General features: G+C 54.0%; 5 protein-coding genes across 15 annotated transcripts; 3 read left to right on the top strand and 2 right to left on the bottom strand.

The window, feature by feature from the left end:
- The first annotated feature begins 15,127 nt into the window (after positions 1-15,127).
- KDM2B (lysine demethylase 2B) lies at positions 15,128-110,097 on the top strand. 9 transcript variants are annotated; one of them, XM_055146895.1, is made up of 23 exons: positions 15,128-15,362; positions 17,401-17,545; positions 20,306-20,384; positions 22,093-22,139; positions 33,489-33,667; positions 33,754-33,860; positions 42,338-42,431; positions 43,665-43,818; positions 49,612-49,727; positions 54,323-54,449; positions 57,889-58,376; positions 65,869-65,955; positions 91,471-91,695; positions 97,981-98,124; positions 98,758-98,844; positions 99,031-99,291; positions 99,487-99,597; positions 100,025-100,063; positions 100,187-100,863; positions 101,244-101,407; positions 101,492-101,653; positions 102,184-102,402; positions 109,043-110,097. In XM_055146895.1, exons 1-23 carry the CDS (start codon positions 15,231-15,233, stop codon positions 109,222-109,224), a joined length of 4,026 nt encoding a protein of 1,341 aa, XP_055002870.1. In that variant the 5' UTR covers positions 15,128-15,230; the 3' UTR covers positions 109,225-110,097. The 9 variants fall into 9 exon arrangements, with proteins under 9 accessions (XP_055002870.1, XP_055002871.1, XP_055002873.1 ...); XM_055146896.1 differs by lacking the exon at positions 15,128-15,362 and adding an exon at positions 16,100-16,372 and having other exon boundaries at positions 99,022-99,291; XM_055146897.1 differs by lacking the exon at positions 15,128-15,362 and adding an exon at positions 16,101-16,372.
- Positions 110,098-111,982: 1,885 nt separating this feature from the next.
- On the bottom strand, positions 111,983-134,105 carry RNF34 (ring finger protein 34). Its single transcript, XM_012933353.2, has 6 exons — positions 133,978-134,105; positions 119,525-119,743; positions 117,937-118,344; positions 115,629-115,724; positions 115,140-115,341; positions 111,983-112,864 (listed from the first exon to the last, which is right to left on the bottom strand). Exons 1-6 carry the CDS (start codon positions 133,981-133,983, stop codon positions 112,674-112,676), a joined length of 1,122 nt encoding a protein of 373 aa, XP_012788807.2. The 5' UTR covers positions 133,984-134,105; the 3' UTR covers positions 111,983-112,673.
- A 19,057-nt stretch (positions 134,106-153,162) lies between these two features.
- Positions 153,163-182,296, top strand: ANAPC5 (anaphase promoting complex subunit 5). Of its 2 annotated transcripts, XM_055147357.1 has the most exons (17): positions 153,163-153,482; positions 156,563-156,642; positions 158,335-158,444; positions 160,764-160,956; positions 163,383-163,449; positions 166,260-166,361; positions 167,424-167,614; positions 169,732-169,813; positions 170,987-171,076; positions 171,257-171,438; positions 172,837-172,972; positions 173,470-173,544; positions 174,846-174,967; positions 175,505-175,612; positions 175,688-175,835; positions 181,483-181,645; positions 181,954-182,296. In XM_055147357.1, exons 1-17 carry the CDS (start codon positions 153,276-153,278, stop codon positions 182,163-182,165), a joined length of 2,268 nt encoding a protein of 755 aa, XP_055003332.1. In that variant the 5' UTR covers positions 153,163-153,275; the 3' UTR covers positions 182,166-182,296. The 2 variants fall into 2 exon arrangements, with proteins under 2 accessions (XP_055003332.1, XP_055003333.1); XM_055147358.1 differs by lacking the exons at positions 153,163-153,482; positions 156,563-156,642 and having other exon boundaries at positions 158,432-158,563.
- A 6,478-nt stretch (positions 182,297-188,774) lies between these two features.
- Positions 188,775-227,961, top strand: CAMKK2 (calcium/calmodulin dependent protein kinase kinase 2). Of its 2 annotated transcripts, XM_055146635.1 has the most exons (17): positions 188,775-188,890; positions 201,923-202,433; positions 203,215-203,262; positions 204,506-204,559; positions 205,270-205,321; positions 207,621-207,754; positions 209,110-209,146; positions 212,277-212,298; positions 212,445-212,533; positions 214,221-214,420; positions 214,796-214,849; positions 218,384-218,457; positions 218,550-218,637; positions 219,472-219,600; positions 221,771-221,871; positions 222,286-222,328; positions 225,170-227,961. In XM_055146635.1, exons 2-17 carry the CDS (start codon positions 201,972-201,974, stop codon positions 225,332-225,334), a joined length of 1,752 nt encoding a protein of 583 aa, XP_055002610.1. In that variant the 5' UTR covers positions 188,775-188,890; positions 201,923-201,971; the 3' UTR covers positions 225,335-227,961. The 2 variants fall into 2 exon arrangements, with proteins under 2 accessions (XP_055002610.1, XP_055002611.1); XM_055146636.1 differs by lacking the exon at positions 222,286-222,328.
- Positions 227,962-244,366: 16,405 nt separating this feature from the next.
- P2RX4 (purinergic receptor P2X 4) lies at positions 244,367-260,834 on the bottom strand. The gene is made up of 12 exons (XM_055147355.1): positions 260,621-260,834; positions 257,252-257,399; positions 253,884-253,955; positions 253,717-253,789; positions 253,166-253,262; positions 250,156-250,236; positions 249,896-250,037; positions 249,668-249,804; positions 247,129-247,222; positions 246,973-247,038; positions 246,644-246,739; positions 244,367-246,449 (listed from the first exon to the last, which is right to left on the bottom strand). Exons 1-12 carry the CDS (start codon positions 260,752-260,754, stop codon positions 246,423-246,425), a joined length of 1,167 nt encoding a protein of 388 aa, XP_055003330.1. The 5' UTR covers positions 260,755-260,834; the 3' UTR covers positions 244,367-246,422.
- Between the last annotated feature and the right edge of the window lie 8,002 nt (positions 260,835-268,836).

Genomic DNA, 268,836 nt, shown 5'->3' on the forward strand with positions numbered 1-268,836 from the left:
GCTGCCCCATCCTGTGGAAACACAAATAAAATCCAGAAAGTGTTCCACTCAAATGCTCACAGACTACGACCTTCCCCACTGGGCACTTTCCTTCCCTTCCTTCCAAGCTTTATTTTTATTTATTTATTTATTTGCTTTTTGGGTCACACCTGGCGATGCACAGGGGTTACTCCTGGCTCTGCACTCAGGAATTACCCCTGGCCGTGCTCAGGGGACCATATGGGATGCTGGGATTTGAACCCGGGTCGGCCGAGTGCAAGGCAAAGGCCCTACCTGCTGTGCTATCTCTCCAGCCCCTCCTTCCAAGCTTTAAAAGGAAAAATTATGGGGGCTGGAGAGATAGCATCGAGAGAGGTAGGGCGTTTGCCTTGCACTCGGCTCACCCGGGTCCAATTCCCAGCATCCCATATGGTCCCCCGAGCACCACCAGGAGTAATTCCTGAGTGCATGAGCCAGGAGTAACCCCTGTGCATCGCCGGGTGTGACCCAAAAAGAAAAAAAAATAGGGAAAAATTATGGTAAACTATACGGAACAGGGGGCTGGAGCAATAGCACAGCGGGTAGGGAGTCTGCCTTGCACGCAGCCGACCCGGGTTTGATTCCCAGTATCCCATATGGTCCCCTGAGCACCTCCAGGAGTAATTCCTGAGTGCAGAACCAGGAGTAACCCCTGTGCATTGCCAGGTGTGACCCAAAAAGCAAAAAAAATAAGATTAAATAAAAAATATATGGAACAGGGGGATGTGGGTCACTGGTGGCATCCTTGACTTGCAAGTGGGGGGAACAAGTTTGATCCTGGTACCCCAGGTCTCTAAGCACCCCTAAACACAGCTGAGGGTGGCCCCCCTGCAAATGTAAGTGAAATGAACAAACAAGAAGTTCAAAAAAACAACGGAAACGGAAAAGGACCATTTTACTTCTTAGTGCGAATGTGTCAGGGATTAGAGCCAGGGCCAAGACCTCATTTGCACTTTCAGTTTCAGCTGATGAGAAAGTTCTGGACGATAGTGGCGGTGACCCCACAGGTGCTGCTGACCCGCAGGCCCGCAGTTTGTGGCGTGTCCCACAGATGGTGCCTCCAGGCAGAGGGGAGACTGACCAAGCACATGCATGGAGGCAGACGTGTAGAGAACAGGATCCTGTCTGCTCAGGAGACACACCTGGGAAACCTGCCACGCTGGGAAACATTCTCTAATGCATACCAACCCGAACACGCTTCAGTGACAAGTCTATTTCTGCAACTGGCCTTTCAGATCAACTTTTTCTTGGTGGTTTAGCTGGTGCCAGGGTCAAACCCCTGCACCTCTTGCCAGCTACCAGTAGATCCTGCATTTTGCCCCTACTCAGTACTTTTCAGCCCCGAATCCGTTTGTGGATGCAGGGACTCTCCGTCATGCCCCCACGCAGCTGTGGGGCTGTCGCCTTATAAAGGTAGTCACATACCCCCCCACGGTGTGACTACCTTCTGAGAAATGTCATTCAGAGATTTGTCCTTCCTCCAAGGGTGAAGAATTCAACAACAGAGGTGGCCAGACAGGTAGTTCAGGGGGCAGAGCACTTACCCTTCCGTGGCTGACCCCGGTCGATCCTCTAAGCACTACTTGTGGTCCCTGAGTGCTGCAGGCATTAGGCCCGAGCACGACCAGGAGTGATCCCTGAGCAGTGCCAGGAGTGATCCCCAAGCACCATATATGGTCCCTGAGCACCACAAGGGTGATCTCTGAGCCCAGAGACAGGAGTAAAGCCTGAGAACCATTGGATGTGCTCCCTAGCATGCGCGCGCGCACACACACACACGGATTCAATGACATAAGGTTGGGGCAGGTGTGTCTCTGTGGTCGTGTACATGCTTTGCATGACAGAGACCTGGATTCCACTCCCTGCATCAGAAGTCCAGGAAGCCCACATTAGTAGCGCCCACCATGCACTGGGCTCCGTGCGGAGCCTCTTGGACCTTGGTCAGTGGTCAGTGGCTGACGGCACCGTCTGCGCTGGGCGACTGTCCGTGTCCCCAGCCTCTAAGGCTCCCTGCAGCCCCAATTCTCAGATTCACCTGCTGGGGCCGGAACAAGGACTGGGCTGGCTGAGTCTGGTGAGAGCGAACAGTGGAGGGATGGCCCGGGAGCAGCGGGGCCTACACGCAGGGCTCAGTCTCCATTGCCTTTGCTGCCTTTTGCCACACCTGGCGGTGTTTGATAGCTATTAAGGGGTCGCTACTTGCGATGCTGAGTGACCATGCGGTGTTGGGGTTCAGAGCAGGGCCTCTGCCTGCAAAGCAATCTTTCCAGCGCAAGTTGCAGATCTGACCAGCAGCCAGGAGCCACTCCAGAACTTCGCTGAGCTGCTCTAGGAAGTGTGCCCCCCCCCCACACACACACACCGTATTGGCTCACCTGCTCGCTTTCCCTGCCTGAGCCCTCCTCCTCCCCTCGGGAACTGTAGGCCCAATAAATTTTGCGTAAATTTTTAATTCTTCCTTTTCCGGAACCAAAGCTAAGATGCAGTCTCAATTGTCCACTCTCTTGTTGGAGGACACTGGTCTTGTTTTGAGTGTTTTTGAGAATGCAAAGGCCTGATGTCCTTGTTCACACAACCCGGTGCAGTGTTTTTCTAGAATGTTCCACCGCTGCCTCATAGGTTACATATTTCTTCAGCATTACTCAATATTGAGTATCTCGATAGTAAGTATCTCAAGTGCTTATTTATTTATTTTTTTTAGTTGATCCCTTGCTCTCCACCCCCACTGCACTTCTTTCAGGCCCTACAGGTGTCCGTCCTGTTCCTTTGGCTCCCGTGTACCCCATCATGGGACGTCTGTGTCTGTGCCAGGAGCACTTCTCCCACACTGTGGCGTTTACTTCAGAGTTCAACTCTGTGCTACAGTTTTTAGGGGAACCGTTTCCTGATGTCCTCCTTAACCCCGGACCCGGTTGTCTTCCACCCACCCCTGCCCACGCTCTCATTTGCCATGCCATAGTGATTCACTTATCAGCCACAGTGTACCAGCTCCTGCGACTATTGGTACACAGTCTATCTCCATCGCTAACTTCCCCCAGCCTTTACGTAGGGTTTACTGGATTTCTCTAAACTCACTGCCCTGGGGTCAGAACAATAATATAATGGGTAGGGTATTTGCCTTGTACTCGGCCAGCATGGGTTTGATCCCTGGCATCCCATATGGCGCCCCAAGAACCACCAGGAATAATTCCAGAGCCAAGTGAGAAACCTTTGAGCATTGCTGGGTATGACCCAAAAAGATAAAATAAAACAAAAACACCTCACTGCTCTGTCTCTTCACTCAATGAAGCATCTAGCAAAGAGGAGGTGACTGATGTTATTATTTCAAAAACTGTAGTGCTGCCTCACTCATATTTAACTTCACGTGTGACTTTTTTTCCAGGATGTTTTAACATTAATTTGAGTCTATTGGGGGCCAACTAAGATCGAGGCAATATAAACACAATATTTCCCCCTGAGCATCTCGTAGATAAACATTGAGCTAGCTGGACCCTGGTACATTTTAAAGTGCTTAGCAACTTAAATGGATCCAGAAGTCCCTTCTAGTTTGAGTAATGATGATTGTTTATTGAGCACTTATTCTGTGCCGTGCACTCAGCTGAGAACCTTCCATTTGTCACTTGGCCTCAGACACAGCTTTCAATTATATTCCAGAGCCTGAGTTCTTAGTTACAAGGAAAACTAATGACAGCCGCGGTTACTGTGCACTCCAGGAGAACTATCACTACACGAATCTGTTCATTTATTCAACACACATTTCCTGGGCACCTACCATATGCCAGCTCTGCTCGGGAGACTAGGGGAGAAAAGGTGGACAGAGCACAATTCCTGCTTTGAGGAACTGACGTCCTAGAAGGAGAGGGGAGAAAAAGCTGATGCAAAATAATAAGTCACTTGTATCACTTGTCATCTCATTGATCCTCGATTTGCTCGAGCAGGTGCCAGTAACGTCTTTATTTGTCCCTGTCGTGTGCTAGTGTAGCCCAATGATATCTGCTCACTCCAGGAACAGGAAGAGCCTCAAAATGTTCATTCAGGGTTTTGATGAAGAAGTAAAATTGATGGGCTTCAAATATGGTCTGAACCATGGGAACACCAGTAAGGGCGATTGGAGGCCGCCCTAAAAGCCTCCATCCTTTTCGGAGAGCCCGGCAAGCTACTGAGAGTATCCCGCCCGCATGGCAGAGCCTGGCAAACTGCCCATTGGCGTATTCGATATGCCCAAAACAGTAACAACAATGGGCCTCATTTGCCTGACACCAAAAGAGCCCCCAATACAGCAGCATTAAGAAGGATGAGCAAGGGGCTGGAGCAATAGCACAGCGGGGAGGGCGTTTGCCTTGCACCGGCTAACCCGGGTTCGAACCCCAGCATCCCATATGGTTCCCTGCGCACCGCCAGGGGTAATTCCTGAGTGCAGAGCCAGGAGTTACCCCTGTGCATCGCCGGGTGTGACCCCCAAAAAAAAAGAATGAGCAAGGAGAGGCTGATAAAATAAGTCATATATATAAAATGATAGAAGGTGGTCACAGTACAGAGGAAATGGAATGGAAGCAGAAATAGTAAGGTGCTTGCTAGGTTTTCTGGGATCTCATTTCATCCCCCAAAATCTTTTTCTGTTTGTTTGTTTTGGGACCACACCTGATAATGCTCAGGGGCTACTCCTGGCTCTGCACTCAGGAATTACTCCTGCCGGTGCTCAGGGGACACATGGGGTGCTGGATTTCAAACCAGGGGTGGCCATGTGCAAGGCAAGCACCCTGCCTACTGAACTATCTCTCTGGCCCCAAAGCAAACTTTCTTCTCAGAGAAAGGTCCGTGGACTCAGGTGGAGAGAAAATTCACAGAACTGCACGAATTGCGACCATCGGCACTGTCACCTCGAGACGCCACAGACGCGGCCACAGTAGGCGAGGCTGGGATTGACCGATCAATCCCGATGATGAAGGCCACCTAGGTCCTGGCTTGGGGAACTTAGAGGCTCAGGAATCCGGATCTGGTCCCCATAGCTTGCTCTGCACACCCCCACACCACCAGAGGACATCAAGCAGGGCAACAAAAAGCTGCCACTGCTGAGGGCAGGTCCCTGGGGAAGCCTGGCTCTCCCGCAGAGAGCGGCTCCTCCCCCCAGCAGGGCCCCTGGGTCTACAGGGTGCACAGCCTGCAGCTTTTGGGGTCCAAAAGCTCTCAGAGACTTTCCCCACTGTGACCTCTTGTCCTGAGACTTTTTTACATGACCCTGAGAACAGAGAAATACAAAAATAGGTATGCAAGCCCAGTGTCTGCTGGCACTAAGCCATACATCAATTTAAAAATGATCCCCCCTTCCCCCCACTCCTCAGTTATGTGGCCTCCTATGGGGACCACATCCTATAGGTGAGGAGGAGGGGCCAGCTCCCCCAGGCAGCCCACTCATCTGCCTAGAACCTTCCCATTTTCAAAGGAGTCACTGAGGGTTTCCTTCCTTCCTTCCTTCCTTCCTTCCTTCCTTTCTTTCTTTCTTTTTTTTTTTTTTTTGCTTTTTGGGTCACACCTGGCGATGCACAGGGGTTACTCCTGGCTCTGCACTCAGGAATTAGTCCTGGCGGTGCTCAGGGGACCATATGGGATGCTGGGATTTGAACCCGGGTCGGCCGCGTGCAAGGCAAACGCCCTACCCACTGTGCTATCACTCCAGCCCCCATCTTTCTTTCTTTCTTTCTTTCTTTCTTTCTTTCTTTCTTTCTTTCTTTCTTTCTTTCTTTCTTTCTTTCTTTCTTTCTTTCTTTCTTTCTTTCTTTCTTGCTTTCTTGCTTTCTTGCTTTCTTTCTTTCTTTCTTGCTTTCTTGCTGTTATCACTCTGGCCCCGCAAAGGCTTAGTTCAAGCTGAAGAGAGGCATTGTGTTGTTGTGTTGTTTGTGTTTATTCACTGCACATGTCTTGAGAGTACTCAGGGAAGGGCTGGGAGATCCACCTGGTTGGATTCCTGCCACGGTGTGGTTCCCAGCAGGCTTTTGATGAATGTATTCATTATGATAAATAAATGGATGGCGAAGTAAGGAATGTGGTTTCAAGGCGGGTTGAAAAAGGCACCGACTCCATCTGCAAAAGGTGTTAGAGCTAGGTGGGAGATCCATCAACAACGCCCGGCCAGCGGTGGCCCTCCTGGTCACAGTATGCCTAGCCAGGAAGCAGGAAGCAGGGAGATCTAAGCTGCTGCCAGCTGGGCAGGCTGCGGCGGACGCATCAGCATATGCAAAGCCCCGAGGAGAGAAAGCGGGTTTATTCAAAGAACGCCCCTAAGTTCCTAGAGCGAGAGAGCTCTCGGTCTCTGAGGGAGAGTGGCTGGGGCGGAAGGCCTTGGGGAGAAAAGCGCCACAATGCCATCCCATCGCCGGGGCCTCCCCTCAGTCTTCTCCTGGGGGGGAATCACCCTTTCCCCAGTTCGTGACCATTAATTATGGCATTGAGGTCCAGCTGCCCCCTAATGAAGGCCTCCATTTAGGCCCCAGCCTTCATTCAGGGAACACTGCCTCATTCAATCCTCACCTAAGGCTTGCAGCGAAGTGGATGGTGTGACACCCCCCATCTCTCATTTTACAGATGAGATAACTGTACGCATTTACTTTGTCCAAGGTTATGCAGTTCCCGATATTTAGGGAATCTAGAATGTCCTTCTACACACACACATGTTTCTGTCCTGGCAGTGCTCCTGACATGAAGTATTGCATGCAGAGGTCTTTCTGAAAGGGTGCCATGTAAACACAAGGCATTCCTATTAGTTCTGCTGGCTGCCTGGCTCGGATGGGTTATCCGGTTCAGCCTGCAGTGAGTGTGCAGAGACTTCTGTCCCCTCCTCCCCCCCTCCCCTTTCTGGTTCTCTCCACACGGGCCACCTCCTGATATTCTCTCCTGCCAGTTTGTTTCTCAGAAGTTGCAAGAGTGGGAGGTTAAAAAAAAAAAAATCAGCAGCATCAACAGCTACAAGAAACTTTGCAGCGGCAGGAACACAGAGTCAAGAGTTCGGAACAAAGGGCGGGGTGAGACCCAAAGTAAATGCTGACACCTTCTCTCTCCAGCTGCGCTCCGGGGTCTGCGGGCTGCAAAGGTCATCTGTCTCTACATCTTTGGGCAGGAAATGCAATTCAATCCCCTCGGTGACTGATCGCCTGGCAAGATTAATGGAATCATCTCCGACACTGCTCTCTGTTCTGACAGTACAAAAAGGGAACCCTTCCCCTACCCGCAAGGTCAGTTGATGCCCCATTTCAAAAGTTCCACGCCTTTCTCCAGGAAATTTGTCCCCGGGTGTTCCTCCTCGGGGTGAAACTGCCTTCTGCGGTGAGAATCAAAGGCTTGAACTTGTGTTTCCTCCCCACCCCCCCATATGTCCCTACTAACAAAACTAATGTAAAGGCATTACATTTCTTCCCTGAAAGGGTTAACAGCTAGGGCCACCATCTGCACACCCCACCGCCCCTGTGAGCCAACCAATGACAATTTAGCATGATGAAGTAATACGCAGATCTCGATGCCCATTGGTGAACACACTTGCCTATCAATCCAAAGATGCAAGTTTTCAAAGTCTCTTTGAACTTTTATGACAGTCTTCCTGGCATTAACCCCTTTGTGAACTCACCTGATAGTTCCAAGGTGCCTGCCAATCTTCATGTAGGAAGAACAATACGAAGAAATGCAGGTGTCTAAACATAAACTTACATCCTAAGATGACCAGAGTTCAACTCTTAGGCTACAGGACATTCTGCTCTTCCTTTCTCTGATGCTCTGATCTACAAGAGGCAGAGAAGAGGAAAAACAAATGAACAAAAACCCAAAGTCCCTGGGAATGCCAGTCATTTTCACAGAAATAGTGTGGTTCATTGGCCATTGTCCCAAAGGGTTAAAAAATTTTTCCCGGGGCTGGAGTGATAGCACAGTGGGTAGGACATTTGCCTTGCTTGCTGCCTACCAGGATTCCCAGCATCCCATATGGTTCCCTGAGCACCGCCAGGGATAATTCCTGAGTGCAGAGCCAGGAGTGACCCCTGTGCTTCCCTGGGTGTCACCCAAAAGGCAAAAAAAAAAAAAAAAAGATGGGGCCCGAGCGATAGCACATCGGGTAGGGCGTTTGCCTTGCACACGGCTGACCTGGGTTCGATCCCCGGCATCCCATATGGTCCCCCAAGCACTGCCAGGAGTAATTTCTGAGTGCAAAGCCAGGAGTAAACCCTGAGCAAAGCCAGGAGTAACCCCTGAGCATCGCTGGGTGTGACCCAAAAAGCAAAAAAAAAAAAAAAAGATTTCCCCCAGCAAAGACATAGTGCTGTTAATGTGTTTATCCCTGGCACCACTTGTGGTCCCCTGAGCACGGAGCCAGAAATAAACCCAGAGCACCAGTGGATGTGGCCCCAAACAACAAATAAACAAACACAATAAAATTTCTAACTCAGCCCCTGTCCCAACGCTGCAGCCTGTGGCCCAAAACAAAACAAATTAATTTTCTTGATTTGGAGGCCATGAGGGGCAGGGGATGAAATCTCCATGGCTTCCTGAAAGGCAATGCCTTCACCCTTCTACTATTTCTCTTGTCCCCCCAAAGTATTTTTTAAATTGTAAAAGCAATTCCAAATATAACAAGATTTTTTTTTCTTTTTGGGTCACACTCAGCAATGCACAGGGGTCACTCCTGGCTCATGCACTCAGGAATCACCCCTGGCGGTGCTCAGGGGACCATATGGGATGCTGGGATTTGAACCCGGGTCGGCTGCGTGCAAGGCAAATGCCCTACCCGCTGTGCTATCACTCCAGCCCCCTAAATATAACAAGATTTTAGGGTCTGACAAAGCTAGATATTGAGTATAACAGGACCTTACTATATTTATTACACATATATTCTTTGTCTTTCTCTGTGAAATACTGGAGAAATACTTAAAAGCACCTAAAGTTTGTTCACAATGGAAATAATGGATTCTGGAATGTGGCCCACTGATAGGACATTTGTCCCTTGAGCTTGACTCCCAGAACCAAAAAAAAAAAAGTAAAGAGAAATATTGAAGCATCTCTATAACCTCCTCCTCTCCCTGGGAATGATCAACATAACAATTTCCTGACCCATCTTTTTTTCACGGTGTGTCTCTACATGGCATAACTTACTACACAGAGTTTGAACTTAAATAGACTCAGAGTATGCACGTTGATCTGTGAATAGTTGGGGAGTCACACTTGGCAGTACTTGGGGGTTGCTCTTGGGGCCCATGTTACCAGGGTTCCCACTTTGGGCTCCCACATGCAAAGCAGGAACTCCAGCCCCTGACTCATCTTCCCAGCTTTATTCTGAGACTTTTTTAAGGGAGAAAGGGATATCTTTTTGTTGTTGTTGTTGTTGTTGTTGTTTTTGCTTTTTGGGTCACACCCGGCAATGCACAGGGGTCACTCCTGGCTCTGCACTCAGGAATTACCCCTGGCGGTGCTCAGGGAACCATATGGGATGCTGGGAATCGAACCCAGGTCAGCCGCATGCAAGGCAAATGCCCTACCCGTTGTGCTATCACTCCAGCCCCCAGAAAGGGATATCTTAATTAGCCTTGAGATTTTTCTATATCAGGGTGCTCAGATTTATTTCCCATTTTTTTCCATTTTGACTTTTTGGGTTACACCATTGATACTCAGGGGACCCTATGGGATGCCAGGGATCAAACCCGGGTTGGCCATATGCAAGGCAAACACCCTTTCCACTGAACTATCATCCGCCCCAGGCAAATGATTCAGCCCTGCATTATGTCTCTGGCCAGAGTATCTTTTAAAATTTTTTTTTCTTTTTTTGGTCACACCTGGTGATGCACAGGGGTTACTCCTGACTCATGCACTTGCACTCAGGAATTACTCCTGGCGGTGCTCGGGGTACCATAATGAGATGTTGGGAATCGAACCCTGGTCGGCTGCATGCAAGGCAAACTCCCTACCTGCTGTGCTATCACTCCAGCCCCTAGAGTACTTTTTTTGTGTGTGTGGGGGGCACACCCAGCTGTGTTCAGGACTGACTCCTAACTCTGTGCTCAGGGATCACTCCTGGTGGTCTGGGGGGACCTTATGTGGTACCAAAGACTGAACCCAGCTCGGCCTTGTGAAAGGCAGACGCACTGCACCCTGTACTAGCTCTCCAGGCCCTCCAATACTGTTTTTGTTCTGACTTGTGGCCACACTTGGTGGTGCTGGGTAAGTGGGTGCCACCCCTGGCTTCGTGTTTAGGTGTTGGGGGGCCTTGTGGGGCTGGGGTCTAATGTATAGCTCCCACATGAGAGGCACGAGCTCTGGTCCCCAACTCAGATTTTAGAATGAGGCAATTCCACAGTGCACGAAGAGATTCAAACATCACAATAAGTGAAAAGATGATTATAAATGAATAAACTTTTTTCTTTTTCTTTTTCTTGTTTTTGGGTCACACCCGGTGATGCTCAGGGGTTACTGCTGGCAGTGCTCAAGGGACCATATGGGATGCTGGGAATCGAACCCGGGTCGGCCACATGCAAGGCAAACTCCCTACCCGCTGTACTATCGCTCCAGCCCCCTTCTTTTTCATTTTGGTTATAACTGGCAGTGCTCAAGTCAGTCTTGACTCTGAGTGCAGGGATCACTCCCGGTGGGATTATGGGGGTCCTATCGGGTGCGGGGATCAAATCTGGGTCAGCTGTGAGCAAGTGAACCCTACCCTCTGTACTATTCCTCTGGCCTGAATAAACTGTTTCTGAAGGCTGCCCGAGAGACTTGTTGACAAGTTTTCTGGGGACAGGAGTGTGTGTGTGTGGGGGGGGCTGGTTCTGTGAGGACGGGAGAAAGACTAAAGCAACTGTAGTAACTTAAAGCTTGTGGAATGTAGCTTTTATAAATACAGTGGGATTTGTCAGCTGAAAGTTATAGACGCAGAAAGGATGAATAAAATAGTTTAGGGGCTGGAGCGATAGCAAACAGCGGGTAGGGTGTTTGCCTTGCAGGCGGCCAACCAGGGTTCAAATCCCAGCATCCCATATGGTCCCCTGAGCACTTCCAGTAGTAATTCCTGAGTGCAGAGCCAGGAGTAACCCCTGTGCATTATCCAAAAAGAAAAAAAGTTTATTTCTTAGCAGGTAACATGTTTCAATAGTACAAAATTCAAAAGGTAGCAATGCATAGAAAATGAGATTAAGTTGATATGCTTCACTAATGCATACATGTGGTAGAAATGTCACAGTGGAAAGTGATGTGGCGTATCGAGATGGAGGATTATAATGTTGCACTCCTGAAACTTAGGCGTTCTGAACCAAGGGCACCTCAGCAACAGTGCAGAGGAAAAATAGTCATACTGGACCAAAGAATACGCTCTCTTCTCTTTCCCATTCTTTTCTTCTTTTTTTTCTTTTTGGGTCACACCTGGAGATGCCCAGGGGTTACTCCTGGCTCTGCACTCAGGAATTACTCCTGGCGGTGCTCAGGGGACCACTGGGATGCTGGGGATTGAACCCGGGTTGGCCATGAGTAAGGCAAACGCCCTTTCTGCTCTGCTATTGCTCCAGCCCCCCATTTTTTTTTTTGCTGTGCTAGTGAATGAATTAAAGTCGCAAGCACACAAAACTGCAACATATTTCTTTCCAAAGAAAATGTTGTGCGTGTAAAGAATCCATGTTGCTGCAGATAAGTCCTCTTGTTTATGGAAGTAATCAGCATACTTTTTTCCTTTTTGAGTCACACCTAGTGGTGCTCAGGGGTTATTCCTAGCTCTGTACTCAGGAATTACTCCTGGTGGTGCTGGAGGGACCCTATGGGATGCCGGGGATTGAACCCAGGTCGCCTGCATGCAAGGCAAACTTGATGGCCTTTTTTATTTTTTCTTTTTGGGTCACACCTGGCGATGCTTAGGGGTTACTCCGGGCTTTGCACTCAAGAATCACTCCTGGCGGTGCTCAGGGGACCATGTGGGATGCTGGGAATCGAACCCGGGTCAACTGAGTGCAAGGCAAAGGCCCTACCTGCTGTGCTATCGCTCCAGCCCCTCCCCCTGGATGGCCTTTTTTAATGGGTGGTGGTTTTCCTTTTCTGAGACTTCCTACCCTGCCAGCAATGATCTGTCATGGACAAACTGCCCAATCAGGTAAGTGACTCTACCTCACATCTTGGCAAACACTGGGATGGAGGTCGGAGGCTCACCCACCAGTCTAGTCACCTCATGATCCTACTAGTGATCCTTTAGGAACCCCTGGAAAAGCCCCTACCTCATCATTCCAATTCTGTATTTTCTCTGGGACCCTTCATTCAATCCACCAATATCTGCCCATAGTTGATTTTGGGCACCGATGCCCAGTGAAGCGGTGAGGTGTATATACTCAGCCCTGCAGGGTTCGAGAAAACTAGACTAAAACCAGTGAAATACGGCTGGGCAGGGCACTCGGAAGGCTCTTCCGGAGCCAGAAGACCCACCACCCAAATTAAAGTGTTGTTTTTGGGCCACACCCAGAGGTGGTCAGGGCTCTGCACACAGGGGTCACTCCCGGTGGGCTGAGGGAACCCTGTGATGCCAGGCGTGGAAGCCCCAGGTCAGTGACCTGCAAAGTAGGTGTCCTAGCTTCTGTAGTATTGCCCCAGCCTGTAGTATTGGCTCTCCTGGGCCCCACAACCCACATTTCAAATGGTCCGCAGCCCTGGGCGTGGTGCAGGCGGCAGGCCTGGCCGCTCAGATGTAAGACATCAGCCCACCCGCACAAAGGACCAGGCCGAGAGCAAGTGGGCCCACCTCTCTGTGAGGTCCCAGCGGTGAAGTGTGGGAGACCAACCTGACCTTTGAATCACAGTGGGGGAACGGACCAGGGCGCTCAGTGAGCTGAGGGCCGGGCACACGGGAGTGGGCACTGCGTGGCCGGGCACAGCTGGGAATAGCTCCACACCCTGGCAAAGAAAACGGGGGAGTGACAGACCCTCCATCACAGCCCTAGTGAGGGTGTGGCGTGGGCATAATCGGCTTTACTGTCTCTGTTCCTTGCTCCCAGGCAGGGCCAGGGCTCAAAGACCAGCCGCAACAGGGTTACAGGGGCGTGAAAGCAGCGCGGTCCTCTCACGGGGCGGTTGTTCCCAGTCCGGGTTTCGGAGGTTCCATCTGGGACCAGTCTCCGAACTCCTCTGGGAGTCTTGGGTCCACCCTGGCCAGCGTGTCCACCATCAATCAGCGCTGGTTCTTCTGTGTCCTGGCGTCTCTGAGCACAGAGCCGCTCAATCAGCCTTTGATGAATGAAGAAATGAATGAAAGGGCCGGGCACAGTCAGGAATTGACTGGGCCCTTTGTCAGGATGCCACGAGGGTCCAGGAAGTCACCATTATTAGGTTTTCAAATACAACTGGCCTGCTTGTTTCTCCCCGGCAAGAAAAAGTACCTCAGAGGAGCAGCCCGAGCTTCCCTCCCCTCTCTCACCTACTGTCCAGAGGGCCGGGACAATTAAGGGACTTCAGCGCTCAAGGGGCTTGGCCCTTCCCCCTTTGGCCCAAAATAACCTCCTCCCCCACTTGGAGCAAATGCCTGGAATTCTTTCAACAGGAGGACAAAGCCTTTCATCTGCCAATTACTGATAAAGGGAAAATGCAAATATGGCTGGGGAAGGTGATCCATCACGGGCCCAACATTTACTGAGTGATCACTCGGGCCGAGCTGCAGGGTAGGCACTGGGGGGGCGGGGGCAGAGGACAAACCCCCGGCCTCCCCATTCTTCTCTGTTGTGTGCTTTCGGCGCTCAGCAAAGGGAGGGGATTAAATGAGGAGACAACTCGAGAGAACTCCCCACTGAGGTGCAGATGCACTTCCACGTTTTTATGCTGAGGTCCCTGCCACTCTTTTGGGGGGGACCTCTGATTGCCGCAGGGGGCGAGAGAGAGAGAGAGAGAGAGAGAGAGAGAGAGAGAGAGAGAGAGAGGGGGAGAGAGAGAGGAAAGATAAATAAGAACAAGCATTTGATCTGTTTTGCTGTATTCCACCTAAGTCACCTTTTAGGATCACCCCCCCCACTCCAATTCCTCCACTTTCTAGATGTCGATTTCCCTCTGGGAGGGGCAGGGGACCAGGATGGAATAGGGGTGTTATGTCGGGCCAGCCTCCAGTCTGGGCCAGGGCACCCCACAACCTGTGAGAGCTAGGGGCGGACAGCTCTCTGCCTTTTTGACCCTTGCCAAACGAAGAATCCTAAGATGATTTCCTTCAAGGCTCGAGAGAAAAGAGGAACTAATAAAACGGTCCCTGTTCCTTTACACCAGGCTGAAAGCAAAAATCAGTCTCGCAAACACGTGGGCTATTCAGTTTCGAAACAAAAATTTCCTGTGCTCCAGCCCATCCCTATTTATAAGATTATTTCCAGCTAGTGGACCTGTCTTCAAACAAATCACCAAAAGACTGGACCTTGGGGAGTGGGTGGAAGAGAGGAGAGGAAAGGAAGGTGAGTGTGGGGGACCCGCTTGCCAGGGTGACCCGTGCTCGCCTCTGGTCTCGGGTGGGAAGCCACTTCCAAAAGCGCGGAGTGCCGGGATGTCACAGCAGCCTGGGCGCGTGAAGGCTGGACCCAGGTGGGTCCCTTCCCTAAGTCTCAATATGCCCCGTCTGCAAATGACCCGCTCCAGTCACCCCACGGGGTTAGTGGCAGAAGCGAAGTTGAGGGGAGCGGGTGTTCTCTGCAGAGCCGCCTGGTACCTGCGGCTCCGTCCAGACCTCGCGCCCTGTGGTCCGGCCTCAGCACGGTCCCGGCCTCCCGGGTCAGGCCTAGCTGGGCTGCAGGGATATTTCCCCACCGGCTCGCACAGCCCAAGAGGGCCTGACTGTTGTTGAGGTGGACACACAGGGCACCGCCTCTGGGGTTCCCGCTGCGGGGCTGTCACAGTCACAGGGGCACTAGGACGTGTGGCGCGGGATGCACGGCCAGACCCAACAAGCATCTCCACGCCAAACGTGCAGAGCGCGCGCGCACCTCCGCGTGGAGCCCACGGGCAAATGCGGGGCGCCCCACGTGCCCGGCGCCCCATCCTCGCGCGCCTGCAAACTCTCCACGAGCTCTTCTCTCCGCAGCAGCCAATGGGGGCTTACCCTTCGCCAGCAGCGTTAGGAGGCGCCAGATCCGACTGTCTCGGCAATGCACTCCTGAGCATCTAGTTCCAGCTCCTGGCGAGCGCAGGGACCTTTAAAACGAGTCAACGTCTGGCCCAGGGCTCCACGGACGCGGGCGGAATGAATGAAAGAAACCAAATGCCTTCCGGTCAGCTTGGATCTGAAAAGGTTCTGGTCTGGCTGTTTGCAGAACCCGTTCGGGTTCGGGTCCACATCGCTGAGCCCCGGGAGTTTAAAAGTCACCCCGTCTGGACAGGTATGGAACTTGGGCTACTCTCTCCCACCCCCCCAAACACGCCTCTCCACCTAGCAGGCTTGCTGGTGGGCAATCTGGAAAGAATCGGCTCTCCCGCCACCCCAGGCCCCCACCACAGTCGCTGCCGAAAAGCAAAAAAAATTAAAAAAATTAAAAAAAAACCCTAATAATAAAAAAATTTATATATTAAAAAAAACCTTTGAATTTGGCTCCTGACCCTCGGTCATGAAATAAGGTGGAAAGGGAAGGAGAGGAAGAGGGGGGTGAGCCCGAGCGAGCCCCGGGCAGTGGGGGGCAGGGATTGAGGTGGGGGGTCGTTCTGGGGGTGCCAGGCCCCGGGGGCTTTCTCGGCCGCTGGCTCGGCTCGGCCTGCATTTCCGCGCCCCCCGCTGAGGCCAGCCGTGCAAATCCGCACCTCGCTCCCCACCCCCCTCCCCTCCCCGCCCTCCCGGCCCCCGCCATCTCCGGGATGCGCCCGCCGCCGCCGCCGCCTTTGCAACTCCGCGCTCCAAAAGTCAGCTCGGCACGCCACTCCCGGGCGGCGGCGCCTGCGTGCGGCGGCGCACTCGTGACCCGACAACAAAACGGCGATGCCAGGGCGCTAACGGCGCCCTCCCCGCCCCGCGCCCGCGGGCCGCCGCCCCCGCCCGCCCGCGCCCCCCAGCCCGGGCCCGCGGCGCCCCCTCCCCCGGCGCTGGCCCGGGCCGCGGGCTCCCGGCGCGATCGGCAACAATGTTTACGTTCCGGGGATTATGACGTCGACGCCTCCCCCCCCACAACTGCTGAAAATGGTTTCCTAGGACTTTGCAAACGGATCTGCTTTAAGTGTCGGTGCAAAACTTTGTAGATCTCCGCTCTGGCGTGCTTTATTTATTTATTTTCCGGTTTGTTTTCTTTTGGGCTTCCCTCCTCCCCCCTTCCGCCAAAATGCAGGGGGCAGGAGTGTTGACAATTAATTGGTGAACTCTCCTAAAAAAATGGAGGCAGTGAAAGACTCTGGAAGAAGATTGGTGTGTAGCTTCCCCCCCCCCCCAATCTGTAGCTGGTCTAGGATAGATTTTTTTTCCTTTTTTTTTTTTTGGTTCTTGTTTCTTGCTACCTTTTCTTTCCTTTCCTTTTCTTTTCTTTTTTTTTTTTTTGCAAGCGGACCGGGGAAAAAATATATAATAAATTGCATGCAAAAGGAAGCAAGCCGGCTTACTTCTCCCCAGTCCCTTGTGAGGCTCGGAGTCTCAGACACTGAAGTGGGGAGGTGGTAGCCGTGAGGGGCGTGGGGTGGGGGGCGCCCGGAATCTGCGGGGCTCCCGGGGCCGGGCGCCGGAGGGAGGAGGCAGGGGATGCGGGGAGTGGCGGGGGAGTCTCCTTAGGAAGTGAGTGTGCGCGCGCGCTGGTGGGGAGATGAGGCAGCTGCTGGTGCGTTTTGGGGGTCTCCGCCGGGAGCTTTGTGGTCGGCCGCCTGCCTCTCGCGCACCGAAGCCCCGAGCCCCCCCTCCCACCTCTCCTCGCAGTCGCGGGCGGGCGGCGGGCGGCGGGGACCCCGGCCCTTGCCTTTCAGCTTTGCAGCCTCCCCGGTGGCTCGGGGGGCGGCTCCGGGCTCCGCGATGCCGCCGGCCCCGGGTTCCGGCTTTCTCGGCGCGGCCGCCGGGGCCGCGGCGGCTCCTCCGGGGCCTACAAACGCCCCGCCAGCCCGTGCTCCGAGCACCCCGGGCGGGTTACATAACCCGGCGGGCGGCCGAGCGGGCGAAACCGCTCAGCTCCGGGCGGCGGGGGGCGCGGGGGGCGGCGGGCTGTCCCCCAGATGTCCCTCGCGTGGCCTCCGGAGAAGCGGGAGCCGAGGGACCGTCAGGGGCGCAGCCGGACCCCCGCCCCCTCGTTATCCTGATTTTCAGCATCTCTGACTCGTGCGCCAAGTTGCCGGGTTTGCGTTTGGGGGGGTGCGGGCGTGCGGCTCCTGCACCTGTTCGAGCGGGGCTCCGGGCGCGGGGCGGCCCCCCCGCGTGACGCCCCTGCCCGGGCTCTCTGGTTGGGGTCCCCGCAGCGCCCGATTGACCGCCAGAGATACGACGAGAACGAGGACCTGTCGGACGTGGAGGAGATCGTCAGCGTCCGCGGCTTCAGCCTGGAGGAGAAGCTGCGCAGCCAGCTCTACCAGGGGGACTTCGTGCACGCCATGGAGGGCAAAGGTGAGGCCCGCGCCCGGCCCGGCCCGGCCCGGCCCGGCCCGCGCGCACGTGGGGCCGCCGCCGCCGGTGGCCGGGTTCGTATTTCGCGCCCGCGTCCCCCATTCCAGGGGATCCGGTGACGACACGAGGCCGAGCACTGGGGGTGGGGTGGGTGGGGTGGCGGGGAGGAGGGCAGGCGGGAGGAGGGGGGGCCGAGGCCGGGCCGGCGCCCACGCCTGGCCCCGGGGTGGGCAGAGCTGGGGGTCGGCGGGCAGGGGGCCCGGGACGGACGCACGGACAGAGGCGGGTGCGGTGCGGCTGCCCTGCAGCTCCGGGCCCGGCGGATGTGCCGCGGCCGCCCCGCTGGGAGCGGGATCCGTGGGATGAGACACCCCCCCTCCTCGGGACCGAGGCTTCCCGGTCTCTGAGTCTTTCGGGGATGCCCTTTAGGAGCGGGCATCCGAGCACCCCACGAAGGGGTGTTGGGTGGGGGCCCTGAACCTCACCACCCCTGCCGCCAGCCGGGATGAGCGAGGGTCCTTGTTGGCCCCCAGCTGCCATCAAAGCTAAAGTGGTGCTGCGGGGTGCGTGTCGGGGTGAGAACGCCCCCCCCCAGAATTAAGGTTGAGGTTACAGACGCCTGACAGTTTGAATCGAGGACTCTAAGCATCCTTCTGGGTACCGGGTGGGTGTCTTCCCAGAGACCCAGAGAGTTTTGTCTCCATGCCAGCAAGGAGCAGAAGCTTGGAGAAACTTCCCAGATTTAGGGTTCCTCCCCAGCCTGAGACTTGGAGGCCCCCAATTTCTCCTAGACTCCTGCACTAGGAAGGACCCTGCCGGGTGGGGGTGGTCCTCAGAGGCTGGTCTGAGGATTCCCTGGGCCCGGGGCCTGGCCGGCTGCCTCCTTGCCCCAGGGCTGTCGTCCCCTTTTCCCCTCCGAGACTTGAATCTCTTCGGTTTGATTTATCCCCCCTCTGGGCGATAGGGAGGCCGCCAGGTTCCGCCTCAGTGCCCGGGACTCTGGCCTGAGCCCTGGGAGACACTGGCCGCCTTTGCGTTTTTGAAGTTTTGTTTCCTGTGTCCATTGCTTCCTGGGGTGCTGGGCTGCAGTGGGGGACAGGATGGGGGGCCATGGTGGGGCCCGCCAGGTTTTCAGGACTCTTTTTTGACTGTGTTTAAATTTCCTTAGCACCAGTGGGATTTTAATTCCTCTCCTTTCATCCCGGTTCACCAAGCTCTTGGGGAGACCCAGGAGAAAACAATGCTCGGGCTTCTGAGCCTGGCCCGGAGCTTTCTCTGGCCTGTGAACAGGAGGAAGTTAAAAGTGACCCGGGCGGCCCCCCAACACCATCTGTACTGGGGCCCCCTCCGTCTGCCCAGCTTGTTCTTTCAAAGGAGAAGGGCCAGTGGGTTCTGTCCTTCGTTCGGGTTTGGCCCCCAGACTCAAGGGAGGCGCTGAGGAACGACCGGGCGCCTGGTTCAGAGTAGAAGCTGCTTAAACTGGTGTGCCTTTAAGTCCGCAGCAGCCCCCATGACTGGGAGCCCCGGGAAGAGGGGGCCTCGGGCTTTCCCCAGCTCTGGGTTTTGTTCTGGTCTCCTCCCCCCTGTTCCCCTGGGAACGGGCAGGGCCGCAGTGGCCTGAGACCCCCTTGCCTGTGTCTCCCGGCTCTTCTGAGGGGACGTGGGGGCCCAAGGCTGTGACTGTGAGGATGTGTCCCAGCCTTCACGGCCCGGCCCGGGGCGGCTCTGGGGCCCTGCGCCTCTGTTCTCGAGCGCTTTCCTGGAAGATTTTGGGCGTCTGTGCCAACCCCCCCCAAAACTCCCCTGTGGTTTTCTCTGGGCCTCCTGGGCCCCCGCGCGGGTCAGCCCTCTCGTCCCCCGTGGAAGCGAGTTGTGACGGCGGCGGCAGAATCTCCGAGGGAGACGACAGAGCTGTGCCCAGGCCCCCACTTACTTTGGCACCAGATACACAGTTTCCAGGGAAACCGGCTCCCCCCTCCCCTCGCCGCCAGGATATTACAATCAGATCTTCCCTGACGCTCAGCTACAATGAGAACCTTCCACCCCGCCGCCTCCCCTCCTCCCTGGCCTCAGTGCCCCCCAGGTGGCCTTCCCCGGGCTCCAGCCTTTGCCTCTGCCGGCTCCTCCGGGCTTCTCTTCCTTTTGGGGCTCCCCCCCAGGCCCTCCGCTGCCGTGCGGGCCGCGGGCTGTCCTGACCCGTGGGGGCATGCCGGGAGTGACTGAGTAGGCAGCGGCACCCACACTTGGCATGGCTGTTCCCAGGCTGTGCCTTGTCCCTTCCCCTGGCATTTTCTGGAAGTTTCTGCCTTAGGCTTGGTGCCCCCGTGTTGGTTTACCCCCATCCCGTCCGTCATACTATTTCTTTCCCTGAGCGTTTGTCTGAAAGTTGTTTTATTCTTTTTCTTTCTTCTTTTTCTTTTTTTGTTTTTGGTGCACAGCCAGCGATGCAGGAATCAGTCCTGGCGGTACTCGGGGAACCCTGTAGGATGCCGGGATTCGAACCTGGTCAGCCGCGGTGGCAGAGCAAATGCCTTGTCCTTTGTCTGGGCACTCCCGCCCCTGAAAGTTGTTTTTTTTTTTTTTTGCCTTTTGGGTCACACCTCACGTTGTACAGGGGTTATTCCTGGCTGTGCACTCAGGAATTATTTCTGGTGGTGCTCAGGGGACCATATGGGATGCTGGGAATCGAACCTGGGTTGGCTGTGTGCAAGGCAAACGCCCTACCCGCTGTGCTAACGCTCCAGTCGTTTTTAATTCCAGATTTCAACTATGAGTACGTGCAGCGAGAAGCCCTCAGGGTCCCTCTGATATTTCGCGAGAAGGATGGACTGGGGATTAAGTAAGTTGCTGGACCCCACTGCGTCCCACATTCCCCGTTTCCCTCCTTGGCCGAGTTTCTAGTGGGGTCGTGGGTGGGGGTACACAAACCACACCCAGGGTCTGACCAGGGGCGCTCCAGGGGGAGCTGAGACGGAGGGGCTGATGGACAGGTTCCCCGGGCCCCAGCCCCGGTTTCCTCGGTGGGTTCCTGAAGACCAGCTCGAGTCCTCCACACCCGGAGACCCGCTGAGGCTAAGCCAGGCCGGGGGTGTGCTCACGCCGTGCAGAGCCGGACCCCAGGTCCCTATTTGCACTCCGTTCCCCCGCTGGGAGCAGCGGGTCCTTCTCTGGTTTTGTTTCTGTGCCACACCAAGCAGTGCTGGGGGACCTCTTGGTGGCCTGGAATGGAACCCGGAGCCCCTGCACTTAGAGCCTGAGCTCAGCCCTCGGAACCAGGTCGCCGCCCAGGGGCCTTTGCCTGCCGGCTTGCTTTTTTCCCCTTGGGCCTCACCGGGCGCTGATGGGGGGGACCATACTGGATGCCGGGGATTGAACCTGGCTCGGCTTTGTGCAGGACGAGCGCCCAGCCCTTGGTGCTCTCTCCCCGGCCGCTCCGGGCCCTTTTCCATGGGAGACGAGCTCCGGGCTCCAGGCCCCTCTCTTCTGTTTGTTTACGCTCACCTGGAGATCTGACAGCTGGGGAGAGGGATGAGGTGGGAGAAGGCTGGAAGAACAGGTTTCCGCCCCTCGGGCAGGCCGGGGAGGAGGCGGAGGGTGTCACCCCAGTTTGCTGCTCCCGCTGGCATCCGGCCACCCGCAGCGCCTTCTTCCTGGGACGGGGAGGAAGTTGGTCGCCCTGGGTGCCTGTCAAGCCCCGACGGGGTTTTGCCCTGACCGTTGTCTGGGATTGGCCTGAAGCGTCTTTGGGGTCCTTCGGCCCTGCACACACATGCTCACGGAGACGCCGAGGACCCGGGCACAGGCTCTGCGTGTGGGCTGCTCTCTAGCTCTCATGGCCCCCAGCGCCCAGGGCGGCCTCTGTGCCTCTGCAGGGGAGCAGCCCCCAGCAGCGCAGGGCGCGGCCGCGCCCAAGGACAAGAGCCAGGCCGGAGGGATGCCAGGCTCTCGCCCTGGACCCAGCCCACCCGGCTTCCATCCTGGCACTGCGTCCGGTGGCGAACCCCGCCAGGCGTGAGCTCTGAACACAGAGCCGGGAGTAAGCCCTGGTGCTGCTGGGTGTGTCCATCCCCGTGAAAAGGAAAAGCAACAACCAAAGAGCCGAAAAGTCCCCCCTTTTTTTCCCCCCCTTTTTGGGTCACACCCGGCGATGCTCAGGGGTTCCTCCTGGCTCTGCGCTCAGGAATCACTCCTGGCAGTGCTCGGAGGACCATATCAGATGCCGGGGATTGAACCTGGGTTGGCCGCATGCAAGGCAAACGCCCTCCCCGCTGTGCTATTGCTCTGCCCCCCCCCCCCCCGCCCCTGAGAAAAGTCCCTTATGGAGAGTGTTTCCTGGGAAGAGAGTGGGACACCGGTGACAGCGAGGGTTAGCCTTGGGGGGGTGGGGGGAGTTGAGGACAGTGCTCCGGGGTCCGGGGGTTGGGGTGACTCCTGAGGCACTAGCCGATCTATCCAAGACCAAGGGAACCCTCTCCGACCACCCCACCCCCACCCCACGCTGGGAGCGTTTCCAGCCTCTCACTGAATGTCTCTGCCCCCTCTGCCAGGATGCCCGACCCTGATTTCTCTGTCCGAGATGTCAAACTCCTGGTGGGTAAGTGGCCTGCTGTGGGCACGGTGGGCGGGGGGCGGAGGGGGGCTGAGCCCGCCTGTTGGGGTGGGCACGGCCTCCGAGGGCCCCGGAGCAGGTGCCTTTCTGGAGACCAGCTGTGGCCGAGGGTGTGTGCTGGGGCCTGTTTTATGGGGCGCCTGGGACCCTCCCCACCAGCTGCGAGCCGGCAGCTTCTGTGCCCCAGCGCGGCCGTTCCCGTTTGCTCTTGCGGGTTGCTGGGTAAACACGGGACTCGGCGGCCCCAACCACGGTCGGAGGGAGGGGACCGGCCACACTTTCGCTTTCCTGAGGGCTCTCGGCGGTCCCAGGCTGGTGGGACCAGGACCTGCAGGCTCCTGCGCGAAGCCGGCAGCGGCTCCTGTCTTCCAGGAAGGCACTGGAGTGTTTCTCCTTTCCAGAAATGTCTCTCGAGCAGCTCCTAGCCGGCAGGCGGGTTCTGAGCTGCGCGTGACAGCCCGGAGCCCAGCTCCTCCGGGGGAGCCAGAGGCTGCAGATAAGCAGCTGGAGGAAACCTCAGTTTCCCTTCCTGCAGGGTGCCGAGGGCTGGAGAGGCACAGGGCGGTGCGGAGCGGGGCGGTGCTGGCGGGGGCTGTGGGGAGACTCTTGGACGGAGGCTTGACTGATGAGCAAGAAGCCAGCCGTGGGAAAGAACGTTCCAGACTGAGGGAGGAGCAGGAGCAGAGGGCAGGCGGTGGGGGAGAAACACCTGGGGAGAAGGTGGAGCCGGCTCGGGACGGACCGTGGGAGAACTTCTGGTCCTGGCCTCGAGTGGGGGTCCGGCTCCTTGTGCTACGGGGAGTGAGGACGTGGGTTTTGTGGGGAGGCCGTTTTCTTGGGAGGGGGAGTTTGAAACAGTTCCTCGTTTGTGTTTTGTCCAAAAACAATTTAGGTCAGGGTCTCGGAGCCAGATACGGTGGGTAGGCGCTTGTCTTGCACGTGGCTGACCCGGGTTCGGTCCCTGGCGTCCCATAGGTTTGCTAGAGCACTGCCAGGCGTGAGCGCTGAGTGCAGAGCCAGGAGTAGCCCCTCAGCACAGAAAAAAGCAAAATGAAACATAACGTCTCGGGGCTGGAGCAGTAGCACAGCGGCTAGGGCGTTTGCCTTGCACGGGGCCGACCCGGGTTCGATTCCCAGCATCCCATATGGTCCCCTGAGCACAGCTAGGAGTAATTCCTGAGTGCAGAGCTAGGAGTAACCCCTGTGCATCGCCAGGTGTGACCCAAGAAAAGAAAAAATAACTCCAAACCAAAAAAAAAATAATGTGGGGCTGGAGTGATAGCACAGCGGGTAGGGTGTTTGCCTTGCACGCAGCCGACCCGGGTTCAAATCCCAGCATCCCATATGGTCCCCTGAGCACCGCCAGGAGTGATTCCTGAGTGCATGAGCCAGGAGTGACCCCTGTGCATTGCTGGGTGTGACCCAAAAAGCAAAAAAAAAAAAAAAAATAAAATAACGTCTCAGATCCAGTATTCTTACAATGCTCTGCCACCATCCCACTCTCATTCCAGAACATTCCCACTCAGCACTTTCCAGATAAACCCTGTGCCTCCAAGTTTCCAAAGACCAAAGCAAAAAATGGACTGGGGCGAGAGTCCAGCGGGGAGGGCCCTTGCCGTGCGTGCAGCCAACTTGGGTTCGACCCCTGGCACCTCATCTGTCCCCTGAGCCCGGCCAGCAGTGAGCCCTCAGCACACAGCCAGGAGGCAGTCCTGAGCACCGCCAGTTGTGGCCCTGAAAAAAGAAATAAAAACAAACCAAAAACCAGTTTCCCCTCTCCGCGCCTCCTGGCCGCGTTGGACCGGCCCTTTGCCTGCTCGGCTTTGTCTGTCCAGCCGCTCGAGGCGAGTTGCGCTCGGTCCTTCGTGACCTTTGGGCTCTGGCCGGCTCTGCTGGCCGCGGGCCGCGTCCCTCTCCGGGCCCTCGTGGGGAGCGGTGGCCACGCAGGGCTGCGTCCTCCCCGCTCGCCAGCTGAGGTCTCACTCGGGCTGTCTTGGCTGTGGCGACGCCCTCGTGGTGCTGTGCCTGTTTCCGGGTGGGCGCACATTGCCCGTGTGCCTGGCGGGGGGGGGGAGTTGCTGGGTCAGCCGGTGATCAGCCGCTGACAGCGCGTCCCCTCCCCGGGAGCCAGACGGCTCTCCCCGAGCAGCTGGCCGCGAGCTCCCGCCAGCACTCGTTATCATCTGTCTGGAGGTGAAAGCCGCCCTCGTGGGTGTGAAGGAGCCGGGCCCGGGTTTGAGAGCCGAGCGGTGGCTGCGTGCGGATGGGGACAGCCGGGGACAGCCGGCCTGTCGGTGTGTCAGGAGACCCTCCTGGATAATGGGCTCAGCATATGTCAGCAGCTTGGCGCACAGGGGAGATCCTGGCTCCTCCTCAGCCCCCAGCGCCTCGAGGGCCCCCTGGGGGTAGCCACGCCCCCCCTGCTCCCCCCCCCCCCCCAGCTGGGTTCTGGCGCTGCTGAAGGAGGTGACCCTGGGATCAGTCTCATCTTTGCAGCCGGACCTTCTTCGTTTGAGGCCTGGACAGCTGGTCTGCAGGCCCGGGATGCAGCTGAGCGGCGGAGCACCTGCCTGGCGGGTGTGAGGCTCCGGGTTCTGTCCCCACCGTTGCAGGCAGCAAAGCGCGCAGAGCAGCAGCGTTTGGGAGCTGCAGTGTCCCTGTGCCTCAGGGTCCAAATCTGCAAAGCGGCGCCTTAAAAAAAAAAAAAAAAGAAGAAAAAAGAAAGACTGATTGAAGGTTTGTTGTGTTTTGGGCTGCATCCAGCCGTGCTTTGGGCGTTCTCTGGCTCCTGACACTGATCTCAGGCCCCTAAGCTCCCTTTCATCTGTGGTGCTGACGTGCGCCCCTGGCTGTGATGTGGGCTGTGGTGTGGGGGACCAGTCGGCTCGCAGGGCTGCGGGTGGCCAGGCTCTTGCAAGTCTTACAAAGTTCCAACACCTGTCCCTTCGCCAGCGTGCAGTTCCCAGCACCAGCGTCCCCGGTTTCCCTCCCGCCCTACCCCCACTGTTCTTTTTGTTATTATTATTATTATTTTGCTTTTTGGGTCACACCTGGCGATGCACAGGGGTCATTCCTGGCTCTACACTCAGGAATTACCCCCGGCGGTGCTCAGGGGACCGTATGGGGTGCTGGGAATCGAACCCGGGTCGGCCGCGTGCAAGGCAAGGGCCCTACCCGCTGTGCTATCGCTCCAGCCCCCCCACTGTTCTTTTCTCTCTCTCTCTCTCTCTCTCTCTCTCTCTCTCTCTCACACACACACACACACACACACACACATACACACACGGACACTCTCTCTCAAACACATACATACTCTCTCACACGCTCTCTCCTTTTGGGGCCTTATGGTTTGTAATAGCTACTGGAAGGTTATCAGGTGTGTCCCTTTACCTATTTTCAACACTCAGTTCCTGTCCAAAACGATTATTCCCAACTATTATTGTCATAATGGTCTCTTCTCTGTCCTAACTGCCCTTTGCGCCCTCCCCCCCAACTCTTGTGGCAAGTTTCCAACCATTAAGCAGTCCTCCTGGACCTGTTTTCCCTGCCATGGATATTAGTTTCGTACTCTGTCTTTCTCTCTCTCTCTCTCTCTCTATATATATATATATATATATATATTTTTTTTTTTTTTCCCTTTTTGGGGTCACACCTGGCGATGCACAGGGGTTACTCCTGGCTCTGCACTCAGGAATCACTCCTGGTGGTGCTCAGGGGACCCTATGGGATGCTGGGAATCGAACTTGGGTCGGCCGCGTGCAACGCGAACGCCCTACCCGCTGTGCTATCACTCCAGTCCCCTATATATATGCATTTTTTTTATATCCCCAAAATGAATGCAGCCCTTCTGTAGCTGTCCTCCTCCTTCTGACTCATTTCACTCAGCACGATGCTCTCCGTGTCCATCCGTTTCTGACACTCGGATGCCTTTGCTAGTGTGGGCTTGGGAGCAGATTTGTGGGCCGGGGTGATAGTTCAGCGGGGAGTTGACCCGGGTTGGGTCTCGGCTTCCCATCTGGTTCCACGGGCTTTGCCAGGAGTGAGTGACTTCTGAGTTCAGAGTCAGGAGCAAGCCCTGACTGCTCACTCCAAAAAAAGCAGATTTGTTTGTGGAATATTTTGGGTCAGGAACTAGGCATGTATGTTTGAGTTTTGTGTTTGCTTTGGGGTGTCACACCTGTGGTTCTTGGGGCGTTCTCCTGGCTTGCTTTTCTGTGTGCACGTGTGCTTGAGATCATTGTGGTTTTAGTGAGACTATCTCTAATGACTGATGAAATTAACTCCATTTCCTAGGTTTCTTTGTTGCTTGGATTCCTCGTTGATGAAATATCTGATCTCACGATTTCCCCATTATGTTGAAGCGTTGTCTGATGGGTTGCAAATATTCGTTTGCTGGGGCTGTTTTGACAAACCAGTCAGGCTGCGGAATGGAAACCGTAGAAGTGAATTTTCTCATAATCCTGGGGCTGAAATTTGAAGATCAAGATGAGGGCTGGTCTGCTTCTTCAGATGTGTATTGGCTGATTTTTAATTTTTTTGGTGGGGGAGGGCACCCCCTGCAGTGTTCAGGGTCAAGGATCACTCCTGGCAGGTTCTGGGGACCAGAGTGGGTGCTGGGTTGGTCGTGTGCAAGGCAAATGCCCTACTTGCTGTACTATCACTCCAGCCCCTATATTTGTTGAATTTTGTACCTTGAATGTGTTTAGATATGACTTTTTTTTTTTTGGCTTTTGGGCTAATACCCAGCAATGCTCAGGGCTACTCCTGACTCTGCACTCAGGAATTACTCCTGACTGTGCTCGGGGGTCCATATGGGATGCCGGAGATTGAACCTGGGTTGGCTGCATGCAAGGCAAACGCCCTCCCTGCTGTACTATTGCTCTGGCCCAAGAAGACTCTTACAGTTAGCGGGAGTGCGTGCGTGCGTGCATGCGTGTGTGTGTGTGTGTGTGTGTGTGTGTGTGTGCGTGTTGCGCACTTTACCTGCAGGGCCTTGGACTCTACATCCCTGGCCTCTGATCAAATCTGGATTGTGCTTAGGTATCATTCCTCTGTTGGGTGACTTCTTAGAATATATATTTTCCTTGAGGGGGAGCTCACCTGGCAGTGCTCAGGGGTGGTGCTTGGCAGACCATGTGGTGCTGGGTTCGAACCCGGGACTCCTCCATGTAAAACCTGGACTCCAGCCCTGTGAGCCGTCTCCCCGGCCCTCGAGTCTAAGTTGTTTTTGGGCTCCACCTGGCTCTGCTCCTAGTGGTACTCGGGGGACCCTGCAGTGCTGGGGTCTCACTGGCCTCCTGCTCCCAGAGGTTGGCCTGCACTCAGCCCCTTGAGCTCACTCTGGTGCTGGAGCATCTTTTTTTTTCTCTCTCTTTTGTTTTGGGCCACACCCAGCGATGCTCAGGGCATTCATCCTGGCTCTGCACTTAGGGACCGTATCGGGTGCTGGGATCAGATCCAGGTTGACTGCTTGCAAGGCGCTCGCCCAGCCTGCTATGCTCTCTCTGTGGCCTCATGAACATCAGTTGTAGTGGCAGTGAGTTCTTGTTTCCTGCCGTCTCATTCTCAGCCCGTCATGTCTCATTTTTTCCCTCGTGTACACGAAACCCTATTTGTCAAACCCCTTTAATGAATGAACTTATTTTTGTTTGTTTCTGGCCCACACCCGGTGATGCTCAGGGGTTACTCCTGGCTCTGCCTCAGGAATTAACTCCTGCTAGTGCACAGGGGACCCTGTGCGATGCTGGGGATCGAACCCAGGTTGGACGTGTTCAAGGCAAGCGCGCTATCTACTATAATAATCTCTTTGGCCCATCACATTCTCCCCCCCACCCTTTTTTTTTTCTCTTCTGTTGTTTTTGGGTCATACCACAGCGGTGCTCAGAAGTTACTCCTGGCTTTGTACTCAGGAATCACTCCTGATGGTTCTCAGGGCACCTGCCGGGGATTGAACCCTGGTCAGCCACGTGCAAGACAAATACCTTCTCTGTTGTTCTGTCCCTCCAGCTGCTTATATCCCATTTTTATGTATGAATAAACGGAGGCTTCGTGACTTGCCCCTCATCCACATGGCTTTTGTGTGTAAGATTTGTGCCTTGACCATCACAGAGCACTTGCAGCAGCTGTCTGAGCACTGGAAGTAGGTCCATTCTCTCCAGTCTACAGATGAGAGAACTGAGGCCTGGACAGGCTTCAGGTCCAGCCTTTGCTAGAAAATAGCAGCGCGGGATGTGAACCACAGCCCACTCGGGTTAGTAAACACTGTCACCAGGCGATGGATGAGGAGATGGTCCCCAGAGTCAGGATTTAAAAAAACAGAAACCCAAGGAGGCTGAAGAAGATTCCGGAACTGATTCAGAGCGGGTGCCTGCACTCTGCAGCGGGCTCGGGCCAGCGGGCAGCTCGCGTGTGCTTTGCATTAGTCTCCGGTGCCTTGCGGCTGCCCCCTCCCCACGCCAGCCTGTGACTCGGAGTAACTGATGGGGCCTTCCCAGCACGGCCCCGGGTCCCGGATTCATTTCTCCTGCAGCAGTCTGTTGGATGCACGTCCAGCCCCGAGAGTGCGGGAGAAGGGGGTGGGGGTGCCCTGGAGCCGGAGCGGGAGCTTAAAGCTACGTGCATGCAGACCTTGGCACGCTGGAGGCCCCCGTTAGAGCCTCGGCACTTCCTGGCCCCACATGCTGGGAGCTGGTATCGGAACTCCAGGCACCGTCCCGGGTGGAAAACCTCTCCCGGGACCCGCTGACTCGGGGGTCTGAAGTTCCAGTGGGCACCGAGGTGCTGCTCCCTGAAGCTCGGAGCTGCCGTCCTGTCTAGCCCGGTCTGGCCCCTGACTGGGGGTGGGCCCGGCCTCCGTCCCGCAGTGAGCACTGAGGGCTGAGCCCAGGACCAGCCTGGCTTTGGCCACTAGAATTGGAGCCTGACACATTGACCAGCGCGTGACCCCCAGCTTAGACACACGTCCCCTGTCGCCCTCACAGGTGAGGGATCTCTTTTTGAGAACTAAGACCAGGGCTGGAGCGGTAGCACAGCGGGGAGGGTGTTTGCCTTGCATGCGGCTGACCCGGGTCCGATTCCCAGCATCCCATAGGGTGCCACTTGCACCATCAGGAGTGATTCCTGAGTGCAGAGCCAGGAGTAGCCTCTGAGCATCGCCAGGTGTGACCCAAAAAGCTAAAAAAAAAAAATAAATGAATAAGGAACTAAGACAAGAAGTCAGCTCTGGCCTGGAAGGGCCTGAAGGTCATGCCACCCAGTAATGTCCCCGGAGTCAGGAGTCTGGGCCTGAATCCCGGGCCCCTAACCCCTATTTCCCTCCTTTTTGTTTGTTGGGCCACTCTCAGCAATATTCAGAGCTTACTCCTGGCTCTGTGCTCAGGGTTCACTCCTGGCGGTGGTTGGGGGCCATCTGGGTCCTGGGGTTGAACCTGGGCTGGCTGCGTGCAAGGCAGGCCCCCTCCTCGCTGTCCTGTCGCCTTCTTCTCTCTACTGTCATCTCTGCCTGGGCCCGGGGCTGGTGCTTTTCAGGTCTTGGCGGCTGTTACACCACGAACAGAGGGGCACATGCATCTCTTGTATTCGGATCATCTCCAGATGAGAAGCTGGGATGAGATTTGCTGAGTCATACAGCGGTTCTGCTTATTTTTCTTTCTTTGTGTTGTGGGCCACGCCTAGCAGTGCTTAGGGAACTGCTTCTGGCTTGGTGCTCCAGGTCACTCCTAGCTCAGTGCTCGGAGGACCAGCTGGTACCAAGGAAGGAAGCCAGGTGCGTGTCCAGGGCCCGGGCGAGCTCTCTCCGCATCGCAGGCCGCTTCCCCTCCCGCGTCCACAGCACCTGTGACTTCTTGGTACAGGCCATTCTCAGCGGGGTGCTGTCTCTGTGGTTTGGTTAGCATTTCCCTGATGCTGCTGGAGATCAGCGTTTTTGCTCGCGCCTCTGTCTGTCTGAGAAATGTCTGGTCAGCTCTTCTTTCTGCCCACTGTTGATGGGCTGTGAATTTTTGGTTGAGTTACAGGAGTTTTTGTTTTGTTCTGTTTTGAATGGATTTGGCGTTTGGGCCACACGTGGTGGCTCTTGGGAGTCATTCCCGGCCCTTGGGGAACTGTGGGGCTCAGGAATCAGCCCAAGGCTTCCTGAACCTTCTGATTTCTCCCTGAGCCTGGTTATCAACCTTTGATTGGATGTGTCCTGTGTATGTACTTCCATTCAGTAGGATTTTTATTTTAGCGATAATTTCTTTTGCTCTTGGAAAGCTTTTAGCACACGGGAATGCCGTTTCTTTACTTTTTATTTTGCTTATTTTGCCAATGGAGTTTTATTTCCAGAGACATCACAGAGTTCAAGATCATAGAGTTTATTGCTTTCTTTTTTTCCCTCCATTTCCCCCCCCATTCCCTTTCCACACCCCAGCTGTGCTCAGGACTCACTCCTGGCTCTGTGCTCAGGGCTCACTCCTGGCTCTGTGCTCGGGGCTCACTCCTGGCTCTGTGCCCGGGGCTCACTCCCGGCTCTGTGCTTGGGGATTTCTCCTGGCTTTGTGCTCAGAGATCTCTCCTGTCAGGGATTGGAGCGACCTTCTGGGGTTCCAGGGATCAAACCTGCTTCAGCCCACCCACTCTGCTATTTCTTTGGCTCACCCCCTCTTAGTACATTTTTGGGGGCTCCTGGACAGTGCATCGGAGACCCAGGGCCCTTTCTCTGTGACAGTCACCCAGGCCAGGTGGTTCAATGCTCATGTCCGGCTGGTGCCTGGCCCCCCCCCCACCGGCTGCCCCTGGCAGTATTGCAGGGGGCACGTGCCGGGATTGAACTCGACCTTGAGCGTGCTGCTCCCAGCACCGTCGTCTGCACTGATTTTAGGGTCTGCTGGGGTGGGGGCTGAGCTCTCAGCTGGCTCTGACCTCAGCCCCGGGGGTCGCCGTCACGACAGATGGAGCTAGTGGCCGCGATGACCTTCCTGTCTGTCTTGCTTCCTGCAGGATTGGGGGTGCTTGGGCTAGCTCTGGGCATGTCACCCCTCTTGTTCCCTGCTTGTTCCTCGCGTTCCCGGTGGAGAGAGGCCCTGAGACCCGGCAGGTGGTGGGCGTGCTCCGCCCCAGCCCAGCCTGCCCTGGGCCTTCGGGCTGGGCGAGGCGCCCTTTTCCCGTCTGTCTGCCCAGCAAACCCCCTTCACAGGTCAATCACCAAGCGGGGGTGGGGGCAGGCTGGGAGGACTGGCTGACCCTGGCTTGTGCCCTGGCTGTGCCCACCTGCCCTGCAGCCTCGGGAGGAGCCAGGTCAGAATTCCAGCAAAGCTCAGCGCTGCCCCCTAGTGGTCCTGCACTCCCGGTGCAAAAACAAAAAGGCCCCGACAGCCGTGGGCGGAAGTGGAAGCCCATGAGCTGGGTGATGAGTCTTCAGCCTTGGCGTGTCACCAGCTTAGGGCCTGGCGGGACCACGGGACGGGGATAGGGACTAAGAAATCATACGAGGGGCTGGAGTGATAGAACAGCGGGGAGGGCTTTTGCCTTGCACGCTACAGACCTGGGTTCAATCCCCACCATCCCATAGGGTCCCCTGAGCACTGCCAGGAGTGATTACTGAGTGCAGAGCCAGGAGTCCTGAGCATCACTGGGTGTGACCCAAAAAAGAAAAAAAAAAAAGCTCGAGGGCCGGGGAGATAGTCGAGTGAATATGTCGAGTGGATACAGTGCTGGCCTTGCATGTGGCCAACCGGGTCAGGCCCCCAGCCCTACCCGCAAGCCCTACCAGGAGTGAGTCTTGAGCACAGAGCCAGAAGTCATCCTGGAGCCAGAAGTCATCCTGGAGCACTGCTAGAGGTAGCTCTAAAACAAAACAGAAATCCAGTCAGGTCTTGGCAAAAGCGAAGACCAAGGTGTGTGTGTGAGATGTGTGTATGTGTGTGTGTGAGAGGGAGAGAGATACAAGGCCTTAGTACATTTGAGACGGATGCTTAAAACTTGAGTCACAACATATGACCCATTTTTTGTGGGGCCACACTTGGCGATGCTCAGGGGTTATTCCTGGCTCTGCATTCAGGGATTGTCCTGGTGGGGCTTGGGAACCGTATGTGATGCCAGGGATTGAACTGTAGTTGGCCGCATGCAAGGCAGGTGCTCTACCCACTTTGCTATTTCTCTGCACCCCCTTCCCCATTTCCTTTGTTCGGTTTGGGCCATGCTTGGCGGAACTCAGACCTTACTCTTGGTTCTGTGCTCAGGGATCACTCCTGGAGGGGCCGGGGCTCGTCTATGGTATTGGGGCTAGCACCAGGGTCGGTGATGTGCAAGGCAAGCACCTCACCCCCATGCTTCTGGCCGTTTTTCACTGTCCCCCCCCCCAGAGTTCCATCTCCATGGGCCATCCGTTAGTCACTGAGCTCAGTGCCCTCCATGCTGGGGTTGTGGCCTGTGTAGGGAGGTGGTAGCTTTGCTGATCGGCAACAATTTTCGGCTTTTTTTTTTTTTTTTTTGCTTTTTGGGTCACACCTGGTGATGCTCAGGGGTTACTCCTGGCTTTGCAATCAGGAATTACTCCTGGCGGTGCTTGGGGGACCATATGGGATGCCGGGGATCGAACCCGGGTCGGCCGCGTGCAAGGCAAACGCCCTACCCGCTGTGCTATCGCTCTGGCCCCACGGCTTTTCTTTTTTTTTTTTTTTTTGGTCAGCTCCTGTTCTTTTTGGTGGGGGTCACACCCTGCGATGCTCAGGGGTTTCTCCTGCACTCAGGAATCACTCCTGGTGGTGCTTGAGGGGACATGTGGGGTGCCGGGGATGGAACCCGGTCCCCGTGTGCAAGGCCAGTGCGGGAACCACGGTGCTCTGGCCCTGCTCCCTCCTGTGTCTGAGCGCCCCCACCTTGCCTGGGGTTCCACTGCCCCCTGGCTCTGGGGCCCTGGCAGGTCACGGGTGCCGGGTTCTCTCTCTGCACAGTGGCCTGCTGGCGGAGCCGAGGCGCGTCGTCCTGCCAGCTGCCACCTCCCACAAACAGCCACCAGGGCCAGCCAGGTGCTGGAGTAGCGGAGGGGGGGCTGTCACGGGATCCGAGGGGATAATGAGGAACCCGCCTGTTTCTGCATCTTCCTGGTCATCACCAGCCAATCAAGAGCTGGGAAGCTGGGTTGGGGGACGCGGGGACCGGCTGGTGATCGGACTTGGCAGGGGACATGACACTGCTCAGTGTGGCAGGGGCGGAGGGCAGGGCCAGAGGCTGTGGGGCGCTGCGTGGAGCAGGGACCCCCCCAGGACCTGCTCCGTGGCCAGGCCTGTGGCGCCCCCTGGAGCTCGAGCCGTGTTACGCTGAGCGGCACCCGCAGCTCGACTTTGCCTGCAGGGAGCCGGCGGCTGGTGGACGTGATGGACGTGAACACGCAGAAGGGCACGGAGATGAGCCTGTCGCAGTTCGTGCGCTACTACGAGACGCCCGAGGCCCAGCGCGACAAACTCTACAACGTCATCAGCCTGGAGTTCAGCCACACCAAGCTGGAGCACTTGGTCAAGAGGCCGACTGTGGTAGGCCCCGCCCACCACGCCCCTTCCCCGCCCGGGATGGGGGGTGGGGCCAGGGCGCCCCTCCCTGCTGACCGCCGGGCTTGCAGGTGGATCTGGTGGATTGGGTGGACAACATGTGGCCCCAGCACCTTAAGGAGAAGCAGACGGAAGCCACCAACGCCCTGGCCGAGATGAAGTACCCCAAAGTGAAGAAGTAAGTGGCCCGGGCAGGGGAGCTGGATTGGGGTGCTGCCAGCTGGGGGTGGCGGGGTGCAGGGCCCACAGCACCCGAAGGCCTGAACCTTGCTTTGGGGATGGTCCTCCTTCGAGGTGAAGGAGCTAAGCGGCTGGAGGGAGCGGGCATTGCCCTCTGCCCAGGGTCGGGGGCTCCAGCCAGGGTCTCCCCAGGCACGGGCGGGAGAAGGAGGGGGAGGAGGTGGAATAGCAGTGCTGTGGTGGGCCTCTGTGTGTGTGTGCATGCCTCTGCATCTGCATGCATGTATCTAGAGTGCATGTATATGCACCCGCGTATGTGCATACGTGTGTATCTGTATCTGTATCTGTGTGCATGTCTGTGTACCTGCACATGTATATTTGTGCCTGAGTGTGCATGTATGCATGGGCGTGTGCATCTGTATGTGTGAGTGTATGTTTGTGCGTGAGTATGTGCGTGTGTGTGTGCGCGCGTTTGTATCTGTGTGTGTCTGCATGTGTCTCTGGGGTTTTATGTGCTGACCTGTGTGTTTGAGTGTGTGTATTTATGCATGAGTGTGTGCATGTGTGTGCGTGTTTGTGTATCTGTATTGCGTGCATGTGCCTCTACAGTGTTTTATGTGCTGACCTGTGTCATAAGTGTGCATCTGTGTGAGTGTGCATGTGTGTTTGTGTCTGCATGTGTGTGAATGTTTGTATATCTGTGTTGCGTGCGTGTGCCTCTGCCGTGTTTTAGTGTGCAGACCTGTGTGTCTGAGTGTGCATCTGTGTGTCTGAGTGTGCATGTGTGTTTGTGTGCATGTTTGTGCATGTGTACTTGCTTGCCTGTGTGTGCCTCTGCAGGGTTTTGTGTGCTAACCTGTATGTCTTGAGTGTTCGTGTGTGTACTTGTGTGTGCATGTTTGTGTGTGTGTATCTGTGTTGCTTGCGTTCGTCTCTGCAGGGTTTTGTTTGCTGACCTGTGTCTTAAGTGTGCATCTGTGCGAGTGCATGTGTATGTACGCGCATGCATATGTGTACATGTTTGTGCATGTATATGTGTATGTGTTTGTGCATGCATGTTTGCATGCCTGTGTGTGTCTCTGCAGTGTTTTGTGGGTCTGAGTGTGCGTGTGTGTGTGCGTGTTTGTGCATGCGTGTTTGTGTATGCGTGTTTGTGTGCCTCTGCAGGGTTTCGTGTGCCAGTCTGTGTGTCTGAGTGTGCGTGTGTGTGTTTGTGCATGCGTGTTGTGAGTGCGTGTTCAGGGTTCTGTGTTCCAGCCCTTGTGTGTGAGTGCCGCTGAAGTGTATTATGTGCACTAGACAGTTGCTGGCTGCTGCTGTGTGCTGAGAGGGCTGATTCCGTTTTCGGGGCCATCTGTCCATCGAGGGCACTTTGCTTTTGCTGAGGGCCTGGCCTGGTGTTCTTTGGGCCCAGGTCGCTGAGATCCGGGGCTTCTGATCCTGAGGAGCCCCCTGGAACGCCACCCAGGGGCTGTGCTGCGACCCGCCCACTAGGCTTGAGGTCCCCGCCTCTGGTGTCACCAGTCGCCCACAGACCTGTCACTTCTGTGGGCAGAGGCCCCTGGGAGCCCCAGTGTCTCCTGGGCTTCTTCAAAGGCTTAGCTCAGGCGCTGCAGCCCATTATCTGGTCTCAGGCCAGCCCGTGCCAGGAGCGACTGCCCGCGGCCCTGCCTTCTGCAGGGTCTGGGAAGGGAGGCCGCGTGCCGGCCCCAGGTTGCTCTGGGCTTTGCTTTCAAGCTGGCTGCCGGCTGGCTTGTTCCCGCTTTAATTACGCCACAGCCTCTTCCTCTCGGGGCTGAAGCCGCCTTCGCCTTGGATCTGGGCTGTGTGAAAGGCCGACAGAGCTGGCGGGGGGCAGGGCCTCAGTCCCTCTCCAGAGTGATTGGGTCAGCGCCTGGCTGTGGGGCGGGTGCAGCCAGGAGCCCCGGGCTCTGCGCAGTGGCCCGGTCACTTGGGCAGGAGGAGGGGAGGGGAGCCTGCTTGTCTCGTGGTCACGGACTCCTCTCTGAGGGGCCCTGGGCTTTTATTTAATATTGGGCGCAGGGACTACCTTCAGCAGTGCGTGCGGGCTCCTTCCTGGCGGTGCTCAGGGGATCGAACCTGGGGCCTCTGTGAAGTGTCTCATCCTCTGGAACCATCTCCCCAGCAGTAGGGCGCCTGCCCCGTAGCTGTGTTTGATTCGTGTCAAAGTGTGGGCTGGGGGGCGGGTCAGAAAAGGACAGAGGCTTGGGGCGTGCTCGGAAACGGGGGACAAAGGGCCAGAGGTGCCGCAGGAGTGGGGGACCAACTCCTCCTGCTCACTGACCTTGATTCATCTGATCGGTGCTGAGGGAGGGAGCCAGCTGTGGGGGGGTGGCGGGTCTGCATGCCAGGGGGCTCCCTGGACAGGCAACCTGGGGAGGCCTGGAGGGGGCTCGGGAGAGCAGTCTGGGGTGGGGGGAGGGGGGGACGGCCCGGCTGAACAGGGTCCACAGCACCCCAGGGAGGAGTCTGCATTTTTCTTTGGAACATTGGAAACTCTTTGACGTTTCCGGGTTTGGTTTTGGTTTTACTTTCGGCCACCCCTGGCGGTGCTGCAGGGCTGCAGCTGGCTCTGTGTTCCAGCCGGGCCATGCGGGCGCCAGCAGGTCAGCTCCAAAGGGAGTCTCGGCCCTGGGCGCTTTCTTCCTTGCCGAACCTCCTGAGATTTTGTTTTATTTATTTATTTATTTATTTTTAGGTCACACCTGGCCATGCACAGGGGTGACTCCTGGCTCTGCACTCAGGAATTAACTCCTGGCGGTGCTCAGGGGACCATATGGGATGCTGGGAATTGAACCCGGGTCGGCCTGGCCTCGTGCAAGGCAAACGCCCTACCCGCTGTGCTATCGCTCCAGCCCCCTCCTGAGATTTTGAAAACACGGGGCTGTGCTCAGATTTGTGTTTGATGACTCTGCTCCTGGTGGAGTAAAGGAGGTGGGGTAGAGGTGAAGGGAGGGCCTAGATGAGGGCAAGTGACGGGCAGGACAGAGGGGAGAGAGGTTGATTTGGATCTGTGTCTAGGAAGGGAGGCGGCGTTGGGTGACAGATTTCGAACTAGTAATTTCTGCCTACCTTGACTCCCAGGGGTATTCATTATTATTATTTTTTTTTAATTTAATTTAGGGGGCCAGAGCAGTAGTACAGTGGGGAGCTGAGTGACCACTGAGCATGCAGGGAGCATCCCCTGAGCACTACTGTTTTGATCTGAAACCCCCCCATTTTAATTGGGGGCCACTCCTGGGGCTGCAGGAGACCAGACCCTCACGCAGAGCCGGTGCTTCACCCTCCGAGCTTCCTCCCACCCTTCCGGGTTTTCTTTATCGGAAGATTCCTAATAGTTCGGCTCCGATAGATTATGTAGTTAACCGAAAAAGACTCATTTGTGATTTTCTCGGATCACATGTCTTTGACGTGTTGGTTTGGTTGTGACAAATTGACTTACAAACAAATTGTCAGAGGCTGAGGCGAGTTGGAGGTTTTGAACTTCGTTAGGAAGAAAATTGTCACCGTGGAAAGAGTTCATTTAGCTCAGTTTAGTGTTTATTTCTTTCCCTGCTCTCAGTGTCTGGGTGCTACTCTCGGTGCTCCGGAGACTGTGGAGATGGTCGCGTTGGGGTCTGCCGAGCCTTCTGTCGGCCCTAGAAAGAGCTCATTTGTTTGACTCAGAGGAATGGAGTTTTGGTTAAGAAGCAAGGGGAAAACTGTGATGTAGTCTGATTGCCTGGAGTTCTTTGTTTTTCTTTTTTTCTTTGTGGCTACACCTGGCAGTGTTCAGGGGTTCCTCCTGGCTCTGCACTCAGTGTTTGGGGCACCATATGGGATGACAGGGATCGAACACAGGTCGGCTGCGTGCAAGGCAAGTGCCCTCCCTGCTGTCTTATGGCCCCAGCCACAGTGACACTGGTCCTGGCAGTCGTGGATCTTCCACTGGAGGGCGCTGATGAGTAGGGGTGGGGAGACAGACCAAGTCCCCGCCCCCCTCCAGCCCCAGGGTGGAGGTGTGGACGAATGGGTTTGGTGGGTTTGGGTGGCGATGCTGAGCTCAGGTGATGGAGAGTCGAGTTCCTCCCCCTTCTTTGCCTCCCTCCCACCCCCAGCACCAGAGATGGAAGCTCTGTAGAGGGTCGAGGGCTCGTCTGCTGACATGGTGCGTGTCACATACTAAGGAGGTGACTCCGGGAGCAAAAACCGCTTCCTGTCCTTGTGCATCTTTTATTGTGGTGGGGAGAGGCAGCCTTTAAGCACCGAAGCGGAGGCTGTAATTTCAGGGGTGATGAGTGAGGAGCAGGACGAAGGGGACCAAGACTGCCCAGTGCCACGCGCTGTTTCTCTCCAGTTCCGCCTGGCACGTCTTGGTGGTGTTGGGGTTGATGTAGGGCTTCACCCGTGCCAGGCCAGCGCCCTGCCCTGAGCACACCCCCTGCCTCGCAGAAGTAGTTGGGCTGTACAGGATTACTTGGAAAGTTCCCTTTGATGCAAAGTGACAGTTACTTGGGAATATCCCTATATTACTTATTGCTGCGTCAGAGACAACAGAATTCTCTAAAACATTAGGACTTCATAATTTAAAAAAAAAGAGCTCCACATTAATGTACCTCATGTCTGTGGCCTTCGTGGAGACACGCGCATCCTCCTCAGTCTCCACCGCGTGGTGCACGCTTTGCTCTAGAATTGTTTCCTCTCCGAGCCAGCTCAGGTCTGGCTTGCTTGCAGGCATCATGCAGGCAAGCACCCCTGGGGGACACCTCACACAGACACGCCTCCAGAGAAACCTCCCAGGCCACATGGGAGGAGGTGCTGGCTCCGGCCCCAGGCCCGGATGCCTGCCTTTCCTCCTGCCTCTTTGCTTTGAAAGAGGAACGAGTGAAAGCCAGTGTTCTCTGCCCAGCTCCCTGGAGGTGGCGTCCCCTAGCAGGATTATCTCCACACTGCATGGAGCGAGTGTTTCAGAGACGGGAACCCCGTGGGCAGGGCTGCAGAGTATATGCGAGTGGGGCCTGGAAGGAGGTGCCTGAGCATGGCTGCGAGTGACCACCTGTTCCTTAGTAATGGTGCTGAGGGTTTGGCCGTAGTTTGGAGGAGCTGGAGGCCTCTTCCTCCTGTGGTTGGAGACAGGTGGAGACTGGACAGGAGGGGCCCCTGCTGAGTACGGGGAGGGTGTGTGTGTGTGTGGGGGGGCTTCTGCGGAGCCTGCCCCATGGCTGTCCCCATGGCGGGTGGTCTCTGTGACTGCAGATCCCACGAGACCCGGAGCCTGACTGAGAAATTGCTCGAAGGGTCAGTGGTCAGTCATCCTCCGGCCAGGTTGTGGCCAGGGTGAGCCCGTCTTGACTCTGCTGGGAGGACCCTGGGAGTGACCAGAGGGTGCTTGTGACCCAGGTGCCTTGTGAACATCAGTTCATCTCACCGCGATTCCGTCTGCGGTGCTGGGGGTTGTCACAGGGCTCCCAGGCGCGGAGCCTGTGCCAGACGTGGAGTTGGACTTCAGCCAGGAAACGGCTGGGAGAGGGGAGACAGACTGGCTTACCCTCCGGGCCTGACCCTTGTCCTGCAGGACCCAGGCTGGGGCGGGTCAGCACCCTGGTCCGGAGGGCACTCCCCTACCACGTGCCAGCTTGTAGAGGCCCCCAGGTGTCCCCCACCCGCGGGGGGCGCCGCGGCCTCGCGCGCGGGTGCAGTTTCCGCGCGGGGATGAGCCCGGCTGCACCCGGCGCCCCAGGAAGGAAGGAAGGAAGGAAGCGGGCGGGCGAGCCGGGCCTGGTGGCGCCCGCGGGGGACTCGGGACGGGCGTCCCCGGCGCGGCCCCCGCGTCCTCCCGCTCCATCGGGCTCCATCGGGGCCGCGGGCGGGGAGGCTGCGCGGCCCTTTGTGTCTCCCGGGGCTGCGTGGAAGTGGGGAGCGCGCGCGCGATCGGGGTCCTCGAGGGTTCCCCCCCCCACCTCCACCGCCGCCGGCCCCGCGCCCGAGGGGACGCCCACCCCGCGGGCGGCAGGGGCGAGTTGCGCTAAGTTGCAGGGGAGAGGGCGCGGCGGGCGGCCCCCGAAGTTGACGCCGCAGGTGCAGCGCCCCCTCCCTCGGCGCGTCCCTCCCGGCGGGGCGGCGGCGGCGGCGGGAACCCCCGCCCCGAGCCCGAGCGAGGCCGGGAGGCAGGCGCCGGGTGGGGGCGGATCCCGCCCGCGGCCCCCTCGCCGCCCGCTCCTGGGTGCCACCCGGCCGCGGCCGGGGGGTGTCAGGGGCGTGGCTTTCCGGGCAGGGGGGCGGCCGAGGCGGAAGCCCGGGCGGCGGGGCGCGGGAGCGGCGGCGCGAGCGGCCGTGGCACCGGGCCGGGCGCCCATGTGACTGCGGAGCGCCCGGAGAGGAAGCCGTAGAGGTCAGTGCAAAGGCGTCGCCGGAGCCCGCGCCCGGCCGGCCGGGACAAAGCCGCGCCGCCGCGGCCACCGGGCTGCGCGTCGCGGGAGGGGCGACCCCGGCCGGGCCGCCAGGAAATGAGGGGCCGGGAGGAGGGGCCTCTGCGGAGGAGGCGGGCCTGGAAGGGGCGCCCCGGCCCCCCCCACTCCCCGGGGCCGCGGCGGATGCTGGCGGCGCTGAACTTGGAGAACTTTCCCCGCCAGCCGCCGCGGCGCCGGGGGGTGCGCGTTTGGCACACGTGCAGGGGAGCCGGGGGCAGGGGGCAAGGGGGCAGGCGGTGGGGGCCCCCCCGCGAGAGGGGCCCGGGGTCCCCAGCCCAGCGCCCCAGCCCTGCGCATCCCCGCTCCACCCCACCGGCACCGGCTTGTTTTCCCTCGGCGGCTCCCGCGAGGCCTGGAGGGGAGGAGGGTGGGGACCCGGGTGAGGATTAAAAACGGGAACGAAGAAGAAGAAGAAGAAGGAGGAGGAAAAAAAAATACCCCGAGAGGTGCTGTACGGAGCACGAGGACTAATATTCTGAAATGGTGCTTTGGAGACAGCCGAGAAGGCAGCGGGGGCGGGGGGCGCGGGGCCGGGGACCCCCTCCCCGCCGCCGCCGTCCCCGGGGAGAATCGGGGCGCCCGGACCGAGCCGCCCAGCGGCAGCCCCGCAGCCCGCGCCTGTCTTCGTGACGGGCTGAGTCCTGCGCTGTCAACTACGCCCCTCGCCGGGTTGCTAGGCAGCGGCTCGGGGTGCGGGCGCGCCTCCTGATTCGCCAGCGCGCGCACACACATGCCCAGGGCTGCGCGCAGCCTATCCGGAGCCGGGACGCGGGGCACGCCGCCTGCATATTGTCGAGCCGGGGTCCACCTGAATGTGAGGTGCCAACGGCGGCGAGGGAGGGGGGCGGCCCGGAACCCCCCCCGCCCCCAGCCTCTTCCCCGTGCAGCCCCACACCCCCCCTCCCTTCCCGCGATCCCCACTCGGGCCGCTGCGGGCTCCTCCCTGCCCGACCCCGCCCGCTCCTCCCCTCCGCCCCAACCCCTGGAAAAAGCAAAGTGCAGCGGGGAAAGAGGTCAGTGGGTAAGCGGGGTGCGCAGGGCCCCGGAGGTGTCCAGGTGCTTGAGGCCCGGCCCCGTTCCCCCCCACTCCCGCCCGTGGCTTTTGCTGGAAGAGGTAGGGGGTTGGGGGGCTCCCCGCAGCACCCTGTCAGCCGGGCCTGGACTTGGAAACCTGCCCTGTCCCCCGCCTCCACCGCCTCTGCCCACCCCTCCGAGGGCAGCTGTGAGCATGGGAGGAGGGGCTCGGTTCCTGGCGGGAAAGGGAGGGCGGCTTATCTGGGGCTCCGAGGGGCTGGACCCCTCCTCTCCCTCCACTCTGTCCCGCAGCCCCCCACCTCCCACCCGCCCCGGCGCCCCCACCCACAGGGTGGGCTCTGAATCCCTTTCCGAGGTTTTCGCCGTCCTGAGCAGTTTCGTGGCGGTCGGAATCCCGTCCCGTTCATCCATGGCAAGTGCACTGTTCAGTGGCTTTGCTCGCGTTTTCCAGAGCTGTGCGGCTGCAGTTTGGAAACATTTTTCCATCACCCCCAAATGGAGCAGGCCCACCAGCAGCCCTCCTGCCCCCACGCCCCCGTGCCCGGAGATCCCAGTCCCCCCGGGTTCTGCGCATTCCTGTGGCCGCCGTGTTCTTTGTGGCGGCTGCTCGGCCGCCGTTTCCCGTTCAACGGGCAGAGTGCAAGGACCGTCCGCTCCTCGGGGCCTCAGGGAGTCTGGGCCGGCTCAGTGCAGGATTGTTGGATGCGTGCGGAGTGGGAGGGGCTCCAGCCAGGGACAGCCAAGGAGGGGGGGCCCTGCGGGTCCAGGCACCCCCTGCCCCTGGCTTGGATGGGAAGGGGGAGCAGAGGAAGTGGTTCTCCCGGCGCTGAGGGCAAGTGGCCAGTGCTTGAAGTTTGTCACCCGATCTCGGGGCTTCCCCCTTGGGGAACTCCGATTCCATTTGGGTTTAAAAAAAAAAAAAGGCGAGAAAATCCCCCGCCATCAGCACTGCCCTGGCCCGCGCCCGCAGGTACTGTCTGATGAGCGTGAAGGGCTGTTTCACCGACTTCCACATCGACTTCGGCGGGACGTCTGTGTGGTACCATGTGCTCCGGGGAGGGAAGGTAAGTGTCCCCCCTCCCCTCCCCGCTGCCCTCACCTCCCACCAGCCTGGCGCTCAGGGCCGCCCTGGGGCCACCGGCTCCCTCTGCCAGGGAAAGGTCAAGTGCATGGTGATTTGTCTTAGTGACAGCCCGGCCGGATGCTCTCGGCGCCCAGACCAGATTTCAGCTCCAGATCAGGCCCCTTGGGTTTCCTTTCCTTGTTGCTCCAGAGATTTTTCTTTCTCTTTCTTTTTTTTTTTTTTTGGATGGGGATGTGTAGTGTGTGTGACTCATCCAGCAGTGCTCAGGGACTGTTTCTGTCTCTGTGCTTTGGCTTGATCCCTGACTCTGGTACCATATATGGTTCCGGGGATTAGCACTCAGGCCGGCAGGATGCAAGGCAAGCGCCTTCCTCTCGGTACTTTTGTATCTCTGTTTCCAAGAGCTTTTTGTTTGTTTGTTTGTTTAAACTGTGGCCTCCCCTAGGGGTGCTCGGGCACTGGAGTGCGAGTCACACCGGCCAGGTGCGGTCTCTGGCTTTGGAGCGATCACCCTGGCCCCACTGCAGACTTTTTTAAAAATAGTTTTATTCAGAGCTGGAGCAGGTAGGGCTCTTGCCTCGCATGTGGCTGACCTGGGTTCGATCCCCTGCATCCTCTGTGGTTCCTTGAGCAGGACTAACTGTTAAGTGCAGAGCCAGGAGTGAGCCCTGAGCATTTCCGGGGGTGGCCCCCAAGCCCAAAACCCAAAGGAAAGTAACTGAGCTCGAGAAACTAGAGCCCCATAAAATGAAGGACAGGGACGCACGTCCCAGCTGGGGACTCCGGGGGTTTCAGTGTGGAAGGTGCCACTTTGGGTTCCAGGACGCTGGACGTCAGGGGCAGGCTCAGGCCGGCTGGGGTGCCCGGCGTCGGGAAAGCTCTGGCCTCCCGTGTTCGGGGCCACGAGCAGCAGCACAGCGGTACCATCTGGGCATGCCTGTGCCTTTGTTTCCCCTTGGGGGTGAGAGGTCAGCCTGCGCAGGTCGCCCTGCAGAGGGCGCTCACTGGGCTCTGTCATCCTACAGAGAGCTGGGGCTCAGGCGGAGGAAAATCCTCCCCACCCTGCCATGCCCTCTGGGGGCTCCTGAAAGGGGAAGGGCCGCCCAGGCCCCCCGGAGCCCCAGACCGTCTCGGGGGGTGGGGGCTGGGGGCTAGAGCCTGGGCAGGAGCCTGCCCCAGTCCGGGTCTGGAGCTGCGTCTTCCTCCTGCCCAGATCTTCTGGCTGATCCCCCCGACCCTGCACAACTTGGCGCTGTACGAGGAGTGGGTGCTGTCGGGCAAGCAGAGTGACATCTTCCTGGGGGACCGCGTGGAGCGCTGCCAGAGGATCGAGCTGAAGCAGGGCCACACGTTCTTCATCCCTTCCGGTAGGTCCGGCTCGGCCTTGCGTGCGGGGCCCTCCCGGGAGGAGCAGCCCCCAGACGCTGCCAGGAAGACTTCCTGCCCCCTCCCTGGGAGGAAGTCGGGCTCTCTCTGGGGGGTCCCGGGGACCGGGGATGGCGGTGGTTCTGAGCCTTACTCGGCGGCACAGGGGTGTAAAGAGGTGACTTGGGGCTGGTGCAGCCCCCAACTCAAACCAGACAAAAAGTTTCCGTTGGGGCCCAGAGACAGTACAGGAGGGAGGGCGCTTGCCTTGCATGCGGGGTCCGGTCTGTTCCTCTCAGCCTGTCAGGAGTGATCCCTGAATGCAGAGCCAGGATAAGCCCTGAGCACCTCCAAGTGTGGCGCAAACCACACCCCACAGAGAGTTAATGCAACCGACACTAATGACCTGGTGCCCCTGAGGGATGGCCTGGGGCCTCCCCCCACCCAGCTCTGAGCCCCAGTCTCATCAGTGGGGTCCCGGCTGGCTGTTCTGGGAGCTGTTTGGGGGTGGGGAGCACGCCCAAGGGAGGAGACTGGGTCCCACTCCACTCCACCCTCTGCCATTCACTGTCAACGTCACTGTCATCTTGTTGCTCATCAATTTGTTCGAGTGGGCACCAGTAATGTCTCTCATTGAGAGACTTTTTGTTACTGTTTTTGGCATATCCCATACGTCACGGGTAGCTTGCCAGGCTCTGCCATGTGGGCGCGATACTCTCGGTTGCTTGCTGGGCTCTCCAAGAGGGGCAGAGGAATCGAACACGGGTCGGCCGCGTGAAAGGTGAACGCCCTACCGCTGTGCTATCGCTCCAGCCCGTTAACCTCTGCCATTCGGTCACCTAATTTTTTTTTCTTTTTTTGCTTTTTGGGTCACACCCAGCGATGCTCAGGGGTGACTCCTGGCTCTGCACTCAGGAATTACTCCTGGCGGTGCTCAGGGGGTCATATGGGATGCTGGGAATTGAACCTGGGTCAGCTGCGTGCAAGGCAAACGCCCTGCCTGCTGTGCTATCACTTGGGCCCCAGGTCATCTTGTTTTCTGATTTTCTGGTCTGCTTCTAGGCCACACTCAGCGATGTTCAGGGGTGACTCCTGGCTCTGCACTTAGGGATCCTGGCGGTGCTCAGGGACCGTACGGGATGCCGGGGATCGAACTCGGGTCGGCGTGTGCAAGGCAAAGGCCCTTGTTGCTGGACTATCACTCCGGTCCCCGACACTGGTTTTCTTTTTGACCTTTCTGGGCCTCCACTATCCCGAATCCTCTGTGGGGGGCAGGTTAGGGCTCGGCTGTGGAACTCCCCACAGTGCTCCCCTTCCTGCCCTGTGAGGCCTCCCGGCCTCCTTCAGCAGATGGACTTTAGGTGCCTCCCCCCATCCTAGGTCGGTGGGAGATGTGCAGACTAGTGACCCCCTCAGAGACCGTGGCCCCGAGGGTCCTGAGTGGGTTTGCTGGGAGTGACGCGTGTCCCCCTCGCAGGGCGGGTCCCATGGGCTCAGGCACTGACTCCGTGGGCCAGTGAGATTTCAGTAAGGCTGGCAGGTGCAGAGGGTGGTGTCTTGGAGGGGTTTTGTTTTTGTTTCTGTTTTGTCGGGCGCCACACTTACTAGCCATGCTGGGGCTGCTTGTGGTTCCATGTTTTGCGGACTTGGACCTGGTGGTTCTCAGGACCGTGCGGTGCTGGGGATCGAACCTGCGGCCCCTGTATTTAAGATTCAAGGCGTGTGTTCGGTCCTTCGAGCATCTCCCCACCCAACCTCTATTTTTCCTACCCAGAACAATGGTATACAGTGTGTAGGGCTTTGCCAACCTGGATTTGATCCCTGGCATCTCAGATGGTCCCCTGAGCACCACCAGGAGTAGTGGTTGAGTGCAGAGCCAGGAGTAACCCCTGAGCATTGTTGGGTGTGACCCCCAAACAACCACCACCACGAACCCCAAGGAACCCCAGCCTGGAGCAGAGAGAGCGTGTGTGCTGAGAGGCTTGTGTGCAGAGTAGCTGGGCGTGAGCCCGGCACCGCGTGGTTCCCTTCTCCTAGGAGCAGGTCCCGAGTTGCTACTTGAGTACCAGTGGGGGACCCGGTGCCCCCCCGCACTGAGGGGCTCTGCATATGCGGGCTCTCACTGTGAACTGTTGGCTGGTTAACTGGGAGCACTAAGAAGCCCCCCGCCACGAAGACCGAAAGGGCCAGCCAGATGTCCCCGGTGTTGTTCTATAGAAGGTGAAGGGTTTGGTATGAGCTGGGTGGTGGGTGTGGCAGTTCTTCAGGCCCTCTCCGCAGATAGCCCAGGAAAGCTGCCTGGAGGAGGAAGAACAATGAGCCCGGAGAAGGGGGAGGGTTTGGGGTTTGTCCTCCTGAGCTGGCCCAGACCTCCGTGAGGCCGAGGGGAGTCATTTCCACCTCCAGGGGAGAAGGGAGAGTCCAGGGCTGAGAGCCGGGGACTTCCTGGGGCCTTCTCTCTAAAGCCCTGGCTCCGGGAAGCCAGGAGACGTCCCGGCTGCAGGGAGGTGAAGTCCGGCCCAGGAACAGGAAGTCTCGCCGCGGGGGCCTCGCCTTCACCTCCCACTCTGGCCTTGTCTTCGTCCCGGCCGCCCGGGCCGGCAGCCAGCCCCCGGGAAGGCTCGTTAATCACGACTGTGAGCGCGCGTTCCTGAGCGGCGCGGGTTCTGGGGGCATCACTTATCTTCTGAGTGCGTCAGGAGCAGCTCGCCCGCGAGCCGCACGCTCGCCAGGATCCCCAGGGGCCCGGAGAGGTGGCTCGGGGGCTGCGGTTCACGCTGTGCGTTCAGGAGGCCTGGCCTGGCCCCCTGGACCACAGGGTCTCCGAGTCCTGAGCACGGCCAGGTACAGAACCAAAAGCAAATACAAAAGATTCCGAGGCCCAAACTGATGAGCTGCTTCAGAGGGCCGGAGCGATAGCACAGCTGGGAGGGCGTTGGCCTTGCAGTGCCCAGCCCGGGTTCGATCCCCGGCATCCCACATGGTCCCCCAAGCGTTTCCAGGAATAATTCCTGAGTGCAGAGCCAGGAGGAACCCCTGAGCATCGCCAGGTGTGACCCAAAAAAAGACAAAAACCAAAACCAATAACAGAGATGAGCTGCCGAGCCAAGGCCCAGCGGCCGCCGTGCAGGGCAGGGCCGGAAGCCGGTTGGCTGCATCGTTGCTGGGCTCCCGTGCGCTGGGGGCATCCGGTCCCCTCTGGTCCCTCTGACTGTGGAGGAGTTGACTCCCCGCTGAGCTGTCTGAGTGAAACACTTGGCAGAGCGGGCGGCGCTGAGGATGTTAGTCAGATTCCTCTGGCCCGAGCTCCTGGCAGACAGCGCGGCCCAGAATGTGGTGCTCAGAAGCCTGGAGCCAGGCCTTGGGGCTGCCTCATGCCCAGAGCCGCCCGGGGAGCGAAGTGCTTGGCCAGCTGAGCAGTCACCGGCCACTTTGGCCGTGGCCTGGGACGTGGGCCTCAGTGGTACCATCTGTGAAATGGGAGCAGTTCAGCGGTGGGGGTGGAAAGCAGCCGGACTCCCTGTGTCTCTGGCGCTGCTGTCCTGGGCTCCAGCCTCCTAGGCCGAGAGGGAAAGGGCAGCAGTGCAGGCCTCGGGCAAAACCTCCCTTTCTCAGTCATTTGCCTCAGGACCAGCTTTCCCTAGAGTCCGCTCCCAGGCCCCAGGCTCGTTGCCTCTCAGCCGCGGTGCTCGCCCAGGCAGGGTCTGGCTCCACCAGGACTCCGGGCCCTCTGGCACCCGACTGCTGGGTCCTTCGGGCTTTGCCCTGCAGCGTCAGGCGCCTGGAAGCCTGGGGCAGGGTCTTCTGGATTCTCAGTTCTGAAGGTCTGGGTGTGGGTGAGACTGGCCCGACTCAGATCTGTCCCCCCCCCCCAATGGCCGTGTCTGGGGGTGACCCCGGCCTGACAGGACGCACGTGCTGGCCTCCCTCCCGACACACTGCCTTCCTGGGGTGCCTCGGGGAGCTGGAGGGTGTGCATGGATGGGGCTCACGAAGGCTCTTACGTCTGCGGGACGCCAGGCGTCTGGCTGCAGGGGCTCTAATACATGGGGACAAGAGCGGCAGAAGGTTCTAGAACCTCTCCAGTATCTAGACGTACAGAACCTCTGCTGTTAACCCTACATTGGGGTAATGGGGCAACGGTGCAAGTGGGGTGCTTATCTCTAGGGGAGGGGAGCCCGGGGCTGGGGAGTGCGGGACTTCAGCCCCCTCTTACCCCGGCTGTGTCCTCCCTCGCTTTGGTCCCCAGGAACTCGGGGTTCCCATGGCACCGTGTTTCCCTCTGGCCCCCGACCTGGTCCTCCATTTGGGGGTGGCCCAGGTCGCACTGTGGGAAGGGGCCCCGGGAGTGGTCAGCCAGCCACCCCTCGGGGCTGTGCTGGGCTTCCCGGTGTGTCTGAGAGACGGGGTCATCAGGGGGCTGCGGGGCTCACTGGGCACGGCCGAGGGGGGGTAGTGTGGGCGTGGACGCTGAGACTTGGGGTTCACCTGCCCGGAGCCTGGAAGGAGGCCCTGCCCCCCAGTGGCTCTCCAGGTGCCTCTGAGAATGCCCCCCCCCACGTGACTTATGTCCATGGGGGGTCTTGGCTGGGGCTGGGCTGCTTATCTGAGGGAAGAGGCTGCAAGGGTGGGGGTGCATTTCCCTCCAAGCCGGCAACCTGAAGGGGGGCACTGGGCCCGGGTGGCGGCAGTCTGCTCCCCTTTCCCATCTGAGATCTGCTTGCTGGAGGGTCTCTGACTGCCATTGCCCGTAGAGGGAGGTGCCCGTGGGAAGGGGTGTGGCCCCGGGCCCCGTAGGAGGGGCGCCCTGGTTCCATCCCCTGAGAACCCAACCCCTTCCCCAGTCCTGCCACTACCCCAGAATTCCAAGCGCCAGCGCCTGTCAGCTGTGGCTTGCCTCAGCCACTCCCCCTCCCAGTGCTGAGCTCCCCGGGGTCCCTGCCCTGGGTGCTTCTCACTGTCCTTGAACCCAGTGGCGCGACCCTGCCTGCCTGCAGCCAGGTGGGGGAGTGACCGGGGGAATCAGGGTGTCCTCCCGGAAGGCCCGAGGCGCAGCCCTGACCGGGGAGTGGGGAGGCGGGTGCTAAGATGGCCTCAGACTGGGCTGAGAGCCCGCGCCCAGGTGGACTTCAGGCCTCTGCTGGCCTGTGACCTTTGTGATCCTGCTGGAATGATGAAAAGGCTCAAGCTGAGGGCGGATCCCCCCCCCACCAGGTGGCCTGGGGAGAGGAACTGCCAGATCCTGTTTCTGGAGGGTGGGGCGGGGCAGGGCGGGTGGGATTCGGGCCACACCCTGCAGGGCTCCTCCCGCCTCTACTCCGGATTAAGCCCTGGCGGTCTCGCGGGAACCTTGAGGTGCCGGGGCTCGTGCTGGGGCTGGCCACAGGCAGGGCAAGTGCCTTGACCCCTCTGCTGTCTCCCGGGCCTCAGACTCGAAGCCTGTGTCTGTCGTCAGGAATCGGGGCCAGGACGGAGAGATAGGACAGTGGGCAGGGCGCTGGCCTTGCACGTGGCTGACCCGGGTTCAATCCCCGGCACCACATACGACCCCCGACCCCGCCAGGAGTGATCCCCGAGTGCAGAGCCAGGGGTCAGCCCTGAGCACTGCCGGGTAAGACCCCCCAAACCAAACGGAAAAAAAATGGGGTTTGGCACAGATCTAGCCAGGGAAGAGGGGCCGGCTGGCCGCCGGACCCCCCCGTTGGCTGCTTGGGACCAGGCTTCTCCCAGCCGAGCTCCCTAGGGCCGGCCCCGCGGGCTCCTGCACACCTGGCTTTTGACCCCTCCCGCCGCAGGTTGGATCCATGCGGTCTACACCCCCGTAGACTCCCTGGTGTTCGGCGGAAACATCCTGCACAGCTTCAACGTGCCCATGCAGCTGCGCATCTACGAGATCGAGGACAGGACGCGGGTAAGCGGCTCCCACCCCCGGGTGCCTGCGAGGGACCCCCAGAGCGTGGGGAGCGCCTGTGCTTCCCGAGGCCGCCCGTGGAAGAGGAACTTTCTTGAGAAAGTACCAGAAACTCTCAGCCGCGGGTCGAAGCGGACGCGGGGAGAGTGGGGGAGTTTGCTGGCACGGTGCCGGCTGGGTGGGCCGGGCCCTGGGAGGAAGGGCAGGACTTGGCTGTGCGTCGCGGGGACCCAGGTTGTGACGTGATGTCCCGGGGAAGCCAGGCGGTCGCCTGGGGGACGGCCTCTGGGCTCTGGTTCTGGCCAGTGTTTTCTTGGGGCGGTGCCAGTGGGGGAGCCTCAGAGCTGGAGCTTCCAGGCCCGCCCGCCGCGGGGGTGCGGCTGCATCCTCGGCCCCTCGGCTCTGAGGGCCCCGCACGCTGCCCACTGGCGCCCGGCCAGGCCCCCGGCAGGCCAGGGTGGGAACCCGGCCAGGGGGAAGGTCTGTTCCTCCTTTTGTTTTCACAGTTACTCAGAATCTTTATTTCCTCTTTCCTACTGGGGTGGGTTTCATAGCCGTGAAGTCGCTGTGTCGGGGGCCGGGGTGGCACCCACCCGCAGGTCACGAGGCTTCGTGTGTGACCCTGGCTCCCTGACATGCAGACCCTGTTCCCTGCTGGGCAGGGGCTCACCAGGAGTGTCCCCCGCCGCCCCCCACCCCAGCGAAACAGCTGCTGATTCAGCAGAATCTAGCAGGGATGCAGCGTTGCGAGGCCTTCCTAGCCCCTGGCCCTGCCCCCTGGCCAGTCAGCCTCCTCGTGCCCGGGTGGCACCGGCAGGGAACTGGCACGTGTGGGCTCTGCATTGTGTTTCCAGGCCCGTGTGCCCGGAGGCTCAGCGGGTGCTCCCCGCCTTTCTGAGGAGGGGCTGTAGGACCCCGAGTGCCTGGCCTCGGCCTTGGGGACTCCCGTCCCTGTGCCCGGGTCCTGCCCTGCCCGCACCCCTCACCCCTTCTCGCTCCCTCTTTCTCATTTTGGTTTGCTCGGAACCGCGCCAGTCTCAGCCCCTGTGTGTGTCGCTGATGTTTCTAGCGTCCCGACCTTCCTGGGTTTCGTCCTGGGTTGCCCGGGGGGCCCCTTGGAGCACTGCCGTGTGGGAGAACGTGCGTCTCCTGGGGTGCTAGGTCTGCAGGCTCCGTGCTGGTCTCCTGGACGTGGAGGAAGCCCTCTTCGAACCCCCGCCCCCTCCGTGACCCCGGGGCCAGCGGGAGGAAGCACGGTGTGTGGGGTGTGTGGAGGCGCGGGCCGCAGTCTGGCCCACGCGCCGTCTGGGGCTCCGGCCAGCTGTTCCTTGGCTGCCCTGAAGCCGGGGGCCCGTTTGGGAGCTGCCACGAGGTGTGGGATGGGGAAGAAGTCCGGCAGGCACGCAGCTTTTCAGGCAATTCCTGAAAGCCAGAGGCTGGCTGGGATTCCAGTACCCCCTCCCCCAGGGAAACCCGATCACCGGCCCATCTCCGGCTTGATCTGGCTGATTGGGGGCCCAGCCCCCTCGCCAGGGTGGGAGGCAGGAGGAGGTAATGGAGCAGTGAGCCCCCGTGGAATCTGCCGGTGCCGCCCCCTACCCCCGCCCCCATCTGCTGCCCTCCCCAACCCCCCCAGCCTCCCAACCCCCCCCCCAGGCGTGTAGATGTGGGAGGCCCTGGCGGGCAGGCTGGGCCGGACCCAGCAGCAGCCTGTTAATCTGCTTTGATTTCTGGTCTTTGGAGAGAGCTTGGCTACAGGGCCCGATTGTTTATGTCTTAGGAGCCAAAGCAGACAAAAGATGGTCGGGGGAGAGAGCCGGGAGGCAGCTGAGATGCCCGGGCGCCTTGTCAGCCCGTTACAGCTCAATTCTTCACAGCCCTGGGAGCCCGCTTGGGGCTACGGCCATTTAGGAAGAGTTTTTTTTAACCAAGAGTCCAAACAACCTGGCGTGGCTTGGAAGCCAAGGGGCCGAGTGGAGGCTGGGGTTCGGGGGAAGGCGGCTCTGCCTGAACCCCCCGGGTTGGCGTGGGGCGGGGGGGGGGTCCGAGGGGGAGCAGGGGCACTTGGGATCGAAGCGTTCCGGGTTGGGTCTCCGCGTGCGGCAGGGCGGGGCGGGGTGCTGAGAGCCCGGGGGCTGGGGGGACGCGACACCCCGCCACGTGCCGCTTGCTGTCGAGAGAGTGTCTCAACACGTCTGGGCTGTATTTTTAACTCCAGTGAGGTTGATAAGGGAAGGGCGAGGCTGAGATGCTCAAGCGGTAAACGGCTCTGCTTCTGACATTGATCTTTTTCTTCCCCAATGGCTTTAGTGAGCAGCTTTCTCTGGAAAGGTAACGACGCCAGCCTTTCACTCTCAGCCAGAGAATCTAACTGGAAACTGCCAGTAATTTACTTTGCCTCTCACCGTTTCCCTTCCATTGGGGTTTTTACTTTTATTTATTTATTTATTTATTTATTTTTTCCCCCATTGACTTTTTTTTTTTTCCAGGAGAAAAATAAATTTGACCACACTTTCGTCCACCCTCCTGTAGTTTTTCCAAGTCACTGAGAGCTGGGCTCCTCACGGTGCCGAAAGGCCTCAGCCCGCTTTTAGGAACCCGGAGGCCCCCCCGACCTCCCCCCTCCCACTCACAGTCCCCAGGGCCGAGTCCCTGCTCCCGGCCTGAGCAGCGCCCTGGGACGGCCATGCCTGACTTTCTGGACTGCTCTCGAATGAAACTCAGTTTGGCGAGACTCCAAATGTGTCCACAAATAATGTTGAGCAATTGTGTGTTTAATGTCCTCAGGCATGTGGCTGAAACCTTTTGAAGGCGACGGGTGGAAGGCGACAGCCCGTTTGTAAGTCAAATTCTTTGCCAATTTTGTTTCCTGCAGTGCTCTCTTGGAAAAAAAAAAAAATCGAAAAAATAATTTTTTTTTTAAAATAGGAATTCCTTCATCAGCATTCGTTCCCCCGCTCGCCGGCTTCCCTTGGGTTCAGCAACAAAAAGGGAGACTTCCTTTCCTCTCCTGAAATGCAGCCAAAGCATAAATATTTTTCCTCCAGAGTCTAGAAGGATCTTTAGACAGCATGCAATTGCCCCTTGAAATCAAGGGGTGCAAGATGATGTCCCCAAATTTGCAAAGTCAAAACCAACTTGAGTTCTCGGACCCATCGAACCCGGGCCTGGGGGTGACTGACTGGGACTGGCCAGCTGTCGGCCTTTCCTGTAGGTGTTTGGCGATTGGTTTCAAAATCACTCAAAGTCCTTGTCATGGAGTGGGGTGAGGCTGAGGGTCCCCATGCCCCAACCTCTTCTCCCTGAGGTCTGAGTCTGCCTCGGATGAAGAGTCCCTCTCTGTGTTCAGGTCCAGGGAGACTGTTAGCGCCTCCAAAGGGCAGAGCACGGGCCAGCAAGGGGAACGGGAGTTCTCGGGAACGTAGCTGGGGCCAGGGAAACCGTTCCATGCATCCGCCTCCCGCCAGCTCGAAAGCATGCAGGATTTCATTCCAAACCATCCCATCCACCAGGCAGACCCACTGTGCAGATGAAACGACGGAGGCAGGGCGAGGGGCCCGGGTCAGCGGGGAGCTGGGCGCTGGGGCTCGGGACAGAAATGCAACCATGCTTCTTCCCTCCACTCTCCTCTCTAAAGCACTTCTGGAAGATTGAATTGGGGCCTTGAGAGAAGCAGGAAGAATAGGCCTCGGAAAGGACAGGCTGCCGCCCCGCCCCCCACCCCCTCCAGTGGCTGGCGTTTCCCTTCTTAGCTGTCGGGGTGACTCTGGGAGTAGGAAAGGGTGGGGCAGGGCTGAGTTACTCTATGGGCCCCAAGTTCCCCGGGGAACAGGAGCGGCAACGAGGGGTCTCTGTAGAAGGAAGCTCACCCTTGCTTGCTCGGGGACTGTGGAGTGGGCTGGGGGGCCAGGACGCGTCTGCCCCTTCCCACAGGCTGCAGTTCTGGGGATCCTCTGCAGAGCACCCCCCACCCCCGGCGGACCCCGTTTGGCCTCCTGCCCCAGTTGGGATGGGGTTAGTCTGTGTTCCAGAAAGCAGGTGGTTCAGGGGGAGGGGCTCGGATTAGCCCCGCCCAGGCCCCGCCCCCGGAGGAGGAGCCACTGCACCCTCCTCATCCTCATTGGTCGGCAGGTGTGTCTCTCCCCAGCAGCGCAGATGGCTCGGGTCTGCCCTGGGGTCAGGCTTGGGGGTTGGTCTCTGCCTGTCACCAGGAGAGCAGGGCCTAGGCAGGGATATTGGAGCACAGCAGCCCCGTGTCTGGCCTGGCTAGGCAGCGGCTGGCACCCCGGGGTCGCCGATAGGGGAGAACTCACTCTTCCAGCTCCTCGCCGCGGGCCGGCCCCCACCGCTTGCCCTGCGTGAGGTCGGGGGCCTCAGCCCCTGTCGCTTCGTGCATGCTGCTGGGATCTTGCTTTTCCAGCGTCGCGCTCTCGCCTTCCCTCCAGCCCCCCCACCCCCCATTTTCTCCCCACCCCATGTGTGCTCTTGCAAAGATGGCAGTGACCCCCGGGGCTCCCCCGCCCCTGCTCCGCCCCTTCTGTCCCTCCGTGGCCCCTTTGCCCCCCAGAAACTGACCCTCGCTCCTGTCCTTCCAGGTGCAGCCCAAATTCCGTTACCCCTTCTACTATGAGATGTGCTGGTATGTCCTGGAGCGCTACGTGTACTGTGTGACGCAGCGGTCCCACCTCACCCAGGAGTACCAGAGAGAGTCCATGCTGATCGGTGAGCCGACCCCCGGGGGGGCAGGGGCAGTGTCCGCAGTGGGGCAGGGTGTGAGGTGTGAGGTGTGGCGGTTGCGATTCTTCGGGGGCAGAACGTCCAGGCAGAAGCTTGGGGCGCTTGTGGAGGGGCAGCGTCCTCGGGCGCCTTCCGCTTGGACGGCAGGTGTGCAGGACATCGTGGCACGTCGAGGACTGCAGGCAGATACGGGAGGCGCCCGTGTGTGTGTGTGTGTGTGTGTGTGTGTGTGTGTGTGAGAGAGAGAGAGAGAGAGAGAGAGTGTGTGTGAGAGTGTGTGTGTGTGTGAGGGAGAGTGTGAGAGAGAGTGTGTGTGATAGAGGGAGAGTGTGTGTGTGTGAGAGAGATGTGAGAGAGAGAGAGTGTGTGTGTGTGAGAGAGTATGTGTGTGTGTGAGAGGGAGAGAGTGTGTGTGAGAGAGAGATGTGAGAGAGGGAGAGTGTGTGTGTGTGTGTGTGAGAGAGAGAGGGAGAGTGTGTGTGAGAGTGTGTGTGTGTGAGGGAGAGAGTGTGTGTGAGAGAGAGTGTGTGATAGAGAGAGAGGGAGAGTGTGTGTGTGTGTGTGTGATAAAGAGGGAGAGTGTGTGTATGTGTGAGGGAGAGAGTGTGTGAGAGAGAGAGTGTGTGTGATAGAGGGAGAGTGTGTGTGTGTGTGAGAGAGTGTGTGTGTGGGGGGGAGAGAGTGTGTGAGAGAGAGTGTGTGTGATAGAGGGAGAGTGTGTGTGAGAGAGAGAGAGGGAGTGTGTGTGTGTGAGAGAGAGAGTGTGTGTTTGTGTGAGGGAGAGAGTGTGTGAGAGAGAGTGTGTGTGATAGAGAGAGAGGGAGAGTGTGTGTGTGATAGAGAGGGAGAGTGTGTGTGTGAGAGAGAGATGTGAGAGAGGGAGAGTGTGTGTGTGTGAGAGAGAGAGAGAGGGAGAGTGTGTGTGTGAGAGAGTGTGTGTGTGTGTGAGGGAGAGAGTGTGTGAGAGAGAGAGGGAGAGTGTGTGTGTGTGAGAGATGTGAGAGAGAGTGTGTGTGTGAGAGAGAGTGTATGTGTGTGTGTGAGAGGGAGAGAGAGTGTGTGAGAGAGAGATGTGAGAGAGGGAGAGTGTGTGTGTGTGATAGAGAGGGAGAGTGTGTGTGTGATAGAGAGGGAGAGTGTGTGTGTGTGTGAGAGAGATGTGAGAGAGGGAGAGTGTGTGTGTGTGTGAGAGAGAGAGAGAGGGAGAGTGTGTATGTGAGTGTGTGTGTGTGTGTGTGAGGGAGAGAGTGTGTGAGAGAGAGTGTGTGTGATAGAGGGAGAGTGTGTGTGTGTGTGTGAGAGAGAGATGTGAGAGAGAGGGAGAGAGAGAGAGAGAGAGAGTGTGTGTGTGTGTGTGTGTGTGTGTGTGTGTGTGTGTGGAGGGGCATGTGGAGCTGTTGAGTCCAGGGAAGAATCCTGCTTTTTGTTTGCTATTCGGCCACCCCCAGCGGTGCTCAGGGACTGTAGCTCGCCAGGAGGGTCCGACCTGGGGCTCCTCCCGCTTTAGCTCTCTGAGCGACGTCCCCGGGCTTTCAGTTATTTTTATTCCTCTGCAGCTCCGCCACCTTAACAGACAAACCTGGGGGTTGTTTTCTGTGTCTGTGGAGCAGGCCGTGGGCTGCAGTCGGTTTCCCACGTCGTTGCAGCTTTGTGTCGGCGGAGGGGGGACCCGCCTGGGAGATGAGTTTAGAGCAGTGAGGTGTGGCAGTTGTAGCTGCTGGCCCTGCTGTGACGTCACTGTTAGTCATGGTCCCCCCACCCGCAGTGCTTCAGTCCTGACGGGCATGGCTGCCCCCGGCCTGCTGGCTGGCATTGCTCTGCAGAGCGGGCGTTCCTCCTTTTTTTTTTTGTTTTTTTTGTTTTTTGCTTTTTGGGTCACACCCGGTGATGCACAGGGGTTACTCCTGGCTCTGCACTCAGTAATTATTCCTGGCAGTGCTCAGGGGACTATATGGGATGCTGGGGATCGAACCTGGGTCGGCCACGTGCAAGGCAAACGCCCTACCCGCTGTGCTATTGCTCTAGCCCCTCCTTTTTGTTTTTGGATCACAACAGTGCTCAGGGCTTACTCCTGGCTCTGCACTAAGGAATTATTCCTGGCAGTGCTCGGGGAGCATATGGGATGTCGGGGATGGAACCCGGGTCCACCAAGTGCAAGGCAGACGCCCTGCCCATTATATTGAACCTCCAGCTCCCTACCAACATTTCTTAACAAATGAGACTATATATAATATATTTTCCTTTTGCCTGATTTTTTTTTTTGGGTCACACCCGGCAATGCACAGGGGTTACTCCTGGCTCTGCACTCAGGAATTACCCCTGACTGTGCTCGGGGGACCATATGGGATGCTGGGAGTCGGTCCGGGGCTGGCCGTGTACAAGGTAAACGCCCTACCCGCTGTGCTATTGCTCCAGCCCCTGCCTAATTTTTTTTTTTTTTAACGTAGGAGTACTGCTGTTTATTCAGCCATTGATCAAGCTGATTGAATTGGGCATGAACTCCTTGCCTAATCTTTTTATGTTTGTTTTTGGGCCACACCTGGTGATGCTCAGGGGTTACTCGTTACTCTGTGCTCAGGAATTACTCCTGGCAGGCTTGAGAAACCGTATTTCTCAAGGTAAGGATCAAACCTGGGTTGGCCGCGTGCAAGGCAAGCACTCTGCCCAGTGTCCTATGACCCCAGCCCCTTATTTTTATATGTTGAAACAGAAAATACAGAGGCTGGAGTGATAGCACAGCGGGTAGGGCGTTTGCCTTGCACGCGGCCGACCCAGGTTCGATTCCCAGCGTCCCATATGGTCCCCTGAGCACCACCAGGAGTAATTCCTGAGTGCAGAGCCAGGAGTAACCGCTGTGCATCGCCGGGTATGACCCAAAAAAGCAAAAACAAAACAAAACAAAACAAAACAAAAAAAACCTTGCATTGTCACCTGAATAAATCGAGAGTTCTTTAGCAAACCTGAGGAATAATGCAGAAACAGAAAATTCAGGGACTCGGGGGTCCGGGCCAGCAGTAAAGCACGTGTCTCGTATGCACGAGTCCTTGCTGTGAAGCATGTCTGTTGTTGATATGTGCGTTGATCCGCAATATTACAAAATAAAATTAAATGCAGATACGTTCAGAGAGGTCAGGCAGCTTCTTTGGGAGTCACACAGCTAGGAAGTGCTGAGGTTGGCTTGGTTTTGGTTTGGGGTGCTCGGGACCGAGCCGGGCCCCTCCACATGCAGGACAAGTGCTCCAGGACAAGCTCCAGTCACTGCACGCCCAGAGCTGGGGTCTGAGCCTTGTCGCTGACCCCAGCCTTTCTAGAACTGAGGCAGAGGCCGCTGGAGTTGTCAAGCGGAGCTGACCCCTCCAGTGAAGGGGGTCCAGGGCACGCTCTTCTCCTCTTTGTGACCACCCCTGCCTCTCTCTCCCTGTAGATGCCCCACGAAAGGCCAGTGTAGACGGCTTCTCATCCGATTCCTGGCTGGAGATGGAGGAGGCGTCCTGCGAGCACCAGCCCCAGGAGGAGAAAGAGGAGGAGGAGGAGGAGGAGGAGGAAGAGGAGGGGGAGGGCGCAGACCGGGCCCCCAAGCATCCTGCCGATGGCCGCGCCTCGCCCTCCAGCAGCCCCTCCGAGGACCAGGAGGCCCCAGGGAAGAAGCCCAAAGCCTCGGCCCTGCGCCTCCTCAAGAGGACTCTGTCCACCGAGTCGGAGGAGAGCTTGCGGTCCCCTGCAGCCGCCGACGGCCCCAGGACGCCCGCGGGCTCTCCGGTGCCCGAGGTGGCTGCCCGCTGGGCCCACCTCACCGAGTTCGAGCTGAAGGGGCTGAAAGCGCTGGTGGAGAAGCTGGAATCCCTCCCTGAGAACAAGAAGTGCGTCCCCGAGGGCATCGAGGACCCCCAGGCCCTCCTGGAGGGCGTCAAGGTGGGTGGGGCCGGGCTGGTTGCGTGGGATGTGGGATTCTGCAGACTCGGACGGGTGCTGCCCGGAGGTGCTGTGGGTGTTTCAGTAGCTGAGCCCCATGGACTCAGTTCTTCCACAAGGTTTCGTGCTTGTGGAAGGGGAGCTGGACACTCCTTGTGTCTGGTGCCCAGCGTGTGTGTGTGTGTGTGTGTGTGTGTGTGTGTGTGTGTGTGTGTGTAAGGGGAGCTGGACTCCGTGTGTCTGGTGCCCAGTGTGGGGTGTGTGTGTGTGTGTGTGTGTGTGTGTGTAAGGGGAGCTGGACTCCATGTGTCTGGTGCCCAGTGTGGGGTGTGTGTGTGTGTGTGTGTGTACACACAGCAGTTCTGAGGAGCTGGACACTCTGTGTGCGTGGTGTGTGTGTGTGTGTGTGTGTGTGTGTGTTAGGGTGGACAGCAGTTTCGAGGAGCTGGACCCTCCAGGGGCACCAGGGGTCGCTAAGAGCAGAACGGTGTTCTTCCCGCTCTTCCGAAATTTGCCTCTGCAGCAGGTTCGTCAGGTTGTGGTGTGGAACTAAGCACCCCTGGGCACGCTGTGTAGACCAGGGTGGCACTGGGTGAGTGGAAACACCTCTGCCACATCAGGGACCGGGCTGCTTGCTGGAGCGGTTATGCAGAGGGCAATACGAGCTGGGCCCTAGCAGCTGGATAGGAGTTCCTCAGCTGTGGGAACGCTGCTATTCCAAGATGCAAGTTTAGGAAGGCACGTTGGCAGGTGTTGGGTTAGAGAAATCATGATCCTAGTACTTGCTGAAAGTTTGCTAGGAACAGAGGAAGTTCCTCCTGTGGCTGGTTGATGGAGAAACTGGTTGAGCCACTTGGGCCACACAGAGCTCGCGGCCTGGGCTCTGGCGAGGCCTTCCGTGAGCACTGGAGTCCTTCTGAGGCCGACTCTGGGCCTGATTTAGAGAAGCCTGTTCATATGTTCCCTAGTTCCTGTGGCATCCCTGGATCAGGCCAGCGGCCGTGGAAATCCTGACTGTTCCCTCCAGGTGCGAGCTGAGACCAGGGGCGCAGGGCAGGCGCCACCAGCAGGGGGAGCCAGAGCCACAGAACCACCTGCCCTCAGCCCCTGCCTTATTTATGGGTGCCAAGAAAGGAAAATCCTACAGCCTGGGGAGGTGGCTCAGTATAACGCACTTGTATGTGCGAGGCACAGGGTTTGATCCCCAGCACGATAAAATACAGCAGACCTATTATCTTTTTTTTTTCTTTTTTTTTTTTTGCTTTTTGGGTCACACCTGGCGATGCACAGGGGTTACTCCTGGCTCTGCACTCAGGAATTACCCCTGGCGGTGCTCAGGGGACCATATGGGATGCTGGGATTCGAACTCGGGTCGGCTGCGTGCAAGGCAAACGCCCTACCCGCTGTGCTATCGCTCCAGCCCCAGACCTATTTTCTTGTTCAAGTTTTTATTTAAAGTTTTTATTTTTACCCTCAAAAAAAAAAAAGATACATACTTTTTGGTTTTGTTTTGTTTTTGGGTCACACCTGCGGTGCTCAGGACTTCTTGCTCCTGGCTCTGTGTTCTGTGCTGGTACATAGCTCCTGGTGGGACTTTTGGGGACCATATGGGATGCCAGGGATCAAACCCGGGTTGGCTGCATGCAAGCAAGGCAAGTACTCTACCTGTTGTACTATCACTCCAGCCTAAGGTTTTTTTTTTTTTTCTTTTTGGGTCACACCCAGCATAGCACAGGGGTCACTCCTGGCTCATGCAATCAGGAATTACTCCTGGTGCTGCTTGGGGGACCATATGGGATTCTGGGAATCGAACCTGGGTTGGCCGCGTGCAAGGCAAATGCCCTACCTGCTGTGCTATCACTCCAGCCCCTCCGGCTTTTCCAGGTTTTTTGTTGGTTTGTTTTTGATCCGCACCCAGGTGTGCTCAAGGTTTACTTCTGTCTCTGCACTTAGGAATCACTCCTGGTGTGTTTGTGGGTCCATGTGGGATGCTGGGGATAGAATCCGGGGTGGCCACATGTAGGACAAATGCTTTTCTGCTGTATTATATTTCTGGCTCTGATTTCTCTGTTTTTGGAAGCTTCTTGCCTCTCTTAAGAGTTTTATAAAAATCTGGGAGCTGGAGCAATAGCACAGCGGGTAGGGCATTTGCCTTGCACTCGGCCCAACCCGGGTTCGATTCCCAGCATCCCATATGGTCCCCCGAGCACCGCCAGGAGTGATTCCTGAGTGATTGAGCCAGGAGTAACCCCTGTGCATCGCCGGGTGTGATCCCCCCCAAAAAAAAAAGGGTTTTATAAAAATCAGGCTGGAGCGATAGTACAGCGGGTAGGGTGTTTGCCTTGCACTTGGCTGACCTAGGATTGATTCCCAGCATTCCATATGGTACCCCGAGCACCGCCAGGAGTAATTTCTGAGTGCAGAGCCAGGAGTAACCCCTGATCGCTGGGTATGACCCAAAAAGTGGGGAAAAAAAAAAGGATTTTATAAAAGTGGTCTTAGCCATGAGGAATATGGTGTGCTACTGGACTCTGAGCCGTTGGGCTCCCAAGCCTTTCGTGGTCCCTGCGCTAAGGATCCCTTATCTTTTTGTTTTTGTCTTTGGGCCACACTGGCTGTGCTCTGGGCTTACTCCGAGCTCTGTAGTCAGAGTTTACTCCTGGTGGGGCTCAGGGGACCCTCTGGGGTGCTGGGGATTGAACCCGAGTTGACTGTATGCTAGGCAGACGTCCCATTATATTGTCTTTCTAGCCCCAGAATCACGTATCTTTGGGCTGTTTTTTTTTTCCAACTGGAATTTTATCATGTGATTATTTCATCAGAGGTTCTGAGCATGAAAACAATATATTTACATCAGTAATTTAATCATTAATTGCTGCAGGGTCCCCAGATGTTGTAAATGAGTTACAGGCACATCACCCGGAAGTGGAACCCGTGCTCCTTTCCACTGTCCTTGTCTGGCCGCAGCTGGCTCTGTGCCGGGGGTCGCGCCTCTGGGTGCTGTGAGGACTCGGGTGCTGGGATTGAACCTGGGGCTCCAACGTGGAAAACCTTTGTCGAGAGCTCTCCCAGGCCCTGCGGGGCTTTATTCTCTCCGCTTTACAGAGGTGCAGAGGGGAGCGACTGTCTGCTTTGTCCTGGTTCGGCTCTGCGGAGAGAGCTGTTTGTCTTGTGGAAGCCGCCTCGGGATGGGGAAGGTTGTGGGATGGACGGTCGCGTGGCCTCCTTGAAGAGCGGGCAGTGGCTGGGTCCCTGAGCCCTGGGGGGCGTCCTGACTGTAAGCCCTGACTTACATCTTTGTTTAGATTTTACAGGATCAAACTTTCCCCCCCCCCAAGGAAACAGTGTTTCACCTGCATTTTAATTTTTTTGGCAGTGCCTGAAATGAAATATGTTTGTAATTACTTGCTTGCTTAAAAAAAATGGGGGCCTTGGGGCTGGAGAGATAACACAGTGGTAGGGCGTTTGCCTTGCACGCGGCCGACCCGGGTTCTAATCCCAGCATCCCATATGGTCCCCTGAGCACCACCAGGGATAATTCCTGAGTGAAGAGCCAGGAGTAACCCCTGTGCATCACCGGGTGTGACCCAAAAACAAAACAAAACAAAACAAAAATGGGGGCCTTAAGTACTAGGAGGTTGACTCCATGGCTTGGAGGCTGGTCTCTCATTCTGGGCAACTCAGAGAAGGGAACACCAAGTAAAATGTGGTCGGAGGTCATGCGGGGGAGGGGTGACGCGTGCCGAATGTAGACTAGAGACTGAACACAGTGGCCACTCAACACCTTTATTGCAAACCACAACACCTAATCAGAGAGAGAGAACGAAGGGGAATACCCTGCCATAGTGGCAGTGTGGGGTGGGGGGAGACGGGACTGGGGAGGGTGGAGGGACGCTGGGTTTACTGGTTGTGGAGAATGGGCACTGGTGAAGGGATGGGTTCTCGAACTTTTTATGGAGGAAACATGAGCAACTGTACCCTCACGGTGATTCACTAATTAAAAATAAAAAAAAAATTAAAAGAAAAAAGAAAAAAAATGGGGGCCTGGAGTGATAACACAGCGGCTAGGGCGTTTGCCTGGCATGCGGCTGACCCAGGTTCGATTCCCAGCATCCCATATGGTCCCCTGAGCACCACCAGGAGTGATTCCTGAGTGCAGAGCCAGGAGTAACCCCTGAGCATCGCCGGGTGTGACCCAAAAAGCAAAAAAAAAAAAAAAAAAAGTCAGAAGTAATCAAAAATCCGCTGGCCACCTTGACTTACATTGGTGACCAGCCACAAGCGGTGGGAAGTGGGGAGCAGCTGGCCAGACTCAGTGCCCGCTGTTCCCTCCTGGCCCCCCGCCCCCATGCCTGTCTCCCTTGGTCTAACCTGGTGAAAGTTCAACTTTCACAGAGAAGCCAGAAACACTCCCCCCTCCCCACCCCCCAGGCTGGGCTCTGGCTCTCCGCATGCTGGGACTCTCCCCTGCCCGCCCGCTCCCTGCAGGATGCCTGGCTGGGTTAATCAGCGCCGAGACGCTCCTGTCCCGTGCGCCTCCTGGCCCCCTGGACGCCGACGTCCAGGCCTCATGTTTCCAAAGTTAGATCATCTGTTCCGCAACTTGCTTTTGTCCCGTGCAGCGTCCCTGGGTGTTGGTGGCTGGAAGGCTGGGTCACTTGTGGGTGGGACACTGGACGGTCGAGGTGGCCCTGGCAGCCTACCGAGCTGCGCCCGGTGCCCACGAGGCTGCCGCCGCGGCCCTGAGGCTCCTGCCAGTCCAGCGTGAGTCCGAGGGGAGGCGGGCCTGTGTCCCTCTGGCTACTTTGCTGTGTGTCGGGAGAGCCCCGCATGGGGTGGGGGTGGGCCTGGGCAGCCTGCGCCTTCGGGATTTGGCAGTGAGGGGTCCTCACCGCCTTTCCTCCTGCCTCTTGGCGGGCCTGTTCATGGGAGAAGGGGAAATGGAGGCACTGGCCTGTCTCTGTCGCCTGTGTTTTTTGTTTTTTTTTTTCTTTTTGGGTCACATCCAGCGATGCTCAGGGATTATTCCTGGCTCTGCACTCAGGAATTACTCCTGGGGGTGCTGGGGGACCCTATGGGATGCCGGGGATTGAACCCGGGTCGGCCGCCTGCAAGGCAAACGCCCTACCCTCTGTGCTATCGCTCGGGCCCCTGTCGCCTGTGTTTGGACCACACCCGGGGCTTCCTTCTGGCTCTGTGCTCTGGGTTTGGGGAGACCATATGGGATGCCGGGGATGGAGCCTGGGTTGGCCGCGTACATGTGGGCCGGGGGAAGAGGGGGGTCTTGGGCGACCCTGCATTCAGCAGCCCCCTGAGACGGCCGGGCACCCAGCGCCGCTCGGCTGTGCTCAGTCTCAGTGACTGCCTGCGTCACAGGCCCGCGTTCAGTTCAAGGGAAGGGGAGACTCGCTACCAACACCCGCCTCCGGAGGGCTGGCCCCGCGGACCCTGGTGAACTCTTCACTAAGTGCTTTGCGAGGGGTTGGTGGAGGGGAGTCGACTCCGCCGGGCGCCCGCCCCTTGCCTGCTGTGGGGTGGGCTGAAAGACGGTGTGTCGTCTGGGGGTGGGCCGAGAGCGCGCCTCAGCTTTCATGAGCAAGCCTGGCCCGGGCGACGCTCCTGCAGAGCTTGTCCCCGCGGGGCCCGGGGTGGGGCCGACCAAGGCCTCCAAGAGCCCCTGGGTCAGGATTCCCGGCAGCGCGATCGAGAAAATCTGCAGTTGGAGATATTTCCTCCTTCTGCATCCTGACGCACACAAAAGGGAACCCCGAGACGGCAGCAGGGCGCCCTCTGGTGGCCGCCGGAGCCGCCGCAGGGGGTGCTGTGGATGAGTCGCCTCGTCTCTAGGGCGTTTGGGAGGGTCACTGCTTTTTTTTTATTATTTAAATTTTTACAAAAATTGAATCACGGTGAGATACACGGTCACAGAATTGTTCACGAGTGGATTTCAATCACACAGTGTCCCAACCCAGCACGCCTTCACGCTGCTCACCAGTGCCACCGATTTCCCTCCTGCCTTCGCTCCCCACCCCGCTGCCTGTCTCTCTGACGGGCACTTTTCTCCTCTTTCTCTTTCTCTCCCCTTTCTCTCTCCTCCCCCCTCTCTTTTACTCTCATCTCTCTCTCTCCCTCTCTCCTTCTCTCCTGCCTCTCTCCCCTCTTTTCTCTCTCTCTCCTCTCTCCTCTCTTTCTCTCTCCCTTCCTCTCTCCATTCCTTCCTCCCTCCCCCCCTTCCTCCTTACCTCCCACACTTTGGGCATTATGGTCATTGTGGTTTGCAACATAGAGGTTTCATAGAGGTCTATCCCTTTACCTCCTTTCACCCCTCAGTTCTTGCCCAGAGTGATCGTTTCCACTATCATTGTCAGAGGAGTCGCTGGTTTCAGTTATTGTTACTCCTGTATTAATTGATCTGTTCCTTTATTTTTGTTCCGTTCTGTTTGGAAGCCTTCCCGGAGTGCTCAGGGACCCTCCTGGCAGGGTCAGGGGACCATTTGGGCTTCCAGAGACTCAAATTAGAGTCTCAATCACCCGTATGTGAGGCACACGCCTTACTCCTGTGCTCTCTTTCCAGTCCCTGTCTGCAGTTTTAATTTCCCCCTGTTTTTTGGAGGGTGGTTGTGTTAGGGCAACCCCCGGGGTTATTCCTAAGGGGTTGCCCTGGGCAGTGTCAGGAATTGAACTCAGGACCCCCAGAACCCGGGCATGTTCTCCAGCCCTTTGAACCATCTGCCCTGCCTACTTTTAATTTTTTTTTTCCTGTTGGATGGAGGACTACCCGGAAGTGCTCAGGGCTTACTCCTGGCTCAGTGCTCAGGGATCACTCCTGGCAGTGCTCGGGGACCATCTGGGGTCCTGGGGATCGAACTCAGATTGGCCATATGCAAGGCAAATGCCCCCCCTGCTGTGCTGTCGTTCCAGCCCCGCTTTTAATTATTTTTAACTAACCCACTATGTTCCCTCCGCCACCTCTTTCTCAGGTAACCTTAGTCTGCTAACAGTGATCTATGGTTTATCATTTTCTTTTCTTTTTTTTTTCTTTTCTGGTTCACACCCGGCGATGCACAGGGGTGACTCCTGGCTCTGCACTCAGGAATTACTCCTGGCGGTGCTTGGGGGACCATATGGGATGCTGGGAATCGAACCTGGGTCGGCCGCGTGCAAGGCAGGGCGTTTTTCTCTTGGATACGGTTGGCTGAGACCCTACACGCTGTGCTATAACTCCAGCCCCAGCCAATTCTATTTTATTTTAATTTATTTTCCGGCTACTGACTCTTACCCGAGAGAGCCTCTGGGCCTCCACTGTGTGTCCCTGGTGTGAGCAGCGCTGGTGTGGGGGTGCCTGAGGGACTCAGGTGGGCGCTGTGAGGCCCTGGGGGCGGATGGTCTTTCCCCGAGGATGGGGCACTCTCGCTTCTGCTGGGTCCATCTCCTGCCCCGCCCGCGATGTCCCCTCTGCCCTGGGCTAATCCACTTCTCTGTTTGGCCGCAGAATGTCCTGAAGGAGCACGCGGACGATGACCCCAATCTGGCCATCACGGGGGTCCCCGTAGTCACTTGGCCAAAGAAGACTCCAAAGGTAAGTTCAGTGGCCGGCAGCAGAGGCTGTCCCCGCCCCTTGGGGCTCTTCTTGAGAGGACTGTCCTGAGAGCGGGGCCCTGGGACAGGGACCCGGGCTGGGTGATCAGCTTTGGTGAGTTCCAGTGTGGTGCCGGGGCTCGAACCCAGGCCTTACCAGGCGAGCGCTGTACGGCTGAGGCCCTGCCCAGGCCAGCAAGTGGCATGGGGAGTTTTTTGATTTTGTTTTGCTTTGGGGGGGCCACACCCGGCAGTGCTCAGGGCTTACTCCTGGCGGGATTCTGGAGATCGTCTGGGGTGCCGGGGATGGAACCCGGGTCGGCCATGTGCTAGGCGAGAGCCCTCCCCACTCCTGCCCTCGCTGACGGAATTTGGAGGGGTGTTATTCACTTGTAAGATCAACTCCTTTGAAACGGTTTCTGAGCCACACGGAGGCGTAAGGAACGATGAGGATGGATTTTTTTTTGTTCGGGTTTTTTTTTTTTTTTTTTTTTTTTTTTTTGCTTTTTGGGTCACACCCGGCGATGCACAGGGGTCACTCCTGGCTCTTCACTCAGGAATTACCCCTGGCGGTGCTCAGGGGACCATATGGGATGCTGGGATTCGAACCCTGGTCGGCCGCGTGCAAGGCAAACGCCCTACCTGCTGTGTTATCACTCCAGCCCATGTTTGGTTTTGTTTTTATTTTTGCTTTTTGGGTCGCACCCAGCGATGCTCAGGGGTTACTCCTGGCTTTGCACTCACGGATGGCTGCTGGCAGTGCTTGGGGGACCATATGGGATGCCCGGCATTGAACCCGGGTGGGTCGTGTGCAAGGCAGAATGCCCTACCTGTTCCGGCCCTCAATGAGGATGTTGATTGCGAGCTGCAGGGGCCCTTAGGGGGCTGAAGAATCAGTGTCTCATTGCACATCCCTCCCCCCCCACCTCCGCACCCCTTCTCTGCTCAGAGATCGCCTGCTTTCAAATCTTGAGTCCTCCCTCCTCTGGGAGCACAGACTTAGAGGTCTGTGGCCCGCGGGGGGCCCTCAGCGAGTGACATGCCCCCAGGAGGAGCTCCGTGAAGTGTGTCTGATGGGTGTCGGGGACGGGGCAGGGGCCCCGCGATGCGTTTCCTGGCTGCCGGGTTAAACAGTGAACAGGAAGGGGAGGCGCTGCAGCGGCTGACTGCCCGGGCCGCCGGGGTCTCGGGGTTCCCAGGCCACGGCTGCGTCCCCTGCTCTCCGTGCAGGCTGGCTTGACAGATCGAGGGCGCCGGGCCGAGGCCGGGGGCTGCGGGGTGTGGGTCAGGTTACCTCTCTGCGTGCCCGTGCCGGGACGGTGAGCTGGGCACGCTTTGACCCCCTCCTTGCCCTCCCGAGAACACAGTTCCTTCCCGGAACTGAGTAGGTGCCGGGGTCCCCGCCGAGACGGGGGCTTTCAGCATGCAGATGCTACCGAGTCCCCACCTGCTCCCCCCTGGGATGGCTGGGTACTGGCCGTCCATGCCCTGGCCACTTCCTTCCGTGACCAGGTGGGAGGGGGCTCCCATGGCTGATCTCAGAATCCAGGGGGCAGTTCCTCCTGCCCAGCTCTTGGTGGCCTCATTCACGGAGGGGAATGAGTCCTGGGATTCGGGGCAGCGGGGACCCGCGGTGGTGGTGAACTGTTCCCCCTGGCATTCCCGAAACCTGCCGCCTCGTGGATTCTAGTGATTTATTCCTGGAGGAACCACTGAGGTGGGCAGGAACCACCAGCCTTGGAGAGTCCATATGGCCACAGGGACACGCGTGCCCCAAGGGTGCCCAGCGGAAGGGACGCACACCCCGGAGTCCGCCCAACCCCCCGCTTCTGCCGTGCGTCTCCTCTTCCTGTGTGTTTGGACACGCGCTGGGGAGTGACGTGGCCACAGCCCCCCTGGGACTTCCTGTTCCTGTCCGTGCCTCCCCAGTCACAGGTGGTGATGGGAGCAGAGGGTGTGACATCATCCCGTGCTGCGGCCCACTCAGGGCCCGGGGAGTTCTTGCAAGGCGGCATCTTCTGTCCTGGGGCCCCTGGCACCAGCCCACCCGGGCAACTTAAAAAAAAAAAGAAGATTCAGGGCTGGAGCAATAGCACAGTGGGTAGGGCGTTTGCCTTGCACACAGTCGACATGGGTTTAATCCCCGGCATCCCATATGGCCCCCTGAGCACCTCCAGGAGTGACTCCTGAGTGCAGAGCCAGGAGTAACCCCTGGACATTGCTGGGTGTGACCCAAAAAAAGAAAAAAAAATCAATATAGTGTGACTGAAGCCCGATCATGCGATCACGAACAGCTTTGAAACTGTCTCACGGTGATTCAATTCGAATAAATAAATAAAAACTGAAGGGCCAGAACAGCAGGGCAGCAGGGTCGTCGACCGACCAGAGTTTGATCCCTGGCACATGTGGTCCCCTGAGCTCATCCGGGTGTGGCCCCCAAAATGAAAACAGAAACAGTGTCTAGTCTGGGGCTAGAGAGAGTCCAGTGTGTAAAGCACTTGCCTTACATGTGTTTTGTCCTTGTACCGGCACCTCATAAAGTCAGTCCCCTGAGCACCAGTCAGGAGCACGTCCTGAGTACCGCTGGGGCTGGCCAACCCCCACCCCAACTACGGTGCAAAAAAAAAAAGTGTACGTGTGTGTGTGTGTGAATTCTGATGAGATCTGGCTGTCCGTGGGTACCAAATCCAGGACTGCCAGCGGAGCTGCACCGGCCCATCCGATCCCTGGGGGTTTCTTTTTCTTTTTTTTTTTTTTTTTTTTTTGCTTTTTGGGTCACACCCAGCGATGCTCAGGGGTTACTCCTGGCTTTGCACTCAGGAATTACTCCTGGCAGTGTTTGGGGGACCATATGGGATGCCGGGGATTGAACCCGGGTTGGCCGTGTGCAAGGCGAATGCCCTACCTGCTGTGCTATCGCTCCGGCCCCTCCCTGGGGGTTTCTTTCTGCTCTTTGAGGAGCTGATCAGATTGACACTTTGGGGGGTCAGCAGTCGGCCTTCGTTCCGCTACTACAGATCGTTGCCAGGTCTTTGCTGGACTCAGATTCAGAAGCTTAAACCTGGCCTCCCTTCGGAGGGGGTATTCCAGATGAGCCTCGCAGACCGGCTGGCTTCCCCTCCTAGGACCCTTTGGCCCCCCCCACCTTCAGTCTCACACATCTCCTTGGGGTCTTTCACAGGGGACTTTGCCTGCTCCTGGGACGGAGTCCTGGGTGGGGGGAAGAGGGCACAGACTTCGTCAAGGGATGTGGGGGGATCTCAGAGGACCCCGTACGGTGCTGGGGGTCGATCAGGCTGGCCACGTGCAAAGCCAGCAAGTGCCTTGACCTCAGGACGGTCCCCACCCCACTTCCACCCAGAGCACTGCAGCCAGAAGGTGGACGCTTCTAGCGCCACCACCCGCGAGGGCCAGGCAGGGGACAGCAGGGGCTGGACAGGCGGGGTTCCTCCGCCCTGTGGCTTCACAGCACCCTCTCTCTGCGACTGTGACCCAGTTTCCTGTCTCCGGACCCGCGTCGCAGAGGCCCGGGGCCTGTGACTCATTCACGCCACTTTCTGTGGAGCGGGGCTGGACGCCGGGTGGACACGGTCCATCTCCACTCATGTCCTGCTCTGCTGGACTACAGCCATGCCTCTGAAGCTCCTGCCCCTCTCCTGGCTGCAGACGGAGCCAGAAATGGACCTTCCTCGGCGAGGGGCTTTGAAGAACGTTGCTTGGCCTCAAGGGGGATCAGGACGAAACGCTGTTTGGTGAGGCAAGGAGACTCCCGGCTGGAGCCGTGCTCTGCGTGCAGGCTCCTGGGTTTGGCCTGGACTACAGCCACAGGTGCCCCCACACAGGCCCTTTCTGAGGGAGAAATAATAGCCGGGTCAAGGCGCTTCATTTGCCTTGCATGCAGCCCACCGAGGTTCGATCCCCAGCATGGCGTAGGCTTCCCCGAGCACTGCTAGGCGTGATCCCTGAGAACAGCCGCGAGTGAGCCCTGAGCACTGGTGCGTGTGGCCCCCGGGCCACAAAAAGCAGACAAATGCATGTGCTATGTGCCACCCGCGCCGCGTGCCAGAGCTGTCTCTGGCGAGAGATGGCGTGTGCCAGCTGCCGCTGACTGGGGGAGGCCCCGCAATAGAGTCCCAAGTGTGACCGTCCGGTGTGGTCATCCCCCTGACCGCCCCCGACGCAGGAAGCGCTCATCTCTCCCCGAGACTGCCCCGCCACCATCGGTCCCCTTTGGGGGACCGCCTGGTTGTCGGACCTTTCGGATGTCGTGGAGCCCGTCGTCACGGCCTGACGCCCGGGATCGCCGTGTCTCATCCCCGGCTCCGCCTGTGGTAACGGCCACGAGCTCTTGGGCAGAGGCGAGGACAGTGAGCCTGTCCTGGCGGGGCAGGCGGCTCGCCACGCTCGCGGTTTCACTTCCGGAGCAGTGGCCTGGGTGTGTCACCACCGTCCTTGCCAGCTGTCGTCGGCCACTCGAGGAGCGTGGACATCAGATACTCAGTCCAAACGCAGATGGCGCTTGTCTGGGGAGGTGCCCAGCGTTAGGTTTTGCTCTGTCCTGCCCAGGGGAGCGGGCGACAGGGTCGTGGGGCGCCGGGGCAGGTGGTGGGACTCGTCTCGGCCAAGGCTGGAGACCGAGTGCTCAGCACTGCCCTGCGGAGTTACTGGTGACGTGGCGGGTGGTGGGGAGGCTGGGGATGGGCACCCTGGGAAGGTTTGCGGGTCAGAGTAGACCCCGTCTCTGGCTGCCTCTCACTGGGGCGAGACCTGCTGCTTCTCTTTCTGTCGTTTTGGAACTAGGAACTGTCCATGATGTTCTAACCACTTTTCGCTGTGTGGCCCAGCCACGCCCAGTACCGCCGTCGCCACCTTCCACCTCTGAGTTCTTTCTTCCTCCCCCTGGACGTCTCGGGCACCTGACCCCTCTGCCCTCCTGCCCCATTCCCGTCCGCGCGGTGGGGTCCTGAGTGTCTGTCCTTCGCACTTAGGGCTGTGTCCTCCGGTCCTGATAACGCTCAGGAATGGTTTCCCGCAGACTTGGATCATGTACTTATGTCGGGGATCGAACCCGAGTCGGCCGCGTGCGCGGCAAGTGCCCGACCCGCTGTCCTGTCGCTCCAGCCCCCATTCCTTCACATCCTTGCCCATAGTTGTTTCCTTTCTTCCTTTTTTTGGGGTGGGTGGTGGGGGTGGGGTACTCTTCCAAGCAGTGCTCAGGGGGTTGAGGCAGGGATCCCGAGGCGACCTGGTTGGGTGGTACTTAGGTCCAGCAGTGCTGGGGGTTCCAGGGTCACCCCAGTGGTGCTCCGGGACCACGTGTTTCTGGGAATTGAGCCCAGGGCCTCCGGTCCTGTGAGCTCTTTCTCCTTCTTTTCTCCGCCCCTTCCTTCCCTCTTCCTTCTTTTCATCCTCTCATGCCCTTCCTTCCTTCCTTCCTTCCTTCCTTCCTTCCTTCCTTCCTTCCTTCCTTCCTTCCTTCCTTCCTTCCTTCCTTCCTCCCTCCCTCCCTCCCTCCCTCCCTCCCTCCCTTCCTCTTCTCCCTCCCCCCACTTTTACTTTCTTTTGTTGGTTTTTGGGCCAGACCTGTGGAGACGAGGGCTAACTCCTGGCTCTGCTCTGAGGGGTCACTCCTGTCAGGACTAGGGGATCAGATCTGGGTCTGGGCTGCATTCAAGGCAAGCTCCCTACCCGCTGTTCTGTTGCTGCAGCCCCCAGTATTATTTTGCTGAACTCACTCTGTTTTGTCAGTTTTGGGTTTTGGGTCATCCCGGAGGTGTTAGAGATTTGCTCCCGGCAGTGCTCAGGGGCCCATGCAGGACTGGTGCTTTAGCTTTCTTAGCTCCCAGACTCGGTTTCTCTCAGTGTTCACGCAGGCACCGTGCTTGGCAGTGCTGGTTCAGGCCTTCTCGCCGCCCCTCGCCCCCCTTCGGCTCCCTCCACCAGAGTCCAGGTCCCCTGTGTTGGAGGGTTCTGCAGAGATCGAGAGATGTGACGTTTTGTCCCTGGGTCTTCGTCTTTTTTTTTTTTTTTCTTTTTGGGTCACACCCGGCGATGCATAGGGGTTACTCCAGGCTCTGCACTCAGGAATTACCCCTGGCGGTGCTCAGGGGACCATATGGGATGCTGGGATTCGAACCCGGGTTGGCCACGTGCAAGGCAAACGTTCTACCCACTGCTATCGCTCCAGCCCCAGGTCTGCATCTTTGAATTGGCATTCATCTGTTGGCACTCTGAAAAAAGTTTTTTTCTGTGTAGCCAAAACAGTGTTATTCCACTCTCTGCAGAAATGCCCCTGACACTCCAGCACTATCCGAATTTCCCAATGCGCCTCCAGGTCCCCTGGCTATAATTTTTTTCTGAAGTTTTACTTTCTTATTGGAGCAGGGGCCACTTCAGGCGCTGCTCAGGGGCCGTTGCTGGCTCTGTGCTCAAGAGCGACCCCTGGTGGTGCTCAGGGCGCCGGGTGTGGTGCTGGGCTGTGGGCCAGGCTCTGCCTCCGTGCAGGACAGTGCAGTCTCCCAGGCCCCATGACTCTGCGCCTCATCTTTCTGGGACTGAACCCCTTCTTGGAACATTGGTTCCTGCGTGAGAAGATGGGCCGCGAGGCCTGGCGCAGCTCCTGCTCAGGCCTTTGTCCAGGGGATCGAACCGGAGTCGGCCCCATGCAAGGCAGAAACACCCTCCCCACGGTACTGTCGCTCTGGTCCTGCTGGAGACACTTTAGAGAGAAGCAGCCTGGGCGTGGGGCCTGTCCCCTCGGCTCCCTGTGTGTTTGGGCTGCGGTGCTTGTCCCCTTCCCTGCCCCACCAGCCCTGTGCCTTTCTGCATCTGCCTGCCCTGCAGACGGGAGCTGGCGCCCCCCTCTAACGCTTGCCGCTCCCCGCAGAGGTGGGTTAACCTGCCCGGCCGAGGCGCTGCGTTTCCTTATGGGACCTTCCAGGAACAGGAAGTTTGAGTACTCAGTGATGGCCCGTGAACACACACACACACACACACACACACACACACACACACACACACACACACACACACACACACACACACACACACACACACACACACACATCTATACATATATATGGAGGTAAAATTCACCCAGTTTCAATTTTTTGGGTGGGAATTAGGGGCACCCTAGATCACACCCAGGCCCTCCTGGTGGGCTCTATCTCTGAGTCACATTTGTGGCCAGAATTAATCATTTGAAAGTGAGCAAATCAGTGGCATTTAGCACATCCGCAGTGCGGGGTGATACTACTTTTGTCTGAATCCCAAGATATTTCCATCACTCCAGGAAGAAACTCTCTGCCCACCAGCAGTGACTCTCCAGCGGCCATCAGCCCTGACAACCACTGATTTATTTATTTATTTATTTTTATAATGTAGGAGCACTGTTGTTTATTCAGCCATTGATTAAGCTGATTGAACTGGGCGTGAACTCCATGTTACTTTTTTTTTTCTTTTTGGGTCACACCCAGCGCTCAGGAATTACCCCTGGCGGTGCTGAGGGGACCCTATGGGATGCTGGGAATTGAACCCGAGTCGGCCGTGTGCAAGGCAAATGCCCTACCCACCATGCTATTGCTCTAGCCCTCCACGTTACTTGTTAAAAAATTTTTTAAAATTTTATGTTAGTTCACAATGTTTGATTACATTCAGTATTCATACACCAGTCCCCCCACCATTACACCTTCCCACCACCAAATTTGGGATGTTCCCATCCCAAACCCCAGTCCCTGTCCCAAAACACAACTGAAACAATATATTTCGTATTGTTTGTTATGCAGAATTGCTGAACATGCTTACAAAAAAGTGTTCATATAGGAAACAGTGTGAAGATTGTTCTATTTTGGCAGGCGCCATTAAGACATTCTATAGGATATCACTGACATGTTGTTAAAGTTTGGGTGATGTGAGCTTTGGTGTATATATCTGAAAATGTGTATGTACGCATATATATATTTTTCCTTTTGTGATTTGTTGCCTACTATCTGAACACCATCAGGTGTGGTGTGGTAATTATGGAGAATGGGTAGGGAGTGTTTTAGGGAGGTGACTGGAGACTGGGGGAAGTGGGCAGAGGATTTCTTTTTTTTTTTTTTTGCTTATTTTTGGGTCACACCTGGCGATGCACAGGGGTTACTCCTGGCTCTGCACTCAGGAATCACCCCTGGCGGTGCTCAGGGGACCAAAAGGGAATTATAAAATCCTTCTTGGTGTGACCTGGGTTTTGCTGGCATTCTGCGTGTTTTGAGCCCTGCCTGTTTTCGGGGGGCTGGCGGACAATCATAAAGTAAGCCCGTGAGTCTCTCTTGAATTGTTTGAGGACGCAGCCTTAGCCCGGATTTGCGCTGGAAAATTACTTCCTTGGGTTGAGATGAGTTGAAATGTGTTGAAATGAGTTGAAAACGAGGTGGATGAAGGAAAAAACGTTTCTCGGATCAGGCTGGCCACTTGCTGAGTGAATTCATTAGTAACCTGCCGTGCACACAGAGTCTCCTGGGGAGAGTAAATATTTACTGACTGATTTGGGTGCTGTACGGTAGTACTGGGAGAGGGACCCCACTGAACAGGAACAGAGAATAGAAATTTCTCACTTTTGTTTTTAGGCCACATCTGACAGTGCTCAGGGCTCACTACTGCCTCTGTGCTATGGATTACTCCCGTGTGGGGCAGGGGACCATCTGGGGTGTTGGGGATCGAACCTGAGTTGGCTATGTATGAAGCCAGTTCCTTGCCTGCTGTACCCTCTCTGGTCCAGAAAACTTTGTTCGTTTAAAGGATGTGGTGTTGGGTATTAACCTGGGGTCAGGCATGCGAGGCAAGTGCCTTAATTTCTGTACACTCTCTCGGGCATTGTTGCTGGTGTTTATTTGTGTGTGTGTGTGTGTGTGTGTGTGTGTGTGTGTGTGTGTGTGTAAGTATTGGAGATCAAACCCAGGACCTCACATGCAAAAGCATGTGCTTTACCACAGAGCCACACATCACCACCCACTGGTGGTGGTATTTAAATTTTTTTTTTATTTTAAATTTTTATTTATTGATTTTATTTATTTTTTATTTTATTGAATATCCGTGAGATAGACCATTACAAAATTGTTCGTGGTTGGGTTTCAGTCATACAGTGATTCATCACCCATCCTTCCTTTCACCTCATTAGTGGTTTTCATTTATTTTAATTTTTAAATTTTTGGGCTACACCCGGCGATGCTCAGGGGTAACTCCTGGCTTTGTGCTCTAGGTATCTGGTGGTGCTTGGGGGACCATATGGGATGCTGGGGATCGAACCTGGGTCAGCCACGTGCAAGGCCGGTACCCTTCTTGCTATACTATTCTCCAACCCTTATTGTTTTTACATGCATGTAGAATAATACTCCAGAGAATAATAATAAAAAAACATTAAATAACATGAGCAAATTCCTAAGCATTGCCCAGGTTGGCCGAACCTTTTGTGATGTGGGGTGAGGTGGGTCCACCTGTTGTCTAGGGAACCCGGAGTGCAGCGGCCCTGACCCCCTCTGCCCTCTTCCTTTCCAGTTCCCTGAGGTGGGCGGTGCGGGGGACGGGACAGTGGGCCGACTGGGCGGGAGAGACGGCTCGGCCCTGGAGCACTGTGGAGACCTGGGTTTCCCACATTGCATGGACCTTGGAGCGCCAGCGGGAGTGACCCTTGAGCACAGAACCAGAGGCAGCCCCTCTGCACAGCCAGGTGTGACCCCCAAGCCCAGTAGAAAGCGGCTGTGTGTGTGTGTGCCTGTGTCTTTCTCATCTTCCTGCCTGCCCTGTCCTAGGGCAGTCTGCTGCCCAGAGGCGGCTGGAGTCCCTGGCTCCGAATGGCAAGTAGCCAGTGAAATGACAGAAAGCAGGAAAGGCGGGTGGGCGCTGTGGCCGAGGGGCACTTGGCCTCCATCTGTGGCGCTGGGCAGGCACCGACTGCCCTGGTGGGGTCGCTCGGGGTGGGGCGGCGCTTTCTAAGAATGTGGGCCTAGGCGATGTGCAAGGGCTAAGGGGTACTGAGATGATATGGGGGGCCAGTGTGTGTGTGTCAAAGAGAGAGGGGGAGGAGGAGAGGGTCAAAGGTCAAAGAAGAGGAGAGAAGATCCTGCCTGGCAGTTTTCAGGGAGTCTCCTGGCTCAGTGCTCCAGGCTTACTGCTGCTTAGGGGACCCTACTGGGGATCAAACTCCTGGCTCCTGTGTGCAAAGCACGCGCCCCCTCCCCCGGCCTCTGGAACACTCTGCTCCTGAATGTTCATTCTTATTTAATTTGGGTCACACCTGGTGGTGATCAGGTCTTACTCCTGGTTCTGTGCTCAGGGATCACTCCTGGTGGACTCGGAACCATGTGGGGTGCTGGGGATTGAACCTGGGTCAGCTGCATGCGAGGCAAGTGCCCTACCTGCTGTACTGTCTACTTCAGTCCCCTGGATGCACGTTCTATCTTATTTTTTGTGTTTTTGGGCCACAACGGGCGGTGCTCAGGGCTTACTCCGGTTCTGCACTCTGGGATCACTCCTGGCGGTGGGGATCATCCCGGTGCATCCGGGGTGGTAGAGATTGAACCTGGGTCTGTTGTGTGCGAGGCCGCCCTTCCCGCTATACTGTCGCTCTGGCTTTGGATGCACATGTTAAGGCAGTGATTCTACTGGGCCTGGAATATAATTGCATTGATGTGTTTTGTGCACAATTGAGTATGCTGTTAATGTAAAACAAATGTTGGATAGTTACGTCTACCTGTTAACTGCAGGAAACGGAGGGAGGGAAATAGAGAAGTAAAGTTTTCTTTGCAAGTGCCTGAGGAGGGAATTTTGCGAGGCGCTGGGTGGTGACTGGCAGGAACCTTCTGAGGGTTTTGGGGCGAACAGACCACACTGTCATGTTTCCAACTGCCTTTTCTCCCTCCCAGCAGTTGGCCCTGACAAACCGGAGAACAGCTTGGTCATCAGAACCACACTGACCAGGAGACTCCCACAGGGTTTGGGGCGCCTGCAGGTGTGGCCCTTGGTGGCCAGTCCCTGAGCTCTGCAGTGCCAGATGGCGTTGCATCCTCACACCCAGGCACGAACTGTCGGGCTCAGCTGACCAAGTATTGTTGGGCGTGGTCCCAGTGCACTTGCGAGATTTCCTCCTGCCCCCCCTTAATAAGACCACCCCAGCAAACTAACAGTCACGCTTAACTGCCCTGAAAAAGGAATTGAGCTGAAAGTACAGAATTTGCAGAATTTGCTGCAGGACTGTTCGTTGTGTTCAGCGTACCTCAGTGTGTCTCGCTTGAAAGATGACACCAACCTCCGTGGTGTCTCCACCTTGTGTCTCTGGCATAGGCCTCTGAGATGCACAGCCCAGGCTCCTGTGGCTTTAGTCAGGTTCTGTCGCTTCCTGGCAGCAGTGTGCCTCACTTTCCTCATCCGTAAAATGGGTGTGTGTGTGGTGTGAGCAGCAACTGGCTGGGCCTTCAGTCACGGAGGCGTGTTGTTGATTTGTTTGGCTGTGCTGGGTTGAACTGGTGCCCTCATGTGAAAGGCCTGTGCTGAGCTACATGCCTGAACCCCCAAACCCTGTGGGGAGCCGCCCTCTCCTGGAGGCTCTCTGATGGTGATAATCCCAGAACCAGGCTGGACTGCCTTTCTTGTTTCCTCTGGGCCTTCACTTCCTCACTTCTGAGGTGGGGGCAGTGGGGGTGTCTGTGAGGCCCCTTCTCCCCGTTCTCTGTATGACAGTGAGCTCAGAGCCAGCTGTAGCCTGCCTGCCTGCCTTCCCTCCCTCCCCCTCTCTCTTTGTCTCTCTGTATTTCTCTCTTTTTGTGTTTGGGCCGTACCCAACGATAATCAGGGCTTACTCCCGGCTCTGTGCTCAGGGATCATTCCTGGTGTGCACGAGGGCCCATATCGCGTGCCCGGGATCAGACCTGGGTCAGCTGCATGCAAGACAAGTGCCTGTTCTCCTGTGTTATTTCCCCAGCCCCTGCTTTTTTTTTTTTTTTTTTTTCTTCTTGAGGAAAAAGTCTTTGCTTGGGTGGGAGAGAGTGCAGGGGTTAAGGGATTTGCCTTGTACGCAGCTGGCCCTGGTTTAATCCCTGGTATCTCACATCTGGTTCCCAGGGCACAGAGCCAGGAGTGAGTCCTCTGCACTGTCAGGTGTATCCCAAAACCCAAAATAACTAAAAAGGAGTCACTGCCTGAGAGTCCCCCAGAAGAAATGAGCCCAAAGTCAAGCCATGGATAGGTCACGGAAGGACCCTCCAGGGAAGGTCCTCTGGGACTGTCTGTGCATCGTTTGCGTAACTCTTGCAGCTCTTGTTTTGTCTCATGCTAATGCTTAGGGCTTAGTCCTGGCTCTGCTCTCAGGGATCGCTCCCGGTGGGCTCGGGGTTTGAACCATATGGGATGCCAGGGATTGAATCGAGGGTTGACTGTGTGTAGGACAAGTGCCCGACCTGCTGTAGGGTCGCTCCAGCCCCCCCCCCTTCCTTGTAATTCTGACCAGTGAGAGTAAAGTGCAAGCCCTTTTGTGTTTCATCAGCCCTGCCCTTTCTTCAAGGGGCTTCCTTTGGGGTGCTGTGACCTGTGAAGTCACTAGACACAGACGTCAGTCCAGATAAGGATGCTTTCGAAAAGCACAGACCTTGGGGGGCCGCCGTGCAGCCGGGTTGGGTAGTATTCTCTCGCTCGTGTTTACAAGTTAAAATGTAGGTGGTGGAAACTAAGGGAGGAAGGAAACTTGGAGCAGATCCGCGTGAGTGAAGAGCGTGTTTGCTGCGCTTTCTCTGCAGCGTCAGTGGGTGTGTCTTGTCCGCAGACTGACATCCCTGTGTGTTCCCTCCCGCGGCTCGCTGCCGAGAGCTTCCCGGGTTTCCTTTCCAAGGTCTCCACCACACGCTCTGCCCGTGGGTCTGTTCTCAGGGTGAATTTCTCAGGGTCAGAGCGCTGGGCACCAATAGCAGTAAGGTGCCTGTGCTGAGTGGCTGCCAGGCTTCACTGCTTATGGGCTTATTCTTGAGCAGAAACTCTGATCTCTTTAAAGCAGGTGACCTCCTTCCCCGACGGGCAGATCTTGCTGTTTCACAGGTGAAGGTAGTGAACAGATACAGGTGCACATGTTTTCCTGTCTCCTTGGATAATCTAGATGCCAACTGCACAGTTAGCTGAGCAAAGCTGTGGTTTGGGTGCTTATCACATCATTGACCGCTAGCTCATGGTCACTGAATTCCTCCAGAGTTAAGGTGGCCGGCACAAGTGCCCCAGAAACCACCCCTGCCCCTTTTAATGAATTTCCATCTGGATTTCCAGCCTGAGTTTTCTGCAGGAGCTGGCTGCTTTCAGGGTAAGCACTGGGAACTTTTACGTGCAAACGTAGATGTTCTGGGCCACTTAGGGAGACTGCTAATTTCCCTGGGAAAACATCTGTGAAGTAAGACTCCAGAAGGCACCCCAGAAGGGGACCCCGGCCAAGTGAGCTGGACACCCACCTGGGTTAGAGCGCCTGGAAAGTTCTCTTTGGCGCCTCAGACAGCTAGTTTGATGAGGTGCGATCGCATTTCTTTTTTGCACCCCATTCTTTGCTCCCAGCGAGGCCCTCAGACCTGACAGCCCTACTAAGCAGCCAGTCAAGGGGGGTGGGTGGGAGGGCACTGAGACCCCTGGTCTTATCCAGGCCGGCGGGCCTCCAAGCGACCCGAACGGGATCCCCGGATTCGCGGGCATGATCCCGAGCTCAGAACGTGTGCGGTCTCCGCGGCCACGGGGGACCCGCGCCCGGCGTCGCGTGCGGGGCCGCCCTCCGTGGTCCGTGCAGCCCCGAGGCTGCCCCCCAGCCGTCCCTCCCGACCACACAAAAGACCGCACCCCAGGTCGGGCGAGCGTTTCCGATCGGAGCGAAGGCGGCGTGCGGTCCCCCGTGCGCACCGCGCGGCGCGGCGGGCCGGCCGGGCCGGCCGGGCGCGGGCACGCCCCCACGCAGCCCCGGGCCCCGCGCGCCCGCCGCGAGGGGCCGCCCCGGGCGGGCCCGCCCCTGTGTCACCGCAGGCCCGGCTCCCTTTGTGTGCGGCCCGAGCGCCGCGGCCGCGCCATTGGCCCGCCGGCCCGGGGGGCCAGCCCCTTCCTGGCTCGCCTCATGCATATGCATGAGCGCCCCGGCCCTCCCCCCCGCCGGCCCCTCCCCGCCCCCTCCCGCGCGGGCGTGCGAGGCGCGCGGCGCGGCTCCCTCCTCGCGGCCGCGGGAGCCCGAGCCCGAGCCCGAGCCAGGGCGAGCCGAGCCTGCTCCGGGCGGGCGGGCGGCGGCGGCGGCGCGGCTCCAGCCATGTCAGCGCGCGCGAGCCGGGGCCCACCATGAGCCATGGCCATGTCCGTGAGCGCCGAGGACGACGACTATGAATCGGAGCCGGACCAGGTCGGCGGCCCGGGGTGGGGCCGAGGGAGGGACCGGCCGCCCGCCCGCCCGACCTCGCGCCCGGCCGCCCGCCCGACGCGCCCCGAGGCGGCCGCGACGCCGCGGCCGCCGCCGGCGCGGCGAGGAGGAGAAAGTTTTGCCGCGGCCGCCGGCGGGGCCGGCCGGGGCCGGGCCCGAGCGGGGCGTGGAGGCGCGCGGCGGCCGCGGGGCCCGCGGGCGGCCGGGCCGGGGGGCGTGTGCGGCGCCGGGGCGGCCGCCGCGCCGCGGGGACAATGTGGGCCTCGCCGTCGGGCGGGCCCGGCCCGGCGGGCAAGTTGCGGGCGCGGGCGCGGGCGGCCCGGGCGCGCCTCTGCCCTCCTCGGCGCCCGCGCTCGCGGCCCACGCGCGGCCCGGGCGCCCCGGGGACCGGCGGGCGCCGCCGCCGCCGCCCGCGTCTCTCGCGGCGAAGTTGCGCCGGGACCCCGCGGCGCCGGGGCCGGGGGACGCCCGCGGCCCGGAGGGGGGCGGCCCGCCCGTGGGCCCGACGGCCCGAGCTTTTGTCTGGGCGCCGCGCGGCCGCCCGCCGCCGTGGGCAGCCGGGACAGGAAGGGGCGCGCGGCGCGGGGGGACCCGGAACCCCGGCGAGCCTGGCGGTGGCGGGAGGAAGCCGTGACCCCAGATGGCAGCGTCTGGCCGCCGCCGGGTGCCGACGGGGACGCGGCTCTCCCGGGACCGTGACGGGGCGGGCGGGGGGTTCAACGGGGGGGGGAGCGGCTCGTAAAACAAAAGCCCCGGAGTGTGTGCGCGCGGGGGGGCGCAGCCCGCGCGGGGAGCCCCTCAGGAAGCCGGAGAAAAGTTGAGTGTCGGCCGCGGCGAGGATCGCGCGGGGCTCGCGGGCGCCGGCGTCGGAGCCTGTCAGCGCGGGGCCAGGTGACGCGCCGCCGCTCCGCGCCCCGCGCCTCCTCGCCCCGCGCCCCGCGCGATCCTCGCCCCGCGCCCCGCGCCGCGCCGCGGCCGAGTGTTTCGGAATGTCGGGCAGGCCGGGAGGCTGCACTTTTTGTCTGTTTGTTTCTGTCTCTCCATGAGGCGCGGGCGAGGAAGGGCTGGATGTGCCGCCTGCAAGCCGTTACTCCGTCCCAGCCCGTGGGTTTTTTTAAGCGAAGAGGAAAGTGACATTTTTCTTGTTTTCTCCGTGTTGATGTTTTTTTCTTTTTTTTTTTTTCCTTTCCAGGCGCGCGTTCCGAGTCTTCCCGGGCCTGGTGGGTTGGGTTAGCCCAGCGGCCACAGATGTGCTTTGGGGGCTGGGAGCTTGGATCAAGTCAGGCACTCCGCAGCTGCAGGGTCCTGGCATTCTTGCCGCCTAGTTCCCACCCCAGCTCGTGGCTGGGAAGTTTATTTGGGTTCACCTGCCTGGGGGGAGCCCTTTGGGATGTGCTGATTCAGGAGGCGCCCCTTGGCTGTTGGCCGTGTTTTGGTGTTTGAGGGTTAAGGTTCCTCCTACCTGTTGTGGTGGGCTTTTTTTTTTTTTCATTTGCTCCTACCAAGGGGCCGTAGGAGATACAATCTCTGACCCTGAATAATAAAAAGACTTAAGACACTCTCCGGGCTTTCCAAGGTGGTCCTGTGGCTGGCTGACAGTGGAACAAATGTTCTTGGGCTTGTCCTGTTCGTTTTCAGACTTTTTTCCTCCACTGAGGGTGCGGCCTTCGGGGTCAGGGCTGTGGACAGCAGGTTTCCGCATAGTCCAGCGGAGAAGATGCTTATCAGCTCCGGGCCCTGCATCTCCCGTCACTCCGTGCTCTCGGCTCTTGCCTCCACCCACCACCCTTTGGCAGCTTTGGGATTCTTGGACCTGAGCTGATTGATACTTGTCTCTAAGGACCTCCTGCGTGTCAGTGCTCACCTGCCGGCAGGTTCCAGACCCCGCTCTTTGGTGAGTCTCCTGCAAGGAGCCGGAGTCCTGGAGAGTCCCCTGCTCTGTGGAAGGCCCCGGGGCATTCCGGCCCCCTCCTTACAGCTGCATTTAGATTTGTTAGACTCTCTAGCCTGCTCCTACGACCCCCACCCACCCCCTTTCTGAGGTCAGCAGGCTTCCTTGGATCTGATCTGCTGGGCTGGTGGCCCACAATTTCCTTAGTCTGTGGGATGGGGGAAAGGGTGGATGAGACACGTTGACAGCAGGAACCCCATGTTTGTGCTTTGCCAGTGAGCACCTTCGACTTACCTTCTCCCGTGGACTGTGTTTGGTGTTATGGCCTGGTTTTCAGTTTAGGGGATACACCTTGATGGTGGGCAGCTCTGAAACAGAATTTTTTTTTTCTTGCTTTTTGGGTCACACCTGGTGATTCACAGGGGTTACTCCTGGCTCATATACTCAGGAATTACTCCTGGCGCTGCTCAGGGGACCATATGGGATGCTGGGAATCGAACCCGGGTTGGCTGCATGCAAGGCAGACGCCCTACCCGAGGTGCTATTACTCCAGCTCCTGGAACAGAGTTCTTGTACTTGGGTCTTTTTTGACCCTTAAAGTGAAGTAGCTTTTTTTTTGGTTTTCTTTTCCTTTTTTTTTTTAATTTTTATTTTTTTATTGAATCACCATGTGGAAAATTATAATGCTTTCAGGCTTAAGTCTCAGTTATACAATGCTGAAACAACCATCTCTTCACTGGTGCCCATATCCCACCACCAAAAAAAAGAAAAAAAATTGTACACCTCCTATCCCGTGCCCCCCGCCTCCCCCCCTATAACTGATAAATTTCACTTCACTTTCTATTTACTTTGGTTACATTCAATATTTCAACACAAACCTCACTATTATTGTTAGGAGTACCCCACTAGACTCAATGTGGGGTCTTTCTGTTGTGAAAGGCTACCGCGGCCGCTCGGATTTAGATTTCTGTACTTTAGCAACTAAGTCCAGGGAGATTTCTTCCAGGCATTGGATCATTGCAAGCTTGTAAACCCCATCTGTGGTCCTCATAATATGGCGGTCACCATGTCCTTCACCCCTGGCAAGGAAGAGGCGAGAGAGAGAAATACCTCCTGGGCGGGCATGGAGCCGTGGCTTAGTTCTCAGTCTGGAGACATTCTGCGAGGAGCTGCCCATGTCGAAAAATTTAGCTGGCGTCTGGAGTCACACACATTCATGCAGCTGCGGAGAGGCCGCACACATGTGCGGCCCCCGGGATCACATCTTCATGGCAGGCCTCTTTTCCTTTTTTAAAAGTATAGAGACTGGAGAGTTAGTACAGTGGTTAGGATTCTTGTCTTGCATAAAGGCAACCCGGGTTCAATGCCCGGCACCCCATAGGGCCACCCAAGTCTGTCCAGGAGTGATCCCTGAATGCAGATCCAATAGTAAGCCCTGTGGGGGCCATACCACAACAGGGCCCCCAAACAAAAAGTTTATATATATTACATATAATACATACAGACACATTCTGTATATCATACATATGAACACTATGATTGGCACTACCGAGAGTATCCCTGTGCGCTGCAGAGCCTGGCAAGCTACCCGTGGTGTATTCAATATGCCAAAAACAGTAACAAGTCTCACAATGGAGACGTTACTGGTGCCCACTCCAGCAAATAGATGAACAGTGAGATGACAGTGCTACATGATTGGCACTTTCTTTTTTTCTGGTTTTTGGGTCACACCCGACGATGCACAGGGGTTATTCCTGGCTCTTCACTCAGGAATTACCCCTGGTGGTGCTCAGGGGACCATATGGGATGCTGGGATTAGAACCCGGGTCGGCCGCGTGCAAGGCAAACGCCCTACCCGCTGTGCTATATCGCTCCAGACCCGGCACTTTCTTTTCTTTTCTTTTTTTTTTTCTTTTGCTTTTTGGGTCACACCCGGCGATGCTCCCTTAATTAAAATTTTTATTTAAAGTGCCAATCATGGGGGCTGTAGCGATAGCACAGCGGGAAGGGCGTTTGCCTTGAGTGCGGCCGACCCAGGTTTGATTCCCAGCATCCCAGATTGGTCCCCCAAGCACCGCCCGGAGTAATTCCTGAGTGCAGAGCCAGGAGGAACCCCTGAGCATCGCTGGGTGTGACCCAAAAAGCAATAAAACATATATATAATTAAGAAGTTAGGAGAAAGTCTTTCAGTTCATGTGGCTATAGCCATTGTGTTTACCTTTACAATTTCCTTAAAAATTACGTGTTTTTTTGTTATATTTAGTTTTTGGCTCTTGGACCACTATCGGTGATTTTAGCGCTTACTCCTGGCTCTGTACTGAGGGATTACTCCTGGCAGGACTCAGGGACCATAGTGGGTGATGGGGATGAACTTCTCTGCCACCTTGTTTATTTTTAATTGGCCTTTTTTTTCTTTTTTTGCTTTTTGGGTCACACCCAGTGATGCTCAGGGGTTACTCCTGGCTTTGCACTCAGGAATTACTCCTGGCGGTGCTTGGGGGACCATATGGGATGCCGGGGATCGAACCCTGGTCAGCCGCGTGCAAGGCAAACGCCCTACCCGCTGTGCTATCGCTCCGGGCCCCTTAATTGGCCTTTTTGTTGCAAGTAACTGGGGGTTGCACATCAGGCTGCAGAGCTTGCACACACAGTGCTTACCAAGGTTTGCATGCTAGGTTTGGCACTTGTGCTGGTGCTCACTGAGGAAGGGGTCTCACCCCTTGCTGTGGTGTGCAAACACTTCACTGTAGAGCAGCTGAAAATTGCTTGCGGTGTGGGGGGTCACAGGCAGCAGAGCTGCCAGCCTCAAATAACAGTGTTGCCTGGGCCATGCTTGGCGCATGTGATACTCTAGGGATTTAAACTCATGACCATGCCCTTATAACACAGTGCTCTAAGCCACTGTACTATAACTCTCACCCCAAACCATAATCTCTTAAATAGTGAACTTTATGGGGGGAGAGGAACACCCGGTGATGCCCAGGGGTTACTCCTGGCTCTATACTTAGGAATTACTCCTGGCAGTGCCCAGGTGGCCACATGGGATGCCGGGGATGGAACCTGGGTTGGTTGTATGCAAGGGATGCACGCTTCCTGCTGTAATGTTTCTCCAGCCCCTTAAATAGTGAATTTTTAAGATAGGGTTCCTGAGCCTTTCTGAAGCTGTACTTGGAAGTTTGGGGACTTTGTTCCTGTGAACATTGTTCTGGGGTTAAAGGTTCTTCACTTTCCTCAGATTCTCCAGAGTCCTCCCATCCCCTGGGTTTCTGGGTGTTTTTTCTCTTTTCTTACCCTCAGTCTATGAACAAAACAAAACCCTCCCTGGAGTCTACATGTGTATGTTACGGGACCTTTGATGCTACTCACATCCAGCATTTCCTGGGATGTCCATTATTCTTGAAGATTTGGGGACAGGCAGTAAATCTGTCAGGCATAGAATGTAAGACTGTGACAGCCTGGGCCCTTTGGGGAAGGGCCCCTGTGGGATTCAGTGTTACTCAGAAGACAGCCAGCCATGTTTTAGTGCTTCCTTAGCTTCTGGCTCCTCCTGATTGGTGAAATAGGAGATCACTGTATTTTGTTTTTTTTTTTTTTTTTTTTGCTTTTTGGGTCACACCTGGCGATGCACAGGGGTTACTCCTGGCTCTGCACTCAGGAATTACTCCTGGCAGTGCTCAGGGGACCCTATGGGATGCTGGGGATCGAACCTGGGTTGGCCGCGTGCAAGGCAAATGCCCTATCCGCTGTGCTATTGCTCCAGCCCCTGTATTTTGTTTTGTTTTGTGGCCACACCTGGTAATACTCCTTGGTTACTCCTGGCTCTGTGTTCAGGAATCATTCCTAGCTATGCTCCAGGAACCGTATAGGATTCTGGGGATCAGGATCCAACCTGGGTCAGCTGCATGCAAGCCCTTACCCAATGTACTTTTTCTCCAACTTGATCACTGTTCTTGTTTTTTGGGCCACACACGGCGATGCTCAGGGGTGACTCCTGGCTCAGCACTCCGGAATTACTCCTGGTGGGCTTGAGGTTGCATATGGGGCATGGCCCCATGCAATGCAAACACCCACCTGCTGTACGATAGCAACAGCCCCAGATCACTGTCCTGGATGCTCTTCCCGGCACTCCTGCTGCCCCTCCCACTACCTGGCTGGCCCTCAGGATGTGCTTTCTCACCTGACCCCCAAGTGCAGATGTTCAGCCTGGAAACTGTCTCCGGGATCTTCGCACTTCCCCCATACTCCACTTTGGCCTCTTGGACTTGTTCAGCTAGGGCTGAACACTGCACTATTGGTTTTCCATTTCTATCTCTCGGCTCAGGTCCCAGCCCTGGGATCAGGAAGGGTCCACAGCAGAATTGCTGTTTCCTCCCCTCCAAAGCCCCTTACTCTGTTCAAACTGGAAGCCAGCATGTGCCTGCTTACTTTTCTCGCTCAGATCGGGGCTGGGTTTATGCTCAACTTCTCCTGGGTCATCCTTCCATGGCCTCAGCTCATGTCTTCAGGGTCCTCTGTCCCAACTGCTGCAATGTCAACCCCTCACTTACCTGCCTTTCATCTTCCTCACTGTACAGACATTGTCGTTCCCCCCCCGCCCCCCATCAGAATTAGGTTATGCTGCTCTGTGCATGGTCGGACAAGGGCTGCACCAGTGAGCCTGCAGGGACAGGCTGCCAGTGGCCCTCTGGGCCATTTGCAGATTGTTGAGTGTGTTGTGTATTTCCCATCTCTATCCCTCCCACACTCCTTCCTGTGGCCCCAGGCTTCTGTTTCCCTTGTCAGACTTACTCACCTTAGTTTCCAGCCCCTCTCTCCCATCCTCCTTTCCAGTGCGACCCAGATCTTCCTCTGGGTCCAAGCTTTAGGTCTCCTGTCTGGCTTCCTGGTTTCTCTTATTTATTGTTCCTCTGTTTACTCATTTTAAAAGGAGATAAGACCCTGCATCGTAGGTTATTGGTACAGGTATTAAAACCGAAGGGTTACGTTAATGTTCGTAGTTTCAATATGGTTACCACCACAGTGGCATGCGTTGTGTTTGTGTGGTTCTGTGGCTTTCTCTCCCCACACAGCAGGCGCCTGTGAGGTTAGCGGACTCGGTTTACTCATTGCTGTAGTCCAAGCACCTAACCCCGAACCTGGCAAAATTCACAGCCAGAAAACACTTGGGTGAGTAGGTGGGAGGAGGTGTGAATGAGGGGAGTGAGTGAATGAGTCTCTGGGACAGATTAAATGAGCTACTTAAGTAATAACATTTCGTTGGCTTCCCATGTAGAGCATCATTTCTTGTGCTCATAGCCTAGATCATTTACATACCTTTTTTTTTGGGGGGGGGGAATATTTACTAATCCTTGGCCCATTGTAGTTAAAAAAATTTTTTTTTCCTGCTTTGTTTGTTTTGGTTTTGGGTCACACATGACAGTGCTCGGGGCTTACTCCTGGTAGTGCTTGGGGGAACATAATGGTGTGCTGGAGATTGAACCCAGGTCTGTGTGTGCAAGGCAAGTGCCTGCCCACTGTACTATTTCCTTGGCCCCTGTAGGGTTTTTGTTTTGTTTTGTTTTTGCTTTTTGGGTCACACCCAGCGATGCTCAGGGGTCACTCCTGGCTCTGTACTCAGGAATTACCCTTGGCCGTGCTCAGGGGACCCTATGGGATGCTGGGAATTGAACCTGGGTTGGCCGCGTGCAAGGCAAACGCCCTACCCGCTGTGCTATCACTCCAGCCCGCCTGTAGTTTTTTTTATAGTTGTTTTTGGGCCATACCTGGCAGTGCTCAGGGGTTACTCCTGGCTGTGTACTCAGGAATTCCTAGCGGGTGCTCTGGGGACCATATGGGATTCTGGGGACATTAGTCAAATGTCCTACCTCCTCCTATGCTATTGCTCTGGAGCTGTTGCTCCTATGCTAAACCCACCTGTAGGTTTCTCTGGAGCTGGGTAGTGCTGGCCTCAAACTCTGATCTCGTGTGCTAGCAAACACTTTTCATTGAGTTACATCTCTGCTCTCCTTTGCTTATTTTGTGGGAAAGGAGAAAGCACATTGGAGAGATCATACAGGAATTAATGTGCTGTGTTGGAAAAATTGGTCATTGGTGAATTGCCAAAACATCTGTGTCAAAGATCAGTTTGTCATAAATGTGAATGCATTTGGTTCTGGACTCTAAATTCTCCACTGGTTAGTCTGTCTGTCTGTCTGTCTGTCTACTGGCATGACACTGTTTGCTGTGGCTTTGCAGTAGCTTGATTGGAGGGAGAGGGGAACCATACCCGTCCTTGCTCAGGGCTTACTCCTGGCTCTGTGCTCAGGGATCACTCCTGGTGGGCTCAGGGGACCGTATGGGGTGCTGGGGATCGAACCCGAATCAGACACGTGCAAGGCAAATAACCTACTGCTGTGCTTTCACTCTGGCCTCTGCATTCGGTTTTGAAATGGGAAATGAGAGCGTTCCAATTCTGTTCTTCATTTTCAGGAGTGTTTTGCTTGGGGATGGGCTTAGTGGTAACATCTGAGAGCTGGGTTTTACCATCACCATCTCAAAAAAAAAAAAAGCCAAAAACCCCCCAAACCACTTTGGTTATTTTTTACATTTTCATCATTTTAGGATCATGTTAGTATCTGTAAAAACACCCCTAGAATTTTAATATATAAGGATTCATGGAATCTAGAAATCGCTTTGGGATTGCTCTTGTAACAATATTGTTTGTTTTCAGGTTGAAGGGGATCATGGGTTACATTGCTTTGGGGTCCATGCTGTGCCAAGGGTCAGACCCAGACCTCCTGCACACAAAGCAAGTGCTTGAGCCCTTTGCTGTCTTCCTCACCCATAATCATTGTCTTTTTTTTTGGCTTTTTGGGTCACACCTGGCGATGCACAGGGGTTACTCCTGGCTCTGCACTCAGGAATTACCCCTGGCTGTGCTCAGGGGACCATATGGGATGCTGGGATTCGAACCTGGGTCGGCCGCGTGCAAGGCAAACGCCCTACCCGCTGTGCTATCTCTCCAGCCCATAATCATTGTCTTTTAATCTATGAACACAGAATGTTTTTCCCATTAATTTGGGCTAATCCAGGTAATTTTTTCGGGGGGAGGGCACACCAGAGATGGTTCAGGGCTTACTACTGATTCTGTGCTCAGGGATCTCTCCTGGTGAGCATACGAGGTACTGGGAATAGAATCTGGGTTGACCACATACAAAGCAAGTGCCCTACCCGCTGTGCTATTGCCCCAACCCCCTAGTCCAAGTAATTGTCCATTGTTGTAGATACGAGGAATAAAGAAGCTGCTTTAGCCCCAGATACTCTAGAGGTTGGACTGTGGGTTGGGTGCAGTAAGCATTTTTGGACTGAATAAGCCAATCCCTTAGTATTCCCAATAACATTCCCTGCCGGAACAGTGCTTCCAAATTGCTCATAGAAGAAGCGATGTTGGAATACAGCAGTCTGTATGTTGGTGTGTGGGCTCAAGGATTACTCCTGGCATTGCTCTGGGGACCATATGTGGTTCCGGAACCAAACCAGGTGTTCAGGCATACAAGGCAGACACCCTACCCGCTGTCCCATCACTCCGGCCCGGCTGCAGTTCTTCATGTGGGGGGTGGGGGAACTCAACGGGATTAGCTGTCCACAGGGCTGTTACACTGTGGAGGACAGAGGGCCGAGCTGTGATGGTGTGTGTGTGGGGGTGAGGGAGTAAGGGGTGTCTGCAGAAGCAGGCCCGCATGGGGATGCAGGGACGCCCTTCTGGGTGTAAGAGTGACCAGAAAGGTGGGAATTTGCTCAGGAATCCAAGTGTGACCCGGCTAAAATTTGAGTGTGTGGGTCACCCAGGTTGGTTGTGTGGGCTGAGAAGGGGTCAGTAGCACTGGAAACACTTAGGTCGCATAGTTTGGGGTGAGCGGTAGTCTCCTCACAGAGGTGGGGCCACTCTGCAGCAGTGTCGCGCTACTTGGGTGTGGATGACTCGCCTGTTTTCACATTGTGCCCTGAGGTGGGGAGAGGAGACCTCACCGACAGTGTCCCCCAGCCGCCATTAGCCAGGATGTGCCGGCCTCAGGCTGGACTAAGTGTTTTTGGTTGTTGGTGCCATGCTCTGTTCAGCGTCTGGCTATGCCTTCCTCTGAAACTTGGGAGAAGTGGAAGTTCTTCCGGGTTACTGTCACATCCTAAGGTTTGCTCCCTTCCTGTGTGGGTAGCTGTCTGGCCGAGAAACGCAGGGATCACACAGCCTTCCTGTGCCCACAGGCAGGGGAGGCCCCACCCGGGAGTAGTTAGCACTCTGAAGTGCCCGGGTGTGAACTGCACCCCCAGGAGCAGTCAGCCTTATCCAGGCGGGTGGCGAGGGGGCCTTCTTCTTCTTCTTTTTTTTTTTTTTTTTTGGCTTTTTGGGTCATACCCAGCGATGCACAGGGGTTACTCCTGGCTCTGCACTCAGAAATCACCACTGGCGGTGCTCAGGGAACCATATGGGATGCTGGGAATCGAACCCGGGACGAGGGGGCCTTCTGTGTAGACCTGTGCCCCTGCTGGGGCAGAAGCTCGGGAACTGGGGTGGGGGTGGTTATATGGGGGCCAAGTCAGGGTATGCTGACGTAACAAGTTCCCCGAACTGGATGGCTTAAAGCAACGGGAACTTCAAGGTGAGGGACAGGCTAGTGTAGGTTTTGCATACAGGAGCCGCAGGTTTGATCCTGGTACTGCATGGTCCCCTGAGCACCACTGGGTGTGGCCCCAAACAACCCAGCCAGAAATGGGATTTTTTGAAATGCTAGAGGTGCCGTGTATGAATCCCTGGTGTGTGCAGGGCCAGAGATCCCCACCATGACCAGCTTTGGTGTCTGCTGCATCCTTGCATCCCTCTTCAAGATGGTCCTCCCCTGAACCGTAGGACAGAGGGAGGGTGTTTGCCTTGCACATGACCAAGCGCAGTTTGATTCCCGCATCCCGTATGGTCCCCCAGGCACCACCAGGAGTAATTCCTGAGTGCAGAGCCAGGAGTAAGCCCTGAGCCTCGCAGGGTTTGACCAAAAAGAAGAAAAGACTGTCCTTTCCTGTGTCCCTCTGCCTTTGTCCACACCTCCCCTTACAGGGACACCATCACTTGGCTAACAGGGCCCCACTGGGCGAGGGCAGGAGCCTCTGCTGGGACCCACCTCCCCCGCAGCCCCTCGGGGGGTCCGGCCTTCTCTATAGCCCAGATCTCACCAGTCCTGTCTGTTCTCCTGCAGAACCGAGCGGTGGGTCGGCCCAAGGGGAAGCTGGGCCCGGCCTCCGCCGTGAAGTTGGCCGCCAACCGGACGACGGCGGGAGCTCGCCGGCGCCGGACGCGATGCCGCAAGTGCGAGGCCTGCCTGCGGACGGAGTGCGGAGAGTGCCACTTCTGCAAGGACATGAAGAAGTTCGGGGGCCCCGGGCGCATGAAGCAGAGCTGCATCATGCGGCAGTGCATTGCGGTGAGTGTGACAGCGGCTTCGGGGGTGGCGCCCTCTGGTCCCGCTGGCCTGTGCCTCGGCTGGTGGGGGATATTCTGGCCACAGAAGGTCCGAAGTTGCCCCCTCGGGGGAAGCAGGGAGCTGGGCCTTACCGGGTGGGCCGCGGCTCAGCCCCGCCACATGTGCTCAGATCCTCTTTCTTCCTAGTCTGAGGCTCTTCCCGCAGCTTGCCGGGCGCTTTGAAGTCTCTGCCTTTAAAGAGGTCAGGGCATCCTGTCCTGTCTGTGACCCCCGTCGGCAGAATTTATGGCCCAGTTCAGGACAGTTCTGAGCCCACCCTCCCTTCCTGTCGTCCACCTTCGGCCGGGCCTGGGGGAAGGTCAGTGTCCGCAGAGGGGCTGCCCCGGATGAAGGTGGCTGATGGATGGTGCCCAGCGGTGGGCAGCACTAGGACGGCCTCGCTCCACCTTCACTTGCCCCCTGCAGCCCCTCTGACCCCTGAATCCCTGGGTCCTTCTGCTCCTGGCCCCGGGGAGCCTGTCTCTGGCTGCCAGCCGCTCTGTGCCCAGGAGCACCTTACCCGCTCCCTGCCATAGCATCTGCTTTCTTTGTAGTGGGAGCCAAAGCCCGTGGCCCGAAGATTGCCATCTTAGCTGCTGTTAGGCGTCAGTTGTATGTGTTACTTAGATCTGGTCAGTGTTGTACAAGCCAGTTTTTGGTTTTCGTCCTCACCCCCAACACACACACACCTTTCCACTCCTTTTTTTCCCCCAGTCTTTTTGGGTCACAGCTGGCAGTGCTCAGGGGTTACTCCTGCTCTGCACTCAGGAATTATTCCTGGTGGTGCTCTGGGGGAACATAAGGGATGCTGGGGATCGAACCCCCGTCAGTCATGTGCAAGGCAAATGCCCTCCCTGCTGTACTGTTCTGGCCCCTACTCCCTCTTTATAACTGCGCACTGGCTTTGCGTCCTTCCCGTGAGAGGAATCCCACAGGTTCTCCTTTTGGGGGCTGGCTGGTTCCACTTAAGCCTGCTGTGCTCTGTCCAGGCTTATCCATGCTGAGGGACAAGACCTCTTCCTTTGTGAAGGCTGAATAATATTCCACGCGTGAGACAGCCACTTAGCTGCCTCCTCTGACTGTAGTGAATGATGTGGTGAACACAGGCATAGGGATGGGGGGCCAGAGTGATAGCACAGCGGGTGGGGCGTTTGCCTTGCATGCAGCCAACCAGGGTTCGATCCCTGGCATCCCATGGCCCCCCAAGCACAGCAAGGAGTAATTCCTGAGTGCAGGCATGTGAACTTCAAGAACCTGTTGGGGGTTCTCTTGGATAAACACCCTGAATGTGTTGGGTAGGGTCTCCCAGTTCTGAGGGTTTTTTAAAATTAAAAAAAAAAACAAACTTTTATTTAAGCACCATGATTTACAAAGTATTCACAGTTGGGTTTTATTTTTTTTAATTTTTTTTTGGCTTTTTGGGTCATACCCGGCGATGCTCAGGGGTTACTCCTGGTTTTGAACTCAGGAATTACTCCTGGCAGTGCTTGGGACCATAAGGGATGCTGGGAATTGAACCCAGGTCGGCCACACGCAAGGCAAATGTCCTACCCGCTGTGCTATTGCTCCAGCCCCCGCAGTTGGGTTTTAGATGTACCATGTTCCAGCTCCATTCTCACACCATTATCCTTTCCCTCCACCAGGGTTCCCAGGTTCCCTCCCACCCCATCTCAGCCCACTGCCTTAACAGTCCATTTTTTTTTTTAATTAGTTTATTTTTAATTAGAGAGTCATCTTGAGGGTACAGTTACAGATCCATACATCTTTATGCTCATGCTTCCCCCATACAAAGTTCAATAACCCATCCCTTCACCAGTGCCCATTCTCCACCACCCGTAAACCCAACATCCCTCCCCCACCCCACCCTGCCACTATGGCAGGGAATTCCCTTTTGTTCTCTCTCTCTGATTAGGTGTTGTGGTTTGCAATAGAGGTGTTGAGTGGCCATTGTGTTCAGTCTCTAGTCTGTATTCCGCCCGCCTCACCCTTCCCCCACATGACCTCCAACCACATTTTACTTGGTGGTCCCTTCCCTGAGTTACCCAGAATGAGAGACCAGCCTCCAAGCCATGGAAACAATCTCCTGGTACTTATTTCTACTATTCTTGTGCGTTAGTCTTATAGTCTGTTATTCTATATTCCACAGATGAGTGCAATCTTTCTATGTCTGTCTCTCTCTTTCTGACTCATTTCACTTAGCATGATACTTTCCATGTTGATCCACTTATATGCAAACGTCATGACCTCATTTTTTCTAACAGCTGCATAGTATTCCATTGTATAGATGTACCAGAGTTTCTTCAACCAGTCATCTGTTCTAGGGCACTCGGGTTTTTTCCAGATTCTGGCTATTTAACAGTCCATTTGTAAGTTTTGTTGTTGAGTTCCGATCTCTTGTGCTGTGGTTGTTTAGCTGTACCACCACTAATGTACTTGGATGCCTTGACCCCTCCCAACGCCTTGGTACAAGGCCTCCAGCCTTTCCGTGCCTTCGTTGGTGTGTTCTGGGTTTTCTCCTTGAGAGTGACTGTCGGACTTGGCGTGGGCGCTGTGTGCTGCTCAGTGACGCGCGGCCTCTTGCCCTAGAGTTGCCGTCTTTGGAGGTGTCTGCTCAGTTCCTTGCCCCGTTTCTGGGGAGCGTTCTCTATTACCGGGAAGGTGTAGCAGTTCTTCCTGTGTTCTGGAAATAAACCCCTTCTCAGACAACTGGTTTGTTGATAGTTTCTCACATTCTGCACGTTGCCCTTTTTTCTCTGTGGAGCGTTTACTTAGTTTCCTTTTCTTTCACATGTTACTGCTGGTGTTTCTAGTCGATCCCTGTTCTGCAGGTCGGGGGAGTGCCCCCCGCAGAATGAAATACAGATCCTTCAGTCTGCTTTGTCGCAGGAGGCCACGTGACCCTCTGCATCCTGTCAGCATTTCAGAGAGGGCCGTGGGGACTTGCTCTCTTCTCAGCTGTCGTGTCTCTGTCTCTGTCGTGCCTCTCGGCTCTGCTTACCAAGCCCGGTGCCTGGCACGGGGAGTGTGGTCGAAGGCGGCCCTCACTCACTGCTGTGTGTCCTGGTCTCAGCCCCACCGTGGCACTTGCTACCATGTTTTCCTTCCCAGCTTCTGGCCCAGCAGGTCCCCCTCAGTTCCCGCTCCAGACCCTTGGCCATCTCATCCCAGAACGCCCCTCCCTTGCCTTCATTCTCTCTGCGAGGCCCCCTCCATCCCTGCCCACTAGGCAGTGCTGCCAGCCCAGGCCTGGACGCCTGTCTCCCTCCTTGCCTCGCCCCAACTGCCTCTGCCCCTCAGATGCCCGCAGCACTCGCCGCCTCTCGTGGCTCGCCTGCCCACGGATGCCCGCTCCCTGTTGGCAACACTTGGTCTCTCTCCTTAACCTCCATCTCTCCACAGGGGCATGCCAACATCTGCCTTTTCTCTACCCATAAGCACTTCCCAGAAACCAGCCTCTGTCCTCTCTGGCATATTTGCACCCACTTTTTTTCCTGGGGTCTCAGCAGGTTTGTGTAAATCTCCCAGACCCCTTCAGGGCAGCTGGCTTCCTGCTTCCCTTGGTCTCATGCCTGCGCTTTGTCTGAGGTTCATGGAGGATCTGTCTTAACTGGGGCCGACATCCGCCTTCAGTGTTCCATGTTCTGAACTCATACATGTGGCCCATATCATATAGATTCACAGTGTCATGGTGATTCTCTAACACAGCCAGTTAAAACTGTCTTTACAGGTGCTGGGAAGGATATGTGCATGCAGGTGTGTGTGTGTGTGTGTGTGTGTGTGTGTGTGTGTGTTAGATTCTGGGAGAGGTAGGTGTATTTGTATGTAGATGATTCTGGGAGAGACTGTGTGTAGATTCTAGGAGAGGTGGGGGGGTTGGGTGTGTGTGTGTGTGTGTGTGTGTGTGTATGTGTGTGTGTACAAAATATGTCTGCTTGCTGTGCCTTTGAGCTTTATCGTCTAATACATCAGTTCTCAAACTGGTCTTAGAACCCCTGTGTGGTCTTAAAATCCTATAGATCAAAAAAAACTTTATGTGAGCTATTTCTTTCTTTAAGCTACTATATCTAAAACTAAAACTGGAAATGAAATTTTAAAAAAAACTTATTTAAAGATAATATGAGGGCTAGATAGATAACCCCGTGGATAAGGGCACACTTGGCCTTGGAGGCAGCTGACCAGGTTCAGTCCTGGCACCTTGTATGGTCTCCTGAACCCACCAGGAGTAAGCCCTGAGCACAGCTGGGGTTTCAGCTTCTTGTCAGGTCATGTGTCTTGCATGTGGAGGCCCTGATTTGATGGATGGTACCAGACAGACAACAAAACCAAGAATCCTTCTACATGTTAACAAAATGACATTTGCAGGGGTGAGTGTTTGGGCCATACCCTGCAGTGCTTGGGGCTTATTCCTGCCTCAACCCTCAGGGTTCACTCCTGGCAGGTTAGGGGTCCCATATGGGGTATGGGGGGTTCGAATCCGGGTTAGTTGTGTGCAAGACGAATGCTCTACCTGCTGTAATGTTACTCTGGGCCCAGCAAAATGACATATCTATAAGAAAACATTTTCCAAAACAAAAGGTTGGTAGGAAGATGGCATTTATTCTTATAAATCTTTTTTTTTTGTGACTGGTCGTTAGAAAAACTGTTGTGTTGCCTGGATTTTCTCCACCTCTCCACTGCTCTAAGCTGTTGTTGCCTGGATTTGGAGGGACCATCTGAGGACATTCAGTTCTTAAAGGTTTTTTGTAACGTGGAGCTGGAGAGATAGTACAGTGGGTAGGGCGCTTGCCTTGCCAACCTGTGTTCCATCCCCAGCATCCCATATGGGCCCCTAGCACCACTAGGAGTGACCGTGAGCTTAGAGCAGGAGTAACCCCTGAATATTGCTGAGTGTGGCACAAACCCTGACCCCTCACCCCTCCAAAAAAAAATGTTTGGTGTAATGTGGAACTTGAAAACTTGAAACTGTATCAGTGAGTTTGCTTCTGTTCGATACTGTAGCATGGTGCATCCTTCATTTGGAAAACTCTGCTTCCGTTCCTGGAGTTAAATGGATTTTTCAAATGCCTAAAATAAATAGAGAGCTTGCACTCTTTGTCAACAGAGTCTCGCAGTCTTGGGAAGAGGTCTAGTTTGTGGTGGCGGTTGTTACGTTTCCCTAAATTCTAATTTCCACGTATAAACTTTAATTTCATCATTTGCAACACATGCCACTCGTTATTTTTGTGAATAGGAGATTCAGAAAATTAACTCCATTAATCATGTAAGTAGCAGTGGCGGTGGCGTTTGATCAGTTGTCCTTCCAAGGGAGAACGTCTGGCACGCAGCCCTCACAGCCACTCAGTGCTACCAGTCGCTACCCGTTCAGTTGTTCAAGGCCCGATCACTTCTGCGGGCCTTGAACAACTGAAATGCCATTCACCGTACAGAATGGCTGAAGGACGTGGGCTCGGGCCACGGTGGGTCTTTGGGACGTTCTCATAAAATTCATTTCTACTGCTTTATCAAAGACTTGCTTACATGAAGCTGTGGAATTTTTTGAGGGGGGCGGGGAGCACACCCAGTGATGCTCAGGGTCTGTTCCTGGCTCTGTGCTGAGGGGTCTCTCCTGGCAGTGCTTAGGGGACCAAGTATGTTTCCAGGGATCTGAAGTGGCTTTAGAAGGGTGCCAGGCCAGCGCCTTACCCTGTGTGCTCTCCAGCTTGCAGCCTGCAGACTTTCTAGGGAGCCAGGGGCAGCCAGGCCTGCCAGGGCCCGGGTGAGTGCCAGTAGCTCCCTTGACTGCCAGCGCAACACAGTGAAAAAGGCGAATATGGGGTTGCAGCGATGGTGGAGCGGGAAGGGCTCTTCCTCGTACCCCACAGGGTCTCCTGAGCGGGGCAGAGCCCAGAAGTTTAAAAGAGAGAGAGACGGGGACAAAGGCAAGGACTGTCTCAGTGGTATTAGAGGAGGTAGTTGGGTCTCCCCAGCTTGCCGGTTAGGTGTGTGTGGAGCCTGAAGTCTGTCAGCCAGGCCCTGGGACGGGTGCAGGCCCCGCCTCCCTCTGAGGGCCGACTTGCTGTTACTTTCCTCCCGCCGTCTTCTCGCCTACCTGACTGCGGTTCACGGTGGTGTCCGCCTCCCTGCGGGAGGAGGCTTCACTGGGCCTCTCCTTGCTGCCTTCTGGGCTGGCGGGACCGGGAGCGGGAGCCGCGTGCCACGCCGACCGGCCCGGCCCCGCTCACTGGGCTGCTTTTCCCGGCTCTGCAGCCGGTGCTGCCCCACACCGCCGTGTGCCTGGTGTGCGGCGAGGCTGGGAAGGAGGACACAGTGGAGGAGGAGGAAGGCAAGTTCAACCTCATGCTCATGGAGTGCTCCATCTGCAACGAGATCATCCACCCCGGATGCCTTAAGGTGAGCGGCCCACGGGGCCTGGCTGCGAGACCCCCCTCCGCAGGACAGGGACTAGCCACCCCGCGGTCCTGGGAAGCAGCGCCCCTGTGTACTTCGCCGCAGGGGCAGGGCCTTCCCCTGGGGCTCCTCCCGGGCAGGTTAGGACTTTCTGCCTTAGGGTGGCGTCACCCGGTGCCGACTGGTGTGTCTGTCTGAGACGTCAGGTGGGCTGGCCCCAGTGATTCTTCTTTGGGGTGTCATGTCCCTTTTCCCTTCAGGGTGGTGGTGGGCCCCCCGCCCCCCATTCGGAAGAGAGGACTTGGGTTCTCTCCCAGTTCACAGGTTGCGGGGGAGGCCGGGGTGCACCCGGATGGGGTTTCTTGGAGGCTGCCTGGTTTGCTGGTTTCCCGAGCTCGAGGAGTCTGTCCTGGGTGGGGTGAGACAGGGACCCCGGCCCTGGAGATGAAGTGATTTGCCTGGGGTCACTGAGCAGGGGAGAAGCAGGCCAGGATTTGAACCCACCTCTCTAAGCAGCCCTGTTTTCTTTTGGCAAAGATGATCTCGCAGAGGTATTTGGGAGGGGGTGTTGGCGTTCCTGTCAAGCTGGCCTCCCGCGGCGCCCCACCCCTGCCCACTGGCCCCTGTCCCTTGTAGATTAAGGAGTCGGAGGGCGTGGTCAACGATGAGCTTCCCAACTGCTGGGAGTGTCCGAAGTGCAACCACGCCGGCAAGACCGGGAAAGTGAGTGCTGGGCTCCCGTCCCGGGTCAGCGGGAGGGGCGGACCTTGGCCTTGCCAGACGCGGCCTGTCCCCGGTGTGGGCGTGAGCCTGTGGGGTGCCGCTGGGCAGGGAGGGAGGGAGACCCGCCAGCAGGCTGGTCCAAGGATATACAGTCGGTCTCTTCCTTCTCTCTTTTTGGCCTACAAGCAAAAGCGTGGCCCTGGCTTTAAGTATGCCTCCAACCTGCCGGGCTCCCTGCTCAAGGAGCAGAAGATGAACCGGGACAACAAGGAAGGGCAGGAGCCTGCCAAGCGCAGGAGCGAGTGTGAGGAGGCGCCCCGGCGCCGGTCAGACGAGCACCCCAAGAAGGTGCCCCCTGACGGCATCCTCCGCCGGAAGTCGGATGATGTGCATCTGAGGAGGAAGCGGAAATACGAGAAGCCCCCAGAGCTCAGTGGACGCAAGCGAGTAAGAACTGGGGAGGGGGTGGGAGGGACAGCCTGGCAGGGCCTGGGTATGGGAGTGTAGGGGGGTGGCAGGGGCTGGGGGAAAACTGGTATCTTGGCCTCTTGCTGCCCTCATCAGGTCCCCTGAGCCCCAAGAGCCCGGCCCCAGAGCAAGGAGGGGCACACGGCCGAGTCACTCCTCTTCCCACCCCTTTAGGCCTCGACGCTTCAAACGTCCCCCGGTTCCTCTCACCTCTCGCCGAGGCCCCCTCTAGGCAGCAGCCTCAGCCCCTGGTGGAGATCCAGTCTCACTTACTTCCAGCAGCAGGTGCTCCCTCCACCCCGCCCCGCCCTCCCCCACCTGCCCCCCTGCTTCTGGCCTCAGCCCTGCCTGCCTGGCAGGGCTGGGTGGGGCTGGGTGAGCCAAAGCTGCTGCCTGCGCTGAGGATCCTGCACCCTTGTCCCCGCACCCGCCCTTCCCGCAGCAGCCACAAGGCGGCACCCAGGCTTCAGGGCCGCCCGTGCCAGCAGTCCCACACCCTCGGGACGGGAGTCTGCAGGGGAGGGGGGAGGCCAGTTGCCTGGAGGTAGTCTAACCGTACTCCCAGCTGCTTCCGTCAGCCCAGCAGGCAGGGCCCACCGTCTGTCAGAGGATCCGGGACTGGGGGCGGAGGGGGGCCCTGTGGAGGGTCGTGGCAGAGACCCGATCCCTTGGACCAGCAACAAGCTCTGCGTCCTCTTCTCTCCCATGACAGCTAAAGCCTGGCAAAGAGGATAAGCTTTTCAGGAAAAAGGTACCATCTTCCCCTCTCCCCGCACCCCAGTCCCGGGGCCACCTGTCCGGGCAGAGGATGGGGAGGCCTGGGGGGATGGACTGAGCCGAGAGCCTGGACCCTCACCCCTCCCTCCTTCTCCAGCGGCGATCCTGGAAGAACACGGAAGACCGGATGGCCCTGTCCAAGCCCATCAGGCGCTTCAAGCAGGAGCCCGAAGATGATCTGCCGGAGGCCCCCCCAAAGACCAGGGAGAGCGACCACTCCCGCTCCAGCTCCCCCACGGCTGGGCCGAGCACCGAGGGGGCCGAGGGCCCCGAAGAGAAGAAGAAAGTGAAGATGCGTCGGAAGCGGAGGCTTCCCAACAAGGAGCTGAGCAAGGAGCTGAGCAAGGAGCTGAACCAGGAGATCCAGAAGACGGAGAACAGCCTGGCCAGCGAGAACCACCAGCCCATCAAGTCGGAGCCCGAGAGCGAGAGCGAGGAGCCCAAGCAGCTGCTGGGCCTCTGCGAGCGCCCCCACCGCTTCAGCAAGGGGCTCAACGGCACCCCGAGGGAGCTGCGGCACCAGCTGGGGCCCGGCCTGCGCAGCCCCCCTCGGCTCATCTCCCGGCCCCCGCCCTCGATGTCCCCGCCCAAGTGCATCCAGATGGAGCGACACGTGATCCGGCCGCCCCCCATCAGCCCCCCGCCTGACTCGCTGCCCCTGGACGATGGGGCCGCGCACGTCATGCACAGGGAGGTGTGGATGGCCGTCTTCAGCTACCTCAGCCACCAAGACCTGTGTGTCTGCATGCGGGTCTGCAGGACCTGGAACCGCTGGTGAGCCAGGCCAGAGCGGGTGGCACGTATGGGTCCCCGGCCCCAGGGAGTCCCTCACGAGGCTTCGTTGTCCCCAGAGCTGGGCGGTGTGGTGGGCTGTCAGCCTGGAGAAGCAGACCTGTTTGGCAGGTGACGAGGGACCAGGGAGAGGCCTTGTCCTTTCCAAGTGCTGCAGTGGGGAGTGAGCAGGGCTCAGAGCGCTGACATCATCCAGCTGTGACGTTTGCGGCTTCCGTGCCTTTAGCCCTGTTGCAGACTCACAATGTGCAGGGTGCAGAGGCCCGAGGGCACGTTGGACCCCAGACAGGAGCACTGAGAGGCGGGGCGCAGGATGTCGGGTGTGGGGGTCTCTAGCGTCCTGCGTGCGGGCTGACCCCCAGGTGCTGTGATAAGCGGTTGTGGACGCGCATCGACCTGAACCACTGCAAGTCCATCACGCCACTGCTGCTGAGCGGCGTCATCCGGCGGCAGCCCGTCGCGCTGGACCTCAGCTGGACCAATATCTCCAAGAAGCAGCTGAGCTGGCTCATCAACCGGCTGCCCGGTGAGCACGGGGCTGGGGAGCCCCGCCTGTGTGACTGGGGCTCAGGCCTGGTGCCTGACTGCTGTCCCCCACCTCTGCCTGCAGGGCTTCGAGACTTGGTGCTGTCAGGTTGCTCGTGGGTGGCCGTCTCTGCGCTCTGTAGCGCCAGTTGTCCTCTGCTCCGCACCCTGGATGTCCAGTGGGTGGAAGGACTGAAGGACGCCCAGATGCGGGATTTGTTGTCCCCTCCTACTGATAACCGGCCAGGTGAGAGGCTGGACAGGTGGCAGGTGTGACCTGGCTGTGTCCTTGGACCTGTGTTAGCCACATGGAGGGGTTGCGGGTTGGAAATGGCTCAGTGGCTGCTGCCCTTCTCCAGGGTTGTGGGCATGGGTGAGAGGGCAGCGGCTCCTAGGTGAGCCGCCGACCACACCAACCCCTGCGCCCTGCTTCCTTGCTTTTGGGCCTCAGCTTGGGGAGTGGTTTGTTTGGGGCCACTGAAGTTGGGTCATGTTCTTGCCAACCGCTTCATCGAGGGAACCCCATGGCGTCTCCCTTGGGCCAGCACTGCTGCGGGGAGCTGGGCTCAGTGACTTAAGGCCGTGTGATATTTTCAAGAATCCAGTCCTGTCACATTTGATGTACGGTGTCCTGACATCCAAGTATTGGGACACTCGGGTGTGGGCTGGGAGGCTAGTGGTGAAAGAAAACCCAAGTCCCATCTGGCCAGTGGCGTGCATGTCCCAGTGACCTGTGCTGCCTTCGGTGACATGTGACCTCTCCACTCTGCCCCTCAGGTCAGATGGACAATCGGAGCAAGCTCCGGAACATCGTGGAGCTGCGGCTGGCGGGCCTGGACATCACCGACGCCTCCCTGCGGCTCATCATCCGCCACATGCCCCTGCTCTCCAAGCTCCAGCTCAGCTACTGTAACCACGTGACCGACCAGTCCGTTAACCTGCTCACTGCCGTGGGCACCACCACCCGAGACTCCTTAACTGAAATCAACCTGTCAGGTCCGTGGGGACCCAAGGGGGTCTGGGTGCACCACAGTCATGGGGGCTGGGGTGGTGATCTGTGTGCCTGCGATCTGGGCTCACACTGTTGGATGCTAAAATACACCATGGAACAAGACAGGCCTCATCTAAAGGGGATACAAACAAGTTAGTGACTTCTTCATAATTGGCGACCAGACCAGAAGAATATGGGACCAGAGAGCCTAGCGTGAGGGGGTAGAGCTGCTTCTCAGTCCGTGCTGTCGCGTGGGAGAGAGGAACAGGGAGGCCAAGGCCCTGCAAGAGGCTGCAGCCATTGAACGTCTTCCCAGCGGCGGGAAGCCAACTCCTGTTTGGTGGGGTGTCTGCAGGTGGTCTGGACTCCTCTCTCCAGAGTTTGGTCTTACGGCCTTGTCCTGTGGAGCAGCACCGCCCACGCTCAGCCAGCTAATCTGTCTTGTTCTGCTAGTTACAGGTAGTTGGATTGGGGATAGAAGACCTGCGGGGGATGAGAAAGAAACTCAGAAATTGCCAAGACAGAATGCTCTGACCTATTTAAATTCCTCTTGTTCCTTTTTGTTTGTTTGGTTTTTTGACATAAGCTTGTCTGCTAACAGTTTCATTCCTTGGGAGTTGCATATCATTTAGTTGTTTGCTTCTCAGAGTTCAGTTGTTGCCTGATAAAGCCCCTTCTCGTCTGCCCGGCCACCGTCCAGGGGAATGGGGCAGCATGGGGGCCCAGAATCCTCAGACACCTCCCGCCCCTTGTGTGGGCTGTGGTAGTGCCGATGGCTCATGACGGTGAGGCTGTGTGGGGTTGCGGGTGCTGGAGGAACAGAGATCCCAGGGCAAGCCCCGTGCTCGCTAGTGTGGAATCGCCTGCCTTTCTGTCTCCGTAGTTCACTCCAGTCACATCAGCCCCATGCATAGAGCTGTCCGGATTCTTGTTCAGTTAGGATGAACAGATGGGGCCAGAGCAATAGTACAGCAACAGGGCATTTGCCTTGCACGCGTCTGGTCTGGGTTTAATACCTGGCACCCTACATGATTCTCCGAGCCCACCAAGAGTGCAGATCCAGGTAACTCCTAAGTACCACTGGATGTGGCCAAAAAAAGAACAATCCAAAACCAAAAGGAAAAAATTATGACAATCAGAAAGACAAATTCATATATTCACTCTCTGACAAATTCTCTTTAAATGTTGACTGATTTTAAAAGTACAATGGGTTGGGCGTTTGCCTTGCACGCGACTAACCCAGGTTTGATCCCAGCATCCCACATGGTCCCCCAAGCACCGCCAGGGCTAATTCCTGAGTGCAGAGCCAGGAGTGACCTCTTAGCATTGCCGGGCATGATCCAAAAAGCAAAAACAAAACAGAAAGTTAACAGATTTTTTTTTTAAGTTGAGCTGATATAGTGCAATCAGCCACAAGGGTGACATGTCTCAGGATCCATGACCTGGGTCACAGGAGCAGTTTGTGGACAGAGTGGAGTCACGGCTGTCCAGCTTTGTTGGGAGCCTGGCGGCCTGTGCCCCTGGCCAGCCACCTTTCCTCCAGGCACCCCTCCGCATCCTGAGTAGCAGGCTCATGTTGTAGGTCTTGATTTTCTTCTTCCAACCACACCTCCTGATTTATGAACTTGCTCTGGGGAACGTAAGAAAGCTGCTCTTGCATCCACTCCCCCCCTTTCTCTTCCCTCCCTCCCTCTCTCCCTCTTTCCCCTCTTTCTCATGGATCCATCACTGTTCTTTACTCTGACATAGCCGGCAAGAATTGCCTATTGCTGAGCCAGATCTGTTTTCGCAGCACCAGTCTCTGCACCAATGTTTTGTTTGTTTCTCGGAGTTAATAATTGCCTCATGTTTGTTTGCTGAGTGTCTGAGCAGGCCCGTGTGTATGTGTGGGGGACCGGGGGTCTCTCCTGGACTGGTCTTCTGAGCTCCCCTCCAGGCTCCTGCCTGTGAGTGGACACCAGCTCTCCTGTTGTCACGCCCCTGCCAAAAACGACCTTGATCTCCAGCCTGTGTATGAGGGACGGTCTCTGCTTGATGCCATCCTCCTCATGACTCCGAGTGAAGAGAACATTGCAACTGCCTCTGTCTGAAAAGGGCTTCCCGCACAGCACAGTGGGGTGGAGGCATTGCCCCACCATCCAGTCTCCAGAGGCCGATTTAGACCCTTTGACTCTGCAGTCATCCTTCAGTCACTCTGCCCATTTCCTTGGTCTCTGTTTCTTTGTAATTTTTAATAATGAGCCTTGACTTGAGTTTTTTGTTTGTTTTGGGGGGGTTTCCACATCCAGAGCTACTCCGGTTTGCTCCCGACTCTGCACTCAGGAATAATTCTGGCAGTCTCTGGGGATCATGTGGGATGCTGGGGATGAAACCCGGGTTGGCTGCTGTGCGGCGAGAGCCCCCCGCTGTGCTATCTCTCTGGCCCTGACCCGAGTGCTTTTTTTTTTAACCACATTCTTTTGAGCCCTTTCAATCTGGAAATGCTCTGATCTTTAGTTCTAAGAAATTTTCTTTTACTCTTAATGTTCTCTTTTTTCTCAACTTCCCCACATCTATCTTTACTTTTTTCCTAGGATTTCCCCCTCTTTAGAGTCTGTCATTTTTGTGTGGGGTCGGACCTTATGAAACTACTTTGGCACGTCACGACCAGTTCCATGTCTGTTCCTGTCTCTGAGCCCCGTCCAGCAGCCTGCAGATGGGCTTGGCTTTCTCCTCCTCGCAGGGATGCTTCTTTCCTGAGTGGCTGAGCGACGGTGCTGTGCTGGATCTCTCGGGGCTGGGGCTCGGCACGCAGCAGAGCCTGGCCTCTGCGGGGGTCCACGGGTGGATCGGTTCTCCCGAGAGAAACTGATGCTGTGGCACAGCCCCCGCCGCAGAGCACAGGCTGCGTTCCAGGGGGACCGAGAGCTGAGGGCATGCACCTGCCGTCAGACCCAAACCCCTCTGTTCTGGGGTGGGAGTCCTCCCTGCTCCTCCACAAACCTGTCTCTAGCCTTGGTGTTTCCCTACGTGGGCCTCCTCCTCTCCCTTGCCCCCATCCCGACTTACATCTTTACTACCAGCCTCTGATTGGTCCCCAGTTTTAGGTGCAATTGAAGCACTTTATTTGCTTCAGGAAGGTAGATTGCCTCAGCATTTATTGCTCTATTGCATTCATCTGCCTTCAGAGATATTTTTTTCTTTCTTTATTGGGGTTAGGTGGTGAGAATACATAAAAGTGTGCTAGGCAGAACCTCAGTCTCCTCATCTGAGAAATGGCAGAAGCTCTCTGGGTTCTTCTTTTATTTATTTTGGTTTCATGGGGTCACATCTTGTAATACTGAGGGATTGTTCCTGGCTCTACACTCAGGAATCACTCCTGGCAGTGCTCGGGGGACCATATGGGATACCGGGAATCAAACCTGGGTTGGCTTTGTGCAACTCCCCACTGTACTATCACTCTGTCCCCTCTGGGTTCCTCTTGCAAAATGCAGTGCTGATAATACAGGAATAAGGCACTTGCCTTGCAAGTGGCTGACAGACACCCCCCAAATCCTTGCCTTTGGTTCCTGGCCAGGGTTCTCTCCTAAGCAGAAATAGTTCATGAGCATCCCCAGGTATGACCCAGAAACAAACAAACAAAAACCAAAATGCACTGCTGTTAGACGAAATGTAACTGCTGTTTAAAAAAAGGAGGTCAGTTTCCAAGGGCTGCTGATCGGGGGAGTAGGCCGAATAAGTTTGGATACTTCTGTTCCATCCCCGTCTTGAGTTCCACTTTGAATCAGCCTTTCCTTCCAGTAACAGGATGTTGGCATTCTACAAAATGACTATGCTTTTTTGCTTGCCCCTTAGTCAAGCTAAGAGTTATATTTCTTTTGATGTTGAAATCTTAAGGGTCTGGCTTGGTCTTACATGGCTGGTGACAGGAGAGGAATGAAGTTTCACTGTTTTTAAAAACATTGTTTTCCATAGTGGCAGCAACACTCCATCCTAGCATGCCGCCATCCTGATCAGGAAGAGTTTGGTGTGGTCTTGACTTTGCTTTCCCTAAAGCGGAGACTGAGCATAGTTTCATGTGCTAATTCACTGCCACTGTATGTCTTCAGGGAAACATATTCAATTCCTTTGCCTATTTTTGTTTTATCAAGGAGGGAGATTCTTAGCTATGAGTGGGGCCACTCCCAGTGATACTGCCCAGCTGTGCAGACCTGTTGGCATATTTGGCCCGATGGTACTGGGGGCTGGGCAGGGCTGTGGCCTGCAGTGCTTAGGGCCACTAGGGTATACCCAACAGTGCTGGGGATCGATGTGGGTATGTGGCTGTACAGTTCAAACTCTCTCCCCAACTCTGAGGCAGGGGTGGAGGTCGGGGTGCTGAGAGGATTATGCCATGGCAAGGAGATCAGGTTCCCCATATGCCAGTGTGCACACCAGCCCTTTGAGCCATCCCAGTTCAGTCCCTGGGATGGGGGATGTTCACATAACCTGGCGGTGCTCAGGGCTCACCCTGATAGTGTTCCGAGAACACAGGCAGTGCCAGCGATCAAACTGGGGTTGGCGGCATGCAAGATGAGCACCTTAACCCTTGTACTATTTCTCCGATTCCCAGAATGTTACCTTATGAAGCAATAGTTGTTCGGTTGAAGTGCTAGTACAACAGGTAAGGTGCTTGCCTTGCAGCAGCTGACCCAAGATTTGAGCCCTGAGCATTGCCTGGTGTGGCTCCCCCCAAACAAAAAAATGGGGGCGGGGGAGTTGTTTGCCAGCCTTTTAAAATCTGTGTGAATGGGACTGGAGCGATAGCACAGCAGTTAGGGCATTTGCCTTGCACGCAGCCAACCCGGGTTCGATTCCCAGCATCCCATATGGTCCCCCAAGCACCGCCAGGAGTAATTCCTGAGTGCAGAGCCAGGAGTAACCCCTGTGCATCGCCAGGTGTGATCCAAAAAGTTGGAAAGAAAAGAAAAAAGAAAATCTGTGTGAAAAAGAAATATTTTGCAAACATCTGAGGCAGAAATAAAGTCCAGGAATTACTTGCATGGTGGAATCTATCCTAATCGCACTCAGATGTCAGGCCCACCAGTTACTGGCCGCAGCCCCTTATTGGAGACCAGTCGACATTTCTGTGGCTCCTGCAGATTGGTGATGGAAAGCAATTTTCAAGTATCTTTGTCAACATCCTTGCCACTTCATCTGCTGGTGGCCCTGCCTGTGATGCAGTGTCCCAGGTATGTCCTATGAACTCAAGACTGCGCATACTTGTGCACTTCATGTCGCCATGTCTTCACCTCCAAGGACCTTGGTGACGTGACGGCACCATCACAGTCTGCCGTGACTCTTCCTTCCCACTCATTTACTAGAGGGATGAAGTGTGGGTAGAAGTAATGGCAGCAAAGGCCTCAAGTTCACAGCCACCAAGATGAAAGAATTCATCTGGCTCAAGTGGGACCTCAGAGCCTTCAGAGGGTGCTAACTCATGCTCAACTTTGCTGACTCTGGCTGCAATCCCAAAAGAAAAGGACGTGACTTAAGTGGCCCTGGGTTGATCCCTGGCCCCTTTCCCCACTCACAGTGTTTGACAGGGCTTCGGGAAATGATTCAGACTGAGCACATGGGGCTGGAGAGAAAGTATGGTGAGTAAGGTGCTTGCCTTGCACACAGCTGACCCAGGTTCGATCCCAGCACTATGTATGGTCCCCCGAGTTCTTAAAGGAATTCAGTGGGGAAACCACATACTCCTGCCTTGAGTACCACATGAGGAGTAAGCCCTGAGCATCACAGGGTGTGATCCAAAAAGTGAAGTTAAAGACTGAGCACATGCTTTGCATTCAGGTGCCCCAGATTTGGTCCCAGATTGATGTAATCCCTGTGCACAGCTCAGAACAACCCACAAGTATCTGGGAGTAGTAGGCCCTGAGCACTGCTGCATATGGCCTAAAACCGAAATAAAAAGTATAACAAAATCAGCAAGTTGATAAAAATACTCAAGGGAAGAGTGCAAGAGATGGACCAACAGAACCTGTGAGTCCCGTGATGACGACGGATGATTACTCCCGAATTGATCTACGGAAAAGAAGACAGGTGCCTGTAATGCACACAGGTAGATTCTCATCACGGATATATTAGGTGGGAAAAGTGAGCCACTGAACAGATTAAATGATCAGGCCTATTTATAGGAAGATTTACACACATCAAAAAAAAACTATCTGGATGCTTTTCAAGGTTTTTTTTTTTTTTTTTTTTTTTTTTTTGTATTTGTTTGGGGGCTACACCTGGCTCTGCTCTCAGGAGTCACTCCTGGAGGGCCTTGGAGACCATATGGGGTGCTGGGGATTTAACTCCTTGGGTCAGGCTCCTGTAGGGCAAGTACTATCACTCTGGTCCTCAAGCATATATTCACTTTGATAATTTGAGGCTCATGTGTGTTTTTCGGGCGGGGCGATTCATACCCAGCAGTGCTTAGGTATTCATTGCGAGAGATTTGAACCTGTAAGGGCAAATGCCTTTTCTCTCTAGCCCTATAATCAGCTTTTAACAAGTGGTTCTCCTTAGGGAACCAGGGGCCAGACTTCCTTGGAGAGCACAGTTCCTTATATCCTGGGGGATGGGGGCGCCTTGAGCTTCACACTCCTGCTGCCTCACAGTGATTTCTCTTCCTTGCAGACTGCAATAAGGTTACTGATCAGTGCCTGTCCTACTTCAAACGCTGTGGAAATATCTGTCATATTGACTTGAGGTACTGCAAGCAAGTTACCAAGGAAGGCTGTGAGCAGTTCATAGCCGAAATGTCTGTGAGTGTTCAGTTTGGACAAGTGGAAGAAAAACTGCTACAAAAACTGAGTTAGTCCAAGGACAAGTATGTAAATATGGCCGGGGGTAGGGGAGGGTCCTGGCAGGGAAGACAAAACACTTTACAAAAACTAGGGCTTTTATTTTCAATTTGGAACTTGGAATGACAAGGGAGAAGCCATTGCACCACCTTTTGCGGCTGAGTAAGCTGGACATTTTCCTTTGGTCTTTGGGAATCGTTACTGCACTGCTTTTTGGACTATTTCTAAGGCAGCCTTTACCGAGAAGACATTCCCATTGGAGAGGAGGATGGACTATGGAGAAATTTTCCTATTGAAGCATGAGCTTACGGAGTGTGTGGTGGTGGGGTTTGGACACCTCATTCCTTGCAACTCCAGGGTTTTTGGTGTCACCATAACGTGGACCACGTGCCACATCTGCAGCTGTTTTGACATTTTCTGTTTGTTTGGTTTTGTTACATCTTACATTATGCAGAACTATTTTTGTATAAATTGTTTGAAAGTTATTTATGCAAGATTTGAATGCATACCAGTGTTTTTATTGTTTAGAGATTGCCAACTTTCCTGATTTTCTTGAGATAGGAGAGAACTTAACTTGTACTTCAACACATGTGCCCAGGTCTGGCGGAGCAGGCTAAGACCTTCTGGTTAAAAGCATGTTTAACTGGAAGTGAGAGTCTGTTTTGTAAGTTGAATTACATAAGCATGTTGTGGATATTTGTAAATTAGAGTCAAAGTAAGATCCTTTGCCAAGTTTTCTCTGTATAGAATTCACCTTTTTCTCAAAATTTTAAAATTCAGACTTCAGCCTTTGTACTCAGGAGGAGTTTGGTCCAGCATGAGCTCTTGTACTCCATATAGATCTAATTTATACTGTGAGTCAAGAAGTAGAATAAATGATCCAACATAGCTTTTCTTTCCTTTTTCTCTCCTTTGAAGTGGATTGGGGTCTCATTTAAGGGTTATAAACATGGCTCTTGCCTAGTTGTTAGGCATTCATAAGTGCCATTGTTGTAAGGTGTTGTTTTCCTAGACCTTCCCTGGCGCGGTTTTACCTTTGTTAAATTTGTATAAACAGTTGTACCAAAAACAAAATCACTCTTCGACTTTGAGGGTTTCTGTTCTAGGAATGAATTAGACCTTTTGTCAGAATGTCCTGAAGCAGAAGCCTCCATTTGTTGTTCTGAGGCCAAATGACCTATAGTTTCTCTGTATTATGCTAACAGTAGTCCCTCGGCACATGTGTTTCCTATCTTCAGGAAGATCTGCTTGCAGCTAATGAAAGGAGGTAAGGGATCATGTCCCTGTTTCGAACCGGACAGAAACCTCCTTCTGGGTCAGGTGGCTTAGATCTCTGATATGCCCAAATAGTGTCTGGGTCAGGGGGAATCCCTGGTGGCGTTCAGGGGCCCATATGCAGATTAACCTGGACTCGCACTTGAGGTCAGCTGAGCTCTAAGTTCCCGATATGACAGTATGACAGTGTCTGTTGGACTAACTTCCATTGTCACTTGTGGGATCCCTGCTCCTCAGCTGACTATTGAAGCCACCCACTGGGATTGGTAGTTTTGTGCCCTTGTACCTAAAGGCCTTCAGCTGTGAGGTACTTCACAGGTGGGAGATACAACGGCAGTGAATTTGGGCTTAATTTTTTTGGCGGACAGGGCAGAGTAAAAATGGTTTTAGATTCCTTATAGAATCATGCTTTCTGTTAATTTAAATCTAGAGATCTTTTTTGACTGACTGGAAACATCCAAAGCTATTGTACCCAAATTAAACTTGGGGAGATACACTTAACAGAGGGAAGACCAGGGTTAAACTAAGTGTCTATGAAAGGTGGTTTACTCCGTAAGGCTGATCATTCAGCAGGGAGCCTGTCCCCAAGAGCTCATTTCTGTTTTCTTGAGTTTTATAAACCTCTAAGTCAGTTCTTCCTTGGGAACTGCTTTTAGGGCAATGGTAGTTTCCAGGTGAACACTCCTCACAATCCTGTACACTTCCTCCAAAACCAAGTGCTGTGAATACAGTGTGTTGTAAACCCAAGAGAAATCACACAGAAGGTAAGGCACTTGCCTTTATGTATGGCCAAAACCAAGTTTGAAAAATCCAAGAGGAGAAGGTAACCATCCATTTGTACCATTATAAAAAGTATCTGAGTATAGCCTGAGTTCTTATTTATGGTCTTTAACCCCTAAAGGATAGGTTGATTTTCTTCAACAGTCAAAGTTTTTGCCCTAAGTATAGGGCAGACTATCTGCCTTCACAAAAGTCATGGCTATTTCCATGACCTCTTTGTATACACTCATTACCACAATTGGTCTCAAGTTTTGGCGTATCTCTTTAAATTGAGATTTTATTTTGCAGTTCAGGGATTGAACCTAAGACCATACACATGCAAGGCGTGTCCACTAGTTGAATTATATCCCAGTATTTTGTTTTGCTTCTGGGCCACACCCAGCAATGCTCAGTAATTATTCCTGGTGGTGCTTGGATGACCATATGGATGCTGGGTCAGGCATATGCAAGGCAAGTGCCCTACCCACTGTACTCTTTCTCCAGCTCTACATCTCAACTTTCAAACAAAGAATTTTAGTTTAGTTCTTTAATCTCTCGCAAGTCACTACAGAAAGCTGAAGTATCTTAACATAGCACTCAGCCACAGTAAGTAGATTACTGGTAACCGTACTGGTAGGCAGCAGCATAGGCAAACTGCAGCAGCATCGTTGTGAAGAAGGGAGCACAGACATCCATTCATCCCGTACCCAGGTAAAATAGGGACTAGGACAACATAAACAACAGTATTTAAAATCTAATTTTATTCCTAAGGTTCAAATTAGCTAGCGGGTAGCACTGAAAATACACTTTCACTATACAAAACAGTGTAAACTGATTATTACGCATTAATAATTCAACACACACTTCTAATGAAAGAAGCTAGATGCAGCCCTTGCTATAAAAAGCTGTAACTGAACAGAAACTAACATACTTAGTCTAAGGCTCTGGCAGTTAACTACAGAATGTCAGTTGTTCCCATTTAAATTTAAAAGCGGAAATAGCAACAATGTGGAAACTTACATTCATCAAAGTAGCATTTAAAATATACATGACTAATAAAGTGAATTTTTAGAGGAGCCACTACTGAGGCCTGAACCTCAGTGGCCACTTGTGGACAGTGATCTCATCCAAAGGGAACGGAATAAATGTCCTTCTCAGAGCACTACCTAGTGCCCTAAGCAGTTGGACTTCAGCAAGGAGGAATTCAGCAAGTAGCAATTGTGGACATGGGACGGAGCCGGAAGAACCCGGGAAAAGGCCTATCTGTCTGCTTTATGGTGTGGACCAGTGTTGCCACAACTTAAGATGAATCTTTCAGTCTCCAGTTAGTAGTGAAAATAATTTTTAAAAATAATCAGTTTTTGAACAATAATTTTCCAGTTCCTTCTGTGCACTGAAATGTCTGGGCTTGAGCTCGGGGCCAGCGCACCTCAGGACTTGAACACGTGCACAGCACGCACCACATACTGCCGGCAGATAGGACACTCACTCATGCGCTTGCCACACTTGGTGCAGGTGACCATGTGGCCACATTCCAGCAGGACACAGTCAATGACAGCGTCCATGCAGATGCGGCACAGGCTGTCATCCTCCTCATCCTGCAGCTGTAGTCGTTCGCCATCTGAAAAGCAACAGAGAAGGGGCTGTGTGCGAGGCCACCAGACAGGCTGTGCGTTCATCGGCCAAGTGACACAGCTCACCTGGTGATCCCAGTGTGGGGAAAAAACGCCCACCTTTCTTGCACTGCGGATCTAACACTAGAAATAGCACTAGTTTTGTGAAGGATGAGAGGTGCTTAGAGCTTAAGAGCAGCTTATGAACTGCCACTATGTTATTCCACTTTATGAAAATACACATAAAGCTTTGTGATAACTGTTTAAACAAAATGCATAAATCTTCGTTTGTCCCACACCTGCTGTGTGTGTGGCCTTACTGAATGCTCCAAGGAGCCCACTGAAGAAAGCACACCCAAGCCTTGGGTCTTCTGTCCCTAGCCATCCTGGCACTGCTGGGGTCAGTCTACATGAAAGAATCCCACTCTGTGACTCTGACTTAGGTTCTGAGAAAATTCAGCCTCTAAAGAAGATTGCTTATTTGGAGTCAAGTTGAACTCAACCTGAGGTTTGGCCAGAGAATTCTCCATACTGAGGTTTTCCTTTCTAGATAGGAACCAGTGGGTTTCACCTCTGTGGGCACGGTTAAGGGAGAAAAAGTTTAAGCTTAAAAAAGCTAGTAGTTTGTGCATTTCAGAAAACCTGATATATTGGGGCTGGAGCGATAGCACAGCGGGTAGGGCGTTTGCCTTGCACGCGGCCGACCCGGGTTCGAATCCCAGCATCCCATATGGTCCCCTGAGCACCGCCAGGGGTGATTCCTGAGTGAAGAGCCAGGAGTGACCCCTGTGCATCGCCGGGTGTGACCCAAAAACTAAAAAACAACAACAACAAAAAAAAACCCTGATATAAAAGATAGATTCCTATGACCTGCAGTCTTAGTTCATGGATGGCTCTGTAGAGTAAAAGTCTGAGCCTTTGTCTCCTGTCCTACTTGAATGAGTTCTTTCATTTCTTAGAGAGGGTCTGAGTTTGTCAGGGCGATATTTGGTAAGGTTTTTGGGGTGAGTCTTGGTCAAGTGGCTGAAACCAATCAAACTAGGAAAATTTCAGTTGTATTTAAAATATGCTTACACACATCTAGAGACTATAAAACAAGGTGATCTTTATGCATTGAGTTGAGAAAAATCACTCTTAATAATCGCGCGTCTTGTGGCCTCAACAAAAAACTCAGTGGAAACGATCATGAACACAGTTGGCATTTACAATGACTGAAGTAAACTCAGTTCCCACCTTATTATGAAAATGCCAGTAATGGCTTGGTACCTCTGAAGCCTCTGCATATTAAGATTCCTGTATCCACTACTGTGGCTACCTCTCAGAAACAGGTGTGCCAAAATAACCTCTGTGATGGACCAAAGAGATAATACAAAGGTTAGGGCACTTGCCTTGCATGTAGCTGACCTGGGTTTGATCCCTAGCACCATTTGATCCCCTGAGCACAGCTAGGTATGGCCCAACAAAAAAATACTTACGCTTATATGAATCTCTTTTGAGTATAAATCTATTAGATCAAATAAATTCCATCATAACTAGTTTCATACACAAAATCACCTCAAGTTAACAATGGGAATCTTAAGTCTAGATAAGAATAAAACATTTGGGGCCAAGTGATAGTATAGTGGGTAGGGCTTTTGTCTTGCACTAGGCCAACCTGGGTTCGATCACTGGCACCCCTTAGTTTACCCTAAGCATGCTAGTGTGGTTCCAAAACAAACCCCCCCCAAAAAAATACCATCTTAATGCAACTGGATTTGTTTTTCCCCCCTTGTCAATCAGTGCTTTTCTACTTCATTCTTTCATCAGTGAAAAATATGGAGCGTCCTAATCTCAGCTTTTGAAGACTTACAAAGAAACCTATTACTACTTGATGTCATAAACTACTTAACATCTTGGTTCAAGGGAATTTTACCCCCTATTCTTACCTCAGTTGAAGTTTTTTAAATCCTAGGTATATGCCTGCAGATGATTTAATGAGAAATCACATTTTTGTAGAGACAAGGAATTTCCTTGGGGAGGGGTAATCTAAGAAATTATGGCAAGAAAAGCAATAGTGAACAAATGATCATCTGACTTTGGCAGTGGTGGTCTCAGAACCAACATCACATCATGATAACTTGGTACTTCAAATCTACAATCAGATTCATATAACTAATTCAGACTTTAAAAGAGGACAGGTTTCCAAATAACAAAGTTTTAAATAATTCTGTTAAAGAGTCTAGAATTTTAAAGCTTAAGGAATGATACTATTGGGGGAAGGTGGTGGAAGAGAGATAAACATACATGACTTCTGATTTTCTTCATTCTCTTTGTATAACCGGTTTACTTTCTCTACCAGTTCCCATTTTTCGCAGCAGCCAGAATAATTGACAAAGTTCCGAGCCAGGATTTCCTTCAGCTGGCGCACACTCATCCCTTCCACATCCTCAAGGCTTGACAGGTCAGACAGCGAAGCCCTCATTCGCTTTTTAGAGAGGCCAGGTGTCTGAAAACAGAGATCTTGCATTACCTAATGATCCTGCAAATCTAGGCCTCTAGAGCAAAGCAAAGCATGCTCTCCTCACCCTCTAGTCATCACTACTCATGGGTGTTTCCCTCCAGTTCTCATCCTTAGGAAGCATTTATTCTGCCTTGCATTTGAACCAGAAAAACATCGTATAGTAATCTAAATTCTACATAGGCAGCATAGATACACTTGACTAAATTGGCTACATGGGCAAGACATGCTACACATGCTTCACATGTCAGAGAATCCAAATTTTATAATCTTACCCTCTCCTCCAAGTTTTCATCATCATCGTCATCGTCGTCGTCGTCATCATCATCAACATCATCTTCTGTGTTTGCTGAAGCTATTTCACTTTGTACCTACACATATGGATCTACTAAGGTCAGGAATTACTTTTAAGATACATCAACCCATAATTAGAGCATGAACTGTCCCTAAGGGAGGACAAGTAACCCCTGGCAGACTCCATGTTTATGGACCCTGCTACTGTCCCTCCCAATGAGTTAAGACATTTTAATTTCATTTACCTTTACACTTACAGTTTACTTTTCATAAGTTTATCTCAAAAGTCAAATTTCTGTGTTTATGTAAACTTGTAAAATATTTACAAGAGTATTAACTTAAGGAAAGTGTCATAAGCGAATGCTCAAGGACATACAAATGATACTGTGACATTTAAAAAATTCTAAATGACTCCTGTGACGTGGAGCCTCTAAGCTACAGAAACTAAAGCTCTTAGTAAGGTTTGCCAAAGCGTTAAGGACATTTCAAAGAATTCAGATCTACATGACGCTGAGAGATTCAAATTCTACAGAATTTGCTTTCTTGACTTCACTGATTGCTTTTAGAAATCCCTCGACAGAGCTAGAGAGGATGTTGGGCTGGGCACTTGCATGCATGCAGCTGACATAGGTTTTCATCACCATGTATCATATAGGCCTCACAGGAGTGACATGAATACAGCCAGATGTGACCTCCCTCACCCACCACCAAAAAACAACAGAAATTTCTCCACACATTCAGAGGTAACGACCAGAAATCCTTAAATTTGGACTATCTTGCTTGTGTCTTTCACTTGATAACTATATTTTGACCATTGCATCAAAAGTCCTACCTTTCCTAAGTGGTGTCATGTATCTCCAAAGTGGAACAAAAGTCAGATGTATCTTTAAAGCACAGCTGGTTTCTTTTGTGTGTGCATCATAATTAGAACTCTTGGGGAAAATACTGAAGCTTAAAGTTTGAACTTTGCTTCTGGTTTTGGGTCATACCTACTGGTCTGGGCAGGAAAATGGGTAGAGCTAAGGACTGAGCTTAGGCTCCTACATGCAGATCGTGTATGCTCTAGCACTTTGAGCTATACTCCCATTCCCCCAAAGTTTGACTTTTCATTTTGTCTTTGTGTGTCACCCAGCTGTTTCTGGCACAGTGGCCCAGGAGATCATATGCTGAACCAGGGATTGAATCAGGGTCAACAGTTTGCAAAGCAAATGCCTTAACTCATGTCCTATCTCTCCAGCCCAACTTAAGACTTTATAATGACTGCGTGGAAGAAAATTAGAACAAACTTTTGTTTTGTTTTTGTTCAACCGGTAGGTGGTACTGAGGGCTTACTCTCAGGGCTCTGCACTCAGGAATCACTCCTGGCAGGCGTGGGGGACCATATGGGATACCAAGGATCAAACCCAAGTCAGATCAGCCACATGCAAGGCAAGCACAGCCCTCCGTTCCCTCTATTTTTCAATAACTCCTTTATGGTAGAAAGCTAAATGTTAGAGAACTGCTCAAAATGTTTCTTTCAGTATGTTAGGATCATTCATATATATAATTAATATTAAGCCTCTACACATTTTGTGCATTTCAGTGAAATGATATTCTGCACTGGTATTTCTTCAAAACTAATGAACAACCACATTCCTCCAGTAATTTCAGATGGCTGTTTCCCATTATTTAAATCAGAATAATTTTTCTGTAACTCTGAGCATAATTCTGAGCATTAGGTTAATTTGGATTGTTTCCATGGTTACTGATACTTAAACAGCCTGTAAACATTCATTTTATTTTTGTGCCACACCCAGTCGTGCCCAAGGCTTACTACTGGCTCTGCACTCAGGGGTCAGCCCTGGCCAACTTGGGGGATCATATGGGATGCCAGAGATTGACCGTCAGCCACATGCCCTACCTACTGGACTGGTTCTGGCCAGTCTATGAACATTTATACATAACTTATATAGGGTTAAGAAGCTGAGGTGTGGGACTGGAGTGATAGTACAGCAGGTAGAGCTTTTGCCTTGCAGTCTGCAGAAATGGATTCTAGGCCTCCTGAGCGTGCCACAACTAAGCCCTGAGTACTGCTGGGTATGGCCCAAAACTAAAACAAAAAAACACAAGTGTACTGGGATCCTTCAGACAAATGACAAATTACAGCCACCCAGCACATAAGCACTGACAAATCAGGAGAACCTGCAACTCGACAGTGAGATCTAGTGCAAGGAGGCATCAAACCCTTGAAGGCTGCACTGTATTTGCCCAGATTAACCATTCACGTCTTGAAGAATTAAGTCGTCATACCTGTGCCAACGTTCCAGATCCAAAGGTCCGGTCTCCACCCATAAGCTCTCCCTGAAATGAAGACAAGGTAGCCGAGGGTGCTGTATAGTTTGAAAAGAATGAATGTGTGAAAAAGCTAGAAGTCTGCGACCTAGAGGAATTGAGACTGCTTGTGTCCATGTCGTCCTCAGCCCCCAGCCCGTGATGGCACAGTACCAGGTCGACCAAGTCTTCTTTCTCTCGACAGGTATCGATTGGGATGTTTCTGAGAATGAGATACTGCCGCAGATCCTTGACTTTCAGTCGCATTAACTGAGGGCGCTGAAAGGACGTCTCCTGTAGTAAGTGACAAGTCGAACATCTACGGAGGTTTTCTTGTAAGACTGAACAAACGGAGCAAAAATCCTTCTTGCAATCACAACATACATGCTGAAGAAACGGAAAAGAAGCATTGCTAGATAGAAGCCATAGTGAAACCATCAATTTTCTTTTTGCCTTCTATTATGAAATTCTATTATGGTTCTTGCAAGGTCCTCCATGACACCAAGTCTTGTCACAGGTGTTTTATGTTCTAAAAACCATCGGATCAAAATAGTCACTGCCAAGGCAGTTTAGATTCACAAGTTCGCAGTCCTTTAAGTAAAATACTCTTATGTTAGTGAATTAAAACCTTTCCACCCCCTGGTACAAACATGTAATTAGCAGAACTAAGCTGACTGGAACCACAAGGAGCAGAAAATACACTCTCTTCTTGCTCCTTTCCTGTGCAATCACCCATTTAAAGGGGACAGTGTAGCAGCAAGAGAAGGTATCTTTCCCGAGGTCGGCTCTGCAGCCCACCAGCAGTGATCTGTACTTGACCACCTTCCCTCCGAGGCCCTTTCCAATCTTTTTTCTTTCTTGTGCCCCTCACCCTGTCTACCAATAGGCCCCCAGGTCATGTGCCATGCTCATTCATTGATACAATTTTCACCCCTTGGAAAATCTTGGGGTCCCCCAGCTGAGAAGTGCAGCTCTACAGAGCCTGGAAGCCATGCCACTATCTAAATTTATAAGAAGAAACACTTAAAAGGTATGATCATTTCTGCTTGTTGCACTGTTATCACAAGCTAATGCTTGTTCCTTTAACTATTTTAAAAGCAAATTTATGATTAAGGCCTATGAAGAATCTAGGTGATAATTTGCAGAACGACTTTGTCTTAAAGAACCCTTTAACACAAGGGTTTTATGCTGATTCACAAACAGCAGTTCTCTGTTAAGAATATGGATGGGCATACGGTTTTGAAGTTGACACAGAGTTAGAATAAAACATCTCTTAACAAAATTATAGACTAAATCTCTTGCTTTGTACCAGAAGCATGATCAGGAAGAATCAAAGTACAAAATGTTCAGTCACTCAATGATGCCTCGTAATGTCTAGTCAGGAAAGGTTTTATTTATCTAGGGTGCGAGGGAGTTGCTTCCCAAGCAGTGCTTAGGGGGTCCGGGAGCCAATCATGATGAAACCTGGCTAACAGCTCAATGCTTTGTTAGAACCCAAGGCCACACACATGTGAAGCATGCATTCCAATCTCTACCCATCATCCTTGTAATATTTCATTCAACTTACCTTCTTTCTAAAGACTGAAAATGAAAGTCCACAGGCTTTGCAAACTATATTAGGCCCTTCCGTAGGTGCTGGTGGATATGCAGAAAAATCAGAGTTTGGTGTAAATCTGAAGGGCCCAGTGCCTCCTGCAAATCCTGACTGCTGGCCCCTAACAGCTCCGGTTCCCATGACTTCATTCAGCAGCCCACAGCATGAAGCCCACATGGATGTAGCGCCCGCCTGAAGAGGAACACAAGTAAGGACCACAGTTAAAGTCAAAGTGGAAACCGGGCTCTCTGGAATGTTCGGGGAATGCCATTCTGGAAAGATAAGTTTACTTTAAATAAGTGATATTATTCCCTCAAGTGTCACACTCAAGTGTCTTAGAAAAACACCGTTTTCTGGTATTTCCAAAGAGTATTTGGCACTGGGAATATTCATGGTAAATTGGGTTTTATTTTCTTTTGGGGCACACCTGGTGACACTCAGAGGTAACTCTTGGTTCTGCACTCAAAAATTACTCTTGGTGATACTGGGATTCCATACGGGGTACCAGGGATCAAGCCTGAGTTGTCTGCCTGCAGGGCAAACACCCTACCCACTGTAATCTGTCTCCAGCCCCTCATCATAAATTGCTAACAAGACATTTGTTCCCAATTTTATTAAATAAAAGTATAACACAAACTCAGTATGTATGTTCCTAGGAAAAAAATACCAGCTAGAAACACATCCTGTGCAGTGTTTAGAATATGCTTACCCCAAAAAACACTGTGCCCTGTTTATCTGAAACGAAAACATCATACTGACTGGCAGCCCGACACTGGGACTAGACAGCAGGATTCTATACATCGATGCAGATTTTCCAACTAGCATTAGGCAGAAAGGAAATAGTTTAAAATTACTTAATTTCATTACACATTTTGGGGGCAGGGGAGATAGTACACAAAGTCTTCCAAGCAGTCCTTGAGCCTGGGGCTAACATCCAGTGATACAGGACAACTACGTGTTTCCAGTATTCTTAAAATTACTGTATATCCAGTTCTTTAAGAAATCACTATCATCATCATCATCCCGTTGATTGTTGATTTTCTCAAGTGGTCTTAGTAACGTCTCCATTCATCCTGGCCCTGAGATTTTAGCAGCCTCTCTTTACTCGTCCTTCCCAATGGTGCCGCGCTACAGGCTCTTTCAGGGTTAGGGGAATGAGGCCCATCATTGTTACTGGTTTTGGCATATGAATACGCCACGGGGAGTTTGCCAGGCTCTCCCATGTGGGCAGGAAACTCTCGGTAGCTTGCCAGGTTCTCTGAGAGGGAGAACTAGGCTATAGGATGCATTAAAACTATTTTAAATAGCCATGTGGGATACTATAAAGGATTATGCTATTCTTGTTTCCACCAAGAGTAATAAGCTATATTAAACACAGGAAAAGGGGGCTGGAGCGATAGTACAGTGGGTGCCTTGCACGAGGCTGACCCGGGTTCGATCCCCGGCATCCCGTATGGTCCCCTGAATACCGCCAGGAGTGATTCCTGAGTGCAGAGCTGGAGTAACCCCAGTGCCTCGCTGGGTGTGACCCAGAAAGCAAAAAATAAACACGGGAAAAGGGAAAGGTATAAGAGTAAGAAACAGCAAAACAAGGTTCAGATCAGTTTAAGTATCAGTTCCTGCTTAAATACTCTTGATTTTTGTTTTGTTTTGTTTCTGGTCACACCTGGCAATGCTCAGGAGTTACTCCTGGCTCTGTAATCAGAAATCACTCTTGGTGGTGCTTGCAAAACCATATTGGATGCCAGGGATCGAACCTGGTTTAACTATTTGCAAGGCAAGCACCCTACCCCCTATACTATCTCCCTAGCCCCAACACACATTGCAATTTTTAGGAAAATAGTGTTGTCTTTAAAAGTCAGGTTGGATGGAACCTCAAACTTTACTACAAAGCAGTAACAATTAAAACAGCATGGTACTGGAACAAAGGCAGAGCCGTAGACCAATGGAACAGGGTGGAATATCCCTACACACAACCCCAAATGTATGACCATCTAATCTTTGATAAGGGAGCAAGAGATGTGAAGTGGAGCAAGGAAAGCCTCTTTAACAAATGGTGCTGGCACAACTGGACAACCACATGCAAAAAAATGGGTTTAGACCTTGACCTGACACCATGCACAAAAGTCAGATCAAAATGGATTAAAGACCTCAACATTAGACCACAAACCATAAGGTACATTGAAGACAAGGTCGGCGAAACCCTCCACGATATTGAAGATAAAGGTATCTTCAAACGTGACACGGAACTAAGCAATCTAGTAAAAACAGAGATCAACAAATGGGACTACATTAAACTAAAAAGCTTCTGCACCACAAGAGATACAGTGACCAGAATACAAAGACTATCCACAGAATGGGAAAGGATATTTACACAATACCCATCAGATAAGGGGTTGATATCAATGGTATATAAAGCACTGGTTGAGCTCTACAAGAAGAAAACATCCAACCCCATCAAAAAATGGGGCAAAGAAATGAACAGAAACTTTACCAAGGAAGAAATACGAATGGCCAAAAGGTACATGAAAAAGTGCTCTACATCACTAATCATCAGAGAGATGCAGATCAAAACAACCATGAGATACCACCTCACACCACAGAGACTAGCACACATCCAAAAGAACAAAAGCAACCGCTGTTGGAGAGGATGTGGGGAGAAAGGGACCCTTCTTCACTGCTGGTGGGAATGCCAACTGGTTCAGCCCTTCTGGAAAACAATTTGGACGACTCTCAAAAAATTAGATATTGAATTCCCATTTGACCCAGCAATACCACTGCTGGGAATATATCCCAGAGAGGCAAAAAAGTACAATCGAAACAACATCTGCACATGTATGTTCATCGCAGCACTGTTTACAATAGCCAGAATCTGGAAAAAACCCGAATGCCCCAGAACGGATGACTGGTTGAGGAAACTTTGGTACATCTATACAATGGAATACTATGCAGCTGTTAGAAAAAAGGAGGTCAAGAATTTTGTAGTTAAGTGGATGGGCATGAAAAGTTTCATGCTGAGTGAAATGAGTCAGAAAGAGAGAGACAGACATAGAAAGATTGCACTCATCTATGGTATATAGAATAACAGAGTGGGAGACTAACACCCAAGAACTGTAGAAATAAGTACCAGGAGGTTGACTCCATGGCTTCGAGGCTGGCCTCACGTTCCGGGGAAAGGTCAACTCAGAGAAGCGATCACCAACTACATTGTAGTCGAAGGCCATGTGGGGGAAGGGAGTTGCGGGCTGAATGAGGGCTAGAGACTGAGCACAGCGGCCACTCAACACCTTTATTGCAAACCACAACAGCTAATTAGAGAGAGAAAACAGAAGGGAATGCCTTGCCACAGTGGCAGGGTGGGGTGGGGGGGAGATGGGATTGGGGAGGGTGGGAGGGACACTGGGTTTACGGGTGGTGGAGAATGGGCACTGGTGAAGGGATGGGTTCCAAACTTTGTATGAGGGAAGTATAAGCACAAAAGTGTATAAATCTGTAACTGTACCCTCACGGTGATTCTCTAATTAAAAATAAATAAATTAAAAAAAAAAAAAGTCAGGTTGGATGGGGCCAGAGAGAAAATACAGTGGTTCAGGTGCTTCTGCACACAGCTGACCCAGGATTGATCCCCAGTACTATATATAGGTCCCCTAGTTCCCTTAACTTAGCACAGCCAACAGTAAGCCCTGAACACTGTCAGGTGTGGCCCCCAAAGAAAATGAAAGTAAAATAAAAGTCAGGTTAAGGATTGGGAAGATGGCTCAAAAGGCAAGCATATAGGTGGCAGCCCTGGGTTGGATCCCTAGCACCCTCCACCAAGCACTGCACCAGGAGTAACCAGCCCTTCCAAAATAAAGCCCAGGGGCTGAAGCGATAGCACAGCTGGTAGGGCATTCGCCTTGTACGTGGCCAATCCAGGTTCGATTTCCAGCATCCCATATGGTCCCTTGAGCACTGCCAGGGGTAATTCCTGAGTGCAGAGCCAGGAATAACCCCTGTGCATCGCTGGGTGTGACCCAAAATGCAAAAACAAAACAAAACACAAAAATAGTCGGGTTAAATTGTAATATTTCTTGTGATAAGTACTTCAGACACTAGTGCATTTTCCCAAAGTGACAGTGTAGTTCCAACTCCTAGGGGGTGCTGGAGTTATCGGGAGGAGGCAGTAGCCTGGAGTGCTAATCTTTTTATTTGCTAAAAGACGGGAGACCGGGAAAGGTGTAGTTTTTGAGAAGTGGTCAGGAGGCCAAACAAGTTTGGAAACCTCTTCATCTATAGTCATGGTTTAAACAAAAAAACCCTGAAAATCTACTTATCAGAGGTTCATTTGAAGATTGTTCTTTTGGCAATGGCGTAATCTGAAATTCTTTCAACAGTCTGTTTTATTAAGAAAACAGAAAATGTTTTATCTTAAGATTTGGGGGTTGAGGGCTGAATAAATAATCAGGTAGGGCACTTGCCTTATACATGTCCCCGGTTCCCTGAGCCTGCAAGAGTAATCCCTGATTGCAAAGCCAGAAGTAAGCCCTAAGTACCTCCAGGTGTGGCCCCAAAACAAAATAACAAAAAAATGGGGAGCAAGCCGAAGAAACCGAGTGGTTAAGGCGCTGCTTGGTTTGCATGCAGCTGACCCACAGTTAATCCCTAGCACCACATGGTCCTCCAAGCACTGCTCGGAGTTAGCCCTGAGCACAGCCAGATGTGGCCCCAAAATTCAGAGACCAAACGATGGGCTCATCTCTAGCAGGTGTGAGGTTTCGAGCTTAGTCCCCACCACTCCCTGAGTGGAGTGTGACCCAGGCAGCTCTGCCATTATTCAGTCTCCAGCATAGCATAACCCAGAGTGGGAGCAGGCGACCTGAAGAGGACAGCAACAAAGGGAGGGAAAAGGAAAGGGAAAGTTTACCTTGCATACAACACCTTCGGGGAGAACTGTACCTCAACTACATAAAGTTCCACTGCAATAAGCTTCTATTCATTCCAGGAGTTCAAAGAACTGACATTTTTGAGAGAACTGCTGTTTTTTGAGTTTCCTTTTTTATTATTATTTTTTATTTTTGTACCACATCCAGCAGTGCTCAGGGGTTACGCCTGTCTCTGCACTGAGGAATTACTCCTGGCATTTCTTGGGGAACCATATGGGATGCTGGGGATTGAACCCGGGTCAGCTACGTACAAGATTAAGCATCTTACCTGCTATATACCATCTTCTTCTGTATTTTGAGTTTCTATCCAAAAACCCTCATTGTTTTACCACCCTCCCCTGCTCACTTTTTTTGTTGTATTTAATTTAATAAGACACACCCTACCCATTTTCCATAAAATCATAGAGGGAAATATATATATGCCTCTTGGAGATCCCAGTGAGCTACTGAGAGTATCTTGCCTGCATGGCAGAGCCTGGCAAGCTCCTGGTGGCGTAATTGATATGACAAAAACAGTAACAATAACAGGTCTCATTCCCCTGACCCTGAAAGAGCCTCCAATCGTTAGGAAAGATGAGTAAGGAGAGGCTGCTAAAATCTCAGGGCTGGAACGAATGGAGACATTACTGGTGCCGGCTTGAGTAGATCAGTGAACAACAGGATGACAGTGACAGTGATTTTAGCTTCCTAGTGACCTGTTCAATAAAAAAATTAAATAGTTGTGTTTGCTTTCATCCCCTTTCTGATCTTGGGAAGATGATGTCTCCCCAGCTCCTGTGAAAGTTCCTTGTGGACAGAACTTATTTCTTCACAGCATCTACTTCCACCTTAAGTAAATAATTATAACTGATTTATCTCTTTAAAGGCAAAGTAGGGGCTGGAGCAATAGCATAGTGGGTAGGGCGTTTGCCTTGCATGCGGCCAACCCGGGTTCGAATCCCAGCATCCCATATGGTCCCCTGAGCACTGCCAGGAGTAATTCCTGAGTGCAAAGCCAGGAGTAACTCCTGTGCATCTCCGGGTGTGACCCAAAAAGCAAATAAATAAATAAATAAAAAATAAAGGCAAAGTAGTAGTATTTAACTTTAGCATACTACCTACAAAGTTCAAATTGTGTCTTGTTGAAAAAGAATAATAAAGGTAAAAATTCCTACCCAAAAAGTAAAATATTTCTAGCAATTTTCCCTTTTCTATTTTCTTTTTTAATTAATTCTTTTTTGGGGGGGGCGCTTTTTTTGATTATACCTGTGATACTCAGGGGTTAATTTTGGTTCTGCACCCAGGAATTACTTCTGGTGGTGCTCGGAGGACCATATGGGACGCTGGGAATCGAACATTGATGAGCCACATGCAAGGCAAACACACCACCTGCTGGACTATTGCTCCGGTCTCCCCTTTTCTTTTCTTTCCCCCCCCCCCCCGCTTTTTGGGTCACACCCAGCGATGCTCAGAGGTTACTCCTGGCTTTGCACTCAGGAATTACTCCTGGCAGTGCTTGGGGGACCATATGGGATGCTGGGGATCGAACCCGGGTCGGCCGCGTGCAAGGCAAACGCCCTACTCACTGTGCTATCACTTCAGCCCCCCAAACCCTGATGATTTTATTATTTCATGTAACTAGTTAAATTCCTTCCATTTGAGGCTGTTAACCATGACAGGGACTGCACACATACCTGGCCGTTGTGCCTGCCAGGTGTCAGACATCAGGCTGAGGATTGCAGCCTGGTGCTAACCAAGGCTTATGCTGCCTCAGTTGTGCTTGCACAATGTGGTGCTCACTGCGAGTTGCTGCAGTGCCCATAAATGTGCAGACACACTAAGCCACTGGGCTCCTAATGAAACTCCTCCTTTTTCTGGTGTAGAGGTTTGGGTGTGGTTCTCAGGGTATGCCTAACTGTGCTCAGGGATCTCTCCTGGTGGTGCTTGGGGTACCATATGAGGTGCCGGGGATGAAACCTGGGTAAGCCATGTTCATGGCAAGCACCTTACTTTCTGGACTATCTTGGGCTCACTTTGGAGGAAGGGGTCACTGCTGGTGAGGGTTGAATACGTTTGTCATATGCTTTGTTCTAACAGATGAGGCTTACTTGAAAATTAAGACAAATTTCATACCATGTTAATATGATCATTAAAATTCTATTTTTTTTTTTTGCTTTTTTTTTGGGCCACACCCGGCGATGCACAGGGGTTACTCCTGGCTCTGCACTCAGGAACCACTCCTGGCGGTGCTCAGGGGACCATATGGGACGCTGGGAATCGAACCTGGGTCGGCTGCGTGCAAGGCAAACGCCCTACCCGCTGTGCTATCGCTCCAGCCCTGATCATTAAAATTCTTGACTAAAAATATTAACAGCAGTGATGTAAAAAATTTCTTTCAGTAAACAAGTAAAATCCCTGTTAAACTCCAGTATTTAAAGATAACAGTAACAGTATCATCTCATGCCTCATACTTCTGTAAAGGGGAGGGAGTTTCCTCTTCCGTCCCCAAAAGAGGAAAATAATAAACCACTTGTTTTTCTCATTATAAAAAAATTTTTTTAAGAAGCCAAAGAGATAGTACAGCATTGGAGTGCTTGGCTGGCATGCAGTCAACCTGGGTTTGATCCCCAGCATCCCATCTGGTTCCTCTCCACTCCTACAACGCTGCCAGAAGTGATCCAAAAAACAAACAAAGGTCAAGTAAACCCTCAGTGTTTCCCCAGCTAAAAACATATTACTGGGGCCAGAGAGATAGTACAGCAGGTAGGGTGCTTGCTTTGCATGTAACTGATCCAGGTTCAATCCTCAGCATCCCATATGGTACCCCCAGCACCTCCAGGAGTGATTCTTGAGTGCAGAGCCAGGAGTAATTCAAGTATTGCCAGGTGTGACCACCCCCCCCAAAAAAAAAATAAAAACATGTTGCTGTGAACTAATATTTGCTACAAGCCAAAGATTATAGCAGAGGGAAAGTGGTAACAGTAAAGGCAAAATAATGATTAGCTTTCACTCTAATATTGGGACAAATAAATACTTTCCACAAAGAGAATAATATCTCTAATACAGTACTCAGAACCATACTGAAAAGTAAAAATTCTGACCTAGCAAATCAAAAATTTGTTTATTCTTATTCTCCAAAGGGCTGGAGGACAGCATAGTGGGTAGTGCGTTTGCCTTGCACACGGCCGACCTGGGTTCGATTCCTCCGTCCCTCTCGGAGAGCCCAGCAAGCTACCGAGAGTATCCCGCCCACACGGCAGAGCCTGGCAAGCTACCCGTGGTGTATCCAATATGCCAAAAACAGTAACAACTCTCACAATGGAGACATTACTGATGCCCGCTCAAGCAAACAGATGAGCAATGGGATGACAGTGGCAGTATTCTCCAAAAGTAGCATTCTTGTTCAGAAGTTTGAAACAGTGGAAGCCCAGCCATGAGTTTTATTTGGAGTTATCTTTCTTTCCTCAACCAGCATATCTTTAAAATGTAATTTCTAGAACAGAGAGATAGAACAGGGGTTAATGCCCTTCCTTGTTGCTAACCCGACCCTGGTTGGATCATCAGCACAGCGGTCTCCTGAGCACTGAGCCAGAAGTCAGCCCTGAGCACTACCTTGTGTGGCCCAAAATACAAAAATAAAACAAAAACTTTAATTTGTTTCCCCTTGAGGTACTGTTTCTGGCACTGCAGTGTAGATATGAAGGTGATCAGTTACGTGAGTGAACCTCCCCAGAATCCTTGGTGCAGGTGTTTTTCATCCTGTACCACAACAGTTGGAATGGCTGGTGTCACTGCCTCTTGCTTAAGGGATATAAAACTGCTCTTAGTGGTTGCCTGAGAACTGGTCTACAAAACTGAGCTGGGGGTTGGGGAGGGCACACGCAGGAGGCTGCTGAGACAACGGTGGAGGGTGAGGTGTTGGAACGTTCTATGAATGAAACCCTACCATTAAACTATTGCAATCACAGTGCCTAAAACAAAGCTTAATTTTTAAAAAGATAGTGGAGGCTAGAGAGAGTATGTCCGGTAATATGCTTGCTTGCCTTTCATAGACGGCTGAACAGGTTTTGATGCCCAACATGCCTTCTGGTCCCCCAAACACGACCAAGAGAGAGCCCTCAGCCAGAGCCAGGTGTAAGCCCTGAGCATAGTAAGTGTGCCTCCCCCGACTCCTGCAATAAAAGAGCAGTGGTTGGATTCACCAGGGGGATTTTTTAAGGGCTGGAGAGAGTGCAACAGATAGGGAGCTTGCCTTGCACATGGCCAACCTGCGTTCGATCCATGGCATCCATGTGGTTCCCCAAGTCCGGCCAGGAGTGATCCTTAAGAATCTCTGGATGTGGGGCCGGAGTGATAGCACAGCGGGTAGGGCGTTTGCCTTACACACGGCCGACCCGGGTTCGATCCCCGGCATCCCATATGGTCCCCTGAGCACCGCCAGGAGTAATTCCTGAGTGCAAAGCCAGGAGTAAACCCTGAGCATTGCTGGGTGTGACCCAAAAAGCAAAAAAAAAAAAAACCCAAACAAGAATCTCTGGATGTGCCTCCCCACCAAAAAAAGAACAACTTACCAAGTGGGCCTTGATAAATATTAAACCTGGGTCCTAGCCCTAAAGATTCAGCCTAGGCATCAAGACTCCTGTCTGGATTTCTCTAGACACTGAAGTCTCGTGTTACACTGGTATCAAATGCCAATTCTTCTTCTTTTATTTATTTATTTTTTGTTTTTTGGGTCACACCTGGCGATGCACTCGGGAAACACTTCTGGCAGTACTCAGGGGACCATATGGGATGCTGGGAATCAAACCTGGGTCGGCTGCATGCAAGGCAAACGCCCTGCCGGCTGTGCTATCACTCCAGCCCCTAATACCAATTCTTTTTTGTTTGTTTGTTGTTTTGGGTTTTTGTTTTGTTTTGTTTTGCTTTTTGGGTCACACCTGGCGATGCACAGGGGTCACTTCTGGCTCTGCACTCAGGAATTACTCCCGGCAGTGCTCAGGGGACCATATGGGATGCTGGGAATCAAACCCGGGTGGGTCGAATGCAAGGCAAACGCCCTGCCGGCTGTGCTATCACTCCAGCCCCTTAATGCCAATTCTTATACTGTTTTTTCCCCAAAAGATGAGATGCACCAGATTTTAGCAGGCCAATGGTACTATATTTCACTCCCTATATGGAATGGGTTTAAAATGTATAAGATTTAGGGCCAGAATAATAATACAGTGGGTTGGTTGGGTGCTTGCCTTGCACACGGCTAACTATATGTATGTAAAACTATATATACATATATACATATATATATAATTTTGGTTTTTTACTGGTAGCACCAGTTGCAGAACATAACTTAAGCTGGGCAGCCCACTAATCTTGATAATATGCCACGAAGCTTCCAGCATAGCTGGTCAAACAGCAGTTCTTTCCATTTTGTTGAGTGAAGACAGAAAGACAGAGAAGGTAGATCTGAGTCTCAGTAAGTGTTATACCAAGCATGTTTAAGTTCCTTTGCTACAACCCAAAGAGCTGAAAATATTCCTTGTATTTGCTTCTTCCTAGAGAACGAATTAAACTTTCTATAGGAGTGTAAATGAAGGTGTGTTATCCACAAACCTAACTTAATTAGTATCATTGCTTTGTCACACAGCAGTAAGGGACTGCTGACTGAGTGGAGGAGACAGTGTTTGAGCCACACCAGAACTCAGAGTTTCACCACCGGAGCTTTGTTTTAAACCCTAAACTTTCAACATAGTATATTCAATGTCCGTGTGCTAAACATGAAAAGATATTTCAGGAGCCAGAGGGATAGTATAGCCAGGTAAGGTGCTTCACTTGTACACCAACCTGAGTTCGATCCCTGGTACCCCCTATAGTCCTGAGCAGTGCCAGGACTGATTTCTAAGTGTAACCTCTGAGTATCTTCAGGTGTGGCTCAGAAACCAGAAAAGAAAAGATGTTTCAAATCTTAGCAACACTAATATTAAAAAGATCTTCCATTTTAAAATTAAAATTAAATTTTTCTATAGAACTTAAAGCAAAGTAGAAGAAACAAGTTGATACAATCAAAAATCTTCACCTTCTGGACAGAGATAGTACTGTGGGAAGGATGCTTGCATTGCATGCGGCCAACCCGGGTTCAATTCCTGGCATCCCATATTGTCCCCTGAGCACTGCCAGGAGTGTTTCCTCAGTGCAAAGCCAAGAGTTATGCCTGAGCATCACTGGGTATGGCCAAAAAAATCTTCACCTTAAAGCCATCTGAGAAATATGGTTCTTAGCCTGCAGAAGTTCTTATTGAAACTGCTTTGTGAGTCGAAATATATTATGCAGGGAACTCTACTTGCTTAATGACCAAATATCAGACCATACACAACAAAGGAGAAAATTCTACACAAAGGAGAAAATCCTAGTTACGATCTCATATGTTTTGGACATGAAAAATGTGGCAAAAAACAGATTCTCATCTTAAAAATATATAACATTTGTAGGCAAGACCTCTGACCAAATAGATTGGTTTTTACAATAATGCATGCTGAAGACCATAAATGATAGTTTCCTATTTAGGTTTTTTTTTTTTTTTTTAATGTTCAGGGTTACTCCTGGCTCTGCACTCAGGAATTATTCCTGGTGGTGCCAGGGATTGAACCCGGGTCGGCCACGTGCAAGACAAATACCCTACCTGCTGTACTATCGCTGCAGCCCCCAACCCTGTTTGTTTTTTAAGTGGTATACTTGATCCTTTGCACCACTAGGAGAAAAAAAAAGAAAATTGTATCCAGTAGATAACTATCTCCTAACATCTTGTTCTGAGCTTGGAAGAATGCACATTAGTATAATTAAGGGAGAAATCAATATAAATATTGGAAAACAAGAATCATTAAATCTAACAGGACACCAATTTGAATTTTGTTTTTTATCTCAAAGATATTACTCTAAGGACAGTTACTTGAATCTTTGCGAGATAAAACATTTCAAGTCAGTTCCTAAAGGGAAAGGATAAAGAAAATACGTGTTCAAAAAAAGAGAGAAAGAAAATACATGTTTTATACGTATTCTAAAATCAGCTGCTCCTGGAGTGAAGATTTACTTATCTACTTGTTTAGTCTAGAGAGTAATTTTAATTCCACTCAAGAATCTACTTAGAGGGGTCAGAGAGAGTTCAGCCCGTGTGAGCCAGGTTTGATTCCCAGACTCCATATGATCCTTTGAACACTGCTGGGGGGACATCTGGGTGTGGCCACCCCCATAAAAAATATATATATATATATAATTCCATAACATTAGCAATCATGGACCGTGCATATAATCTACAGATAAGCATATTGAAAATCAATTTCAATATCAAACAAAGTTAAATAGTCCAAGCCCTATTTTGTAATTTCTTTTCATAAAGAAAAAAATCAAAACCCTGATGTCATCTTGCTCAGTATCATATCTATTTAGGTCAGCATTTTGCGTCATAAAAATAGACCTTTTCAACTACCATCAAACTTTTTTCCTAAAATTTTAACTACAAAGACAGCACCTTCCATTTAAATTTAAAAAACTTTTTGGGGCCAGAAGGATAGTATGGTGGCAGGGAGGGCACTTGCCTTGCATGTGGATAACAAGGGTTCATTTACCAGGAACCATATGGTCCCCTGAGCCCTGCCAGGAGTGATCCCTGAGCACAGCTTGGTGTAGACCAAAAACAAAAACCAAAAATTAAAACACTTAAAATATGATTAAAAGAAATTAAGGGGGGCCAGAGAGATGGTACAGTGGATAAGGCACCTGCTTTGCACATGGCCAACCCGGGTTTGATTCCATATGGTCCCATATGGGCCATATCCCATATGGTCCAGTGAGCACTGCCAGGAGTGATTCCTGGTGTGGCCCCAAAACAAAAAGACATTAGACAATGGAACTGTCCCAAATTCTCTCCTACATTTAGTTCCTTGATGTACAACAAATACATTCTTCAAAGCAGTAAGAAGATTTCTGCATTGAACAGAGTAACGATTTTCAGGAAAGTTACTTTTGGATATTTAATATATTAAACTAGAATGTTTTATAAAAGCCCTTACAATAACCTATTTCAACGCCAAATTAAAAGTTACCAGAAATGGCTTGGTTCTTGGGGATTTTGCCTTCTTCCCCCCCCCCCCCGGCCCCCACCTCACATCACATTCTACCTTGTGTCACTGTAAACGTCAAGGATGGGGCTGTATTTCCAACCTCTTCGCCTGTGGCTGTCTCCCTCTTAGGTCACACATCGAGGATTTGTGAGCTTTCATGATTTCTAGTCACAGGACAAGCCCTTGTTCATAAGGTCTATTTCCCCCCTTCACACCTCCTTGGTGACCTCGGTTCTGTATCTGTCTTGCCCCTGGAGGCTTGATTTTGTTTGTTTGTTGGGGGGGGGGCTGGGACCACACCCGGCGGTGCTCAGCGGGTTACTTCACGCTCTGCACTCAGGAATCACTACTGGCACTGCCAGGGGAAAGGGGCGGACCGTATGTGATGCTGGGGATCGAACCCGGGTCCGCCGCGCGCCCCGCGAGCGCCCTACCCACTATACTCTATCTCGGTCCCTTTGATTGTGTCCAGCCCGCGGCTCTTACCGTCTTTCCCACCGCGCTCTTTACGGCGATGACTGCAGCCACCGACGTGGGGAAAACCCTCTGCCTCGACCCCACTTGCTATATCGTGGGCAGACTGATGAATCGCTGCCCCGACGGGCGCTCCGGGGAACCCTGAGAACTTCCAGCGATCCGGTTTGGAGAAGCGGCTCCCCGAAGTAGGCCAGAGGCAGCCCCCTTCCCCCTTTGCCCGAAACTTCTCACTCGGGGATGCTCCCACGCGCTCACACCCACCTCGGAGCAGTCAAGCTGTCAAATTCCTTCCTGCGTACCTAGCGACGACCGAGGCGCGTCTCCTTCGCCAGCGCGCCGGGGCACGGCCACGGGGGTACAGAGATCGGGGGTCGCCGTCCCCGCCGCGCCGCCGCGCCCGCCCTCCCGCCCGCCCGGTCGCCCGCGCCCGGCCTCCCGGCGTCCCGCACCGCTCGGGTCGCTGCCGTTCTGCGCAGCCCTGCCCGCGAGTCCCGTGATGTGCCCCGCGGCTGGGTGAGCTCAAGAACTCGGGGCGCGGGAGGGCACGGCGCGGGCCGGGGCTCGGCGGGCGGGGGCGGGCGGCGGGGGGCTGCCCGCGGCCCCGACCCCAGGAGGCCCACCCGCCCCCCCCCCGGCCCGGCGCCGAGAGGGGCCCACCCCGGCGGGAGCGCGGGGGGCGCCCGACCTCTCCCCCCACCACCACCCTCGGCGGGATGACGGGCGGCGCCACCCGAGGTCAGGGGGTCGTGGAGCCCCCAAGCTCCGTCCCGGGCCGCTGAGGGCCCCCCGCGAGGCTCCCCGCGCCGGTCAGGACCCCCTTCGGCCGACCTGACTTGCCGGCGGGACAACCCGTGAAGAGAAAGGAAGGCATCTCATGGGCGCCGCGGGCGGTAGGAGAGAGGGGAAGAAGGGCCGCCCGACTCCACCGTCCCCTCACCTTCATGGCCGCGACCGCCGCGTCCGGGTCGCCGCTGCCCGACAACTCTGCACCATACCAGCTCCTCACACCACCGCCCTCCTTCTAGGCGGCGAGCACGGCTCCTCCCGGAGGCAGCCAGCGTCCCGACGTAAGGGGCGTGGTCACGCCCACCGCGAGCGGCGGCCGAGGCGGCCAATCCGGAGCCGACGCTCGGGGGGCCGGTCACCAGAGCCAATGGGGTGGCGGCAGCGGGGCGGAGCCGGGGCTGCGCCGGGTGCGGAAGACTCCATTCCGCCCGGCGCCCTCGGGCCGGCTTGGGCGTGGCGGCGGGCGCTCGGCCGGGCGCTCTCTCTGTGGGGCGGCTGGGCTAGGAGTCGGCGTCCCCATAGCGACCAGTGCGGAAGGGATTTGGCTTTAGCCCGCCTGTCAGATTCCCGGGGCAGTGAGGGCAGGGAGGGGGCGTGGTAAACTCGGAGAAGCCGGTCGGGTGGAAGGCTTTTGTTGTACCTGTCAGAGCTGGGCCTCAGGTCTCCACAGACGTTCGAACCTCGCTGTCGCCCTCCTGATTGGAGGGTCCTCTGAGTCGTGACAGCTGCGCCCGCCACGGGCCGACTTTACGAAATAGTTTTTATAGAAAACACTTGACGAGCCAAGGACTCAGATGAGCTGCTCCTTGAGAGCGACGTGCCGAACAACCGACCACGAGCGAGCTCGGGGGAGCGGGTGGACGGAGAAACTGAGGTGGCGAATGAAAGCATCGATTTCTTCTGCCTGCCTGGCTGGCAGATCGGCTGCTTTGCCTAGGCTTTTTCTCACGTCTCACCCAAACAGTATTTAAATAAGAAACGAAGATGTCCATTTAGTTCTCAGGAGGACCTACGATTGTTGCTTTCTTTGAACATCGTTTTTGTTTATATAGCCTATATTAGGTAAAAACACGAAGCCACACCATTTGCGTTGGCTGAAATACTACCAGTTATTTAGTTTACACTTGTCATTATTTTTTGGTTTTTTTTTTTTGTTGTTGTTGTTGTTTTTGTGGTGCTACACCCGAATGTACTCGGGAATCACTCCTGGTGGGCTCGGGAGACCATATGGGGTACCAAGAATAGAACCCTGGTGGGCTGCGTGCAAGTCAAGCGCCCTACCGGCTGTACTATCTATCTATCTAGCACCCCCCCTCCCTTTTCCTTGTTTTTCTTGCTTCAAGCGCTGCTCAAATCATGTAATTTGATTTCTTATCCTATGTAATCTTGGAATATCTTCCTTGGTAAAACGCCCCATGTCGAAGCAGTATCTGCCCTTTCCTGAAAAAAAAAAATACTGAATTTTCTGAGGCACAAAGAAACTCAAAAAGACTTACTGGGGATTCAAAGTCGTATTTCTCCCTTATTCTGAAGGAAATAGTAGATCGACCTCAAGAGTTAGTGAAAAACACACGAAAATGCTCCACATCACACGCCATCAAGGGAATGGAAATCAAAAGCGCTGTGAGATGCAACTTCACATCCACTCAGAGGACTTTGTTTTGTTTTGTTTGGGTGCCACTCTCAGCCGTACTCAGGAGTTACTCCTGATTCTACACTCGGGAATCACTCTTGGTGGTGCTGGGAGGATCATACCGGAAACCATGGATCCAACGCAAGTCGGTCTCATGCAAGGCAAGCACTCTACTGCTGTACTATTGATCCGGCCCCAACCACTCAGATGACTTAAAAAAGGTAAGAGTTATTGAAGACGTGAAGAAATTGGGAATAACACTTTGTTGGTGGGAAGTGAAAATAGCATAACTGCTTTGTAGAACAGATTCACCAAATGTTAAAATATTAAGCTTCCATATGACCTAGCGATTCCACTCCTGGGTTGTAAATCCAGCAGAAATAAAAACATATGTTCACCAAAAACACAAAAACATACAGGAATGATCATGGCAGGATGATGATAATAGCAAAAGTGATATCAATCCAAAGCCCATTATTTGGTGATTGAATAAGATGAAGTATATACATCCAGTAGAACATTATTCAGACAAAATAAGAATGAAATAACCCAACACAGGCTATGATGGGGTGAGCCTTGAAAACAATGCTAAAGGAAATAACTTAATTACAAAAGATTAACTATGGGTCCAAGAAAAAGTACAAAGGCTAAGGTGCTTGCCTTGCTTTTCTCTAACCTGGACTTGATCCTTGCTAGGGCATAGTCCCCTATATTAGAAGCCAACCTCCTCTCACCAAGTAAGGCCACTGGATTTAATTTCTAGCAAATGTTAACAGCAGGCAAATTCAGGGAGACACAAAGTCCGACAGTTGTCTACGGCATAAGGGTAAGAAGGATATAAAGTGCTAATGGCATAGGATTTCTTTTGAGGAGAATGAAAATTAATATTGATTGTGGTGATGGTAACAACTACATAAATAAGTTTTATAAAAAAAGAAATTGAGAAACAACACAGATAAAGTGCAGATGAAGAGTGCCAAAGAAGGGCAATTTAGGGGCTAGAGAGATAGTACAGCAGGTAGGGTGTTTGCAATGCACGTGGCCAACTGGGTTTGATTCCTGGCATCCCATATGGCCCCCTGAGCATCACCAGGAGTGGTTCCTAAGTGCAGAGCCAGGAGTAACCCCTGAGTATCTCCTGGTGTGACCCAAAAAACCAAAGAAAAAAATTTTAAGGGGTAGGGGATGGGAAAAAATTTTTAAAAAAGGACAATTTAAACAAGGGTACAGAAAGATTTAAAATTTAGAGACCATTTTAAAACTAAGTCATTGAAGATTTGTCTTGTTCAGTGTTGTATATAAAGCAAGCACCTTGGAACTGGAGGGATAGGGATCTTACAGTGGGGAAGGTACTTACCCTGCACACAGCCAGCTTGGATTTGATCTCTGGCATTCCATATGGTTCCCTGAGCACTTCCAGGAGTGATTCCTGGGTAATGAGCCAGGTGTAACACTTGAGCACCGCCAGGTGTGCCCCTTGCCCTCTCCAAAGCAAGCATTTTGTAAATCTTTGTGTGAATTATTTCTTCTGGAACACTGAAAATGACTATTAAAAAAAAAAGAAAGAAATAGGGTGCACATGTATTCACACTCTAAATTCTTGAAGTTGGAACCTTTTGAACCTTGAGAGGTTTTTAGCCCAAAATTTTATTTTTCAAATAAATATTTAGATCATTTGATTTTTTTGTTTTAAACTTTATACAAGAATAATATATTTCAATTGTCTTGTAATTATACCAGTGCTCAGGAAAACATATTTGCTAACATAATCACATAATCATATCTTTCTAAATCTTCATATTTTAGTAATCAAAACACAAAATGATTTGTTGCAGCTCAATTACTTATAATGGGGCTGTTCCGTGAATTTCTGTTTTTAATCTCTCAAAAATTATTTATTTCAGAGTATGCTAAGCCAAAAAATTTCAAAATATCTCTGAAATTTAAGAAGCAAAAGTTTCATTATCCAAAAAAATTTTAATGACTGAATAATGCATTTCAAAATCAACTGTACTTAAAAGAGGGTGGAAAGTTATTTTTAATCTACCCCAGAAACAAAGATAAGTCACAGAAAACCAGATGAACATTTTGCAAAGTTGTTTAGCAACTTCTCATACTAAATTATTTCTTATTTTGGAAAATTTTGAACATATATGAAGTAAATTGATTCCATGTACTCATCACCCAGTTTTAGCAGTTTTCTACATTCTGCCACTCTTGTCTCATTTCCAGCACTTGCAACTCTCCACCCACTCCCACCCACCCCTCATCTGAGTTAAATTGCATCATCAGATTAGTACATGACTCCTGTTGCCTAGATATGATCCACATGAAAGAATCTGAGAACTAGGTCTTGTTTGCTTGTTTGCTGTGTTGATTTTCTCTGTAGTCACCTTCACAAAGACAGCAACTTTACCCCATTAAGGTCATTCTCTTCCTTGTGGCCATTGCTTAAATTTTATGACTCTGATTTCATGACAAGACCAAAGGGATTTTTGTATTCTCATGTTTACAAATGTTAACGCCGTAGATATCTCATAAAACCAACTGACCAATAGAATGAAAATTTATCTCTTTGCTTTTGGGCCACACCCGGTGATGCTCAGGGGTTACTCCTGACTCTACACTCAAGGATCACTCCTGGTAGTGCTTGGGGTATTATATGGGATGCAGGAATCAACCAGGGCAAGTACTCGATCCATTATACTATTTCTCTGATGCAAAAGCATCTCTTGTTTGGGATGTTTAAGCCACATATTATCAAAATCCCCATGTTGTGACTGGCTACAGTAAAACAAAACTAGTTTCAACAATACTTACTATTCTTTAGTGGACCATCATTGCAATTGGGGAATAGATGGTTCCACAAGATCATATTATTTTAGATTCATGAAATCATTTTGGAATTCTGTTGATGAGTTACTTTGCTGATTTGAACACAAAACCCTCTTCTGTACTATTTCTCCATCTTTAAAATGAAAATAATATGAACTAGCAACTTATATCTCTTTTGCTTGACTGAATGGTTAATAAGGCCTAATACAGAAAATTAAGTGTAAGTTTGTTTCCAGGGCGAAACAAATAATCGGATTCTCAGCAGATCGACTTTAGGGGGGAGAAACTCCAAATCAATAATAGTGAATTTTTTTGTTGAAATATTGAATGTAATCAAAGTAAAGTGAAATTTACCAGTTACACATGCAGGGTGGGAGGCTGGGGAGGTGAGGGGAAGGGGGGAGGTATATCGTGATTCTTGGTGGTGGAATATGTGCACTGGTGAAGGGATGGGTGTTTGAGCATTGTATAACTGAGACTTAAACCTGAAAGCTTTGTAACTTTCCACATGGTGATTCAATAAAAGAATTAAAAAAAAATAATCAGGGTCATTTTATATTTCTCTTAAGTGGGAGCACTTTACAATCTCCCCACCCCCCCTCCCTCATGATCTTCCTTAGTAGACAGAAAGAGAACAGGGTTTTCTTTTCATGGCTTGAGAAACTGAGCCACAGAAGTAAACTTGCTTGCCTGAGGCTTATGAGGCAATGATGAAGTTAGACTCCCTGCCAAGTCTTCTATCCTCATCCCAACATTCTGCTCCCCCATATTACTATTCTAATAAAAAAAAAACAGGCCTTGTGAAACAGGTTAATTCTTGTACATTCAATCTGCATTCACGACGTAAAACCTCTTAATGGCTACTGTATTGGGGAAACAATTCACAAACAATTGAAATGCAGAGCTGCTACAACTTCTCACTGGTACTCATATCTCATATCAATCAATATCTATTACATATGCACCCACTATGTGCCAGATACCAAAAAATGCACAGCCCAGTTCCTCAAGGAGTTTCAATGGCTGTGGGGCAGGGGAGAGTGATGTACAATTTTTGCCTGACTGCTACTCAAAGAACCACATATTTGATGGTTTAAAAAAAAATCCTCTCATATGTATCCTCTCATACATTTGAAGTCCTGAGTTCTTAAATGAAGGCATTGATCAGGCTATACATTTGCCAGACTCTAGGGGGAGGATCCTTCCACCTTCTAATGGCTATAAGGGGTCCTTGCTATGGCAGGTTCATACAAGTTTCTATTGTTTCACATGACCTTTTTTTTTTTCTTTTTGGGTCACACCCAGCAATGCTCAGGGGTTACTCCTGGCTCTGCACTCAGGAATTACTCCTGGCGGTGCTTGGGGGACCATATGGGATGCCGGGGATCGAACCCGGGTCGGCCGCGTGCAAGGCAAACGCCCTACCCGCTGTGCTATCACTCTGGCCCCTCACATAACCTTTTCTATAGCTTCTTTTCCAGTTATATTAAAATATAATTGACATATAACATTTGTTTTTAGTGTATAATTCTTATTTGTTGGGCTGGAGCAATAGCACCAATAGCAAACGGGTAGGGCGTTTGCCTTGCACGTGGCTGACCCGGGTTCGATTCCCAGCATCCCATATGGTCCCCTGAGCACGGCCAGGGGTAATTCCTGAGTTCAGAGCCAGGAGTAACCACTGTGCATCGCCGGGTGTGATCCAAAAAGCAAAAAATAAATAAATAAAATTCTTATTTGTCTTTGTCTTCTTTATTATCTTCATCTTTTTTTGGTGCTGAGGATTGATCCTAGGGCCTCAACATGAAAAGCATACTCATTACCACTAAACTACACCCACGGCCCTGCTCTTCTTATAAAGTTATTGAAATTTGTGACCTACCCATATAATGCAAGATAATTTATATCATTTTCCTGCTTTGTTTTATTTTGGGAGATGATACCCAGGAATACTCAATATACCAGCTCAGTGCTTAAGGATGGTTACATCCAGCCCCTCCCCACTTTCCATAGATTGATAGGTGGGCCTGAAATTTTAGTTCACTAATTATTTGATCTTTCTGGTGACCAGCCCCATTCAGAGGCTCTCAAAAGGCTCCACCTTGGGTCTTATTAGCATCAATTCAGGGGTGCTCAATATCAAAGGACATGTCATTCCAAAAATTTTGAGAGTTTTAGGAAGTCTGTGGCCAGAATCTCATACACAGAGCAAATTTATTTCTCATTATCCCAGTAAGACTTTCTCCAGTAGATGTTGCTGATGGTCAGTGTCATTGTCTGCTATCAAATTTAGAAGTTGCTTCCCACGAATTATGTATGAAAAGTAGATCAAGTCAACATTCCCATTCTTTTGAAAAGTTCTGGCAGGATCAAGAAGGCAATAAAAATAGGACTAAGCCTCCTTCCAAAGGTCATAACAAACACATTTATTAAATGCCTAATTGTATGTGGTTCTTTGCGTGCTAAATGATTCACAGAGAAATTAGCTAAACCGTGTCTCTTCTCTCTAACAGTTTACAACCCAAGGCAGACAGGCTGGCGCTCCTTCCCATTTACAGACAAATTGGACAGACACTATGAAATCCTAGCATTAAGTGATAAACAAGGTGAAAAATGAAGTCGTGCACATGTCAGTACAGAGCCAACAGAGATGTATTTTTTCCATCAATGATTGTTAAATCATTGGGTACAGATGACCAAATGTAACTGACCAAGTATGCTTGAGTCAAAACATAGAAATGGAAGAAATTGGTTCCAAAACTCAACCTAACAAGACTCCTCTAATCAAATCTTAATCTGAGGTTCTCACAATGAAATCAGGACACCATTTATGTCTTGCTAATTCTCAGTTGCATTTTCTTGCACTCACCTTTTTCTTTTTGTCCTGAACTCCTTTTTCAAGCAGCTATTACTAAATTATCCTAATGGCAACCTCTGGGTTCAAACCCACATCTTTTCTCATCCCTGTTCACTGGGAAACAGATTAGACAAAAATCTAAACACTGAATATTATTGATCTAAATGGGGTCATAAGATTCTCACTGAATTCATCATGTGGCAGGGGATAAGGAGTCATTCTTTGCTTACAAGTGCTGTTACCCTATCCATCCAGAGACAGGGAATTTTTCATTTTTTTCAAGATTATTACATAGATTTGAAAAAACATTCTTCTCTTTTCAACAACAGATACCAAAGTGATACCAAGAGAACAAAGTTATTGGAATTTCCTCTTGATAATTTTATCTTTGGCTGTAAACTTGATATTACAAAGCCAGAAACCTTAATAGCTAGGTTAGAAAAAGTCAATATTTAAGCCATTCTGAAAATTCTTTTTTTTTTTTGTTTTTGGGTCACACCCGGCAATGCTCAAGGGTTACTCCTGGCTCTGCACTCAGAAATTACTCCTGACGGTGTTCGGGGGAACATATGAGATGCCAGGCATTGATCCCAGGTTGGCTGTGTACAAGGCAAACGCCCTACCCACTGTGCTATTGCTCTGGCCCCGAAAATTATCTTTTTTTTTTTTTTTTTTTGCTTTTTGGGTTACACCCGGCTATGCTCAGGGGTTACTCCTGGCTCTGCACTCAGGAATTACACCTGGCAGTGCTCAGGGGACCATATGGGATGCTGGGAATCGAACCCGGGTCGGCCGCGTGCAAGGCAAGCGCCCTACCCACCGTGCTATGGCTCAAGCCCCCCGAAAATTATCTTTTAAATGGCTACAAGTGCCTGAATGAGTAAAATGTATTTGCAAGTTAGAAAAAGAAATAGTATTAAAAAATATTGCAGGCAAATGATGTAATCCCATTCTATCCACCCACCCATCCATTCATTCATCCCATCCGTCTCTGCTTATTTATCTATTATAAATAGGTGACCCATCATTGAGTTTCTTTCTTTTTTTTTAAGGCCCAAATATGGATCAGAGAGATACTACAGTAGGTAAGGTACTTGCCTCATACATGGCCAACTACACTTCATTTAGTTTCTGGCACCATATATGATTTCCTGAGCACTTCCAGGAGTATCCAAGAACACAGAGTCAGAAGTAAACCTTGACAATTGTGGACCCCCCTGTAGGATAACACTGGGTTTGTCCTTTCAGCCTTGCCACAGGGAACTTAGTTTACCTTAAAGCAATGTCCTTCCTGCATGGACACAGGAAGACAGTTAATTTTTTTTTTTTTTTTTTTTGCTTTTTGGGTCACACCCAGCGATGCTCAGGGGTTACTCCTGGCTTTGCACTCAGGAATTACTCCTGGCGGTGCTCGGGGGACCATATGGGATGCCGGGGATCGAACCCGGGTTGGCCACGTGCAAGGCAAACGCCCTACCCGCTGTGCTATCGCTCCGGCCCCAAGAAGACAGTTAATATTATGCTTTGTAACTTGGGAGCTGGTTGACTCCAATGATATTTATTCCTGGGCATCTGCTTTCTCAACTCAGTTGCCCTTGGTTCCTAACACCCCAAAAGCAGGGTCCCGACGAGGAATGGAATGGACCCTGGGCAAGCTTGAGCTACCCTGGCATCGAAATGGGCCAGGCCAAAGTGCCACAATACTCAACTCTAAGTTGTGAACATGGTAATAGACAAATGCTGTCATGATCCAAAAGTAACAAGACTAGGACCCTGCTGGGGTTAGGAAGACTAAACTGACCTGAGGACTATGGTCTAGGATATATAGTGAGATGTCCTCAGGAAGAACCAAACTTAAAGTTTGATATATCACCTACTGTGCTCATACAGAATGATATTGCTAGAAATATTAGAAGTAGATTTACTACAACTAATTAAGTGGATTACTAGCTGTGGAGAGAAAAAAGTGACACACCCTGGATGGGATCTTGCACTTGAGCGGATCTCCTAGTAATCTAGGAGTAATCTCCTTAGATGAGATTTTGTTAATCTCCTGGAGGAGTGGTCTTACCCCTCTTTGTTGATTTGTTAATGTTCAGCCCACCTTTGTGTCGCCACCCTATGTGATTGCTATATAAACTAAGACTATAAGAGAAGCAGGGAGAAGACACAGAAGCAGGGAGAAGACACAGAAGCAGGGAGAAGACACAGAAGCAGGGAGAAGACACAGAAGGAGGGAGAAGACACAGAAGCAGAGCACAAAGCGAGAGTCATTGGAGCCAGAATCAGGGGGAAAGAAAGAGCACAAAGTGAGTGAGAATCAGAGTCAGAGTCAGAGTCAGAAGTGAGAGCGAATGAGAATCTAGAGACTGAAGCAGAAAGGCGAGAGAGAGAGAGAGAGAGAGAGAGAGAGAGAGAGGAAAAGACCAGAGAAGAGATGACAGAGACAGAGTGAGGTTGGAAGAGACCAGAGGAGAGACTACAGAGACAGAGAGAGAGAGATAGACAGAAGATAGCACAGAGGCACACACAGAAGCAGAGCACAAGGAGGAGCCATCCTGATCCGGTCTATACACAGCAGCTCAAGAGCACCGAATGCGAGTGGCGAGAGAGAGAGAGAGAGAGAGAGTGCCGCCCTGAGAGCCCTCGAACAACACAACACAGAGCCTGTGAACAACACAACACACATCGCATTACCCCCTTTTTGCACGCACGCATTCGTATTTTTTACACCCCTCCAAAACCAAACAAAAGATGGCCCAGATCTGTAGATGTAATACCTAACTTTAACATTCTTTCCCACCCCCTGGCACTGCTCTGTAAATCTTATTTCACATTTAGGAATAGAAATATCCTAGAGAGAAGCCTCAGAAATGACTCAATATGCTAAGGGCATGCTTTGTATGCAGAAGGTGCAAGTTTGATCCCCTGCACGACATGATCCTTTAAGTACAACCAGGAGAAACCCTTGAGCATAGAGCCGGAAGTAGTCCCCAAGCATTGCCAGGTATGAAAAAAAAAAGAATAATTTATATCATTTTATTTTTTTTATTTTTTTATTTTTTTTTTTTGGTTTTTGGGTCACACCCGCGATGCACAGGGGTTACTCCTGGCTCTTCACTCAGGAATTACCCCTGGCGGTGCTCAGGGGACCATATGGGATGCTGGGATTAGAACCCGGGTCGGCCGCGTGCAAGGCAAACGCCCTACCCGCTATGCTATCGCTCCAGCCCCTAATTTATATCATTTTAAAAGTTTCCTGAAAGCTAGGGAGGAGTCCCTGGGTTTTGATTTATTCTCCACTTTCTCTTCACCTGTCTGTTCTGCCCATTCCCACTCCACTCTGCGCGTTCCTCGGGAGTCTCTCCAGCCCGCAGATAGACAACAGTGGAAAGCGCTCCTAATTGGGTGGGTTCTATGAGCGGTCCAGACCTGAAAAACTAGTGAGGTTAGTAAAAAGGGGGCTCAAGACAACACGTGCTGATCAAGAGCGTCTTTATTACCAGCCATGCTGTTTTTATACCTTTCTTAGCAGGGGGTTGGTACATGAGTTGTCAATCATCAGGGAAGTGTCTTCTCAGACCAAATAAGGAAAGGTTCGGGGTGTTATTTGGTGGGCTCACAATATTCTCCAAGAGTCGGTTGAGAAATAGTGGGGAGGGGAAGACAAGGGTTTATCTGGCAGGAGGAATGTACAAGGCTTTTAGTGTAAAGGAAGGCATTCTACTTTACGGGCTTTTGGGGTCTCATGGTTAACTGCCCTGGGCTACTTTTACTTCTTGAGTTTAGCTATTTCCTTTGTCACAAGGGCACCTGTGCCTCAGGTTATGCAAACGCTGGTAATGGAATTTCCCGGTTTGTCCAGAGCAAAGGTTGCGGGGCCCTCTTTTGCTCAGGGTCCTGAACAGTCTCCAACACCACTCCTCAAATCTGGTCCCTTACCAACTCAAGAGACACTGAACAGAGTGCTTGGAAAAATACATTGTAATGCGTGAATAAGTGAACATAGATGTGACCCAAGAGTGTTGCAGACTAGTGCCCCCCAATTCTTAGGAGGAGGAATGATGGCAGCTAGGGTGGTCAAGCTGTTTTTAGATCCAGAATGGCCTGCCTTCTGGAAGAGACCCTGAGATGACCTGATCTTTCTGGCTTGTTTGTATAGCAGTCGTGCAACTTCTGCAGACGCTGTGCACCTAGCCCCACTGTAAGACAACCAAGAAACTCACTGTGACCTTATCCTTGTAACTGGCCTTTTTTTTACCTCATGCTTGTGAGGGGCTCCCAGACCCTGGGTTTAAGTTTTGAGGGTTATTTAACTTCAATTGATCATCAGTTCAGTTTTTTAAAATATCTCCATGAAAAACAATTAAGACAGGTTCAATCTCTGGCATCGCAAAATAACTTGGTGTATATTTACTAAAAATAAATTTACGAAGGGGCAACACGCGGCAGCTATCTCTCTCCGCCTCCTGCATTCAGTAGTCTCACGCTGCTTCCCCCACCCCAGGGAGGTCGATGGCCATGGGCAGGTGACACTGCACTGAAGGAAGGCACGAGGTCCAGGCTGGTTGGTCTCAATTGCCATTTATTCCATTCCCATGTCCATTCTCCTTTGATTCTCCTCCTGCTTCTCCTTCCCCCAGGCTACTTCATTCTCCATCTGGTGCACCTCTGGAGGCCCTCAAGCACCATCAGGTATGGTCTGGAGGCCTCCAGAACCTCAGGGTGGTTCCTGGGTATCCCTTGCACTACAGGGTTGGAACAGCACCACATTCTTAGACCCTTGCATTGAACCACCAGCCTGGCTGGGTGAAAATTGCAGGTGGAACTCCTAGGGTCTCCTGAACACATCTTGGAAGCTCCCACCCCAAGAAAAATAGAACCCAGTCTTATTTCCTGCTCTTGGGCCCACTGCTTTGTTTGCCTAAATAATCTGAAGTTTATTTTTAATTAAAAAAGTATTTGGGGCCACACTCAGAAATGCTCAGGGGTTACTTCTGGCTCTGTACTCAGGAATCACTCCTGGTGGTGTTCAGGGGAACCATATGAGATGCTGGGGATCGAATCCAGTTGGGCTGCCCAAATACCCCATCCACTGTACTATTGTTCAATCCCTTTTTTTTATATACATATCTTTGGGTCACACCTGGTGTTGCTTAGGAGCCCCTATTGCTGTGCAGGGTTTCAAATGGTGGCCCAAAAAAGAACAACAACAAAAAAAAACAAAAAACAAATGGTATGGTCACATACAAAACAATTGCTTTACGCGTACTATCTCCCTGGACCCTAATCTGAAATTTAAAATGGATATACAGAGGATATGAAGGATCTAGCTCTAATTGTGATTTGAGAATCAATTATTTCCCTTTACCTGTATCCATGCTTGTTGGCAGGTGCCTTTCATTTCTTGCTCAAGAGGCACATTTTATTTCCTACCCTTTTACTCTGAACTGGCCTTATAACTCACCTAATAGATTTTTGGTTATTGTTTTCACTGCATTTGTATGAAAACCTCCATATGTGTATAGGATTTGCTGCATCTACCATCAACATTTCATTATCATTCCATCACCAAATCCTTTATCTATTCCCATCAATCCCTGTTGCTCTCTGGCAATTACCATAGTTTTCACCAAATTGAGGAGGGTTTTTTTGTTAGTTCATTTGCTTTATGAATCACATATGAGTGAAACTACATACGAGTGAAAGTAATCTTTTTTTACTTTCTTATTTTAGTTAGCCAAATCACTTTAAGTTCTATTTTATTTCAAATGACATGAGTTCATTTTAAAAAAAATAACAGAGTAATATTCTGCAGGTATATTTGCCACAGCTTCTTCTATATCCAGTCATCTCCGTTTTTGGTTTTTGTTTTTAGGTTACATCCAGAAGTGCTCAGGACTTACTCCTGGTTCTGTGCTCAGGGATCACTCCTGACAGGCTCAGGGGACCATATGGGATGCCAGGGATTGAACTCAGGTCAGCCATGTGTGGGGCAAGCACCTTACCTGCTGGACTATCACTCAGGCCCTATGATCCAGTCATCTCTTATTAGGTGTTTAGGTTGATTTTGTTGAATTATTTATTGGAAATAGTGCTGCTATAAATATACGGATACAACTTTTTTTGAATTAATTTTTTTTGGTTTTGGGGTCACCTGGCGATGCACAGGGGTTACTCCTGGCCCATGCACTCAGGAATTACTCCTGGTCATGCTCAGGGGGATGATATGAGATGCTGGGAATCGAACCCGGGTCAGCCGTGTGCAAGACAAACGCCCTACCTGCTGTGCTATCACTCCAGCCCCTGAATTAATGTTTTAATATTTGTTTTTTGGTGGTTTTTTTTTTTTTTTTTTTTGCTTTTTGGGTCATACCCGGCAATGCACAGGGGTTACTCCTGGCTCTGCACTCAGGAATTACCCCTGGCGGTGCTCAGGGGACCGTATGGGATGCAGGGAATCGAACCTGGGTCGGCCACGTGCAAGGCAAATGCCCTACCTGCTGTGCTATTTCTCCAGCCCCAGTATTTTAATATTTGTTAGATAAATACCTATGAGAGGTACCACTGGATCAAATGCAGTTGTCTGCTTCTAAGACTGAAAGCAGCACTTCTTCTGGAACTTCCATTAAGTCAAGTATTGGGAATGACTCAGGTTGTCCACAAAGAAAAGAGAACAAGATTGGGAATGAATTAACAAGCCTAAGAGCTTGCTTTGCATGCAGGAGACTCAGGATTATTCCTGATGCTGAATGATTCCCTGAATGTCGCAAGAGTAGACCCCAAGTGTTGAGCCAGGAGCAGTCCCTGAGCATAGTTAGATGCAGCTTCTAACCACCGGTCCCCCCACCCCCCTGCTTCCCCTCTAAGTAAAAACAGTGGAATACATTTATGGATGAAAATTATGTATTATCTTTCTGTAGCACTGTGAGATATGCAAAATGGTTCAAGCAAGCAAATTGTGAGAGTTGACACTAAAAATTCAAACCAATCCCTGAGTTCATTCGTCCTTGATCCCATCAGCTCCAGATAGGTATGTCTCCCTGGGACGAAACTGGAGGCCCAGAAACAACGAGGAGAGTTTCTTTCCCTGGGGAACAAGGTCAATTCAGTTCCTGTACTCTGAGAAGCTGGAATGTTACCTGTGCCTGGAAATACTTAGCGATGCTTGTCAGACTAGAGATCAAGTCTCCCCAGCAACTCAGTTAATTACCCAGAACTTACTTTCTTGATTGAGCTCTGAGACTCTGCATAACTCAAAGTCAGGACTCAGTTTTTGTGTAAGGAGGCATTTTCTTCCCATTCCATTGTATATTTTTTTTCTGGAACGATCAAAAGTGAGTTTTTATGCACGCATGCAGGAGATCTGCTCCTCATATTACATTTTCTTTGTGGAAAGCAATTAGAGCAATTATATATTTCCTTGAACATGATGTCTTAGAATTACACAACAACCACCGTTAGAGTTTGTCATTTTCAGAAGTTCTGGATCTGATCATCAGAAAAGCATGCATTCTGTGACACTGCTGGTTTTCCCATCTGTCATGGGAGCTTCAGATGACACACCAGCATTTAGCTGCTGGTGAGCTACTGTCTAATGAGAAATATGAGAAATGGAGACAACTGACTCAACTTAGCACAGTTATTCTTGGGCAACACAGGGCTGAGAGAGACCAAAGTCATGAAAGTAACATCATCACTCAGAACTTTAGTCTCTTTGGTAATTGTTCACTTTTTTCATGACCATGGCATTGCTGATTATGATTCTTGATCAGTAAAAGGGTTTCTGATTCTCTTTATTTTTTAATTTTTTAAAAAAATTATTTTTTTATTATTATTATTATTATTTGCTTTTTGGTTCACACCCGGCAATGCACAGGGGTCACTCCTGGCTCTGCACTCAGGAATTATTCCTGGTGGTGTCAGGGGACCATATGGGATGCTGGGACTCGAACCTGGGTCGCCTGCATGCAAGGCAAACACCCTACCCACTGTGCTATCACTCCAGCCCCCAAATTTTGTTATTTTATGCTTTTTAATTGAGACACTGTGAGAACAGTTACAGGGCTTTCAGGATCAAGTCTCAGTCATACAATGATCAAACACCCATCCCTTCACCAGTGCACATGATCCACCACCAAGAACCCCAGAGACCCTCCCTCCCTCCCCCCCTCTGCCTGTGTGGCAGATGATTTTCAATTAACTCTCTCATTGCTATGATAACATTTAATTTTTGACTGAAAACTCACTATCATTATTTGGAGTTTTCTCCCCAACAGTCAGACCTGTCAGAATGGCATCATTAGATCATATGTTTTCTATTGTTGATAACAATAGCATATGATGTTGCAAAGTCGTGAAATTGGCTGCCCAGTTTTGGGATTCTGGTATTAAGACCAGAGGTATTTCTGCCAGCAGCCACTGCATTCTGAGATTGGTTTGTATGCCTCTGGGATCATGGCTGTTCAGGAGTGGGGGAGCTGTTCGTGGGAGGCTGCTGGGGTCTTATTAGGGCAGGAAGCAGGGCCAGTTCTGCCCCCCATGCGTCCCATCCTTGCAAGTTCCTACCTCACTGTCCAATTGGCACTAAACGGTGGTGGTCGCCATGCTGCCGAGAGAGGAAAGGATGAGGACAAAAACCCTTTCCCTCCCAGGGCTGCACGGGACCGTAGTTTAGTTCAAAGTCCATGAGTGGAGTTGCCAGCTGCCTCTGGTTTTCTGTGCCTCTGGTATAATGGCCGCTCAGGAGTGGCGGAGCCGTTCCTGAGCGTTTTCTTTGGATATCAGGAAAGGTTGAGTGGCCGCACGGTTTGGAGAGATATCCCAGTCCCACAAACCGGAGTCGTGTTAGTAGAAGCTCAGTGTCGCTGGGACTCCATCTGGAGAAGGCACCTTCTCCCGTCTGGTGCCCCGGTGTTGTTGGCCCGGTCTGGGGTCCGGAGCATTCTCTGGCTTGCAGTGCCGCCGGCCCAGGTTCTTGCTGCTGACTGTTATGGCAAAATGGCGCCAAAGGCAGGTTGAGGGAGTGACTTCCAGCAGTAGGGTGGGCTGGACACTGGGCTGGTGCCGCCCCGTTCCAGTGCCCCCACGCATTTTGGAGAGATGTCCCAGTCCCACATACTGGAGCCATGTTAATAGAAACTCAGTGTGGCCGGGGCTTCATCTGGAGAAGGCGTGCTGGCTGTACCTTCTCCGTTAGGTGCCCCAGTGTTGTTGGCCCGGTCTGGGGTCTGGAGCATTCTCCGGCTTGCGGTGCTGCCGGCCTGGCTTCTTACTGCTGACTGTTCTTCTGATTCTCTTTAAAGGGAAGAGCTTGCCCTCCTTCAATGCTGGTGGGAATGTCAAATGGTGCAGCCACTGTGGAAAAAGAGTCTGGCAGCTCCTCAAAAAGCTCAGCATAGGGGCCGGAGTGATAGTACAGCAGGTAGGGCATTTGCCTTGCATATGGCATACCCGGGTTTGATCCCTGACATCCCATATGGTTCCCCCAGCACCACCAGGAGTAATTTCTGAGTGCAGAGCCAGGAGTAACCCCTGAGCATCTATGGGTGTGACCCAAAAAGGAAAAAAAAGAAAAAGCTCAACATAGGGGCCAGAGCGACAGTACAGCGGGAAGGACATTTGCCTTGCACATGGCCAACACTGGTTCAATCTCCGGTATCCCATAGGGTCTCCCAAGAACCACCAGCAGTAATTCCTGAGTGCAGAGCCAGCAGTAACACCTGAGCATCTTCAGGTATAACTGGAAAAGCAAAAAAAAAAAAAAAAGACACAAAAAGTTCAACATGGAATTATCATCTGATCCCTAAATCCATTCCTAAGTAGATACCCAAAAGAACAGAACATATATACTCATATCCTGGGCTATGGATGTGGCCCTGGTAAAGTACAGGTCTTCCATGCACGAGACCTGGGTTCGGTCCCCACCCAGAGCAACACAGTGGTCAAAGGGCCAAGGAAATAGCTTAAGGACTGAGACACATATTTTTGTTTCTTTGTTTTGTGTCACACCCAGCAGTGCTCAAGGCATTTTCCTGGCTCTGTGCTCAGGGATCACTCCTGGTGGGGCTCAGGGTACTCTATGGATTCTAGGGTTGGAACCTGGGTTGGCTGTGTGCAAGGCAAGTGCCTAACCTACAGGACTATTGTTCTGGCCTCTAGAGAACATGTTTGCATGTAGGATGCTCAGTTCCACGTGAAAATAATGTCATTACTCCAAACTTTAGTCTCTTTGATAATTGTTCTCTTCTTTCATGACCGCAACATTGCACTCCTGAGCACTGAGATGGGAGTAGGCCCTTAGTACGGCTGCATGTGGCCTACTTTCACCAAAGTGCTGCCAGCACTATGACTCACAATAGCTGAAAGGGGGAGTCACCCCCAAAGTCCATTAACAGATAAACAGAATGTGTTCTATCCCTAAGATGAAGCGTTCAGCCATGGAGAGGAATGAAGGATGACGGGAAGAACTTCAGAAACAATACACTAACTGAACACAAAGGACCCATAGGTTTCCTTTGATGAGAAATGTCCAGTATATGCAAATCTCTGAAGACACATGGTTAGTAGGTTAGTAGTTGCCAGGGGCTGGTGGGGGGAGAATAGTGGGGAGTGATTGCCAATGAATATGTAGTTTATTTTTGAGGTGATGAAATTTTGTGGAGTTATTAGTAAACGTTGCAGGCTTATTTTCCCAGCTCCTGAGTCAGCTGGCTGGATAAATGAACAGGACGGGAATGGAAAGAAGGAGAAAGGATGGTGCCATGGTATGTCTTGCATTTTCCCTTTCCCAGCATTCTCCAAGAATCTGTATTCTCCTGCTTCCCTTCCCTTTGCTGCAGTGACCAGGGGTGACACACAGGCCTTGTTTTGGTGCTCACCAGGGGCCCAACACTATAATGTAGTGCTCACACATGTCTGGCTCTATTGCACCAGAGATCATACATTCCCAGAGCTTCTGGGATCATACACAGCACATGAGTGGCCCTAGGAATTGAACCTGCAGCCTCACACTTGCAAGGTAGGTGTTGTAGCCCCTGAGACTGTCCTAGAACTTCTGAGTGGCTAGATATTTCCTTCAATTCTGGTTCCATCCAATAGCCTCAGCTTCTAAACTCTGGTGAACACTTCATTTCTTTATCCCATCGGTCCAGGGTCATATCTATGGTTTTTGGTGCAGGAATGGTGTGGGGATCTGGGGCATCAAATCCACGACCTTGCAACTTGGTCTGGATGTCTGCAAGCGGCATTTATTGAGTGAAAAGATGTTTATTCACATCTTAAAAAAAAGACATAAATGGAACTTCCAAACTTCGAGTTTAAAAATTAAAATAGTCAGGGCCAGAGAGATAGTACAGCGGGTAAGGCGCTTGCCTTGCATGAGGCCGACCCGGATTCTATCTGCCCCATCCCATCTGTTCCCTTGAGCATCGCCAAATGTGGCCCAAAAGACCAAAAGCAAACCAAAAAAATAATAATAATAGTCAATAAAACAAAAACTAAAGCTGTAATCTTATTTCTCATATATATATATATATATATATATTTGCTTTTTTTGGTCACACCCAGCGATGCTCAGGGGTTACTCCTGGCTCTGCACTCAGGAATTACTCCTGGCGGTGCTTGGGGGACCATATGGGATGCTGGTGATCGAACCCGGGTCGGCTGCGTGCAAGGCAAACGCCCTACCCGCTATGCTATCGCTCCGGCCCCTCTTAGAGATAATTATTTTGAAACCCAATTTTAATTGTTTACAGATGAACTGAACAAGTTTTCAGTCCCCTGCGCCTTCAGTACAGGCCCTCGAGTCCATTCCTTTCCTCTGGGTCCACCGCTCGCCCCCCGGAACCTGCTTTCTTCTATAAGAGTTTCCGTAGGGGCCCAATCTTTAATGCACGGTGCTTGCCCCACCCCCACTGGATTTCTGGAGTTCTTATTGGCTATAATCATCCCACGTGTTCTAGCATGGCCTTTCTGATTGGCTGACGGCATGCCGCTCTCCGCGCTCGCCCGTTTCCTGGGATACGGTACTAGCGGGCAGAGGCGCGGGCCCGCTCTCTTGTGCCCGGTCCGGGAGTCTGGCCGCGGCGGGCCGCGCGGCTTCTGAATTTAGCCCCGGGACGCCATGGCCAGCGTCCACGAGAGCTTATACTTCAACCCCATGATGACCAATGGGGTGGTGCACGCCAACGTGTTCGGCATCAAGGACTGGGTGACGCCCTATAAGATCGCGGTGTTGGTGCTGCTGAACGAGATGGGCCGCACCGGGGAGGGAGCTGTCAGCCTCATGGAACGCAGGCGGCTCAACCAGCTGCTCCTGCCGCTGCTGCAGGTGAGGGGCCCCCGCGGCTCCCCGCGATCTGCGCTCCTGCTCCGCCAGGGGACCCCGGAGTTCATCAGATGCTGTCTCTGCAAACCAGAGATCCCACCGGCCAGCAGTTTGGGCTCCTGCAGGGCCGGGCGCTTTGCATGCATTATTTTTTCTTTTCTTCCAGGCTCACAGCTGGTCCCAGCATTTGTTAGCTGAGTGAGTGGAGGAAGCTATTAACGCAGCATCTCCGTCTTCTGTGGGTAGAATTGAGACTGCGTGTAGTCCTCAGTATGGGAGCGGTGGACCGACTATGTTTGAACCCTAGACTAGGTCCGGGATAAGTGGTAACGATGACATAAAATCAGCAGAGAACATTGAGCACTGCTAAGCACATTACATGTTTGATTTCCTTTTGCAGACTGGTTCTGAGTAGCTGTGAGACTCAGGCTAAGTTCCAGAATCAATTTTTGTGCACGCTTTCTTAAAACGGGAATAAAAATGGGAATTGAAAGGCAGAAGAGATAGCTCAAAAGACTGGAGCTCCTGCTCTGCGTGCAGAAGGTTTGGTTCGGTTACCCACGCCTCCCCCGTCACCCCCTGAGCCCTACATAATTTCCAGGCACCTCCAGGTGTGACGCAAAAACTTTAAAAAAAAGGGGGGAACTCATGAGATAAAATTGAGTAACTGTTCAATCAGTGTTAATCAGTGGTGGGGGGCACTGGACGTTGGAGGTGCCTGCCAGTGCTCAGTGCTAATTCCTGCCCTGTGCTTGGGGGTCTCTGCAGTGCTCACGGTGGCACCTGGACCTCTGGCATGCAGAGCATGCACTCTGACCTTTGGAGCTAATGCTTCAGTCTCCTATTTAATTTTTTTTTATCAGCTGCATTATATTCCATAATAGACTAGAAATGGTTTGATACATACTTTCTTTTCCAGGGTGGGGGGAGGCATTGGAGCTATATCTTGTGCTCAAGGGCTATTCCTTGCTCTGTGCTTAGGAGTGCTCTCCTGAGAGTGCTCAGAGAACCACATGTAGTTACTGGAGATTCCGACAGCAGTGGGGGGATGTAAGGCAAGCAGGTACCTATACCTCTCTACTATCTCTCTCATAATTTAATGTTTAAAAGGATTTGTAATTTATTGTGTTATAAATGAACTGCTTTATTGTGTGTGGTGTGTGTGTGTGTGTGTGTTTGTATAGATGTATATTTAGTTTTGGATCCTGGCTCTGTGCTCAGGGATAACGCCTGGTGGTGTTTAAGGGACTATATGCTCTGCTTGGGGAACCATATGGGGTGCCAGGGATCGAACCCAGGTTGAGAACATGAAAAGCAAGTGCCTCTCTACTGTACTCTCTCTCAGGCCCCTAAACAAAATAATTTAGGGGGGTGTCCACATCCGATGGTACTCAGGGCTTATCCCTGACTCTGCTCATGGGCACTCCTGTCTGGGCCCGGGGACCATTGGGTGCTGGGGATCTAACCTGGAGTGGCCGCATGCAAGGCCAGCACCCTACCGACTGTACTGTTGCTTAGGTCTCTCTGAATGAACTCTTGATTGATGAATTTGTATGTGATTCTCAGTTTTCAGACAATGTGGGCATAGCATGCCTTCCCTAGAACTGGAATCGCAAGGTTGTCCACTTCGAAAATTGGAATATATGCTGCCAGTTCACTCTCCAAAAATTATTCAGGGTTTAGTTTTAAATCTCATCTGAATTGTAATCTCTTCGTTACCTGCTGGGTTTGCATGTTCTCTGTCTCAGGAGGGTCTTTGTTCAGCTATGGATGCTTCGCCAGCCTGCCTGCCCATGGGGGAGTACCAAATGAGACGAAATGAGACGAGAACTCTTGTAGAGTGTTTTCAGATTTACAGAACACTTTGAATGATTGTGTTTAACTTTGGCCCTGGACAAGGGAGGTGATTACTGTCTTTATTTTCCTGATGAAGGACAGGGCTGTATCGTCTTTGCCTTGGTTACAAACCCAAGAAGGAAGGGTTGGTGGAACGTTGGACTACATATTTCGTGCTGCCTCTTCTACCCCATTCCACTGACTGTGTAAATGTAAAGTGTTGTGTCATTTTAAGTAGTTTGTGTTCTTTTTTTTCCCTTCCTCATTTGAGATTTATGTTTAAACAATTAAAAAATGGCAAATGTAAAGTGTTTGTACCATTTTAGGTAGAACCTTTTTCTTCTCTTACCTTTCCTCATTTGAGATTTTATATTTAAACTGTTCATTAAAAGATGGATTGAGGGGGCAGAGAGACAGAACAGGGGTTAAAGACCCTAATTCCGTCCCCACCATGCGTATGGTTCCCTGAGTACCTCCGGGAGTGATCCCTGAGCACCGAGCTGGAAATAAGCAGTGAGTACTGCTGGGTGTGACCCAAAAGCAAAATAGAACAAAATAACTGATAAGTCAGTTATTTGTTGTTGGGGACGGGTCTGGGCACCCCCTGCCTCTGTCCCTGTAAACAGGGACTGGGTAAGGAGGGGGCCTAGGCACCCCCTGCCTTAGTTCCTGTAAACGGGAATGAGTATGGAGAAATGTGGCATGAGGGCGAGTCATCCCCTGACAGCCAACCTTGACAGGCGGCCGAAGGGCCACCATGCTCTGGCGGGCAGCCTGGAAAGGGGGTCAAAGGGCCACCATGCTCTGGCGGCCAGCCTGGAAAGGGGGTCGAAGGGCCACCATGCTCTGGCAGCTGGACTTGAGAGGAGGCTGAAGGGAGGATTGGCTCGCGTCTGCCATGGCTATGCTCAAGGCCACATCTGCTTTCCCATGTTTCTCAAGGCTGAGAGAAGGAACTGAAAAACAAGTAAGATTGGCAAAAATAAAGTTGCTTTCACCACTTAATAATGTTTATGCCACTTATGTAACCTGCTGATTATTGCTAAAGGAAGACTATGTAAACCCGCTTGGATTTCAATAAACTTGCTGTATGCCGCATATTGCATGCAGTCCTCCCTAGCCCACTCAACTCTCGTTCCCTCTCTCCGGCCGAGGTTCAAGTTGACCGCGCGGGCCTCGGCAATTTGTTGTTTATTAATCTCCAGCTCTTAAAAACATTCCTTAACCTCCTGCTCTCCTTTATCTAGGGCCCAGATATTACGTTGTCGAAACTATACAAACTCATTGAAGAATCTTGTCCTCAGCTGGCAAATTCAGTGCAGATCAGGTAAAGTTCATTGTCGTGTACACACACACACACAAACACACACACATGAAAAGATGTTAAAGTTTTTTTTTTTTTTTTTTTTTTTTGCTTTTTTGGGTCATACCTGGCGATACTCAGGGGTTACTCCTGGTAGTGCTCGGGAGACCCTATGGAATGTTGGGAATCGGAATCGAACCCGGGTCACCTGCGTACAAAGCAAACACCCTCCCCGCTGGACCATCACTCCAGCCCCAGTGTCAAAGTATTTTTTAAAAAAACATAAAGACAAGAGGGGCGGTGACAGTGGGTAGGATGTTTGCCTTGCACATGACTGACCCAGTTTGATCCCCTGCATCCCATATGAACCCCCAGCACTACCAGGAATGATTCCTGAGTGCAGAGCCTGGAGTAAACCATGAGCATCTCTGGGGGTGATCCAAAAAAAAATTTAAAAAAACGGGGCTGGAGCAATAGCACAGCGGGTAGGGCGTTTGCCTTGCACGCGGCCGACCCGGGTTCGATTCCCAGCATCCCATATGGTCCCCTGAGCACCACCGGGAGTGATTCCTGAGTACGGAGCCAGGAATGACCCCTGTGCATTGCCAGGTGTGACCCAAAAAGTAAAAAAAAAATCAAAAAACCTTCCAAAACAAAATTTATTGTATTGTATGGATCCACCTCGTTCTTTTTAGCTTTGGTAAATTCTAATTTTACTGGCTGAGGTATTACTCTGAAACATTTTATGAACAAGAAAACATTAAAACATTAGCAATGATATTTTTCAAAACATTTTAATAATTTGGATTGTTAACTTTGTTTTATGTGCTAGCATTTTAGATAACTTTTTTTTGCTTTTGGGCCATACCTGGTGATGCTCAGGGGTTACTCCTGGTTCTGCACTCAGGAATCACTCTTGGCGGTGCTCAGGGACCATATAGAATGCTGGGGATTGAACCCGGTTGGCCACATGCAAGCAAGCACCCTACTGTGTTGCCTTTAAAATAGATTAGCAAGGTGGGCTAGAGCAGTAATATAGCAGGTAGGGTGCTTGCCTTGCACGTGGCTGATCTGGGTTCGATCCCCATCATCCTGTATGGTTCCCGAGCACCACCAGGAGTAATTTTTTAGTGTAGAGCCAGGAGTATAGTGTTGAGCATAGCTGGTGTAGCCCTAAAACAAAAACAAGACAAAGCAAAATTAAAACAGATTAGCAAGGTCAGAGAGATAGTAAGTAGGTAGGACATTTGCCTTGCATGCAGCTGATCTGGGTTCAGTCCCATACAGAAATGACACCAGAGCAGCGCAGAGGCAGGAGTAAGCCTTGAGCATCGCTGGGTGTGACTCCCAAACCAAAATTATAATAATGATAAAGTAGCACTGTAATAGTGTCATCTTATTGTTCATCGATTTGCTTGAGCGGGCACCAGTAACCTCTCCATTGTGAGACTTGTTGTTACTGTTTTTGGCATATCAAATACGCCACGGGGAGCTTGCCAGGCTCTGCCGTGAGGGCGGGATATTCTCAGTAGCTTGCCGGGCTTTCCAAGAGGGACAAAGGATTTGAACCCGGGTTGGCCGAGTGCAAGGCAAATGCCCAACCCGCTGTGCTATCTCTCCAGTCCAGCCCAATGATGAAATAGATTATACTTGCGGACTATGAAATGTGGGGATGTTCTGAGGACCTTCCTAAAATACCTCACTTCTTTCATTCAGAATCAAACTGATGGCTGAAGGCGAATTGAAGGATATGGAACAATTTTTTGATGACCTTTCAGATTCTTTCTCTGGAACCGAGCCGGAGGTTCACAAGACGAGTGTAGTAGGTGCGAAGCCTTCTCGAGAGGCGGGACTCGCCGTGGCCGTGAGCAGCTTTCTCAGCCGTCTCTCTCCTCCGCTCTTACTCTGCTCGGAAAAATCGCGGCGGGACTTGACATGTTTCAGGGTATATGTGTTGCCTTGCCACCTGAGCTCTGTCTAAATAACTGTCTTTTGGAAAAGCCCCTTCTGCCTAGTGCTGCTGTGGAAGCATTTCCAAAAGGAAAGCGTGTGGGCGTGAGGGACGCAAGCGTTAGGTGGCCATTCCCCCGGGCTGGCCATTCCCCAGGCTGGCCACGGTGAGGGATGGACGAACGGATGAAGGACCGGGGAAACAGAAACAGCCCCAGACTGGTCGGTTGTCAGTTTATTTCTCTCTCCTCCCCAGCGTAGTTCGATCTTTCCCCTTATAGCACAATCGTAGTCGTAGTTTTGGTCATAGTCCCGGTCCTCATAGTTCTCTTTCTACCCTGTTCTTATCTTCTTAGTCTTTGTCTGGTCCCCTCTCACCCCTTACAGCAGAGTTGGGTAGAAACCATGAAGGGCGGGGTACACCCAGGTGGAGTTGAACATTGTCACAACAACAAACAGAGGTGAAGCCCCCCTCCCTTTCAGGGGAAGTTCTCAGAGATTAACTCAAGGACAAGATCTCATCTGAGGGTTCAGCACTCCAGATTACTAGGAGATCCGCTCAAGGGCGAGATTCCATCTAGGGTGTATTGCTTTCTCCATTCCTCAACTTGTAATTTAATCAATAATAGTAAATTTACTTCTTATATTATTTCTAGTCATTTTGTATGAACATAGTAAGATATGTTAAGCTTAAAGGGTGGCTGTTCCTGGGGACATCTCGCTATATATCCCAGACCGCAGTCCTCAGGCCAGGTTAGTCTTTCCTAACCCCAATAGGGTCCTTATTCAGTTACTTCTTTTGTGGGTTTTTTTTTTTTTTTTTGGTTTTTGGGTCACACTCGGCGATACACAGGGGTTACTCCTGGCTCTGCACTCAGGAATTACCCCTGGTGGTGCTCAGGGGACCATATGGGATGCTGGGATTAGAACCCGGGTCGGCCGCGTGCAAGGCAAACGCCCTACCTGCTGTGCTATCGCTCCAGCCCCTCAGTTACTTCTTTTGGGTCATGACAGAGTCTGTTCCATGACCATGCTCTTAGCTTACTATACTATGGCACTTAGCTTGTCCCCTTTCGATGCCAGGGTAGCTCACAGCTTGCCCTGGGTCCATCCAGATCCTTCAACGGGACCCTCCTTTTGGGGCTGTTAGGAAGTAAGGGCAACTGAGGCTTAAGTCAGATCAATATGACAGACGCCCAGGAATAAATATTATTCGGAGTCATTTAACTCCCATGTTACAAAAGCATGGCACCAACTGTCTTCCTGTGTCTACACAAAAGGGCCATTGCTAAACCATGCAAGTGACATAAAGGAAAGAGAAAAGCAATATAGGATTCTTAGTGCTCGATGGAATTGGGTGTGCTTCAGGAGCACTGTTGTGGGAGTAACTCAATAAGCTCCCTGCGGGAAGAGTAAGGACATCCCAATGTTACCCAACATCCTGGCCCTGGGGCCTTTCAGGTTTCTCCGCCTCTGTGGTTATGGCTCCCCTTTCTGCACCATTCGTCTCCCAGTCAGGGCTTCCAGCTCTTGTGAGTACCGTGGGGAAGGCGCTTCCTTGCAGGCAAGGACCCAGGTTTGATCCCTGACACCCCACATGGTTCCTTGAGCCCACCAGGAGTGATCCCTGAGCTCAGGGGTAAGCCCTGAGCACTGCTGGGTGTGGCCCCTGCGCAAACAAAAAGTAAAAAAGTGCAAGTAAACCTTGTGGAGAGCAGAAAGGAAAGGCCTTTGTTATTGATAGAGCTCCTCCGAAAGTGCTCAATGCTATTCTTTTTGGTCCGTCCCTCCCCACCTCCCTACCCTGACTCTTTGATATTTGTATGTTACTCAGCATTGGGCTTTTGTTGACCTGGATTTGTGAGTAGACATGACCATCCTCCCAGGGGGAGCGCGAGCACCTTCTGGCGGTGAGGGGCTGCGGGCTGCAGTTATGGCAAAGGGAATTCTAATGGCTGTCACAGCCGCCAAGAAAAGAAAATGCAGGGGCAAAGATGGTGGCAGGCAAGTGGGATTGCTGAGCCCTGGGGAAGAAGAAACCAGCGTTACAAATTGGGAGAGAATGTTCTAGGCACAGGGAACGGCGGCTGCAGGAGTCTGATCCTTTCGAGGGAAGCGCCGTGCCGGACAGTCAGCAGCTTTGTGGGCCCAGATTTCGCTTCTTGCGATCATCCTGCCTGTGTCTCCTTTCCTAGGCTTGTTCCTGCGTCACATGATCTTGGCCTACAGCAAGCTGTCTTTCAGTCAGGTGTTCAAACTCTACACCGCCCTGCAGCGCTACTTCCAGAACGGCGAGAAAAAGAGCACGGACGAGGCTGACATGGAGCTGGCGGGCAGAGAGGAGGCGGGGAGGAAGATGGAGAAGGAGGAGCTGGATGTGTCGGCCAGGTGGGCCTCTCCCCGGGGCCGGAGGCTTGTCCGCTCCTCAGCCGCGCTTGCCAGCTGTTTACTTCTCTTTATTGGGTTTGGGTTTGGGGCCTGGCCTGGTGGTGCCTGGGGGCTACTCCCAGCGCTTCCTGCGTGGGTGGGGGCGTCACTCCCTGTGACGCTCCGGGCTCATGTGCTGGGCGCAGTCCCAGGCCTCCTGCAAAGCGTGTGCTCAGCCATGGAGCTAGTTCTCTGGTCCCTCTTGGTTACTTTTTTTTTTTTTTCTTTTTGGGCCACACCTAGCTCTGCACAGGGATTACTCCTGGCTCATGCACTCAGGAATTATCCCTGGCGGTGCTCAGGGGACCATATGGGATGCTGGGAATCGAACCCGAGTCGGCAGCATGCAAGGCAAACGCCCTACCCGCTGTGCTATTGTTCCAGCCCCTCTTGGTTACTTTAAAATTGAGGTGTTCGAGGGGCTGGAGAGTGTACAGTGGATAAGGTGCGTGCCACATGGGCGCATCCAGGAGTGACTCCTGAGGGCAGAGCCAGGAGTAGACCCTGAGCGTTTCTGGTGTGGCCATCACCAACCAGCAAAAAAAAAAAAATGAGATTTTTTTTTCTGAGATACTTTCTCTCTCTCTCTCTCTCTCTCTCTCTTTCTCTCTCTCTCTCTCTCTCTCTCTCACTGTTTCTCACTCTCCCCCCTCTCTCTTTTTTCTCCTCTCTTTCCCCCTCTCTCTCTCTTTCTCCTCCCTCTCTTTTTTTCTCCTTTCTTTCTCTCCTCTCTCTCTCTCCCCACCACCATGGCGGTGCTTAGGGGTTACTCCTGGTGGTGCTTAGGGGATGTCAGGGATCGAACCCAGGTTAGCTACATGCAAGGCAGGTGCCCTACCCACTGTACTATTGCTCTCGCCCCCTGTTTTTGTTTTGTATAGAAGCCCCTCCTGGTGGGTCACTTAGGGGTCACTCTTGGTCTTCCGTGAGGACCGGGCAGTGGGTCCGGGATCCTCTAAGCCACCTACCCAGCACCACCTGCCCTGCCAGGGCTTGTTTTTGTTGTTTGTTGTTTGTTGAGTCACCTTAGTGGTGCTCAGGGCTGACAACTGACTCAGGGATCATTCCTGGCGGGACTTGGGGGACCGTATGGGATGCTGGGGTCCCTGAGTTGGCTGTCTGCAGGGCAAGTCCCCTGCCTGCTGTACTGTCACTCTGTTCCCCCCACCAAGGCTCTTTACTGGCTCTTCCATGTACCTGTGGGACCCTGAGAGCAGGATGGTATGGCCAGGAGGTGGTTGGCACTGTGGGACGCTCATCTGCTTCTCCAAGCCTGTTAGCAGCGGCCTGGGCCCCCAGGGCCACTGTCCTCTTTGTTATAACCCTGTATTGCCCTTCATTTCCACCGCTTTCACTTCTCTCTCTCTCTCTCTCTCTCTCTCTCTCTCTCTCTCTCTGTTTGGCTTTTTGGGTCACACCCAGTGATGCTCAGGAGCTATTTCTGGCTCTGCACTCAGGAATTACTCCTGGCAGTGCTCGGGGGACCCTATGGGATGCTGGGGATCGAACCCTGGTCGGTCGTGTGCAGTGTAAACACCCTCCCTGCTGTGCTATCGCTCCGGCCCCTCACTTTTTCTCTTTGTATTTTATAAGCTATTGCTGCTGTCCTTGGTTATACAGCACCGACCTCCCCTCTGGAGAGTTTGAAGTGAGCACAGCGTTGGTCAGGCTGTAGAGGGCGGGGCCTGCTGGTGTGTCTACTCCGGTTCCCCAGCCGTCAGGGTTCAGCCCTGTTCATTTCAAGGCTTGGGCTCCCTTTATTCAAGAGGTGTGCGGAGAGAGGACTCCTTACTGGAGCACTGAATCACTTTCCACCAGAGACCTTGGCCTGCGAGTTTCCCTCAGGCACTGTTGACTCGGGAATGTGGGTGGGCGGGCTGGCCCGATCCTGGCCCCTCCGGACCCTGCAGCATCTTGGGAGACATCTGCCTGAGTGGAACCAAGCGCCCCCAGAGGGCCCCGAGGGAACACTTGGGTCTCGGAGGGCTTCAAGGAGGACTCTTGGGCTGACCGAGTTTTCCCGGAGTAAAGTTTGCTAACACTGGATTTCTGTCGTCTGAGTCATGAGCCTTCCCAGGACCAAGTGTACAGTGCTCAAGCACGAGTCCCCTGAGAGTACCTGTTTGATGGCTTGATGTCCAGTGAGCCCTGTGACCGAGCACGTGGCCCCTGGCCCGCCACCACGGCTACCACCAGGGGGAGGGAGGTGGGATTGGGGCAGGCTCAGAGAGAGGGGCCTGCCGAGGTCTGGCTGTGGCCCCTGAGCGTCACTGGGTAGCACCCCAAAATACAGAGATTTGGAACTCTTCTGACGGGGCCGTAGGACTTTCTAGAGCATCATTTCATTATTGTGCGATTCTTGATTATTTTTCTTTTTCATTTTCTAGAGAAGAGGAAGTGTCTTGCAGTGGGCCCCTCTCCCAAAAACAAGCCGAGTTTTTCCTTTCGCAACAGGTACGTTAGTTCTTTTCTCTGCATGTCATGTTTCTGCCTGTTACTTCAGTGAGTATGCTGGGAGCCCGACCCCTCCCTCTCTGCGCCCTCCTCCTCTCTCAGAGTCTGCTGGGAGCCTAACTCCCCCCTCTGCACCCCCATCCTCTCTCAGAGTGCGCTGGGAGCCTGCTCTCCTCTCTGCACTCCTGTTCTCTCTCCGCCCCTCGGCGCACTGGGAGCTGATGGCCCTCCCCAGTTAGTGTGTTTTCCTTTTTGTTCTTCTTTTTGGTTTTGAGGCACCTGGCACTCCTCAGGGCTCACTCCTGGCTGTTGCTCAGGGGGTCACTCCTGGGGAGCTTAGGGGACCATGTAGGGTGCCGGGGATCAACCCCGGGCCTGCCACATGCCAGACAGGTGCCCTACAGACAGGTGCCCTACCCACTGTACTATCACTCTGCTTCACTTCCATGTTATTATTATTATTTTTTTTTACAGAATTAGGATTTTATTTTTCGCTCTAGCGAAAATATAAGCTTCCCGGCTTATTTTGTTAATTAATTTTCTTTCTTCAGGAAGTTGTAATGATTAGATCTGGAGAAAAGTGATTGCCTCATCCCTGCAAGAGAATTTCAGCCAGGCTAGAAAAACCCGTCTAGACGATCCTTCGCCTTGAGAAGAAAATTGGGTCCTCCCACCTCAGTACATTAGGCTGAATTAAAGGGTTAAATGGGAGTCTTTAAAGCTGTAATTAGACTAGAGGGAACCCTGTATTAACTTTTAACTGATCTCTGAGTGAGGAAAGACTTTCTAAACATAAAAGCTTTGAGAGAAAACACTCAGGCAGTGATTTGATTTTTCAGCATAAAAATGAAAACTGCTTGTCGGAACACATTTTATCAAAATTAAAAGGCAAGCAAAAAATTGGCAGAGTATTTGTAGCAAATGTGAAAAAGCTTTAAAAATATTTTCAAAGACCAGTTGATGACACAGAGCCTATATTATTCAATAAAAAGAACAGAAAGTCAGGAGCTGGACTTGACAGCAGGCAGGGCGCTTGCCTTGCACACGGCCGACCTGGGTTTGGTCCCCCGCATCCCTTGTGGTCCCCTGAACCCCACCAGGAGTAGTTCCTGAGGGCAGAGCCAGGAGGAACCCCTGAGCATCGCTGGGTGTGACCCAAGCCTCCTCCCTCAAAAAAAGAGAAAATAATATAAAGTAAATATAAATTGTATTCTAATTGGTTTTGGTTTTGATTTTTGTTTGGGGCCATACCCAGCAGTGTTCAGGACTTATTCCTGGCTTTATGTTCAGGAACCACTCCTGGTGGGCTCAGGGGACCATATGGTGCCGGGGGTCGAACTGGTCAACCATGTGCAAGGCAAGCGCTGTCACCTATGTCCTCTTGCTCCAACCTCTCCAGTTTTGTTAAAAATATAAAATATTGTGCTAGAGAGATCGTACAGCGCTTAAAGTGCTCGCTTTGCACCCAGGCCGAACCTAGTTCAGTCCACAGCCCCATATATGGTCTCCTGAGCACTGCTGGGAGTGACTCCTGAGCAGATAGGAGTAAACCCTGAGCAGTGCTGGTTATGGCCCAAAAACTACCTTGAGTTAAATAAATAAAATACTGGGATGGGAGAAATAGCTCCGAGTAGCAGAGCGTGTGCTTTGCTGAGTCTGGTGGCTGAGACTCCTCACACGTGCACCCCAGCACCTCCAGGGATACCCCAAGGAGCGCCAGCTCTGTCAGTCCTGAGCACTGCGCTGCCCACAGACCCACATTGCTGGTCACCCTCGGGCCCTCTCAGACCTGCCGGGGTAACTCCTTGAAAAAGAAAATCACGGGGGCCAGAGAAATAGTACACCCAGTAAGGTGCTTGCTTTGCACGCAGCCAACCTGGTTCTATCTGTGGCTTCCCATGTGGGGTCCCAAGCCCTGCGAGGAGTGAATCCTGAGGGCAAAGCCAGGAGTCACCCTGAGCATCACCAGGCGTGCCCCCCACCAAAAAAAAAAAGAAAAAGAAAATTTTGGCTTATTCTAATTTATATGAAAAAGTATAGCATGCGTGTAGCCTGAACTATCTAAGGGCATCACAGACGGAAAGAACATGGCAGAGCCTGGCAAGCTCCCTGTGGTGTATTCGATATGCCAAATACAGTAACAATAACAGGTCTCATTCCCCTGACCCTGAAAGAGCCGTCAATCATTGGGAAAGACAAGTAAGGAGAGGCTGCTAAAATCTCAGGGCAGGGATGAATGGAGACATTACTGGTGAGTAAATCGATGAACAATGGGATGACAATGATACAGTGATAGGAAAAAGTAATTGTCTTGCATGTGGCCAACTCTGGTTCGATCCCTTGCATCCCACCATCTGGTCCCCCAAGAACTGCCATGAGTACTTGCTGAGTGCAGAGTGGGAGTAACCCCTGGAGAGGCATCGCCAGGTGTGCATCTCCCCGATCCAAAAAAAATAAAAAGTGATGCACATACTGCTGTAGATTTTTATTTTGGCCTTTTTTTTTCCAATTAAAAAAAGTCTTGTTGTTTTGGCCCATGCCCAGGGCTTCCTCCTGGCTCTGTGACCAGGGACTCCTGCTGGCGGGGCTCAGGGGACCGTCCGTGGTGGGGAATTGGACCAGGCTGTGTGCAAGGCAAGTGTCTTAACCCCTTTGTTTTCTCTCTAGCCTGGCCTTAGTTTTCTGCGAAGGTCACCCTGGGGCTGGGTGACACAGCTTGGGCCGGGTGGCAGGGGAGGCCGTGCCACACTCACCAGGTGTCTGCATCCGTTGGCCACCCCTTGTACCGAGTTGTCACTTTCACCTTTCAGGCGTCGTTGTTAAAGAACGATGAGACAAAAGCCCTCACGCCAGCTTCTCTGCAGAAAGAACTGAACAACTTGCTGAAATTCAATCCCGATTTTGCCGAAGCGGTGAGTCTCTCCCCAGAGTTGGGCCGAACGCATCTGGCTCCTGGAGGGTAGGATTGAGGGGTGCAGATCCGATGGGCTGCTCGGGGCCAGGTTCTCGGGGCGGAATCACGTGTTGGCAGCTCAGCTCCTCAGCCTGTGGCCCAGTGGGGACTGTCGTGTCTGCTGACGTTCTCTCATTCACCGTCTCTGCTCTGGTGAGCCCTGGACAACAGTCGCCAGAGGGGACGGATTCTTGTTTTGCTTTGGGGCCATACGCAACAGTGTTCAGGGCGACTACAGCACTAGGTCCGTGGGGGTCACTCCTGCTGGTGCTTGGGGAACATCGGCACTGGGATTGAGCTTTGAGGTGCAAAGCCCGCGCTCCTGTTAGGCCCCGCCGTGCCCTGGGTGAGCTCTGGCCCACTGAGGAGCTCCCGGGCCCCTGCTGATGTTGGTTTGGGCCACAAGGGGTGGTGCTCTGGGCTGTTCCCAGCTCTGTGCTCGGGGTGACTCCTGGTGGTACTTGGTGGCTGAACCCACATGGTCTGTGCACAGCCTGAGGCGTGGTGACCCGCCCTGGAGTGGACCTCAGCGTGCAGTAGGCTGAGTTTTATATTACTATGAGTGTGTGTGTGTATTCTTTCATCACTGATTGTTTTGTTTGTTTTGGTTTTTGGTATTTGGGTCACAGCTGGCGGTGCTACTCCTAGCCCTGCACTCAGGAGTCACTCCTGGTATGCTTGGGGGACCCTGTGGGGTGCCAGGGATCAGACCCGAGTCGGGAACACTCAAGGCAAGCGCCCTGCCCCTGTACTCTCTCCAGCCCCTCGTCAGTTTCCTTTAACCAGTGGCGTTGTGGGATAGAACTCTGGTACAGTATTAGTGGAAGTCTGGTTTTTCACTGAACTCTCCCTCTCCAGTGGAAAAACCGGTGCCAGAGACAGTACAGCAGGTAGGACACATGATCCGGTCTCGTTAGAAGGCCGAGGCATAGACAGGGGGTTTGTACCCGTGTAGACTCTCTGAATTAGCTTCTCCAGAAGGAAGGGTCATTAAGGACGTGTTGGTCACTTCTCTCTTTAGCATTATCTCAGCTACTTGAACAACCTCCGGGTCCAGGATGTCTTCAGTTCGACACACAGCCTGCTGCATTACTTCGACCGCCTGATTCTCACTGGAGCCGAGAGCAAAAGTAACGGGGAGGAAGGCTACGGGCGCAGCCTGCGATACGCCGCGCTCAACCTGGCCGCCCTGCACTGCCGCTTCGGCCACTAGTGAGCTCCTGGGCTTGTCAGTGTTCACTGAGATGCACGTCTGCAACTGCTTGAAGAGATGGAGGGAGGGAAGGAGGGAGGGAGGGTGAGGAGGAGAGGAGAGAGAAGAGTCTGAGTGCCGCTGACTTGTTCCCAGAGGGCGCTTTGTTGCCGGGACAGGCAGTCGACACTGCCTGCTAGCCCGCCCCCTAGCGTCACAGCTGCACATTGCTAGCGTCTTTTGGGGCCTTTCATCACTTCTAAGAATAACAGATTACAAAGGAATTATTTAGGTCAATAGGCTAGAGATTCCCAAAGGGATTTTTTTTAATGTAATAAAGTGAATATAAAAGCTTTTTTTCCCCCTTTGCCACACCTGGCTGTGCCCAGATTACTCCTAGCTTTGTGCTCAGAGGTTGCTCCTGGCATTGCTTGGGGGACCGTGTGGAATTTAGGGATTAAACCTGGGTCAGCTATGTTCCAGGCAAGTGCCCTGACTACTTTTCTGTCTCTGCCCATAAAAGTTATTTTAGGTATTTGAAAAAGTTCAAAGGAAATTGGACTTTTTTTTTTTTTGGCACAGTGAAGGGTTGGGTCCCATCCAGCAGAGCTCAGGGACCTTGCACCAAGTCCCTGCCAGCTGTACTATCACTCCAGCACTTCAAGTGTCACGTTCATTGTCATCAGGTCTTCATAAAGTTCAGTCAGCTGGTGTTTATTGAGGGCCTGTGTGTAGAGAGTACGTCTTGTCCTCCAGCCGCTTATGTTCTGATGCCTCTCAGCATAAAAGGAATTAGATATGAAAGATATGTAAATAAGCAAATGTACCTGATCTCTTTAAGCAAGTAGTTATAGAGGGACAATTCAGCCCTTTTCAATTAAAAGCAATTTGGGGAAATTCCTATTGAAAGAACATTTAAAAATTTCCCCCAAACAAGTAAAACTCAAAGAAATTTGGGTTCTATTTTGATATCCTCAGTGACCCAGCCTTTGTAGAAGTTTGTGGGTCAGAGTGATAGTACAGCTGGGAGGGTGTTCGCCTTGTACATGGCAGATTGGGGTTCAATCCCTGGCACCCCATATGGTCCCCTGAGCAGCCAGGAGTGATTCCTGAGTGCAGAACCTGGAATAATTCCTGAGTACCACTCAGTGTGACCCCAAAACAAAACCAAAAGAGGAGTTTGTTTTTGGCCACACCAGCAGTGCTCAGGGGCTGCTCCCTGCACAGTGCTCAGAGGGCCAACAAGGGCCTGTTGCGTGTGAAGCGTGTGTTCCAGCTTTCTGTGCTGTGTCCCAGGCCCCATTTGTAGAACTTTTTCCCCAAATCCTCCCTAAGTTTATAAACAGGCTGAAGAGGGGCTGGAGCGATAGCATAGCGGGGAGGGCATTTGCCTTGCACGCGGTTGACCCGGGTTCAATTCCCAGCATCCCATATGGTCCCCTGAGCACCGCCAGGAGTAATTCCTGAGTGCAGAGCCAGGAGTAACCCCTGTGCATCGCTGGGTGTGACCCAAAAGGAAAAAAAAAATTATAAAGAGTCTGAAGAGAGGAACTGAGCAGAGGTGATGCCTGTAGAAGGGGCGGCACAGTGTTTAGCTCAGTCCGGCAGGCCAGGGCGCAGATGGCGTCTCTGTAGCTGCGCTCAGAAGGGAAGGCTCAGGGGCCCAGAGGATTTTGCTTCATTTCCACAGGAGCGGAGAGGTTAAGGGAGCCGTCTGGTCGGAGGAGAACACATGAGCAGAAAAACACTCAGAAGTGGAAAGCTCTAAATTACTTCTCAGAACTCGCCTAGAAAAGATTATATTATAAAAAGATTATAAAAAACATCAGTGCCATCCACCGTGTGACAAGTCGCACATGGCAGGCAGAGGAGGCTTTGCTGTGCCGTCTGCTCCCTGCTCGCTCCTCAGGGACTGAGACGAGTCGCTCCGGGTGCCCCTTTCTGTGGGGGGCCGTGAGCTGTGTCCCCGCTGCTAAACATCCTCGAGTCTGGCACAGGGCGGAGCTCTGAGGGACAGAGCCCCAGGGGACACTGCCCGGCCCGCCTGGGACCCGACTTCCTCTCAGGTGCTGTGTGTGCTGTGTGTGTGTGTCGTGTGTCATCGTCTTGTGAGATGTTGACGTTTGGTCTTGGTCAGTCAGCAGGCAGAGCTGGCCCTGCAGGAGGCCATCAGGATCGCCCAGGAGTCCAACGACCACGTGTGTCTGCAGCACTGCCTGGTGAGCCGCGCCTGGGCCAGGCGCCTAGGGGCGGGGGTCCCTAGCTGGGAGGAGAGGTTAGTTGGTCGTGGGGCTCCAGGAAGGACAACCCAGACCCAGTTCTTTTTTTTTTGGGGGGGGGTCACACCTGGTGATGCACAGGGGTTATTCCTGGCTCTGCACTCAGGAATTACTCCTGGCGGTGCTCAGGGGACCATATGGGATGCTGGGATTCGAACCCGGGTGAGCCGCGTGCTAGGCAAACGCCCTACCCGCTATGCTATCACTCCAGCCCCAGGGGTCTCTTTTTTTTTTTTCTTTTTTTGGGTCACACCCAGCGATGCTCAGGGGTTACTCCTGGCTCTGCACTCAGGAATTACTCCTGGCGGTGCTCAGGGGACCATATGGGATGCCGGGGATTGAATCGAACCCGGGTCGGCCGAGTGCAAGGCAAACGCCCTACCTGCTGTGCTATCGCTCCGGCCCACCAGACCCAGTTCTTTTTCTTGATTCTTGACATCCACTTTGCTCTGGGGGACATTTCTTGGCTAAAATGTTAGGCCTTTCCCGGTAAACCTGGGCGTCAAGGGTCTGCACGGCTCCTTGTTCCTGGAAAGACATATGGTCACCGGGTGTCAGCGGAACCCGGGGTGCGGCCGTCTCCCAAGAACCTGGCCTTCCGGGGCAGCCCCGGGGCTCCTGCACCCTCGCCGGACTCTGCCGCCTGCAGAAGACCGAGGGCTTGTTTATCTCAGTCTGATGGTTTGCCACGTGTCGCATTGGTTTCGCTTTTTTGTGAAAGCATATTTTAGAGAATTGATTGGTTCGTTTTCTTTTTTGGTCACACCCAGCAATGCTCAGGGGTTACTCCTGGCTTTGCACTCAGGAATTACTCCTGGCGGTGCTTGGGGAACCATATGGGATGCTGGGGATCGAACCTGGGTCGGCCACGTGCAAGGCAAATGCCCTACCCGCTGTGCTATCGCTCCGGCCCCTTGATTCATTTTCAAAGATAGAAAAGTTCATTGTGAAGTAGAAGAGAAAGTAGCTCCCCCGCCAGGAAGGAGCTGAGTGTAGGACTAAGTTCTGTGAAAATCTGTGTTAGAGGGTTTATTTTGTTCCTTCCGCACTGATACCTCAGTCGAGCACAGCCATTGTCACGGTTCTGATGGATCTTGGTGATTTCTGCTGCAGAGCTGGCTGTACGTGCTGGGGCAGAAGAGGTCTGACAGCTACGTCCTGCTCGAGCATTCCGTGAAGAAAGCAGTGCATTTCGGGTTACCGGTAAGGCTTGTCTCTGTGAGATGGTTTAAGTAAGGGTCTGGTGTTATTCCTCAGAGTTCCGCAGGGCTGACTTATTCCTTAGGAACCCTCCAGCCCTTCCTCCTCGAGCTCTCCACGAGAGGGCCATTGCCTCTGATAATGGTCGAGCTGTCCCCAGAACAGCCTTGCTCTGTCCTTTAGTACCTGGCCTCCCTGGGGATCCAGTCGCTGGTCCAGCAGAGGGCGTTTGCCGGGAAGACGGCGCACAAGCTCATGGACGCCCTCAAGGACTCGGACCTCCTGCACTGGAAGCACAGCCTCTCGGAGCTCATCGACATCAGCATCGCGCAGAAAACGGCCATCTGGAGGCTCTATGGGCGCAGGTGGGTCTGTGACCCACTGCCAGGCCATGGGGGTGACCCCGTGGAGAGGGGCGCGGTCGCCAGCTGGTCACATGAAGGCGCAGAGGGAGGCAGTCTTGCCCTCTGATGGAAGTTTGTGTGTGGGGATTAAAGAGGATGCTTTAGAGTTTAAAAACATTTTAGGGGGGGCTGGAGTGATAGCACAGTGGGTAGGCCATTTGTCTTGCACGCTGCTGACCCGGGTTCAATCCCCAGCATCCCATATGGCCCCCTGAGCACAATTCCTAAGTGCAAAGCCAGGAGTAACCCCTGTGCATTGCCGGTGTGACCCCCCCCAAAATAAATAAATAATATTTTATGTTTTGGAACTGGATCTACAACACTGCAGACAGCACGCTTGCTTTGCCCGCGACTGACCTGGGTTTGATCCCCCAAGGTCTTCTGAGCCCATCCAGAAGTGATCTCTGAGCGCGGGGCCTGGAGTGAGCCCTGAGCACTGTGGGGTGTGCACCTGAAACAAACAAAAATTCTGTGTCTTGCGTGGGCTTGCCAAGATTTTTTTCTGTGCCTGTCCACGTCTCCCATCTGCCCCGTGAGGTCCCTGCTGGTGTGGACGCCCAGGTTCGCGCATCTGATATGCCCAAGGCACGGAGGGGTTGACAGTGGTAGCACAGGCGCCTCTGAGCGGGAGCCTCTCTTCTGTCCCCGAGCCCTGAGCTGTCTTAGAGCTTGTGTCCCTTTCACCCAGGCTGTGTCCTGGCCGGTGCCGCCTTGGGGTAGCTTTGTTTGGCCTCTGCTTGGGGTCAACCTCTGGACCCGATTTTCTTTTTTTTTCTTTTTGGGTCACACCCGGCAATGCACAGGGGTTACTCCTGGCTCTGCACTCAGGAATTACCCCTGGCCGTGCTCAGGGGACCCTATGGGATGCTGGGATTTGAACCCGGGTCGGCCTCGTGCAAGGCAAACGCCCTACCTGCTGTGCTATCGCTCCAGCCCCTGGACCCGATTTTTAACGTTAAGCCCGAGCGCCCCGTCCTCTTGCCCCGGCCCCTGGTTGACGTTTAGGCAAAGGTGAATCTCCGATTCTCCAGGACAGGTTTTGTGCTTGGGAGGGTTTCTTGGTGCCGTGTGGGTCGCGCCAGCCGCAGACACTGGCCACCGCTTCTGGGCCTCAGGGCGCAGGTGACGGGGCTGGAGGCAGCCGGGGGCCCCGGAAGGTGTTCAAAGGCTGGCGCCCGCCCACACCATCCCTGCTACCACCCTGTGCTGAGGCGGGCCGGGGCGCTGGCCTTGGCGGGTGACTGTCGGGCCATGGGCCACCTCCATCGCGCGGGTTGGCCGAGGCGACTGAGCGTGTGCCTGAAGCGCTGCTGCCCTGTCCCCTGCTGCCCTGTCCCCTGCTGCCCTGTCCCCCTGCAGCACCATGGCCTTGCAGCAGGCGCAGATGCTGCTGAGCATGAACAGCCTGGAGTCGGTGAGCGCGGGCGTGCAGCAGAACAACACCGAGTCCTTCGCCGTGGCGCTCTGCCACCTCGCCGAGCTGCACGCCGAGCAGGTAGCGGGCGGGCCCAGGAGCCGCCACTGATGCGGACGCCCTCTGAGAAGGGCCGTGACCTGTGCCCCGGGGAGTCCCCGGATGGAGAGCGCCTCCGGCCACTCTTGTCCTTCTCCCCCTTGGCTCAAAAGGACCTTCCTGGGGGCTGGAGCCATAGCACAGCGGGGAGGGCGTTTGCCTTGCACGCAGCTGACCCGGGTTTGATTCCCAGCATCCCATATGTGCCCCGCCAGGAGTAATTCCTGAGTGCAGAGCCAGGAGTAACCCCTGTGCATCGCCAGGTGTGACCCAAAAAGAAAAAAAAAAGAAAACAAAGTACTTTCCTGGGACAGAGGCTGGGGAAACTGGCTCAGACCTTGAGAACTGGCCTTTGATGTTGGTGGTCTTGGCCTCGTTGTCTTCTAGGTGCTGCAGGGGGAGCGGGGAGCCCCGCGCCCCTTGCCTGGTACACAGGCCCGGCCCCACCGGCGCTAATCCCACGGGCTCTCTCTGTCTAGGGTTGCTTCGCTGCAGCTTCGGAGGTCCTCAAGCACTTGAAGGGGCGATTCCCCCCCAACAGTCAGCACGCCCAGGTAACCTGCCTCTCGCTGTCTGCCCCGGCCCCGAGAGACTTTTCCCGCTGCCGTGGTCAGGGCAGGACACCCAACAGGCCCCTCAGTGCGCCGTGCCTGTTCTGTGACATCTGTGCGGGGAGGGGGGGAGGCGCTGGGGGGAGGGAGAGAGTCGGCGCCTTTGTTTCCTTGTCTTCAGCTTTCATCAGCCCCTGGGTCTTGTCCCTCTGGCTCTGGGACTAAGGACAAGCGTCCCTGTCTGTGGTGACGTTTCGAGTGAAATGTCCCTTGTGCCGTTCTTATCTCTTCCTTGGCAGTGCTCGTCTTGTTCCCCCAGGATGGAGTAGCCTTTGGGGAAAATGTCGTACCCCTCGGCTCTCTTTGGTGTTCTTTGGGTGGTGGGTGCGGGGCGCGGGTGGTCACACCGAGCAGTGCGCAGGCCTTACTCCTGGCTCTGCACTCAGGGGTCGCGCCTGGCAGAGCTCCCCGTTGGCTCCCAGGGCCCTCCCCGCTGTCCAGCCTCTTGCTGCACCCTCGACCTCACAGGTGGGCTGAGATCGCTGAACCCAGGGCCCATTGCTGTCCCTTGCCTTCCCCAGCCTGTCGCTGGCGCTGCCGGGGCATTGACACCTACTGGGATGCCTGGCAGCATCGCCTCTGCCCCTGGGAGGGAATCGGGGGGAGCTTGAGGGGCTACTGATGTTTATTGTGGGGATTTTTGGTGGTTTTTTTTTTTTTTTTTTTTTTTGCTTTTTGGGTCACACCCAGCTATGCACAGGGGTCACTCCTGGCTCATGCACTCAGGAATCACCCCTGGCGGTGCTCAGGGGACCATATGGGATGCTGGGATTTGAACCCGGGTCGGCTGTGTGCAAGGCAAATGCCCTACCCGCTGTGCTATCACTCCAGCCCCTTTTTGGTGGTTTTTTGTTGTTGTGTTTTTTGCTTTGGCTTTGGGGCCACACCTAGTGGTACTTAGAGGTTACTCCCAGCTCTGTGCTCAGGGGTCCCCAACCTGGGCTTCCATATGCAAAGCATGTGCTCAGCCTGTAGAGCTGTTTGCTGGTTTTGAAAGGCCCACACGCCAATGAATGACACGGTGGCGTTCCCAGCTCACAGGAACGCCTGAGAGCTGCAGAGAATGCTCCACAGCCGAGCCCAGCACTGTGTGGCCCCCGAGCGCCGTGGGGGCCAGACATACAAATGCGTCATCTAAAACAATGTGTGCTGTTTGCTACATGAGCCAAAATACTTTTACGTGCCTGTGAATAGCGAGGTGAGCGTTCGCCATTGCTCCTGATGGCTCTTTGTCGCCTTGCCAGCTCTGGATGCTGTGTGATCAGAAGATACAGTTTGACAGAGCCATGAATGACGGCAAATACCACTTGGCCGATTCGCTCGTTGCGGGGATCACGGCTCTGAATAGCACCGACGGTGTGTACAGGTCAGAAACTCGGAAGGTTCCGGCTCCGAATAAAATCATCCTCAAATGGCTTTATTCTTACTTGTCTGTGAATGAGTTTATTAAGTATAACTTAGGGAGAAAAAAAATACCCCCCCTCCTTTTATTACAGAAAATTAGAAAATACAAGTAAGCACAACAGAGAAAATAAGTGTTACCCCAACGTAACATTCTGATATCACTAAGGCCAGCAGTGCTCAGCGCTTACTCCTGACTGCCCTCAGCACTCCTGGCAGGCTCACAGGACCACGTAGGGTGCTGGGGCTCGAACCCAGGCCAGCCAGGTGCAAGGCAAGCGCTCTGCTCGTGTCCTCTCTGCCCGTCCATCCCCAGGCCTCTTGCTGCATGTGTGTCGGAGTATGCACCCACATGGTCACACACATCTTTCTCTTAGCCAAGTTTTCATCAGGCTCAGTTCCCCCTGAGGGGCCTTTCGGCCCGAGAGGAGCCAGACACCGAGGCTAGGCCTGACGCTGCGGCAGAGCCCCCAGTCTCAACATCGCTTGGTTTCCGTGGCAGGAAAGCAGTCACGCTGCAAGCTCAGAACCGGATGTCCGAGGCACACCGGCTCCTGCAGAGCCTGCTGGTTCACTGCGAGAAGACCAGGAACACGGAAATGGTGATCAGGTAGGCGGCGCGCCCGTGCACGTGCCGGCGGGGGTTTGTGCCGAGCCTCCTCACGCCGTGTCCCTCTTCGCGCAGTGTCCTGCTGTCCATGGCAGAGCTGTACTGGAGGTCCTCGTCCCCCGCCATGGCGCTGCCTGTGCTCCTGCAGGCGCTGGCCCTCTCCAAGGAGTACCGCTTGCAGTACTTGGCCTCGGAGACGGTGCTCAACTTGGCTTTTGCCCAGGTAAGCCCAGCTCTGTCTGCACCGTGTGCAGGGGCCAAGACAGTCGTACAGTGGGTAGCGAGGGCCTTGCACTCGGCCAACCCTGGCATCCCACGTGGTCCCCTGAGCCCTGCCACCTGTGACCCCTGAGTGCAGAGCCAGGAGTAGCCCCTGAGATCACCGGGTGTGACCCCCAAACAAAAACAAATGAAAGAAGAGGTGTGTCCGTCGTGGTCAGTTTTCACCTGCTCGTACGGAGTCTCGCAGTGCGCCCCGCGAGCAGCCAGCACCCCGCGACCCCGGCACGGGGCACTCAGCTCTTCCAGAGGACGCTGGCGTCAGCATAATCCCGACGGCCCGCAGCCCAGCGAGATCTAACAAACGTGTATTCGTAGAAAGATTTTGAATATGAAACAATATGGAATTTTATCGTTTTATTACCCCCCGGAGAATGTGAAGTCTCTGAGAGAGGGGTCAGAGTGAGGGCACAGCGGGCGGGTGTTTGCCTTGCATGCAGCCAACCCGGGTTCGATCCCTGGCAATCCACATGATCCCCCAAGCCCACCTGGAGTGATTCCTGAGTGCGGAGCCAGGAGTGGCCCTGAGCGTCGCTGGGTGTGCCCTCTTCCCACTCCCCTGCCCCCCGCCGAAAAAAGTGCTGAGAGAAGGGGCTCCATGTTTCTCCTGTATCCACGGTACCTAGTAGGACTTAAATTTAGTAGGCTATTAATTTTTCTAGAGGTGCTGCGCATTACTCAGAATCTTATACATGCAAATTATGCATCTTACCACTGAGATAAATCCCCCACCCAGGAATATATTTTACTTTGCTTTGGTTTTGGCATTTGGCTACACCGGAGGGACTTGGGGGACCATATATGGTGCCAGGGGTTGAACCTGGCGTGGCGATGGGCAGGGCAAGTGCTCTACCCACTGTACTATTGCTCAAGTCCAGAGAGAGGGAAAAACGTATATATACACATATATATATTCATTATTGTTGTTGTTCTTATTTTTGTTTGTTTTGTCTTGTTTTGTTTTTGACTCACAGCCGGTGGTGCTCAGGGCTTACTCCTGGCTCTGCACTCAGGAATTACTCCTGGCGGTGCTTGGAAGACCATATGGGATGCCGGGGATGGAACAGGGATTGAGAACTAGGGCTGCCATGTGAAAGACAAGTGCCCCCACCTGCTCTATTATTGCTTTGGCCATAGGGAAAAAATATTATAAATGAATTCATTGTAAACTCGCAGCAAGAATTTACTGACTAAAGCAAATGCTCCTTTAACTGACTCTGCATTAGAATTTGTAGAAATATTTTTTTTCTTTTCTTATTTTTTGGGGGGTCACACCTGGCGATGCATAGGGGTTACTCCTGGCTTTGCATTCAGGAATTACTCCTGGCGGTGCTCGGGACCATATGGGATGCTGGGAATTGAACCAGGGTCGGCCGCATGCAAGGCAAACATCCTACCTTCTGTGCTATCGTTGCAGCCCCTAGAAATATTTTTAATATATTCACATCTCTGAACAGAGATAGCTTTTATTACTTATTTACTTATGTGTTTATTTTTGGGTTTTGGGCCATACCAAGTTGTGCTCAAGGGCTACTCCTGGCTCTGCACTCAGGAATTACTCTCGGTGGTGCTCAGAGTATCATATGGGATGCCAGGGATTGAACCCAGGTTGGTGCGTGCAAGGCAAGCGTCTTACACTTATTTCTTAGGTCCAAATCTACATACCTGACCTTACCTCTAATCTAATGAGTCCAGATCTCCAGGGAAGATGCTTCGCAATCCATTTTTATTGTTGGCTTCCTTAGTAGTTCTGTTTATTACTTAGTTAGCTATTGGGCCACACCTGGCAATATTCAAGGGTTACTTCTGGCTCTGCACTCAGGAATCACTCCTGCCAGTGCTCAGGGGGCCATGTGGGATGCCAGGGATCGAACCTCAGTTTGCTGTGTGCAAGGCAAGCGCCTTACCTGCTGCACTATCTCTCCAACCCCACAATTCTGAGTTTGAAAATTAAGATGAAACTCACCATTGTGGGGCTGGAGTGATAGCACAGCGGGGAGGGCGTTTGCCTTGCACACAGCCGACCCGGGTTCGATTCCCGGCATCCCATATGGTCCTCTGAGCACTGCCAGGGGTAATTCCTGAGTGCATGAGACAGGAGTAACCCCTGTGCAACTCACCATTGTAAGCATTTTAAAAGTCTACAATTTAAGGACTTTTAAGACAGCTGACAGTGTTTTACAGTCATCACCACTAAGTCCAGAATTTTTTGTTATTTGCTTTCGGGCTGCACCTGGCCATGCTCAACACTCACTCCTGGCTCTGTGCTGAGCAGTCTCCTGGCGGTGCTCAGGGGACCATATGGGGTGCCAGGGATTGAACCTGGGTCGGCCGCATTGCCTGTGTGCAAGGCAAGTACCCTACCTGCTGTGTTATTACTTTGGCCCCTAAGTCCAGAATATTTTTATCTCACTCGGAACATCTGCCAAGAACTCCCCCCCTGCTCCCTCCCCGCACCCTCCACCCTCCACCACCTCCCTGCATCTGCGGCCACGCTCTGTGCCTCGATGGGGCGCCTATTCTGAAGAGTCCGGGTAACTGGGCTCACGTAGCGTCTGGCCTTCCCTGCCAGGCTTCTTGGCTCAGTGCTCTGTTTTCAGGTTCACTGCTCTGTGGCCCGTGTACTTCCTTTTAATGGCAGGTTAATATTCCATTGAGTGATATGCTACATTTTGTTTTTCCTTTCATTAGTTAATGGTTGTTGCTCCCTTCGGCAATTATAAATAGTTGTTAGTGTTCACGTTCGGGTTCTTGTGCGGATGTATTTTCCTTTCTTTTGGGTATACTTGGGCCTGGGACTGCGGGCGTGTTAGTTCTGCTGAACTCAGGAACCACCAGGCTGCTCCTCCGCGGCCGGCGCCTCGTCGATGCCTTGCAGCACTGTGTCTCCCTCTGCAGTCGCTCCTTCCCGCTGTCAGGCACGAAGCAGTGTCTCACTGTGGCTTGGCTTTGCGTTTCTCTCCTGAAAGGGTGTCGAGCATCTTTCCACATGCTTACCAGCCACGTGGGTTTAGTTCTTAGAAATACGTCTGTAAGGTTTGTTGTGTTGGCGGGGGAGGGTGGCGTGGCACACACCGCCAGGGATTGGACCTGGGTTGGCTGTGTGCAAGGCGCGTGCCCTCCCGCTGCCCCGGCTCTCTGAGTTGTCTCTCCTCTCCCCCCAGTCGCCTTGCCATGACAGGGCTGACAGGTGGGGTTGTAGCTGTCACCCCGGCTATGGGACGCACACACTCAGACGGTGCTCCCGGCTCCTCACTCCTGTCCTGCGCCTCGTGTGTCTGCCGCCCCTGGCCTCAGTACTTGCACGTCGTTTTGGCTGAGATTGACTCCAGGTGCGTGTGCAGTGCCCCCCCACACCAGGCGGTGACGCGGCCGGAAATTGCTGGTGACCACAGGGCAGCTGGGATCGTGCTTGGCCCAAGTGAGTGGCCCAGGAACAGACCCATCTCCTGGCCCTTCTGTGACCCTTCTCATCTGCAGCTGGCCTTGTTTGCGGGTGTTAATTGAGGATTATTGTTTCTTTGTTCCTGAGGGCTGTTGGCTGTAGTTTTCTGGAGATCACAACTCTTTGATTTTACGGAAGAATGGGATCGAAATTTTTGATTTAGTGGAATTCAACTGTGAAGGCATCTGATCTTAGACTTTTCTTTCTTTGTTTTTTGAGGGGGGCACACCTGGCGATGCCCAGGGGTCACTCCTGACTCTGCACTCAGGAATCACTCCTGGAGGTGCTCAGGGACCATATGGGATGCCAGGGATTGAACCCTACCCACTGTGCTCTCTCTCTAGCCCTATAATCTTAGACTTTTCTTGGTTGAAATTTTTGTGGCTGTTGGTTCAGTTTCTTGTTATAGGTATACTCAGATTTTCAGTTTGTTCTTGGGTTAGTTTTGCTAAATTGTAGTCCTGTCTTTCTGAGAATTTGTTTTTGTTTGATTTCTTGGTGTACACTTGTTCCTGTAAGTCTTATTTCTGTTGACTGGTTAAAGAGCTGCTTTCTTTTTTTTTTTTTTTTTTTGGTCACACCCGGCAGTGCACAGGGGTTACTCCTGGCTCTGCACTCAGGAACCACCCCTGGCGGTGCTCAGGGGACCATATGGGATGCTGGGAATCGAACCCGGGTCGGCCGCGTGCAGGGCAAACGCCCTACCCGCTGTGCTATTGCTCCAGCCCCTGCTTTCTTTTTTAATATATATCTTTCCAGATATGAAATCCCTTCATTGTATCTAGAAGCTTTCCATTGCTGCCAATACATCGTGGCTTTTATCTCAATGATTTTCTAATTTCTTTTGTGATTTCCTCCTTGACTCATCCATTATTAATTAAGATATGGTGTTTGGTTTTTTTTTTTGTGTCTGTGAATTTTCAGTATTCTTGCTACTGATATCTAACTTAGTTGCACTTGGTAACGGAAGATATATTATAAGGTTTCAGTATATAAAAATGTACCAAGAGGGCCCGGAGTCGTAGGACGGCGGGGAGGGCACTTGCCTTGCACAAGGCTGACCTGGGTTCAACCCAGAACCCCATATGGTCCCCTGAGCCTGCCAGGAGTGATTCCTGAGTGCAGAGCCAGGAGTCAGCCCCGCGCCTGGCCGCGGGCGCCCTTCCCCGCCCCAAAAATGGACTGAGGAAAAACAAATGTTCCCAGTGTGACTTTGTGACTTGGCTTCTGCTCTGCCTGGAAGAGGTCCCGAGTGTCCGCTGAGGTTGGTCCTCGCAGGAAGTGCCCGCTGGCACCGGCTGGCTCAGCGAGCCGCTCCAGCGTCGTTCTCTTCGCCGAGAGGATGGGCTTGAGCTCCCAGCCCTTGCCCCCGGGCTGCTCTGCTCGCGGCGTCCATCGGCTTCTCCCCACTTACTTTGGACTCCGTTATTTGGGCTGTATATGTAAATCTCTCCAAACCTCTACCTTTTGATGTGTCATTTATTTATATCTCATAATTTAAGGATAAATGAACTTTTGTTACTGTATTTCACATGTCTTTCATCTTTCCTGCTTTTCAGTTCTTTGTTACTGTTTCTTTTGCGCTAAACAGCTGCTTTTGTAGGTTATGTTCCTTTTAAGTTTCTTTGTTTCTTCACTGTACCCTGAGTGTGTAGTAAGGAAGTGCTTCCCCGTTTCCCCAGTGATCCTGTTTGTTTGTGGATGTGGGGGAGGGTGGTTAGGCTGCATCCAGAGGTGCTCAGGGGCAGTTCCTGGCTCTGTGCTCGGGAGGGACCCGGCCACGCTCAGGGGACCATATGCGGTGCCTGTAGTTCAAAGAGGGGCCGCCACTCGACCCCTGTGAGGGACTCTCGCGTCATCCACCCCCCTCTTGGTGCCTCCGGGGATTCTTACACAGTTAGCCCGGCTCTTAGAATCTCCAGTTCACAGGATTTCTTCTTTTTGACAGACAAGCTTTCCATGGTGTGACTCACCATTCCCGTCTGTGTCTCGGAGCCCGAGATCCGCTCGCCACACACTGAGTTACACTGTTGGGCACGGGAGGCCCAGGCCTGGCGGCTGAGGGGGAGCCAGAGATGGAGCCCCCGTGCCCGCCAGAGCGGGTGGGTGTGGCGGGGCGCAGTGCCACGTGATCTTTGTTTTCCAGCTCATCCTGGGGATCCCAGAACAGGCCTTGAGTCTTCTCCACATGGCTATTGAGCCCATCCTGGCCGACGGGGCTGTCTTGGACAAAGGCCGGGCCATGTTCTTAGTGGCCAAGTGCCAGGTGGCGTCGGCAGCTTCCTATGACCCAGCGAAGAAAGTCGAAGGTAGGAGGCCGTGCCCGGAGTCATTAGGGCACCAGGTGCAGAAGAGTTTTAAATCGGGGCTCACATTTAAGGTGCTTTTACATACTTGTTTGACACGAAGGTTGAGGACCAATGAATGGTTAATACATTTGTATGTGTGTGTGTGTGTGTGTGTGTGTGTGTGTGTGTGTGTGTGTGTGTGTGTCTTCCATATTGTTGAATGTAAAATTACTTGATCCATGTTAAATTACTAAGAGTGGATATTAACTTTTGAACAGCATGCATTCTGTTGAGTTAAACTGGGTGGTCTCTCCCCCACTTTCCCTCAGCTCTGGAGGCCGCCATTGAGAACCTCAGCGAAGCCAAGAGCTATTTCGCAAAGGTGGACTGCAAGGAGCAGATGAGAGATGTTGTTTACTTCCAGGCCAGACTCTACCACACCCTGGGCAAGACCCAGGAGAGGAACCGCTGCGCCATGCTCTTCCGGCAGCTGCATCAGGAGCTGCCTTCGCATGGGGTGCCCCTGATCAATCACCTCTAGCCACAGCACCCACACCCTCCCCCCGGGCCACCCTGCCCAGGCCGAGGTGTGCGCCTCTCACACCCCTTCCTCCATGAGACTTTTGTATTTGATGTCTGTCTTGCCAATAAACTGAATTCTGATGCTCTTGACTCATTGTGTTGCTAGAATTTACCGTTTACTTTGTTTTCCTTCACTGTTGTTAGCGAGCACCTCTGTTTGAGGGAGAAGTTCTGCCAAATCTCCAGCCCCAATGTTTCGTTATTAAGTCTCTGATCTTGTCTGGTCTTAGAAGCGAAGCAAGATTGGCCTGGTTTATATTTAGATGGGAGACAGAAATTTTGGTTAATAAGTTTTCCTGTGAGTTAGAGCGATAGTACAGCAGGTAAGGTCTTTGCCTTGCATGCAGTCGACCCGGGTTTGATGCCCGGCATGCCATAACGTCCCCCAAGCACTGCCAGCAGTGATCCCTGAGTATAGATCCAGGAGATATCACTGGGTGTGGGCCAGAACAACAAACAAACAGAAATCGTCCTGTTTTAGTATGTTAGTATTAGGGTTTTAGGGCCACACCTACTGGTACTCAGGGGATCGCTCCTGGTGGTGCCCAGGGGACCATGAGCAGTGCCAGGGGTTGAACTGGGATCAGTTGCATGCATGGCAAGCACCTTAACTCTGTACAATCTCACTGCCCTAAAGTATTCAAAAATATTTTTGGGGGCTAGGAAGACAGAACAGGGGCTAGGGCATATGCTTGCATGCTCCGACCCAGTTCAGTGCCTGACACCACATGGGCCCCTGCGGGCCTGAGCACCGCATCCTCGAGCCCCATCTGAATCGTCAGCCCTGTTGGTGGAGAATGCCCAGGAGTGACCCCTGGACAATCCTGCTTCCTCTTAGGCACGTGGCTAGGAGAGAGCGCTCTCTCTGCATTGTGGCCGGCACCTCTGTCCGGGCGAGAGCCATCGGCTTGGCAGACCATGCTGGGGCATCAGCACACAATTTCCTGAGGCCTGGGCTTTACCTTGTGGATCTCTGCTTTGTCGGGCTGAGCCAGAGCCTGTAGCATGGCTGGGGATGGAAATGGAAAAGATCTCATGGCTTTTGGACCATCTACAAGAACCATCTTTCTGGGCTGAAAAGCGAGTCCAGGGTTAAGGCTCTGGCCTTGCTACTCGCTTCTGGCTGGAGCCTGAGCACCTTGTGGCCCGCACATGGGTGTGACCCAGCTCTAGACCCCCGCCCCCCCCCACCTTACAGGGCCAGAGCACTGACCAGTCAGCCCAGTTCACTATCCTGGAGGTAGTGCCAGGAACCCCGAGAATACCCCCCACCTCAGAAAAGAGAAAGGATAACCGAAGTCAAAGAATTCATTATACAGGGGCTGGAGCGATAGCACAGCGGGTAGGGGGCGTTTGCCTTGCACGCAGCCATCCCAGGTTTAATTCCCAGCATCTCATATGGTCCCCCAAACACCGCCAGGAGTAATTCCTGAGTGCAGAGCCAGGAGTAACCCCTGTTCATTGCTGTGTGTGACCCAAAAAGCAAAAAGAGAGAAGTCACTATATAGGCTATGAATATCAATTAAAAACTGGCCTGACGCTCAGCTGTGTGTAGATGCTATCACTCAGATGCACGGGTAATTCACATACTTCAGCCCTGCAATTCAGCGGAAACCCCTTCCTGCTTTGTTCATGAATTTACCTTATCCTTGAGTTTTCACAGAAAAAAAAAATTATGTTTTAAGTCCAAAACACAAACAAGGAAGCAACCAAATGTTGCAGTTCTATGGTTGGCTCTTTCTCTGTTAAATTTAAATGTTCTGATGGGAAATAATGTATCTCCAGAGCTCTGGGAAGCTGTAAAACAACTCCCACTCATTAGGGTGTTTGCTGGCCGCGGAGAAAGAGACTCCAGCTAGAGATGGAGACAGTAATTGCTATGTTGATGTTTAAAAACCTGTCCTCACACTTATTTGAAAAGTTACATATGTAAACAATAAAAAAAATATTTTTTTCCATACCTGGTGATTCTTTGGGCCGTGTGGTGCCGTGGGTTGAACCCAGGACATCACACATGCCACACAGGCACTCTGCCACTGAGCCACATCCCCAGTTTATTCTTGGGGGGAGGATTTAAACCACACCCAGCTGTGCTCAGGGCTTACTCTCTGCTGAGCTCAGGACTCAGTCCGGGCAGGGCTGGGGGACTGTAGGGGGTATCGGGGATTAAACCCGGGTCAGGCACATGAAAGGCAAGCACCCTACCTGCTGTACTATCTCTCCAGCCCCTGATAACACTTCTGATCTGCATATTTAAATTCTTCCAACCTGAGAGTGATCTCCCTGCTTAATCTCGCTGCTTCAGCATAAGAAGTTCCCTGGGTTCGAGCAAGGTTGCTCAGCCAATCCCACAAGCATTGAACATAAGACTCCAAAATGGAAATTGACCAATCAAGCATTGACCGTGGTTTGGGACATTCTGAGCACAGAACCCATGTGACAGCGGGATCTGCAGGGTGAAATGACCCTTCTCTCGGCTTGTGTGTTTCCCTTGGCAGAACGCAATCTAGACAGAAGAGTCGAGTCCCTCCCTGGCGTCTGTGACTTAGATGGGTGGTCTGGAGCCTGTCTCCTGCAGCAAGACACAGCAGGCCTAACAGAGTGACCCCCTCACTCAACGGTCCAGCTGCTTTTTCCTAAAAAAAAGGTACATCTGGTGGGGGAAGGAATGAGGAATGGGTGACTTAGCAGAGAGGCAGAAGATTCATGAGGAGGTTAAGGTGGAAGGGATGGGTGAGGAGAGGACTGAAGCTGATTGGCCAGCCTGCATGTGGGCCCAGACCAGAGGCCCAGAGCCTAAAGCTCCTTCCTTAAAGGGCACCAGGGCCAGCTAGGCCTGGTGGGGACTCAGCCCCCAGCAGCTCTGGTGTTTCCTGCCCAGAGGCAGAGGGGAACAGAAGCACAGAGTTGCCCAGTTGTTAAGTCACTTAACTCTAGGAACACACTTTGCAGAACTCCAAAGCATCGGACCCCAGCGCCTTGGAGACACCGTACTGTTGGGTGAACGCTCCTCCTCTCTTTGTTGAACACACCGTTGAGTTTTTCCTGGTGATGGTACATGTCGGTGCTTCTCCCTCTCTAATGCTTCTCAGCTAGATGCTAGTTTATGAGTGCTGAAACCGAGTCCCTGGGCGTGACCTGACCCAGGCCCTCAAGGTCTCAGCATTCAACACCCTGAGATGAACATTCGATCTCCAGCCCCGCCATCACCATCCTGTCTCATGTTCACCCGTCCAGCCTTGAAAGTCCTGACAGTATGGGGCGCTCACGCTGAGTTTTCTATCTCTTGCCCTTCTCGGCAATATCTCAGACCAAATATGGCACTTTGCGCTCTTTCTGGCTGCTTTGGTGCTGTTGCTTATATTGGGGCCACCAGACAGTCTCGTCTCTGCTTGTTTATGGGCAACTTTACAAGGACTTTGGTTTTTCTTCCTCCCCTTTTTTTTTTTTTTTGCGGGGCGGGGTGTGTGTGTGGAGGGAGTTGGGAGGTAGGCAAGCTTTTTCTACTGTCCTGTTGAATGGGAAAATTGTTCAACAAATCAGATGCATACGTGTGATCGAACCTGCCGCCCTGTTGCCCCTGTTTGTGTGGCCAAGGCCGCAGAGTTGGGGCAGCCGCAGTCCTGGGAGAATGTTGAGCAGCTCCGTGGGGCGAGACAAGCCCTTGGCAGGAGCTTATAATGGCGTCTTAGTGGGTGGGATAATTTTCAAGTCTTACTTTCCGCCCCGCCCTTGTACTGTTCAAGTTTTCTTTAAAATAAGATTAAAATGCTTTGTTTACTTATTTTCTTGGCAATCTGTGTTGTCAAGACAACAAGATCTGTTTGCCTAGAATAGTTCCCCCCACCCCCTGGTGTTCTTGGAGGAGAAAACTCAAAAAGCAAAGCCAGTTCTTTATTTTCATATCTCCGAGAAGAAAGCGGTTTCCTGGCGCGGGTGACTCCTGAGAGGGACTGAATGTCAATGAAAGGCGACCGTGATAGCCTCGGCTTTGTTCTAATTCACTGTAATAAGGCAGGCACATACATAATTGATGGGGGTTTTTAGCTCTGTGCTAAGTATATTCAGAGTTGTGGCGCTGAGTGGGTATGTGCCAGGCGCTGGGCTACAGCCCGCGTCCAAGGGAACCGGGTGCTGGTAGGGTCGCTTCTTTTTTTTTTTTTTTGTTTTTGGGTCACACCCGGCGATGCACAGGAGTTACTCCTGGCTCTTCACTCAGGAATTACCCCTGGCGGTGCTCAGGGGACCATATGGGATGCTCGGATTAGAACCGGGGTCGGCCGCATGCAAGGCAAACGCCCTACCCGCTGTGCTATCGCTCCAGCCCCAAGGTAGGGTCGCTTCTTGACAGCTGCAGAAGTCAGGTTGGGAGCAAATAAGTCACTGTCCAAAGCTACAGGGCTGGTGACAAAATTGGGGCTTGAAGTGGGTCTTTTGGACTCCCATGCAGATATAAGGGAGAAACTAGAAAACTGCAGAGTAGGGCCTTAGCTCACAGAGGACTGGAACTATATTGCCAGGTCTTTCAAATTCATTAGGTAAAAAGATATAAAACTTTGCAACATTGCCTGTGTTAACTCCGTTCTGTTCTCTGCCCCTACTTCCTTCTGGGGCAGGTAGACCGACATGAATTTAACTTACACTCAATTTATTAATTCATTAACTCATCTGTTTTTTGGGATGGGGGTATACTTTGGCAGTGCTCAGGGCTTGCTCCTGGCTTCGCTCAGGATCACTACTGCTGGGTTCAGGGGACCATATGGGGTGCTGCGGATTGCACCTGGGTCAACCATGTGCAAGGCAAATGCCCTCCCAACTGTACTGTCACTTTAGTCCTATAACTCATTCTTTTAATTAATCATTTGTACTTACTGTCTTGGGCTGGAGCGATAGCACAGCGGTTGGGTGTTTGTCTTTCACACGGCGAACCCGAGTTCGATTCCTCTGCCCCTCTCGGAGAGCCCGGCAAGCTACCGAGAGTACCGAGCCCGCTCGGCAGAGCTTGGCAAGCTATCTGTGAGTATTGGATATGCCAAAAACAATAACAATAAGTCTCTCAATGAGAGACGTTACTGGTGCCCACTCGAACAAATCGATGAGCAACGGGATGACAGTGACAGTGACTTACTGCCTTTAAAAATGTTTGTATCGGGGGCTGGAGCGATAGCACAGCGGGTAGGGTGTTTGCCTTGCAAGCGGCCGACCCGGGTTCAAATCCCAGCATACCATATGGTCCCCTGAGCACCGCCAGGAGTAGTTCCTGAGTGCAAAGCCAGGAGTAACCCTTGTGCATCGCCGGGTGTGACCCAAAAAGAAAAAAAAAAATGTTTGTATGTGGGGGCTGGAGCAATAGCACAGAGGGTAGGGCGTTTGCCTTGCACGCGGCTGACCCAGGTTCAATTCCCAGCATCCCATATGGTCCCCTGAGCACCGCCAGGAGTGATTCCTGAGTGCAGAGCCAGGAGTAACCCCTGTGCATCGCCAGGTGTGACCCAAAAAGAAAAAAAAATGTTTGTATGTAAACATGCCCGGAACAACAAAGCTTGTATGTGGTTTGTTCATTTTGGGGGGGATAGGGGGCGGAGACAGGATACCAATACTTGACCAGTTCAGCAGGTGGGTCAGTTCTGGGAGCCAAGGACGCAGCACACACACACACACACACACACAAACACACACACACGCAGTCTGGGAGCCAAGGACGCAGCACACACACACACACACACACACACACACAGAGTCTTGTTACCCGACTACACCAGTTCAGCAGGTGGGCACGTGGGTCAGTTCTGGGAGCCAGGACGCAGAGCGCGCACACACACACACACACACACACACACAGTCTTGTTACCCGACTACACCAGTTCAGCAGGTGGGCAGGTGGGTCAGTTCTGGGAGCCAGGACGCAGAGCGCGCGCACACACACACACATACACACACACACACACGCACGCAATCTGGGAGCCAAGGACGCAGCGCACACACACACACACACACACACACACACACACACGCACGCACGCACGCAGTCTTGTTACCCTACTGGGAGCCTGAAAGCTCCAGTGAACTCGGGCGCCCAGAGTGAGATACTTGGGAAGAACGTGATGTGTTACAAAGCGGACCCCACCTCATCTTTTGGAAAAGCCCGAATTTGCCGCTGTGTGTGTGTGTGTGTGTGTGTGTGTGTGTGTGTGTGTTCGGTGGCATCCAGCTGCAGTGGGGATGGGACCGCAGACTTCAGCGCGGGTCCAGAGCAGCGGTCAGTGAGGCGGGTGCCCCGATGCCCAGTGACCCGGTATCTAGGCGGCGGCCGCTGCAGAAGCGGCAGGCGGGGCGGGCAGGCGGGTGTCCCGCAGGCCGGGGAACTTTCCGACTCCGCCCTGCAGTCCCCGCGTTCGGCTGCGCGGAGCAGGCGCGGCGGGCGTCAGGCGCGGGGGTCGGGGAGGGGGTGACAAGTTACGGCGCCCCGCGGCCGCGCGCCCAGCCGGGCCCCGCGCGCGCCTCCCTGCCCCGCCCCGCGGCGCGGCGACCAATCCCCGCGCAGCCCGGGGCCGCGTGGCCAGGAGGCGGGACCCCGAGACCCCGCCCCCGCGCGCGCCCGTCCAGGCGCGGACACAGGCGCGCGGCCGCGCCCCGCCTAGCCGAGCCCGGAGCGCGGAGCGCGGGCGGCGGCGCCGAGCCCAGGTGAGCGGCGGGCGCGGGAGCGGGAGCGGCGGGGCCGGCGGCGGCGGCCGGAGCGCCGGAGCGCGAGCCGGGCCGGGCCGGGGGCGGGGGTGGGTGGTCCGCGGCCCACGGGGCAGACAAAGCCCTGCCACCGGGATCGGGTCCCCTGGGCGCGGGGACCCCACGTGCGTCTCCCCACGCCCCGCCACGTGGGGGACCGGGCGCCGCTGCCCCCGCGCCCGGGGAGCGCCCGGGGCCTGAGGGTGGCCGCGGCCACTGGGCCGCGCCCCGCCCGGACGGCAGGGGCGGGCCCGGACTTTGCGAGGGATGTCACCAGGCAGTGCCCGGCGGGCTGGGCCACCCCCGGCTTGACAGCTGGGGACCCCGCGAGCGCGGCCCCGGAGTCTCCCGCCCGCGTGCCCGGCTGCTCTTAGGGGTCAGCCCAGGCCCTGGGGGCGCTGGACACCCGGCGGCAGGACCCCGGACCCGCAGTGGCGAGGCGGGCGCCTGGAGCCTGTCCCCGGCGGGGCCCCGTGCCCCTGCCCCCCTTCTCTCCGCTGGAACCTCACACTCCGGGTCCTTTTGACCTAAATTCACCTCGGGACCGCAGCGGGCTGCGAGCCGCTTCGCCCGCACCTCCGCCCGGCTCGGGGCGCGCGGCGATGCTGGGCCCAGCCCCGCTCGGGGCGGTGGGTGCTGGGATCCGGGCCGCCCCCCACCCTCCCAGCTCTGGGCCCTGGCTGAGAAAAGCGGGGCGCATCCCGGCCCCTGCGCCCCTCCTCGGCCCTCCCGCGGGCCGCGGCAGGATGTGCCTTTGCAGCCTGGCCTGTGTGGCACGGGCGGGCCAAGCCCACCTTCCTCACCTGCATCTGCAAGTCCCCACAGCCCTCCAGGAGAAACTTCCAGCCCTGGAGCCCATCTCTCTCCGCCTCGGGCCTCCCTGAGGGAGAAGGGGGCTCCTCGCTTCGGGGGGTGGGTGGGGGCAGCCCGGTCCCTGCAGCAGGCGCCTGAAGAAGCAGGATGCTCTTCTAACAGTTGCTGCTCCCAGCAGCCATTCCTGGTGAGCGCACACAAGGCGTTTCTGTAATGAAAAGTAACCGACATCTTCCATGTGCAATCAGTATCTCCCGGTGACGGTTGTTTATCGGGTTCTTGCTGTGCTGTGCGTCGTGGGCATTATCTCAGTTAGTGCCCAGGAATCTCAGGCAGCCGAGATTTTTCTCTACCCCCCTCTTGGGTAGAGGAGTGAAACCACCGTACGGGCTTGCTAGGAGTTGGCGCTGTTGGATGGAGGGGCCCAGAGGGGTTAGGTAGCTTGCCTGGGGTCGCACGGGCAGCCCAGGCCTGTCAGTTTGCCCCCAGTTATTAGATGAGGGTCCTTGGGGCCTCGCTGGGTTTCTTGATGGGCCCAGCCTGTTTCTGAACGTGGCCTTGGAGGACGCCAGCGTCTGCGCCGTGATGCTGACGGGCTCGCACTTGCCTTTGCTTTAGGTTGTTAGCAGGCCCGGGAGCCGGATCTGGGCTCTAACCACTGGGCAGTTGGCCCCTTCCTGGCAAGCACCTGGAAAAGAGTGGGGACCACATGGGTGCCGAACGGTCCTGGCTTCTGGGGGGCCAGGAGCCGGGGACGCCAGAACCCTGGCGTGCAGTTCTGACCTGCGGAAGCCCTTTCCGCCCCAGCCCAGAGCTTCCTCCCGAGAACCTCACCCGTCCCAGTGTGGGGGTCCCGGGACCAAGGGATGCACAGGCCCAGGGACTCGCCCCCACCCCACACCTGCTCCACTGGAGGACTCAGAGAGGCCGAGCTCCTGTTGGGGCCACTGGTCACCTGCTCCCGGGCGTGCCTGTGGTGGCAGCGGGAAGCAGACGGTTCCCGTTTCCTCTCCTGCCCGCCCCGGGACCTGGCGGCCAAAGCCTGGTCCACTCACACTTTCCCCCGCGCACAGGCTCTGCGGGCTGTTCCCTGCTGTTTTTCCCTCCCGAGTCACTGTTCCCTTGGACACCCTGGGTGGGGTCCGGGCAGGGCCAGCCCTCTGTCTTCCTCACTCCTGCTGCCTTTCTGGACGGGGGGTCGCTGGCGCCCCACTTCTGCAGCCGTCAGCTTTTCCTTCGCGCCACGCAGTCCCAGTTCACCTCGATGACCTGTTCGTCCAGGGGGAGCCCGTGTGTCCGGCATTTCGCATCGAGCGTCCCCAAGATGCTGCCGTGGGTCCCCGTTTCCCAGCCGAGCAGAGGCCGTGGGGGATGGACACTTGGGTGGTTCTTTTACTCATCGGGCTGTGCGGCTCCTTCTCTTCCTCTCCCTCCCGCCCCACCTTCTCCATATGTGGTGTCAGGGCTCGAACCCCGGTGAGTGCAGGCCTGGAAAAGGCCTCTGTAGGTCGTGGGCTCGTTTCCCTGCTTCCACAGCCCCCAGAGCAGTTAACCTTGGGGCACAAGGCATTTCACCCCCACTTGTTCCTCCACAAGATTTTATCGATTTGTTTACTTACTCTTTTTTGGGTTACTTCCAGTTGTGCTCAGGGCTCTGCACGCCTGGCGGATTCGGGGACTGTATCGGGTGCTGGGATCAAACCCACCCAGGTGGGCCTCAAGCCAGGCAGGCCCCTGCCCCCCGTGCTCTCGCTCCGGCCTGGGGTGGCAGGATTTGCTTCCTTTCCCTGCCTTTCTCTCCATCACGGTGACTGTAAAAGTCGGTGATGTTTCTTGGTGTCTCTCGGGAGACTTTTCCCAGGTAAATGTATCCGCGGAGTGATGCTCGCCTCTCTGCCAGGTCATGTTCTGACCCAGCGGTCAGGTGTGGACACATCCCAGCCTCCTCGGGACGTGGCCAGAAATGCTGTCCAGGAAGTGGACTCGTGAAAACTGAGCTGGAGGAGGCTGGGAGGGAGCCGTGGCTGTCACTGGCCCCTGTGTGCAGGCTGGGGTGCGAGAGGGTAGTGGGGGGGGGGGTCACGGGTGCAGAGGCCCTTCCTGGAGAGGAGAAACTCAAGTGCTGCCTTCTCTCAGCCCCGAGGCTCCATCATTCTTTCCTTATCTAGGATTCTCCGGGGAACATGTCCGAGGGATTAACCCCAGGCCTCCCGTGTGCCAAGCATGCTGCCCTGTGCCAAGGGGCTCCTTTTTTTTTTTCTTTTTGAGTCACCCGGCGATGCTCAGAGGCTACTCCTGGCCCTGCACTCAGGAATTACCCTGGCGGTGCTCAGGGGACCATATGGGATGCTGGGAATCAAACCCGGGTCTGCCGCGTGCAAGGGAAACGCCCTACCTGCTGTGCTATCACTCCAGCCCCAAAGGGGCTCCATTTTATAGATGCAAAAATCAAGGCCACAGGCCCCTCAAGATCCGTCCTGTGCCCAGACATATCTTGTCCTCCTGAGCTCCGGGTCCTGTTTTCTTGGGGAGCAGACCCCCCCCACACCTTCTCTGGGCAGCTCTAGTGTGAATAATCTCCAAAGGGCTCTCCTCAGGGAAATGCTGCCCACCTCGCTCCCTGCCCCGTTGGCCCCGTTGGCCCCGTTGGCGGGCGACCTGCTGGGCGGGGCAGCGTTAGTGACCAGAATGAGGAAGAAGCGGTTTCAGCCGCCCTGCTTTCCGCTTCAGTCCTGTTTGTGGTGGTGCTGCTGCATTTTTTTTTCCCTCCAATTATGAAACATTTGAAGCCTCGGAAGAAGCCAAAGTTTTGTTTTGTGGATGAGCCTGGAAGGAGGCCCAGGAGACGCTGGCTTGGGAGCCCCGATGCTCTTTTACTGAGCCCCCACCGTGCGGGAGGCTGGTCGCCCTCCCTGCCTTCGGAGCTGGGGGTCGCTTTCCAGGGCCCTGGTCCCCATCCCCGGGGCACTCCCGGGTCCGTGGTCCGAGCACTGGGCAGGCGGGGACTCTTGGGGAAAGAGAAGCAATGCTCGTCATTTTCCCTGTCGAAAAGGAAAGAAAGAAAATCCCAAGTCAGTGGCGCCCCCGCCCCCACCCCACCCCGAAGGCTGCCGAGCAACTATTTTTATGTTTTCTCTTTTTATCCCATTGGCTTCCGGGAATAGTCGGGACGGCGCGGGGAGGGTGCTGGTTCCGAGCTGGACGGGGCGCAGGTGCCCTCGGGGAGGTCGGGGTCTCGCCCCTTGGCCCTCGGGGGAGCCAGGGGGTGCGGACGGGCTCTGTGGGTGCTGCCTGAGATGCGGCTACTGGAGAAGCTTAGGTGGGGGACCTGTGGGGTTTTGGGGGGCCGGAGATGGCGGGAAGGAGACTTCCTTGATTTTTTTTTTTGAGGTGCATTGGAACTTGGCCTTTGTGCTAAAAGAGCCTTTATTGCGATTTGCCCCAGACACGCCCCTGTCCTCTGGGTCCAGGTGTCGGGGGGAGGGTTGGCCCCAAGAAGCGGCTCTGGGTCCCTCCTTGCCCCTGGCGTGGGTGCCTGTGCAGAAGGCTGGGAAAGGAGGGAGCTAGATTTAGCAGCACCTCCACACCGACAGGCAGGGAGGGAGCAGGCCGTGGGTGGGCACGACGCTGCTGCCTGAGCCTTCAGCCTGGCCCCCTCGGTCTTCGACCTGCCAGGCTGCAGAATGTTGGGGTCCGAGTCTTTCTCGGCGGTGGCCTCCCTGCCTCCCCTCCCTCACTGGCAGAGGCGGAAGGAGGACGGTCCGGGTCCGGCTCCTCTTCCCAGCGCACCCCGGCCCGCGTGCTCGCCACCCTCTCTGAGCTGGCTTGGAGACCTGTGACCTCACCTTTTTGTGTGTGTTTGTTTTTGTTTTGGGGTCACATCTGGCGCTGCTCAGGGCTCACTCCTGGCGAGCTCAAGGGGCCCTGTGGGGTGCTGGGCATCGAACCCAAGTTGGCCTCGTGTGAGGCCCACGCCCTCCCTGCTGTCCTGGCACTCTTTTCTTTTTCATTTTGGGTCACACCCACTGATGCACCGATTGCTCCTGACTCTGCACTCGGGAATTACTCCTGGCAGTACCCGGCGGACCATATGGGATGCCGGGGATTCGAATCCGGGTTGGCCTCCCCCCGAGTCTGCTTTCTTGACCCAACAGCGGCCATCCAAAGATGGTTCCGTTTCTTCCTCTGTAAGTGTCCCGGGTAGCCAGAGGGGCTAAGGGGCTTTTCTTGCCTGTGGTGTGATTGGAGCAGTGCAGGCCCCACGTCACGCGCCCACCTGTGTAAAGGTCCGGTGCTCTCGGCTGTTCTCATCCTGGCCAACCTCGACTGATGCCTCTGGGCTTGCCAGCCACTCTGCCTGCAGCCCTGCGCCAACCCAGGGCCTGCAGAGAGCCCCGGGAACGGGCGAGCAAGGGTGCCAGCTCTGCGCTCTCGCTTTCCACCTCCGTGACGAGTGGAGTGAACGGACAGCGGGTACAGGGAATCAGGGCGCGGGGATTAGAGAGTAACCTTCGTTTTAATATAAATTATAGGAGTCGGGGCCTGGGCCTTGATAGCCACCCAAGGGTTTTCTTGCCAGTGGCTTTGGTACTTGATGGGAACCACACCTGGTGGTGCTCAGGGTTGACTCCTGGCTCTGTGCTCAGGGATGACCCCATATGAGATGCTGGGGATCGCTCCCTGTTCAGACACGTGCAGGGCGAGCACCCTGCCCCCTGTACTGCCACTCCAGCCCCAGGAAGCACATTGTCATTACTCTGTTCACAGAAGGGATTCTCTCTGCCTTACGTTCCTACAAAGTCCTAGCATCAGACTTGGCAGGTTGATTTGGGTCATGGTCTCCCCTTGAATCTGGCCAAGCAGTGAGTGGCCGGTTGACTAGGCTGGAGGCACACTGGACCCCTGGAAGCTGATGGTGCGGTCAGCTCCACAGAGGCACCCTTTTTGGGTGGGGGTGTGTGGGGCTGGGCCACACCTGGCACTGCTCAGCACTTACGCCCGTCTGTGCCCAGGGATCACTCCTGCTGGGCTCAGGATCTGGCTCCCATATGGTTCCTGGGCAGCGGCAAGATTTACCGACTCCCCCTTGCATGAGTCCCCGCCCCCCCCCCTCCTCCCTCCCCCACCCCCCCAGCACCTTTTATGAGGGAGGATGGGTTCCCAGACATAAGCAGACGAAAGGAATGTGGACTCCAGAGCCGCTAAGGAAAGCATCTGGCCTTCTGAGCGAGCTCGGAATGAGTGGTATAAACAGTAACCTCTAGCCAGTATTTATTGAGGCTAACAGTGTTCTAGAAAGTTCTAGGCCCTGGAGTTCAGCCGTCAACGAGGAACGCAAAGTCTACAGCTCTCGTGCCTTAAGTCAAACCGATGTTTCCATGACTGTGTTTGATGCATTTCTTTCCTGAGCATCGGGCAACCCCGAGCCTTCGCGGTCCCCTTTCACCCAAGGATGGAGCATATTGTCACCCTGTTTCAGATGTTGGCCCGGCCTGGACTTGACTTACGACACGCAGTGTGTGGACACAGTCAGGCTGTGTTGGTCATTCCTGTCCCCTTCCTGAGACTCTCAGGCCAGTGTCAGCTGCTCCTGGAGCCCGCCGCGTGCTCTGGCAGCCCAGAAATCTCTGATCTTCACTCGCCCTTTGGAGAAGGTCAGTGGCCGAAGTTCAGTGGCCTGTTCGACAGTCACTCTGACACCTCTCAGAGCAGAAGCCGGACATCTGAGCTAGACCAGGGGGCCGTGTCCATGGCACGGGAGGCAGTGGGAAGCAGTGAGGCCAGTGGTATCGTGGTGGCCGTCTGTCCAGAGCGGGCGAGGGTGGCCATCTGTCCAGAGCGGGCGAGGGTGGCCATCTGTCCAGAGCGGGCGAGGGTGGCTGTCTGTCCAGAGAGGGGAGGGTGGCCGTCTGTCCAGAGCGGGTGAGGTGGCTGTCTCTCCACACAAGCAAAAATAAGTTTTTTGTTGTTGTTTTTGGGCCCAGCCCAGCTCGGGGCTTCCTCCCGCCTCTGTGCTCAGGGGTCACTCCAGCAGCCTCAGGGGACTGTCTCGGGTGCTGGGGATTGAACCCGGGTTGGTGCGTGCAAGACAAGCACCTGCCCGCTGCACTGTCGCCCTGGCCCTGAGGGGCTGAGTGTTTCCCCCTTCCTGCCTGCTGCTGGGGTGTGGCTGGTGCTGTTAGAGCCTCGCAGCTTCCAGACTCCGAGTGTTTTGACTTCGGTCTGATGATTGGAAAGCTCCCAGCTTTGAAATGTGGGTTTTTTTTTCCTAAATCTCATTCTGCTTTATGTATCTATGATTATTTGATCTTTTTTTTTTTTTCTTTTTTGGTCACACCCAGCGATGCTCAGGGGTTACTCCTGGCTCTGCACTCAGGAATTACTCCTGGCAGTGCTCAGGGGACCATATGGGATGCTGGGAATCGAACCTGGGTTGGCTGAGTGCAAGGCAAATGCCCTCCCCGCTGTGCTATCGCTCTAGCCCCTGATTATTTGATCTTGAGGCCACCCCTCAAGGGGCTCAGGGCTGAGTTGTGGCTCTGAGCTCAGGGGTCACTCCCAATGGGCTCGGGGGACCACACGGGGTGCCGGGGATCAAACTCGGGTCAGCTATGTGCAAGGCAAACGCCCTGCCCACTGTGCTCTCTGGCCCCTGGTTCCCTCTGTTTTCTTTGCCCTCCAGTGGGGTCCCCAGCCTGCCGCTGCCCCTCACAGGTCTGGGCCAGCAGAGGCCTCTCGAGCCTGTTGTGCGGAAATCGAGTCTCGTCAGCCTGGCTGGCGGGTCTGGTCTTGGTGAGTCATGTCGGAAACTCCTTGCTGGAGGGCGCTTCCCTCAGGCGGCGTCCACTTAAGGAGGATTCCACGGCCGCCGTGTCCCAGGGAGGGCCGGGCCGGGCAGGCTCCCCAGAGCTATGTTGGTCCCTTTGTTGTCCCAAGGTGCCCAGGACTGGGGAGCCGTGGGAGGTGTCTGTCCGGCCAGGCCTGGCCTTGTGCTGCGGGCCCCCGGGCTCTTGCAGGGGCCAGTGCGGGTTGGACTCAGCCCTAGGAATGGGAAGGTGTTTCCCGGGGATGCCCGTGCCCCTTGGCGCGGGAAGGAGCCTCTCCTTCTGCTCCGGTAGGGGCGGGGGCACCTGCAAGGCAGAGCACTTGGGCCCTGGGGAGGCCTGTTTGGGTTCCGGGGGGATGGCCCCAGGCCTGGGCTGGACGCCCAGGGAGAGCCCCCCGTCACTCTGCCCAAGGCAGCCAGGGTTGTGCTGGCCCCCCTGTGCCCGTGACCCCTGGCAGAGAAGCAAAGCCGAGCTCAGCCGGAGGGGACGTGCTGAGGGCGGGGGAAATGGGACAGTGGGGAGGGCGCTGGCCTTGCATGCAGCTGACCTGGTTCTATCCCTGGCATCCCATATGGTCCCCCAAGCGCCACCAGGAGTAATTCCTGAGTGCAGAGCCCTGTGGTGCCCGCCCCCCCCCACCAATCTGGAGGAGCAGTTTTGATTTGACCCCTGTGGGGCCTGTGAACCCCAGACTGGGCACAAGTCTCACAGGGCCAGTGGCGGACGGGTCCCGGCCTTGGTAGACCAGATGCCCGCAGTGCCTTGCGACCCTGAGGCGTGCCCCGGGGCTGTCTCTCCCTAACCTCGCTCCTGCTCAGAGGCCCCCACCTCCTTCCTGGCCTGGCAGTCTCCTCTCCTCCCTCGTCCAGACCTCAAAGGCCACGGCCCTGGCCAGCCACCAGCGTGTCCAGGAGACTGACTCAGAGCAGCGCGGCCAGGCGAGGTGTCCTTGGCCAGAGCTGTCCGGCATTTGCATTCCCTGTGGGAGGAAGGTCTCCTTAGCCTGGCGTTCTTTTCAGGAACTCCTGCAGCCCTGTCGGGGGTGGCTGGGGAGGGGACCGGCCACCCCGCCCCCCACCCTTGCCGTGGGGCACACCCTGAAGCAGGCCCGAGTGCTGGGGTGGCAGTACCTCCTAGGAACGCTCTGGGCACGGGTGGGGTCTGTGTGGGGAGTAGCTTCCCGGGCACCGACCCACGGCCTCGCAGTGTGCTGGGTGCTCGCTGGGGCATTTCACCCTCGACACCCTCAGGTGAGAGAGAGGAGCGAGCGAGGGTGGCAGGTGGGACAGGCGGCCCCGCCCCGCAGCCCTGCCTCGCCTCTTCCTGGCGATAAGGATCAGAAAGAGCGTATCCGCCCAGCCGTGGGGCCCTAGAGAACACCCGGCCCGGGGTGCAGCCGGGGTGCAGCCGGCGACGGGGGCCGGGACTTCATCAGAGATTCTATTTCCGGTGCCCCCTCGCCCCGGCGTGTCCCACAGCTCGCCGGGCCCCCATCCCAATCTATTTTCTTGTTTGTAAGAATCGATTTTCAAAGAGTCGCCGTCTGCACAGGATCCACAAGCAGAAGTAAACAGAGCGGCAGGTCCCCCGCCCTCCGCCACCCGCCAGCTGCTCCGAGGCCTTTGTGTGGCCTTGCCACGCGCCGCCCAGCTGGGCACACGGCCTGCCTGACGCTCCCTGGCCGGCGGGCGGTGTCTTGGAGAACGTCGGCTCGCCTCCCTGGACCCCCGTTATTTACTCTGCCCTCCGGGTGCTCACCCCAGCATGGTCCGTGTGGAGGATGAGTACTCGGGCGCCGAGTGGGTCGAGTCGGAAGAACGTGCATTTGGAATTTTATTTGAAATGGATGAATTTCCCTTTTTTGGGGGCCGGAGCGATAGCACAGCGGGGAGGGCGTTTGCCTTGCATGCGGCCGACCCGGGTTCGATCCCCGGCATCCCATATGGTCCCCCAAGCACTGCCAAGAGTAATTCCTGAGTGCAAAGCCAGGAGTAACCCCTGAGCATCGCTGGGTGTGACCCAAAAAGCAAAAAAAAAAAAAAAAAAAAGAATTTCCCTTTTTTTTGAGGGGGGGTTCACACCCAGCAGTGTTCCGGGGTTACTCCTGGCTTTGTGCTCAGGGATCACTTCAGTGGTAATTACTTGGGGGACCGTACGGGATGCTGGGGCTAGACCCTGGCCCAGCTGCGTGCGAGGCCAGCACCCCCCCCCCCCCACTGCCCCGCTGTGCTCTTCCTCTGGCCCAAATTTCTGTTCTTAAAAGAATGGTACTGATTTGTTCTCAGCGCCCTGCCAAGAAGCACTGTGATTATGGGTTTGTGATTTTTTTTTTCTATATGCATTTGCTTGTCTGCTTGTTGAAAACGAGAAAAAGGTTTTTTTATTATACTTTTATTATTATTTTTCATTTTGGTCCAATAGACATAGCCTAAAAATAGCCATTTTTTTTTGGTTTTATTTTATTTTTGCTTTGGGGGCCACACCCAGCTGTGCTCCGGGCTTGCTCCTGGCCCTGCCCTCAGGGCTCACTCCTGCCAGCCCCGGGGACCATGAGCCCCGGGGACGGAACTCAGACGGCCGCGTGCATGGGAAGCGTGTTCCCCGCTGTACTGGCACTCTGGCCCTGAAATAACCATTTTTAGGTGTATAGCTCAGTGACATTCGTCATGCCCGCGTCTGTACGACAATCAACTGTCTGTTTCCAGGGCTCTGTGTGGGGCCACACCCCGGAGCACTGTGTATGTGCTGGATCTTGAGCTGCCGCCGCGTGCCTGTCCCCTCTGTTTTCTGTCACTAAGACTCGGCCTCTTGTGGGCGTCACCCACTGGCCAGTGCCTCGTGCCCTGCAACACCTTTCCCGGGCTGCTGGGACGCTCCCCCGGCCGGCCGTCGGGAGAGGTTTCCTGTCCGCGAGTCCTCCGTGCTGGCCGCCGGGCTTGTTTTCTCTGCCCGGGGGTGGGAGCGAAGCTTCTGTGAACACGGCCAGGCGTTTCGGCGCCGGTTTCAATCCGGCTGCCCCGAGAGGCCTGTGGAGTCAGAGGGTCATTCTACTTCTTACGTCTGTTTCTCCGGGCGCCTCCCAGTACTTGGCGTCCGTCCCTCTCCCACCATACCTGAGGCCGAGCTTTCGTCACCGGCTCTTTCCCTGTGAACTCTGGGGCATCAGTCACCCCCGGGCGGCCAGGGAGGGACGCCGTGCCTGCTTGTGCGCGCGAGCCCTCGGCCGTTGCTTTTTCTCCACTCCCCGGGCAGAGGGAGCCCGTTTCTGTACGTCACTGTCTCTGCCAGGACGGCCTGGCTTAGAAGCGGTTCCATAAATACTTCCACAGGACAGTCCCAAGGGGGCGAGTGGCATTTCCCTGCCCTCCCTCCAGGGCCGCTGGCTTTTTGCTCCCAGCTGTGCTTTCTCTCTGCCCCAGCAACCCCCCACCCCGCGCCCCCGCCCCGCCCCACTCTGCCATCTCAAGGGAAAGTGTTTTAGTCATTCATAAAACCCTCCCGTACCACCACGTGCCCCTGGCGCCTTCCCGAGGCACCAGGGTCGCACAGATGCTCCCTCCCAGCTCCGAGACGCGCGTGACAGTTCCCGCAGACTCTGTCAGAGGTTAATAATGTTCTGCCCCAGACACGGTCGGATCGGCAGTCTGAGGAAGTGCGTGCGTCTGTTCTTGTGCTTGTTAGTTGGGGGCCATACTTGGTGGTGCCCGGGGCTCGGGGGCAGCCACAGCTCATCCCAGTGGTGCTCAGTGGGGCCGTCAGGTGCCAGGGACCCCGCCCAGGGCCTCCACGTGCCAGGCTCTGCTCTGCCACTGGGTCGCCAGCCCCACTCCTCTTTCGTTTTTACTTTTTTTTTTGGGGGGGGTCACACCTGGCAATGCACAGGGGTCACTCCTGGCTCTGCACTCAGGAATCACCCCTGGCCGTGCTCAGGGGACCATATGGGATGCTGGGATTTGAACCCGGGTCGGCCGCGTGCAAGGCAAACGCCCTACCCGCTGTGCTATCGCTCCAGCCCCCCTCTTTCATTTTTAATGTCACCTCACGTGGATGGAGCCATTTAGGGAGCGAGCGATAGTGCAGCAGGCAGGGCGCCCCCCACCCCTGCGGTCGATCCCCAGCATCCCACATAGCTCCCTGAGCCCACCAGGAGTGATCCCCGAGTGCAGGGCCAGGAGTAACCCCTGTGCATCGCCGGGTGTGACCCAAAAAATAAATAAATAAAATAAAATAAAATGAAATGAAATAAAATGTACAGTCTGGAGTTGGAGAGGTAGGACAGGGACGAAGGCCCCTTGCGTGTAGCCAGCCCTGGGACCCTGGTTCGCATCTTCTGCGCCACAGAGCCACCCCCGACTCCCCCTGCTGACCCCAGCGCCGCCCGGAGTGATCGCTGAGCTCAGAGCCACGATTAAGCCCTGAATACTGCCGGGTGTGGCCCTCCCACCCCTCCGCCCTGAAAACCATACAGTTCAGGGACCAGAGATGCTTTGCTCTCGGGAGACCCTGGCTCAATCCCTGGTAGCACCCATTTCCCCAGGCACTGCCAGGGGCGACTCCTGAGCACTGGTTTGCCAGACACGGAACTGGAGTCGTTTTCTTCCTCCCTACATGAGCTCTCTGTCTGGGGTTGTTTGGTTTGTTTGGGGGCCACCCCCAGTCGTGGTCAGGTGTTACTCCTGGCTCAGTGCTCTGGGACCAGGAGGTGCCCGATGCTGAGTGACTCGGAGTGCTCTCCAGCCCTTCGAGCCACTCCCCAGCCTGGGCCTGTAACTCCTGAGGCCCTTTATTTAGGGATTGAACCCTGGTTGGTTGCGTGCAAGGCAGATGTCTGCTATGCTATCACCTTGGTCCAAAAATAGTGGTTCCTCGCCCAGTTATGGTTCCTGGGTTCTTGGTGGTGCTCAGGACTGAGTCCTGGCTCTGCACTCAGGAATTACTTCTGGCAGTGCTCGGGGGACCATATGGAATTCCGGAGATCAAACCTGGGCTGGTGTGAGCACGGCAAGTGCCCTACCCGCTGTGCTGTCGCTCTGCATGTGTTTGGTTTTTTTCCCCTTTTTTTAAGCCAATCGATTTCCCCCCCTTCTGTTCCCTTTGTTGTTACTGTGGTGTGTGTGTGGGGGAGTCACACACTTGTTGTGATGCCAAGGGCCTCATTCGGGGCGGTGATGTGTATGGCTGTGTGTATGTGGGGGTGCTGGGACAGGGACCCCGCCCCCGAGCCATACTCCGGGCCCCGGGGCCTTTAAACTAAGGAACTGCACACTCAGGTCGGATTGCACTGTGTTTGGCCAGGATTTCTCGGAGGCTGACCCGGCCTGGGTCCCTGATTTGCCCCTTCCACTCTCCGCAGGCGCTGATGGGCGAGCCCCAGAGTGTGGGATGAGGCGGGCGCGTGCACCATGTCATCATGCGTCTCTCGCCAGCCCAGCCACGAGCGAGCCGCCCCCCAGGATGAGCTGGGAGGCGGGGGTGGCAGCCGCGACAGCCAGCGGCCCTGCGAGGCCCTGCGGGGCCTCTCGTCCCTGAGCCTCCACCTGGGCATGGAGTCCTTCATCGTGGTCACCGAGTGCGAGCCGGCCTGTGCGGGGGACCTCGGCCTGGCCCCAGACCGGCCCCGGGGGGCTGATGGCTCCGAGGTGCCCCCGGACGACGCTGCCTTTGAGGCCTCCCTGGCCGTGTCGGGGCCCCGGCCGCCCTGCCCCGGCCGCCAGCTCTCTCTGCAGGAGCCCTCGCAGCTGCACGCCAACGGCCGCGGGCAGCCGGCGCTGCCCTCCTCGCCCGTGGGCTCCCCGCAGTCGTCACCGCGGCTGCCCCGGCGGCCCACGGTGGAGTCTCACCACGTGTCCATCACCGGCCTGCAGGTGCGTAAGTTGGGGCGGGGGTCCGGGCCCTCCCCTGTGCCGGTGCGTCCCCGGCCCCCTCTCTTAGACGTTGTCACATGGATATTAAAGAGAGGGCGGTGTTTGCCTTGCACAGGGCCGACCCAGGTTCGATCCCCAGCGTCCCACATGGTCCCCCGAGCACTGCCAGGAGTGATTCCTGAGTGCAGAGCCGGAGTAACCCTGAGCATCGCTGGGTGTGAGTCCCCCCGCCAAAGAAAATAAATAGAGGAGCTGGAGCGATAGCACAGCGGGTAGGGCGTTTGCCTTGCACGCGGCCGACCCGGGTTCTAATCCCAGCATCCCATATGGTCCCCTGAGCACCGCCAGGGGTGATTCCTGAGTGCAGAGCCAGGAGTAACCCCTGTGCATCACCAGGTGTGACCCAAAAAACAAAAACAAAACAAAAAAAGAAAATAAATAAAGAGAGTAGTGTTTACCTGGCATGTGGCCACCCTGGGTTCAATCCCCCACACCCCATATGGTCCCCCCGGCCCACCAGGAATGACCCCTGAGCACAGAGCCAGGAGTAAACCCTGAGCACTGCCTGGTGCAGCCTCAAAACAGAAAAAAAAAATGCGCCGTAAGATGACATTTTTAAGTAGCATAGAGGAACTGTGCGGTCAGCACGATGGTCCCTCTGGCAGGACCTGCCTCCCAGGCACTGCTTCCGGGGGTGCGGATACTCTCGCCCTTGACCTGGGTGGGGGAGATGCGTGTCACAGCGCAGTTGCGATCTACTTTCTCTGCTTCCACTTCTCAGGACTGCGTCCAGCTGAACCAGTACACGCTGAAGGATGAAATTGGGAAGGTAAATGCCCCAGCGTTCCGCCGACGGCCACAGCGTCCAGGGCCGCCTGAGGTGCTCTGGAGGGAGCCCCTGGGGCCGGGAGTGGGAGAGTGGTTCTCGGGTGCAGGGTTGCAGAGGAGGTGGTGGGCGGTTCCGACATTTTATTTGTACATCACGATTTTAACGCGTCTCTGCAAGAGCTCAGAACGCTTCCTGGCACTCCGTGTCACGAGGGGGCTTCGTCTAACCACACAGGTCTTGGCTCCCGGCGTTCCTCACGCCTGTTTCTGCTTTTGCGTTAACTCATGGCAATATCTTTGCCGGGGACAGGAACTTGAATGCCAACAGAGGAGTGAGTAAAACTTAAATGGCAGGGGGCCAGAGAGATGGCACCGCAGATGGTCCCTGAGCCCAGAGGCAAGAGTGAGTCCTGAGCAGCGCCAGGTCTTGCCCCTCTACAAATAAATAAATGAATGAATGGCAAAGTACGTCAGGTAGATGACATTAGGGAGTGGTGAAGACTGTGGCAAACTGTTCACACATGGAAATGAGCGTGGCCAGATCTTCCCATTTTTTTCGAAAGAAGCAAAGAATGTGAATTTTTACCCTTATTTATTATTTATGTTTTGGGTGACACCCGGCAATGCACAGGGGTTACTCCTGGCTCTGCACTCAGGAATTACTCCTGGTGGTGCTCAGGGGACCCTATGAGATGCTGGGAATCGAACCCGGGTCAGCCGTGTGCAAGGCAAAACGCCCTCCCCGCTGTGCTATCGCTCCAGCCCCAAGAATGTGAATTTTCATATTTCATTTTGTTGTTGCTGTTTTTGGTCTTTGGGGCCACCCCTGACTGTGCTCAGGGCTTATTCCCACTTCTGCACACAGGGAACGCTCCTGGCTGGCCGAGGGTTGAACCTGGGTTGTATCCCATCTTCCTGTTTTCCAATGTTGGCGAGGCATCCAGACCCTGTAGAAACTCCGGGTCCAACAAAATACAGTGTCAGAGGGTTGGAGAGAGAGAGCGCCGTGGGTCACACACGTACCTTGCAGACAGCTGATCAGGGTTCAGCCCCTGGCACCACATGCAGTTCCTTGAGCCCCACCGGGAGTCATCCCTGAGCACAAAGCCAGGAGTAAGCCCTGAGCACTGCCCGCTGTCCTCCCCACAAGCGAACGAACAGACAGTATCAGAGCAGGTCCGCTGAGCGGCAGCGCCCAGCCTGCGCATGCCGGACTGTGTGTCACGACGTCTCCCTGTCCCCAGGGCTCGTACGGCGTGGTGAAGCTGGCCTACAACGAGAATGACAACACCTACTACGTGAGTACCCGCCGCCCGCAGCCCCGCCCTCACCGCCCGTTTGCTGACACTCGCTGGCTGGCAGATTTTCCTCGCTGTGTCTTGTCCTGTTGTTCAGTCGTGTTTATTTGGTGCTTTAGGGATGAAGTGGGGCTCCTGTTCAGAGTTCCCAGGGTGGGGGGGGGCGTGCCTGGCTGGGGGCGGGGGAGGATGCATGAATGAATGTAGCAAACACCTGTCCTCACTCGGGGCTGCCTTTCTCTCCCCTCGTGGCACTCGCACCACAGCACGTGTAAGACTACCCCAGTGGCCGAGGCTTTGGGGTCCGCCCCGCTGCTCTCCCCTCCCCGAGCCTCACTCCAGCTCCTTGTGATTTGCTTCCAGGGCAGCCAGCCCCGAGGCTGTGTCTCTGCTGGTCTGGCTGGCCTGGGGCCTCAGAAGCACCCTAGGTTCCCGCCTCTGGCTCACCCCACGCTTCTCCTCCTTCCTGCCTTTTTTTTCTTTTCTTTTTTCTTTTTTTGCTTTTTGGGTCACACCCCGCAATGCACAGGGGTTACTCCTGGCTCTGCACTCAGAAATTACTCCTGGCGGTGTCGGGGGACCATATGGGATGCTTGCTGGGACTCGAACCCGAGTCGCCTGCGTGTAAGGCAAACGCCCAGCCGCTGTGCTATTACTCCAGCCCCTCCTTCTTCCTGCCTTAATGGAATCCGGGGTTTTCTCCCCCACAGGCCATGAAGGTGCTGTCGAAAAAGAAGCTGATCCGCCAGGCGGGCTTTCCACGTGAGTTTGGTGGCACGGGGCTTGTTTTCTCAGTGCAGGGTCCGGGACAAGGCGGGGCGGAGCTGTGGAAGGGGCTCCGTGTCCGTCTCACGTTCCTTCTCGTTGTTTTTTTGTTTTGTTTTTCTTTTTGGGTCACACCCGGCAATGCACAGGGGTTACTCCTGACTCTGCACTCAGGAATCACTCCTGGCAGTGCTCAGGGGACCATATGGGATGCTGGGAATTGAACCCGGGTCGACCGCGTGCAAGGCAAATGCCCTACCCGCTGTGCTATCGCTCCAGCCCCAACGTTCCTTCTCGTTTTGAGTCATCAGAGTGACAGATCTTCAGTCAGAAAGCCGGGAGAAAGAGTGGGACAGTTCCTCGGAGAGTAACACATGGGCCCCAGGGGACGCACCCCTGGGCCTCCTCAGAGAGAACCTAGAGAACTCAGAGGCAGAGGCCCGGGAAAGCTCGGCCGGGAGTGCTGGGGGCAGCGCTGTCCGGGTACCCCGCAGCGGACATAGCCTTAGTGTCCACGAACTCACAAAGGGAGAAGCAGAGGGGTCTGTCCATGCGGGCTAACACTCAGCGCGGTGTGACGTGGACGAGGCAGGCACAGGAGGCCACACCTTGTGTGTCGTATTTACATCAAATGTCCAGAATAGAGAGCGCCGTAGGGACAGGAAAGGGACCCGGGTTTTCAGGGCTGGGGGCGAGGGGTGGGGGTGATTATGAGGTTGTACTGGATTAGACGGCGGTGATGAGATCGGATACTTCTTATGCCCTAAAATACATCTTTAATTTTTTGGGGTTTTTTTGCCTTTTGGATCACACCTGGCGATGCACAGGGGTTACTCCTGGCTCTGCACTCAGGAATTACTCCTGGCGGTGCTCAGGGGACCATATGGGATGCTAGGAATCGAACCCGGGTCGGCCGCGTGCAAGGCAAACGCCCTACCCACTGTACTATCGCTCCAGCCCCTAAAATACATCTTTAAATGGTGAATCAAACAAAGTGAAATGCTAAGAGGCATTTGAAATGTAACTCCAAAAAAAATCGCAAAAAGAAGAAAGCGTTGGAGAGTAAGTGTTTCCTGCAGGCAACCCCCCCTCTCGGCGGCTGGTGGAGGAGCCGGTCATTACTGCTTGCTGGGCTCCTCCAGCCAGCGCCGGCAGAATGTCACCGTGGGAAAGTAGGGAAGGGAAACCTCCGCGTGTCCCGTCCCGTCTCGGGCCGGACCCTCCTGCTTAGTGAGGTCAGAGGCTTCTCGAGCCGCGTCCTGTGGTTTACCCGTTGGCGTCTGCTTCTGACTTGCCTCCGCGGAAGCCGATCGATCTTCTTGCTAACCAAGCCCTCCCCTCCACCTCCCACTCCGGACATGACCGTCCCGGGATGTTCAGCCCGTCCGGTCAGCAGCCTGTCCGTTCCCTCAGCTTCGCCTCCCTCGGTCCATCCCCTTCTTCCTTATCCCAGCGTGTGTGGCTTGGGCCACCCCTGGCGGGAATCCTGCGGTGCCCAGAGTTGGGCCGGGGGCAGCGGTGTGCCAGGCAGATGCTGTAACCTTGGCCCTGTCTCTCTGGCCCCCACGCCCCCCCTTCTGACACGGGCACCTTTCCTCTCACCCGTCTGAGATCTGAGACGGCTCACAGCCGTTATCGGCTGCGTGACTTACACCCGGATCCTGGCTCACGCTCAGGAAGGGGCCCTGGGTTCCCGCCGGGTCACGGAGGGGCGGGCAGGAAGCTCAGTGCCTGTCGCAGTCCTATTCCCTGGCACTTCCTCTTCCCGCCCTCATTCCTGGCTTCACCGTGTTTCTCCGCTGAGGAGATGAGGGGGAATGTCTTTGCCGTCTGTGGAGAGATGGAAAACCGAGGCCTCGCCAGGAAGTGGTGCCCGCCCCGGGACGCCCACCAGGCTCGGGCCCAGGCTCGGGCCCAGGCTCGGGCCCAGCTGCTCTCCCTGCACCGCTGCCGGGGCCTGGGGCAGAAGGACTCACCAACAGGTGCCCGAGAGGCCCCTGGGGGTGGGGGCAGTGCCAGGCTGCTGACAGCCTCAGCTCGAGGGCCCCCCACACCTCCACCCGGACTCTCGGAGTGACCGGACGGGCTGAACGTCCCGGCACGGTCACTGCCCGGAGTGGGAGGTGGAGGGAAGGGCCTGGTTAGCAAGAAGATCGCTCAGCTTCCCCGGAGGCAGATCGGAAGCAGACGCCAACGGGTGTCTGTCGGGCGGCGCTGCCCCACCCCCTCTTCCCGCCTTTGTGCCTTTGCAGGGAGAGTGTCTCTGCTCTGACCTGATGATTCTCGTTGCCTCCAGGTCGCCCCCCTCCCCGAGGCACCCGGCCAGCCCCGGGGGGCTGCATCCAGCCGCGGGGACCCATTGAGCAGGTGTATCAGGAAATCGCCATTCTCAAGAAACTGGACCACCCCAACGTGGTGAAGCTGGTGGAGGTGAGGTGGGGGGCAGCGGGGGGAAGACCCCGAGAGCCGGCCACGTCTAGCAACTTCTTTATTTTTTGAATTGACTCACCGTCATCACAAAGTCCTAGAGTTATTCACTGACTCTCAGGTGGCGGCGATCCAACACTGGTCCCTCCTTCCCCAGTGCTGGGGGGCTACGCCCGGCTCTCAGGCCCGGGAGCTGTAGGGGCCTCACCGCTCTGAGATGGATTTATTGTATCATCCACGTTACCAGTGAAGAAGTTGGGGCCGAGTGGGAGATGGAGGCGGCTGCATCGAGCACTTTCTCTGTGGCCCTGACTCCGGAGTCTCTTAAATCAGTGAAGAGACTCCAAACTTTTTGCTTGTGTTGGTTATCATTATTACTTATCCTCTTAGAATTTTAAATTAGGAAACTCACAGGACTGAGGCGGGAGTACACTGGGTGGGGTGCTGGCCTTGCTTGTGGCTAGCCCAGGCTGGATCCCACATGGTCCCCAGAGCTCATCAGGAGCACCGAGCACAGAGTAACCACTGAGCATTGCAGGGTGTGGCCCCCCAAAATCAAGTAAATAAACAAATGAAATTTGGAAACCTAAAAAACTTCTATTATTTACTTAAAATAATCTTATTACATGGGGCTGGAGCGATAGCACAGCGGGGAGGGCGTTTGCCTTGCATGCAGCCGACCCGGGTTCGATTCCCACCATCCCATAGGGTCCCCTGAGCACCGCCAGGAGTAATTCCTGAGTGCAGAGCCAGGAGTAACCCCTGTGCATCGCCGGGTATGACCCAAAAAGCCAAAAAAAAAAAATCTTATTACATATCAATGTAAAATATGTGATATCTTACATGGATAAGATGTAATAGGATATATATATGTGTGTGTGTGTGTGTGTATATATATATATATATATATATACACACACACAGACACACAGACATTTGGCTTGAGTGCTCCCCCTCTGGTGCTCGGGATTTATTTCTGGCTTTGTCCTTAGGGCTCATCCTGGCAGTGCTCAGGGCGCCTGTCTGCTGGAGACCAGGAAATCGCCTGTTTAGCTTTGTTTAGCTGAGATTTTGAACAAAGGAAAATGTTCAACAGTTGAGGGAAGGAATTGTCGCCCCCTAATTTTCAGTCTTTGGGAGCCTGGAGGGTGAGGCTTGCAGGCGCCTGTTTTCCAGGCTGGGCGGGATGGGCTGGCACACTTGGTGTCGGAGTTTCTCTGTGCCCCTCCGTTGGGTTTCTGAGCCACGCCAGATGGTGCCCGGGCCCCCCCCCCCCCCCGCTCTCCGCTGCCGGACGCTCACTGTTCTCTCCTTCCCCCTCCTCTGCTCCGGCCGGATGCGGGTGGCTGTGCCAACAGGTCCTGGATGACCCCAACGAGGACCATCTGTACATGGGTAAGTGCCCGGGTCACCCCTGGATCCATCTGTAGACGTTTCTCTCTGACAAGGACGGGGAGAAAGCCGCACTGCCCACTCAGCAAGCCGCCAGCGAGGCTGGGCCTCTGCGGCTCGGAAGTGGGGACCCGCGCTCAGTGCTCGGGCATTCGGTGCCGGGGGGTGGGGGGTGGGAAAGGGGAGATGGGGCTGTTGGGCCCTGTGACAGCCAGGGGGCACAGGGTGCCAAGGCCCTGAGGCACAGGGAACCGGATGCATTTGCAGAGAGCAGGAGTATGACGGTAACGTGGGGAGTGTGAGGGCCTGGGCGGGGGGAGGGGGGGAACGCGGTGGACATGGAGGAGCATCAGAGGGTCTGGGTGCTGCCTGGTGTGTCTCAGAGACCTCACGGGGCGGGTGCCCAAGGGACAGGCAGGCAGGGCGAGTTCAGACGGAGTTAGTTCCCTTGCAAGGATGTTTTTGTTCCTTCGGACATTTTTTAAATTCTCTCCACTCCAGGTTTTTATTAGGAAATATGTGAAGCCCATAGAAAGGCCGAACGAATAAACAGTGAATACCTGCATGTCTGCCGTCAGGGTCCGAGTTAATAACTTGGTCACATTTGCTTGGTCGGTCTTATTGCAAACTGTCCATTTTTCTGGGTTTTTGGTTGTTTTTTTTTCAACTACCCCAAAGTTCAGTAGCAGACAACTTAGGACACTTAGCCCTAAACATTTCAATGTGCCTCTCACAGCAGGGAAATTCTGCAAATAATCAGAATGCCATGACGTCACATCCGCCCAAGGGCTTGCTTCACATGTATGGGCCACTAGTCTCAATCAAAATTAAAGCTGAAAAGTTCGTACCAATTCCTTAGGAGGCTCTAGCATGCTTTTTTTTTTTTCTTTTTGGTCTTATGGAGCCACACCCGGCGATGCTCAGGGGTTCCTCCTGGCTCTGCACTCAGGAACCACTCCTGGCAGTGCTCGGGGGACCGTATGGGATGCCGGGGATCGAACCTGGGTCGGCCGCGTGTAAGGCAAGCGCCCTCCCCGCTGTCCTGTCGCTCCCGGCCCCTGTTGAGGATTCTTCAGGCGACACTCGAAGCCCCTGTCCTCAGCTTGGAGGGCGCCTTGGGGCCTGGGGCACAGAGGAGAAAGAGGGGGACGAGAAAGAACGCCACCAGACGGCTTCCCTGACGGCTCCCGCTGTGGGGGGCGGCGGGGGGATGGCCGGCCGGCCTTTGGCAGGTGCTTCTGGCGTTTTTAAAAACCCGACCCAGTTTTTTTGGCCGCTCAGCGTTGAGGTAGGGACGGCACCTTCCACCGCACTTGGGACCCTCCCGGGGCAGAGGTCGGGATCCTGTGAGGTTCAAGCCTTCCCACCACCGCTCAGCCCCAGCGTGTGGTGACACTGTGGGTGACTGAAATAGACCTGTTTCCACAGGCCCGGCCCCCACGCCGGCTGATTTATGGGGCTCGGGTGGGTGGAAGGTGCAGACGCCGCCGAGGCAGCGCTGAAAAGCTGAGACTTACATAAGTGGGGCGGGAAGGGCCGGGCTGAGGGCCAGCTCTCTCCCCTCCCGGGGGCGCCTTCCCCGCAGGGTCCCCGCTTCGAAGTGGGTCCCCCCGACCAGCCCACACGAGCCCGTGACAGGTACCCTGAGGTGTTCCTTTTCTGGTCAGAACCTTGCCCCTTCTTGTAGTCTGAGGGACTGTCTCTCCCACCGGCAGAGCCCGGAGACCTCCCCCACTGCGTGTGGGCAGATGACTCCGAGCACGGCAACCCCTCAGTCATGCTCTAGTGGATTGGAAAATCCACTATTGTATTTTTCTGCTTTGTAAAGTATCGCTGCTGCTGCTGCTGCTGCTGTGTCTTCTTTCTTCATCCTCCTCCTCCTCCTCCTCCTCCTCCTCCTCCTCCTCCTCCTCCTGCTTTTCTTCCTCCTCCTCCTCCTCCTCCTCCTCTTCCTCCTCCTCCTCCTTGTTTTTTTGGGTCACGCCTGGCCATGCTCAGGGGTTTCTCCTGGCTCTGCACTCAGGAATTACTCCTGGTGGTGCTTGGGGGACCCCGATGGGATGCCGGGGATGGAACCTGGTAGGCCCCGTGCAAGGCAAACTAGCGGGAACAGCGCTGTGAAGCAAGGGCATTCTTCAGGGGATGTCCTGAGCGCCTGGGTGGGCGCAGGGCCTGTGGAGGGTCGGCAGAGGTGGAGTCGGAGCAGGCGTTTCCCTGGAGCCCCCACGCGAGGGGTGAGGGGCCGCCCCGCCTGTCTCTGCTCCCGGCCCAGTGTCCTCGCCCACTTGCGGGGAAACACAGCAGGCTGCGGGGGAGGAACACCCGGAATCCCTCCCACCCGGGCCCCCGGGGTGGAATGTCCTCTCCAGCCTCTTACAATCTCTTACTTCTGGGTGTTTCCAGGGGCGCGTGGGCACTTGGCAGGAAGGGAGACTTCAATTTTCCCTTTTTTTCCATTGACTCACCGTGAGGTACAGGAACAAGGCTTCCATGTTTGAGCTTCGATCATAGAATCATCAAACACCCATCCCTTCACCAGTGCTCGTTTCCCATCACCAAAGTCCCCAGTGTCCGCCCCACCTCCCCATTCCACACCTCCCCCTGCCTGTGTGGCAGACAGTTTGCACAATACTCTTTCTCTACTTTGGTCACCTTCGATAGTTGTGTCCGGTCCCACCGCTCACACCTGCCGAAAAGGCAGTGCTAGACAGTGTGTTTTGTATGGCTTGGTATGGATCAATATAACGTCACGCGGGTGTTCTCGCGCTCTAGGAATTCTAAACTTTTAATAATTAGGGTCTGGAGAGATCCCTGCAGCAAGCTGCTCGGGTCCGAGATTTGTGTGTCTCTGGATCATGGCCGTGTGGGAGCTTAAGTAGACGGTGGCCGGGTGTGGGCGTCATCTCAGAGTCCCATCGGGGGAAGGGGAAGGAGAAGGACCGACTCCTCCCCTGTCCTGTGAGGCCTGGCATTTCCCGCCACCGCCACTGAGTTCTAGAAGATGGTGACCACCGGGGCTCTTAGAGGGAAGCTGCTCTAAGAGCATCTCTGCAGCAAGCTGCTCGGGTTCGAGATTCGTTTGTGTGTCTCTCCACTTGCCCATTGTTAACTGTTCCCCTTCTTTCCCTTCCAGTGTTCGAGCTGGTCAACCAAGGGTGAGTATCCCTGCTGCAGGTGAACGGCTTCCTAATGTTTCCTGGGCTGGCCTCGCTGGCTCAAGGCTGGGTTTGGCATCTCACGTGTACGTGTGTGTGTGTGTGTGTGTGTGTGTGTGCGCGCGCGCGTGCGTGTGTCCCGGCAGGCCTGTGATGGAAGTGCCCACTGTCAAGCCGCTCTCGGAAGACCAGGCTCGGTTCTACTTCCAGGATCTGATCAAAGGCATTGAATACCGTAAGCAGGGCCGGTGGGAGGCCTTGCCCTTGGGTGGGGGGCGGGGGGTTGTGTGGTCGGCATCCTCGGAGGAAGGAAGGACAAGGAAAAGCTTTTCTCAGACCGGAGATGCCTGTGATGCTGTGTGTGGACCCGGGGGTCCTGGTTGGGGTCCCCCTCCCGGCGGCAGCTGCTCTTCTTCCTGTCGATGAAACACAGGACACCATTGTGCTAGCGGCCACCGCGTGGGCACGTTCCCTGGGTAGCGGGCATAACTGGCTCTCTGCCCGCATCATCCCGTACTCCTCCGGCCCTTCTGGGATGGACACCCTGTTAGTCTACTGGAACCTCAGTTTCCTCATCTGTAAAGTGAGAATCGGGTATTTCTCACTGGGGCTGAAATCGGCCAGAGCACAAGCGAAGCAGCCGGGACTCCAGCTGGGGTGGGCTACAGGCGAGGCAAACGCCCTCCCTGCTGTGCTGTCACTCTGGCCCCTGGCCTCTAAACTTTTTTTTTTTTTTTAAGTAAAACAGATTTTATTTGGAGATTTTTAAAGGTATGGAGGGGAAGAGATGGGGGAGGGAAAGACAGAGAGAGAGAGAGAGAGAGAGAGAGAGAGAGAGAGAGAGAGAGAGAGAGAGAGAGAGAGAGAGAGAGAGAGAGAGAGAGAAATGCATTCAAGAGAGAATGTGGGTTTCTCCAAGGCGGAGAAAACCCCTACACACCCTGGCATTAGACGTGAAAGCACGAAAGTACACATCTCAAGAGGGGAGATGCGGGCCACATATGTGCTCGGCCACGAGGGCACAAGCAGCACATGGGCTCGGGCAGCATATGCGCACCCGTGGCCTCTAAACTTTTGCTCACGTCTGTCATGTCGGATTGCTGTGAGATTTAAATGGGGTAAGTGGTGGGGCTGGAGCGATAGCACAGCGGGTAGGGCGTTTGCCTTGCACGTGGCCGACCCGGGTTCGATTCCCAGCATCCCATATGGTCCCCTGAGCACCGCCAGGAGTAATTCCTGAGTGCAGAGCCAGGAGTGACCTCTGTGCATTGCCGGGTGTGACCCAAAAAGCAAAAAAAAAAAAAGGGGTAAGTGGGGAGCTAAGATAGGGTGAGGCCCCAGGAGGGCCGACAGAGAGTGCAGCAGGTACCTTCATCACCCTCGCCTTCGTAACCCCCCGCAGGCGTGCAGTTGGGTCTCCCTGACCGTGGGTAGGCATGCAGACAGGAGCCATCAGCCAACCGCCTTTGTGCCTGACAGCTTCCATTCCTTGCTCCGGTCCCTGTTGCTGGACAGGCCGAGCGTGGTCATGAGGAAGTGGAAATGGGCCTCACTGCCTCGCCCAGCTTCCAGCTGGGACCCAGACGTCCTAGCGCACGTGCCTCACCCCTGCAGGGCCCTGGCTTGGACCAGAACCAGAACCAGCACCCCACTTTCCCGACACCTCGGGATGTGGCCCTGAGAGCCCCCCCCACTCCCGCCACCCACTTGAAAACACAGAGTTCCCCACGCCCTGTCTGCCTCCACCTCGTGTGGGGCGGCAGTTCCTAGTGGGGGCTGCTAGCGTGTTTCAGAGCACGGGGTGCGTAGCCGTGTGGAGGGCGGGGAGAGGAGAAGGTCCGGGGGCGTGGGGGGCCAGAGCCCAGCGCTGCCCTGCGGACCGTCCCACCGGGGGCCTCCTGCCCTGTCCCTGCCGCCCGCAGTGCACTACCAGAAGATCATCCACCGGGACATCAAGCCGTCCAACCTGCTGGTGGGGGAGGACGGGCACGTCAAGATCGCCGACTTCGGAGTGAGCAACGAGTTCAAGGGCAGCGACGCGCTGCTGTCCAACACCGTGGGCACGCCCGCCTTCATGGCGCCCGAGTCGCTCTCCGAGACCCGCAAGATCTTCTCCGGGAAGGTGGGTGGGTGCCTGTCGGGCGGGCCCGGCCCTGGGGTGCTCAGTGGGCAGACTCCGGCTCTAACAGCGTCAGCCGTGGGGCTGTGGGATCTGGCTGAGGAAGACACTTCCCGGGACTCTGTCTCGGCTGTTCTGGGTGCTTCTCCCGCCGCGGGCTGCTGTCTGCCAGTTTGCCAACTGCGCGGAGAGATCATTCTTCAGGAGTCTCGGCGTTGGCCGGGTTGCCCCGCGGGGGTGGGTGCCTGGGGCACCCCCACCCTGTAAACCCAGAGTCCAGGCAGTGGCTTCTCCTGCAGAGCAAACCCAGGGGTGGGATGCCACCGGGCTGAGTTGAGGGGCCGCTGCCTCACCGGCGATGCTCTCTCTGTCTTGCAGGCCTTGGATGTCTGGGCCATGGGCGTGACGCTCTACTGCTTTGTGTTCGGCCAGGTAACAGCGCGGGCCGTCCTGTCCCCAGGCGGTGGCTGGGGGGGGCCCTTGGATCGAATCCCCGGAAGAGAGCAGTTTTATTTCCATGGCGGGGCCCGAGGAGGGAAGCTGCCTCCCCAGTGGAGCTGTGTGTGTGTGTGTGTGTGTGTGTGTGTGTGTGTGTGTGTGTGTGTGATCCTCTCTGGTGGGGACAGTGACACACGCTCTAGGGCTGAGGAATTTAGGGCCCCCATCAGCAGAGGTGCTGCAGCCGCCCCCACACCCCCAGCCGTCCTTCCCCGTCCAATCCCGGCCTTTTGCTGTGCTCCTAGGTGGGTTTCCCAGGGATTGTTGGGGGGGGGGATGGTATTAAATGGAAGTTAAAGTCCATTTGGCATGGTTTTGTTTGGGGGAGATGTTTCATTTGTTTGTTTGGCTGTGCTCACCCTGGTGGGACTCTAACGGTGACCCTAACGGTGCCGGGATGGAGTTGGGGTTGGCCACATGCGAGGCCCGTGTGCTCCCTCTGTGCTGTCTGCCAGCCCTGCTCAGCAGTATTATTATTATTATTATTATTATTATTATTATTATTATTCACTGTCACTGTCATCCCGTTGCTCATCAATTTGTTTGAGCGGGCACCAGTAACGTCTCTCATTGAGAGACTTATTGTTACTGTTTTTGGCATATCCAATATGCACGGGTAGCTTGCCAGGCTCTGCTGTGAGGGCTCCGTGCTCTCAGTAGCTTGCCGGGCTCTCCGAGAGGGGCGGAGGAGTCGAACCCGGGTCGGTTGCGTGCAAGGCAAACGCCCCACCCGCTGTGCTATCTCTCCAGCCCTGATTATTATTATTATTATTATTGAAAGACCATGAGCTACAGTTGCCAAGCTTTCCTGTTTGAGTTTCAGTTATACAATGATCGAACCCCCGCCCCTCCACCAGTGACCATTCCCCACCACCAGTGTCCCTGGTATCCTTCCCCAGTCCACTGCCCCCTGCTCTGCATTATTGATTGCAGAAATGCTCTTGGGCCTTTACTGCTGCTTCTGTATTACTGATGTTTGGGGGCTTTTTTGTTTGTTTATTTTGCAGGCCAGGGCAGCCACTCCTGGCTCCACTCTCAGGAATTACTCCACGTGGTTCTTGGGGGATCGTGTGGGATGCCGGGGATAGAACCTGGGTGGGCTGTGTGCAAGGCCAGGGCCCTGTGCGCTGTACTGTTTCTCCGGCCCCGGCTTCTTCTCTTTTCCGTCTTCCTTCGTTGCTGGGATTGAACCCAGGGCCTCGTGCTTGAGGGAATGTGCGGTGCCTTTGTCTTATTTCCCCACCCCCCTAGGGGCTTCTGGTTTTGTTTTGTTTTTCATATTTGGGCCACTCTTGGCAGTGCTCAGGGCTTGCTCCTGGCTCTGTGCTCAGGATTCATCCCTGGTAGGCTCAGGGAACCATCTGTGGTGCCAGGGATCGGACCTGCATTTGCCACGTCGTGCAAGGCAAGTGCTCTACCTGCTGTTCTACCCCTCCAGCCCCAAGGAGCTTCTAATTTTTTTTTGCTTTTTGGGTCACACCCAGCGATGCTCAGGGGTTACTCCTGGCTCTGCACTCAGGAATTACTCCTGGCAGTGCTCGGGGGACCATATGGGATGCTGGGAATTGAACCGGAGTCAGCCGCATGCAAGGCAAACACCCTACCCGCTGTGCTATTGCTCCAGCCCCAAGGAGCTTCTATTTTTAATTCAGAAGTTCCGTAAGTTATATGAGCAACAAAACCATGGATTTTGCCTTTTATGAACTTGTGGTCCTGTTATAGAACTTTGAAACTGGGTCGATAAGAGTTTACAGGGGCCAAAACGGTACTATAGCTGGTAGGGCATTTGCCCTGCATCTGCCTGACCTGGGTTCGATCCCCAGCATCCCATAGGGTCCCCCGAGCACCTCCAGGAGTAATTCCTGAGCGCAGAGCCAGGACTAACCCCTCAACATTGCCAGGTGTGACCCCAAAACAAAAACAAACAAAAACCCAACTAAACAAACAAAAACCTTAAATCTCCCCCAGTTTGAGAGAACTGTGCAGTGAACACCAGAGCCCCAGCTCCGGTCCCGTCCTTCATGACTCTCCTTTGCTCCCAGGCCTCTCTGTGCCGTCATTAGCTAGAACACGTCATTCGTGGCTCTTCTCTTTGTTTCCTTTTAAGTAAAATTTATGATTTATAAAGTGTACAGTTTGGGTTTGTTTTGGTTTGGGGGCCACACCTTCTGGTGCTCAGGGGCTCCTCCTGGTTCTGTGTCCTAGGGTGGCCCCTGGCATGCCACGGGAATGGTGCCCGGGGCATGATGGCAGGCCCCTCGCCCACTGCCCTGTGTGTCCAGACCCTGAAGGCTCTGTCAGAGAGCCCTGCCAAATGGACACTCCAGGTCGCTCCCATGCGGGCCCGAGTGACCATTCCTGGGGAAGTACTTTCTTGGCACGGGAGTAAACCAGGACACTGTTGCCCTTCCCAGCCCCGGAGCACACCACAGAGGTTTTTGGTGTTTGGTTTTGGTTTTGTTTTTTTTTCTTTTTAGGTCACACCTGGCGATGCACAGGGGTTACTCCTGTCCCCACTCCTGGCGGTGCTGGGGGAACCCTATGGGGTGCTGGGGATTGAACCCGGGTCAGCCACGTGCAAGGCAAACGCCCTCCCCGCTGTGCTATCGCCCTGGCCCCAGAGTTTTTTTTTTCAGCACAGTGACCACGTCCATCCCTCACTGGGGCGTGGGGGCTGCCGGTTTGTCACTCAGGATGTGGTGCATGAACCGGCTTCTGAGGCTGCCCCGGCTGGGCCTCAGTGCCGGCTTTACACTTCCTGGGCACCTCTGCCAGCTGCCGTCAAAGGGGAAGCCCAGTAATTATTTCTCATGACTTCTGAGACCCTGGCAGAAATCATTAAGGGACTCATGAGTTCAGCGGGCATTTCCCGAGTCCCCGCTCTGTGCCCAGGATGTCCACCGGCAGTGGTCCAGCCGAGAGCCAGATGCGAAATCCCTGCCTTCCAGAAACTAATGTTGCAGTTAATAAAGAACAACAACAACAAAATACCAAAACTGGGGCTGGAGCAACAATACATCGGGAGGGCGTTTGCCTTGCACGCGGCTGACCTGGGTTCAATTCCCAGCATCCCATATGGTCCCCTGAGCACCGCCAGGAGTAATTCCTGAGTGCAGAGCCAGGAGTAACCCCTGAGCATCGCCGGGTGTGACCCAAAAAGCAAAAAAAAAAAAGAAGAAGAAGAAGTTAGTACAAAACCCGGCCGGGGAGGCAGTTCCCAGCCACGGCTGGCGCTGCGGCCCCGTCCTGGGCCTTGTGGCCCCTGGGCCTGGCTGGTGGCCAGCTGCAGGGGAGAGCCAGAGCGTGACCCCCTGTCTGAAGCCGCTCCCAGTCCTTCTTGAACCCTGTGACCGGGGTTTGCTCCCTCTCTATATGGGCCCTGGCTGCGGGTTTCTCCACCGTGACTCGTGCTGACAGGGTGGTCCTCGCGGCACGTGCTGACCGCTCCACCCCCGCCTCTCTCTGCAGTGCCCGTTCATGGACGAGCGGATCATGTGCTTACACAGTAAGATCAAGAGTCAGGCCCTGGAGTTCCCAGACCAGTGAGTATGTCCGTCGGGGGTGGCCTCCCTCCCTGCGCCCTCGGGGGTACCCAGGGGGCCGTGGCCCGCCCCTGACTGCCTCCCGCCCACAGGCCTGACATAGCCGAGGACTTGAAGGACCTGATCACCCGCATGCTGGACAAGAACCCGGAGTCGAGGATCGTGGTGCCCGAGATCAAGGTAGCCGGGGTCCCCGGCTCGGCCTGTGTCCACTGCTCAGAACTGTGTGGCTGCCGCCTGGCCCGGCCCGGCGCGGGGTCTGTGTGCTGAGACTGGGGTGGGGTCGGCTGGCGCTCGCTGTGGTTGGCTTGGGCTGACGGCGTCCGTTCTCCCTGGCTGGGGCCTCTGCCCGGCTGCCCGGCTGCCCGGTTCCGCGTCCTTCCCTGGGGCGTGGCACTGGGGGGGGCGCGCAGGAAGTTCTTAAGCAGTTTGGCGCGTCCCAGTGCCGCCCTGCCTGGGCCTGCTCACGGCAGGACACGTTCTCAGGGGCCCCCCTCGCCTGCCCCACCCCCTGGCCTGTGCCACACGCTCTCCGACTTTGCAGAAATCAGAGCTGTTTCTGGCATCCCCCCGGGCACTTTGAAGAAGGGGCTGACCTCGGCCTGGGGTGTCTCCCCATGGTCCTTCCGGCTGCCCTCACTGTCTCTGCAGCCTCTACTTCCCTTTCTGGGAAATGGGGAGTTTGCTGCCTGATCTGAGCCGCGCCGCCTGGCACTGGGGAGCATTGCTGAGGTGTGGCAGGGGCGCGGGGTGGGCGTCGGGGCGGCTCCTGGGGCCACCCTGCGGGAGAGGTGTTGAGTTCCAGTCCCTCTGTCCAGTCCCTCGGCTGATGGCGTCCCGTCCGACACACACCCGCCCCTCGCTCCCTCCGTGCTGTCTCTGTGTTCTCTGCCTTTCCCCTCCCCCTTCCTGCCCCTCTGCCTGGCTTGCCAGCTCTCTTGCGTGCCTGACCCCAGGCCACTGTCGCCTCCCTCCTGCCCGCCCGGCCCTCACCCCTCCTGTCGTTCGTTGAAGCTGCACCCCTGGGTCACGAGGCACGGGGCGGAGCCGTTGCCCTCGGAGGACGAGAACTGCACGCTGGTCGAGGTGACGGAAGAGGAGGTGGAGAACTCGGTCAAACACATTCCCAGCCTGGCGACCGTGGTAAGGCGGGCGAACCAGAGGGCCGCAGGCCGGGCCCGCGAGACCCAGGCTGGCACCCAGAGGGCATCTGAGAGGCCGATCTGGGGGTCTGAGAGTCAGGACACGGCCGGTCTGCTGCCCACCCTGGCCATCAGCCCCGGGCCTGACTCATATTACGCCTGTGGCCCCGGCGGCATCTTACATTGATCTTGGTCGCGAGCCAGGTCCCCTGCCAGGCCAGAGAGGCCCCCTGCCCCATCCAAGGAAGGTTCTAGAAGTCCTACTTTGAGAGCAGCGCAGGGAGAGCGGGAGGAGGAGAGGGACCGCGTGGACACTGGACAGAATTCTCCGAGACAGGCCCCCGGCCCAGAGAGGAGTGACCAAGTCTCCTGTCCTGGGGACAGTGACCCAGAGCCCAGAGCCCACAGAGGCCCTCCCGGCCCTGAGGGGAGAGCTTGCTCGGGAGTGGCCGTCCTTTAGTGGCCTCGCATCTGGGGCCTGGCCAGCAAGGACCTGGGATATAGTGCTCAGGCCCTCAGTGCTCCAAGGCAGCCCGAGCTGCTGTCCCGGGGCGGGGTCCTGTGCCAGGGTGCTGGCATCCAGTGTCCCCCTCATGCCCACCGGCTGGCCCCTGCTCCAGCTTCGCACGTCCCTCCCTCTTCTCCACTCTCTCCTTCTTCCCGGATCTGACCCCGGGTGGGGCCTCCGTCCCCCTCCCGGGCCTCTGCATGCCCGTCACTGTGCCACTCTCGCCACCTGCTCTCTCTCATCCACCCGCCGCACCCACGAGCCATGGCGCCTGCCGGGGCCCTTCTGAGCCCGGCGTGGACGGCCTTGGCCTGGTCCTGGCTCCTGTCCCGTCGCCACCACCCTCAGCTGCAGCTTCCTGGGAGGAGGCAGCTGGCCGGGGGTGGAGACTCCCCCATGGCCCATAAACGCTTCTCGGGCCTGTGCCGGGGCCCTGTGGGAGGGTGGGGACAGAGCCGGCGGGGTCCTGTCGGGTCTGATTTCTGGGAAGATGGAGCAGACTGGCAGGAAAGGCGGCAAATGGGGAGGTCGGGGCAGGGCCTGGGCCCCTGGGGGGGCTCCCACTTTGCCCCCGAGGTGACCTCTATTTCCACGGAGCTGGGGCTCCCCTTGGTGTTGCTTGGTGAGTCCTGGGCCTGTGACCCAATTGGAGGACCCGAAGATGTGGTGCCGGGGACCCCGGGCCATCCCGGTGCTGCTCAGGGTGCCGAGGATCCAACCAGGGGTGACTGCACGTGAGGCACGGGCTTCACCCCTGACCTCCCCATGCCGGGATGCTGCTTCCTGGGGACCCAGGTTGTGTTAGAGTGGGGGCAGGGCCCCCCAGGAGTTTCCCTGGCCTGCAGAGGACAAGCCCCACTCTCCCTGCCTATTTGACTTCCGAGAGTGCTAATAACCCAGTGGGCGAATGACCCACAGGATGGGGCCTGGCGGGGAAGGAATATTACGCAGCCTTGAGCAGGTCGGGAGCACTGGCGGGCGGAAACACACCCCGTGTGGGAAGCCTTAGGCCACGTGAGGTCGGATTCCATTTCCGGGAATGTCCAGATCCCATCCTGCATCTACAGACGGGGCACGGGGGGTGGGTGGGGGGTAGTGAGAGGGGGCCTGCTCGTGAGAATGAGGGGAGACTGGGGGGGCTCATGGGGGCGTGTGTGGACGTCCTGACCTGGTGAATGGGCGAATGGTCACTCTAACTTGGTGAGGAACGTGCCACGCGAGGGTCTTCGGTTCAAGAAAGGCACAGCGGCTTGTCCCCCAGTCCCCGGCCCTTCCCGGGCGGCCACGGCCGGCGTCATGTTGGGGCCATCGGGACAGCTGCCCCCGGGGAAGGGGCACAGTGTGGCCAACTCCCCTTCAGCCTGGGGAGGAGGGCGGCCGGGGCCAGACTTGGCGGGACGGGAGTGTCTCATCCAGGGCTCGCTCCCCTCGCGAGCCCTGGACGTTTGGGGACAGACCACTGAGACCTGGGCTGCTTCGGCGGCTGCTGCCTGGCAGGAAGGGACGTTGCCCCGTGTCCCCCGCCCCTGGGACCAGCCCTCGTCCCCGGCACCTGCCATCGCCACCAGGCCGAGGCGGCAGTGGGGAGGGCCTGGGGCAGGGCCCGTCCCCTGGGGTGCCGTGTGGGTGGCTGACCCCCCCCCCCCCGCCTTCTCTCCTTCAGATCCTGGTGAAGACCATGATCCGCAAACGCTCCTTCGGGAACCCGTTTGAGGGCAGTCGGCGAGAGGAGCGCTCCCTGTCGGCCCCCGGCAACCTGCTGCTGTGAGTGTCCCCCTCCGGGCGCTGGACCGCTCGGGACAGCCCCCGCCCCCGCTCTGCGCGGCCCTGGCAGTGGACGCCTTGTGGACCCCCAGCAGTTGCTGGCTTTTAATCGGGGAGCCTCCCCCCCCACCCCACCTCAGCCTCACCCTCGCTGGCAGCTCATCCAACCCCACTCTTGGGAGGGGCTTGCACTGGCGCCGGGGGGGGGGGGGGGGCTCTTGACGCCCGAGTCCGTGGCCGAGGCCCAGAAGCACGCATGCTCGGCGGGATTTGGGGTCTGGCGTGTGTTTCGCCAGCTGCCGGGACCCTCCGTGCCGCAGAGCCAGTGCTGGGGGGGGGGGTCTGAGCACTGTGCCCGGGGAAGGCACCTGGGACTCTTCTCACATGCCTTTTCCTCCCCTCCGGCCATTCCAGCAAAAAGCCGACCAGGGCGTGGGAGGCCCCGTGGGAGCCCAAGGTACGCCTGCCTGCAGCCTGAGCGGCCGCGCATGGGGCTGGGGGCGCAGGCATGGCTCACCCCGTCTCGCCGCCCGGCCCGCACCCTCTGCTCCATGCACGCCCACGGCACGGAGGCTGGTACAGGCCTGAGAGGGCAGACGCGCTGGCTCCTGCCCGTCCCGGCAGAGTTAAGCCCCGGCTGGCTGGTTCCCTTCCGGCTGCACGGCGTGACCCCAGCCCGGCCCGGGCGCTATGCAGGCGGCCGCTGTCCCTGCACACACCAGCCCGCACCCCCCAGTGCAGAGAAGTTTGGTCTCACAACTGGGATGACAGAATTGTCATCCTCGTTGCCTCCACCTCCGGGCGCCTCCCCACAGCAGGACGCTCCCACCGGCCCGGCTCAAGGCCTGTCCCTCCGCTGGGAGCCCCCAGCAGCCCGCTCTGTTGAGAGGCAGGCTCTGATTGCAGGGTCTCTAGTACGCTCTCCGCGGCCCTGCCCTCCCCACGCTTACTCATCACACATTTCCCTTAGCCCCAGGAGAGCCCCCTCTGGCAGTCACCGCCCGGCTCCCGTGTCCGTGCGTCCATCTGTCCCGCCGACCCGTCCAGGCGTGACTTGGGTCTGCTTCTTCCCCGCGCACTCGCTTGCAGAGCTCACCTGTGCTGTGGCCCGAGGTGGCCGTGCAGCGTGTCACTGGATGGGCCGTGTTTTCCCCCTGTCTAGGTGCCGCTGTGGCGGGCATGCCCTGTGACTTGCTGTCTCATCAGGAGAGGCCTCGAGGCATCGGGGGGCGGGGGGGATGCAGAGGAGGCTTTTGGGGGGATTGTTCTGCCTTTGTGGAGCAGCGGGAGCAGCCATGGGAACATGTCAGGGCGAACGCTCTGGCTTCAGGCCCCCCGTCGCCTTCCGTGGCAGCCCGCCCACGGCTTCCCACACCCCCCATAGCACCAGCAGGCCGAGATGGGCGCAGAGGGCTGGGGCTGTTTTGGGTGTTGGGAGGTTTGGGGGCCACTCCTCGTGGTGCTCAGAGGAGACCCCCAGCTCTGTGCTTGGGGGTCATTCCCAGGGACGGAACCAGAGGCAGCTGCATGCAGGTGTACTTAACCCCTTTGCTGTCCCCCAGCCCTGGTCCAGAGGCCTTTGGTGTCCGGGAAGGCCCGGGGTGTGTGGCTTGCTGCCCGCCTGGCCGGAAGCCTGTGCGGTCTTGGCTGAGCCTTGTCCTGTGAGCAAGCGGCTGTCGGGGCGGAAGGCTTGGGGTCTCCCTCCCCCCGACACCGCCCGGAGCGAGCATGATTCTCAGCCTGAGCGGGCTTCTTCCTGGGGGGGCCCAGCATCCTGCTTCGTCTGCCTGGGGCGGGCTGCCAGGGGACATCACGCCGTCCTGTCCAGGGTGAGGGGCGCCAAGCCTGGTTGGGGGCTGCAGCCTGGGGCCCCTCCCACCTCCAGTCACTCCACGCTGCTTTATTGGGGGGCTCAGGACAGGCTCCGGGAGCCAGGGGTGCTTTTCCCACCTGCGTTTCTTGTGCGTCACGGAGATGAGGGTCTGCATCATCCCAGGAGGTCTTCCCTGGCCTGTTACTGTGTGTGTGTGCATGCGCATGTGTGTGTCCTGGAAGGCCTGTGTGTGTGTGTGTGTGTGTGTGTGTGTGTGTGTGTGTCCTGGGAGGCCTCTGTGTGTATGTGTGTGTGTGTCCTGGGAGGCCTGTGTGTGTGTGCCTGTATGTGTGTGTGTGTGTGTGTGTGTCCTGGGAGGCCTGTGTGTGTGCCTGTGTGTGTATGTGTGTGTGTGTGTGTGTGTGTGTGTCCTGGGAGACCTGTGTGTGTGTGTGTATGTGTATGTCCCAGGAGGCTTCTGTGTGTATATGTGTGTGTGTGTATGTATCCCAGGAGGCCTCTGTGTCTGTGTGTGTGTCTATGCGTGTGTGTGTGTGTATGTCCTGGGAGGCCTGTGTGTGTGTGTGTGTGTCCCTGGAGGCGTGCGTGTGTGTGTGTATGTGTGTGTGTGTGAAGCAGAGACCCACCCTGCTGGTGGCAGGGCCACAGCAAGTCACACTTGGTTCCCATCAGGTTTTATAGTCTTTGCTACTTGAAGCCAAGGGTGTTGATTTCTCCCTCATACAGCTGGAATACAGTCTGTTTTGTTTTGTTTTTGTGAGACACCCAGCTGTGCTCAGGACTTACTCCTGGTTTTGTGCTCAGGGATCACTCCCAGTGGGGCTCTGGGGATTAAACCAGAGACGGCCACGTGCAAGGCAAGCTCCCTACTCGCTGTATTAACGCTCCGGCCTTTCCCTTTGAATGTTTTGTTTGGGGACCTTCCAAGCAGTGTCAGGCCTGGGGACCCCCCAGCAGTTCCCCGCCAGCGTGGCCTGAAGTGTTGCCACTGGCCCCTGCAGAGGGGTGGGGACGCACCCAGTGGAGTTTAGAAGACCACATGCGGGGCTGGAGCGACAGTTCAGCAGGGAGGGCGTTGGCCTTGCACGCGGCCAACCCGGCTTTGATCCCTGGCATCTCATGATCCCCCGAACATCACCAGGAGTTAATTCCTGAGTGCAGGGCCAGAAGGAACCCTGGTTCTGGCATCACCAGGTGTGACCCAAAGAAAACAAAGTTAGAAGACCACCTGGTGATGAGATTGAACCAGGGCGGGCCACATTCAAGGCATGAGTGTGCGTGAGTGCCTTTATGCCTGCACTGGCTCTCCGACCCCAGGACATTTTACATGAAGAAGGAAAAGAACGGGGAGGGAAAGTCCCATAGAAGAGAAGAAGTAAATGACGTGCCCCGTGTGGGAAGCTGGGGTCAGGACCGAGTGGGTATCGCTGTGACCTTAATGCTGGTTTTCTCTCTGACGAGCAGGAAGCGCAGCAGCGAAGACAGCCTCCGAGGCCCCGACCCAGCCCCCATGGGGGAGGAGGAAGTGCTCGTGTGAAGGAGCAGCCCCCGCTGGAGAGCTGGGGGGCTGCAGCCCCGGGCTTCCCGGCAAGCATGCCTCTGTGGCAGCCAGATGAAGCCATGGAGTAGCTGCCCCAGGGAGTAGCTGCCCCGAGGGAGTAGCTGCCCCAGGGAGTAGCTGCCCTGAGGGAGTAGCTGCCTGAGAGAGCAGATGCCCTGAGGGAGCGGATGCCTTGAGGGAGCAGCTGCCTGGGTGGAGTAGCTGCCTGAGGAAGAAGCTCCCTGCGGGAGCAGCTGCCTGGTGGAGTAGCTGCTGGGATCGGCCCTCGCCTGCACGCCGTGCCCCTGCGTTTCCATAGCAGCATGTCCTACGGAAACCAAGCCCGTGTTTGGCATCGTCTCCCGTTTGTCTTTATTTTTTACTTCTCTGTTGTTTCGAGAGGACAGACAGAAATGGACTTGGCTCCCCGACGGCCCTCGGCTGCTGGCTGGCTGAACGGACGGGGTGAGGGGCTCCGGGCCCACGCCCACGCGCACCTGGAGACATTTGCTTTATAAACATTTTTATGCCAAAACTCCTTCCTTGTGGACTTGGAACCGTGCCAGATATACCTAGGGAGTGTGTGTGGGGTTTAGGGTCGTGAGAATGATCCGAAAACCCAGACCATGGAACTGACTGTTGCATTTGAGGCAAAGAGCAGGTGTATTGGGGGGCTAGGGGGCGGAGCTAACTCCCCTCCTCCCCCCCAAGCCTGGCCGCCCCTGGAACCCTCCCCAGTAGCCCTGGCAGCTGCATGGGGCTTCCAGGCTCTTAATTGAATTTTACCTTTAAAAAAATTATTTAAATGGGTAGAACTTTATTCAGGAAAAGGAAAGGGCTTCAAACTTAATTGCTTCACAAAAGGGATTTTCCCAGCCCTGGAGGGGCATTTGGAGGTTGTGATGGGAAAGTTGCCCCCCCAGCCCCACCCCCCCACCCCAGACAGGTTTCTCCAGGTGGGTCTCTGAAGCAGTTGAGTGAACTCTCATGAGTGTCTTATAGAAACGGGCAACTTCAGGGTGAACGCTTCCCTCCATGGACGTTTCCGGGCTGGGTGGGCAGACGGACCCCTGGTAGCTGAACTTGGGCCCAGCACCCCAGTTATTTCGCGCTTCAGGATTTATCCCCTCGGCTCCGGGCTGGAGTTAGCCGGTGAAACCTCTGCCTGTACATTAGCAGCTTCGCTTGTCTGTGGCCCGCGTGTGCTAGCGACGGCCGGGGCTTTATTTCCCTCTTCGCTGATCGTCGTAGTCCCGCGTGCACCCTGATTCTGGAGGGCTGGGTGGGAACTGCTTTCCTCCTGCCGCTGCGCTCCGTTAGGGTCTGCACGGTAACACTGGGGACCCCCTTCCCGACAAACACTGCACGCCCCTCCCCTTCTCTAGCCAAAAGTCCAAGGACAAAGCTCTGCTCTTTTTGACTCCTACCCAATGCTGGGAAAGTTTGGCTGCTGCCCAGGGCGACATCCAGAGCCATACATGGGGTCCGGGGCACCAACTAGGGCTGGGGGTAGCCCTGGGAGACTGGTAGCCCTGCCTCCCCTGGCCGTCCCAGGAGGCCGGAGTGTAAGGAGGCGCCTAGGTTGGTCCATCATGGGGACGTGGTGAGGGCGGGAGAAGCAAGCCCCCAGCGGGAGGGAACGGCTTCCTCTGGCCTCAGGAGCAGGGGGTGCTGGCCCCCTCCCACATTCTTTAACCCCCGTCCCTCCCTCCCCCACATCACTGCCCGGGCCCCACCCCTCTGTAACAGAGGGGGCTGGGTTCGTTGGCACCAGGCACGTTTCGGTGGGGACGGTCCTGGCCCTGGTCGCCCGTGGGCTGTGGCCGGGGAGGGCTGCCCCTGCATTTCCCAAGGCCATGCCGGCGGCTGGGCGGGAGGAGGCCCGCAGTCATTACCCTTTTTAAGAAAAAAAACAAAAAAAAAAACGAAAAACCAACAAAACAAGAAACACCAAAGAAAGTGGTGGGAAGGAACTACCCCCTCTGCCCCGCAGAGTCCGGGTATGAGCGGAGACGGTGGCCGAGACGCCAGGCTCTGGCCCGAGGCTGGTCTGTCCGGAGCGGGAAGGTGGGGGCAGCTTTCCAGGCGAGCAGCCCGTTGGCCCCGGACGCTCTTCCTACTGGCTTGGAGGGGCCAGCTTGGTGCAGCCCCCTGGCGTGCCTGCAGCCTTGCCGGAAGCACAGCCCCCACCCCACTCTCCCCTTTGTCCTGGCCCCCTTTTCCCTTCCTCCCACGGGTCAGACCATCCCCCCCTTCCCATTCCTGTAACTTAGGGCTCCCGTCCCCGAAGCCTTTCTGGAACAAGGAGGCTAAGTCCCGGGCACCGAGACCCCAGCCCACCCTGATGCTCCCCGCATCTCTGCAGGGAGAGCCACGTGGGCGGTGGGGCCGGACCCACAACCTCCGCCGCTTCCAAAGGTGCTAGGGAAGCTTTCCAGGTCGCCGGCTCCGTCTCCAGCGTGCCGGGCCCGAGGGTCGTGGGATTGGCCACTTTTCTATTCTGTGATTGACGCCCGACGCTTGTGTTTTATTCCTGATCCTTTCTACTATGCATTTTCCTTTTATCAGGTGTACAAAGTTAAATACTGTGTATTTATCACTTACAAGTCCATGAACTTAAAGAGAAAAAAAAATAAGCCTTTGGTGTTTTTCCACAAATGTTTAAGCTTCTCTGTAAACTTGAAATAAACAGACAGCAAAATGGTGCAAAGACCAGGCTGCTGGGTTGTTTGTGCTTGTTGACTTCAGTCCGGGCCCTCCGGGTCGTCTGCTTTTTCTGTTTTTCTCCTCAGGATGATGGCGAGGTCGAACGTTCATGTGTGCGGTATCGCATTATCCACCTCCCCCACCCCCACCATCCCGGTTCTGGAGATAGGCTCAGGATGCAGATTTCGGGAGGGAGAGAGCCCCGGGGGCCGAGTCCAGGTTTGCTCCCTCCAACATGGTCAGGGAGTGACCCCTGGGTCCTGCCAGGCGTGGCCCCAGAACAAACAAAAAGAAGAAATGTAGATTCTCGGGAAACAGCTCTGCGGGCTGGACCCGACTCCTCATCTGGGAGGTCTGAGTTCCAGCCCCAGCACCCGCAATGCTCTGAACACCTCTGGGTGTGGTCCCCGGAAAATGCAGATTCCCCGCCCCCAACTATTTTTTGTTTTGTTTTTTGGCCACATCCGGTGGTGCTCAGGGGTTGCTCCTGGCTCTGCACTCAGGAGTTACTCCTGGCGGTGATCTGGGTATCATATGAGGTACCGGGAATTGAACGTGAGTCAACTGCGTGCAAGGCAAACGCCCTCCCCGCTGTCCTTTCTCTCCATTCCCCCCCTGCCCCCCAAATAAACCAGACCACCGCCCCCCCCCGCCCCCGCCCCCCCCCCCCCCGTGTCAGCTGTGAGCTGTAGCTGGCAAGTCAACAGCAACATTTGCCCCTGTGAAAACTAGACAGGCGTGCAGGCTGTTGCTTATTTTGAGGGGGTGGGGGTTTGCCCAGAGGTGTTGAGGCTCCAAGCCCTGCCTGGTGCCAGCAGTCCTTGGGGGAACCACGCGTGCTGGAGACGGAGCCCGGAGCTCCCACATGCGGAGTCCCGAGGAGGCTGGACCCCGTTTCCTGCATGTGCGACCCAGAGCGTGAAGCCAGCCCGATGGCGACGTTCTCATGGCTGGAGACTGTCTCCCGCCCTTCCTGTCACAGGAGGCTGCGGGGTCGCGGATGGAGCCTGAGGGACCACGCCCCTGGGGTAGGCATCCTTGGCCACCGAGCACCCAGAGTGGGCTCTAGTCAGACTCCCCCAAAGCTCCTGAGGCCGAGGCCGCTGCCTCTACCACAGTCCTTTGCAGGAGGAACTTTTGCTGGCGCCTGCAGGCACAGGGCTAAGGGGCTTTGCTGAAGAGCCAATTCCCGGGTAAAGCCGGAAGTGCGATGCTTCTGGAAATAGGTGTCTCCCAGTGCCCCTCCCTCGCCCTGAGCGGCCTCGGTGCCCCATCTGAGAAGAAGGGAGGTCAGGGAAGTGTCCCGATTCCAGAAGCCATCTCCTCTCCCCGCACGAGAAAAACTCCATTTGGTTGGGGTCTATACGCAGGAATTTTCTTTAAAAGGCAGCATGAGGGGTGGGCGAGATAGGCCAGCGGGTAGGGCGTTTGCCTTGCACACGGCTGACCTGGGTTCAATCCCTGACATCCCATAAAGTCCTCTGAGCACTGTCAGGAGCATCTCTGAGCACCACTGGGTGTGGGGGGAGAAGCCTGGACAAGCGCTTTCTCAGAGGGGTTTGGTGAACGTTCTGCCGCCAGCCAGCTCGGTCCTTTCCCCCGTAGAAGCTGCACTTGTGAAATAAACTGTTCCCTCTCCAGGGAAAGGAGTCTCGACGGGGAGGGCTGGGCGGCTCACTGCGGGGAGATCCTGAACACCCAGTCAGGGAGGAAGTGAGAAACAGCTCACTTAACGATTCAGATGCCGGCCAGGTGCGTGTGGGCGGGCGTTCCTCGGCTGCCTGCCGGGAAGCAGTGGTGGGCTGGGAGGCTGGGGTGGGGGGTGGAGAAGCCATTTTCAGGTTCCCTCAGAGTGCGGTCCCTCGCTCTTACGTAAAACTGTGAGCAGAGCCAGGAGCAGCCGCTATGGAAAGCTTCTGAGCTCCAGGGGCCCGGCATCGAGGTTCAGAGTAGGAAAACGGAAGGAAAAGGCCTGATGCCGGCCTCGGACCCTGCAGCAAATGCTGATGGGAGACGAGAGAGGGAAGGAAGGAAGCTCCGCTCACGCAACGGCCTCACAGATTAAGAAAGTAATGTTTTATTTCGTTATTTTGTTTGTTTTTGCTTTTTGGGTCACACCTGGCGATGCACAGGGGTTACTCCTGGCTCTGCACTCAGGAATTACTCCTGGCGCTGCTCAGGGGACCATATGGGATGCTGGGAATAGAACCCGGGTCGGCCGTATGCAAGGCAAATGCCCTACCCGCTGTGCTATTGCTCCAGCCCCAAGAAAATAATATTTTAATGTTTGGTCCTCAACCAACTCGAGCTCTTCGCCAGGGAGAAGCACTGGTCCCTCGTGACTGGTGGGCGGCCTGTCAGACACGTCTCTGGTGGGCAAGACGGCCGCAGCCCGCGCGCAAACCCAGGGCCCCCTGCCCTCCCGTCTACATGGCCCGGCCGAGGAGATGCCAGCTCTGCTGGCGACTGCAGTGGGGGCCATGGACCCGGGCCCTGAGAGGGACCTGCAGCCTCACCAGGGCGGGGAGCTGTGCACTGGATGCTAAACCTGAATCTGGAACTTTCTCTCAGGGCAAACATTTCCTTCTTCGGGGCTGGAGCAATAGCACAGCGGGTAGGGCATTTTGCCTTGCACGTGGCCGACCCGGGTTCAATTCCCAGCATCCCATATGGTCCCCTGAGCACCGCCGGGGTAATTCCTGAGTGTAGAAACAGGAGTAACCCCTGTGCATAGCCGGGTATGACCCCAAAAACAAAACAACAACAACAACAAAAAAACATTTCCTTCTTCCTGCAAGTGTTTTGATGACAACCTTGAAGGACCCTTGAATGGTCGAGAAAAAGCTCCTTGAAAGATCCCTGCAAGGACACGCAACAGGCCCCTCATGACAGTGAGGCTGGCAGTGGAGAGCTCATGGGGGGAAAGCAGGAAGTGAAGCCTCTCGGGAGAGGCAGAGACAAACGGTGATGCTGGTGGCCACGGCCGAGGTGCCAGGCTTTGTGCAGGCCCAGCTCCGGGCTCTTGCTCGCCCCTGGAAGATGAGCAGGGAACGGTGAACACTCCTGTCCTGCTGAGGCGTTCACAGATTTGTGCTTCTCCTCCGGAGCTTCCGCCTCTCGCAGGGGAGGGCCATGACATTACAGGATCCTGCACTGAGCAAAGGGGGACATGAATGAGCCTTGGTCCCTCCCTCCAGCCACACCTTTCACTGGGAGGAAAGGACCCCCCAAGGCACGAGTCCGGAGAGGGGAGTTGGGGGAGGCAGTGCAGGGAAACAGCCTCAGGGGTCGAATGGAGAGTCCAGTGTGAGCCCTGGGGGGACACTGCGCAGGGCAGCCAGGGGCCCCCTCAGGCTGAGCAGTGGGGCCCCGCCACTTCCCACCCCCAGCAGCGCCAGGCCAGAGCTGATGTTGATCATGGTGGGGATGATGTCGAATTTCCCAGCCTGCAAGACAGGAGGGAGCGCCACTAGGGGCTGGGCAGAGAAGAGCAGAGGAAGGCGTGGGGAGGCCCCGGGGCCCCTGGCCAGCCTGGAAGAGGCGCCCAGGGGGGGCGGGCGCCAGGCTACCTTTCCGAACACGATGGTGTCGAAGCGGATGCCATAGGCCTTGATGAGCGTGCGGTGCTCGGTGCCACCCGAGTCCTTGTAGTACTTGGCAAACCTGGGGAAGGTCCAGGAAGCGTGAGTGAGAGGTGGCGACCCCTGGGGGCGGAATCCCACTGCACTGGCCGAGCACCCGGGGCCTCTCCTGGGTCCGGCAGCAGAGGGCTGGGCCGTGGGGAAGGTCCCGGGGGAGGGTCCAACACAGGCCTCGGCTCTCCCTCAGCACCTGATCAAACTTGCTGCCAATGCCTTCCTGACACCCCAGAGCCGCTCGCCTCTCGGGGAGCCCCTGGCCACTGAGCAGGAAAGGGGCAGCTCCATGGGCCGGGGACTGAGCTGGCCGCATACCGCACCGGACGGGCTTCTTCATGAATCCTTATTCCCTGTGGATGAACAGGAAGAGACTGGCAGATGTGCATGGTAAGGTATGTGGCCGCAGAGGGACGGAGGGTCTGTGCACAGGACCCCAGGGATGAGCCTCCCGACATGGTCATGACCAGTGAGAGAGGCCAGGGACAAAAGGTCACGTGGTCCAGAGACTAGCACACATCCAAAAGAACAAAAGCAACCGCTGTTGGAGAGGATGTGGGGAGAAAGGGACCCTTCTTCACTGCTGGTGGGAATGCCGACTGGTTCAGCCCTTCTGGAAAACAATTTGGACGACTCTCAAAAAATTAGATATTGAATTCCCATTTGACCCAGCAATACCACTGCTGGGAATATATCCCAGAGAGGCAAAAAAGTACAATCGAAACAACATTTGCACATGTATGTTCATCGCAGCACTGTTTACAATAGCCAGAATCTGGAAAAAACCCGAATGCCCCAGAACGGATGACTGGTTGAGGAAACTTTGGTACATCTATACAATGGAATACTATGCAGCTGTCAGAAAAAAGGAGGTCAAGAATTTTGTAGTCAAGTGGATGGGCATGAAAAGTTTCATGCTGAGTGAAATGAGTCAGAAAGAGAGAGACAGACATAGAAAGATTGCACTCATCTATGGTATATAGAATAACAGAGTGGGAGACTAACACCCAAGAACTGTAGAAATAAGTACCAGGAGGTTGACTCCATGGCTTCGAGGCTGGCCTCACGTTCCGGGGAAAGGTCAACTCGGAGAAGCGATCACCAACTACATTGTAGTCGAAGGCCATGTGGGGGAAGGGAGTTGCGGGCTGAATGAGGGCTAGAGACTGAGCACAGCGGCCACCCAACACCTTTATTGCAAACCACAACAGCTAATTAGAGAGAGAAAACAGAAGGGAATGCCTTGCCACAGTGGCAGGGTGGGGTGGGGGGGAGATGGGTTTGGGGAGGGTGGGAGGGACACTGGGTTTACGGGTGGTGGAGAATGGGCACTGGTGAAGGGATGGGTTCCCAAACTTTGTATGAGGGAAGTATAAGCACAAAAGTGTATAAATCTGTAACTGTACCCTCACGGTGATTCTCTAATTAAAAATAAATAAATTTAATAAAAAAAAATAAATAAATAAAAGGAAAAAAAATAAAAAAGTGGAAAAAAAGGTCACGTGGTCTGTGATGTCACTTATAGGAAGACCGCCCTGGGCAAACCCATGAGAGCCCAGGGCTGACGTGGTGAGGGACAGAGTGATCGCTAAGGGGAAGGGCTTTCTCTTGGAGGCGGTGATGAACATGTCCTAAGATTATTTGTGGTGACAGCTGCACCGTGACAAACATTCCCAAGACGATGGAACTCTAAACTTTATAAGCTCATAGGAAGGCCAGGCATAGCACTGCAGGTAAGGGCGCTGGCTCGCAGGAGTGGCTGCTGGCTCTGTGCCAGGCTCCACAGATGGTCCCTGCCAGCCTCGCTTCGAGACACGCCTGAGCTCTGCCATATTGCCCCAAGAAAACCAGACGCAAAACTCACGGGAGAGGAAATGTGGCTGAGGGGTATGGAGGGACACCGGGTCACTTGCAGCCCCGGGCCCTACGGATGGTGGAATCACCAGGAGATGAACCCTCAGCCCGTGACGTGTCCGGTCTACCGCACAGGCCTGTAGAACAGGAGGGTCTTGAAGCTGATGGAGACCCGGAGGATGGAATTCCAGCCCACGCCTGAGTTTTTCCCGGCGGTTCTTCCAAGAACTGTGTACCAGGAGAAACGGCGCCACAGAAATATCATTTGATGGTCAGGAAAAAATTTCACAATCTGGGACCTGAGAGATAATCCAGTAGGTAAGGAACTTGCCTTGCATGTAGCGACCCGGGTTCAAGCTCCAGCATCCCATATAGTCCCTAGAACCATCAGGAATGATCTCTGAGTGAAGAACCAGAAGTGTTGCCCAGTGTGGCACAAAAACAAAACTTCCATAATCTACCCTCTGAAAAACAGACGTCAGACGGTGCAGAGAGCCTGGCCCGACACTTCCTGCTGCTGCGGCTGGGCGCCGTCCCACACGTCACCACTAGAGGGCGACAAGCAAAACACGAAAGCTTGGGCCGCCCTGGCTCCTAGAAGGGGCCAGGGCCAGGGGTCGGGAGAGAAGGGGAGTGGCTACAGTTTGCTGCTGCTTTTTTGGTTTTTGCTGCTGGGCCACAACCAGAACTTTTGAGGGATAGTCCTGGCTCTGCTCGGGGACGGCGTGGTGCTGGGGAACAAACTGGGGCCTCCTGCACGAGAAGCACGTGCTCGGCCTGTTGAGCATTTCCCAGCCCAGCCCAGATTTTCCTGCTTAAGAAGTGGCCGCCCAGGGGCTGGAGTGATAGCACAGTGGGTAGGCCGTTTGCTGACCCGGGTTTGATCCTCAGCATCCCATATGGTCCCTGGAGCACCGCCAGGAGTAATTCCTGAGTGCAGAGCCAGGAATGACCCCTGTGCATCGCTGGGGTCAAAAAGCAAAAAAAAAAAAAAAAAAAAAGTTGACCTGGCGCCATCTGTGCTAGGCTCAGCATTGGCCCGCTCCGCCCTGACCCAGCCCCTGCCATCAGACTGCCGTCTGTGCTGGGCTCAGCATCGGCCCCCACTATCCCCCAGGTGATCTCCTGGTGTGACTGTAAGGGATCCATGCTGAATTAGGGAGGGCTCAATCCAGTTTGGCTAGTGATGGGTGGAGGAGGAGAAGAGGCAGACAGAAGGTCACATGGAGGAGGACGCGACTTTGTGATCGTGGGTGAGCCACGGATCCTCATGATTGCCGGGAGCCACCAGAAGTTGAATGAGGTCTAGAAAGAGTCCGTCCTTGCTGACACCTGGATCTGGAGCCTCTGTCACCACCACTGTGGCAGAACCAGCTGCCCCAAGCCACCCACTGGTTAGCAGCAAACCCCGTGCATCAGCCCTAGAGAAAAACACCCAGGACTCACGGGGAGGGAGCAGCCAAGGCCTTTCCTAAGGCTAAGACTGGGGTCCCCACCCTCAGGGCACAGCCTTGGGGACACCAGGAGCAGCGTGAGCCGTGTGGGTGGGGGTTCTGAAAGCCAGCCTCTCCGCGGCTCTGCCCCCATCCCTCTGGTCTCGAGGCAGGACAGGACAAGGCGGCTCGAGGCCCAGGAAGTCAGGCACAGGAGTAGCCAGCCACTGTCGTCAGCCCCCCCAGGGGCATTCTCTAACAGGGGCCTTTGGCTCCGTGCACTGGGGACAGCACCAGCCACCATCATCCCCAAGGCACGAGAAAGACGGGGGACCCACCTGAAACTATAAAGGAGGACTTGAGCCGGCAGCGGCTCTGTCCAGGCTGCAGGTCCAGTTGAGCTGGTTTCCCATGGTGCCTCCCTGTGGGGCTCGAGCAGAGACGGAGGAGTGAAAGACTAAAGCTCCAAAGAGTTTGACTTGGATCGCCTCCTCATGGGCACCGGTGTTCATGAAACACCTTCACACTTCCGGGTGTGCACAGTGTCTGGACTGGGGGTTCTCTGGGGTGCTCGCAGGGTGCCTCAGGGTCAAGGGGTGTGGAGACACCATCTCAGGTCTGACAAGGTGCTGGCAGCCCTAGGGAGGTCTAGCACAAACCCTGCTGGGAGACATGGGCATTGTGGGCACAGAAAGCACTCCAGTGTGTTCCCCGGGATGGCTTATTCCCTAATAACTTCTTTTTAGGGTTTACTAAGAATTCTAGGAACTCAACTGCAATATAAACTTCCATTCAATTCTGGTGGACATGAAAAAACTCAGAACATAACATTCCTTTAAAAAAATTGTAGGGGCTGGAGTGGTAGGGCGTTTGCCTTGCACGCGGCCGACCCGGGTTCAAATCCCAGCATCCCATATGGTCCCCTGAGTACCTCTAGGAGTAATTCCTGAGTGCAGAGCCAGGAGTAACCCCTGTGCATCGCCGGGTGTGACCCAAAAAGAAAAAAAAATTGTTTGAATTCTCTTAACTTCCTAGTCTCTGTGAAATTGTGGTGTCTTTTACTACAATGGCAAACCTCCGTTGCTTGCTCTTCCAAAGTGGTGTTCCCCCCTTGAGCACGTCTCTCTGCTTTTTCCCCCTCTGAGAAGCCTGTGTTCTCTCGAACATATATTCATCTCTTGACCGTGAGGTCCCCGCCTTGGAGTGGCTGTGTCCCCGCTGTGGGGTCCTGACGTCGTGCTCACGATGACATAGGCCGTGGCGAGCAGCTGCAACCCGTGGTTCACGAGCCGCGCTTGCCTGTTGGGAATTTATTTGCACGATGCACCGTGTCTCGTCTTCGAATAGAAATCTGGCCAGCGGGGCTGGAGCGATAGCACAGCGGGCAGGGCGTTTGCCTTGCATGCGGCCGACCCGGGTTCGATCCCCGGCATCCCATATGGTCCCCCAAGCACCGCCAGGAGTAATTCCTGAGAGCAGAGCCAGGAGTAACCCCTGAGCATCGCTGGGTGTGACCCAAAAAGCAAAAAAAAAAAAAAAAAAAAAAAAAAAAAAAAAAAAAAAGAAATCTGGCCAGCAACGTGCAGCACGGACCCACATCCTGGCCGCCACCACTGCCTGTGTCACCCACGCAGGCTCTGTGTCCCCATCCCCTAGAGTTCAACCTGTGGAGCCCCGCCCCGTCCCCGGAGCCCCGCCCTGCCTTGCAGAGCCCCGCCCCACCACCGTAGGCCCGCCCCCTGTTTTCCGGAGCCCCGCCCCCACCCAGCCCTGCCCCTACCCAGAGCCCCGCCCCCTGCATCGGAGCCCCGCCCCTACCCGGAGCCCCGCCCCCTACATCGGAGCCCCGCCCCTACCCTGGGGCCCCGCCCCGAGCCAGCCCCGCTACTTCCTGCGGGCAGGTGTGAGCTGTGCAGAACTGGCGTCGTGAGGCCGCGCTGGAGGAGACGCAGAGCCAGGGAGCCAGGACCCCCTGAAGAGGAGAGCCAGCCCTCGGGAGAGGCGGGGGGGAGCAGGCTGGGAGGGAAGGGCGAGACACAGCAGTGGCAGGGGAGGGGACAGGCGCCCCTGAGGAGAGTTCCCCTCAGGAACAGACCTGACAGGTCTGTGCAGATCCCGAGTCAGGACTTGGGGGAGACTCTCCTGTGGGGGAGTCGGGGGCCTGGGGCAGGCTGCGCTGAAGGGCCGCCGCCCCGTGAAACGCGACCCGCCACCTCCACGCCACGTCCCCGAAAGGTCCACGGGACCCAGAGCCCGAGAGGCGGGTCTGTGGCCGTCCCGTCCACTGAGAGGGCTTTTGTCACAGTCCAGGGAGCACTGGGGAGCAGAGGGAAAGTGGAGCCCCCCGCCCGGTTCCAGCGCTCCGACAGAGCCGCCCGCCCTCCCGCGAGCCCCTCAGCTTCGGCTTCCTAGGTACGAGCAGCGTTTCGTTCCGCCAGAACCGTCGCCAGGTGCTCGTGAGCACGTCGCGTCTGCCAGGTGGCGTCCAGTGGTCAGAGCAAGCCCAGACGTCCTGCCTCTGTAGGGGAAGACACCTGCCAGGCAATTGTGCATCAACGGCTCGTTTGCCATCCTCGTCAGCCGTGGTGCTTTCCGTTTCCTGCCCCACAAGACTTGTTTTCCACATGTTACTGCAGACTGGGCGTAAGGCACATTTCTGGTTTCTCCAGAGTGGGCCTCGTTCCCTCACGGCTCTCCTCTGATTGCTTCTAGTGTGTGGATTCTGTGCATCATTTTTGTTTCTTGGGTCACACCGGTGGTGCTCAGAGCCTACTCCTGTCTGTGCTCATGGATCACTCCTGGTGACGCTTGGGAGACCGCATGCATGTCAGGAGTTGAACTACTACTCCTGGCAGTGCTTCAGGGACCATGTGAGATTCCAGGGATCGAGCCCAGATTGGGTACGTGCAAGACAAAGCACCTTACTGTTGTACTATCTCTTCAGCCCCCAAAGTCACTTAGAAATATTTTAACTTATAGATATATGGAGGGTTATTTTGGCCACACCTTGCAATGTTCAGAGCATATCCAGGCTCTGTGCTCAGGGTTCACTGAGTTTGGGAGTGAACTCAGTGGGGTTCCAGGATCGAACCAATTTGGCCAAATGCAGTTCACAATGACTCCCTACTCACTGTACACTCTGACTCTGACTTCCATATTAAAATTTTTCTTAATTACTTTTCATTTCGGCAGAGCCTGGCAAGCTACCTGTGGCATATTCAATATGCCAAAAACAGTAACAACAAGTCTCACAATCGAGATATTACTGGTGCCCACTCGAGCAAATCAATGCACAACGGGACAACAGTGCAGTGCAGTGCTACTTTTTATTTATTTTATTTTTGATTTTCGGGTCATACCCAGTGATGCTCAGGGGTTCTCTTGGTTCTGCACTCAGGAATTACTCCTGGCGGTGCTCAGGGAGCATATGGGATACTGGGGATCAAACTTGGATCAGCCACATGCAAGGCAAACGCCCTTCTCACTGTACTATCACTCTGGCCCCCTAAAAAACCTTTTATTTTTGGATCTAGGGATCAAATACAAGGCCTCACGCATGCAAGGCATGTACTTTACCACCAAGACATGTCTACCTCTAGAAATTATCTTTCTGTAACTTTTAGTCAGAGAACCTCATCTGTGTCGTATTGACCATTAGTAGTATATTGAAAGAAATATACAGTTATGGGGGCCGGAGCGATAGCACAGCGGGTAGGGCGTTTGCCTTGCACGCGGCCGACCCGGGTTCGATCCCCGGCATCCCATATGGTCCCCCAAGCACTGCCAGGAGTAATTCCTGAGTGCAAAGCCAGGAGTAACCCCTGAGCATTGCTGGGTGTGACCCAAAAAGCAAAAAAAAAAAAAAAAAAAAAAAAAAAAAAAAAAAGAAATATACAGTTATTAATACATGTTCAAGTTGTTTGGTTTTGGGAGATGGCGGGTCCCACACCTCATGTGCTTAGGGCTTACTCATTGCTCTTCTCTCAGGGACTATCCCTGGTAGAATTTGGAGGACCATGTGTGGTACTGATGATTGAATTGGGTTGCCATGTGCATAGCAAGTGCCTCAAACCCTGTGTTATCTTTCTGGTCCTTACATGTCTGTTTTTACACATGTTCTTTTTGGGGGCCAGGGGGGTCACACCCGGCAATGTCAGGGCTTACTCCTGGGTTCTGCACTCAGGAATTACTTCTGGCAGTGCTTAGGGAATCATATGGGATGCCAGGGACCAAATCCAGGTTGGTCACATGCAAGGCAAAATACCCAACCCACTGTACTATGGCTCTGGCCCCCGTTTTTATACATGTTCTATATGTACCCTGTGAGAATTCAACCTATGTGTTGGGTTCTTACAGATTTGCCTTGTTTTATTATACGTTGCTTCACTATTTGGTATTTGGGTCACACCCAGCTGTGCTCAGGGCTTACTCTTGACTCTGCACTCAGGGATCAGTCTTGCCAGTGCTGGGGAGTCCATCTGGGTGTGGATCTGCCCTCCATGCTGTACTTTGGCCCTGTACACCTTCCTTCACTGTACCTGAAAAACTGCTTTAAGTGTTTTTAATTGAGATTATGTTGTTTACAATACTGTTAATAATGGTTTCTTATGCACATAATTCCAACACCACTCATCACTGTGTACCCATCTCCCTCCTCATGGACTCCAACACCCCTCCCTTGCATCTTCCCCTCCCCCCATCTCCCCACCTCATTTGTGTGGATCAGTTCTCTCATCATGTTGCCTTTGTTTTGTTTTCTTTCCGTTTTGGGGCCACACTTGGTGATGTTCAGGGCTTCCCCCTGCCTCTGTACTCAAGTCACTCCTGGTGGTGCTCATATGGGATGCCAGGAACTGCTAAGCAGGTGCCCTACTCACTGTACTATCTGGCTCTCCCAATTTTTTAAAATTTTATTTTAGACAGAGTGCTATTATGTACTTAATAACAGACAGTATTGTGTAAACTTAACTTTTTTTTTTTTTTGCTTTTTGGGTCAAACCTGGCGATGCTCAGGGGTTACTCCTGGCTCTGTACTCAGCAATTACCCCTGGCGGTGCTCAGGGAACCATATGGGATGCTGGGAATCGAACCCGGGTTGGCCGCATGCAAGGCAAATGCCCTACCCGCTGTGCTATCACTCCAGCCCCCTAAACTTAACTTCTTAAATTTTCTTTTGTTTTTGGGCCACACCCGGTTGTGCTCAGGGCCTCCTCAAGGCTTTATGCTCAGGGATCACGCCTGGTGTGCTCAAGGGACCATATGGGGTGCCAGGGATTGAACTCAGATTGGCCAAATGCAAGGCAAATGCTTCTGTACTCTCACTCTGGTCCCCAAACTTAAGTTTTATATGCCCCAGGAAGCCAGAACATTGCAGTGACTTTTTCTGAGACATTTGTTATATTGTGACGTCTGGAAGTGTGGAGAGCCACCATGGGACCATGCTTTGTAGCGCTCTTTGTAATCAACACCTGTGTGCTTCGAAAACAACTCCTAATAAGGAAACAGGATGTCTTGCCACACCCATAAGCTGTGACTAACCTATCAGATGCGGACACGTGGGCATAAGCAGGCAGCGAGAGGTATATAAGGGGGGAGGTCACCTAGCTAGTGGGTTCTCCCTCATGCGTCCCTTTTTCCGCCTTACTCCACGTCCCCGTTCCTGATTTCTTCTCTAACGCATGAGAAAGTTCCTAAATAAATCGCAGCCAAAAGGATCTCCGAGTTGCGTGTTTCTTCGCTGGACGAAGCGGCGCGCAACATGGAAGGAACCCACAGTATCTCTGATGTGTGCCTGTATATATTTATTAGGGGAGCCATGTCTAAGGAAATGTTTTTTCCCCTGTTCTTTTTATTTTTCTAAGGATATACTCTGAGATCTAAATATAAAGGAGAATTTTTCTCAATGTTTTTGGGAAAATTTTCTGTTGGGGATCAAAAATCTGCCAGCTCCAGATAAGTATTTTGGGAGAAGGCTAACTCCTTAGGCACTATAGCTCTGAAAACTGGTAGAGGTTGCACCAGGAAAAAAATTATATCTATACTTCTTTGGGGAAGATCAAGTTTGTTTTTCTTTCTTTCTTTCCTTCTTTCTTTCTTTCTTTCTTTCTTTCTTTCTTTCTTTCTTTCTTTCTTTCTTTCTTTCTTTCTTTCTTTCTTTCTTTCTTTCTTTCTTCCTTCCTTCCTTCCTTCTTTCCTTCTTTCTTTCTTTCTTTCTTTCTTTCTTTCTTTCTTTCTTTCTTTCTTTCTTTCTTTCTTTCTTTCTTTCTTTCTTTCTTTCTTTCTTTCTTTCTTTCTTTCTTTCTTACCTTTCTTCTTTTTCCCTTTTTTGTGGGGGAGGCTCCCCCAAACAAAAAAACCCCAACATGAATGTAGCATAATGGTAGGCAAGGATAGGAAGTGAGGTGAACTATGGTCCTGAGGCGTTGTTGGGCTGAGTTGGTTAGGACCTTGCAGGCCATGGTATGGACTTTTGATTTTAGTTAACACAGAATATTTATTCAAATTGCCACGTACCAGGTGATGTGCTTTGTATAAGCTTAATAAGGTGCCATTGACCTTATTGTATTAATAATGAAGGGAGCATGTTAAGAGTACCTATAGGTCATAGGTAGCTCAAGCTTTTCCTTTTGTAAATAAGAAAAGTAAGACGAGGTCTACATGGTTCTCACTGGTAGTCAGTGAAAGCCCAGCTCTACAGATAGTCCTTTGTTTCTTTGATAGGAAGCTCTGAAAAGGGACTGTGTGAAGTTTCATCCTAATGTTTATTTTCTGCTTTTTTTTTGAGTCACACCTCGCGATGCACAGGGGTTACTCCTGGCTCTGCATTCAGGAATTCCTCCTGGCAGTGCTCAGGGGACCATATGGGATACTGGGATTCGAACCTGGGTTGGCTGCATGCAAGGCAAACGCCCTACCTGCTGTGCTACTGTTCTAGCCCCTCATCCTAATGTTTTGAAGGATTTTTATCTTTCCACAAATCCCTTTGTTAAGCATAAAATACTCACACCCTAATTACACCCTGTTTGCTTATTTTGTAAGTCTAGATTTTAATAGATTGAGTTTATTTAAAGTGATTTTCCCACTGGGACTCCTTCCTATCCTAAAATATTCTGCTCACTCTAATTTTACCTTTTTTTTTTTTTTTGCTTCACTCTGACACTTTTCTGCGAGGCAGGCAACTTGAGCTTGCCCTATATTCAGTATCTGGGGTGCCACCTTCATATCCGGGACGGTGTGTCACAGCCCTTTTTGGATGAGGCCTTGGTGGCACATTCAACCCCTGCACAGTGCAGACACTCCCAGTAATCACTGGCTGGCAGTGTGCGGGGTTCCCCACCCCCCACTCTGGAGCATGGGCTCTGGGGTCTCCCCGCAGCACAGGGGCGGAAGCAGATGCTGAGCTGGCAAAGCTGCCCCCCTCAGTGTGTGAGACCCGCAACAACGCCCAGAGCCCGCCCCAGCTCAGGGGTCGGCGAGTGGGGACTTGAGCCTCACTGAGTACCCAGAGGTGACTCCAGGAAGGGACCTGGAGCTCAGGAGAGGGGCTTGGGCACTGTCCAAGTCATCATCCTACTAGTCGGCATCATTAAACATCCGGCTAATTCTTTAAACAATGAGATTTTCTAACATTTGCTGCTCTCTGTGATCTGGGCATGGGTTAGGTGCTTTTCATATATTGACATTTATAACATCGGACTTAAAACATCTCTATGCACAAAGGTGCAACTGAGGTTTCTAAGGGTTGGACAAGCCACCCAATACCACGCCCTAACCGGTGCTGAGCCAGGATGTGAGCCCTGGTTTTCTGTTTCTGGTGTCACGGCTCTGCCCCGTTGCCCTGTGCTGGAACAGGCATCAGCGGCCCAAGCCCTGGAGGCTCTGTGCCTTTAAGGAGCTTTTCCTGTTTGCACAGGAAGTAAAATACAACTCATAAATCACAGTACTCAGCCATCTTGCAAAATAAGGTCCTTTCCTACTCTGTCGAGTATGAAAATTACTTGAGTAAAATGATGTGTCAGCGGTGGCTGCCTCTTTCTTCCTCTGATTTCTGAACTGTCTCATGTGACTTGAAACTTCATGAAAAGGAAGAACAAGAGGAAGGGTGTCGAAATCTACTGTTCCCTCTGTAAATCATCAGTTATTCTAGAAACTTGATTACAAACCTTCAGGGACTAGAGAAGAGGAAGCTAACAGATGCCAGTAGAGGGGGTGGGGAAAGCAATGCTCAGGGATGACCCCTAGCTGATCTCAGGGGACCACATGGGGTGCTGAGGATCAAACCCTGGTCAGCTGCATACAAGGCAAGTTCCCTATCTGCTGTACTCTCTCTCCAGCTTCCTCACATAATACTGTATGAGTGTAGTGAGTGACTCTGGTGAATGAATGTGTCCATGAATGAGCTGTGATATGGGGGAATCTTCTGGAAAAAGGAAGTAAAGGGAATACAAGTATGATTTATGTTTTTTTTTTTTTTTTAATGATCCAAAGTCACGTTAAGACATTAGGAAGGTCTTTTAAAGCATTCCCTCTGGAGAGAAAAAGGCAAGCCCATGCCCAGCTCCCCGTGAGATCAGAGGAGTGACAGCAAGCAAGCAAGCAAGCAAGCGGTCAGGTGTTGAGCAGATGCTGAGCTGTGAGGCTACTGAACAGCTACGAGTCAGAAGAGCGAACTGGAGTACTAGAAAAAAAAACCCTACAAAACATCCACGGGATGCCTGTGGCAATGATATTATTTTAAGCAATAGACTAAAAATACAAATATGACGTGTGTTGTTGTGGAAAGCATCAGGCATTTTATACACAGTTAACATCACACATCCCATTCACCCAGAGCATCTGGGGGAAGGTGAAGACAGGCAGTCTTCAAGTCGATCAAGGAATTCTTTGTCACTCGAGATTCATACTCCATTTAGGATTCTATGAGGCAACAAATGCACTGGCACCAGAGGCCATCAGAATGGATATCTACACTATTCACATAGAATTCTTGAATCTCAATTCCAAAGAAGCATATATAATTCACTTTCCAAAAAATATCTTGGATGTGGCTCAGGTGATAGAGCACATGCTTTGCATATGTGAAACCCTGGACCTCTCTGCTACCACTGCTGGGCGCGCCTACCCCATCCTTCAAAAGAAAAAAAAAAAAAACCACAGTAACTCTTAAAGGTATTAAAAATAAAAGTTCAGTCTGGCCCAATTAACTTGATTCCTGAGTTTAAAACAGGAAAAGATTCCAGGAACAACCCCCACCCCAAGTTTTTATTCATATTGTTTTATGAATAACAGTTGATAGTGGCTTTTTTTTTTCCTTTTTGGGTCACACTTGGCAATGCTCAGGGGTTCCTCGTGGCTCTGCACTCAGGAATCACCCCTGGCTGTGCTCAGGGGATCATACGGGATGCTGGGAATTGAACCTGGGCCGGTTGCGTGCAAGGCAAACACCCTACCCGCTGTGTTATTACTCCAGCCCCCAATAGTGTTTTTTTTAATGTATCAAAATGGCAAACCTTAAAGAGTACGGGGGTGGGGGTGGGGGAATCACAGATCGTGCATCACATATAATATTGAATAGTGGTCTCTATTCTTCCAAATAATTGCTACAGTGCAGTTTATTATCAAAATCAATGAAAAGGAAATTCTTTGGGAGGAGGATCCTAAAGCTTACAAATACCCATTGTCATATCATAGTGGCTGACGCAGAGGAATGCTAAGGGTTCGGGAGGGCTGCTCTTAAGGACCCATCTAGGTTTGTTCAAGGCACGAGGCTAAACTTCGCAGTTTCTAACAGCAGCAGTTAGTTGCTTCCCACCACAGGAACGTGACGCGAGTTGCACTGTATTGCATAACTCAGCTGTGAGATTTGATCCCAGGGCTGAAAAGTGAGTTACCTGATTTGGCCATTAGCCCTTCTAGACTCACCAAACAGAAACCCAGGGCCCCTAAGGGCGGAACGGACTCCCAGAAAGCCTTAGAACCAGGAAAATTATGGGCAGAGCCACCATCAGGCCTCCTCTCTAGTTCTCTGTTACTGTTTGACATTTTAATCTAAAATGTAGTGGCTGAAAAGATTTCTGAGGTCAGAAAGATAGTACAGTGGACCGAGTAACTGTCTCGCACGCGGCCAACCTGGGTTTAATCCCTAGCACCCCGCATGGTTCCCTGAACCCCACCAGGAGTGTTCCCTGAGAGCAGAGCCAGGACCAAGTCCTGAGCACTGCCAAGCGTGGCCCCAAAAGACAAAAAGCCAAAACCAAACGCCCACAGAATTTCATTTTGTGGGTCTCTGAGATGTCTCGGGAAAGCAGAGATGGAAGTTCCTGAAATCTGCTTCATGTGACTTCCAGGTTCTCTGTCTTCTGCGCAGGACAATCTCGGGATCCGCATACTTTTCTCTGGGGGCTGACTCTCTTTCCAGCCAGACTGCCAAGGCCAGGAAGTGGAAGCCTCCAAGGCTCAAGCCCCCCAAATGATCGAGTAGTGCGATGTCACTGCACTATTGGCGAGAGCCATCAGAGCGGCACGGGTGCAAGGGCAGAACTAACCCCAGGTTCTGAGGGGTAAGTGTCACATAACTTGGGGCCATTTTTAATCCTCCACATGCTCCCAATAGGACCTAGAAGGCTTTCTTTATAGTTCTTCAGTTTCCTAGTCTGACCACTCATTCTCCTCATTCTGCACTAAGGAGAAAGCTCACGTACCTCCGGGAGACAGCAGGCTGGGGAGATGAGTGAGGTACAGCGGTTAAAGGCCTGGGATCACATTACTTTTTAGGGACAGAGCTGAGACACAAATCGAAATCTCCTGGCTCATGGTCCATGCTGAGGCCCCTTGGTTTGTTTGATTTCCCAGGACTCAGCCCTCTGACTCCTGCAGAGAGGTGGGAGGAATGTGCATTGCCCTCTGGCTGAAAATTTGGCCACAGACCTTTGCAGGTGAAGCTCAAGGTGTAGGCAAAGGCCCCAGGAGTGACGGCTCAGCCTGTGGCATCAGTAAGGGTTCTTGAAGCCACTGTACTGGCCTTCACTCTTGGGAAATTCTTTCCGTATTCTCCAGCGGCAGCAGCTGGGCAGGATGGCAAAGTCAGCCAGATCCTGGGAGCCGAAACGCCAGGTGGCATAGCACCTGTAAGCACAGTGTCGCAGCTCCCTGTTGGTGGGGGACGGGAACAGCCATCCCAGTGTGCAAAACACGGGTGACCAATCTAGAGATGACACGCAGGGTCCTTCCTTCCCATCTAAAAGTGCTTGAGCCGGCCAAGCAGTGGGGCCTGTCGCTATCTGATGATTGTGGGGGATTCTGCAGACGCTGGTCCCGGGTGTAGAGCACTGCCACTTCCCAGGGCCAGGGCTTGCCTGCTCCTCCGGCAGGGCAGGAGGTGACCTACCACGCAGAGGGCTTCCCATGGAAACCCTGCGCCCCCAAACAAAGGCATCTTCAGGCTCTGGGGAAGGGGAGCCTGAATCCAAAGCTGGAACACTCTCCCCAGGGTGATCTTTTTTCCTTTGTTGATGTGCTTAGGTAACGGCACCAGAGGGGCCCGAGGGGTCTCACTGCTCCTGTTCCCCGGCAAGTCCCTGGAAGAAGAACACACAACACATCACTTATTGGGACGGGTTAGAACTGAAAGTCCATATGAAGAAAGTAGGAAGCGAATCCCAGTGGTGATGGGTTAGAAACGGAGCAGGTGGGTGATGCGGGGCGGCCCAGCTCAGGGCTCTCGCCGGGGTATGAGGCAGTTAAAGGGAGGTAACTGTGGGACGCAACCTACCTGCTCATAGTCTTCCACATATTTGTATTTTTTCTCCCGGTAGTAGTACTTCTTCTTCATGCAGTAGAGGACAATGACGTCACAGAGCACTGTTGCCTGAATTTAGCACGAGGGAAGAAACTTGACCTTGCCAGTTTTGGTCCCTCCCTCCAGCCACACCTTTCACTGGGAGGAAAGGACCCCCAAGAGCATGAGTCGGGAGAGGGGAGGTGGGGGAGGGAAACAGCCTCAGGGGTCGAATGGAGAGTCCAGTGCGAGCTCTGGGGGGACACTGCGCAGGGCGGCCAGGGGGCCCCCCTCAGGCTGAGCAGTGGGGCCCCGCCACTTACCACCCCCAGCAGCGCCAGGCCAGAGCCGACGTTGATCATGGTGGGGATGATGTCGAATTTCCCAGCCTGCAAGACAGGAAGCAACGGAACACCACTAGGGGCGGGGCCCTGGCCAGCCTGGAAGAGGTGCCCAGGGGGGAGTGGGCGCCAGGCTACCTTTCCGAACACGATGATGTCGAAGCGGATGCCGTAGGCCTTGATGAGCGTGCGGTGCTCGGTGCCACCCGAGTCCTTGTAGTACTTGGCAAACCTGGGGAAGGTCCAGGGAGCGCGAGTGAGAGGTGGTGGCCCCCGGGGGCGGAATCCCACTGCACTGGCCGAGCACCCGGGGCCTCTCCTGGCACAGGCGGGTCCGGCAGCAGAGGGCCGGGCCGTGGGGAAGGCCCGGGGGAGGGTCCAACACAGGCCTCGGCTCTCCCTCAGCACCCGGCCAAACTTGCTGCCAACGCCTTCCTGACACCCCAGAGCCGCCCGCTTCTCGGGGAGCCCCTGGCCACGGAGCAGGAAAGGGGCAGCTCCATGGGCCCAGGACTGAGCTGGCAGCACACCGCACCGGACGGGCTTCTCATTGACCTTTAGTCCCGGTGGGTGAGGAGCCAGGGAGAGTCCGCCTGACATTTCCTGCTGCTGGGCGCTGTCCCACATGTCACCACTAGAGGGCGACAAGCAAAACACAAAAGCTTGGGCCGCCCTGGCTCCTAGAAGGGCCAGGGCCAGGGGTCGGGAGAGAAGGGGAGTGGCTACAGTTTGCTGCTGCTTTTTTGGTTTTGCTATTGGGTCACAACCAGAACTTCTGAGGGATAGTCCTGGCTCTGCTTGGGGACGGCGTGGTGCTGGGGAACAAACCGGGGCCTCGTGCATGAGAAGCACGTGCTCGGCCTGTTGAGCATCTCCCAGATTTTCCTGCTTAAGAAGTGGCCGCCCTGGGGCTGGAGCAATAGCACAGCGGGTAGGGCGTTTGCCTTGCATGTGGCCGACCCGGTTCGATTCCCAGCATCCCATATGGTCCCCTGAGCACCGCCAGGAGTAATTCCTGAGTGCATGAGCCAGGAGTAACCCCTGTGCATCGCCAGGTATGACCCAAAAAGAAAAAGAAGTGGCCGCCCTGACCTGGACTCTGCTATGAGACTGCCATCTGAGCTGGGCTCAGCATCAGTTCCCTCCGCCCCGCCCCGCCCCGCCCCTGCCCCTGCCATCAGACTGCCATCTGAGCTGGGCTCAACATCAGCCCCCTCTATCCCCCAGTTGATCTGCAGGTGTGAATGTGAGGGATCCGTGCTGGATTAGGGGGGGCTCAATCCAGTTTGGCTGGTGATGGGTGGAGGAGGAGGAGAGGCAGATGGCAGGTCACATGGAGAAGGACAAGAGTTTGTGATCGTGGGTGAGCCATGGATCCCCATGATTGCCGGGAGCCACTGGAAGCTACATGAGGTCTAGAAAGAGTCTGTCCTTGCTGGCACCTGGATCTGGGGCCTCTGTCACCACCACTGTGGTGGAACCAGCTGCCCCAAGCCACCCACTGGTGAGCAGCAAACCCTGTGCCTCACTAAATTAAATGTGACATAAATGGATTTGTACAAAAGAACTCTTTGTAAGGCGGCTCACTGTAGGAGAGTCTGTGCCTTCCCCTTGGAGCACAAGCGCTGCATGGACAGCAGCTGCTATCAGAAACATCCCAGGTTAGCCGCCATTAGCATCTAGATCTATTTTGTGTACTAAAATCAACTGGTACTTCTGAAACACTGTAGAATGGGTAAAGATTATTTTGTGATCATACTCTTTGCTGAACTAGAGTATTTTTGCAGCATTCCTTGTCATCAAAAACATGGTTAAGGTTTAAAACTAGAAGCAGGGGCTGGAGCGATAGCACAGCGGGTAGGGTGTTTGCCTTGCATGCAGCTGACCTGGGTTCGATTCCCAGCATCCCATATGGTCCCCTGAGCACCGCCAGGAGTAATTCCTGAGTGCAGAGCCAGGAGTTACCCCTGTGCATCGCCAGGTGTGACCCAAAAACCAAACAAACAAAAAACCTAGAAGCAGCAGAAAAGTAGCTTGTAAATTTATCCAAGTAGAGTGCAGGCTATGCTGTCTGGCAGAAGTAAACATTAAAACTTAAAGCAATGTTTAATGCCCCCCAAGGAAAAAAAAACAAACCTGTGCATCAACCCTAGAGCCAAACACCCAGGACTCAGCGGGGAGGGGCCAGCCAAGGCCTTTTCTGAGGCTAAGACTGGGTCCCAGGGCACAGCCTTGGGGACACCAGGAGCGGTGTGGGTGGGGGTTCTGGAAGCAGCCAGCCTCTCTGCGGCTCTGCCCCCATCCCTCCGGGTTCTTTTTTTTTTTTTGCTTTTTAGGTCACACCCGGCGATGCACAGGGGTTACTCCTGGCTCTGCACTCAGGAATTACCCCTGGCGCTGCTCAGGGGACCATATGGGATGCTGGGAATATCGAACCCGGGTCGGCCGCGTGCAAGGCAAATGCCCTACCCACTGTGCTATTGCTCCAGCGCCCCCTCCGGGTTCTTGAGGCAGCCCGAGGCCCAGGAAGTACAGGCACAGGAGTAGCTAGCCACTGTCCCCAGCGCCACCGGGGGCACTCCCTGACGAGGGGCCCTTGGCGCGTGGCTCCGTGCACTGGGGACAGCACCAGCCACTATCGTCCCACCATCCCCAAGGCACGAGAAATGGGACCCACCTGAAATTGTAGCCGGGGGACACGTTGTGGTCCGTGTCCCTGGTGTCGAGGCGGCGGAAGGAGTACTTGGGCAGGCAGAGGGCGGCGGCCCTGTCCAGGTTGCAGGCCCAGTTGATCTGGATTCCCATGATGCCTCCCTGCGGGGTTCGAGCAGAGACGGAGCCAGCTTCCCTCCGAGCCCATCTGGGAGTAGGGTCACGGAGCCGAGGCGGCTGGGCCCGTGCCTACCTCCACCGCCATGTCCCGGAAGCTGTGTCCCGCGTACTCCACTATTTTCCCCAGACGGAAGATGGGGCAGAAGGGATCCGTGACGGGGTCGTAAATGCAGGATTTGAGGTGGCTGGTACTGGTGTTGGGAAGGATATTCCTCCTGAAGTCATGAGGAGGCAAAAAAAAAAAAAATGAGAAAAACTTGAAGAAGAAGAGCCAGAAGCTTCTCTCTGCCTGGGGGGGGGGGACGGACTCGCCAAGCTGGCGGCCACACTTACTTGCTGAAGTTGAACTTGGGGTACCAGATGTTGTTCTTGACCAAGAGGGTGAAGTTTTCCGCCGCACTTAAAAAAGCAGGGCTGGAAAACAAAGGTGCCACACTGAGTGAAAGCCCGCCTCGCCGGCCTCAGCGCTGTCTCCACACAGCAGTGCACACGTCCCAGGGTGTCCTCGGGCAAGAACGAAACAGAACATTTCTAGCACTTTCTACTCCCTGCTACCTACATGCTTAGTCAAAAAAGCAGGGCCTGGGGCTGGAGCGATAGCACAGCGGGTGGGGCGTTTGCCTTGCACTTGGCTGACCTGGGCTCAATTCCCAGCATCCCATATGGTCCCCTGAGCACCGCCAGGGGTGATTCCTGAGTGCATGAGCCAGGAGTGACCTCTGTGCATTGCTGGGTGTGACCCAAAAAGCAAAAAAAAAAAAAAAAAAAAAAAAAAGCGGGGCCTGTGTTTGTTTGGGGTTTGGGCGCTGTCTCTGCCCACGGCTGGCTCCCGAGGTGGTGCCGGGTGGAACCTGGCACTTTCCCCGCTCTCCTGTCTCACGGGCCCGTTGGAGGAGGGCGCCTTCTGCTCTCCTCCTGCCGGGGGAGCACTGGACACAGGAGCTGAACGGATGGATGAGCGCCTCCGGCAGCCCTCAGCTATCACTCTGGGTCTGGCCTCTCTGAGGCTCAGGTCTGGTTTGACAGGTTAGAGCCCGAGAAAGGTCAGCTGCAGGCGGCTCTGACCCCATCTCGCAGGTATTCTCACGAATACACAAAAAGGTCATGCCGCCTGGCCCGTGGCCCGTTCTCCAAGTTCCACGTCAGCGGGGCCACAGAGACACTAGAGCAGGTAAGCGGCAACTGGGGCTCAGTTCCTGGCCCCTTACATGCCGCCGGGAGTGGCTGCTGAGTGCAGAGCCGGGTAACCCCTGACATTTCCGGGTGTGGCCCCCAAACAAGCAGACAAAAACTGTACATCAACACCTGGCATGCTAAGCTGCATTTGACACCCAAGGAAGTTACAATTTTTGGTGTTTTGATAGGCCCATGTTGATAGGAGTGGGCTCTCTGAGTAGGCCCCCCGCACCCCCTCCCATACCGTCAATTATCTGGTGATGAGGCAAGTAGGGCCTTCTTTTCCTCAGGGATTCAATTCCCCTTATTTCTATATCTGATGTGATTTTTTTTTTCTTTTGAACTTTAAGTTTATTTATGATGTCAGGTATCATATTGAGGGCTGCATGCGTGCACAGAAGAAACGCATGCATGTGTTCTGCCGCTGACTACACCCCACCCCAGGTCAGGGTTTTTAAAAACCACCTTCTCCTCTCTACTATAACCTTTCCTCCACATGTCTGTCCCTTGCACAAAACTGTTCATGTGAACTGATCCTCTTAAAAACACTGAGGTGGGGGCCGGAGTGATAGCACAGCGGGGAGGGCGTTTGCCTTGCACGCAGCCGACCCGGGTTCGATCCCTGGCATCCCATATGGTCCCCCAAGCACTGCCAGGAGTAATTCCTGAGTGCAGAGCCAGGAGTAACCCCTGAGCATTGCTGGGTGTGACCCAAAAAGCAAAAAAACAAAAAACAAACAAACAAACAAAAACCACTGAGGTGGAACTCACAGAACACTTTTAAAAAATACCTTTTGGGGTTCGATCATGTAGACTATACTTGGCAGTACTCAACAGCAGTGAAGAACCTGTATCTCAGTATATCTAAAATATTACTCTTTTGTTTTTGTTTTTTTCTTGTTGGGTCACATCTGGCGATGCTCAGGGGTTACTCCTGGCTCTGCACTCAGGAATTACTCCTGGTGGTGCTCCGGGGACCATATGGGATGCTGGGAATTGAATCCGGGTTGGCCGCATGCAAGACAAACGCCCTACCCATTGTGCTATCGCTCCAGTCCCTGAAATATTACACTTAACATGTAAAGATAGTGTAAATATTATCATTACTTTGGTGTTCTGATCACACTCAGCAGTGTTCAGGGGGCTCCTCCCACTGTGGTTTCTTTTTTTTGTTTGCTTTTTGGGTCACACCCTGCGATGCACAGGGGTTATTCTTGGCTTTGCATTCAGGAATTACTCCTGGCGGTGCTCGGGGGACCATATGGGATGCTGGGAATCGAACCCGGGTCGGCCGCGTGTAAGGCAAACGCCCTCCCCGCTGTGCTATCGCTCCGGCCCCGCACTGTGGTTCTTGAGGGGTGTCATTCCTGGCTGTGCGCAGGGGACCGTGCAGTGCTGGGGATTTATTTTGGGGCTCTGCAGGGGTCCCCCTTGCCCCACACATTCTAATTAATGAGCTGTTTCATGTTCTGAATCGGGCACATATAACACACTGCTATCACGGCCCCCTGGGGATGCAGCCACATGTCCCAGGTGCCACAGCCTCGTGGGCCGGTGGCCCCACACAGTGAGCACAGCTCTCCAGCCTCCGGCTCTGACCAGCGAGGATTCTGGCCAAACGTGGTTCAGTGGTAAGCGTGCCAGCCCCGCACGCGTGAGGCCCTGAATGCCAGACCCAGCATCGGAAATAATGAAATGCTACCCTTCTTTCTCTTCTAGAAGTTACTTTCCCAGTTGCAGTGGCTGCACTAAGAAATCTCCGAAGCCAGTTCTCAATCTTCTCTTTGGTCCCCAAATCTCCACGATGAGATAAGACTCAGCTGTTGGCCTCTGAGGCCAGATCGGCCGTGCTATTACTGTCTGTGGTCGGCTGGGTGATAAAGGGCATGGTATGTGTGTGTGCGCGTGTGCGCGTGCAGGTGCGCGTGTGTGCATGCCCGTAACATATGCTCTTTAAGACTCAGAGAACTGTTTGCTGTCAGTTCCTGGAATAAGTCTTCTGCGGGCTTCCATAATAACACCCGGGCCCCCTGTCTGATGCCTTGTGAGGAGGACACCACCCCGATGCCACAGGGACACCAAGAGAACAAAGTCACATACACGGGCCACCTTCCCTCAAGCCCGGGAGCAGAGGCTTGGCCCCTTCCTCCCCACAGCCAGGACTCACTTTGGCACCTGCTCGTCTTCCTCCACCGGGCACCAGGCTGCCACCTCGCATGTCTTCACGGTCCGGTTGAAAGGCACGCACCTTCCCGTTGCCACTCCTACAGGAGCGAGGGGACACCCAGGTCTGCGGGGGCACCTCTTCTGCTTTCGTTAGGAGGAGGAGACCCCCACCACGACACCCCACGCGGTGACTTTTGGGCCATGCTGGTTTGGACAGTGTCCAATGGTGTGTGTGTGTGTGTGTGTGTGTAGGGGTCGGAGTTGGGGTTCTCGGGAATCCTAGCTGTATCTCTGCAGCTGCTAGGCTTGGGGCGATGTCAAACCTCAGCACTGGCCAAGATCTGAGATGGCTTCGGGGGAATCGTTGATGGGGTGAATGCCAAGATCCTCACACCCCAATCTGCGCCCCAGTCTCTAGGGTCGTAGAAGGCCGACGGGTCACTTCCTGGTCCCTCAGACTGCACTGTGAGAGGTGCCCCCCTGGGGAAGCGGCCACTGCCTTGTCTAAGCATCTATTCGGGGGGGGGGGGGGTCACAGCCGCACACACGTACCGTTGCTGTGGGTGCCGGCAGAGCCCGCGGAACAGTTGGCATCTGACTGACACACGGTGGACTCATCTGGAAACTGGAGGAAAAAAAGTAGGGAAAACCAGTTCCGTGTGGGCACAGCCCCCCCGCAGGCAGACCCGCCCCGAGGCCATGCCTGAGAAGATTCCTACCTCAGGACAGAGGCCCTGCGTCTGGTTCATGGTGGCGATGATGTTGGTCATGATGAAGATGGAGTTTTCCTCCTGCAGGGGGGCGAGGGGGGAGAGCACACTGTCGCGCTTCCTTCAGAGAATCGAGCAGAGTCTGGGGAAAGCAGGAGATCCCGCCTGCCGGCTGCAGCCCTTCGCTCTAACACGCGCCACAGACACAGTGAAGAAACCGCACACGGGAGAGCACACGCGTCGCATGTGGCAGCCCCATGGGGAGAGACTCCCGAGTGCGACACCGGGAGGGCCCCTGAGCCACCACCAGGTGTGGTACCCCCCGCCCCCAAACGAAAACAGATCCTCTGGTCTCCTCGTCTCTCCCGTGACTCAGTGTCCTCACTGAAAACGGACTCGGGACAGATACGTGTGACTGTCTCGTCACGGCAGCTCCAACACAGGAGCCCACGGTGGACACAGGCCAGTGTCTCTCTGGACGGGCAACTGGGTTTGCAGGGTGGTCTGTCCGGGAAGCTGGAGAGGAACAGAGCGCTGACGACAGGCTCCAACTTGGAGGCGCTCAAGCACGATGCTGAGAGCATGGAGCCATGACACAGGGCCGCACAGGATGAGCCTGCTGACAGGAAACGTCCCGAAGAGGCAAACCCAGAGGCAGGAAGTGGAAGGGTGGTTGTCAGGGAGGGGGTTTGGGGGGGAGATGTGGAGAGGCTGCTCAGGAGTACCGGATTTCCTTTTAGGGCTTGGAAAATGTTTTGGAAATATGGGCTCAGAGATACGGTACTGGGTTACAGCACTTGCCTTGCACGTGGTCGACCCCAGTTTGGTCCCGGTACCACACACAGTCCCCTGAGCACCGAGTAACTCCTGAGCGTTAGATCGAGAGTAAGGCTCAAGCACTGTCAAGTGTGGCCCCTAAACAAAAAACAAAATACTTCTCCCCAACCAAAAAAGTTTTGGAGTTAGACTGAGGTGCTAGGTACACAACTTTGTAAATGTGCTAAAAGCCACGAAAAATTCCATTTTGAAACAATTTATGATAAGTCAGTTTTACCACTTGATATTAAAAATTCCTTCACATGAATGGTGCCTTCATAAAACTTGACTTTACGAAATCAAGCCATACTTGGAACAGCCTCTGCTTACTTAAAGGTGCAAAAACAGGAGCCTCAAAGGTCTCCCATCTGGCAGAGAGGCTCTTTCCTGACCAGAACTAAAACAAACAGCACATTCAAGACAAGACGAAGGGCCAGCATTTAGCCCTTCCTTTTGCAAAGAATCCGCTTTCTTCTATGTAGGAAGCGCCACATGTATGGTGCAAGGGCGCTGGAGAGCAACCCACCGTGGGTAAGACTGAAGCATGAAGCAGGACACCCCAGCGTGAGGAGAAAACGGCAGAAACTCTGGAAAGGTTGGACTTGGATCGCCCCCTCACGGGCACCGGCGTTCATGAAACACCTTCACACTCCTGGGTGTGCACAGTCTGGACCGGGGGTTCTCTGGGGGTGCTCGCAGGGTGCCTCAGGGACAAGGGGTGTGGAGACACCACCTCAGGTCTGACCAGGTGTTGGCGCCCTGGGGAGGCCCGGCATCATTCCAACAAAGGCCCAGCACAGACCTTGCTGGGAGGCATGAGGACGGTGGGCACAGAAAACACTTCAGTGTGTCCCCTGGCACCCCTGTCGGACCCAGGGCGTCTGTGTGTCCCCCAGCACCCCTTTCGGACCCAGGGCTTCTGTGGATGTTCGTACAAGGCTGGACCTGTGCTCCGGAGGGAGACCCAGGCATTTGTTACGATCTCTTTTTCGTCCCCTTCTTCTTTTCTTTTCTTTTTTTTTTTTCCTTTTTGGGTCACACCCGGCGATGCACAGGGGTTGCTCCTGGCTCTGCACTCAGGAATTACCCCTGGCGGTGCTCAGGGGACCATGTGGGATGCTGCGAATCGAACCCGGGTTGGCCGCATGCAAGGCAAACGCCCTACCCGCTGTGCTATTGCTCCAGCCCCCTTCTTTTCTATCTTAATTTCAGGGAAATTTCAGCTTGAGATGAGCCGAGTAGACGCAGGCAAACAGATATTTGCTCCATCTCCGGAGAAGCAGCTCGGCGTCGTGAACGCGCATGGAGAGGGCCCCTCGGGCCCTCGGGCCCCCAGCCTGCCTGGTCCTCAGGCGCTGACGCAGGGGCCGGGACCCCTGGGGTTCAGTCAGCTTCCTGAGTGTGATCTTTCCAGAACGTGCCAAGACGAGGCGGTGCCTCCACAGGCAGCAGATGCCCCTCTGCTGAGACAGGTGGCTGCCACAGCGCCCCCCACCTCGAGCCTGCTCGGAACCCGGTCCCCTTTGATCGTCACGACTCGCCCGCTCTATGTTCTCTCTGGGCACCCTGCAGGACCCTTCTCCTGAGCAGGCAGGAAGACAGCGAACACATGTGAGGACACAGGGACTTTCTGGAGTCTTTATATCCCCCTGCAGGACTCTGAGCCAAGGTTATCTGCCTTTGGCCTGCCAGGTCACCCCGGCACGTCTGCCATCTGGAGGAATCTGCTGGGGTTCCCGGTGCTGAGTATAGCTGTCACCATGGCTACGGAAAGTCAATATTTAACTTAGCTTTGTGCTTACAGATTGGAGCCGAGGGTTCCGCACCAAACAACTTCTTCCCTCTAGTTCCTGATGCAACCCTCGGTCAGGGTATCTGTTTCCTTCTTGTTTGCTTTGCATCTCCAAAGTTTTACACTAAAAATATTCACCGTGGGTTTACAATACAACACATACAAAAATGTGTAAAGATAGTTATTTCTGCTGAATGTTCCCAGGATTGGAGACACTATCTTTTTTCACTTTTCGGGGCTGGAGCGATGGCTGTGGCTATGCTAGTCATGTTAGAGTTGAAGAAACACGATTGAGTATGATCACAGAGTTTAAGCAGAAAGAGATCAGGCTGGGATGGTCTCAGCACATTTGCCTTGCACGTGTGAGGCAGCGCCCTTACCTTGCATCTATGAGGTCCTGGCTTTGAACTCCAGAGTTGCCATATTTTTAAAAAGAATCGATTTTGTTACAAAGGTCATTTTGGGGGCTAGAGAGATAGTACAGCATGTAAGGTACTTGCCTTACAGGCAGCGATCTGGGTTCAATCCCCAGCACATTTGTTCTTTGAGCATTACCAGGAGTGATCCCTAAGCAAAGAACCAGGATAAACCCTGAGCACTGGTGAGAGTGGCCCCTGTCCCCCAGAGAATTTGCCTTGCCGTCGGTCTGGCCCCTGGCAATGCCAGAACTCTGGCATGTTAATCAGTAATAGTGTGCAGGTGTGCACAGTCAGTGTGAAAGGGGAGCAATCAGGGGCGTCAGCGTTACGAGTCCTGGAAGGAGGCCTACCTGAGCTGGAATCACGTAATCAGCCACATCCCAGATCCGGAATCCCAGCTTAGAAGAGTTGGTCACAGTCACGCCCTTGGCTTTGGTCGTTACCGAGCTGACCACAGAGTCCATTTCTTGGTAGCCTTTTTCCCACACAAACACCCACCTGCAAAGCAAAGCGGGTATCTTAAATTGCCCTTCGATTCAATGCATCTGCATTCATGCTCCGGTGCCGGTGTGGGCCCAAGGCTGCATGCACCAGGCTTCCCTAGTCCTGTGACTTTGCAAAAACTGTATCTTCTGGAGAGCACCCATTCAACTTTTTGTTTTTTGGGGAGTCAAATCTGACTTGCTCAGGGCTTACTCCAGGCTCAGCACTGAGATCACCCCTGGCGCTGGGGAAGCTGCTGGGTGCTGATGACTGAACTGGTGTCAGCCGCCTGCAGGCAGGCACCCTACCTGCTTGACTATTTCCCCAGCCCTTCCAACTCTGCTTTTGCAAGGTGGGGATCAAAGCACTTCAACAGATCCAGTTTGTGGGAAGTGTGATGGTGCAAGGGAAGCAGTGACTAGCATAAAGAAAATACTCAGTGCCGTCTGTCTTGGTAGATATCTGAGTGCTTTCTATGCCCGAAGACCTGCAGAATCATACAAAATGATGCGGGTAATTCTTCAGTTTATAATACACATAAGCTGTTAAAAAATTTTAAAAGTATGGGAGGGAAACTCCCACAACAATAGTGAGTTTTGTGTTGAAATATGGAATGTAATCAAGGTCAAGAAAAAATAAAGTGAAATTTATCAGTTACGCAGGCGGGGGTGGGGGTGGGAGGTATACTGGGGTTTTTGGTGGTGGAATAGGGGCACTGGTGAAGGGTCGGGTGTTTGAGCATTGTATAACTGAGACATAAGCCTGAGAACTTTAGAACTCTCCACATGGTGATTCAATAAAATAAATTAAAAAAAAAAAAAGAAGACTTGCAAATACAAAAAAAAAATTTAAAAGTAAAACAATAGCTATCATTTGAGTACCCAGAAACAGGTGATGTTCTAAGCTCGTTAGGTGCATTATTTAATTGGAACCACTTTAGGAAGTGGTTTAGGAACCACTTTAGGAACCACTTTAGGTATTTAGGTATTATTTTCTATTTGGTAGAGAAAAGACACAGAGAGGGTAAGTCACTTCCAAATGGCCATATAGCTATATAGCTAGTGAGTGTCCAAAGCATGATTTCAACTCTTTTTGCCTTTTGTATAATTCAGACTATCGGCATCCTTCCTTTCTATGAAATGGGGATATTTCTATCCACCTGAATAGTGGTTAGGGCACTGGAACAAGACTGAAGCCAAGAATACAGCCAGATGCATGGCTCACTCCACTGCATACTAGCTTTCAGCCTTGGCCAAATTGCTTCTGTGTGTCAGTTTCCGCCGGAAGATGGGACGTTAGGGGCCAGGGAGACAGAGTACATGCTTGGCATGTGGGAGCCTGGGATTCAGGCCCTGGCGCTGTGTAATTCTCTGGGCACCGGTAGGAATGGCCCATAAGCAATACCAGGTGTAGTTCAAAAGAAAAGATGGGAATATAACAAGAATGGCTGGGAGATAAAATAATGTGTTTAGAACTCCCAACACATGATTCAGAACAATGATTCAACTTCAAAGATGAAATTGGTCATGATATTTACACAGTGGGGATTGGCCAAAACCCAAACCAGAATCATCCCCGCCAGAGGTGTTGTTAAATGTCTACCAGTAAGTACTATTACTTCTTTCAGAAACAAGAAATGTTAGAATCATCCTCTCTTCCTTATGTACTCTGCATGCTGAGATTTTGGAAATTCACTGGCTTGGTTACTTCCTGGAGGGGTTACCTGGTCTGAGCATTCTCCCAGGTCATTGCTTATCTGAGGGATGACTTGTTTTTAAGAGTTGCTAAGAATTCTAGGAATTCAGCCACAATATACACTTCCATTCAATTCTGTTGGATACAGAAAAACAGGGCACAATAGTCCTTTTAAAAATTAAAAATTCTGGGGCTGGAGCAATAGCACAGTGGGTAGGACGTTTGCCTTGCATGTGGCCGACCCAGGTTTGAGTCCCAGAATCCCATATGGTCCCCTGAGCACCGCCAGGAGTCCTTCCTGAGTGCAAAGCCAGGTGTAACCCCTGTGTTTTGCCAGGTGTGACCCAAAAAGAAAAAAAAAATTCTCTTTAACTTCCTCATCCAGTTCATCTCTGAAATTATGATGTCTTTTACTACAGGGGCCTACAGCAAACCTTCCTTAAAGAGACTAAGGAAGGGGTCAGATAGCACACTGATAACAGATAATAATCCATCCTGCTTCCCCCAGCACCCTGAGCATACCAGAAGTGAACAAAGAGCCAGGAGCAAGCCTTAAGGAGAAGAGGGGGAGAGGGAGAATTAGGAAAAGGCGATGGGGGGGGATGGAGGGGGGGAGAGGGACTGGCTCAAAGGACTGGAGTGTACGCTTGCGTATGGAAGACAGGGGTTCAAACCCCCCCCAGCACCACATTAGCCCCAGGAGTATTTCGGAGTGTTCTCCCCACCCCCACCTGAACACAACTTTGCCATTTATCTAATTCTGTCATCTGTCACATGAGGGTGTGGAGGCTAGAAAGTTGTTGAAGTTAACGAATCCCAGCCCCGGGGTTGGTCCGGAGGCTGTGAGCACATGCCCGGAAGGCCAATCCATATTTCAACACAAAACTCACTGCTGCAGGCCTCACAGAGGGTAGAAGGCAGCAAACCCAGCACCCTCGGGCAAGAGTTAGCAGAGTTGAAGCCCCCCCTCAGTGTGGGGGATGAGTTCCGTTTCAACAGTTCCTAAGTGACTAATTTGGGGATCAGTGCCCTAGGCCTTCTGCACCCGCAGACAATGTAGCACTCCAGGGGGGACTGTTGGGAGCGGCCCAGCTGGTAGGGTAACCCTCTCTCAGGTTCTGGTGCCGTCCAAGGGTGCATTGGATCAGAGGCCGGCACTTGGTGAGGTGGGAAGTCGGCACACTGAGATGGGCTCAGAGCAGCTGGAACCCCCGGCTGGTCTCTGCCAGCAGATCACTGGACTGGGAAGTGGCGAGCCTAGACGGAGAGTTACGGGTCGGTGCCGGGCCCAGGCAAAGGGCTGCAGGGACCGGGAGGGCCAGGGCGGGAAAGGCGGGGCGGGCGGTGTGGTCGGGCCGTGCCTCTCAAACACATCAAAGCCGTTTAGGGTACCCCCGGAGTCCTTGGGAGGGTCTGTCTGGCTTAAGTACCCCTGGGTGGTCCCGCCGCGGGGGTCCCTCCCGAAGGGGGCTGTCCGGGCGTGGAGCGCTCCCGGGGGCGCGTCTCGGCCGTGGGGTCCCCGGTCCCGCGAGCGCGCTCACCCGATGACGTAGGCCAGGATGAGCAGCTGCACTGCGCGGTTCATGAGCCCCACTTTCCGGCTGCGGATGAGCACGATGCGCGGCGTGTCGTACTCGAACAGGAAGCCGCGCAGCACGGCGCAGCAGCCCGCCATGGCCCAGCTGCTGTGCGGCCGGAGCCCGCGGAGCCACAGGCGACCCGTACGGCCGCGGCCTGCAGGTCTAACCCGCCGGGCCCCGCCCCCTGCCCCGGAGCCCCGCCCCCTGCCCCTGCCGCGGCCTGGGACGGCCACGCCCCCTCTAGGCACCGCCCCTGACCCGGAGCCCCGCCCATTAACCCGGGGCCAGCCCCGCCCCTGACCACGCCCCGATCACGGCCACGCCCGCCGACTCGAGCTCCGCCTCCTGCCCGTCCAGTCACGCCCCGTCCTTCGTTCCCGTCGGTGCTCAGGGACCTGCTCCAGTACCTGCTCCGCTGGGAAACGGCGCGCTGAGGGCCAGGCTGGTGAAGCCACCCCTCAAGATGCGGACCCCTTCACGAGTGTCAGGGCGAGGGCGTGGGGTGGGGTTGGAGCGACGCCCCGCCGAGAGCCTGATCGGACGGGGCGCTCGCACAACGGCTTGGAGTGGCTCCCTCAGGCCAGGCGTCGGAGAGTGATCCTCTCAGCACGAGGGGCCGGCTCAGAGGATGGGGGAGCGCGGGCGGGGTGACCCCCAAGAAGCGACAGGGCTAGGGAGGATGAGCCCCCCTCAGAGCGCCGGCGGGGTAGGGTCGGAGTCTCCCCCAGGAGTCACGGGTTTGGGAGGACCCAGGAGGAGCGTGACCCTCCATGTGGAGATGTGGAGGGACGGGTCTGTGCAATCGCTCCGGGGGCGGGGGGGGGAGGGGGCGTGGAGGAAAAGCCTGAACATCACGCACCCTCCGGGCCCTTTGGCAGGGCCGTTTCTCTATGAAACGCGCCCCTCCTGAGGGCCGCTGCCCCGTCACCTCCACGCCACGTCCCCGAAGGGTCCACGGGACCCAGAGCCCGAGAGGCGGGTCTGTGGCCGTCCTGTCCACTGAGAGGGCTTTTGTCACAGTCCAGGGAGCACTGGGGAGCAGAGGGAAAGTGGAGCCCCCCGCCCGGTTCCAGCGCTCCGACAGAGCCGCCCGCCCTCCCGCGAGCCCCTCAGCTTCGGCTTCCTAGGTACGAGCTGCGTTTCGTTCCGCCAGAACCGTCGCCAGGTGCTCATGAGCACGTCGCGTCTGCCAGGTGGCGTCCAGTGGTCAGAACAAGCCCAGACGTCCTGCCTCTGTGGGGGAAGACACCTGCCAGGCAATTGTGCATCAACGACTCGTTTGCCATCCTCGTCAGCCGTGGTGCTTTCCGTTTTCCCCATGTTACTGCAGACTGGGCGTAAGGCACATTTCTGGTTTCTCCAGAGTGGGCCTCGTTCCCTCACGGCTCTCCTCTGATTGCTTCTAGTGTGTGGATCCTATTGAGCATCTTTGATGCAACATTTTAGTTCATTCCCTGAATATGAAACTCCTAGGGCCACCATCTTGCATTAAAAAGTATAAAAAGGTAAAATATATATATACATATACATGCATATATATAAAGGTGAATCTAAGGAATTTTGCGGAGAATAGTTTGCTTCAACAGTTGGAATGGTTGAGTTAGAGGGAGGAATAGAAGTACTGTCTGATTGGATTCAGAGTGGCCCCAGGAAACGATGGTGACCTGTGGGATTTTATGCATTTATTAGCTGGATGTCTGAGTGTCTGTTATGCAGCTGGCACTGTTCTTGATACTAGGAATATGAGGGTAAGCTGACAAAGTCTGTTAAGAAAGCTCTGAACTGTATTATATTTGAAAAGGGCACATTTTATTATATGTTAGTTGATAAGCCTGGAATTATGGGTTCCCAAGTGGTGAGACAAACAGAGACACGAACACGATAATGCAAAAGCAGTAGTTTGATTCCAGTACACTGGGGTCAACTATCTCACCCAAAGAGTGGTCTCTTGATAGCGACCCTGGCTTTAGGCAGCAAGCAGTTCATATAGAATTTGATTACATAAGCAGTACATGCCTTATTGTTTTATAAAAATATTACTTAGTTACTAAACGAAGGTGTTTTGGCAAGTGTCTAGGACATGTGTTGGAGTCTGATACACTTGTGGTTGCTGGGTACATTCTCTCTGGTTTCTGGTACATTGTGATTGATTGAGTCCACTTGCCCACTTGCTGGGCCCAGGAGCTGTGCAAGGGGGATTCAGGTTGGCTAGTTACACATTGTTTCATGGCTAGGAAACTGAAACTGAAACCAAGTTCGTGTAACTGAGGCCTAGCTGATTTTGCTGATTTCTGCCACCTGTCATGGTATCAGTTTTGCCCTTACATTAATTATATCTCAAACTTTCGTTTTGGGGGGCCACACCCAGCACTGCTCAGAGCTTACATCACTTGTTCAGACATCACTTCTGGTGGGTTCTACTTCCCTAAGCGAACAGACTTTTGAAATATGTAATTGAAAAGACTTTGACCATGGTGCTAGATTTCAGGTCCAGTAATGTACACATTAAAACAAATGTTTGTGTGAACACAGCAAATTTAAGATTGAAGGCACTTCCTGAGATTCTCTCACTAGTAGCAGCAAAAAAAAAAAAAATAGATTAATAGTCCATACAAAGAAGAGCTGAGCACTCATAAAGCTCATTAATCTGGGACCATTTAGTGAGAGGTCATCAGTGGCTGTCATTTGTTTATTGTTTTGGAGGACTATTGCCCAAAGTGGACTTGAGACAGGTTGGACTTCAGTCAGATGAAACAGTATCCTGTGTTCAGGAGTACCTTCAGTGAAAAAAACGTTTAAATGAAATATGTAGGCACTTAAAGATTTAAGAATCACTTATCTAACTTGTGACTTTGTGAAATAACCTTTTTGTATAATAAAAATGACCAGTGCACGTGGGTCAGATGTGTAATTTCCTCTAAAAACTGCCATTTCTTCCACTCCACATACATAAAGCTGAAGAAAAAAAAAGCAAAAGATATTTTGCTGTTGTTTTTCCCATGAAGTGCAAGATCAAAAAACTATTATGGAACATAAAAGGAAAATAAAAGCCTTATTCTTGTCAATTAGGCCTTAGGCTGACTGTAGATAAAACTTTGCTATCTGCTTGATGGATGGATCTCAACTCTATCAGACTCATGTGCTCTTATTATTTTTTTTTAACAGTGATTACAGTGGTGCTGGGAGTAGGAGAACCATGGCAACAATACTCAACCTGGCAGTGTGGGACTAATGGCACAGTGCTGGGGTTGGTGTGGCACATACCAGGGTAGCATCTGGCAATGCTTGAGGGGCCACGGTACCAAGGAAAGACCACAAGACTTCATGCATGTGTTCTATCACTTGAGCTATCTCCCTAATTCTGCTCTGTGCCTTTAAAAATAAAAAAATTTCTAATATCCCTATAGTAACTCGAAAAGAAGTTAATATGAAATATAGCCTATTAATTTTAAATTAAATGAGTTTTTATTTCCGACTTGTCTTTTCATAATGTATAATGTTGTTAGTGAGCTTCTCGTGTGCATATTAACTATTTGTACATATACTATTTATCTATTTAAATTTTGAACCACTGCTGGCAGTGCCCAGGACTTATTCCTGGCTCTACACTCAGGGATCACTCCTGGGGAGCCTAGAGACCATATGGGATGCTGGGGATCAAACCCAAGTTAGCTGCATGCAAGGCAAATGCCTTACCCACTATACTATCTTTCCAGTCCCAAAAGATGTCTGTTATTTTTATTTTTTTATATACTTTTTGCTTTTTGGGTCACACCCAGCGATTCTTAGGGGTTACTCCTGGCTTTTGCACTCAGGAATTACTCCTGGCGGTGCTTGGGGTACCATATGGGATGCCGGGGATTGAACCCGGGTCAGCCGCATGCAAGGCAAACGCCCTACCCGCTGTGCTATTGCTCCGGCCCCCAAAGATGTCTGTTTTTTAAAAAAGTAATTTATTGTGTTTTTTATTTTTTTTGAAATGGTTGAGTCATAACTGACGGTGCTCAGGACTTACTCCTAGCTCTCTGCTCAGGGATCACTCCTGGCATCACTCAGGGAACAGGAATGAAGTTGGGGTCAGATTGTGAAAGGCAAGTGCCTTAGCCCCTGCACTAGCTGTTTGGCCCATATGCATTTTTATGCATGTTCTGTATGTATACTGTGAGTATCCAACTTAAATATTAGATTCTTAGAAGTATACCTCATGTGGGGCTGGAGTGATAGCACAGCGGGTAGGGCGTTTGCCTTGCACGTGGCCAACCCGGGTTGAAATCCCAGCATCCCATATGGTCCCCTGAGCACCGCCAGGGGTGATTCCTGAGTGCATGAGCCAGGAGTGACCCCTGTGCATTGCGGGGTGTGACCCAAAAAGCAAAAAAAAAAAAAAGTATACCTCATGTAATTGCATTGTGTCATGCCTCAGACCACTTTTTTAAAAAAAAGATATTCTACTAGCAAAAAGATTATGACCTGGTAAAGGTTCAAAAGATGATTTGTTTAAAGCAATAAACTATTTAAATTTATGGTTTGTATCTTTTTTTTAAGACAAAATGCTATTGTATACTTAATGGACTAAAGTATAAACTTAACTTACAGTATAAACTTTTAAGTATACTGTAAAGGCAGTAAGTTGGAGTGACTCACTGATTTACAGTATTTGTTTATTGAAATGTCTGGAACAGAATCTGCAATATTTCTGACATGAGCCTGTGTATATTTACTAGTTGAGGGAGCCTCTCTGATGAAGTACTATTATTAAGATCTGATATTCTGGAGCGAATTTTGTGAAAATCTGGGGAGAATGTATTTGTTTGGAAGCAAAAATCTGCCAGCTCCAAATAAGTATTTTTGGGCAAAAGATTTACTCCATGGTAGTAGCTCTGAAGGCTGGTGGAGGTTATCACTTGTATCACTTGTAGTCCCGTTGATCTTTGATTTGCTTGAGCGGGCGCCAGTAACGTCTCCATTTGTCCCTGTCACGTGCTAGTGCAGCCCAATAATATCTGCTTGCTCCAGGAACAGGAAGAGCCTCAAATCATTCATTCAGGGATTTGACAAAGAAATCTGACCATCTAGTTGGTGAAATACGATCGACTGGTTCAGCACCTCTATGTCTGTTCGAAGAATGCTGAGAGTGAGAAAGCCACAAACAGACGCCTGTCTTCGGAAACTCTCGAGCTCATTCGTCAATGTGGTTTGGCGAGAGCTTCAGGGAACCACAAGCTAATGTCCGGGCTCACAAAGCTGTGCAGAGATGCGCTAAAGGAAGACCTCAAAGAGAGAAGAGCAGCAGTGTTGGCCAGTGCAGCAGAAGCCGGGAAACGTATTCGCAACGCTTGCCTGTCCTTCGCCAACTACAAGACCAAGATGACGGCCCTCCGACATCCCCATGGATCTATCACATCCTCCAGAAAGGCAATGGAGAGGATTATTCATGACTTCTACTTGGATCTCTTTGACAGCCATGTCCACCTGCCCACATACCAAATTCCGCAGGATGGATATGTCGTTCCCAAAGTTCTCCCTTCTGAAATCCGACACGCCATTTCGTTGGTAAAGACTCGAACAGCACCTGGTCCGGACAAGGTCAGACTTTAACACCTGAAGAATCTGCCGCCAGTATTCATCAATACACTGGCCCGACTCTTCACACGCTACCTGTCTGAATGCAAGGTTCTGTCCCAGTGGAAAACCAGTAGGACCGTTCTGTTGTACAAGAAGGGAGACTGGAATGGGAAGGTTAGGAGTGAAGATAGACGGTCGGCAATTACACCACCTCTGCTTCGCTGATGACATCATTCTCATAATGCCAAACATTAGCCAAGCGGCACACACTTCGACCACGAGTGTGGAAAGGTCGGATTGCAGCTGAATCTCAACAAGATGATGTTCATGAAAAAAGAACTGGTCCCTGAAGCTCCATTTGCTCTCAATGGAACAAACATCTCTGAATGCATCAGCTATGTGTACCTGGGTCGAGAAATCAACATGAGGAATGACCTGATGGAGGTTATACTAGAAAAAAAATTGTATCTAAATTATATCTAAACTTTTCTAAGGGCCTCTCCCTCACTGTACCGGGAAAAATATTATCTTCTGTCGATGTTGTTGGGGGTTGCAGGGATCCCAAGTAATGCTCAGCGGGCATGTGGGCCATTCCTGGCAATACTTGCCTGGCCATGGAGGCCTCACATCTCAGTGCTTGGGCTAAGTAGTACAGTGCTTTTTGGGCCTCATGGTGCTTGGGGGCCACCAGGGATACACTTGGTGCTCAAGGAGTCATACAGTGCTGGAGGTCAGGGAGTAGCATGTTCAAATCATGCTCTCCAGCCCTTTGAGTTATCTCCAGGCCTAAACCTAATCTCTAACTTTTCAAAGAAGGCAGAAGTCGAATATTCGTCACATTCTTCTCTCTGCTTACTGTGCCTTCTCTGGTTATCTTAAAAATTGACTTTTCCTGCCACAACCTCCCTTGTCTTAGCTAAGATGATTTAAGATGTTTCTGAAGCCCTATGGGAGAGCCCCTCAGTTTCGGTGAATCTTCCCATACACATCAGATGTAATTCGTGTTCTCATTAAACTTCTCTTTGTCTTTTATTCTTCTTCTTTTTTGCTTTTTGGTTCACAACCGGTGATGCTCAGGGGTTACTCATGGCTCTGCACTCAGGAATTATTCCTGGTGCTGGTCGGGAGACCATTTGGGATGCCGGGGATTGAACCTGAGTCGGCCACATGCAAGGCAAGTGCCCTACCCACTGTACTATTGCTCCAGCCCTATCTTTTTCTTACCTTTCTGGTGATTGCTTATTTGATAGCCTAGATGAACTAAGAGGGGTATGGGATGATTTCCTTTGCATCTCAACCTACCCCTCACAGAGGAATAGCGATGGAGAGAATGTGGTAGAATGGATATGATGTGTTCCAAGAATAGAAAAAAAACAAGTATGAATGCAACATAATAGGCAAGAGAGGAGTGAAGTGAAATATGGTCCTGAGAGGTAGTTAGGCTAAGTTGGTTAGGTCCTTAAGACCATGGTATGGACCTTTGGTTTTAGTTAACACAGAGCATTTATTCAAATTGTCACTTACCAGTTGGTATGCCAAGCACTTCGTATACTTTTAGTGAAGTGCCATTGACTTCATTTAATATAATGAAGGGAGCATGTTGAGTTAAAAGTACCTTATAGGGGCTGGAGCGATAGCACAGCAGGTAGGGCATTTGCCTTGCACGAGGCTGACCTGGGTTCGATTCCCAGCATCCCATATGGTCTCCTGGGTACCGCCATGAGTAATTCCTGAGTGCATGAACAAGGAGTAACCCCAATGCAATGCCGGGTGTGACCCAAAAAGAAAAAAAAAAGAAAAATAAAGTACCTTATAGATTATACGTAGCTCAAATTTTTTCTTTTGTAAATAAGAAAAATAAGATGAGGTCTACAGGGTTCTCACTGGTCGTCAGTGAAAGCCCGGCTCTACAGATAGTCTCTTGTTTCTTTGCTAGGAAGCACTGAAGAGGAGCTGTGTGCAATTTCATTTTAATGTTTTGAAGGAATTTTATCTTGTCACAAATCCCTTTGTAAAGCATAAAATACTCACACCCTAATTACACCCTGTTTGCTTATTTTGTAAGTCTAGATTTTAATAGATTGAGTTTATTTAAAGTGATTTTCCCACTGGGACTCCTCCTATCCTAAAATATTCTGCTCACTCTAATTTTACCTTTTTTTTTTTTTTTGCTTCACTCTGACACTTTTCTGCGAGGCACGCAACTTGAGCTTGCCCTATATTCAGTATCTGGGGTGCCACCTTCATATCCGGGACGGTGTGTCACAGCCCTTTTTGGATGAGGCCTTGGTGGCACATTCAACCCCTGCACATTGCAGACACTCCCAGTAATCACTGGCTGGCAGTGTGCGGGTTTCCCCACCCCCCCTGGAGCATGGGCTCTGGGGTCTCCCCGCAGCACAGGGGCGGAAGCAGATGCTGAGCTGGCAAAGCTGCCCCCCTCAGTGTGTGAGACCCGCAACAACGCCCAGAGCCCGCCCCAGCTCAGGGCTCGGCGAGTGGGGACTTGAGCCTCACTGAGTACCCAGAGGTGACTCCAGGAAAGGACCTGGAGCTCAGGAGAGGGGCTTGGGCACTGTCCAAGTCATCATCCTACTAGTCGGCATCATTAA

This window comes from Sorex araneus, chromosome 9 (assembly GCF_027595985.1).
Source record: "Sorex araneus isolate mSorAra2 chromosome 9, mSorAra2.pri, whole genome shotgun sequence".
Taxonomy (NCBI): Eukaryota; Metazoa; Chordata; class Mammalia; order Eulipotyphla; family Soricidae; genus Sorex; species Sorex araneus.

Excerpts from the sequence above, each read along its gene's own strand:
- KDM2B (XM_055146895.1), top strand. The coding sequence starts at position 15,231 with ATGAAAGAAACCAAATGCCTTCCGGTCAGCTTGGATCTGAAAAGGTTC. Across the intron at positions 65,956-91,470 it reads GGCCAAAGAAGACTCCAAAG|AACCGAGCGGTGGGTCGGCC; the intron begins GTAAGTTCAGTG and ends GTTCTCCTGCAG. Across the intron at positions 101,654-102,183 it reads TCCTACTGATAACCGGCCAG|GTCAGATGGACAATCGGAGC; the intron begins GTGAGAGGCTGG and ends TCTGCCCCTCAG.
- RNF34 (XM_012933353.2), bottom strand. Across the intron at positions 118,345-119,524 it reads TTTCAGTCTTTAGAAAGAAG|CATGTATGTTGTGATTGCAA; the intron begins GTAAGTTGAATG and ends CCGTTTCTTCAG. Across the intron at positions 115,725-117,936 it reads GATCTGGAACGTTGGCACAG|GTACAAAGTGAAATAGCTTC; the intron begins GTATGACGACTT and ends CCATATGTGTAG.
- ANAPC5 (XM_055147357.1), top strand. The coding sequence starts at position 153,276 with ATGGCCAGCGTCCACGAGAGCTTATACTTCAACCCCATGATGACCAAT. Across the intron at positions 153,483-156,562 it reads TGCTCCTGCCGCTGCTGCAG|GGCCCAGATATTACGTTGTC; the intron begins GTGAGGGGCCCC and ends TCCTTTATCTAG. Across the intron at positions 156,643-158,334 it reads GCAAATTCAGTGCAGATCAG|AATCAAACTGATGGCTGAAG; the intron begins GTAAAGTTCATT and ends TCTTTCATTCAG.
- CAMKK2 (XM_055146635.1), top strand. The coding sequence starts at position 201,972 with ATGTCATCATGCGTCTCTCGCCAGCCCAGCCACGAGCGAGCCGCCCCC. Across the intron at positions 218,458-218,549 it reads GCCCTGGAGTTCCCAGACCA|GCCTGACATAGCCGAGGACT; the intron begins GTGAGTATGTCC and ends TCCCGCCCACAG. Across the intron at positions 218,638-219,471 it reads TCGTGGTGCCCGAGATCAAG|CTGCACCCCTGGGTCACGAG; the intron begins GTAGCCGGGGTC and ends CGTTCGTTGAAG.
- P2RX4 (XM_055147355.1), bottom strand. The coding sequence starts at position 260,754 with ATGGCGGGCTGCTGCGCCGTGCTGCGCGGCTTCCTGTTCGAGTACGAC. Across the intron at positions 257,400-260,620 it reads ATCCTGGCCTACGTCATCGG|GTGGGTGTTTGTGTGGGAAA; the intron begins GTGAGCGCGCTC and ends TTTGCTTTGCAG. Across the intron at positions 246,740-246,972 it reads GCCTGGCGCTGCTGGGGGTG|GCAACAGTGCTCTGTGACGT; the intron begins GTAAGTGGCGGG and ends TGCTAAATTCAG.